This window comes from Stegodyphus dumicola, chromosome X1 (assembly GCF_044657685.1).
Source record: "Stegodyphus dumicola isolate Sdum_Otavi_A_Nest chromosome X1, ASM4465768v1".
NCBI classification, from domain to species: domain Eukaryota; kingdom Metazoa; phylum Arthropoda; class Arachnida; order Araneae; family Eresidae; genus Stegodyphus; species Stegodyphus dumicola.
The window spans coordinates 89,311,092-89,599,449 of NC_140780.1; the positions used below are offsets into that span (position 1 = coordinate 89,311,092).

A 288,358-nucleotide genomic window follows, 5' to 3' on the forward strand; every position below is an offset into this window, starting at 1 on the left:
AAAGAAATATGTTCTAAATAACTTATTTTAATATGAAATGATTTCACGACTACCACGATTGCTTTTGTATAATGATCAGTAAAACGTAGAGTCACTATTTGCCTGATAAATTGTTAATTCCAGGTGGCACTAATTCAGAAGGTACACAGATTCTGTCTTGTTATCTTTATGTGTAGTAGACCAAAATTAGGTACTGATTTAAGTCCCCAATCTACTTCCCTTTGTAAAATCGTTTTAAGAGCATTTACATGACATCGATCATGTCTTATAGTAGATTGATTCTCTCTTAGCAAACGCAATCTGGGAATCGTGCTACGCAATGAAATACCTGAATACTTTACAAAAACTTCTTCCTAATATTAGCTGTGCTTGACCATTCATTATCTTACTAGAAAACGCCATTTGATATACCCGTAGCATAGGATTGAGCAATGAATTGCTGCACCTTATTATATTGCAGCATGCATAAAAGAAATTAAAGGTTGTTTATACTAATGATATCACGAACTGTGATTTTATGTGTCATGAATTTGGCTCAGAACTCAGCGGCTATGCTATCTATTAATGCATGAAAAGGTGTAACTTTGAAGCAGAAGAACCGTCTCAGAAACCGAACTTATCTTTAGTCTCTCATCCGAACTTGTTGTCGAACTAGTTGAGAGCCGAACTTATCTTTAGTCTCTCATTCGGCAATCACATTTGTCAAGATGCCGAGGAGATGAACACCACACTGAATCATTCATTGGCTCAAGTAGCTCTGGTAAAACACCAACGCAAGCATTTAATGCCCAGCAAGGCTCGCTTATTTGTAGCAATCCTTGCAAAAGAGGGGTTGATTGTGAACTTGCCTCAATTAATTGACATAAAATTGGCTGCAATAATATTGAAGCATCCATATAGCTCCTCCATATATACTCGACAAAATATCTTTTTAATTCAGTGGCCAGACACTTGCTAATTCAAGTATTCGAAGAAAATGGAAGAATCCATCGATTATTTAGACGTTTCATCACCGAGAACGTAACCCAGAGTGTACCACAGGGTAAGACCAATTATACATCCGCTAGAAGAAATGATACATAGATGATTATTTGCATTCATAACTTCTCTGGCATTCGAACCCAGTCCCAAAGCTACGGTAATCAGTTTTTCTACTACTATACCGAACGAGGAAGTCCCCACAGAGTGTCGCTAATTGTAGAGTGTGGGGCTTTTACTGTTTCATGTAGGATGCGTTTGTCTATTACTGTAACACTTGTGTGGTGCTTAATTCCCAAAGTATCACATATCCTTCTTCCAAATTCTACAGATGGTTGTTAACGTCTCGTTAAGTTTCAGCCACATTCGTACGATTAATGAACAACGGTAAACGTATGTATTCAGTGGAGACGAAGAATGGCTTCTCAAAGCTGTTTTTATCCATTAATCTTGCAGAAAGCAATAAAAGAAATCCAATTTTAATATCTTGTCATAGTCCTCTTTGGACTGTACAAAAATTAGCGGAAGCTGATTGTTAATCCGAACTGTAGCAAGATTTCAGTAGCGTGACACTAGTCGTTGTGAGGGACTGTTCAGAATATACGGATATACAAATGCAATCCAAAAATAGGCTTAAGCAATATTCCCTTAAAGAATATCTCGTGAAATTTTTAGATGATTATCTAAATGATCATGGTGTGGACTCATTTACGCGGAAATCTGATTTATTTCTAAAACTATCAGTTTTTTAAGACTGTATTATACCTATGTATGTATATTTTTTTTTCATTTGTTGAAGTTTCAAATCACATTTTGAAACTTGCTCGTAACGGTTTGCAATCTTGTAAGTATTTTATAAAGTTTTATGATCCAGTTAGAAAATATATTTCACAATCTTCGAAACTAATTTTGATTTCGTTTCCTTGTGATAAGATCATTTTCTACTAACAAAAGGTAGTTAGACCAGAGTATATTGATTAAGGAATTCCATAGCTATAGAAACTCTTCTTTTAACTTGGATCCTAGATCGATATTTCCATTTCCAAAAGCTAAAGCGTTAATGGCTGTGTTACAAGAAGGTAAAATTGTAATGCAGCAATTTTGATGCGAATATAAAAAAATCGTAAGTTGCATTTTTATTTAATTTATTAAAATCTTTATTTTATTGAAAATTTAATTTAATTTATTTAAAAAAACTCGCGATATCATCTACATAGATACTTCACTTCGGGTAGTATTTCAGTTCTATAAACTTTAACTTGTGATTATCTGTGAGAAAAATACATAAGACTGTTCGTTATAAGAGAATGTAACACAATAAAATTTAAATTGTAATTCGCAGTTTAATAAAAATTTTAGAAAATAGTTTGATTTTATCATATTATTTTCAGTATTAATAACCATGAGTTAAGCAATTTCTTCTTTTCCCTAAGCTTCCTTTCTATAATTCAAGGCTTATGAATTGCATTAAAAGCTTAGTAGAATGAATTAATGTTTATTATTTTTTTTCGAAGTTTCAAAACATTCCAGCTTTTGTTTCCGCAAAAATATTTATCCTGAAATAAATTGCAGATACTGACAAATACCAATACTAACTAGAACGTGATTTCCCGATATTATAGTGTACCTGCTAGGACAAAGATTATGTCACGGCTTCCAAGGCTCATAGAATCTATTTTATTTTGTCTCTTTATGCGGCACGTTCGCCAGATATTTTCCCTGCAAACGGTTATCAATATTTCATGGCCCTCTATGGAATCTTTACCCTAGAATGATCCTCCACTCTAATCACAGGACTAACAAAGGTGGTGTCCATAGGGTGGGGTTAGTAACAAACGAGAAGTGGGGGGGGTAGCATGGGAAAAGATTGAATTGCATTCCAGACCATCATTTCGACCGTCATCGCTCCCATGCTCCATAAGAATTTTACGCGGTATGTAAGGGTCTAATCCCAAAGCTCTGTTTTTTATTTTAAGACCTTCACATAAGAACGTTATTTTTGTAATAACATCTCTCTGTTTAAAGTAATATTTTTCACAATTCCAATTTTCCATAATACGAAACCCAGTAAGAGTTCAAAGAAAATTAAAAATACAAATCAGTTCTGAAATGTGTGTCCAAACATTTAAACAAAATAAAATCTGTTTCATAAAAGAGCTCATTTATTTATCCAAACAAAATTCTCAACAATTTATTTTCAAATTACCTACATTATGTGTGGTATAACTGCCACAAATATCAGCTGTAGAATTATTTCTTAAAGGAGAAAAATTATTATTCTGATCAAATTCACTTAGACAGCCTATTCATGTTGATCAAACAGAATTAATCGCTCTAAATTCTCCACGACCAGAGACCAAGAAAAGCTAGCAGTGCAATGAAGAGAATATTAATACCTCTTTACACATCAAAGAGGCTGTGGGCCGAGAGTCCATCTCTCCAAAGCAGACAATGAGTTATTTTATTGCGATGTTTTAAACGGTTGAATGAAGGCATTAATCGCAAAAGATCTCACACGAGCAAACAGCATTCATTAGGTTAATCAAAGAGGGGAAACATGAAAAATGAGCAATGCCGTACTCGGTATTCGAACTCTAAACCTACCGATTGCTAAACGGACCTTCAATTACACCACGAAGGGAAAAAATATCTTTTCTCGTGAAATTCAAATGCTCCTTTAGTCCCTGCTCGCCAAAATTTAGAACTCTGACACATTGTATTTGTAACTTTTAGAACGAAAGCCCTAAAAATTACAAAGGAAAGAATTGCTACTTTTTGTTTCCGTGGGAAGAATTCCGACCAGTTGCAAAGAGGGCTAGGCATATTTCATTTACAGTCTTTAAGGAAACATTCTAATTACAATCCAGCCATTTTGCATAAACGCATAATTACTTCTTGGAAGCAGATGGGGACTATATTTAATGTAGAGAAGTTTACAAAATTTGATTTAACTTCTCTGGTTTCTTATAAATAAACATCGTAGATGGCATTATCGTTTAACTTTTATTTACTGAACTATAAATTACCGAAATTTTAAATACATTTCGATATGAGTATTAGAATGAAAATGCACTTTTCTTAAATTAATAATGTATAACATTTTTTGCTTTAACAGCGTTTGCTTTCCTACCTGATACAGATATATAAGATTTTTTTAAATCGGTTCCTTAGATCATGTTTAATTCTTAATGATACCTGAAAATGTAATAAATCAACATACAGTGTTTATATGAAAATTCTTAATGTTTTAAAATAATTAAATGAAGCACGTAAAAGTAATATTAAATAATGATATGCAAAACAGTAAAGAGCAAATAAATTACAGATTTTTTTATTCTTTTACTGTTGTTCTTTAAAACTTTTTCATTGCGTGCAATAACTCGAAGCTATTGATCTTTACTGACAGACGTAATGTCAGCAAAAAATTTGAGGCCTATTCATTTTGATGAATAAATTAGTGCACGAGTAAAGACAGTGGTTGGATGTCGGCCAGTGCGACCGGCGTTATCACGGAATGATAATCTGCCTTTTCGGATAGACAACGATCCTGCCTTTAACGAATTCCGAAACTTGCTGGTAAGCATTTTTTCTTCTTATTCGAGGCATAACTCGATATTCTGAGCAAACTCCAACCTTGTAAAGCACTTTCTGAATGAGAAATCCACTACACAACTTTTTTTTTTTTTATGCAGTGCTTCAGATATCCTTTCTCCCTCCTGTGCGTCGTCTAAATGCGTAGAAATACTAATCATTTTCATATCCCAACTTCTTCTTCTTCCTTTCAAGTAATTTTGGTGTTCGTCAGATCATTCCTTCCTGGTGTTGGAATTTTAATGGCTGGCAGGGTACATAAATAAATTCTGAAAATTTCTGACTGGAAGTAAAACTACCTATTCTTTTTTATCACAACAGCCATCAATAAATCAGAATCTCAAGCCGCTAAACGTTTGTAATTTCCATTCTGAACCTAGTTCTGGAAGAGTTTTTCTGACTTGACCCATCCATAGCACATATACAGGGTGAACAGTAAAGTTCTTTAACACAGAAATATTTTTTTAATTCAGTTAAAGTTAAATGTTCCGGATATACCAAAGCACGCAGGAGCTATCTATTTGAGGGAAGGGATACCTTTGTGGGGTACATTCTAAGCGAAACTGGCTCCTGTTCACGTTACTATTAAAATCACAAAACCAAACACTGCTGCCAGCCCAGCCTGGGATCGTACTCTGGTAGAATTTTCAGCATTCAATCTTAACTATTCGGCCATTATTGAGGTACTTTTGAATATAGAAAGCTCGAATTGTGGACATTGTGTCTGCTTAAAGCGAAGTTATTATGTTGTGACATAGAAGATCGACTGCAGCGCTTCTAGAAGTGAATTTTGTTAGCAAGCCTATTGCGAAAATTGTGAGAGTCAGGAGGGAAAAAATCAATGGCAAACGTATAAAGCGTCTCTCGTTTAGTATGAAATGACACCCTACATTCCCCAATAAACTGAATAGAAGCCCTTAAATAGAAATCCGTCGGCATCCAGTAATCGGCATTAATATTTCGTCTATGATATCACAAAGCGTAAAATCTATAAGAGAATTTTGCTTCCAGAACAGTAGTGGGTGAATGATAGCATCAAATGGAAATGCTACGTCATGCCGTGCCGAGAAACATAAAGTGGAAATCAAGAAACATTTGCTATACCGAGCATGGAGTGGTTCGAGTCCAAACATGGCTAGTTATTCCAACGAGAATTCCAGCGAGTTGGTTCACTTGTGTAGGGAAAGCAGTCGTCAGGTAAAAGACGCACCACGGCAGTAGACATTGCGTTTCTCTATCCGTTCTCATCCAACTCCAGCCATTACCATCAACGTAGCTTCCGTCTTAGGGAAATAGGAAGCATTATAAAAAGTCATTTTTCAGGTAGACCGACACTTGCAGATATGCTAGCTAGCTCACCCACACTGCAGTAGACACATTATTGTAGCGTGTGGCTTTACAATTGATAGTGTATGGAAAATTTTGCATGAACTCCGAACTCATCCATATAGTGCAACAATTACGTGATTGTTGCTGCCAAGAGATTATCAAGGACGATACGATTAACGCAATTTTGTGATGAACACACTTTATATACAAAGATTTCTTGGCTAAAGTTATATGGATGGATTAGGCAAAGCGGAGCGCATGGGGATGTTAAATTGACACATTTTGCATTATTTGCACTTGAAAAATCTATCATAGCAAAAAGAAACTCTTCATCAGTGCAGTAGCCCCTCTGTATCTGGTGAGGAATTTAGAACACTCGCCTCACAAGAGATGGATGTTATACAATGCAGATTTAACTGAATGATGATACTTGGAGCTACTGCAAAACATAATACCAAATATCCTAGATGATTTGCCGTTAGTCCATCTACGTTATGTGCGGCTTGAACAAGATAGCACCCACACCACAACAGGTAGCTTTAAAGCAAAGCTTTTTGTTAAACAATTTCGAGCCAGCATCGTAGGTTAAAAAATGGCAACCGAGTCACCTACCGTAACCCCATTCGACTTCTTTTTGTAGAGTTGCGTGAAATGCCAGGGTACAGCGCTCCATTTTGCGATATTAAGAATATATGAAACTTATCACACAATTCTGCAGTAACCTATCACCTAAAATGCTACAGAACATCCAACAAAAAGTTCTAGTTTGTATGTACGTGTGTATTACTGTTGATATTGTATTATATGTTTCTCTAACGCTACTGATGTTTCGCAATTCTAGAAACTTGTCTTTTCCTTCTTCATAACTGAATCTTGCTAACATAAATTAATTTTGCTGATGAATTTGCGCCCATCTTATAATGCCACATGTTTGATTAATAACGTACTTATACCGGTCATCTCATACAGTGGGATATATATTTCAGGGCTTCAATTTAGGTTACTGGTGTGCGAAAGAGTACTTTTATACTAAATTGATGGCGATCGACACGTTTGCTACTACATGTCTTCGCTCACTTTGGCATAGTTTTCGCGATAATATAATTTACTTCCGATGTTCGCCTCTAAAGCCGCTGCAGTAGATCTCAAATTATAAAAAATAACCACTTAATTGTAAGTTGTTGTTACCAATATCACTTGTCTGAGAAAGGTCAGCACAAGCCCACGGCATTCATCACGGCAAGGAGTCATATGCGCTTGTCCTTGGCAAGAGCTCTGGGGACTATATAGGTGACAGCCCGACTTCAGCTTGATTACGACCCAGTTTTGAGAGAGAGCACTCCGAGTGGAGGTGTCTGAGGGTCTTCCACCTTCTTTTCCCTACAACCAACCTATCGAGAGGACTTTCAGGGCGCCGCATGTTTACAGTGTCCCCATGACGCACAGATACTACATTTATAAACATCCATATCTTCTCTAAGATTTGAACTTGGGCCCTTCGATGCGGTAACCAGAGTCACTAACTGATATCCTGGTTGGGCGGCTTCATTGTACGTAGACAAAAGGCCACCCAGATGGTATAGAGGTTAGGGAAGCCTGACTGCGATACCAAAGGCCCAGGGTTTGAATCCCGGAAAAGGCATGGATGTAAAATTGTCCGTCTCTCCACAGGAGGTAACGCCTATTAGGTGGCTCCACAATAAAATGGCTACCACTTCTGGCCTTAGTAGTGGCCAATGCCGTTATAGGCTAGTGCCCGCCATTGGAAAGAAAAACGCAGAGACAAGATTCACACTTCTGATTTTCTGGATTCAAAAGTTATTTTTGTGTTTTAAAACTTGTGTTTTAAAACACAGTCTTGAAAAACCTAATTACAGGAAGATCTCCATGAAAGTAGCTTTTCTTGGGACAGCTCTCACGTGCTGTTCCGTAGCTGATCACTTGTCTCCTGCTTGATTTTCTTTTAATGAATACAGTAAGTGTACGCAATGTAACAGATTAAATACCACATTATTTAATTTAAAATACATCAATGTAATTTTCAGGGATACAAAATATTCATATAGAATTTCAACGGTAATAAAATTATAAATTTGTATGATGCTGCTTTAAAAAAATCTGATGTGGACATCACATGACTTCCTTAATTCAGTTCTCACTTCGCGGCAAGGCAAAAGTACATAAAACCACAAAATACCTTTATTAAAATTTGAAAAATGAAACACCAAATTCAGTTAAAACAATTTTTACAATTAAAATTACAGTTTCTAAGCAAAAACAAGCAATTCGGCCAGCGGCTAAGAAGGTAGATTTTTTGATGCACAAAACAGAAATTTTACGTTTGGTCCCACTCGGCAAAAAAACACCGAAGGTGCAGAAACTGACTTGATTCACTGTTAAGCTAAATTTCAAATGTAAACAAATATGTCTGCTATGGTTAAAAAAATTAGGCTTAGTCGTACTTAAACGACTTTTAAATTTTTTTATAATTCTATAAATTCTATAACTATTGCATGCAGATTAACTAAAGGCATAAAAACCTTAACCGGAACATAAGAACAACATAATTCAATCAGTTTTAAAGTAAAAAATGCAGAAATGACCAACATATAAGAATAAAAAAAAAACTGAGCTCACGGAGGCGAGTAACAGAGTGGGTTATATATATATATATATATATTATGAGTATATGAGGTGTACAACTACATGTTATAGCTCTCCTATATACAAAATTTCAACGTTCTGCGGTTCCTCGTTTTTGAGCTATGCGAGATACATACGTGCGTACGTAAAGCGTCACGAAAAAAATCTCTTCTGAATCCATTAATCCATTTTTTTTTAACCCGTTCTCGGAAAAAGAGTCATTTAAAGTACAGATATCACGCAAAGACATCGCGTTAAATTGCATTCGATAGCTGTCAAAATGGATATTTTCGTTGAAATACGATACCCGAAAATTTTCGCTATTACAGTACTTCCTTTACTTCGTAGAAGGCAGTTTAAAAAAAAACTAGTCTTTTTGGAAGTGAGAGAAATTATATTTTTTCCTGCCTCGAAAGAAAGAGTGAATTTGACCACTACACAATGATATTTTATGCTAAACTCTTAAAGAGCAATAGTCATTTTATTTCAGAGAGGAAGATGTGGAAAATATGAAATGCTTTCACCGGAATTCAAATTCCGGACCTCCCAGTTGCTAGTTGGACGTGCTTTCGAATTGCAACTTGAAGGCACGAGACATACGGAAGGAGAAAAACCTTACATACATCCCCACATTAAGGGCGACTAGGAAGGGGGAAACCTAATAACCAAATTCTCACATTAGACATTAGCCTAGAGAATCGAATAATATACATAATATAGCACTGTTAACTAGAAGGTAATCGCCTTCTGCAAATTTATAACATATGCCATTGATCGGAAATGGGATTCTGAAGACGTTGGTTAACAAATCAGGCTCAGGCAGAAACGGAATCAATAGAAGGTTCTGTTTTGACTAGAATAGAATTTCTACTTTATTTAAACAGGTAATCAAAACTACATTGAGAAATTCTGATTCTTATGAAGTGCTCATTTTTATTTTTACTCCCATTACTTCATTTGCAAGAAATAGCTTCCGAGTAATGGAATATTTTCTGTCACTTGCTGATAATAGTTATCACCTCATCCTAGGAACTGCAAAAATTAAGATTTTAGTACTAAAATATCTTACTTTTTATCCTTATGTGTTTCTGCATTTTTATAAAATCCTGAGTAATTTTTAATGGAATAATTTCAATCGCTTCGAGGAAGCATATCCATCAATTAAAGAAGATGCATACTCAGCACTAAAAAAAACCCTTATTTCTTGATAATACAAGTTTAAATAGTTGAAAAATGCTCTAAAGCCTTGGTTGCTCGAAACTACTCAAATTATAAGTCAATCAAGGTGTTTAAATTCGTTAATAATATCATTTTCAATTATCCTTCCCTCCTTTCATAGGGGTCGCAAGTATTTTTGGAACGAAAAACTTGATCTTCTGCCAGCATCATTTTTAACTTTTTCATATGAAAACTTTTCTCCTTCTTTTCGTTAAGTACACCCACAAGCTATTTTACAGAGACTTTCGGCGAAAGTATTCGCCCAGTGAATGAACAGAAATATCTCAGCTCAGTACTATATCCTCTTCCTAAGCAAAACTGTGTTAGTAAAAGAAACATTCCAACTTTCGATGTAATCAGAAAAAAAAAAGAACTTTATGATCCATGGCCTTAAAAAAAATAAAAAATACTACTACTTTACTTCTGTATTCCTGTATTACTTGGTAAGTAGCAATACGAAATGCATTCTTTTAACAAGACCGCGCAAGAATAAGAATATAAGCCGTCTTTAGAAAATGTTATTTTGCCGTCTTTCATGCAAAATTGGAGAATTCTAAAAAAAAAAAAAAAAAAAAAATTATTTACCACATTTAAAAAAATTTTTTTTTCAAACCTAATTCCTACGAGTGAGAATTCTACACCTTTTGAAGGTGGCTGCGAATTCCGCTCAATGTAGCGTTAAACATAACGCCTTGTTGGCGGCTAAAAATGTGACCCTAGTAGCGAGGACGGAAGATTTCGGCCTTGGACCATGGAGATAAGAAAGGTTACAGTTACCAAATATAAACGCATCTTAATCCCGCTTTTCCCCATTCATTTTCCTTTTCTCCCTAGCTCCTATTTCTCACATGATATTTACTTCCGTTGGCATAACGAAATGTTCCCCATATCCTTAAAGGTGCCAAATTGGCGCACCCAAGGCTGTTTGTTCTCCAAAGAACATCCGGACAGTTTATCTTGATTAAATGCACAAATTACATGCATAACAGTTCCTAAAACTTAAATATGAATAATAATTAACACTTAAAGAAAAGACTTAGTTTACTTAACTTTTACAATTCATAAAAATAGTAACAATTCATTTCTTACTCTTCATGGAAATTAAAAAAAATTACTTAAAACATTCAAATTGCGTAGTTTAAATCCTAGCGTGTATCATTACATGTTAAAGAACAACGCTACTAGTTATAAACAGAAACATTAAAATTTTGCGATATTAAGAATATATGAAACTTATCACACAATTCTGCAGTAACCTATCACCTAAAATGCTACAGAACATCCAACAAAAAGTTCTAGTTTGTATGTACGTGTGTATTACTGTTGATATTGTATTATATGTTTCTCTAACGCTACTGATGTTTCGCAATTCTAGAAACTTGTCTTTTCCTTCTTCATAACTGAATCTTGCTAACATAAATTAATTTTGCTGATGAATTTGCGCCCATCTTATAATGCCACATGTTTGATTAATAACGTACTTATACCGGTCATCTCATACAGTGGGATATATATTTCAGGGCTTCAATTTAGGTTACTGGTGTGCGAAAGAGTACTTTTATACTAAATTGATGGCGATCGACACGTTTGCTACTACATGTCTTCGCTCACTTTGGCATAGTTTTCGCGATAATATAATTTACTTCCGATGTTCGCCTCTAAAGCCGCTGCAGTAGATCTCAAATTATAAAAAATAACCACTTAATTGTAAGTTGTTGTTACCAATATCACTTGTCTGAGAAAGGTCAGCACAAGCCCACGGCATTCATCACGGCAAGGAGTCATATGCGCTTGTCCTTGGCAAGAGCTCTGGGGACTATATAGGTGACAGCCCGACTTCAGCTTGATTACGACCCAGTTTTGAGAGAGAGCACTCCGAGTGGAGGTGTCTGAGGGTCTTCCACCTTCTTTTCCCTACAACCAACCTATCGAGAGGACTTTCAGGGCGCCGCATGTTTACAGTGTCCCCATGACGCACAGATACTACATTTATAAACATCCATGTCTTCTCTAAGATTTGAACTTGGGCCCTTCGATGCGGTAACCAGAGTCACTAACTGATATCCTGGTTGGGCGGCTTCATTGTACGTAGACAAAAGGCCACCCAGATGGTATAGAGGTTAGGGAAGCCTGACTGCGATACCAAAGGCCCAGGGTTTGAATCCCGGAAAAGGCATGGATGTAAAATTGTCCGTCTCTCCACAGGAGGTAACGCCTATTAGGTGGCTCCACAATAAAATGGCTACCACTTCTGGCCTTAGTAGTGGCCAATGCCGTTATAGGCTAGTGCCCGCCATTGGAAAGAAAAACGCAGAGACAAGATTCACACTTCTGATTTTCTGGATTCAAAAGTTATTTTTGTGTTTTAAAACTTGTGTTTTAAAACACAGTCTTGAAAAACCTAATTACAGGAAGATCTCCATGAAAGTAGCTTTTCTTGGGACAGCTCTCACGTGCTGTTCCGTAGCTGATCACTTGTCTCCTGCTTGATTTTCTTTTAATGAATACAGTAAGTGTACGCAATGTAACAGATTAAATACCACATTATTTAATTTAAAATACATCAATGTAATTTTCAGGGATACAAAATATTCATATAGAATTTCAACGGTAATAAAATTATAAATTTGTATGATGCTGCTTTAAAAAAATCTGATGTGGACATCACATGACTTCCTTAATTCAGTTCTCACTTCGCGGCAAGGCAAAAGTACATAAAACCACAAAATACCTTTATTAAAATTTGAAAAATGAAACACCAAATTCAGTTAAAACAATTTTTACAATTAAAATTACAGTTTCTAAGCAAAAACAAGCAATTCGGCCAGCGGCTAAGAAGGTAGATTTTTTGATGCACAAAACAGAAATTTTACGTTTGGTCCCACTCGGCAAAAAAACACCGAAGGTGCAGAAACTGACTTGATTCACTGTTAAGCTAAATTTCAAATGTAAACAAATATGTCTGCTATGGTTAAAAAAATTAGGCTTAGTCGTACTTAAACGACTTTTAAATTTTTTTATAATTCTATAAATTCTATAACTATTGCATGCAGATTAACTAAAGGCATAAAAACCTTAACCGGAACATAAGAACAACATAATTCAATCAGTTTTAAAGTAAAAAATGCAGAAATCACCAACATATAAGAATAAAAAAAAAACTGAGCTCACGGAGGCGAGTAACAGAGTGGGTTATATATATATATATATATATTATGAGTATATGAGGTGTACAACTACATGTTATAGCTCTCCTATATACAAAATTTCAACGTTCTGCGGTTCCTCGTTTTTGAGCTATGCGAGATACATACGTGCGTACGTAAAGCGTCACGAAAAAAATCTCTTCTGAATCCATTAATCCATTTTTTTTTAACCCGTTCTCGGAAAAAGAGTCATTTAAAGTACAGATATCACGCAAAGACATCGCGTTAAATTGCATTCGATAGCTGTCAAAATGGATATTTTCGTTGAAATACGATACCCGAAAATTTTCGCTATTACAGTACTTCCTTTACTTCGTAGAAGGCAGTTTAAAAAAAAACTAGTCTTTTTGGAAGTGAGAGAAATTATATTTTTTCCTGCCTCGAAAGAAAGAGTGAATTTGACCACTACACAATGATATTTTATGCTAAACTCTTAAAGAGCAATAGTCATTTTATTTCAGAGAGGAAGATGTGGAAAATATGAAATGCTTTCACCGGAATTCAAATTCCGGACCTCCCAGTTGCTAGTTGGACGTGCTTTCGAATTGCAACTTGAAGGCACGAGACATACGGAAGGAGAAAAACCTTACATACATCCCCACATTAAGGGCGACTAGGAAGGGGGAAACCTAATAACCAAATTCTCACATTAGACATTAGCCTAGAGAATCGAATAATATACATAATATAGCACTGTTAACTAGAAGGTAATCGCCTTCTGCAAATTTATAACATATGCCATTGATCGGAAATGGGATTCTGAAGACGTTGGTTAACAAATCAGGCTGAGGCAGAAACGGAATCAATAGAAGGTTCTGTTTTGACTAGAATAGAATTTCTACTTTATTTAAACAGGTAATCAAAACTACATTGAGAAATTCTGATTCTTATGAAGTGCTCATTTTTATTTTTACTCCCATTACTTCATTTGCAAGAAATAGCTTCCGAGTAATGGAATATTTTCTGTCACTTGCTGATAATAGTTATCACCTCATCCTAGGAACTGCAAAAATTAAGATTTTAGTACTAAAATATCTTACTTTTTATCCTTATGTGTTTCTGCATTTTTATAAAATCCTGAGTAATTTTTAATGAAATAATTTCAATCGCTTCGAGGAAGCATATCCATCAATTAAAGAAGATGCATACTCAGCACTAAAAAAAACCCTTATTTCTTGATAATACAAGTTTAAATAGTTGAAAAATGCTCTAAAGCCTTGGTTGCTCGAAACTACTCAAATTATAAGTCAATCAAGGTGTTTAAATTCGTTAATAATATCATTTTCAATTATCCTTCCCTCCTTTCATAGGGGTCGCAAGTATTTTTGGAACGAAAAACTTGATCTTCTGCCAGCATCATTTTTAACTTTTTCATATGAAAACTTTTCTCCTTCTTTTCGTTAAGTACACCCACAAGCTATTTTACAGAGACTTTCGGCGAAAGTATTCGCCCAGTGAATGAACAGAAATATCTCAGCTCAGTACTATATCCTCTTCCTAAGCAAAACTGTGTTAGTAAAAGAAACATTCCAACTTTCGATGTAATCAGAAAAAAAAAGAACTTTATGATCCATGGCCTTAAAAAAAATAAAAAATACTACTACTTTACTTCTGTATTCCTGTATTACTTGGTAAGTAGCAATACGAAATGCATTCTTTTAACAAGACCGCGCAAGAATAAGAATATAAGCCGTCTTTAGAAAATGTTATTTTGCCGTCTTTCATGCAAAATTGGAGAATTCTAAAAAAAAAAAAAAAAAAATTATTTACCACATTTAAAAAAATTTTTTTTTCAAACCTAATTCCTACGAGTGAGAATTCTACACCTTTTGAAGGTGGCTGCGAATTCCGCTCAATGTAGCGTTAAACATAACGCCTTGGCGGCTAAAAATGTGACCCTAGTAGCGAGGACGGAAGATTTCGGCCTTGGACCATGGAGATAAGAAAGGTTACAGTTACCAAATATAAACGCATCTTAATCCCGCTTTTCCCCATTCATTTTCCTTTTCTCCCTAGCTCCTATTTCTCACATGATATTTACTTCCGTTGGCATAACGAAATGTTCCCCATATCCTTAAAGGTGCCAAATTGGCGCACCCAAGGCTGTTTGTTCTCCAAAGAACATCCGAACAGTTTATCTTGATTAAATGCACAAATTACATGCATAACAGTTCCTAAAACTTAAATATGAATAATAATTAACACTTAAAGAAAAGACTTAGTTTACTTAACTTTTACAATTCATAAAAATAGTAACAATTCATTTCTTACTCTTCATGGAAATTAAAAAAAATTACTTAAAACATTCAAATTGCGTAGTTTAAATCCTAGCGTGTATCATTACATGTTAAAGAACAACGCTACTAGTTATAAACAGAAACATTAAAATTTTGCGATATTAAGAATATATGAAACTTATCACACAATTCTGCAGTAACCTATCACCTAAAATGCTACAGAACATCCAACAAAAAGTTCTAGTTTGTATGTACGTGTGTATTACTGTTGATATTGTATTATATGTTTCTCTAACGCTACTGATGTTTCGCAATTCTAGAAACTTGTCTTTTCCTTCTTCATAACTGAATCTTGCTAACATAAATTAATTTTGCTGATGAATTTGCGCCCATCTTATAATGCCACATGTTTGATTAATAACGTACTTATACCGGTCATCTCATACAGTGGGATATATATTTCAGGGCTTCAATTTAGGTTACTGGTGTGCGAAAGAGTACTTTTATACTAAATTGATGGCGATCGACACGTTTGCTACTACATGTCTTCGCTCACTTTGGCATAGTTTTCGCGATAATATAATTTACTTCCGATGTTCGCCTCTAAAGCCGCTGCAGTAGATCTCAAATTATAAAAAATAACCACTTAATTGTAAGTTGTTGTTACCAATATCACTTGTCTGAGAAAGGTCAGCACAAGCCCACGGCATTCATCACGGCAAGGAGTCATATGCGCTTGTCCTTGGCAAGAGCTCTGGGGACTATATAGGTGACAGCCCGACTTCAGCTTGATTACGACCCAGTTTTGAGAGAGAGCACTCCGAGTGGAGGTGTCTGAGGGTCTTCCACCTTCTTTTCCCTACAACCAACCTATCGAGAGGACTTTCAGGGCGCCGCATGTTTACAGTGTCCCCATGACGCACAGATACTACATTTATAAACATCCATGTCTTCTCTAAGATTTGAACTTGGGCCCTTCGATGCGGTAACCAGAGTCACTAACTGATATCCTGGTTGGGCGGCTTCATTGTACGTAGACAAAAGGCCACCCAGATGGTATAGAGGTTAGGGAAGCCTGACTGCGATACCAAAGGCCCAGGGTTTGAATCCCGGAAAAGGCATGGATGTAAAATTGTCCGTCTCTCCACAGGAGGTAACGCCTATTAGGTGGCTCCACAATAAAATGGCTACCACTTCTGGCCTTAGTAGTGGCCAATGCCGTTATAGGCTAGTGCCCGCCATTGGAAAGAAAAACGCAGAGACAAGATTCACACTTCTGATTTTCTGGATTCAAAAGTTATTTTTGTGTTTTAAAACTTGTGTTTTAAAACTTGTGTTTTAAAACTTGTGTTTTAAAACACAGTCTTGAAAAACCTAATTACAGGAAGATCTCCATGAAAGTAGCTTTTCTTGGGACAGCTCTCACGTGCTGTTCCGTAGCTGATCACTTGTCTCCTGCTTGATTTTCTTTTAATGAATACAGTAAGTGTACGCAATGTAACAGATTAAATATCACATTATTTAATTTAAAATACATCAATGTAATTTTCAGGGATACAAAATATTCATATAGAATTTCAACGGTAATAAAATTATAAATTTGTATGATGCTGCTTTAAAAAAATCTGATGTGGACATCACATGACTTCCTTAATTCAGTTCTCACTTCGCGGCAAGGCAAAAGTACATAAAACCACAAAATACCTTTATTAAAATTTGAAAAATGAAACACCAAATTCAGTTAAAACAATTTTTACAATTAAAATTACAGTTTCTAAGCAAAAACAAGCAATTCGGCCAGCGGCTAAGAAGGTAGATTTTTTGATGCACAAAACAGAAATTTTACGTTTGGTCCCACTCGGCAAAAAAACACCGAAGGTGCAGAAACTGACTTGATTCACTGTTAAGCTAAATTTCAAATGTAAACAAATATGTCTGCTATGGTTAAAAAAATTAGGCTTAGTCGTACTTAAACGACTTTTAAATTTTTTTATAATTCTATAAATTCTATAACTATTGCATGCAGATTAACTAAAGGCATAAAAACCTTAACCGGAACATAAGAAACACATAATTCAATCAGTTTTAAAGTAAAAAATGCAGAAATCACCAACATATAAGAATAAAAAAAAACTGAGCTCACGGAGGCGAGTAACAGAGTGGGTTATATATATATATATATATATTATGAGTATATGAGGTGTACAACTACATGTTATAGCTCTCCTATATACAAAATTTCAACGTTCTGCGGTTCCTCGTTTTTGAGCTATAAAGTACAGATATCACGCAAAGACATCGCGTTAAATTGCATTCGATAGCTGTCAAAATGGATATTTTCGTTGAAATACGATACCCGAAAATTTTCGTTATTACAGTACTTCCTTTACTTCGTAGAAGGCAGTTTAAAAAAAAAACTAGTCTTTTTGGAAGTGGGAGAAATTATATTTTTTCCTGCCTCGAAAGAAAGAGTGAATTTGACCACTACACAATGATATTTTATGCTAAACTCTTAAAGAGCAATAGTCATTTTATTTCAGAGAGGAAGATGTGGAAAATATGAAATGCTTTCATCGGAATTCAAATTCCGGACCTCCCAGCTGCTAGTTGGACGTGCTTTCGAATTGCAACTTGAAGGCACGAGACATACGGAAGGAGAAAAACCTTGCATACATCCCCACATTAAGGGCGACTAGGAAGGGGGAAACCTAATAACCAAATTCTCACATTAGACATTAGCCTAGAATCGAATAATATACATAATATAGCACTGTTAACTAGAAGGTAATCGCCTTCTGCAAATTTATAACATATGCCATTGATCGGAAATGGGATTCTGAAGACGTTGGTTAACAAATCAGGCTGAGGCAGAAACGGAATCAATAGAAGGTTCTGTTTTGACTAGAATAGAATTTCTACTTTATTTAAACAGGTAATCAAAACTACATTGAGAAATTCTGATTCTTATGAAGTGCTCATTTTTATTTTTACTCCCATTACTTCATTTGCACGAAATAGCTTCCGAGTAATGGAATATTTTCTGTCACTTGCTGATAATAGTTATCACCTCATCCTAGGAACTGCAAAAATTAAGATTTTAGTACTAAAATATCTTACTTTTTATTCTTATGTGTTTCTGCATTTTTATAAAATCCTGAGTAATTTTAATGGAATAATTTCAATCGCTTCGAGGAAGCATATCCATCAATTAAAGAAGATGCATACTCAGCACTAAAAAAACTCTTATTTCTTGATAATACAAGTTTAAATAGTTGAAAAATGCTCTAAAGCCTTGGTTGCTCGAAACTACTCAAATTATAAGTCAATCAAGGTGTTTAAATTCGTTAATAATATCATTTTCAATTATCCTTCCCTCCTTTCATAGGGGTCGCAAGTATTTTTGGAACGAAAAACTTGATCTTCTGCCAGCATCATTTTTAACTTTTTCATATGAAAACTTTTCTCCTTCTTTTCGTTAAGTACACCCACAAGCTATTTTACAGAGACTTTCGGCGAAAGTATTCGCCCAGTGAATGAACAGAAATATCTCAGCTCAGTACTATATCCTCTTCCTAAGCAAAACTGTGTTAGTAAAAGAAACATTCCAACTTTCGATGTAATCAGAAAAAAAAAAGAACTTTATGATCCATGGCCTTAAAAAAAATAAAAAATACTACTACTTTACTTCTGTATTCCTGTATTACTTGGTAAGTAGCAATACGAAATGCATTCTTTTAACAAGACCGCGCAAGAATAAGAATATAAGCCGTCTTTAGAAAATGTTATTTTGCCGTCTTTCATGCAAAATTGGACAATTCTAAAAAAAAAAAAAATTATTTACCACATTTAAAAAAAATTTTTTTTCAAACCTAATTCCTACGAGTGAGAATTCTACACCTTTTGAAGGTGGCTGCGAATTCCGCTCAATTTAGCGTTAAACATAACGCCTTGTTGGCGGCTGAAAATGTTACCCTAGTAGCGAGGACGGAAGATTTCGGCCTTGGACCATGGAGATAAGAAAGGTTACAGTTACCAAATATAAACGCATCTTAATCCCGCTTTTCCCCATTCATTTTCCTTTTCTCCCTAGCTCCTATTTCTCACATGATATTTACTTCCGTTGGCATAACGAAATGTTCCCCATATCCTTAAAGGTGCCAAATTGGCGCACCCAAGGCTGTTTGTTCTCCAAAGAACATCCGAACAGTTTATCTTGATTAAATGCACAAATTACATGCATAACAGTTCCTAAAACTTAAATATGAATAATAATTAACACTTAAAGAAAAGACTTAGTTTACTTAACTTTTACAATTCATAAAAATAGTAACAATTCATTTCTTACTCTTCATGGAAATTAAAAAAAATTACTTAAAACATTCAAATTGCGTAGTTTAAATCCTAGCGTGTATCATTACATGTTAAAGAACAACGCTACTAGTTATAAACAGAAACATTAAAATATATTTAACATACTTTGAATATCCCTTTTTTCACATCTGGAAAGAAAATACACGACAGTGTGATATTTTTAGCATATTTATCACATTACATAAAAAAAATAATACTAACGCTTGAAAAGTAATCCCAGGAATCTTTTCAGAAGTTCTGTTCTGTGGAATCTTTTTAGAAGTTCTTACATACCTATGCAACACAAGATTCCATACTTCAAAAATTTTTTAAAGTGTTGCAGTGAGAAGTCTTTCTGACAAAAATGCTAGCCATCGATCTTACTTCCTACCTCCATGCCTTGGACGAGGGGGCGAGAAGCTCCCCATCCCGAAAGGGAGCGGCAGAAGCTCGGTTCTTTTTATGTCTGAAGCAGCCATTACATCCCAAAGTAAGCATAGTGGAAACAATGAAAGCTCTAAATGAAGTAAGTATTTATACGTTTTTAATTATGCATTCATTTATTTGTTCGTTACTGTTAGAAATAGCTCATAGAGTAAATTACTTTTTATATGATAAAATGTCGTTTTAGTGTGCTCCATTATTGGTTATGTCTAAATTTCCAGTGATATAAGAGATCGCATATTTCCATATGATAGAAATATCTTATTGATTTAGGCGATAAAAAGTAGCGTTAGTTTGCTTCTTTACTAGTATGTGTAAATTTCGAAAGCTGTAAGAGATCGGATTTATATATGTTAAGTTTCTGCAGTTTTGTATCTTGCGTACTACTCACACAATTTAGCATATGTGTATGGATGGTAATTTAATTTTTCTAAATACATTTAAAAAGATTTTTTGTACAATTTTTAAAAAAGGTTTATCGATTTTCGTCATTTAAATTCGGTTTCAGGCGCATTTATGATTCAAATAGGAAAACAAAGGGAAGAAAATTCATGCTGTAGTTTTGATATTTTATAACACACGTGAACAAATTATATTGAATTGCAGTATGAAAAACATATATTAAGAAATAAAAAACATATAATTTACTGAAATTGCTGGTGAAAATATGTTGTTTTCAGCTGAGTTTTTAATCAGACTCTGACTGACATCAGTCAAGTAGTAACCTCGAAATGTTGTAAAGATGAAATCTGCCGAAAAAAATTAATATCAAAGAACTCAAAGAGTGTTTCAACAACCCCAAATTTATTTCGAGAATTTTTCCTCAATAATGATCGGAACACTTATAAAATACAGTTTTAAACGTTGTCGTCTGACAAAACATTAGCAAATCTAAGAACTTTTCTTTTTGCGATCATTTGTTTTCATTAACCAATTATCTTATGTTAATGACCTTTACTGTCTTTCTCGCGTTCTATTTTCCCACCAGAATGCTGATTTCTAGTTCGCATGTATTCAAATGAGGTAGAAAAGGAATAGTATTTAAAGGAAGGTTTCAGATCGTAGAATCAGAGCGTGTCCCGCCTGCTAAAGGATATGTTGCTAGTTATGTTGCTGAAGTATATGTTACTCTTGAGAGCAGTTTATCGGCGACGTTACGTAATTCTCAGCATTAAGCTCCTCACTCGGGTATTAGGTTCCAGCCAACGTGCGCGCATTTTGCCTGTGTAGTCTTTGGTCTAACTCGCAATTTACGTACTTAATTTAAATCATTACTTACATTATATTTAGTAGGCCCTAACTACTATAAGGACCATGTTTCAAGAAAATTTTAAATTTAGTCTGTCTCCCTCAAAGTTATAATCGTACCGGCCCCCTCAAAGTTATAAAAACATATAATTTACTGAAAATCGTACCGCCGCCCTTAGAGAACAGGCTTCTACCTGTTATAAATTCATCGAAAACTTTGTGTTGGATGAGCCAGGGAGCTCTGAAGTGTTTAAGTGTCTGAGTTAAGTAATCTGAAGTGTTTAAGTTAAGTAATCTGAAGTGTTTAAGAATGCTGTCATTAAAGCAGCCCCATTGTGAAATAAGCTCAAATTAGAGCTGTTTAGTAAATTTCAGTTTAAAGTTGAACAGCTAACGAATTTTATTTTACGGAAGATTCAAATTTTAAATTTGTTTTATGCAAGAGACCTGACGAAGAAATTATTCATATTATCTTGTCTAGGTTACTGCCGCAAATACAAGATTTTTTTAGCCATGAAATCTAAGGACATTGGGGAGTTTATTTGAGTTAGCCACAAAATTTCAAAGTAGACGCATGGCAGGAAAAACACGCATAGCCGGAAAGGCCAAACGGGCAAAGCTTTAGCCCAGAGTCTCAACGAGGGCCACAGTTTGATCATAGAAAAAAAAGGATTCAACCGACAGTGGTAGCCGCCAGAATGAAGGTCAAAAGAGAAAATAGGGGCGAAGTAATACGAAACATTTAAAATAGACAGGGCTACTGAAGCTAAGAGGACACAATTAACCAAATGTAAGAAAATCTCTCTAAAATTCAGTTGAATACCGTCATTGTTAAAAATTAGACATTACCAGTAGTCGAGGTATTGTTAAATAATGACCCTGCAGAAGCACTGATCTACACTACTGCTCAACGTAGTTTCTTTCAGAATTTTTTTTTTTTTGGTAACTACTTTAGAACTTATAGACTGTTTAACATAACGGGAGCAAAAGTTATTGCCGCCCAAGGTAAGCAGACACATGCATAGGTAAGATAGCATTGCACATGCAAGTAAAAAATGAGCAACAAAAAGTTATCTTCCTTGCTGTGAAAAATTTCTAAGCTGCCAAAATTTTAAGCTTAAGACTTTCTGAAGGTGGCAGGTGCCAAACTGAATTTTCAGGAATCTGTTTTATAGCTGGATATGAAGAAGCTGGAAGATGGACGGACGCAGCCACTGATGATTGAGATAAGCCATTTAGAGGCGGACGAAAATGAAAAATTGCAGAAGCTGGTGAGTAATCTTATCGCTAAGATAAGGTAAAAGAATAAATAATAGAAGAAAATGCTCAAGAAATATTAATAAAATAAAATTATAACGCCAATAAGTAGCCTTATGCTAGCCCGGTTGTGCTGTGTTGAAAGAAAATAATATCCTACAAACTAATTTCAAAGCTTGGCATTTTGCAGTTGAACCAAAACCTTAACAATATCACTATCCTTTCTATCCCGTACCCATGATTGAAGAGATTATTCATAAAATTAAATCGACCCGGTTTATGACGACGTTAGATCTAACATCTGGATATTTCCAAATTGGCTTGAAGCCCGAAGACGTCCCGAGAACCGCATTTATTACAAAGTTAGACGTTTAAGCATTTGTAAGAATGCCGTTCGGCTTATGCCCCATGACTTGTCAGCGGACAACAGATATCATCTTGAGACTAGTACTTTGAAAAAAAGCGCATTCGTTTACCTAGACGACATAATAATTACTAGTGAAATAATTGACGACCATTTTAATGACTTATACGATTTACTTTCGCTACTAAACACAACAGGACTAAAAGTAAATGCCTCCAAGTGCAAATTCGAGACTACAGGACTTCGTTACTTAGAGTACAAAATATGAAAGAAAGGAGCTGAGACTGAAAACTCTAAAATAATAGCTACCAAGAATTACCCTCCGCCTAATACTGCAAAGACGGTATCTTCATGCTTAGGCATGCCTTCATATTACAGAACTTTTATTACAGCTTTCGCTAAAATAGCTGAGACCTTGTAACAATTAAAAAGAAAAAAAGCCAGATTTACTTAGCCAGCCGAATTAAACATTGCATTCGAACAACTTAAGCAAGCATTAATTCAAGCACCGGTATTAAAGTTTCCTGGAAGGCGATGAAAACGCAGTGGGAGCCGTTCTAATGCAGAAAAGTCAACCATTGCATACTTTAGTAAAATCCTCAATACTACACAACGAAACGAGACTACCACTCAGTTCGAAACACTTGCAGTTTTATTAGCAGTACAGAAATCCAGAGTATACTTCGGCAAAGCTTTTGCTACAGTTTATCCGATTATGCGGCCGTGGGTTGTTTGTATTCAGGAAAGAATCTATTGCCAAGATTGATTAGATGGGCTTTTAAACATTAAGAATTCGATCTAATTATTAAACATACTCCTGGGAAGAAAACACGAGGGCCGATGCACTCTCAAGAATAAAGTTCGATGAGGAAGGGATTACAATAAAATGTGCTATGCTTACGGCAAAAATCCTTGATTCGCGGGAGACTATCGTCCAAGAGTTACAAAAGGATCCCTAATTCAAATACATTTATTCTTATCTGAAGGATCCGGATCATCTTGAACAATAGGACACTACAGCCATCAGAAATAGAGCCCAGAATTTTGAAGTTATTAACAATCTTTTATTTCATGCCAAAACTACTACTCAAAACTGCGAACAAAGATTGGTTACTTCATCTAGTTTAAGGTTAAGTATTTTACACGATTCACGTGATTCACCCATTTCTGGCCACCTAAGAATAAGAAAAACATAACAAAGAGTTGACGAGGTGGTATAGTTTCCGCAGTTACAAAAGTTTGTAAATACGTATGTCAGATCATGCCATACTTGTCAGTTAAATAACGATGTTATTTATAGCCCGGACATGTATCTGTATAGTATAAAGGCTAAATAAATGTTACAGGTTGAGAGATTAAATTTGCCAATTCTCATAGCTAAGCACAGTGGCAATTTTAACAAGGAAGTACCAGGCAGTAAAGAAACTCAAAAACTCACGTAGTGAAGCCAATAAAAATAGATATTTACTCATCATTGTAGATCATTTCTCTAAGTGGATAGAAACAGTCCCTCTAAGAAGAACCTCAGCTAAAACAATTTCAAACTCATTCCTAAATAAATATATTTTAAAATATGAAGCTCCATTAAAATTAATTTCGGATAATGGGAAACAGTTTATTAGTCAAATATTTGAGGGACTATGCGCAGAGCTTGGTATATATAATTTTAAATTAGTGCCTTATCGGCCGCAGTCAAGCATAGTGAAGCGGTCAATAAGAACATAATTAAAATTATATGGTGCTATGTGGAAAACTATCATAAGCCTTGGGATAGCGGAGTCAATAAGTTAGCATTTGCTTTAAGATCAGCTAAGTATGACACTACAAGAAGGACTCCAGCAGAACTATTTTTAGGCCGAAAACTAATTACGCACTAGATAAATTGTTTATTGTTCATAAGAGAGCGCCAGAGTTCAAAATGGCAGACATACAGAAAATAATAAAAGAAGTAGTGAAAAATTCGGATATGGCAAGGGAAGAACAAAAATTATACTTTAATAGAAAAAGACGAGAAATAAATTACAAGGCAGAAGACGAAGTTTTGAAAGCGAAGTATTCATTATCATGTGCTGGGGAAGACAAGGTAGCTTTTTGTCTACGATTTCAGGGGAAGTATGTAAATAAAAAAATTCGAGAGGCGGAAATTTACTTAAAAGATAGAGATGGGGAAAAGACAGTGGCGAATGTCAATCAAATCAAGCCATATTTTAATAGGAATGAGATACAAATATTTAAAGATATTTTACAGGAAACGTGACAAGAAAGACACAGCGAGGAATAGCGACAGAACACCAGTGGCATCGAAAAACCGTGTTCTGTATAGGATAAGACAGGGAACCACTACTACGGATGAAAAGCTAAAGCGAACAAGAACAGATTCAGGATCTAGAAGGAACAAGGCCCCAAGAAAGCAACCAAATGGGAGACGATCCAGGAGATCATGCAAAATTACAAAACATAACCAACGCACGCTCATATTGCGAGAAAAAATAAAACCGCTTGTGGCCATGGACATCGAGGAGCCCGCACCGAAGGTTCTACGCAAAAATTTTCCATCGGAGGAGCCGTTAACACCATAGAGGAGACTGGACAAGCTCCAGCGTTTCGGTTCGCCTGAATTACTGCAGGAAAGTTCAGCGGTAACTTTAGGGTGAACCAAAAGGCGGACAAGGAGAATCTTCAAGACCGGGGAAAAGTGGTAAGGTCCAAGAAGACCCCAGAAGAGGAAAGCTCAACCGGAATTATGAAACTTAGTCCCAAAAACGATTCTGTGTGCGACAAGCCAACCTTTATTCCTCCCGGAAAGTCTTTCTTAGAAAGGATGGAGGAATTCTGAAAAACAAAAGGTAAGTGAAAATTTATTTTTCCTTAGTAAATTCAGTTTTATTTTATGTTCAAAAATACAAGATTTGCTATTTTGCAACTGTTGTACTTTTGAACATTATTTTACCTCAAGTGAGGTTATTCTAGCTGTTTTAAGTAGCAAGAAACTCAGAAATTAACTGTGCAATTTTTGATAAGGATTCTTATCTAGTCTAGGAATAGGTTTTAGACTGAGAGACTGATGTGACGAAAATTTAGCGAAACTGTAAAATAGTTTTAAGCTACTTGTGTGCCTTGATGTAGTTCAAGAATTGTTAAATTTATGTTTTTAAGTAAATTAAAACTCTCATAGTTGTAAGAATTAAAATCTTATAGTGTGAATTAAATGTTTAAATTTAAGCTAGCAAATTAAGAGAAATTTAATTTAAGCTACCAAATTAAGAGAAAACCAAAAGCTATTTGTGTGCATGAGTTTAAGGTTAGGCTCTCTAGCCAACACAAAAGTTTGATACACAAAAGCACATATGGTGCAGTTTTGAAAGTAAGGTGTTTTTGAAGTCTAACGAGTCCGAATTCGTAGTATGTAGGATGTACATTAGTTGGTAGCGGTCATGCCACTTATACAAAAGACACTTGCTCCCTCGTTGCGGTTCATTCTTACTGAAGAGCAGTGAGGAAGAGATTTATTGATTTTTCAGGATAAAATTTAAATGCAAAGTTCGAATAAAATTGTATGAAAAGACTTTTGAATGAAATGGTTAAATAAGGAAAGGTTCAGAAAAACTGAAGTAAATTGAATCAATGTAATATGTCCTGAATGTTTCGGCTAAAATTGGTTTCCTTCTAGATGACTGGAAGGAAATCAACAACAGAATTATTGTAAATGGGAGAAAATTGTGTCAAGATCCAGCTCTTTGTCACGTACATGTAAAATTATTCTTAACCATTGTAACTTCTATTTTCTTGTAAGAAGCTGGCTCTTGGTTAGTTTATAATTTAAGCTTTGAACAAGACGTTAAAAACTTTGTTGCGTATTCTTAAATTCTGGCAAGGAAAGTTGTAGAATATTCATTTATTTTCATCAACCAGTTATTTTATGTTAATGATCTTTACTGTCTTTCTCGCTTTCCGTTCTCCTACTAGAATGTTAATTTCTAGTTCGCATGTATTCAAATCAGATAGAAAAGGGATAGTATTTAAACGAAAGTTTTATATCGTAGAATCAGATCGTGTTCCTACTGCTGAACGACACGTTATTGATTGATTCTCTTGAGAGCAGTTAGAACTTGAGAACTGCTTCGTTCCATTAGGTTTCAGCTAACTTGCGCACACTTTGTCTGTGTAGCCTCTAGGCTAGCTCACAATTTACTTAGTTAATTTCATTTCATTACTTTTGATTTACACCATAAATCCTGGCTGGTTCCGTAAGCAAAAGCTGTGATTTTTGTTAAATTATCTGAGTTAATAAAAGGGCCTTTTACACACTTTCCAAGTCTCTGTAATTCCGAAGACACAGCAAGAAGTCGCGTAAGTCTTCAGTTTTTTACTCAGTTTATATTACCAAAGAGAGTGATTCTCTATATATTCATACTGTGAATAGCAATGACTATTGGAATCTTAAATGTACTCTGAAAACATCTGCTTCACATCTTATTCGTAGTAATAATCAAAATGTCGATTTTTTTACTTAATTTACAGTTACTGCATATATGCTTTCATATTATACATGTATTTAGTTATATTCAGTTATTATAGTGTTTTTAAAATAAGTTTCTTCCATTACGTTGGTTTCAGTGCATTCAAGTAATTTCATTAATCAGATGTTTTATTACTGAATTGTGTTTATTACATATTTAGGTACTTCCTGATTTCTTAACCTAACCTCCACGGAAGTTTACCGACACACTGGCGACTATTAAACTGGCAAAATGCTTGTTTAGCTGACTTTTTATAGCTAATACGTAATGTCTTGTTTATAAATAACAATAAGAAGCATTTTATGCAAAATAATTTTTAGGAAAAACATTTATGTGGCCAATATGGGCATTTTTGCAGCTCATGGCTAATGTTAGGGAAATAACCATTGAAAATAAAGAGCATAAATCGATGTGCACTCAAACACATGCATAGACGAGCTTTCTTGGGTTAGCTGTTATCAAATATATACTTGAAAACATAACCAAAAACACGGTAATTCTACTAAATGTTTAACTCTGGAGCGCTGTTAATCAGAGAGTATCAGTATTTATTCATTATTGCAAGGTATTTATTATTGCTATGGGTGTGTTTATCAATACTGAAAAAACAGTTAATGAAATTTTAGTATTAGAGTTTCTGTAAGAATAATTAATAACATTAGGGTTTCCATAAAAATGAGCTTAATGAATTTTTTTTATTTCTAATAGTACTGATAGTGGGCTTCTAAAAGTATTGGTAATAGGAACATATTTTCTTATTATTATCGACACCCTTCGTCTTACCATTGAACTTCATTTTGCATTTGAACGTATAATTGAACAAAATTTTAATCATTTTGTATAAATTGATTCATAATTTTCATTGTAGTAGCTAAACGTTTTCTAGAAAATCCGCTGAAAGTTCCTTTCGCTCCTCATCTTTCAAAATGCTAATTCCGTCATTTTCGTGCACCTTTTATTCTACTAATTAATTAAGACAGAGGTTAGAAAGACTTTCACTAGCTGTAACCTGGTTTAATTCTTCAATATCCTGCATTTATATTATCCAACCCTGTTTCATTAGATAGCTTGATAATTTCGTCGACATCAACAATGGATTTTCTTCTGTTAATATTCTTGCTTAGCTGTGGCCATACATTTTTTCATACTCCTTTCAAACAATTCTCGGTCACTTCATTCCAGGAAAGACTGATTTTGTCTACTGCACCTATGATAGTTTAGGTTTCTTCCAAAATCTCTAATGGATTGTTAATTTTCTCTATGAGTTTTATCAATGAGTTGTCGGAATTATCCACAGCAGAGCTTTCAAATTTGATGTTACGCTTTGATTCATTGGTTGGAGTAACGAAGTTCTGTTTAGCTGCAGAAGAACCATTTCTACAGGAATGCATGCTGTTAAGCCACTTTGGATATCTTGGAGCATTATCAATCAAAAGTAAATCTTTCGGTTCTAGTTTTTTAAATGCTCAGTAGCTTTTAACAGATCGGCTCAAGTGTTGGGTAAACCAATTCTCGAAAATGTTTAGTGATTCAGGATTTTTATCGACTCCCAAATTACTGGTAAGGATCATTCTCTTGAGGTTTTGGAATGATAAACAAACAGCGGTTTTAATTTAAATTCTCCTTTCGCGTTACCATCGAGTAGAAGTGTTAAACTATCTTTTGCAGCTTTAAATCCCAAATCAACACAGCAATACTGATACCTCGTGAGATTTCCGGAAATCTCAATACTACCGCAGAAGTGGTACTGAAACAGCGTTAAACGGAGTTTTGCTATACTTAGTGCCCCGATTCTCCAACGAATCAAATAAGCAACCGCGTGAAATAGGCCACAGGTATGAACTGCATGGGAATGAGAATTGGAGAATTAGAAATTGGAGAATAAATCCAACTTTAAAGTAGCATATACATGTTGAGACTTGTCGATAAGATTAAACGAAGATTAAAAGAAAATTAATCAAAATTATACCATAAATAAATACTATTAAATAAAGATTAAATGATGGTGGATCAATTATTTTGTTCTTGATTTAATTTCCAGTATAACTCAAACTTTGCTCAACAATGAGCAATAAAGTTAAGAAATAAATCGATACTTAAAAACCAAAACCTTCACTGTTTCGGATAAAATATTTGTTAAAAATTGTTAAGATTAATAAACACTGATCAGCTGAGTGCGTTTTGGCCCGCCACAGTTTTTCTGCTCTCTTTTTCTAATGAGAGAGAAATTACATTAGTACAATAATAGCAATTAATAAATAATAATTGCATTATATTCAATTAGGATTAAAGTTTTACAATTTATATTTAACATAATTAGAGCATTATTTATAGACTCTAATATGTATCTAACTAATCAATTAAAATTGCCATGGTATTTACATAGATTATGTTTAGTAAATACTATTTTATTGAATCTAATAAACTCTAAAAATTTAAATTATAATCATTAAATACTAATTATATTAATTTGAATATATGATAAAAATTCAATTTTACAAAATTTATAAATGTAATACAGAGCAAAATGCTATATAAGTTATTGGCCTCCTCAATAAACTTTTATAAAAAATTAGTTTCATATTTTATTAAAATTTATAAAAGATTAATTTGCATTTCCTCATTTTTGACAATTAAATACATTTACGATTTAAAACTTGAACTATAAACCATGACTATTCCCCGAATTCCATTAACTGCTCCTCGTACTCTAATTTGGAGACCGTCATTCGGGAAAAAACGGTGTTCAATATGTAAAAATATTTCTAGTACTTAACAATTTCAACTTTATTGAACGTAATTCCAAAATCGAGCACCCCCTTAAATTGAAAACCATCCAAAAAGGATAAAAAGCCAAAATTAGCTAATTTTATTTACCCCCCGATATTGCAATACTATGCCAATTCTTCTTGAGTTGCGTCCACGCCACACATATTTTTTTCTCTTCGCTTTTTCTAATATAAAATATTTATACCCTCATGGTTTGAGTCGCATCAGCTGTTGACGTCAATTGGTGATACATAAATGCTTGTTAAATGTTGTTGAATGGGTGTGTTGAAATTTATGAATTATTTATTTAGATATATAGAAATTTTAAATTATGTATGTATATATACTGAAATTTAAATATTAAAAACTGTTCTTTTCCCATTTGAGAGCTTTTTCATATTTTATTCTGTTTCATATGTTTCACGTCATGTTCTCATTTAAGTGTAACCGCCAGCCAAGCTGTAATTCTTAATAGAATATATAATTCTCATCGAATCTTCCGATAAGCTGATTGCAAAAGGAAAAACCTTATAAAATCCAAATACCTTCCTGCAAATGATCCAGTATGAAGTAGAATATTTGTGATGAATTAAAAATGATAGCTATTTTCTTTGGACTTCATTTGGGCGACATTAAATGCTGGTTTTTCTTTGCTAATGGAACTGCGAAAAATCGGCAAATCGTTATACTCGAAAATGACAATAAAATTGGTCAATATGAACGTCATTAATAATAGGAAAGTATAATATCACTAACATGGAACTTATGGATCTTGAAATAGTATACCTTCCTCATAAAATCACATTAAGAACTTATCGCATTAGAACATTAAGAATTCCACTTATGAAGAACAATAATGGATACTAATGTACTAGGTTTCCCACACTTAAGAAATGAACGTACTAACATAAATGATGGTAAAATCATAGAAGATATTTTCGTGAGATTAAAAATCAGTTCACTCTGAATTGGAAAACTGATCAGCAACTGAATACACTTTAAAAAAAACTGCATGGTAGATTTTCAAGGATGTATGCAAAATGGTTTAGGTACATTTTAGCGCAAAGAACTGCTAAAACAAATGGGCATAGGGTTTTTGCGAAGCCATTAGTTTTATGTAAATTAAAAGCACGCGAAAGAGTTTAAAAGGTGGATGGGTTAATTGTAAATTGTGCTTATCCGAGCAAATGCCGCCGTGCTGCCTCGAAGAATTAAGCGTTAGTTGTATTTGTAGAAAACCATATTTTCCCCACTGTGAAAGTCGTTTGTTATTTATTATAGTCGTTGTTATATCTTAAATTAGTCGTTTGTTATATCTTAAATTAAATATGTTTTTCCCTACTGTAATTAGCAACAAGGCAAGTAACCTCGCAGTTTGGTTAAGACATCGCCAATAGGTTGTCGACCGTATTTTGGTACTGTATATTCTGATTTTGGTTGCGATCAACTAAAGAAGTGGCTAAAAAAACTGTTGCTTAACTTAAATCTGTGTACGTTTCAAGCTGGTCAATGTTTCATGGCAACAATTCGTCAAATTTTCAGGTATAAGCAGTGTGAAAAATTGTTCGATAGGCAAAATTGTATAAAGAGTTGAACAGCAAGTTATAGCCTTAACGTTAGTCCTGTTAAAAGAGGTCCCCTGGTTCTTTTCTCTGGTAACTTTTCGTCATTTTTTAAAAAATACTTTCTACTTTTCGTTTAAAAGGGGCGGTGGTCCTCACATGATAGAAGATGCACAGCTACAATAAATAGAAGAGTTCAAAACGGAACTAAGCATTTTCAAACTAATATGCAGGGTGTTTCTAAATGAATATCGGGGTTTTAACGCTTTGTAGTATTTATTACGTAAAACTTAAAATCATAATTAATATATGAAATGAACGAACAACTCAAACAGTTCTGTTTGTTGGTACGCACATGCACCAGAAAGCGCTAGTAGCAAAAATGGCGACTAGTGAACAGAAAGCTTTTTGTGTTCTGCAGTTTGCAAAGACCGAATCTGTAGTTACTGTGCAACGTACGTTCCAAGTTTCGATGTGATCCCCCAAGTGATAATAACATCCGTAGATGGTATCATCAGTTTGAAAATATCGGCTGTCTTTGCAAAGAGATGACCAAGAGTTAGTGAAGAGTGTTGAGCGAGTGAGAGATTGATGTGATTTTTATTTGTGGGGGTCCACAAAGGATCGTGTGTTTGTGCCTCCACCACCAGCTGACTTACCCGACCTAAGAAACAAGATTGAGGCAGTTGTTCCAACAATTACAATACAAACACTAATCAACGTTTGGGAAGAACTGGACTATCGACTTGATGTGTGTCGTGGGATGATAGGTGCTCACATTGAACACTTGTAAGCTGTTTAAGTTGCTCTTTTATTTCATGTATTAATTATAATTTTAAGTTTTACGTAATAAATACACTGCTCGACATTGAAAATGCAACATCAAGTAGGAGTGGTCAGAAATTTATGCAAATTTTAGAGTAGACGCACGTCACTGAGTTATGCGAATGAAGTGAAATGCGCAGCTCTCCCACGCACGTGAATTAAGATATAAGGGAAGAAACGTGCAGAATGGGCAATATTCGTGCAGTTATTTCTGACAGACGAATTATCGAAGGAAGTTGGTTTTTGCCCCGGAGGATACGTGTAATAGGAGAGAATGCCAGCCGCAGTCAACGAAGGCACTTCCAGCAGATAGACGATTTTAAGATGGGTATGGTGATCGGACTGAGAAGGGCGGGTTGGTCCTTACATCAAATCGCAGCTGATACCCATATGGATGCGAGCACGGTGCATCGGCTATGGCGAACATGGTAGGAACAAGGAAATGTGGGTAGGAGGGGTGCAGGTGCAGCTAGAGTGACGCGTGGATCGACGCATCCGCCGACAAGCTGTGACGGTCTCATAAGTCACTTTTACCGCGATTCTGCAGCATGTGCAAGATACCCAGAATGTTCCCGTGTCGACTAGAACCATTTCCCGTCGATTGGTTGAACGTGGCCTGCACTCGCGGCATCCGTTAAGGAGACTACCATTGACCCCACAGCATAGACGTCATCGTTTAGAATGGTGCCGGACTGGAGCGATGTGGATGACAGAATGGCGAAACGTCGTGTTTTCAGATGAGTCACGCTTCTGTTTATCCAGTGACAGTCGCCGCATACGTGTGTGGCGTCGACGTAGAGATAGATCTAATCCGGCAGTAACTGTGGAACGCCCCACCGCGCGACAACGTGGCATAATGGTTTGGGGCACTATTGCCTATAATTCCAGGTCACCTCTAGTTCGTATTCAGGATACTATGACAGCCCAACGATATTTGCATAATGTACTGTGGCCGGTGGCAATCCCCTACCTTCAGGGGCTGCCTAATGCCATTTTTCAGCAGGATAACGCCCGACCACACAGTGCTCGCATCTGCCAACATGCTCTGCAAGGTATACAGATGCTTCCCTGGCCACCGTACTCTCCTGACCTGTCACCAATCGAACATGTGTAGGATGTGATTGAACGCCGTTTGCAGACTCTGCCCCTGCCTCGTTTAGAAGACGAACTGTGGCAAATGGTTGAAGGGGAATGGAGAGCCATCCCTCAGGACACCATCCGCACTCTTATTGACTCTATGCCTAGACGTGTTTCTTCGTGCATCGCCGTCCGCGATGGTCCTACATCCTAATGAGCCCCCCCGGGGGTCGACGTAGAGAACTCTGCGAAGCTACTGGCTAGGATCTGTACCTAGGCAGTCTCGGCCACGGGGGTATAAAATTTATGAACTTGGTGGTTCTGAAGGCTCTGGGAAAGGTCATTTATTGGCCGGCCTCGGAGTCTGGCACGCCCTAGCGCGGCGTGGTACTAGTAGCCCGGGGGTTCTCCCCCGCGTTCGCTGGGTAATGTCCCGCTGCGACGGGCTCGCCCAAGCGACTGGTAGGAGCATTAGACGACCGGTGCTGCCTGGTGCCTTATCCAGGTGGTGCGCTGCTCCCTTGGAGGGTAATAGTGGAGGTTGAACCTCCACGACGTGCCAAAGGGTGAGTAGACCTGCAGTGTGATTGAGTTCACGGAGCAGGGAAGCCTAAACTATTATTATTCTAATGAGCCGACGCCGTTCTCGCTCTGTATTCTGACTATCATTTTGAAATAAAAAACCATTTTGAATCGCTTATTGCTGCTTGCTGTCTCTGTCTTTTTTCCAAATTTCGTCACTTTCTGACCACTCCTTCTTGGTGTTGCATTTTCAATGTAGAGCAGTGTACTATAAAACGTATAAACCACGAAAACACCCATGCAGCCAGCCCGTTCGCGGGATTCGAACTTCGGACCGAACTACCAGTGTTCAGCGACTTTACCGCTCGGCAGCTAGTGGGCCCATTTTTAATTTAGGAACAACAAAAATAAAATAAGTGAATGTTAGTCAATAAGCAAAAATGTCCACATATCTGATTTTTAAAAAATAAAATTAAAAGTGATAATTCGCACATGATTACTTAAAATTAGAAATGTCCAAAATTTAATGTCCAAAAAATTAGAAATGTCAGTAAAAAAATTTAAACTACCAAAAATTTGAAAAATAAATCAAAATGAAGTAAATTATTGTCAGGTGTTGGCAACCTGTAAAAACATTGCTTCTGCTGTATTTAAAATGAAAATTAATGACATCAAGAAAATATATTGAAATGAAACAGCAGTAACATAAAACAGCTCGCTTTCAAATCCTACATAAATTTGAAAATCAATTATGAAACTGATAAAATTGTTGGATGGAGTCGTTAACGTAGCCAAGAAGCAACTAGGAATCATAAACTGGATAGGAATAAAGATTGTAGGGAAAGGGAAAACACTCTGAATACAATTGTGACAGCAAGAAGTAATGAAAAACATCAAATTAAATCCAACAACATATGTACTATCTATTAAAGTATCAATCAAGCAAAAGGAGAATTCTTTCAAGAATAGTATTTGAACACAAATCATTTACATTATCAGCGGAAATATTCACTAGCTTCAAGAATATAAGCAAGCGCTTAGAGTATATTAAGACTAACTTATTAAAGATACTAATCTTCTAGAATAAATCAGTCTTCATTCACGAGATTAAATTTAACATTTCTGGTAACGTTAGTGTTGATTGAAGAAAAACGAACATAGCTCTTGATCAAAACCATTTCATTCCAAGAAGATGAATCGTGATAGGAAGAGGATGTATAACAGCAAATGGAGTGGAAAGCTTGCATTCTTTGACTGTACCACGAAATGATCAATTTATTTGGACATACTAAAAGAAAATATCAAATAAAATGCTATTAAGCTACACTAAAGAAGTAAAGGTGGGATTTGATTAATTTTTTACGGGATAAGAACAAGCATTTAGTGGTTTAATCGTATCTCGCTTCATAAAATTTTACATTAAAATACGCCAGTGAAAATAAGTGGAAATAAGTCATTAAAAAATCAATTGACTTTCTCGTCACTGTTAATACTTTATATTATCATAAAACTGCTACTACAGCAATAAGGCAGAAAAATCTTAAAATGAATATTCATATAGGAGTAAGCCAATCGTAGCTCATATGTTAAAATATCAAATCCGATTGAAGTTATAATTGATTAGCGCATACTTGTAAAATATGTCAACTTGCTTTATAAAATAACCATTTGACTATTTTTTCTTAATTTAACTTCGACTTCAAAACCTCGATTACTTTCGCATTTTTTGGCTTAAGGGCTGATCAAAGTCGAGTAGCAGTACTGCAAGTCGAACTAAACTTTATTTTGTATGGCATTTATACGGTTCCACTATTAGATATAAGGTATCAGTTCACCAAAGTAACCGTAGCAGACAGCTGTACGACCTTTTGTCCAATATATCTTCGTAGCTAGAAATATCACAACCAAAATAAAAATCAAAAATAAACAATTAATTAACACTTCAACCTGACTGTTACACAAACTGAAAAATAACAGAATCAAACTCTGCCAACTTGAGGTAGAATAACAACTTCTCACAGAAAAATTCAAATCTGAGTAACATCCAGCCTAAGCTTTCAAACCCTCTGTCATATTCTGAAGCTAACTCTCATTTATGCTTTAAACTAATTTGAATTCTGGTGGCAGCTAACGAAAGTAGAAATATGGGAAAACCAAAATGATAACATAAGTGTTTAGTTAAATAAAGCTTTACACACTCTTATTGCAGATATAACTTGGCACTGATGTTCACGCAAAACCTTTTAACATGCTTTGTAGGTTCTGATGCCTGAGATTACTTTCGATTCCATCAACATAAACGATCCTGGAAATTATCAATCTCTTATAATTTCTATTTGAAATCAATTTTATATTCAGGTACTCAAATATTTTTATTATTCATGAGAAGCATTTGTGAGCTTGTAGTTTCATTAATACAGAAAAATAATTTTCATCCGTGCACTTTCACAAAGCCTTTCCAAAACTTTCTGGTTAACTTTTTTGCATCCCTAAAAAAGACATTTCACTTCTTCGCCTATGTAATATATTACAGAGATTTAAATCTTGGGCCTAACCCCGTAGATTCCTCATGTAATTTACGAAAGGCCAGCCAAGTTGAGAAACGGTCTGTTAAATCTTCACTATTGTAGGTTCCATAAGACACATTATATTATGTGTCTTCGCGAATTTCTTTTTAAGTCTCCATATTTAACATAAGATTTGAAAAAACTCTAGAAGTTAAAATATAAATATTGTTTTTCACTCGAAACTAATTAAAGGCTTCGTTATTTCGTGAAGTATTTAATCAATCGGTTATGTTTTAGTCGATTAATCATTCGATTTTCCAATTAATTCGCCCACTTCAGCCCACAAGTAACGAATCGAAATACATAACTCATAATGTAAAAATATTTCTACTTTATTATTATAAGCAACAACTGTAAACATCCTCAAATTTGTAAGTATGAATATCACAAAACATTTGACACCCAGATTCAAATCAGGTACAAATATCCATGTACACTCGGTCCTCAAAAGTCCTTACCCGACCATTATTTTTGCAACTGTTGGTCCTAGACATACATTGCCAATTACGAAAATGTATCAAATGGCGCAAATATTTATGTTCCGTTGTTTTAAGTTTAAAAAAAAATTAAGTTTGTAAAAATTAAGAAGTCTAGCTTTTTATAGGTTGCCCTAACCTTATATTTATATTTTAAAAATATTATATTCATTATAAAAAAATAAAATCCAGAAGATGTGGTTTCCATACAACAAGAATTGACCTAGATATTTCACTTTAAACTTGGAGATCATATTCAATGGCTGTACACAGAAAGAAGATCGAAATGTTTGCTTTTGTGTGTAAATAAAAAAACATCAGTTTGGAAAAACGTTTTTGATGTTAACAGATAAAATGACGAGCATTTCTATGCAGACTGTCGTAACAAGAATTTATATATATATATATATGTGTGTGTGTGTGTGTGTGTGTGTGTGTGTGTTTTATTGTTTCACATACTCTCATTGCACGTTGGAGAATTATTTCGCTACCGAAATAATAAAATGAGATTTGAATATGTTTAATTGTTAGTTAAAGGGGAATAGCGAGATGAAGAAACGTGCTGTTCATGAATTGTTGACAGTTGTAAGGAGAGGCTCCCAGTTCCCCTTGAGAAGTCGGGATTTTTCTATGGAAGCAGTAATGATTCTTATGTTTGATTCTGCTGTTTTCTTTTATTTTTCCACAATAGTGCGTATTAGCTTTCATAAGCTTTTATTCTGCTGCTTTTATTTTTTCACAATAGTGCATATTTACATTCAAAAATGCTTTCGTATTTTCCATTTTTTACCACAGTAGCACACTTCTGCATTCTAAATTTCTTTCGCGTATTCTAGAAGATAATTTTCTTTATTATCTATAACCATACTGAATTATATATGTATGCATATATATATATGTGATGTACCAGCTTTAGTCGTAGCTTAAATTATCAGACGATAAGTTTAAAAGAAACAGTATCCATTTATTATTATTCAGGAGAAATAGCGGTTACAAAATCAGATATCCGGAGTAAATAAAAAGAATTACTAATAACTTTTTGTATGAAGTTTACTGCATCGTGACATTTAAGAAAAAGGCCTGATATTCTTTTGCGAGTCTTTTATAGCCTCTGGAAAGGCGGAGCTTCCAAGAAATGACATCAGCCTCGTCAGCCAATCCAGTTCGCTTTAAATATTTCCAGAACATTCTAAAACTAACTGAACTGTATGTGTAGAAAAGGCGGGAAAAACAACTTGACTACGGGGCTGTGGATTTAATTCCACTTACTTTCAAATAAGAGAAAGTCGCCATTAAAAATGAAAAGAACATACAGCTAGAATTTTAAGTGTATTCTTGACTATGGAATTTTATTATTACATATATATATATATATATATATATATATATATATATACTCTGTCACAAGCAAATATATGCACCCAAAACAAATAGAGCCACAGTCACAAAACTCGGCAGGAATTTAGTCTGGTAAGAGATATGCAAATGATTTGAATTTCGAAACCAATGAGATAAGGGTAAGCGCTCTATGAACATATGAGATGCACAGCTGGGAGAGTTTAAAAGCATGACTGCTCATGCCGTAGGTCCATTCAAACGAATCTGTCGACTTGGATGGACAGTATTGTGTCTAGAGATACCTCTAAGACGTAAGCATACGGAGATGGTGTGATGGTGTGGGAAGCTATTTGTTGGGACACACGATCACCTCTAGTCGTCCTTCAAGGTACTAATAAGGCTCGCAGTTAAGTGCACGACATTTTAAAGTAAGTTGTACTGTCTCTGCTATCAAGTGGCCCAGGTGCCATTTATCAGCAAAACAACGCTCGTCCACATACTGCGAGACTCTCCCTAGCAGTGTCTTCAAGGACATGACGTACTTCTATGGCCTGCCAGGTTACCAGACTTCTTGCCAATACAACAGATTTGGGACATGCTTGGAAGACAACTGCAGCCGTCCCAGAATATTGGTGAGATACCTTTTGCAAACATTATGGCATGATTCTCCTCACGGCTTCATTGATGAACAACTTCATTCGATGCCACCCCGTGTTTCGGCTTGTATAGCTGCCAGGGGTGGTTATACTACTTACTGATTTGTAGCCTTTTTCATGCTATAACTTCTTAATACAACGATCTTTTGTTCTGAATTTGTAATCAAGTTCATCTCCTCATAAACTCCGATAAAGATCAAATAGTTATGGCTCGGAGACTCAGAACATCAATATCAGAAACGGCGCATTTATTGGGCTGTTATTAAGGTTAAGTTATTGTGGGCACATATCGAAAGTGGTGTATGGATGGTGGAACGACAAGTCGCCGGCCAGCAATGTGTCGTCGACGGCGCATTGATTCCAGAGGAGAGCTGAGATTGCTACGCATTTGTTCGCCGTGACCGAAGAGCTACAACATCCAAAATCACCAACAGCTACAACAGTGGCGACCCAGACAGTGTTTCTCAACACACTTTGCAGCGTACATTGTTGCGTATGGGCCTATGTAGCTGGAGGCCAAAGCATGTCTCTGCACTGACGGCACGTCATCGACAACTGCGTCTGCAGTGGGCCAAGAAACATCGGAATTGGACATTAGAAAGAAGGTAGAATGTTGCATGGTCCGATGAACCACGTCTTCTGGTCCATCACATCGACGGGGTGTGCTAATACGCCGATTTCCAAACAAAACCCTGGCTCCCGGATGTACAGTTGGACAGAGACAAGCCGGTTGCTGGGGTATTATGGTGTGGGCAATGTTTTCATGGAGCACATTAGGACCCATAATTCCCATAGAACAATCCCTGACGTCTGTGCGCTACGTAAACATCGTTGCAGACCAGGTTCACCCATTCATGGCAACAGTATTTTCGGCGGGGATGGTGTTTATCCACAGGATAATGCACCATGTCATAAGGGTTGAATCGTCAGGGAGTGGTTCCAGGAACTTTCCAGTGACTTTCAAGTCAAGTCTTAGCCTCCAAATTCAACTGACAATATAGCCTTTCAATAGAGCATTTGTGCTCCCACCTAGAAAACCAAATTCCCGCTATCACGCTACCCTCTCGCAATGTGCGGAAATTGCAGAATCAGTTTATGTGCGCTTGGTACCATATAACTCAGACTAACTATCAACACCTTATGGAGTCAATTGACTGATTTTATTATACGAAGTTTTTGTGATATACATTTTGATTTATTGAATTTTGATTTTAAACATTTGAAATTATATGCAAGAGAATTGATGGCCTTTATTAATGGCAATAGACATGCGATTGGGTTTTTTAACTAAGTTCATTTTATTTTCAATGTGTTTATTTTAGGATATCTGTTTCGTCGTGTTTTGATGATATGTGTGACTGTATATCATATTTTCGTTGTGTGTTTTAAGTGTGTTTTCCTCCCTTATTTTATGCTTTCATTTTTACTAATACAGTTTTCTCGATTTAGTTATTTTTGGTTTTCTTCTTTCCTGTTGTGTCGTTGATCCAGCCATTAAAAAAAATAAATAAATAAATAAAAATAAAATTATATAGTTGTATGGCAACCTTGCTGGATGTATAATTATTGTTTTCTTTAGTTGATTATACTAACATTTTTAGTTACTCGGATTGTGGTGTGAATGGGACGCCCCCTTTTTGGACCATAAGATCACTTTGTGATCAGGCGGGTTGGGGCGTTCTAGCAAAAACAAAAACAAAAACAAACCTTATGGAGTCAATATCACGTCGGGTGCTGGCAGTTTTCAGGGCTAAAGGTGTTCCTACATGTTATTAACAGCTAATACAATGGCCTTTCGGTATATATATATATATATATATATATATATATATATATATATATGAAAAATAAAAAAAATATGTAAAAGGTAAATTATAATTTTAATTAGCAACGTAAATTAATTTCCCCTCTGTATTCTAAAAATAGTAATCTCTATTTGCACTGCGTCATTTCGTGACTAATCCATGTCATATGACTCACACATAATTCTGATGATGTAAATGGAACTAAAACAGCCAACAATAACTTTACAGCAATATTAATTATACAATAAAAATGTATTGAGAACCAAATCTAACTCAGTCTGAAGTAAGATTTCATCCTGAACACTCGCTTTGCTACTCTTCCTCCTAGCTGGACTGCTGTCTGCTGCTCTCTTCTTATTGCAAAAATATAAACATTTTTAAATAGGCATAGATAATGTACCAAGCTGTTTATGGCTGCAATACGTTTACTGAAAATAAAATGAAGATTTAATCTACTTCGGCTGCCATCCCTATATGGATCAGCATTCTACGCAATCAAAATTCTTTCTCTTCAGATTCGGATTCAAACTTCTACCTTCTACACCATCAATATTGCAAAGTCCTTTTTTTAATATAGTAAGTCGAAGAGAATTGGACCAGGGGCATGTCCTATCAATTTCTTCTCTAATGAAAGGCATTTTAATCCAAGTATGTGCTATGCTTATTTTTAATTCTGCATTCATAATCGTTCGCTACACACTGCCTACGAAAAGAAAAGTACTGTCTGATCATTTACAATTTATGCGCTTTGGAATTAATCAGTGCTTTAAGCTCAACACACGTATATTTCAACCAACTAAATACAAAGCTTCTTAAACTTTTTTTAGTCTCGATCCCTTTTTATCACTGAGACTTTTTTCGAAACCTTGTAAGGATCTTAAGTTTTACTAACGTTTATTTTATTTTAAATCTTTACTATCACTTCTTATTTTCTACTTCCGGCCAGAATTAAAAGCTTTAGCTTATTTATGCAAATTTGTCTTGCGAACGCCAAGTACTTAAGTTGTGGCTTTTTGCCAAGCAAAGAGAGAGGAAGGAGCTATTAGAAGCAGGCCGCTTGCCATAGTAGTTTTACTCGGTTGCTGGTTGCCTTCAAGGCCAGAGGTTTAATCCTCTTGATAATTTTAAACGTATCGTAGTGTTAGCAGTTCTCTGTACTACATACGGCTTTTTGCTAATATACGGCCAATATTGGAGTAGGCACTTGTTTGATTAATCCAAAGTTAAATTTAGTTAGAGTTTAGTTAATATTTTTATATTCTTACGTTCAGACCACAAATCGTTGGTCTCTGTATTCCGAAGTCCGGAAATCATTGTAAAGAGAGAAAAATAAAGGATTTCGTATACCCTTCCCGTGTGTATTGTCTACTTCCCAAATTTATTGAACATAGCTTTAATAAGCTCCCTGTTCCGAGTCAGGACATTTAATGTTCTCAAAGCAAGTAAGGAGGAACACAGAATCTGATAACCTTAGGACCCCATAATATTTACGAAAATTTTGTAGGACCCCATAAGCATTGAGGATATCCGACATACGCGTGAGTGAAACCGTCAATTTTTTCACCTGTACTGTAATATACTATTGCAGTTTTATGTCATTAACTTTAATTTGGAATTTTAAGACATAGAGCAATGTGAAAATTTTGCATAAGTAACAGACGAAATGACAGCGTCACGTGCAAAGCAAGTAAAATGAACGTTTATATTATAAAAAGAATGTGTCGAAACGTTTTCGTTTTCTCTTTGTTTGTATTGTTTTATCTTTATCTATTTTCAGATACATCGTGTAAAAATATTTGGTAATTGTAAAATTATTATAAGTTAAAGAAATATCCAAATTGCTAAAATTTTTGGCGACCCCCATGAGGGTACCTACCCACAGTTTAAGAAACTCTGAACTACAAAATGATTCACTATTCCATTCAGCAGTCTGTGTTTATAAAAAGTGTATTAAACTACCATATGCGAGATACTTCCGTTCTGCGTCGAAAATTAGTAGAGGTTATGAAGTGTCATCTACTTCGCTCAAGTTTAAACTCCGGGAAATCCTTTTAATCCATTTCTGAATCCTGCGTTTTAATCTACGGCCTTACGTTTATCCAGATGACTTTCTTTAGGTCAAAGTGTATTAAATTATTGTTTTTTTTTTTTTCAGTGAAACAAAATTGACGCAATGGATTTTAAATATTGTATGAAAAGTTTTAGTTAAAATTCTTACAATTTAATTTTATTCCTTTGAGATAAAAACATTGTACATAATGTTCAAAGAATAAAAACACAAATATTGTGATATATTCATTTAATAATTTTGTATTTATTAATTTTGTTGGTGCATTTTATTTGTTATTTTCTCCTAATACAGTATGTTTAAAATTGTCCTTTCTATGGCATAATTAGTTAATTTAATTAATTATTAATTAAATGTTATTTTGTAATTTGAACACGTAATACTGTTTCTTCTTTGTTTTATGAAAACGAAGAATGAAGAATTTTATGGTCAAGTTTAAATAACTTTTAGAATTAAATAAGCAAAGAATTTTAATATTTTTTTTCAAGGAAGATTATTAAGTTGTAATGTCATTTAATCATATTTATGAGTTATTTTTAAAATGCTTGAATTAACGTTAATGAATTCTGCTTGAATTAACGTTACTCTGTCATGGCAAAATCCTTCCCCGAAGAATTATGATTATATGGACTCTAAAATATACACATAGTTTAACAAAAACAAGACATTTGAACTGAAATGATGAAAAATTCAATAGGACTCCAAAAATTTCATTGATTTTTTAAAAAATCTTATGTACGAAAAATTACACTTTACAGTTAATAGCCAAAATTTTATGATTTACCTTTTTCTTCATTTGCTACTGCTTTAACGCTGTTTTTTAAAGACTTCTCTGTCGCTACACCTTTTTCCCCTTAAAGGGGGATATGTAAGTTAAAAAATATGTAAATCAGCTTTATATTTTTATTAAGTAATACCTTCTTAATTCCTCATTTTTAATTTTCGTATTCCCTCTGTGTATTCTTAAAGTAGTAATAACTTTCCTGACTTCGCAATTTCTAGATTAATCTGTGTCACAGAGCTTGCGTAAAGCTGATGACGTAGCTTATTCGAAATCCATTGTGGTTTCCCCGCACAAGTTCGAATCCTGTAGACTAAAAAATGTAATGAAAACAAATCTAGAGAAGTACTAAAGTACACTGAGACGTAGAAACGTAGCAATGTTGTCTGGCGTAGAACGTAGAATTCACAGAACGTAGTAAATCCATAATGAAGAGGAAAAACTCGAATTCCGTAGAATCTTAAAATGTAAAATTCGTAATGACTAAGAAACTTAGCAGTCGAGGCGGATTTATATTGACATTTGTGGCCACGATTCACTTGACACTGTATTCGAACTTATTACCAGAATATTTACATTTTAAATACTACCGCGACAGGAAGACAGCACAGCGGAATTGCGTCCAAACCGTGCAGAGGGTGAAGCTAAAAGTACACATTTATCCAATATAGCAGCTCACCAAAGAGGTAGAAAGGTTTCAGTTCTCAAAATTCTGAGTTCATGTTCGTAATTAGCTACGTCATCAGCATTATGCAAGCTATGTGGCATATACTATATATATATATATATATATATATCTAGAAGTGACGCAGTCACGAAATGTTATTAATTATTTTAGGATAAAGAGTAAATAACCAAATTAATAAAGAGGAATTATAATGCTATTACTTAATTAAATTATAAAGCTGATTTACATATTTTTATCCTACATATTCCTGCCTTTCAATATGGCACTTTTATTTGTGCTACTTTAAAAATGTTTACATTTTTGACAGATTTGTAATAAAAAGAGAGCAGCAGACAGTAGTCCAGCTAGGAGGAAGAGTAGTAAAGCGAGTGCGTTATGTTCAAGATGAAATCTTACTTTAGACAGGTTAGTTTTGGTTCTCAGTACATTTTTTTATTGGGTAATTAATACTGATGTTAAATTATTATTGTCTGTATGAGTTTTAGTTTCATTTACATCATCAGAACTATGTAAGAGTCATATGATATGGATTAGTCTCGAATTGACGCAGTGCAAAGAGAGATTACTACTTTTAGAATGCAGAGAAGAAATAAATTTACGTTGCTTATTAAAATTATTATTTATCTTTTCTTCTTACACACACATATATATGTATGATAAAAAATATATAAGCAAACTTTTAAATTTAATTATCAATAATCTCTTTTATTTCTTATTTAATTTGGGGACTTCATAACAATCCTTATCAGTGAGATGTGAATGTTCTGGAAGTGGGCACGATTGGAGTGCCAAATGAATTGTGGCCACCAAAATGTGAATTTAAATAAATGCGGAATTTAATTTGTCTCGACTGTTTATTCTTCAAAATGAATGGATGCTCTAAGCATCAAGCATATTTGCAATCAGCATTTCTACGCATCTACATCTCAAGTGTTCTTATTTCAATGCTTCAAAAATATTGTGCTATCATTACATTTTTTGGCGCAGTCGTTTTAGCACCGACATGCATGTCTCAAGTGTGTGGAACTCCCAATGCAAAGGTTATCCAGTTATTTTATCATCGTTAACTAACTTATAAAGTAAAAAGAACGTGTTCGTCACTACCGGAATTCCCAAACAGGCCAAAGTCACTGTAACATCAAGGTATGCTACGCGAAAATTTCTTTTAACAGCGTATAGGCAGTGCGTTTTTCAACAAGTATGAAAGTGATTTAACAGCGTCATCAAAAGTGCTATTGTAATGTGATTAATTTCTTCGGTTCCAAATTCACTGTTTTTAATGTCCTTTCCATCGACAAAAACAAACGACGATATTGAAAAAAGTGTGTTTGGATATTACGTCATAAAAACGTTTTTTGAGTTTCTCTCCGGCTGCATCATTATAAATAATTTACTCAATAATTGTATGTTGAGGGAGTATTGGCTCAGAATCAGAGGTCTGCTTTACCTCTGCACAATTGTTCTGTTTACGCTCCTCATATAAAATAAACTTTGAAGGCTCCCTCATATAAAATAAACTTTTAATTTCTTATATAGGATTCTTATTTTTTTCATATAATGGAATGTGATCATTTTTTTAATATAATGGAATGTTGTAATGCAGTTCGCAAAGTTACCTTATATAAAGATAAGAGGCCTTTCCAAGTAACTGCCCAAATAGCTGGATATGTGTATACTAGGAGAAAGCTGTGGGGACTTCCATTTTGTGTAATATAAGAAAGTTGTAAAAATGTAGTAATCAAAGTAAAAACTATAATTGCAGTAACACTTATTATAAATGATAAAGTATTACTTATAAACGTGAAAATATACATGATGTAAAATTTTAAGATTTATGATTATTCCTAATAATTACTTGGTATATAAAATGTTTAGAATTGTGATCTTACGTGTAAAACGTTTTGGAAGTATTAAAAGGAAGTACTGCTCTGAAGTATCAAAATTGTGATGTGAATGATCCAGACACATGACCATTTTACAGATTGGACATCTTAATAGGACTTTTTTTACGATTTAATGATTATGAATTGTTCAAAAGTTCATTTTATGTTTTTGTTTTTCGAAATTATATTTCCCATATGTTGCTGCTGTAATGCTTTTTCTCTCATAAAGGCTTCTCTATCGCTCTGCCTTTTTTCTTTTTGAAATGGGGAAATGTGTAAGCTAAACAATATGAAATCAAACTTCTAAATTTAATTGTCTATAACCTCTTTTATTTCTTATTTAATTTGGGGACTTCATCTCTCTGTCTTAGAAATAGCCCTGTAAATCTAAACTGAGTCATTTCTAGATTAATCCACATCATATGACTCTTACATAATTCTGGCGATGTCAATGGAACTAAAACTCAAGCAGACAATAGTCATTTTATAGCAGTATTAACTATCCAATGAAAATGCATTGAGAACCAAACCTAACTCAATCTGAATTAAGATTTCACCCTGAACATAACGTACTTGCATTCTACGCTTTGGCCTAGCTAGACTGCTGTCTGTCTGCTCCTGCTACCTTACTGCAAATCTATCAAAAATGTAAGCTTTTTGGAATAGTCTGTCTCTTAATATGCCAATTTGTTTGTGGCCGCAACATGTCTAACTGAAATAAAAAATGAATATTTAATCTGCCTTCGCCTCCAGTTTCCTATTCATTATGGATCAACATTTCTGCGCCATCAGAATTCCTGGTGGTCATTGCTTCTGAGTTTAAATCTTTTACATATATATATATATATATATGTTAAGAAATTAGTCAAGTATTTCAATTATCAATGATATGAAGAAAAAATAGAGGAATACTTCACCTCAAATAGAAATTTTCAATATTAAAGTCACGGCGAACTGGAAATCAAAGTTTTGTAAAATAAGAACTGCTCTAATGTTTTGCAGTAATCTCTAAAGACCTGGATCCAGAACTGAAACTGTTCTCGAGAAATGTTTTCCCAATACTGCATGCATAATGTTATTTTTCTTTATTTTCTATAAATGTCAATATATTAAGGTATATTGTTTACAATTTTATATATTGATATTATTATTGACTGTATTATAGTGAGAGTGTCTATTTAAGATTAATATTATTGTAACTCGAATTCTGGATGCGAGTTCTTCAAACAAATTAAGCAATTATTTAAAATATTTTTTCTATTTGGAATGTCTTGTGGTCGAAGTGCCCGGCTTCAAGCCTTTTCAGATGGGGGGGGGGGGAATATTTGTAATAATAAAATTCCATAATCAAGAATACACTTAAAATTCTAACTGTATGTTCTTTTCATTTTTAATGGCGACGGTCTCTTATTTGAAAGTACGTGGAATTAAATCCACAGCCTCGTAGTCAAGTTGTTTTTCCCGCCTTTTCTACACATACAGTTATAGAATGTTCTGGAAATATTTAAAGCGAACTGGATTGGCTGACGAGGCTGATGTCATTTCTTGGAAGCTCCGCCTTTCCAGAGGCTATAAAAGACTCGCAAAAGAATATCAGGCCTTTTTCTTAAATGTCACGATGCAGTAAACTTCATACAAAAAGTTATTAGTAATTCTTTTTATTTACTCCGGATATCTGATTTTGTAACCGCTATTTCTCCTGAATAATAATAAATGGATACTGTTTCTTTTAAACTTATCGTCTGATAATTTAAGCTACGACTAAAGCTGGTACATCACATATATATACAGGGTGATTCTAAATTATTTTTGCAAATTAAGAGGGGTGATAGTACTCATACAGATGAGCAATAATTACTATAGAACATAGGGTCCCATTCCCCTATGAGACGCAGAAAAGAGGAATATTACAATTCCAACCTGAACTTACAACAGCGTTGGGAGAGCGAGAGAGAGCAAAAGTTGCGCAATCAGTTTAGTGAAAAACTCAGAGTGCACAAAACAGAGAAAACCTAAATCTTGGCGTTCGAATGTTAATTTGAGCTCAGACTTTGTTAGCAAACACTCAAATGCACATCTTTGGTTAGCAAGGTCTCTTGCTCGCAAACGATTGCAACAAGTTAATTATCAAGGGCTGAATATTATCAACTAACACCAGCTCAAGGTAGGTTTGATATTATCAAGGTAGCAGTTTTTCCCCCTTCGCCATGTTGTATTCTTGGATTTACAGCCCACCAGCGGCCGAGCGTTAAAGTCGCTGAACACTGGTAGTTCGGTCCGAGGTTCGAATCCCGCGAACGGGTTGGCTGCATGGGCGTTTTCGTGGTTTTCCCCATGTGTAACGTGTATACGAGCCAGTTTCCCTTAGAAAGTCCTCCACGAAGGCCTCCCTCCTCTTATGCAGATAGCCCTAGTGTGCTTTGCCATACTTAAATACACCACCACACCACACCTCTTGGATTTACTGTGCTGCGCTCATTCTACTCGAAGCGCCCTTCTGTGGGATACGAAGTTCTGACAACCAGAACACAGCATGAACTTTTCATTTTAATCTCGGCATACAGCGGAAGTTGGAGTTAGTTGATAATATTCAATCCTTGATTAGATAATTAACTTGTTGCAATAGTTTGCGAGGTTGAGACCTTGCGAACCAAAGATGTGCACCTGAGAGTTGTCCATCAAAATCTGAGCTCGAATTAACACTCGAACGCCATGTTTTCGGTTTCATCTGTTTTGTGCACTCTCTGTGAGTTTTTCACTAAACTGATTGCGCAACTTTTGGTCTCTTTCATTCAATCTCCCAACACTGTTGTAAGTTCAGGTTTGAATTGTAATATTCTTCTTTTCTGCCTCTCACAGTGTGATACGACCCTATGTTCTATGGTAATTACCACTCATCTAGATGAGTATTAGAGTACTATCACCCCTCCTAATTTGTAAAAACAATTTAGAATCACCCTGTATATACATATATACACCGGTGAAATAAATTAAGAGAATTCGCACATTTTATCGAATTGCATGAAAAGAAAAGAACTGAACTGAAGGAAAAACCACTGCTTTTAGATAAAAATGCAAATCATGCATGAAAAATACATAAGCGTACACGTGTGTGTAGGCGAAGCCAGTAGAAAAACAGACTTTATAAGAGCGTGTAGGGTAAGACTAATTGCGTTCGCTAGCACACCTCGGCGAATTTCTTGGTGTTATCTTGCAGCAATCGGTTAAATTCACATCGGAACAGTAAAAATGAGTAACCAGTTATGTTTAGATGGTGGAATGAGGTGGCGAATTGTGGGAAGGCTAGAGGCAAGCCAATTGCAAGTCCAGATATACAGAGAGTTTAATTTAACGCCCAGCGTCGTGTGTAACCTATAGAAACAGTTCCAGGATACTGGATCCATCCAGAGAAAGCATAGGCAAGGTCATCCAAGAGCCACGACGACCAGAGAAGATCGCTATTTGTCCATTTTAGCGAGGCGTAATAGAGGGGCTACAGCTTCTCAGCTCTCTCGAGACCTACATGTAGCCACAGGAACCCGTGTAACAAGGGTGACTGTTTCCAAAAGACCGAATGAGAGAAGGTTGTTTGCCAGAAGACCGGCTGTTTCAGTCCCGCTCACGTCTACGGACAGGAGAGTCCGATTAGCATGGTGCAGGCAGCATAGTGATTGGAGTACGGAGCAATGGACGACTGTTCTGTTAACAGACGAGTCCCGTTTTAGCTTAAACACCAATTCTCGCCGTATTTTCATATGGAGAGAGCCAGAGACCTACTACCTACCCTCCAATGTCCTCGAAATCAACAATTATGGCGGTGGCGGTGTAATGGTCTGGGCAGGCATCGTGTTACATGGCCCCACACCTCTCCACGTCTTTGACAGAGGCTCTGGGACTGGTGTGAGGTATAGGGATGTGGTCTTGGAGCCCTGTGTTCGGCTTTTCCGGGGTGCAGTGGGTCCCGAGTTCATCTTACAGGACGATAACGCGAGGCCACATAGAGCTCTTCTGGTCGACGAATTTCTCGAGAGTGAGGATATTCGCCGGATGGATTGGCCAGCCAGGTCTCCATACCTCAACCCTATAGAGCATATCTAGGACGCTCTGGGGAGGGCAATTGCAACTCGCAACTCCCCCCCCCCGAGATCCATCCAAGAACTGAAAACAACGTTGCTGAATGAGTGGGACCAATTGCTACGAGTACTGATAAACTGCCTTATTTCCAGTATGATATCACGCTACAAGGCTTGTATGGCTGTAAAGAGGGAACCATACCCCCTATTAACCCATTTCTTTTGTATCTTCTGCAACTGCTGTTTTAGACTTGCAGACTTCCACGAGTGTTACACACAAGCATGTGCGTCGATTGGAACTGTTGAATGTTTATTTTGTTTGTATTATATCCATCTATGTTCACACCAACTGGAGTTCGTAGATCAAATATGAAAATTCTCTTCATTTCTTACACCAGTGTGTATATACATATATTGCGCAAATTTGTGTCTCGGTTTCTTTTTTTTTTTTTTTTTTTTTTTAACTCCTTAAGGAATGATTGCAAGCATATACACACACATTTATATATATATAACAGAGAGAGAGCGAGATTTCACAAAGGAAACCTTATTCGCAGGATTTTACAGAATTCATGTTCCAAAAAGCGCTAGATGGCCTCATTATTGACGCACACCCAATTCTTAATCTAATATGCATAATTGAAAAATTTTAAGTATCTCTAGTTTAATGAATTTTTGGTTCGATTATTAGATTATAAGTAATAACGCTTCACAAAAATATTAAGTATTTTTAGCGTTTAAAAAATTTATAAATTATGTGCGTGAAAACTCCTGCAACATGCCTGTTGTAACAAAATTATAAATTATAGAATGTTAATCATTAACAAATTCAGATAACAATATCATTACTGGCATTTACTGGAGAAGAAGGCAAATCAATCTAGGCAAGTTGAAAATCACGTCAAATATTCCAAATTTTTTTAATTAAATTTCTCTATCAATTTTTGTCATCAATTTTTCAAAATTTTTTATAATGAATAGAAAATTTTCTTAAATATAAAGCTTGGGAGACAGTATAAAAATTTAATTTAGCAATTCCAAAACATGAATATTTGCATCATTTAAAACATTTTTGTAATTGGAAGTACATGTCTGCGAGCCGAGCTTGAGAAAATAGAAGCCGGATTATGACTGTTATGGACATAAGGCATGTAAAGAAGCGAGAAAAGATCATCTGACAGAAGTCCTGTAAGAACATTAAAAACATTTTTTCAGATACTAGGTTAAGTCGGTGCTATGAAGCTTGTTCGCTACTGTAAGAGCTAAACATAATGCAATAATAGACTACTTTTTACGCGATTAAAGTAATAAAAAGCATTCCTGTGTCTTCAAATTTTTAATCCATAATCTACTGCTTTTTTCAGTTTTTCTTACAACTGTGACAGATGGAATTATCTTTACATAATATGAAATAAAAAAATTTCAATTAGTCGAAAAAGGTTATTTGCTTTAAAAGCTGCGCATACTTGCGGAAATCTTGATGTAGTTTCAGTTCTGGGAATTACTACATATATAATGAACCATAAGAAATGTTGCTTTAGAATGAGTTGCTGAGTGACATTTGAAAAAATACGGATAGGAATCATCCTACATTTTAGATTTTTTTCATCCCGAAAACTGTAATTTTTATAAGTTTCCTAGAAACATTCTTGTGAATGAAAGAATTTCTATCATAGAACTGTGAAAATGTATAAATTTTTAACACTTAGCGAAGGATTCAGTGACTTAGCGAAGGAATTTCCTTTCAATTAGATGGTGATTTAGTTGGTTAATAGAAAAACGTATTACGCATTTTACGCAAATCGCTTTTTTACGGAAATTTAATTAGTGTTCATAATGAATAAAACAATAAGCTGAATTTACGTTTCCACTTCCAAAAAGGGGTTTGCCATTTGCGGTTAGAAAAGTAGAGAAAAGCTTTTAGCCAGAAATGTTACAGTAATTTTCGAAAACCCCCTCATAGGTATACATCAGTTTCGTTGATCTAAATGCTAAAACAAAAACGAAATTTTGTAATAGTAGAAGAATGGCTGGAACTGTGATATGGGAGAGCATATGTTTAGAGTTAGCCCTTCCCCTCCCCACGCAAAAAAAAAAAAAAAAAAAAAAAAAAACTGTGAGTACTGAATATTTCTTATTTTAATGTTTTTAGTTGTAAATATAATCACCATTGTGGCAAATTTATATTTAAGTGGTATTAAAAGCAACTCACACAAAATACCTCTTCCCCACCCCAATAAAGCTAAACTTCAAGCATAATTGCTGTGCGCCTTTTGTTTGGTCATTCAATAACCTGTACACTGGCTAAAATTGGGATGAATTCAGAAATAATACATTAAAGCTGATTTGATTGCTATGTGAAGCACGTAATGTAATGCTTTTAAAAATTTGTTATGGCATAAAATTAAACTAAGAGAGAACTCTGAATTGATATTCAAAGCACAATTGAAATTTGTAGTTTACCGTTTACCCTTCTGCTGAGCTTAAAAAAATCCAAGGTAGCAAAATTATGCCCGTTTGTATTAAATTTAATTGTTGAAAAGAGGACAATCTCAAGTTTAAAAGCAGAGGCTTTTTAAGAATACATGCTCAAGCAGCAACACATGTTGTTAATTTTCATCTTTTAATCCTTTACTTTTTAATGAAAAAAAAAAGAAAAGAAAAATTAATTGAAAACGTGATCGCAACAATCATTTTTTCTCATCGTGCCCTTCACTTCGAAAAGCGAAGCATGAGTTTTAAACTTCTAGCGCCATCTGCTGCAAGGGAATTCAACTACATACTGAATACTTGTTCTATTAGTGGGATTTATCATTTTACGTGTATACAAATGTCTTTCATGCTAATGTGTAGTGCTCAGCAGTTGGCACAGTACTGTATGAAACTGATACAAATTTTCGTATGGTAAATATGATTATCAAGGAATCAAATCTTGTTCTCGTTTAGAAGTATCGTTTTCAAGTCGGATACTGACAAAAAGGGGCGTAGCTAGATGGGGGCAAGGGGGGGCATCTGTCCCCGGGCGCAGAATCCAAGGGGCGCCAATCTGATGTTACGACATTTTAGAATTAAATGTTTTCCATCCTTGGCAAGCAGTAGGGGGCGCGAAATCTTCAGTTGTCCCTGGTCGCTGAAAACCCTAGCTACGACTCTGCTGACAAATTATAATAGCGATAAGAAATCCAATCTGGTTTTAAAAACAGAGCGTGATAGCATAATAAGTTTTAAGAGGGTATAAAAAAATTTCGTATATAAAAATAATATTGTAATTATTGCTTTGCGCATTTTACCTACTTCCGTAAAGAAGCAAGCAATTTAAAATTTCGTTTGGCTCTCTTTTTCGCAAATATAAAGTAAAGACGACGGATTCTTCAATAATTCACTTATAGTAGGACTGATACATATAAACATATGGTACCAGAGTAATTACCTCTTTATATCATTTAATCTTTTTTATATTGATTTGGTTTATTGCTTGATTTTGGTAAAGCACACGAGAGATATCTGCCTAAGGGGAGGATGCCTTCGTGGAGGACCTTCTAAGGAGACTAGCAAGTGTACTCGTTCCACATTTGGTAAAAACCTCGAAAGTGGGCATGCAGCGGCCCGTTCGCCAGTATTCGAGCCCCGAACCGAACTACCAGCGTTCAGCGACTTTGCCGCTGGGCCGCTGACGACCCTAGTCGTTTCTTTATAAGAGTATAAAAGGAAAGCTAGAATTACCGTACAACTCTTATAAATGCTATTCCGATAGGTAATTATTCAAAGGATAAAAATTTTTAATGATTTACAATTCACTTGTTAAATTCTGAAGATTCTGTGTAGTAAGGATTGATGCTGGGGTTTTTAAGTTAAAACCAGAGACAAACTACCACTGGCACTTTTTTTCGACCCACTTCTGTTGTTTTTAGTACTGATTGGTATACCTTGCATATCTGTGCTTGAAGTTATATTAGTGCAGTAATAAAAATGCACCTCTATGATTTTTATTGGTACTTTTTTTATTTCCATCGAACATTTCGATAAGCACAAACTGCTGCTAAACGGTGCAATTTAACTCCAATAAAGGATAAATATAATGTACAGCACACTCGTAACGTCTTCGCTTTGGCTTTATATAATCCTGTTTAATTCTTGATGGACAGTTTTGTTTAATAGAACTGCTCTTTCTTTGTTTTTTCTCTTACATTTTGAGGAAATAATTAAAAATTGGGCCGTGCCTTCTGTAGAACAACAATCATTTGAAAAATTCAAAGTTAAGGGATTTTGCCATATTACTCAAAACATCTAGAATTCGGCAAAATGGCGTAATGAAAAACATCTCGAAACCGAGCTATATGACTTGAGATTCATAGTAAGGCGAATTTATGTGCCCCCCCCCCAAGTTCACATAGATTACTATATTGTTGTTATTTTAAATACCATTTGGGATTTTCGGCGTTTCGGAATGGCTAACGCAGATTTTAAAGAATGTTTTTTGTCAGCTAATCTTAAAGCTTCAGCTCAAATTTATTTTTTTTTTTCAAGTTACATCAGTAATTTTTATCTGTAGATTACGTAGCTAAATAAGGAATAAGCTGTGTTTATCTAACTAAATAAAGTGCCATCTGTTCCTTCAAAATTCCTCCGAAACGACTGGCACAAATTTGTCAGGATCGCTATCGGCATTCACGGTAGATGGGAAAATGCGTTCATTTCTTTTTTTATTTTAATTTTATTGGAACCCTATAGATTCATATTCTGACGTTATACTTTACACTACTTTTAAATGTATGTTAGTGAATTAATTTTTCTTCTTATATTATGTTTTGACTAGTTTCTGTATGGAGTAGTCACTTTTTGTTGTAGTTTAGCATAATCCTTTTTATGAACTTCATAATAATGCAAAAAAACACTTTCCTTATAAAACTGCAGCAGTTTTATGTACTTTTAAGAAATGGTTCTTTTAATTATATACATATATATAGAGAGAGAGAGCATAAAATATTTTTTCCAGCAACATTTATTTATTTATTTATTTATTTTACAAAGAATCTTTGAAATTTATTTTTGTTCTATTACCAACATTTATTTATATGATTTTTATCATAATACCCTCATTGGATTTGCATTGCTTAAAATTCAAAGCTCTCCTCCGTAATTCACAGATATTTTTTAAATCTGTGTATATTTTTTTTATCACCAGTTTTTTTGTTCACACTTTTGACACGAAAATTCCAGTTTTTGAAAAAAAGAAAAGGAAACTTTAACTTCTTTTCTCTCACAATTATTCTTTAATTAAAAATTTATGCCTTGAATTCCATTGTATTCTTCATTTAAGTTTTTTTTACATCAATAAAATACCTTTATTGTAATTCAGTAACATTTCATTCGAAAATTTTACTTTTAAAGAAACATAGCTTTCCTGGATTTTACATTACTTTATTTATTACTTATTACATTACATTACATACCTATGATTTTTCCAAATTTATTCTCATATTTCCTTTTACTTTCTTAAATTTCAAACGTGACTCAGCCTCAATATATTTTTGAAATAAATTTGGTACGGAGAAGCATTGTCTGTGCAGAAAATCAGCCAACCCTTTTTTTTTTTTTTTTTTTTTTCAGACAAAACAAAAGTATATTTATTGTCGATTATCACGCAATGAGCATCACTTAGCCAGCAATTTATAATACCTTATAATACTATATTCTTAGATTATTGATTGTAGTACTTAAGTACCTTCATTTTTTAGTTATTATTAAAAAGGCATCCATAATTTTCTCAAGATTGACACCTCGATATGTATTAAAAACAGAAATAATCTTTCAACATTTATTATTTTTAAATTAATAATCAAATAATGTAAAGTAAAAATATAATTATATTTGTTACCTTAACATGAAAAATATCTTACAGCTAATACATGTCCGATTTTATCGTTTCAAATATAAATTTTCTAAAAACCATTTTATTACCCTATTATGCTTCACAGTTTCATTTTTGTATTCAAAACATTACATAAAATGAAAATATAAGTATGCATATATATTTTCGTTAGAAATCGAAAAATTAAATGAAGCATGTTAATAACTACTTTGTATTAAATTCATGTGTAGTTTTCGTAAGCCTTTACAGGCATCGCATCATATACTTCGAATTAAGAAAAATCGTAAATGTAATTACCGATTTCCTCAAAAATTTCGAAATAATTTTTAAAGGTAAAACTTCCGCACTTTAGAAACTAGGTCATTATTAGATATTTTATTATGTTAAATGGACATTATATTAAACTCGAAGTGTCAGTTTCAAGTAAAGTTGATCCACTAAAGGGCAAATATAATTTGGTCCTTTCACAAGTAATCACTTTTATTAATATTGTTACATGCGTACGGATTCGTAATGGATTGAATGCACACAGAACCTATGATAGTTTTGTCACGTAATACTTTTTCCTAATATTGATCATCAGTTATTTTAATTAATGTTTATTTTTTAACTTTTCAGTTTTAAAGTAGTTGTTTCAAGTTGTTTTTAAAGTTTTAATTGTTTACTTTAAAGTAAGTTTGGTAATATTAATCTTATTTTCCTTTAAAGGTGGAGTTCTTTTTAACTTCTCATTTTTTCTTGAAAAACTTAATTTAGTTTTATTTGGTTTAGTTATTGTGTTTTGTTTGGGGTGGTTTTGGATTGACCCTTAAGGTTATTTAACTTTTAAAATTTTAATTTTTTCTGTTTTGTTACACTAGTTTGATGAGTAAACTTAATTAGTTTTGCTTTTTATTTCTGTTTAATTTTTACCGCTCTATTCTGTACAGTTATGAATCCATATTTTCTTACTGTGGTGGTAATTTCGACATTTGTAATGTATTAGAATGAATTGAAACTTTATGTATTAGAGATAATATTCAGTACATAGAATTTAGTTAATTGTAATGAAAGAAGTTTTAGTAATAGAATCAAATTTCACTACTATTTGTTAAAATTATTTTTCCAACAAGCATAAACTGATGTAACAATAAATATTTCAATTCCTAGAATATGTTAAAATTATTTTCTTATCTCTGTCATAAACAACGTCCCTTCCTTTTCAAGGTGGTGCAGTGGTTCTGCACGCTAGACCGGTATTCTAGAGGTCCGTGGTTCGATTGCCGGCGAAGGCGATTGCTCATTTTTCATCTCTCCGGCTTTCCAATTAACCTAATGTCTCTACAGTGGCGCCCGAACTAAAAGGGTGTTGGATGAGGTTTCTCCACACCTAGGATTTGGCAATTGGGTCCCCTGAAAACCCCAGTCGTTCTTTAAAAAGAAGAATATAAGGTATTTATTCCACTTTTCTAGCGTGCCTTCGTGGTGTAGTGGTTCTGCACGCTGGGCCGGTATTCCGGAGGTCCGTGGTTCGATTGCTGGCGAAGGCGATTGCTCATTTTTCATCTCTCCGGCTTTCCAATTAACCTAATGTCTCTACAGTGGCGCCCGAACTAAAAGGGTGTTGGATGAGGTTTCTCCACACCTAGGATTTGGCAATTGGGCCCCCTGAAAACCCCAGTCGCTCTTTAAAAAGAAGAATATAAGGTATTTATTCCACTTTTCTAGCGTGCCTTCGTGGTGTAGTGGTTCTGCACGCTGGGCCGGTATTCCGGAGGTCCGTTGTTCGATTCCCAGCGAAGGCGGTTGTTAATTTTTCATCTCTCCGGCTTCCAAAAAATGTCTAATGTCTCTCCAACCTAAAGGAGCTAAACACACTTTGTAAGACTTATCTCTATTATTCCACATAAACTAAATTAGATCCTACAATGAACCTGGCGAATTCTCGCACAGGCGTGAATTAAATACCAGCACAGAAGTGGGTGCAAAATAACCCTTTATTAATTCAAACTAATTTAACAGAAAGGCACGGACTTCGTGCGTTACAAAAACACCGTTCACTTGCGGTAGTAACTAAACATAGACTATAATACAAGTCAAACCTAAAAATAAATAGTGCAAGAACGCACTTCAATTTACGCCTAAGAGGTAGACTCACAGAAATCTAACCGGCGTGATACTAAACTGATAAGGCCAAGAGGCTTACTAGCGTAACCGCGAAATAACAAAGAAACATGCGCGTGGCTAGCGAAACACGATCTGAATAAACTGAGATGTTCACACGTTTAAATAGTACTTCACTTAACTTTACATTTACATTCTGGCGAGGGAATGTGAGGGTAAGTTGAGAAGTTTAAGACAGGAAGACTTAAAATTAATTTGTTATGCAAAATAAGGAAAACCCTACAACTTTAATTAAATTTAGAACATAAAAATAACTTTTCACAATTTTATTACTATTTGTAATTTACTGAAAATTACCAAAACAAAAAAAATGGTTGATAGCTGTTTAAAAAAATTATTAATTATCTACTGTGCCGAAGAAAAGCTTCGCTGTTATCAAAATCGTTTACGGTGAATTTAATGTAACTAAAACTCAGTCTTGTAATAACAACAAAATTCATATATTAGAGAGTGCCACCTTTGGAGGAGAGTTATCTCCATTAGATCAGAAATTTATGACACAAAAGTGTACATTAATTTTTTTCTTACATTTAAAGGCATATTAAACATTTAAATCGACGTAGAGATATTATTATTACAAATGCACACTTCTTGATATTTCTACCTCTGTATTTTACAAAACTTTTAAAATTCTGGAATTGCATGAAAAATGCAGAAAGTTTACATTTTCTAAATTTAAAATTCGAAAAGAAAATTTTATCATAAAAATATTTAACTACATTTCATTAAATGATAGGCACATGTATAACTTTTGTAAAGCTATTATCTAACTGCCGCTCAGTTTTTGTCGCTTTCAAATTGGCTTATTCTGTGAAAGTACACATAATTTTACAAATCATCTTTTACAGTGCATTATTTCCTCAATACTACGGCATCCCTAACTTCCTATCTCACTTTCTTTCCCCAGCTTATTCCCATGGAGGTGAGAAAGAGAGGAGAGGCCCGAACTGGCTTTGTTCTCATACACTCTCTTGAAGCATTGGCACACCCTTCTTATTTACCAAAACATTCAATGACTTGCTGTTATGATTAATATATTTTGATATGTTCGGAGGCATTGACATTTTGTAATTATAATACATTTCGTAAATATAAGTATAAATGTACATATTTTCTTTTCCTACAATATTTCTTTTTCTACACTATTCCTAAGTATGTGAAAGAATTCGTTTTTAAACATTTAATTCTGAACGAAATTAAATGCTATATTTTTCCCAGAACAGTTTTAATGTGAATGTAATGTTTTCAGAAGTTTTCGCTAATACATTAGAAAGAAATTTTAAAGTCAGTCGATTTTATTCGGTTAATAATTACAAAAACTAAAATCAAAGTATTATTAATATTAAAATCATGCATTATTTCTTTTCTATTTACTTCTTTCTGAAATATTTCCTCAAATTTTCAGAGATTTTCAAAAATTTCAGAGCTTCTTTCTGAAATATTTCCTGAAATATGAGGTGATTTTTAGCTTTTGATGCATCTTTTAAATCAAAAATCGCGATCACTACTATTTTAATGCTCAGTTTGGTTCATTTCAAAGATTAGAGCACCTTTTCTCTTAATAGTTAAATATCTTAAATTATGCTGCTGATTTCTGATTTCCATGTACTTAATTTCATATGAATATTTCTGAAAGGGATTAAAAAAAAAGAGAATTTGTTAATATAATTTAAAACTTTTAACTGAATTAGTATAAAATGTAAGGAAATAATTCTTTTAATACTTATTAAAAATGTTTGATTTCAGCAATACACATTCTAAAAGTTATATTTTATTACTTCCCATATGTACGCTTCTCATAGACTGTCCTTTACATCACATTTTAATAGACTGCTTTCCAGTACGAACTATTCTTGCTTAAATAGTTTTAGAAATATATTTGTCAACATAACTTCAAATTATGTCTACAAATAAATGTTCAAGTCATTATATATTTAGAATATTTATAATCATTATAAATTTATATGTATTTAATAACTAGATTTCTTCACGGTAACATTCCCAAGAGTTTATGAATTAATAAAACCTTCATTTACATATACATTTATAAATAATTTAATAAATATTTACATATTTAGTTAAAGGCAAATGCATGCTTTCTATAAGGATATGTGTAAATGTATTAATACTCATATATATTTAATATTCCTTTTTCCACATGTGCAAATTTTTTATTTTCTGTCCATTCACTATATCTTTTGAGTACAGTAATTTGCAATAATTTACCATACATCAGAAATTTTACATAAGAAATACGTATAAATATAAACTGAATGAAAATCATATGCATTATTTTTAATACGCACTCGACTTTCGAAGGAAAACTGACTAAAAAGTCAGTTTTCCTTCGAAAGTCCTAGACGAAGCATCTCTCCCCTTGCATGCTTTACCCTGTTTTAAAAACTTAACCTGACCTATATGCCGAAATATAAATATTTTAACATGTTTAATTTATATTTACATTTAGCCATCAAGTTGCAAATTTTTGACTCAACCTCTTGGGATGCATGCATTACCAAATTCAAATTTTCTACTGGATATATTTTTGCCGAGCATTCACTACCTCTGTTAGCAACTTACCCAATAGTTCTCTGATAATATAATAAACAGAAACTATCCATTTCATTTTCAAACATTAACCTCATTGTTATAAGTTAGCAGTTGTGATTGCCTTACTCTGCATACCAACATTGGTTCATTTTCTAAAACAGTTTAAACAACTAAATGATCTAAATTCATAAAGATCTAAAATTTATGCACTGCAAAGGAAATCTAAAATGTTACAATACGCAAAATGTATTAAATACCAGTTTATAACATTGATAATGGAAAAAGAAACTGTTTTGAAACCTAAAATTTTAAAAAGTTCGTATTACAGTATCATGTGGATGAAAAAAAAATGTATTTTATTTAAAACATTTTTTTTTTCATTTGAAACATAAAATAGAAGTAGTAAATACACTATCAATGGCATCTAAAGAAATATACAAATTTTCCAGCTCATAAACCAGTTAGTTATAAGGAAATTGAGCTTTAAAGTGTGTTATATTTTTGCGATATTTTGATATTTTAAAGGTACCTTAAGGTATTTATCATTCTTAACACATAACATGAACATTTTGCTAAATTCTGTGACTCTGTAGTCCAGTAGCTTAGAATTTTATAAAACAAATTCATAATCAAAATCGCTGTTGAAAATTATTGAAAGATAACCAAGATGTGATTTGTGCGGAAATGCCACTAAACTATACAAATTGCTGTTACCCATCCAGCAATGAATGTTTCTTTGGTGCAGAAGTGCACTTACTTTTTGATTGGTGCGGAAATTTCATGCGTGAAAGTGCTGCAAACTACTGTCATTGTAGCATGCTCTGGATGTAAACTAAATGAAGTCAAGCAGTCCCTTTGGCTACCAAAACTCAGCAGCACTGCGTCAGCCGTAGTAGGAGGAGAGCGTCGTCTTCTATTCTACCTTGATGCTGATTCCTTTTCCGGATTCCAAGGAAGAAAGTCCATTCGATAAGGCAATCACAACTGCTAACTTCGGCACAGGTTGTGCGGGAAAGAAGAGATACAAGATATTTCGACTGATATGAACTCACTGATTTTTAAACATTGTTCTATGAGCGATTTTATAATTCTCAAATTAGTCTTGTGTTAAGAATTTCGCTGTTATGTCTCATTTGTCCTATGGTTATTTTCAACTAATCATTTTCACTTGTAAAACTTATTATCGCTTGATGCTGCATCAATGTTTCTTCCTTATCTAGCCCACTTATTTAAGATAAAAATTATAAACCCCTAATATGTAACAATATACGACGAAAGAAAACTGTGATTCTTTTAGCTTATCCTGTAACTTACCGCTACTCTTTTTAAACACCTTTGAACTTCAAAAAATCAGAAAAATCATTTTTCAGCACATCCAAGGCCCACCAGCAGCCGAGCGGTAACGTCGCTGAACACTGGTAGTTCGGTCCGAGGTTCGAATCCCGCGAACGGGCTGGCTGCATGGGCGTTTTCGTGTTTTTCCCCATGTGTAACGTGTATACGAGCCAGTTTCTCTTAGAAAGTCCTCCACGAAGGTATCCCTCCTCTTAGGCAGATAGCCCTCGTGTGCTTTGCCATAATTAAATACACCAACACACCATCAGCACATCCAAACAAGCACATAACCAAGCTCACTCCAGAATAGCCGCTAAAAGTAAACCTACTGCAGCTCGTCAGTTTTTTTTTTTTTTTTTTTTTTTTTTTTTTTTTTTCGGGGGGGGGGCTCGTTTGTTTGTTTCCCTATTAGGTAAAACTTATTCAAGCACTTGAAAGCATTTTCGCTCTTCAATTCCCGTTTCGCAGATAGACGTACAGATTTAGTACGTCTATTAACGCCATTAGAAATTAATTATCACAATCAAATTGTACTATACCGCTTCATATGTTAGAAGGATATTCCCGTACCAAACTAAAGTGTAGAAGCAAACTATCTGTGAAATTCTATTCAATGGAGAGAGTTCATGTTATTTCACTGGTCATTTCATGCATTTTAATTTATTTCATGCATTTTAATGCTTTGTATTCATTAAAATTCCTTACTACCAAAAGTAAGGAATTTTAATGAATGGAAAATCAGCGTATTTTTATGACTTATGCCAGGTTTACCAATATTAAAGTAGCCAATCGCTATAGCGATACTTCTATAGTACTTTTTCTCAAGCTTGCTTCTTGGCGGCATTTCGTAGTACTCGCCACATGTAAAAAACAAAGAGCTTTCCTACGAAAGTACTCTGCAGAGAAATACCTCCTCTTAAGGCAGACAGACATCACATGCTTTCCGTGTTAATGAGTGTTTCTCTTGCGTTAAAACTTCCGTACCATATAATAATGATATTACAATTAAAAGAAATTTTCTAAAATAAGCCTATTTCCAATAAACAAGCATTTAAATGTGAATTTTCTACTACAGTTTTACTATCAAACGGAATACTGAATTCTCTCAACTGAACAAAATTAAGCAATTCAAATAATTCCAAAGAATGTCTTAACAATTCTTACAGCTTCACTTCGCATACTTTTTAACTAAAACGTATTAGCTTAATTTCCTGGAAAGAATTTCTTTAGTATTGATTTCCTATTCGTGAATATGCAAGAAAAGTTTAGGCGAGGTCACGATTTAGATGTAAGTCTTTCTAGGTGATTAAAGTTGAATTTTTTATTTTTCTCTGAAACTTGCTAACGTGTTCCTTAGTATTAACTTGTATTTTGTTTAACTTTCATTTATTTAATATCGTTTTTAATGATATTTTCTGATTTTGCTTCATTAATTTGAAGAATAAAGATTAAAATTCTATGTAATTAATGAAGTATGTAATATAGAGTAACATATTTTGAAAAACCGGTCATTCAACTAACAATCTAGATCTGGTTCTCTGAATTTAGGATAACTTAGAAAACGACTGTACTAGAGCTAATTTAATGAAAGTAAACTCTACTATTCTTGCTCTTATAAAATTACAGCTGCAAATAATTCGAATTCCATACTTATGAGAATTATAATGCAGTTTGTGTCATTGATTAACCATATGAAGAGCATACATGTTTAAGAAGATAAAAATATTTATATTATTTTTAAATGTTTCATACAGGGGCGAAAATAGATGTGTAAAGTTATTCCCGGTATTTCAATCACAAATTTGGTACCTAAGGTTGAAAACTTTTTTATCTTAAAATGGTCCAGCCTTTGCGTGTGTTTTATCTAAAGTAGTACATGTTCATTCCTTTCGAAGTAATTATTTTATTAAAGCACGCTTTGTTCTCATAAGTTGATAAAACTGCAATAATATTTTGAAGTACAGTCAACTTTCAATTCACCAGCATGAATTAACCACGTTGTGAATTAATTGGGTATTATCTAAAAGAAAATAACTTTGTTTATTGCAGAATGATGGAAAACTCACTGTCACAAACCATTAGAATAAAGCAATATTTCTACAAGAAACATAGAGCGGAGAAGAAAACGCATAGGCTAACAGCAGCAATAGCAGATGATGCTACAGTACTTAGGAATTACTTTATTCGTAAGGAGTAATAATTTAATTGCACATAATCTGATATATATAAATATGGTTAAATCATCCGTCAAAAATATAATTCTAAATTGTAAAAACAAATTAAGTATACGAACGATTGCAACATAAAAAAAAAAAAAAAAGTTGTATAATTGAAATGCCCTATCCCTCAAAAATGGTATGTAGATTAACATATTACTCGTTATTTTTCCAAAACTTTTCTACTTCATCTTTATTCACCGTAAGAGCCTTGAAATTTTGCAGTTTTGTAGTGGTAAGGCAAAACCACGAAATTTTCGAAAATTGTTGGATGAAAACGAACTACCCCTCAAAAGTTTTGTATTGACTAAAATATCACTCGTGAATTTCCTCAAAATGTTCCATTTCATTTTGATTGCGCACCAGAGCCTTGAAATGATACTGTACAACTGAGAATTTTCAATAAATCTAATTATTTTTAAATTAACGTTACTGCTGCACGGCTTATTTTATAAAAAAAATGCAATTCTTTGCTGATCCAGTGAACCACCCAAAACTCTTCCCCAGAAGATAATTGTATAACGAGTTCCACCGTGCCCATCCCAATAACCCTACCTTTGATCACTGTGTCTTTAAGTCTTTACTTCGTGGCCCTGAATTCGAACTTAATTTTAAACAGCATCCACATCAGATAATTTAAACATTATCCACCTGTCCAAATTTTTGCTCTGATTAGTTCATCTCCGGTTCTAGCCCCGCATACTTGTCTAGACATCTCCGTTACAACTTGAACGCACCTAAACAAGGTAGTCTAATCAAGTTCCTTGATATACTTCTTCAAATATCCGCTCGATAAATGAGATAAAAGATGTGGCTGTATAACTTCATAATGCTGACAGTCAATGACGTCAATTTAGTGTTACGTAGTAACGATGATTTCTTGATCTTCAGCTTGCGTGCTGGCAGGGGTGGCTTCTCTTATCGTGACATCGCAGAAAATTCTGTTCGCTCACCTAACTGTCGAGTATATTTTTCTTTCGTCTACAAGCAGAGCTACCAGCAGATTTTCAGAGTAGGCAGCGTAACCACTTCGTTGAATGTAACCATCTACGATGAACTTCAGATTATCACTAAGGTATCGGGAGAACGAAACCGTACGCCAAGGTTATGGAAGCATCATTAATGGCTGGATTGCATTTAATATAAAACCACATTGGATAATATACTATTATGATAAAAGAAGCCATTTTCTTCAAGGTGGCAGAAGGATTAGTGCTACTTGTGTAAAATCGAAGGACTCCGTTGGCTACAGTGAACCATTTTGCATTAGAAAGTTTTCCGGGTTTACGTCGCCATCTGAGAAAACAGTTTGGCATACATCCCACAGATTTTTTTTTTATCTGCGCTGAGATTTATAGTATCATTCTGTCCCATGGCAGGCAATTTCGCTTATGGAAGCATCATTAATGGCTGGATTGCATTTAATATAAAACCACATTGGATAATCTTATACTATTATGATAAAAGAAACCATTTTCTTCAAGGTGGCAGAAGGATTAGTGCTACTTGTGTAAAATCGAAGGACTCCGTTGGCTACAGTGAACCATTTTGCATTAGAAAGTTTTCCGGGTTTACGTCGCCATCTGAGAAAACAGTTTGGTATACAGCCCACAGATTTTTTTTATCTGCTCTGAGATTTATAGTATCATTCTGTCCCATGGCAGGCAATTTCGCTTAATTGATTGGACATCAACGACAGAGAAGTGTTCATAATTGGCCAAGATTTTGCCTTATATGTTGATAAAATACATGAATACTCACTGTTGGTCCGTCCAGATAATTCATCATGTGTCTTAATGGTAGCTCGTTAGAGTGACAGGTCTATCACCCACTGCAAAGATTTTCCACACTCTTTTTCTAGTAAGCAAATGACAGCTGTTGAATTTGTTTTAATCACTGGGTTCTGTAGCATCTAACCGCTATAAGCAGGGATATATCAAAACTTTCATCATTCAAGTCAACATACACTGATGTGCAAAACTTAAGCAACAATGTAAATTTTAATCAGATAGCCATGAAATTGTAGAAAAGGGGTTCTTCCGTTCAGTACAATGAACACGCAATTCAGTAGAAAGGTCATGCGTATGCAAATGTCAAGAAAAAATAGGTCACAGGCTACGTGAGCGTACGCAAAACGCGTACGGTCGGCGCGCTCAACTCGAGATTACCATAAAAGGAAGGATGAAGATGCAATTAAAGACATTCGCTGCAAGTACAAGGAGTTCTTTCGTGAAATATTGGCTAGAAGAAATGATCTGGATGACTTCACACGTGGAAGAATGATCGAAAATCTGGAGTAGGGGCGAAGTGTGACCAGTATAGCTGAAGAATTCGAAATCAACAAAGTGGCGTTTCGCGCGTTTAGAAAGCCTTCCATACCATAGGTACAGCTGTTAGAAAGGTTAGTGGTGGCCGTCTCATGAAACCAACTGCAGTAAATAACCGATATATAGTCCTGCAGACGAAAAGACTCCGAAACCAGTCAGCAAGCGCCACAGCTTAACAACTGTGAACAGCAACGGACGACAATTGTCGTGGTTTACTATATATAAACACCTTCACAAAGGTGGCCTATGCGCCTGCCGTTCTGAACGCTGCACCCCTTTGAAAGTTGGCCATCGGCATTACCGTTTACAGTGGTGCAAGGAGCGCAAAAACTGGGCATCTCATTAATGGAGTCGTATCCTCCTTACGGATGAGAATCGTTTTAGTGCCACAAGCGATTCTCAAAGTAAATTGATTTGGAGAGAGGTCGGGACACTGTTTAATATTAGTAACATTACGGAAAGAGACCGTTACGGTATCCTAAAGATCTCGTCTGGAGAGGCATTATGCTGATCGGGCGGACAGAGCTCCACGTTTTCGACAAAGTTCTGTAACCGGAGATCGCTATCGTCAGGAGGTGATCATTCCCCATGTGCGTCTGTTCCGAAGTGCCATTGGAGCAGACTTCGTTTTTATGGATGACAATGCACGGCCACACCGGAATCTTGCTGTTCAGAAGCTAATGAAAAGTGAAGATATCACTCAAATGGATTAGCCAGCGTGCTCCCTTGATTTAAATCCCATAGAAAATGTGTGGGATGCTTTGGGGAGACGCTTGTGACACGATTACATCCTCCGGGGAACACACAACAACTGAAACAGATGCTGATTGAGGAATGGGCACTCTTACCTCAAGATCTGTTGGAAAATCTGGTGCTGAGTATGGAGAGACCGTTCGAAGCAACCATTGCAGTAAGGGGAGGGCATATCCCATACCAAGGAACACCTGCTTGTTGTTCTTTCTCTTGTACAGACAATCATGTGTAACACTATGAGTTCAATAAAGGCTGTTTTTGTTTGATTCCATACTGTCTGCATTGTATTCATTTTTAGAGCCATTATGGTTTCGTCATCGTTTAAATACAAAATGCTGTTTCTTAATTCTGAATTTCATGTCTCTCAGATGATTTCTCGTGGAGTTATGCCAAAAAGAACACCTGTTGCTAAAGTTTTGCACACCAGTGTAGCTTCCTTGATACTGCCTATCCTGTCCAGAGTTAGTCTTCTGTAGCCGAATCCAGTTGTAACACTTTAACACATCTCGCGATACAGGGCTACCAGCAAAGGGGCATTTCACTTTGTCTCCAGTTATATTTTGCTGGTTCAATTAACGTGTGTTTTTCAGGAAAGCAGGTAATGAACTGAGATTTTGAGTAGCTGGGCAGGGCCTGCCGCGGTCTCTCCACATAACACATTGAAATCTATACTTATGCTGATGTAATCTATAGGTGGATTTGCCAGTTTGGCCCCTGCAAATCGACTAATAAATTTTAAATCGTGCATATTTTACGGTATGAAAGTTAAAATATTACCATTAGTTTTTGCGGTAATAGTAATTTCTTTGAACATATGCATATTATAGTTTTGTTATTTTAAGAGGGGGATGTTAAAATACTTCGCATAATGCATTACCGACTTGCTGCTGAAAGTCTACAGTGTTGCTGCGAAAAATAGCATACTGAAACATTTTGTTATGCTATAGAAATTAAATGCGCAAATTGCAAATTTCAAACTCTTGAGGCAAATGGAGAATAAGAAGAAACATTTTGAAAAGTACATGAATGATATATTAGTCAATGAACAACTTTTGAGGGATATTCATTTTCATCCGCCAATTTTCGAAAATTTTGCGGTTTCATTACAAAAAAAAAAAAAAAAATTACAAAATTGCAAAATTTCAAGGCTCTTGCGCTAAAAGAAGATGAAGCAGAAAATTTTGAAACTATTCTCGAGTAATAACTCATAACATTTGTCAGCTCATAGCATTTGAGACGTAGACCATTTTAGTTATGCAACTTTTATTTTTTTCGCTCCACACCCTAGTTATACAACCATTAACCTTCCGTTTTCCCCTGACTTCTATCGAAATATAAATATAAACATAAAAATTGTTCTTTCTGCTTTGAAATACTTTTTTTTAATGTTAATTTAATTGGCATAGTTAATGAAATTATTCTCCAAATGAAACTGCTTAAAAATATAAGTAAATTGTTAAGTACTTTCTTGTCAATTATAATAAGAATATATAATAGGGATTTACAAATGGGAAAAAATTGCGCATGTGAAAAGCAAACTGAAAACTTCATCTTTACGTTTATAACTTTTATAAACATCTCTAATACTATTTCTTCTCCGTATAATTGTCGTGTCTTGTCCACATTAGTATCTCAGAAAAATCTGCATCGGGCAAACTTCACTAGAGTACTGCTGCCATCTACTAGTCAGAAAAGGAACTAAATTCATTTTCACCTGAACTAAAAATTTGCTGAGTTCATTATACATCTTAAAATCAGATTTATGAAACTCACAAGAAATGGAGTATAAAGACAGCAATATTAATGCAGTGTGAACTAATTAGTGTATCTATAACTTTAAGCCTAAATGGAACTGGGTTTCGCAGAAAGTAAAGTAAAGCGTATTTTTATACATTAAGCATACGAAATAAAATAATAACATTAACCAACGATATAAAGGCTATTAAATAATGAGTATTTCAAAATTTATTCTGGAAAATGAAAATAAAATTACGTGTTAGTTTTTATTACTGAAGTTCTTCATGTAAGTGAAATTCATTGATAATACTAAGGACTAGTGCTTTTTTAAATTCGAGTGAGCAATTCTTTATGGTTTAATCCGTATCATTGTTTCTAAACAGATCATCTAATTAGCTACTCTGATGAGTTAATAAGCTCTGAATTAAATTGTGCACATCCAGGATTAGGTACTATAAAATAACAAAAATAAATGCAATACAGCCAATATCACTGAACATCATCATATTATAAAATATACACCTATATTTTCCGATCTTGGATTAGGTCTGCTTTTGAAGTTAAATGCTTAGGTAACATTTACCTTAGGGAAACGCAAAATATGAGAGTTTTCTAACTTAATAAGTGGCCAACTAGGCCATGTTTAGGATATATTTCTTAAAATATGTAATTTGCTGCAGATTCACATTATAAGGTGAAGCAACATTGGTCGTTCTGTCACAAGGAAGCAGCTGATTTTTATTTATTACTATTTAGGTCAAAGTATAATTCTATGCGTGCATATATCGATCAATCTCTGAATATAACTCATATCAAAAGATGTCTCTGCTATACTACTCTTTCTTCTAAGCGCGTCGGAAGCTGTCTGTTATTCGTAGGCCAATTAATATCAAGCAAGAGGTATTGGTAACCAAATAATGCCTCTGGCCAATTAATATCAAGCCAGAGGTATTGGTAACGAAAGCTCCGATACGATTTTTTAGCAATAATGCATGGTGGCGTCGTACTATGCAGTCAAAATAATATTGTTACGTTATTTTCTTCCTTCACGTTCGTACGGGTTTCGTAGATTTGGAGTGAATAACGACGACTCTTGATGAAGTATCGAAACACACTTTATTTACCAATATTAATCAGATAGCTCCAAAATCACTTTTACAGTCGTCGAACTGTTATAAACACGCTGACACGTTCAGCGACACAGCCTTCCCAATGTCGGGCAATAACGGTGGAGACAGCTTCACAGCAAAGCACCCGAGTACAGCTCCCTACTCTGCTTGGTTGTTCTCGGAACTCCACGTACTCTCGAGACTCTCCACGCGATGCACTCGACGATACACAACAGTATAGCTCTCGACTCAGCACAGTCTAAGACAAAACTCGACGATGCACTAAAAGACTCTCTCGATGCACTCGACGACCAACTCGGCGCTAGACTTCGAGACACTCGCTCAGTGACTGACTATCAGCTCGTTAGACGAGGCACACACACTAAGTGACTGCGGACCAGCAGGGTTTATATAGCTTTCGGCTTGTGTTCGAGAACATTCTGGCCTAAGCCGGTAAGAATTCGTTCCAGAAGGTTCTCCATCCGTCCATGGTATATCGCCAATGTTGTCGCCAACTGGGAGATTTCTCGCCAAATATGACAACCCTGCCTTCCCTTGCTATTTTATGGCAACCCTAAAACTGCTTTGCGGGGAAGCCATCTTACCGCGCCTGTACAATTCGTAACAATATTATGAACATTGCCATACTCTGCATATAAGATTCCAAATAATAAAATTTAGATTTCAAATACACTCTTTTGCAAAAAACTCGAAGTACCATGAAGGAAGTTGTTGTTTTTGATGAAATTGAATATGTGTATAGCTCATACACAGATAATAAATTGATTAAAAAAATCAAGGTCATAGTGCCTGTTCACAGCTCACAATTACCCATTGAGTGTTCAAATTAGTAGTTCGTCGAACCGCCCCTGGCGGCAATGTATGCTTGAATTCGTCGAGGCAAAGAGTGGTAGAGGTTCCTAATGTCATCCCGCGACACATTCTGCCAGGCATTCACCAGTTGTCGGTCCAGATCTGCGATATTTTGTGGTGCCCGAATCTGGCGGCATACTATGTCCCAGACATGTTCGATTGATGAAAGGTCTGGTGACCTTGCTGGCCAAGGAAGAGTATCAACCGCAAGGAGACAGTCCAGCGATATGCGAGCGGTATGTGGCCTGGCATTATCTTGTTGAAAAATGGCCCAAGGATGACGTGCCATGAAGGGTAATGCAACCGGCCGTAGGATGGTATGAACACATCGTTGAACTGTTAAAGATGTACGAAGGATGACTAAAGATGACCTGCTGTCATAAGAAATAGCGCCTCACACCAGGAATTCTGGCTGTATGCATTTGTAAAACAAAGGCTGATTGGGACCGCTGGCCCCGCTTCACTCATGAAGCAGATGACCCCGACGGTGGTCATCTGCTTCATGAGTGAAGCGGTATTCATCGCTGAACACTACGATACCAGTCTGATAGCAGCCATGATGATCGGCTGGGACACCACCCAAGACGACTCCGCCGACGTTGTGGGGTCGACGGCAAACGTCTTAAAGGTCCCTAACCCCGCCTCAGACAAGCGCCGTGAGATGGTGAACGGTACCACGGGAGATATATATGTGACTGTAGTGCGTTGAATAGTCGACAATGATACCGTTGGGGCATTTCGGGCCTAGCGAACAATCATCCTTACTTGCCTCGCATTTGTGTTCCTTGGCCTTCCACAGCCTTCATTTCGTCGGCAATTTCCTTGTAGCAACCATTGCTGCCAACATCTTTGCACAGCAGTGTCTATACCTTTGCAGGTGGCGACCTATTGCTCGGTATGACCACCCAGCTTCACACAACCCTACAATGCGAGCACGTTCGAAGTAGTTAAGTTGTCTGTAAGGTTTTCCGTATCGTCGTAATGGCATCTTTAATTTCTTCTTTACGGAACTACAATGGCAGCAGCCAAAAAAGATAAATTTTCCGCCTTTGTTACTGGTTTTATACTTTGCGAATTGTGCCCTAGAAATGCGCTGTATAATCGCAATTCCTGTTCATTTGCCCTTGAAACTTTGATCATTTGCATGTTCGATCAAGATGTTTTTGCATACCAAATTTCGTCACGATCGCATAAGTCCTTTTTGGTGCTTCGATTTTTTTGCAAAATAGTGTATTAGAGATAATAAAATATTATCAAACACTAGAGATTACCAAATATTATCAAGTGTTAGAGGTAACCAAATATTATCAAATATGAGAGATTACCAAATATCATCAACTATTAGAGATTTAAAATATTATTTTCTTAACAACATTGTGATCAACTATTACAGATTTAAAATATTATTTTCTTAACATCATTCTAAATTTCTCTCTGTCCCTCTATCTATATATCTATGAAACCATAAGTAAAAATATTACTTTTGAAAATATTTTTCAGATCTGTAGTCACTATAAAAGATTCATGATTTGACTCTAAAATAAAATTTGCTTAATATTTTCGCTGGAAAATAATGAAGACAGCAAGACACACAACTAACAAAAGTCAACAAAAGTCATTGCACATATCATCTTTTCTTTTTTCATCAAAGCTTCGAAGACTATATCCGATGTAAATCTTTCGAAACCTATATCCGATTTAACACTGTTAAAGCTATTAGAAAAGAAAGTAAAAGTGAAAGTGTTTTACCCCTTCAATATCAACTAAAAAGAATTTATTTCGAATCACTGTACGAAGTTATGAATTGTGATGATTTTAATTTAAAAATATAATAAAATGAAAATATGTTTATTTGAAACTAAAAGTTTTAATTTCTGTTTCTTATAGTAATTTGGCCGCATGTTCTTATCCAAATAAATGTTGTAAGCAAACACTGCATCATAAGGTACGAATTTTAAACTTGTTTTATAGTTTACTGAAAGGTTGAAAACACTTTATTAGAATACAAAATAAGCTGAAACCCAGGAAAAGATTTGAAGTTACCGAAAAAACATATTAATAATGAAGACATAAATGAAGAATCGAATTTAATCCTGCGGTTGGAATTCGACCAAAGCAAGTGATAAGACAATTTCTACATAAACATCATTATCTCCACAAATAAACTAAGAATTTAATGTAGTATTTTATATGCCTTTGGTTAAGACGTGCGTTTCGTTACCTGACTATTTTAAATACCTAAAAGCAGATAGTGGTAAATTTTGCTTCTTATCTATTTGAAACAAGTAATGACTTTAGAAAAAAATGTTAATTTTAATAATTTATTTAACACTTATAGAAAAGACATATGTACTGAGGTCTACTACGAGATGTGTGACCAAAGAGTTAGCTACAAGCATAAATTTAAGCTCGAAATCATAGAGGTAAAAATGCTTCAGTTTCTGCTAGTTTACTGTAGGGGTACATTACCCAATTAATGGTTTCTAATAATTTAATATTTTATAAATTATCGATTCTTTTTAAGATATTTTTATATTATATGCTGATGTTGCAAGCAGTGACTAATAATTCTGGAAACAAATTTCATAAACAAATGTCAAATGTTACGTATGATCATTCGCAAATTAACCTTTAAGTCTTACATGATTACTAACGGAAATTCTATGTGTGATCTATTAAACAGAAAAAACTACAAATAAAATTTTTCTGCTTAAATTACGTAAAATTTCCACAAAAATTTAAGCAGCGCAATTTTATTGCTTAAATATTTCATAAACGTATCATATAACATGGAAAAGAATAAAAATTACGAACTATTAAAAAGCTCCTATTCTGAACTCTCGGACAAATGCCAAAATCCCCATGATCTCCGGTCTTATAAAAGTGCGTTACTCATCAGTATAATATGTGCACGCATACATGAATGCATCCATCTATGCATACACGCATATGTACACACATTTCTGAACTCGTTCCTGATAACAGAACAGTGCCGTCTTTTTATTGATTGCAAAATTTTCAGTTGTAATTCTTTTGTATTCTGGTGTCTGCATCCGAATTAAATCCAAAGTTAAAGATAAAATTTTGTGGCAACATATGCAAGCCTCTTTTTACATATTTCTCCTGTACGTCTTACTCAAACAATAATATATTTTTCCAATATCTTGATAGTTTTTAGTTCAGAAAACGCTCTGAAAAGCAATGCAGAAACAAATGCGGGACTTTCAGATTCTTTTTAAATTAAGTTATTTAAATATTTTTAGATTTAAACATTTTTGTTATATTTAAATATTTTTAGTTTTCTTCAACAAAAGTAAGAATTTAGTTTTATGAGTCGACAGCATTAGATATTATTTTGCTTAATAAGAGGCCCCCAAGTATTTGTATGGTAGAAAATATTCTTTCAATTTTTTAATTTAAATTATTTTAATAGATTACTCTTTCTTACATAGTCAATTTCAAAAATTTCAAATTTTCTTTTGCCAGTTAATTACCATTTAATTATTTTGTAAGTAATACCGGTCACTTTCAGAAGTGGCTGCTTTAAAGAGATAACTGCTCTGAAATATAGGTATACTCATAAGAGTTTTCATTATATAAAGTGTTGTGTTATTTTAAATAATATATAAATAAAGGCTGCTTTGCTAATTATTAAGTCACCAAAATATCGAAATAATTTTAAAATGTCACTTCTAAGTAACTCTTCTAGCGATTATGATTTGTTTAAAATCTACTTTTCACACATACTAAGGCGCACTGATATCTTCTCAAGCTTACGTGCTTTAATCATATATTAAATTTATGAAATTCAAATTCTAATTGTCTGATGTGGCAGACGATCCTTAAGTATCAAATTTTATTCTAAAGTGAGTGAATTTTAGAACTTCTCTTCTAGAAAATCCTCTAAATATTTTTCTGACACCAAATTGTTTTCAAAAGAGACAATTTAAAACAACTTTAGTATTTTTTTTTATTATTATTTTAAAATTTTAAGCTCAAAATACAGAATTAAAATACCAGTTCTAAAGTTCGAAAGTTTCGAAGTATTCTTTCAAGGAATGTTTTAAAAATAATGTTATGGTTAAATTAGATTAGAAGTTCACCAAGTCAAGTTCTTATGCCTCCGGATTAAAATTAAACCAAATTTCAAACGTAAATACCTCTGAAATACCTTGGACAATTTTTTACAATATTTGATGCTCATGCATAATTTGAGGAGTAGAATCTAATAATGGAAAAAAAAAAGTTATAATCAGTCATTTCAGAAAATGTTTGCTTTTATTCGATACATACATACACTCGATATGATATATACGTTAACCAAATGTTATTTATAAATCTAATACATATCCTAAGTTCCGCTTTCGAGACATGAAAAATTCAATTTAAAGTTTGTCGATCAGCCACCTCGAATCGGAAATACGGAACTGTACCCCCTCCCTTTATATAACTCACTGTACTTATGTTGCATTCATTAATTCTGTTTCCTGCTCATGGCTTTTTTTTTTTTTTTTCTTAGATCATTGGTTTTCAACCTTTTTTCCCCCCATTCACTCCTTTTACAGTTACTAGAAGATCATTGCATCTACCCCCTCCTTTCCAAAATTTGAAAAATGCATACATACTTTTATTTTGATTTAGATTACTTCCGAATGTGTTTTATAAATTAAATAATAAAAGTATAGAAAATTTTGGTAAGTACTAAAACTTGAAGGGAAGTAGTTTTTATGTTTATAAACTAAAACTAAATGCTTAACAATTAAATAAAAAGCTGGTCGAATCCCACTGAAACAGAAAAGTTACCCCCTAGTTAAGAATTCGTATCTAGTTGAGAACCCCTGTTCAAGATATTGTATTTCAGGAACACAGTTCTTTGAAATTATTGCATCATTATTTGCATTATGGATGCTAATGCAGCGTAACTGATAGTTGCAAATTCTAAAATAAATATAGCATGTGTTGGAGAAACGATTGACATAATTTCGCCAGGTTTCTGTAGTATATTTAAGAAGAAAAAAGGGACTTGCTATTGTTAACCGATAAGTCACGGAGCAAACTAGAAACATATGGCCTATAACAATGAATAATTCCACTTCCGTTATTGTACTATATAGTATACAATTTGGAGAATCACCACTGGAAGCGGAAGCGAAGAAGCTGCCCATCCGATGTTATTTTCACACCTTTAAATGAAACATAGACTTGACGCTACAAAAACTCTCTCCTACTAACTTATCATACTCCGTTGATGAAGAATTGATTGTGCTTGTATCATAGCGCAATACTTTTCTCTATCTTGCAACTAATAATAAATACTTTTCTACGTTCTAATTATGTTTTTTGTGTTCGCAGTTTGGATTATCCATTTAATGGGGTAACCATTTTACTTTAAACAAATGAACTGCGCCTTCCTTCACCATTCGATTATGAGAATGAGCAGATGTTCGCTTCATCCGAAGGCTTAAAACACATCGAGATACGCTATTAAGAATAAAAATAAAAACAGAAAATAAATTCTTGTCATAAATTACCACTGGAGGATCGGAAAAGCCAAGCCTTCTTCGAAAAGCGAAACAAAAACTAATCTAGTTATATACTGCGCATTAGAAATCCAGACGCAAGAATGGCTACTAGCTGAGAAGTACTCATTTGCGAAATTAAACAATAACAACTATCAGCTATGGAAATACACATTACAAGTAATTCTGAAAAGGAAAATTTATGGGATTTAATCGCAAATGATGCACCAAGAGAAATCACCGCTGAATGAATTAAACGAGATAAAGAAGCACAAGCTACCATAAGTCCACTCGTTCCATATGTGCACTTAGTGTATGGAATAGTTGAGGCAATGGACAAGCCACTGAAGGAATTTATCAAGAACGCTTCCCAGACAGACGTCAATCGCATCATATTGTGTTTTCATGTGTGCATCGAAACTTTTGTGAGCACAGGTCATTAGGATGTAGTAGGACTAGTGAGGGCGGACCACGATTGACGCGTTCAGTCGTTATGAAAGGAAGAGTGTTAAATGCCGTGGAGATTAATTCCAGCATGCGTGCCGTTGCCTCTGCCTTAAAAGTGTCTACTTGCAGTGTATAAGCAAGCGGAACGTAAAACTGATACCATTATCAAATTCTGTGGAGTAAAACATTAAAAAAGGGAATGCCCTAGCAGTTTCAGCACAACACATTTTGCTCCCTGGCAGTGGAGAACAGTGCTTCGACTAATCATTCTTAGGTGAACTGCAGCCTAGCGCAGCTACATCAAACAACACTAACGCTCAAGGATAACAATGATACTCCCTTTACAGCTACCCCATTCTCAATATTAGTTGCAATAACTCAACGTATCAGATTAAAGGTACCAGAAATATCAGTCTAGCATCATTAACATCCGAGTTATATTGAGTTACAATCTATTGGGATGTAGCAAAAGCTATTCTGTTCACAATGTAATATAGAAAAACAGCATTGCAAGTGTAGGACTTACGTACTACACATTTATAGCGATAAGGCAGGTAAGAACTAAATGAAATAAGAATGTTAAGAGAAATATAAATATTCATGTTACTTGCCATTTAATTGTGTAACATTTCATTAAATTAGTTTTCCTTCCAGATCTCGGGAAGGAACCAGATTTCAACTAACAGCTCCTGTTTAGATGCAGTACAGATGAAAAGTAATTGTCCATGGAATTGATAATGTAAAAACGACTTTTTTTTTAAATTTCTAATTTCTAGTGAGAAATGTTTGTAAAAGATTGGCCTCGCATTAGATTCTAGAGCTAAATGTTTTCAACAATGTCGTTTTAGACCTCAGTTTCAAACTAATTAACTCTGGCGGAAGTATGTAAGGATCTTACTTATGAAATAGGAAGTATGAAAAACAAGACAGGAAGCACGAAAACTCTAAGTAATAGCCCGAGCAATAAAAGCCGTTGAGCACTAGTAGTTCGGTCCGAGGGTAAAGTATAGGTGAATGGGTTTGGCTGTATAAGTATTTCCGTGATTTTCCCCGTGTGTAACATAAATAAAAGCTAGTTTTCCTTACAAAGGTTTTTCCACGGGATATTCCTCCTTTTCCATGCACAGTCTAATGGCAAAACACATAGTAAATAATCAGAGAAATGTCCTCAGCAGTGGCCGAATGATTAAGATTGCTGTATACTAGTAGTTCGACCTTGCCTGGGTTCAAACCCAGGCGAACAGGCTGGCTACATGGTTTGTTTTCGTGGAGTTCCTCATGTGTAACGTGAATACGAGACAATTTCCTTTAAAAAGTTCCTCCACGAAAGCACCTCTCCTCTAAGCAAATACCAGTCAATCTCCTTAAATTTTTTTTTTCCACAAAGCATTCCTCCCTTTCCATGCAGTGCCTAATGGCGAAACACATAGTAAATAATCAAACAAATGTCCTGAGCAGTGGCCGAATGATTAAGACCGCGGAATACTGGTAGTTGGACCTTGCCTGGGTTCAAACCCAAAAGAACAGGCTGACTGCATGGTTTCTCTTCGTGGATTTCCTCATGTGTAATGTGAATACGAGCCAGTTTCCTTTAAAAAGTTCCTACACGAAAGCACCTCTCCTCTAAGCAGGTAGCCCTCCTGTCTTTGCCATATTCATATAATCTAACCCAACCTAATTTAACCAGTAATGCAATAATACAGAATAGTGAGAAGCTTAGGGGTTGCCCGTTGTCCCTAGAACGGAAAACAAATAGTGGCGAGGACTGGAGGGTTAGAAACATTCAGGATTAGAGTTAGGATTAGGCTTGAATCCAAAAGTAAGCTCACCAGAAGGGCGATTCTCCTAGGGAGGGGACGAATTTCTAATTATGTAACTTCGTAAAGTTTTTTTTTTTTTTTCCTTTATAGCAAAAAAAAAGGGGGCACGTTAACAATTTAGTATAAAATGGAGCTTAGGTTTTTACCTCAAACCCTACCTATTTCTGTATTTATTAAAGAAATTAAAAATTTTTAGAGAAACTTAAAGGATGATGGATGAGGGCGACAGTTTTAGCTTTTGCCCCACATCAGAAAAATCAAAGTTACGGCGCTGGAATACATTTTCAAGCATGCGAGACACACTGGCAGCATTCAAAAAAAATATTGTCAACATAAAAAATTATATTGACATAAAAAAATGGTTTGAAGAAAGAGGTAAACTGGCTGAATCGACAGTAGAAGCTTTGCTAAGCTGCAAAATTAACAGTGAACTAAATTGCAGTGAATTTTTCAATACTGTTAAAAATAACAAAGAATTTTTAAACTTAGTTCACACTAGTGATAAAAACACTAATGATAAATACTAGTGAGTTACTAAAAATTTAACTCGTTGTTTTTTGTTAATAACTTCTTTATTTAGCCTTTTCAGTGATAAAAACACTAGTGTTACAAGGCATTTCTCCAGCATTCTTGGCATGCCTTCGTGGTGTGGTGGTCTGTACGCTGGGCGCATATTCCAGAGGTCTGTGGTTCGATTCTCGGCAAAGGCGGTTGCTCATTTTTCATCTTGCCCACTTCTAAAAACATCTAATGTCCCTACAGTGGCGCCCGAACTAAAAGGGTGGTGGATGATGATTCTCCACACCCAGGATTTGGCTATTGGGTCCCCTAGAAATCCCAGTGGCCCTTTAAAAGGGGAAGTATATAAAGGTATTTCTGCCACCTTCTTGGTGAGGTGGTCTGCACGCTGGGCGTGTATTCCAGAGGTCCGTGATTGGATTCTCAGCGAAGGCGTTGCTAATTTTTCATCATGCCTGCTCAAAAAAATACCTAAAATCTCTACAGTGTGAACACTAGACACTGATAAATATTAATGTATAATATACTGAGTTACTAAAAAATTATTTTAACTCATTGTTGTTTTATGTTAATAACTTCTTCATTTAGCCTTTTCAATCCTTCTTTATTTTCCTTTTTTCTCAGTAGTTGCTTTTTCAGGTTTTATTTTCTGTGTGAGTATTTTCTCAAAATTCTTCCGGTTTGAGCAAAAAAAAATATGGTAAACCTAGTCAGAGGATCGATTACAAATAATGTTTAAGTCTTTTGGATTACTAATAGGTAAGATAATGTAATCCACAACAAGAAAATATAGGCATTTAATACAGAAACATGTACATAGTATAGCAGTGCAAAGTCTGTAATCCGGACTCGTCAGGACTTCGACGATTCCGGATTAAGGGTTTTTCCGGATTATAGATCAATTTAAATCTGGTAAGATAGCATGCAGAAATTATACAATTAAAAATATGAAACCGTAATTTATGAAATAAAGAGCAATTATGATCTAAAGGGTATCAAATTTTACAAAAAAAAAAGCTTAATATTTATTTGTTTACTTTATTAAACATTTTTTTCAGCGCGCGCATGCGTAATGTATGCGCATTCTTTACGCGCATGCGTAAAGTTTGTGGCTTTGAGGTCCGGATTATAGATTATTCCGGATAATGGACACTCAGATTACGGACTTCGTACTGTATAAGATATAGATATATAAGAAAATATAGATAGATATATAAATAGGTATAAGAACTGCATTAGAAAAAAAATTGTAAAATGTGTTTTAGGAGTTGAAATTAATTGATTATAAGAAAGCACTCAACAGTTATTTGGATGAAAGATGCCTTTGTGGAAAATATGAATTCAAATAAATTTAAAAAGAAATTTTATAACAGCAAATATAGGATGGAATTGCAAACAAAAATACATTAGGAAATAAATATGAAATAAGGTTAAGTAAATTAATTATTAAGAATTACAGTAATCTACATTATTAATTCATCAGTATTAACATTAACACATCAACAGAAAACAATGTCTATTTTGAAGAAAGAACGTCTGTTTTCGCATAAGCTTTTAAGTCCCGAGTAAATAAATTCTGCATTTCTGGTTTTATCTGAATAACAGTCAGTAATTCTTAATGCAAACTACTGAATATTTATCTTTTGGAATATGAATACTTCTAAACATTTATTTTTTGTATGTGGAAAAAACACAATTCGCAGCAATTGATAATGCGTGCCTGAAGTCTACATTCATCGCCAATCGACGAAGGTTGCCGTGCTGAAAAAATGTGTATTGCGCGTGCATGAAGCGTAAGCCCCGCAGAACAAGAGACGCTACTTAGCAAAGCTAGTTGAGCTAGTTTTCCATTAGCTGAGATAAACCCCAGTGGGAACGGTCCCTAACACTTACCACCTTACACTGGCAGTAGAAATGGTAAGGGTATTGTGACACAAGTCAGGTTTATATTCGAAAACTTCCTTTTCTCATAGGAACATGTCCCAGTGTCTGCTACAGAAGGTCGGCCTTTTGGAATCAAGGAAAAGACTCGTTAAGAACATCCCCCTTGGGCAGTTTCCGTGTACACAGTTGGTAAATGTAAAAAAGGGATTTTGTCTGAGAAATGCTGAAAAGTTAATTTGCTTCAAGCGATGGGAAAGCTGCTGTCTTTCCCCTTCAGTAACTGTGCTCATATGATGAAGAGTTGTTTTACTTTTTATTTCACCAAGTAAAATTGTGTTAAGTTTCAAAGTAAAAATTTAAAAAGACTAGTCTCAGTATTTCCATCAAGGAAGTTTGGCAACGTTACAGTATACAAAAATGTGTCCCTTGGTATAAATAAGTGAGTCAGTGCCGTAAACGTCTACCCTGAACCATAGCTAAAGATAAATAATTTTAAAATAAAAAGGTTTCATTTAACTAGCTTCTTTTACTCTTTCTTAATCATCAAACGGGTAATATTTTGTCACACGGAAAGGTCCTCGACTTTTGTTAGTCATAAAATTAAACTGAACTGTTCAACTTCCTAATTTTCTGTTAATAAAATTAAATGTGGTTCAATAAATGTATAAATTTTCTTACACACAGACAACCTGTGCACCAGGGTTTGAACCCCAAGTCAAACTAGCAGTGTTTCGCGGTTTTACCGCTCGACCGCTGTCCAGCCTTTACACATGGAACTCAATAAAGTAAATCATTTGCTTCTAATCAGTTTTATTTCATCAGTATTCTCACAAATCAGTTCTATAAATATTACATGACATACTTATTTTATTGAAGAAAATCTTCCATTATACATCAAATTTCTTTTTTTAAAAAAAATACAATTTTTATAAACTGATTTCAGAAATATGTCCCTAGATTTTTTTAATCTACGTATATTCTACAGATACTAAAAGAACACAAAAGTAAACGCTTCCGTGACTGTGAATTAATGTGAACTTAATTAATTAATGTGAATTAATGTGAACAATTTGAACTTACAATATATCTATAATATATCTGTAGCAAATATATCTATTAAAAAATTCAGTTATTGAAACACTAGAGACAAATACTTAAAAAGGAAAATAGTAACAATTTGAGAAAGCATGCAATTTTACGATTTCCCCAAAAATTTCAAGATGGTGTTTCTAAAGCCCCATATATGACCAATTGTCGAAAAGAAAATGAGAAAATAATAAACAGAGAGATATATCAAGAATCTTAACTTGCATTTATCAATTCATTTATAGTTTCTTTCCTTCTATTTACCATTTGTTTTCAGCCAATGTTCACTGAAACTCTTACAGCAGCTCATTAAAAAATATGACTTTTTGTTATCAACATGTACAATATAAATGAATGCATAATTAAATAACTTTAATTCTTTGAAAAATGCAGCCACTATACAGGTAATTCTAAAAATCATAATAGAAAGATGCCTCAAACTGCAGTCATATTCACAAAATGCACACTGCATGTGATAATTGATATACTGGCTATTTCAAAATTTAGCATATATAAGATGTAGCAGATGATGATAAAACTATTATATTCTTAGCACCAATTACATTTATGGCAAACAGAATCTAAGCATAGGTTTAACAGCAAAAATGTATACGTAAAAAATTTAAAAAAATAAATTCTAACATCAGTTTCATATTATTGTTAATACTTTAGGTCAGTAGTAAGCAATCTCTACTACAGTACAAAGTCCGTAGTCCATTATCCGGAATGATCTATAATACGGACCTCAAAGCCACAAACTTTTTCTGTGTGTGTGCTTTATGCATGCGCGTTTAATGCCCGCTCCCGATAGTGGAGAAAGTGACAGAGAGGTTATCAAAAACGAAAAAATTTTGATTGACAAGTTAGTCAGTATTCTCGACACAGCAATTACAGGACTTGAACAATGGAACTTTGTAACTGAACAAGAAATTTTGTCTGTTTATAGATTTAAAGGGAAAGTATTAGTACCAAATACAAAGCAACTTAAACAACTTACATTGAAAGAAATGTTTAATAAAGTAAACAAATAAATATCAAGCTTTTTTTTTTTGTAAATTTTGATACTCTTTAGAACATAATTGCTCTTTATTTCATAAACTGTTTCATATTTTTAATTGTATAATTTCTGCATGCCATCTTACCAGATTCAAATTGATGATCTATAATCCGGAAAAACCCCTAATCTGGAATCGCCGAAGTCCCGAGTCCAGATTACGGACTTTGTACTGTATAAGGAAACCATTAATAATCTGATAATTATAAACTTTGGAATGTAGATTTTAAATATGGTGAACACTGAGGAAGTGTTTTTCTTAAAGTACTGAATTCATCATCAAATATAAACAATGCTAAAAATCTCGCACACAATTTGTTTATTTAGAAATACGTAATGTTAAAAAAAATTGGCCACTGAATAGCTACTATAACTAGAATAATTATGGTGTAATTTGGCAAAGTAGTGTTATTTTGTGACTTTCTGGAACTTTAATTATCCTGATTGCGGCAAGACATCATGTGAATGATGAATGAGTATAAGAAGTCCACTTTATGCCCAGCCAGAACTTAAGTATGATATGAAAACTGTTAAACTTAGTTTTTTTAATATTATTCTGTATATTTGACATTTAAATAAACACATATGAGTAAATAAATGCCTTCTATATATATTTTAAATGCATGAGTAGTTGAATATTTTGAAAACCACCTCTATATGTATATCATTTCATGGCATGGATTTATACAGCAATAAAATGCATAACTATTTTCATGTTTAAAAGCATATATGAAAATGTAAAACAATAGTTATCCTTCAAATGACTAGAATGCAGTCTCAAGTACTTATTTAATTTTTAAGAGAAAAAAGTATTACTGAATTTTTAAGAGAAAATGATTTTGATGAAAGATGAAATTTTGATGTGTCCATTTACATATTTGCATTTAATCATTAAATATTCGTAACTGCTGTAACACAGTATGTGGGGAAAACAGGACAGTGAACTTGATGTAGTTATTTCTGTTTATTCCAAGCAAAGAAACTGAAAACACTTGTAATGTAACATGATGGATTTTCTTTTAAATAAATAATACATTTACCATGTTATTTTAAACATGAAGAGGAAATTTCACGCATAAAAGAATTGATTGTATTTGTAAAAATATTACCCCACCAACTTACTATAAAGTATGATCAGCAGTGTAACTTACTTCATAGAGTATTCGACCATACCATATACATACGTGCATGCAAATTATTAAAATATAAAATGTACTATAAATAAATTATTTATTTAAAAGACTAGATGAGTCAATACTAAAAATAAATATTTAAAAAAATCCACTAGAAATTGAAAAGTTTATAATCAACCGCATTTTTTTCAGGAGGTTGGTGTTAGCCCTTTTTTCAAGGCAAACAACTTGAAATATTAGAAATTAAAAGCTCATTTTTAAAACGAACAAATTTTATGTACATAAAACACTAACATATGCTGAAATTAAACTCCAACATTCTTAAAAATAATAAAAGGTTATCACTAAAACACAAATTCAAAGGAACATCATGAATACAAGGAATGCACAGCAAAATTTGCAGGTAAAACACAATGCACATACTGATAAAAGTAAATATGGAAGCACATGTTTTAAACTGCCATCTCAAGATATTTTTAAATGCAGTATTCCAGAAGATAAAAATATACAGATATATAGAGAGTACTCTTTAACAAACATCCATTTCAGAAACATTTTTTTAGATAATTTATGGAACCTAGTTTTGATAAGCATACAAATAAATATATCTAACACTGTTAAGCTAAAGTATGTATTGCAATCTATGTTGTAATTAACCCGCGAGCACACGCAGTGGGTATGTCATACCCATGTGCATTTTTCTTTTTGTATATTTCTCGCCCATTCTTTCATAAAAGGATGAAACTTGGTGTAGCTAAGTTCAAGGTCACATACTTAAATGGGAGAAATTCCTGAGGTGGCAAGTGCAACGGTTTTTTAGGACCAGCATTGTTCGGGCATGTCATACCCGCGCGTGTACTGGCGTTTCTCAGTGAGTCACTTCGCAACTTCTCGTTTTCAAGCTTTTAGTATAAGTTTTTCTTGAGTTGTAAACATGGGGCCGTATATTCCTTACGATGAAGAGATGAAAAGATTGAGAAATCTCCTTGAAACAGTTTTTTCTGATAAGGATTCATTTAGCGAAGAAGAGGAAGATGTTGATGACGAAGAATATAATTAGTAATCATTATTCATCCATATAGAGTAGGGATTCAAATACAGAAACAGAAAATGAAACTCTGGAATGTAGCAATGAGTTTTATGTTGGAAAAAATGGAGTAAAATAGAACAAAAATAAATTCCGGACTAATGTTAGAATTGGGGCCAAAAATATTATAACTAAACTCCCTGGAAATACAAAGTATTCTAAAGACGTCTCAACACCTCTAGAGTCCTTGTCATTGCTTATCGATGAAGATATTTTAAAACACGTAGTTGATAATACAAATATTTATATTGATTCAATACGAGAAAATTTAACTTGTGAACGGGATGAGTACTTTTCTCAAAGCCTTAGGGATGCAGCTAATAGAAAATGTTCAAAATGAACGACGACGAGCATCTGTGGTTCCTGATTCTGGACGAACTCTGACCACCGATGAACATGTTAACAATGGACCGCCCTCCAAAAAACCTGAAATGACTTACAAGAGGTGTACAGACCAAGAAAAACGATAGAAAGACTAGATTCATTTGCGAAAATTGTAGCAAAAGTATATATATGGAACATATGACCCCATTTTGTAAACAATGTTAAAAAAATTGTAAGTAAATAATTTTTCCTCTCCTTATTGTTTCCTATTTTATCTAAAATGAAGTATTAATTTGGTTTTACATTTTAATTTCTTTTAAAAAAACGATTAATTTTTTTGGCAAATTTTTATTTACAATATTTTTATTCAGGTATGACATACCCGGCGCGTGTTCTCGTGTTCGTCGGATCGGTGTGTGTGCTCGCGGGTTAATTATGCACCAAAGCCTTTAAGTACGTGTGTGTGTATCTATCTATCAATACATAAATTTGTGTCATATGGTAGACATACTTTCTATATTTTATTATTTATAATAAGTGCAAAACCTTCTTACATACAAGTATCAGGAGTGGAGGATATATAAAAAGTTAGATTTTGTAATTTTAATGATATTTTGTAATCTAAAAATTTCCCATCATGAATAGTTCTATCATTTAAAATATTTTTGTAACTGGAAGTATATGACCACTGGTTGTGAAAATAAAGACCCGACTAAGGACTTCCATGGGCGCAATGTGCATATTTGTATTATTAGCACTTTCATTTTTATTTAGTGCATCATCCTCCTTTACACTTTTAAACAAATTTTTGTTCATTGCTTTATCATTGCATTTTTAAGTTTAATAACCTTCAGAATTTTCATTGTTCAGTGGAGGTCTATTTATTTTATTTTATACATTCTTGAATTTACCTATAATAAACTACTTTTATTTTATAGTTATTATAGAGCAAACCCTTGCCAAGGGCATATTTGCAGGATGTGATTTTGCAAATACATCATCTATTTCCATTTAATTTGTCACTCCAGAGCACTGCCCTTTCAAAATTGTATCCAAATATGCAGGTTTTATTTCTCCCACCTAACACCACTTCCTTAATCCAACCAGCAGTCCAAGGGATCATAAAAACATTCAAAACCTATTATGTCAGGTATGTTCCCATTTCTGCAAATAAAGCACTAGATAAAGGAAAGCACAATACACTACTGGCATTTTGGAAGCAAACCAACATACGCCAATGCACAGAAAAGATTCAACTTGTATCGGAACAAGTGAAATCAACACTAAATCTTGCTTGCATCAGCTCTGGCCAGAAGTACTCAACAATTTTAACCCTTTCCAGCACGCTACCTTTTAAAGTTGGAGTTTTGATTTTTTTTTTAAAAAAAAAAGGTAGGCAGTCTAATTAGGCCTAGAGGAGTACACAAGTAAAATTTTGTGAAGATAGCACTTACCTTTTAATTCTGTGGGCGTGCCCACTCACACTGATTGAATAGAGCTTAAAAAAGAATGCTGAAACGAGCTTTGTTGTCAATGAACTGACCGATGAGATGCGGAGAAACAAAGAATACAGAATCTCAGTTGTCCTAGATTATCGGTGAGCCTTGTCTGGGCACACCTAGGGTTTCCCGTTTGATTTTAAGCAAGATTTCAAGGTAAAAATTTAAAACTAATATAGAATAAGGAGATTAGCATACAACCAAAAAAAATAACATTTCTTTTCAAACAATTCCTTTTATACCCTAAAAAAAATCTGGAAGATTTCTTTGAAAAATGAGGGTCTTAAAAAACTAAACATGGCTAAAATATATGGACTGGTTTGTGTTAAGCTGCCATCTACTATAAATAAAGAAGGTTCAGCGTAACCTATAAATCTTTTTTCATTCAATTTTTCTGTGTGTACAGAAGGAAATTTTTAGGTGTGCCCAGACTGGACACACTGTGCCACAAAGGGTTAAAGAATTTCCAACAAGTGAAATGAAGCCAAACAAATATTGCAAACAGTAAAAGCAACTGTTGGTGAAGGAGTTTCAGATATAAAGGAGGAGAAGTCAGAAAATTCGACAAGAATGATGATACAGAAATGATGAATGAAGAATTAGATCATCTTATGACACCAGCTGACAGTAAAAGCTGCAACAGTGTGTAGTCATTAGGTTATTTTGAAGCAGGAGACATAAAAAATGAGTAATGCCCTTACTGAGACACAAATCTTGGCTTCTTGAATATGCATTGAGTATGCTTTCTATTACACTACAAAGGCATGTAGAAAGAGGAAGAAAGTACCTTATAAACTCCTCTTTTTAAAGGAAAGCTGGGGATTAGAGGACCCAGTTGCCAAATCCTGGTGGTAACGAATTATCATTCACCATCCGTAAGTTCGGATGCGACTCGTAGTCATTAGGTTATTTTGAAGCGGGAGACGTGAAAAATGAACAATGCCCTTGCCGAGACTCAAACCCTGGACCTCTTGAACACACGTATACTTCCAATTACACGACGGCATAAGAGAGAAAATATCTAATAAGTGAAGAAGAAAAAGTTAGTTTAACTCACAAGAAGTTAAAGTAATTGTTTATTAAAGCACAGGAACAGTCAGACAGTTCAGATGCCAAATGTGGAAAGAAGAGGACACTTTAAGAGAGACATTGAAAAAATTGAGCTCCAGATGCAAAATTTTGAAGAGCTGCATCAGTTAATGTCCCAAGTAAAAATCACCAGCTTTTGAAAATAAATTTTTCCAGTATCTACTTATCAAGCCATGATAAAAATCTTTTCAATTAACATTTCTTTCATCTTTCCTTTTTAATTAAAGCAATATTTAGGTTTATTTAAATTATAAAAACTTTCTTAATTTAAACTATGCACATTTTTCCACAGAGAATTAACTTTGTAGAACATGATTCTGTCATGCACATAATATATTATATTCATGGGGAAAAAATCTTTCATTTGGCAAGGGTTTAGTGTGTGTGCGTATGTTATGTATATATATATATATATATATATATATATACACACACAAACATATATATGCATGCACACATATATTGCTATTTTAAATAACTATTTACCGTATTTGCCGGTGTATATGATGCACTTTTTTTCTTTGAAAATAGGTCTGAAAAACAGGGTGCATCTTGCACGTTGACATTGTATCTTACACATCAACACTCAGTTTTTGATTACATTCATTCCTCTCTCAATTAGCAGTTATGCATTTTTTCCCCCTTGCTTCCTTCCGGAGTGTGGGAATATTCAGTAAATGCGCTGTCATCAACGATCACAGTTGGGTTCGATTAAACTTTACAATCTTTTTGAACGATTTTTAAGCGTGTGAAATATCTACTATTAAATTTTCTTAAATTTATTGGCAAGTTATGGCTCAAAAACAACACTGGCATTGCTATAGCATACAAGCTACGCATGATTGCGTATGCTAAAGAACATGGAAACAGGACTGCAGAAAGGCATTTCGGGCCACCCCCAACTGAGAAAATTAGAACTTGGCGGAATCAGGAAGAGAATCTAAAAAATAGCAATTCATACATTGGGTATTTGCAGAAAGTATTACTTTGTATTACTTTATATTTAAAATATTTAAAATTCATTATAATTATCAGTAATAAAATTTTATCCTTCAAAAATGTGTATAAAGAAGAGGGTGTGTCTTATATGCCAGCAAATATGGTATATACTTTCCACTTGTTTATTTTTTGAAATCTTTGAAATAGCTATGTTGCACCCTCATCCACCATTTAATAAGTTTTAAACATGCAAATAATCTCATGTATTTTGACAATTCATTAATTTTGCATACATTATACTGAAACCACTTGTTTTCATAATAAGATATGTAATTACTTCTTACCTGATTTTAATCTGAAGGAGGAAAAAAAAATTGGATATGACTCGCTCTAGGACTCTACAGGATAAATCTTGTTATTCTCTACCATTATTGTTAACTGAGGTTTCAGTTTAGACGGAGTTCTATTGTATATTCATCGCTCAAGCACACCTTAAGGTAAAGGGAGAGGGGCCTTCAGCATTTATAAATTCATTCAGCTGTTCCCAAACTGCTTTACAATAAATCTTTACATTGCCCAGAATTTTGATTTTGCAGAATGACTAAAGTAATTTACCATGCTAAAAAAAAGTCAAACTTCCTTATTATAGTGAAATCTTAAAACATGAATTTATATAGAAGCTTTACATCCTTAAAAAAACTACATCAGGAAACTTATAAAATTTTTCATTATATAAATGATCAGGTACAAAAATAATAATTTTAGATAATATAAAGTAAAACAGAACTATTAAGTAACAGAAAGTAAAGTAGTATTATGAGCAGTAGTAGTTTAACTTTTTTTAATAAATAAATATACTATGCATTTCATCATGAAATCAGATGGAATTAACATAACTATACAAACAAATTTAAACAGATTTTTGCAATAAGAAGGAAATATTATGAGTCTAAAATTAAAATGGAAAATTTCTGCATTACAGATTAATTCAAAATTAACATAATAATAAAATTAGCATTTTTTACATATGCTCCCAATTTACAACACACGTTTAAACAAAAATATATTTAAGAGATGTAATTATGCATCAGCTTTGTTCTTAACATCATACAGAAAAAAAAAACATGTTTCTTTTTAAACATATTTAAGAACATTAGCTGCCCAAAATACATGTTTTACAATATGACAAAAGAAATATGTGGCTGCCAAAAATACCTTTCTTACAAACTTTACATTACTTCTTTGCAGTTATTTCCAATAATAAATAATTTTTCAATTTTAAAAATATTACAGTGCATCAAACTAAACCAAAAAATTAAATATACTACTTGAAATATATTAATTAAGCTAGGTTATTTACAAATTAGATAAACTAATGCCTATCACAGCAGCTTTATTTATAAGTAGAAAATGTATGGCTGAAAAAGGCACATGAAAAAATAAACTGTAATTAAGTAAATTTGCAAAAAATTAATAGCATAATAAACAACTGCACCACTTTGAAAAATTACTTTGTTCTGCATCTGCAGCTAGTACATAATCTTTTATCTAATAGCTGCAGAAGATGGTATGCTTTAACTCTTGAAACTGGTTCAGTTCATTTTTAATGCAATAAATTTGTTACACACTTATTTGCTTTCTTATGCATAGAAATCTGCATTGAGATAATGACTTGATAAAGAATTTACTATAACAACAATTATTCATTATGCTTCTAAAGCTGGTATTAAATTCAAAAATCTGCAATTCATATTATTTTTAGAAGAGATTACTTAAAATTTTAGGAGTAAAAAAACAAATTTTCAACACTATATGAGAATAAAAGTCTTGAGACATTAAACCTTTCCAAAAAATGTATCCCATTAAAAAATATGGCTAAGTACTAGTTATCTTGTCAGGGTTGGCCATAGGCATTGGCCACCATGGGCAACTCAATGCAAGTTCTAAATTCTGCTGGTGCCTCCTTAAATTCTAAAAATGTTACCACTCCTAAATTTTGCTGGCTAGTGCCTTCTCTAAATTCTAAAAATTTTGCTTTTTGGTGCTTTTTTAAATTCTTAAAATTCTGCCATTCCTAAATTCTGCTGCCCAGTGTGGCTGCACTTACTCTTTTCCCAGCCATTGTCAAATATTTTTAAAAGACAAGCATTAGAGATACATTCTGAACAAGCAAGAAGATTTAAAAAGAAACAAAAAGTACATTAAAATTTTGTAGTTAGCTATTAGTTAGCCAAGAAATTTCTGAACTTCTAAACCATTCATTAGGATACAACAAATGATAATTGCCTGCTCTTATACACTTAAAATTTACAAACCAAGCTGCAGGCAAACATAACAGTGCTATTCACAAAGCATGAACATTGGTCAATTATTACTTTTTCCAAAGATTAAATAAGTTTTTCAAATTAAAACCTCACAAGAGAGGGGGGGGAATACATAGAAGTTTCTACCAATGCACAGTTAACATTTTGTTATTATAAAAACGTTATTTAAATCTTATTAAATATTGTATTATAATATAAATTACATGTTTAAAAAATACTTACTTCTTAACAAAAATAGCTCAAGAGAAGTTTTAAAACGTCAAAGAAAATATCAGAAATATTTTACTGAACCTGATGCAGTACAACTGACAGGTTAAATTATATGCTAAATAAAATAATAATGAAAATAAGTAATATATTGCTAAAATTGTATTTCAAATTAATATAGCATAACTGCAGAATAATAAAAACAAAAAATAATTATATCAACTAGCTATTCATAATTCGGTACTGATTTAGGAATTAGCTAGCTACATATTGCTACTGTAATTCAAGGATATTTTCAACTAATGTAATTCAACTAATTTCCTATGGCAGGAAAATCAATTTCAGAAAATTGTGAAATCTGTAATCACAAAGAAATTGCACTCACAATAAAACTTTATAATTTGTACAGATGATTTTTAATTATCTAATTTCAAAGAATATTAATAGTCAATATTCTAAAGTATAAATACAAAGCCCTAGACCTCAAAAAAGAATTTTTTTAAGCTAGTGAGAACAGGCCAAAAAATTAATCAGGTCATTAAAAACAGAGTTTTTAACTGCTTTTTCTACAACTTTTCAAATTTCATTTAATTATTTTAACCAATTACAAGGTGGAAAAAGCGGCTACACATTCTACTTTCTTTTCTTAAAGCAGGAGTTACAAACCAAATTTTATGGGAACTACTTTTTTCAGCTATGCTGTTAAAAAATAATCTAAACATATATATATATAATTTAACAAACATTCTCTATTCGTAAAAAGCAAATTTAAAGTTAATTAAATTGAATTACAAATAAATGATTAATTATTGCTGCAAACTAATCTACAATATCATTTAAATTCTGAGAGCATATGTAAATCAAGTGCAAGTATCAAAATCTATGAGTATATAATAAATGTACAATATATAATACCAATAAATTTTTTAATCCTAAAAATTTATAAAAATGCATAAGTGAATAATTGTTGAGCAGGCAGGAGACAGACTTATCAATATTATAAATGCCTCCAAACCTAACTCTTCAATTATTCAATTTGTGTTTCGTTATCCATGTAGGCAAGGGTATATATATATATATATATATTTACCCTTGCCTACATCTCTCTCTACATTATTTTGGGAAACATTCTGAATGGAAGTATATGTATCTAGGATGAACAGTTAAGGGAAAAAGCCTGCACCCACCTATTTTAAAGATCTTTCAATTTTTTCTAATCAGAAATCATTTAGAACAAAAAATGTCGCATTAAATGTTTTTAATATGTAAAATTGCAATTATATAAAGTAATGGAAAAATATTATAATTAATCATGTAAATAAAAAAATTTGCTAACTGAATGAACTATCACTTTTCTAATTACCTTCCCACAAGTAATATTTCAGACTAAGAAACCCAAACGTTTAGGCCAACTACTAGAACGAAACACAATAAATAACAAATTCACTTTAAATTAGTAAATAATAAATGCCCTCTACCATGTCAATAAATTGCAAATCACTTAGGTATAGAGCTATGCTCAGAGCAAATCATCAGCACTATAATCCACTATATTTTCAGTACAGTATTTATTTTTTGGCTTTTCTATGTTTATTATATTATAAAGATATCAGTAGTTCATTTCATTGTAATTAGTTTAATACATAAATATAATACACAAAAAATACATTTATTTTTTCCTCTCGCTACATTGGTTACACGTGAAATGCAAATAAGAGCTTTGAAATGATTTGTTAATATGTGATAATACAAGCATTCAAAGCAATGTATTGTAAAAATTAAACAGCATTTTTAGTTACCAATTATGCAAATTAAATTCCTCAAATTCATAAAACCAACCTTTTCTTCCCTATTTCTTTTGATAAATGTAAATTTTGAAGTTGAATGCAATAATATGACTCATTCAAATTTACATACAAAGTCACAATCTTAGTTAACACAATTAAAAAGATAATACATTTTACAAAAGCATTTACAGAACTCTGATTCAGAAAAGAAAATTCGCAGAAATAAAAATATCCTCAAACATATTAACAGTAGCACTTGAGAAACACACCATGGAAATTCTTGAGATTTAAAGAAAAACCTACAGTCCCAATTCTTGAGATACGTACTTTAAAAAAATTCGGAATTCAAATAATAAATTATGTTCTGAAGACCTTACAATTTTCCAAATCTGAAAGGTTTTTTCCAGCATAGGCAAGTAAACTACAGCCTCTTCATATGGGAATTATTTTAACAACCTAAAATATCAAAATATTGAAAATTTGGAAATGAAACCTCAAATTATGACATTTAACATTGTAAGGTATTTGTTTAAAATCAACTAGTAATTTTACATTCAGAAGCTTTACTGTCACTTCTCCCTTTCTGTTTAAGTGCCAGAATGCAAACTTTAGCTCGCGTGTATTTAAGTGAGGGTCTGAGATAGTTTTCGTCAGAGCGTGTTCTTCCAGCTGAAGGCCAAATTATTAGTTGATATTTTACGATAGAATTACTGTCTATGGTGTTGCTATTGATGTAGGTTTGAGGCAAAGTGCATGTTGAATATTTCTGCATAGCCCTTAGCTAACTTAAGACTTCCATTTAATTTAAATTTGAATTCCTTATTTTCGAATTTATGCCATAAATGCTGGCTGGTTTTGTAAGTTCCAGGTGTGCCTTTTGTTTAGCTATTTTAGTTCTTAATAAAAGGGCTCTTTTACACCCTCCTTACATTTCTGTTTGTATTCTAGACATAAGTCGCTCAGTTCTACTTAGTCTTGAAGTTAGTGTATGTTATTTAAAAAATGAGACTCTACAACCTCAGTCTTTTTAAAGAGATGAAATTCTGAATGAGATTTATTAAACTGAATTAAATCAAACAGATGGTAACTTTTTTAAACGAGAAACAATGAAATACAATGAAATAAACAGAATTAATAAAACCAAAATTTATGAAACACAGAACTATATCACTAAAACTTTTCTAGCATTCTGTAAAATCTAAAGAAAGTAGAAAAATTATTCTTTCAAGAGTACTGCAAAACATAACAAACATGGGAAATGTTACAATAAACCGGTAACGTAATTAATTTAGAAGTCAAACAACAAAAATCAGCGTTATATTTTCAAATTTTCACAGGACTAGTTTTGTTGGTTTTACCGAACCATAATCCTCAGCTGTAAAAGTGCAAATGAATAAGATATAATGAATAGATAAGATAACATGGACAGGAGTCAAGCTACTGACGCCATCTGTTGATGAAACCAGAACTAAAGCATAGTTTCTTTAAAGGCTGACAGCAAAGATGGATTGGAATTAGGGTCGTTAACTAGAACAGAAAGATTTTTTGAATGTGAAATGCCTCTAGAAAATTTGCTGTTTGACTTCTAAATTAATATTTGTTTGGTGTGTTATTGTATCTTAGGTTATGTAATATTAAGGAAATCTGAATACAGTTAAAGCCTGACTATCTGGCATTCAACTTACCAAAAATCTCAAATAACTGAAATATCTTTGCATTTTTTAATGAAAAATTAAAATAACAGATTTTTAAGTCTGCAATAAATAAGACTATTACTTGAATCAAACAAAAAATGTTTCCTTACAATGCAATTTAGCATCAATGGATAAGCGTGATGTCACAACCTAATTTGGCTTTATGTAAACCCAGTTAAATCTGGATAATTGGTTTAAGATTTGGTAACCCTTTGACGCACGGTGGTCGCACCCTGAAACCACCATTTTCCGAATTTTTTTCCTCCTTTTTTTTTCCAAAATTTTTGAGTGAAAATGTATTGATCTTTTACATCTAAATAACACAAAATGACTGTAGAATCATATATGTTTTAGGTATTAATACTTCAGATCGGATACCTTTTAAAATTCGTTTTCGATGAGAGAAAACTTTTTTTATTAATATAAAGAACTTTAAATTTCAAAAGTTAGTCATCACACATCATGAGTTCTATCATAAACAATAAAAAATTGCAGTAATTAAACTGCATATATAAAAATGGCTCAATTCTCAATGGCATTCGCCTGCTTTTCAAATAGGAATGTTTATTTTTACCCGGATATAGATAAAGGGCTTTGAAATCACAGAGTTATTTTATTACTAAACAATATATGCACTTGCCCAGTAAACAGGTCTTTCTTTTCCAAATATTTTTCTCTGACATCAACACACTTGCTCCCCAAGCTAGTATTGTGATTTTATAAATTACTTCCTGTGTTTAAATTTAATGTAAATATACTTTGCTATAATTAAAAATAGAAATTGCGTAAAAGTTTTATTTAAACTAAAAATATTTTCTGAATATTTTGGGATGAAATACAAATAAAATAAGTATGAATGAGAAACGAACGATCCGTACAAAGCCAAAAAGAAAAAGTCCCCGCCCCCCATTAACATAAAAAACCACAAATTTCATGTGCCAGATGAAAAGAAACTAAATAACGCTGGACATATAATAGTGAATTTTAAATCCAGGCAGTGTACATTTGGTAGCACAAGGAAGAAACCTCATAGAATAAGATGTATGTGCGAAACATGCAATGTGGGTTCATGCATGTACTAAAGAGACAAAACATGCTTTGAACAGTGTCACAAAAAAAAAAAAAATTTGTTCTTTGAAATTTAAAAAAAAAAAAAAAAAAAAAAAAAAAAAAAACAGAGTTCTTTTTTATCCTTATTTTATCGAGTTTTTTAATCCATTTATCCAAATGTCCTTATTATGTAGGTACTTATATTTTCACTGCTATAGAAAAATTGCATAAATGTTTATTTTTTTATTTCTTCTGACAATTTACTTTGTAAAATAATGTAAAAAATTATATATAATGCAATCCTTACATACATTTTTTTTTTTAAATCCGTAAATTTCGTCATTTATTGGAAACGCGCGCAGAAAATGGTAAGTTTTTTTTTTTTCCTACTACATCAGTAAGTTTTAAAGTCCTAGATGCGCGGTGGTTTCACAGTGTGACCACCACCCACAGAACAATTGGCAAACATAGATTTTTTTAAATTCATATATTATTTGTCTCTAGGATCATAATATTCAATTTCTAGAGTTTTTAGTTAAAAAATTATAAAAATAATATCACGCGCATCAAAGGGTTAAAGGGAAAAAACAATATACTTATATGAAAATGGGTAAACACATTCTGTGTGATGTGAAAAATTATGACAAGCAATTTCAGTTTTAAACATCTCATGTTTCATAACTAGTATATGTTGATTACCTAACTAAATAAAGTACAAACTTCTGTCAGAATGATTAGCGAAAGTTTGGCAATATGTTTACGAATTTTCATGGCTGATAGAAATTCGTAATTGAATATGATGCTTCACTGCAGCATTTACATGTGAGATGCCTTTTTATCTCTTGAAATCCCATATAACATTTTTGCTTATCTGGAATTTGGCAAATCCTGAGCTTTTACTGCACCATTATTCCATTTGCTTCATCCCATGCCACTTAGACAGAAAATTCTGAATATAGTGTCATGGAAATCGATAGAACCAAAGTCTTACTTCAAATTCAGAAATGCAGAAAAATGCACTGTTTTGCGTAAAGGCTACGTCAGTACAGAATAAGATAAACTTTATTTCTGGAACTTTTGTGCCTAAGGTTCCATTTAGCATAGACATCAATAGAATATTTGTGTGTACTGAAAGGGAACTTATATAAAAACTATTAGTAATGACAAATAATAATGAACAATTTTATGGCAGTCACCTACTTAAAAATGCCACCACTACATATAACTAATACTTCTTAAAACATAAGCAAACACCAATATTTATCTTGTTCTCTTAGATAACTACTCCCTAATCTGACTAAGACCACAGAATATGTATTCATTAATAAAGGCAATCAACAAAATGTCTAATTTTGTTATCAAACTGAAATATGTGTTCTAAATAAATCGTTATATTTTTTATTCATATTTAAAAAAAGAAACCTATTTTTATGGAAAATATATTTTATAATTTCTCAATCGGTGATTACATGATTCTTGATTGGCAAAATGAATGACTCAGGCTTGACTAGACATTTATGATATAGCACTTTTCAAATAGCTCATTATATTACTAAATTATTTGTATTGAAATTGTATTTCCATTTCCTGTCTCCATAATACATAATAAATACAGAAACGAATTATAATTAAAGTCTTCTCATTTCCTATCTCCATAACATAATAGTTAATACAGAAATATCCCACAGGAACTAGAATAATTCATTTTTTGTTTCACATTTCAGTTTTTGATGCTAATGGAATCACTCACATTTATTTCAAACTTGACAAACATCTCAATACATATATGTGAATGTTTTTTTTAATTTTAATTTACCTAAATTGTTTGTTCTTAGATTAAGAAGTCTGCAAATTAAAAAGGAAATGTAATAAACTTAGAAACATTATTAAAGGCTACTGAAAATACTGCAGGCAGTGTCACAAAGGAAGTTTGCAGAAAATGCAATAAATACAATATTAATGCTCAGATTATTTCAGAAAAGAAGGTGACTAATCATAACAGCTAGATGATGATTTAATTAGTAGTCAATAGATTTCACTAGACGAATATTTTAAGTACCCAATGTTTTTTAATATAATATACTAAAATATACTGAATAAAAATTTAGTATATTATATTTAAAAATTTAGTATGAAGTATATTTTTAAGGAACTTTATAAATATCTCTTTCCTTATCTTGTATTATTACTGTATACATAAATATTATTTACTGTAAGCATTCCAGAAAATTAAGTAGAAGACTAATTTTTTCTTTGATATTTTATTACATTCATTATTTTCTACTTATTTTTAACTGATTGTTACTTTTATTAATTTTGCATTATTAATAAGACAATCTATCAGATTTGCATTTCTTTAACAGACATGAACTCAGCAAATGCATCATGCAAATTAATAACTGTCATCAATCGTAATCAGCATTTATCACATCAACACCTTCACAGAAGGTTAAAATTGCCTGAAATTCTGGGTAGTCACCTTGCACAGGATTGACCATCTTATCATTCTTTAAAGGTAATTTAAATATTAAGCAAGAAAATCAGCTATAACAAGACTCAATATTCATCATCCTCGTGACTTTTGTCTTCGTTTTGCTTTATTAAAACGTCTTTTTTCGATTGATTTTTTTAACAGTCTCAAGAATTTCCAGTATGGAATCTAAAGAACTGTATTAATTACCAATTCAAAAGTTAACAAGAAAACAAAAAGTCTGAGAAGTCACAGACACTGAAAACAGATATTTAAGAGCTTGAAACATAACAAAAGTAAGGCTTGAAACATAACATAAGTAAGGCAAAAAACATACAAAAATTAGTTGGTGTGATTAATATGATAAATCAACAGAGTTATACACAAAAAAGTATCTAAAAAATTGCAGAATACAAGAATTCTCACATTCCAAAAAATTTTCATACATGCATATAAACTTCCATTACAATTCAACAGGAATAATGAAGACATTATATATTAGTTTTGTTTAGGAAACAGAAAACCACAGTCCTTAATACAAATGTAATTTAATCTTAGTGGTGAAGTTTAAATTCAACATTCATTACATTATATCTTATGTTTTCTTTACAGTATATTGCATCAAGCAGGGAAAATGTACTGATATCCCTTACTAAATATTATAATTTTTGCCGCTAAAATGGCTGAGGATTAAAAAAGTTATGCTGAAACATATTCATTCACAGTTTTTTCACGGATCCATTATTTTGTCGAACATATATTTATGACGAGGCACTTGTCCTTTGATTTAGCACACAAAAGCCCACTCAAAAAAATAAACCTTAATTGCACTGAATATCACTTCATTCCTTTTAGGAAAAGATTTCGCACCGAAATAAAAATAAGTCAAGAATTCGATTACATCACATCTTACTTTGAAAATATTCCTTCATAATTCACATATTAATACTTCGAGATAGCAAGGCATAATATATGCTCAGATTCTGTTTTAAGGGGATTTCTCAGATATTAGAGATGATTTTACAAACATTCTTTTTCAGTTTAATCACTCTCCTCATTTAATTTCATGTCAATTTGATTTCATTTTCTCATTAAATTCTTGATTTATTATTATGATTTACACACACAAAATATTGAAAAGTTTCATATAATAAACTCTGTAATACAGTCAAATTATTGATAGTTTACAGTTTATTATATGGAGATATTAGCTCTTGGTGTATGCTGATAATATAAATTAACAATCTTTAGAAAGTTTATACTCTCTTCACAATTTAGATAATAATAGAGGGTCATGCATAATAGATTCTGAAAACATAAAAATGACTAGTTCACCCAATATCAACACTAAATATAAATTTCACAAAAAAAACAATAATTAGCTCATTAACCAAAAGTACAAAAAGCTATTACACAACTTACTTTTTCTTAAAAACTAAAAATAAATAAAACTAGACATCTACATAATATTTCTTTCAATTTAAAAAGTCCGTCCTAAAAAACAGATATTCAAATAATAAAATTTAAAAATGTCATAATATTCCTAATGCAGTTTTTTCACATAATACTGATATCAGTCAAAGAATATTTTACTACTAGACTAGAGAAAAAGCAACTGACTTCAATTCATTGGAGCAAAAGAAAACTTAAACAGCAATTATTATATTATTATGATGCCACTATAATTTTCAGTTTGGGGAGTGAAAAATCAAAACCATTCTTTATTTCTCAGTTATGTTAAGTGTCAGTTGTCAATAAATTTACATGAATTTCATACAACTCGTATCTGCAATACCTAATATGAAATAAATTGGATTGTTTTTATAATATTGTTGAATCTATTATTGGAATTGAAAACAAAAGGCACAGAAATATTGATGTGTATAATTGTCAGCATTCATGCAATTTCACACTATGTTTTCATTTACTCTAAGTAGAGTTTTTTACATATTTCCAAGCAGAAAAAGTTAGTCTTCATATCAAAAGACGTAATCTGTACAAACAACCTCTTTATATGGGCACATTTGCATACAAATGTAGTTCAATATTTTGTAAACTAAGTTCATGCAATAATTCAGAAGCAAAAATAATTCTTTTCCTTAAATATGCAATTTAAAAATATCTTAAGAAAAATTTAAAAGAACGAACACCTAAAAATATGACTTACAAATATCTGCAATAATGGGCAAAAGATAAAACATACATTGCATTACATAACTTAACTGAACAAACTAACATATACCTGAGTTTTTCAGGAAAAGAGCAATTAGAAAGCATGGTACAATAAAAAAATGTTTTGAACTCTCTGGACATCACAAAAGAATATTAACAAAAATGAGTTTAAAATAAATATATCACAGTTCATGTATGACAGGTATTTTTCAAGTCACTATTTTGGTACCAGTCCACGAGGTACAGGATATTGTTCAATCTCCAACTTCATTTTCATCTGTTGCTTGTTTGAATGGGCTGATGTCTTTGTACTATTAAAAAAAATGTAAAAAACTTTCAAAATTTAATTTCTTTCATAACATACAAAACATTCATTTTTAAATATTTACACAGGTAATAATTGAAGATTTTTGATTAAATTAAATAAATCCTCGGTTTGTTTGAATGATAAGGAGATTAAATACCACCAAAACTCAGAATTTTATAAAATTCAAAACAGCACTTTTGTACATTAAAATAAATACGATTAATTGTATCTGTAGTTAAATTTTAATTAATCAAAAGTATCAAGAAGAATTTTATATATGCACTTATTTCTTTAAAAATAAACACTTCTTGAAACATACAAACTCAATAAATGAATAGGACAAAGTTGAAATCATCAACAAAACCTGGCATAAAAGCAGACTTCAAATTGGAGAAATGCTAAAAAATCACCACTCGAGTGTGTTGCAACAGACCTTCCTATCAGCTTATCAAATATGTAAACATTCATAAGAATGACAACCCTAGAGAAAGCAATAAAAGAGGGAGAACTTGTTCAAGCCATTTATTCCAGCTCCACCTGACAAAGCAGGCAAGCTGTCTGTGAAAGCTCCTATTGTACTTATATTTAAACACGATTCTAGAATACTAACTTAAAACATTTTGATTCACTTTTAACTTTATCTTAAAATGTTTTAACCATAAGCAACTTCTAATTAATAAAGATTGGTATAATTGGTAATCAGCATTAATAAATTACAAATTTGTTACGATACTCAGTTAACAGCAGAACACAGTTCTTAAGGGGAATAAACCTTTCACAGTTTAATGAATGATCTATAAAAATTATGAATAATGTTTTTATAATCTTGAAAGAATACGGCTGCTCATGCTACGTACAAGAATTCTTTCAATTTTTTTTCAATTTTCAATTCAAAAGTTCCTGGACTGAGCCTATAATGTAAAAGATATTATGAATTAAATTGCAGAAACACATCCTCCTTCAAAATAAGACCCTTGTGCAACAACACACTTTTGCCCAAGGAGGTTAGAATAGAAGGAGGGAGGGTTCGCAGTTTCCTCCAGTATCGGGGAATGAAACTCTACGGAACAAGCGGCTTCCATGTTTGTTACTTCAAAACATTGCAATACGGTAGTGAAACCTACGTGTTTGTAAGTTGTTCTATGCATGAATTTTTCAGTAAAAATATGTTACATTTAGAATGAAATGCTTCGTTATTGTTAGTTTTTTGTTTTAAAGTTATAAAGATGATATCTGTAATTTACTAAGTACAGAAAATCATTAAGAAATATTTCGAAATCTAAATGCATGTGCATAACATTAAAGCCTTTAAAAATTATGTTTCTGCATAATTTCAAGAATTTTTTTAGGTTTTATTAGCAACTTCTCGGGTATACTTTCAAATTTTTCTTTAAGAAGTGATATTTCTGATTTATTCGCAATATTATTATAATTTATTAAAGAATCATTTTTACCTGAAATTAATAGCAGATAATTACCTAAAAAAATGGTAACATGTTGCTTTTTTTTTTTTTTTTTTAAATGAAAGTTTTAAATAGATTCTTTTCACAACCAACAACCTTATATCAACAAGAAAATAAACATTAATAAAATAAAACAGATTTATGTGAATTCAATGATTTCAGTTTATGCGCATTTCATATTTATGAACCTCAAAGAAATTACCTTGAATTAAGCTGAATTACAGAAATATACCTATATAAATTTTTGGATATATCTTTTCCACATGTTCAGTTGTGTAACTATTTTACTTATGTTTATCGCTATACTTCCCAGAAATTTGTAAGCTTATGCAAAAACATTTTAACAGAACAGTTTATCTTGATCAAATGCAAAAATTATATTCGTAGCAGTTCACAAAACTTAAGAATGAATAATAATTAATACATAAAGAAAAGCGTTGCTTTATTTAACACCTTTACAATTCATAAAAATAGTAACAATTGATTTCTTACTTTTCATGAAAATTATAAAACGAATTATCTAAGCGTTCAAATTATACAGTTTAAATCCTAGCATATATCATTGTATGTTAAGGAACAAAGATACCAGCTGTAAGCAAAAACATTAAAATGTATTTAACATGTTTCGAAGTCTTTTTTTGTCATATCTGGAAAGAAAACAACATGTCATTGTGACATTTTTTTAACATATTTATGAAATTACATAAAAAAAAAAGAAAATCGATACTTACGAGTGAACAGTAATCTCAGGAATATTTTTCAAAAATCTATTTGTGCCTCCATATGCAATATAAGCTGATATGTTTCAAAAAGAAAAGGAAAAAAAAAAGTTACAATTACAGACTTCCTTGCACAAGTCACAGCGATAACAGTAACATGGCCGCCAAGCTTCACCGTTTGAGTTGAACCTTCCCTCCTTCTATTCTAACCTCCTTGCTTTTGCCAGTGCCTGTAAAGTTCATCGAAGCATGTCTGGAATCCATTTTTGGCCATGTCCTTCAATTCAACCTGTGATGCACATTTAACTTCAGCTGAAGATTGATTTCGACAACCCTGCAAGCATCTTGCCAGTTCAGGAAATAGGAAGAAATCACAGAGTGCGAGGTCAGGTGAGTAAGGAAGATGAGGCAAAACAGTTGTTTTCATTTTTGCAAGAAAGCCATTGACGAGTAGGGACGGTGAGTAGGAGCGTTGTCATGCAACAGCACCCATGACTGCTCAACCCACATTTTTGGTCTCTTCTTCAGGATTGACTCATGCAGACACAGGGTTTTGATGTAGAGTTCTTTGTTCACAGTGCATTCACAGTCCTGGATATAGAAGAATACCTCTAGCATGACCTTTCCTTTAGAGTAATCTTGGCAGAATTTCTGCTTCCGTGAAGATTGTAGTGATTTTCACCTTGCCAATGCTTTCTTGGTTTGTGGGTCATACAAAAAACACCATTTCTCGTCTCCAGTAACAATTCTGCCAAGTAGGGAAGGATCTTTGTCAACAGCCAAGATTAAGTCTCCCACCATTTCCATTCGAATTCCCTTTTGGTCTACATTTAACATGCGGTGAACGATGTGTTGACACACCCTATGCATGTTAAGATCCTTAGTCAGTATCCGCTGACATGCGGCTTCTGATATCCAAACTGATTTTGCTAATTGGCAAATTGTTTGCTGCCTGTTTTCACGTACTGCCGCAGACACCTTTTTGATGTTTTCATCAGTGCATGAAGTCATGGGACAGCCACAATGTTCGTCAACTTCGGAACTTTCCTTACTTTCTCTGAAACGATGATGCCATTCAAAAGCTTGCATTCTCTATAATGCTTCACTTCCGTACACATGCTTCAACATTCCAAAAGTCTCCGTAGCACTCTTTCCGAAGCGAACACAAAATTTGATATCGATTCTCTGCTCAATTGACGCTATTCCTTTCTATCGCCAGTTACTAAATGCACTTGTCTATAAAAAATGCTGTTGCCGCGAGCTTTCAACCACGTGATTTGGGAGAAACCACTTTTAGAAAAGGGGAAGAACATAGCAACACCATTTCATTCTCGTAGTTGCACTACTGCAAAAAATTTTATAGACTCAGTCCAGGAACTTTTGAATCCTACAACATATTTTCAATATTTTATGCTATTAACATTTTTGTAGCAATTCAAGGTCTGTATCAAGCAAGGATTTAAGACTGGTGAGGCTCTAAGCTAACAAAGTTTTAGGCCACTCCCAAAATCAAACTTGCTATCAATGCAAATAAAGTTCTACCATTCTAATAAAGGTAGATTGACTGTTTTCCCAGTATCAATACACTTTTGTTAAGAAAATATTTTGTCTTTCATACTTTCAAAGAAACATTACATTTTTTTTTATATATTTTCCTATATCATAATTAAATAAGTCCATAACAAAAGTTTATAAAAATAATAAATCACTCACTCAATACAAGATTTTTTACAACATAAAATGTTCATTACATACATATAGTTATAATGATACTACACTGCAATGCCTAAACATATATAGGCAATACAAAAGGCCTAGATATGCTTAAAGAAACTATGAACAAATAATCCCTTCAAGTTCAGAGGCCTAATGTTCTTGGTTTCATACAGGAAAAAGGATGCAAAAATATTCAATTATTTTTAAATAATAGCAAACATGAAGGGCAAAAAATGAAGTGAATGATGCACAATGGTTCTTCACAGTTAGACTTTGCTTAATCCTATAGTTGATATACTATATCTGTGAAATATTTTTCTCTGCTTATATGAATGCAGGAGAGTAACCAGGCTAACTGAAGGTTTAATTAATAAGTATCAAGCATCACATTATAACAAGAGCAAAGTGAATTTTCTCCCCACTTGTAGGAGAAATTTTAAAAAGAGGTGATGAATATCAGATTTGAACAATATCAAAATCAAAATGACATAAACCCAGAATTTTTTGGAAGGAGAATGCAACAAAAAATAAATAGCTGGATACCTTAGCCAAATTTAAATTCTGTCTACCAATGTTAAATTTCTTTCACAAAATAATTCACCAACATTTTGACTGCCAATTTGTTTAACAGTCTTGTCACACATAAATAATACAACAAACTTTGAAATTTATCCAATATCCAGACCACCAGCAGTATTCAGTGTGAAATATTCAGTGTGACAGTCATCAATTATGAGAATAGCTGTCAAGTGTGGCATGAGATTCTATACAGGGTCTGTAAGGGTTGAGCTGTAATTCCTGTCACGTGACAGTGGAGACATTCTTTCAATATGTTAAATACTTGAATCGTACAGAAACAATTGACGCAACGGCTCTCACAATGAAACTATTAAGCGATGCAACAAGGAAAACAAGTGAAATAGACACAAGGGGGCATGAGCTACTCAGAATGCATAAATGATGCTGGTCACAGGTGAACAGTATAAGTCAGCACCCATCCCTTTGACCGTCATCATTGAGAGTGTGGACAACAAAATGGAAGGTGATTATCACACCGAGCATTGGACAGCGTGGTTCCTACGGAAGGAAGGGATACAGGTTAGCGAGATCCATCATCGCATGGTGTCGGTGTGCGGGAACAATGCACCCTCAAGGTGTACCATATACCATTGGTTGACCAAGTTCAGCAGTGGAGCGGAGAACCGCAGCCAAAGGTATCAGTGCAGGACGACCAGCAACATCACCATGCAGAAGCAAATGTGGCAGCAGTGTTGAATTTGATCATGGTGAACGGGTGCATAACGTTTAATGAGATGCAGGAAGAGAACACGGAAAAAAATGGCAACAGTCTTCTGGGATGTCTAGGGCATTCTTGTGGACTGGCTGAAGACTTGGGTGTACCATCAACAGCAACCAGTACTGTGAGGTTGCCAGAATGCTACGATAGCACATTCAACAGTGATGTCTGGGCAAATGGGCACAGCATGTGCTATTGCAGCACAACAACGCACATCCCCACACCAGCCAGAACACTCATCTGTACTTGCCCGATCTGGCCCCTTCGGATTAAAGATGAAGGACCAGTCAGAGGCCAACATGTTGAAACTTCTGCTAAATTGCTGAAATTGTCCATAGGCGGTGCACCAACACCCCCACAGACTGGCTTACCAAAGCTTTCAGGGACCTCCCATCCAGATGGCAGAAGTATATTGACTTAAGCAGAGATTATTTCTAATTGATGTACTATCCTTTTTTTTTTTTTTTTTTTTTTGGTTAATAAATTGTTTTCTGCTCTGTGGCAGCATTTGTGTCATTCTTTTCTGCATGACCTTAATATCAGCTGACCTCTGCATCCCCATGATTTCAAGTAAAAATGTTGTCAGGAGATGTATGTCTCTTCGCTTGCTTTGGGAACATACTGTATCCTGAATAAGAACAGGGAACTTACTAAAGTTCTGTTCCAGATTGTGTGGAACAGATGACACAAGCAGGGAGGGTATACTAAACCCTTTATTCTCTACAGGTACTCCCATACTTCAGGATAGAGACCAACCACTTGTGGTCTGAACTACTAACTAAAAGCTAACTTTGAATTAGTATACAAATGCTTAGCACTAAGACTGGCCTTTATTTAAAAGGGTACGTATGTAGTATGCCGAGGTGCGGAAACTACAATACGTTTGTCAAATATCAAGAGGGCTAAAACCTCTGGCCTTAAAGGCAAACAGCAACCGAGTGAAAACTCGTAAGAAAGCAGTGGCAAGCAACTCGGTTCCTAAATCTCCTTCTCTCTCTAACTCTTGGCAAAAAGCCACAACTTAAATACTTGGGCGTTAGCAAGACAATTTGCATAAACAAGTTAAAGCATTTAATTCTGGCCAGAAGTAGAAAATAAGAAGTGATAGTACAGTTTTAAAATAAAATAAGCGTTAGTGAAACTTAGCCTCCTTACAATGTAGGTAGTCTTTAAATAAAATTTTCCTTAATAAAAATCTCATGTCTTTGTGTGTATAAGCATGCTGCAGAATACCATGCTTTTAGTGATAATAATGTGTATTTTAAAGTGGCTGTATTATATGTGCTTCACTTTTTTAATGTTGCATAGCATACAAAATAATGAAATATACAGGATAAAAGTTTAAAATTCATCAGAATCTTTATAAAATTTTAAAATTATAAAAATTTTATGTCAGTTTTAAGCAGTTTATATCATAGTAACAATTCAGTTTTGCTTAGTTTATGAAGACTATGCTACAGAAGACATAATCAATTAACTAATTTTTTAACTTATTATTATCTTTAGTGGTGGAAAAAGTCATTCCAATAGTATAGCTGGTTTTAATATTGGCAGAATTGAAGTAAATATTTCATGTTTTGGATATTGCTAGTGCTTATACATGATAATAATTTATGAACCTATAGGCTCATTTTCTACTTGATGAGAAAATAAAGACCAACGAATTAAAATATGTAGTATTATGGAGTAGGGCTAAGTTTCATGACTATTCAAAGTTCAACTATCTGTAAATTTTATCAAAAGCAATTCAGAAAAAATACACTTGAACAAAAAATGTTTTCTCTTCATTTAAAAATGTCATGATTTTAAATTTGTTATAAGAACCATTTCACATTTCTGATTGGTAATAATATAATTTCTTAGCACACGTACATAATTTCACATTCTTTAATTCATGTTCTACTTTTTTAGAAAAAAAGTCCTTTTACTATTAAGTACTAGCCAACTATGCTTTCTGATTGAAACAAACTAAAAAAATCACTGTTTAATTTCCACAGTACTTATAAAAATTTTAAACTGCAATTTATATCATTTCCAACAACACAAAATATCCATCGAGAACTCGGCTTTTTTTTCCTTCTCTTATTTAGATTTAGCAATTTTATATAATTTCACCTGTTTGTGGTATCAGCAGACTGTGATTCTTGTGATAAATAGACTGTATGTCTCTTGTCATTTTGAAAAATATAGGCCTTACAATGGTTCCAAAATGTATATGGAAGGAAGGCATGACAAACATGATTGAAGATTAACAGATCTCAAGTCTCCCAGGCTTCTTATGAGACAGACTGAAGGAAAAGATCTATGTCATTAAATTACACTGAGTCCAGTAACTGAAACAAAGTAACTTAGCTCAAGTTAATGACTTTAGGCATGCTCAGCCTATTACAGCATTTGTAAACATCAAGTACTATGTGGAAAATGCCTGCAGAAAGGAGGCAGTCATATCTAGTATGTGTTCTGATGCAATACACTGGATATAATTCAAGGCATTTATTGCCATATTAACATTGTCTACATTGTATAGAACTAAGATTATTTCTATTAAGATCTGAATAACCTAGAAATAAAAATAAGAATTAAATGCATGCAAAACTTACATATATGTAATGTCATTTGTCAAAGTTGTTCTTGATTCCACATATTTCTATTTGCATAGCATGCATCTTAATATGCTCAACTGAGCTGACGATCTAGCAATGTGCATGTGTGCATGCACACTACGTAACATCATTTCTCACAGCCGTTCTTTATTCCACATATTTCCATATGTGTAGCATGCATGTTAATATGACTAACTGATCTGATACTGCAGCTAAGCATGATTACTTTGTTATTTGATTTCTTGGGGGCATGTTCAAACTGTAGCTAAATATTATCTCAGACTCGGTAAAGTATATGAATAAAATCCTTCATTCCCATTAAAGACATCAAAAATTTACATAAACAGATGTCTATAATGAAAAAGGTTAAGAAATAATTCTCGGGGAATCATCAACTAATGCAAATGTCCCATTTATTGAAAAAAAGCTCAGGACTAATATAAAGGACATCATATTAAGATTCAAGAAATATATTAGACAGTTAAAGTAAGGAAAGTAAAAGCACAGTGTGAAAAAGAACATAAAATCATTTATTTATTTTCTTAATGAATATTGAATTCTAACAAAATGCATAAAACCTTAGTTAGGACTTTTGAACTGCCCAGAATAAAGAATTTACATGAATATAGAATGGACAAAATTTTCAATATTTTTTAAGCTCTCGCTTCAACCCTGTTTTGAATCATATTAAACTAGAAATATTAGTAAGGTCGCCATATAAAATTGTAAATTAATTCATGATATATACATCACAGAATTAAGATCATCCATCTGTTTGAAAGGATATTTAAAAAGTAACATAAGCAAAAACTAAAACAGCATTCAAAAACCATAATAATGCCTCTATGAAATTTCACCTGTTTGCTGGCCATTTCTCTAAAATATACAGCAAATTCAAATTTTTAGTACTTCAATTATAAAGCAAAGATGATAATAAGTGAATAAACTAGCAGTAGGTAACGGCAATTATTAATGAAAGAAGGAGCTGTGTCAATCTAATGAGTTATGTTATATTCAATTCTCCAGAAATAGTGAATAAAAATCATTCATTTACTAGACGCATAAGAATTAAGTAAATCGGAAAACTAGTCTATTTAATTACCTCTACTGATAATGACATCTAACTGATGTACTTTCATATGATATTTCTTATTGACAAAATACAGTTCTACATGCCAATGCAAACTGTTTGTGCACACGATACTTGCAGTGGCAGGAAACTTTTGTTAAAACCCAATATTAAGAAACTGATATAAACCCCCATTAAAGCAGTAATGTCCCGCAAAATTGAGTTTTCTTACATAATGTACAAAATCAACACTTTTAATACAAGAAGCTAAATTTCACCTTCCAAGTTTAATACGAGGGCAAACCCAAAAAAAAAAAGGTCTCCTATATTTTTAGATATACAAAGAACCATTTATTTTCTATAATTGCTACATCACTTTAAAGATTGAAGAATGCTTTATTTTTCAACATAATCGCCATTTCGGTCGATGCATTTTTGTAGACGCTGTGGCAGTTTTACAATGCCCATGTCATACCAGCTTGCCGCCATGCCCTTCAGGAAGCGTTGAACCTCATCTTTCACCTCATCATCGGAGCAGAACCGCCATCCAGACAAATGATCAACTTAGGAACAGGTGGAAATCGCTGGGTGCCAAGTCCGGACTGTAGGGTGGGTGTGTGATGATGTTCCAACCAAAATTTTGCAGGAGATCGACGGTTTGACGGGCAACCAGGGTTCGTACGCATTTCTGCACACGAAAATTAAGTACTTTTAAGGACTTTTAAGGACCATTAATGAAAAAATTAAGGACCTATGAGCAAATGGGAACTGAATAAATTTCAATTAAAAATATTATCTATGCCTGAATTTCACTTTTGTAATACCTTCCTAAAAATAAAATCCTAAGTAGTATTCATTATTACTAAATATGAATTAATTAACATAATTACTAATAAGTTTGAGAATAAAATAAACATTAAGCAATTTATCAAGTAGTATTAAATATTTTGCACTTACAATAGTTGGACATATTTGAAAGAAGATAAGTGACATTTACGTTTCACTAACAGTCAGCTTTATGTTGATTTTTTTTATGTCTCATTTTCTCACATACTTAGTCAGTTTAGAGGTTTAGTAAATAGCAGGTAGATTTTATGTCAAATGCCATAGGTTCAAACGAGAAGTAAGATCATAATCAGCATGATTCATAACAAAAGACTGAATGTTGTTACCGCTGCTGCTTGTCTAGAGAGAGACCTGCTGATTAGAAAAAACCTGAAAGGCCTGATGTAGGCATGGTTGGCAAGTTTTGAAAGTTAGTTGGGCTCTGTCTGACGCAGTTTGTGCCGTAGCTTCTTGTAGAGTTCAAGGATTGTAACCCAGTTAATATACTTTAAGGTTCCACTAAAACACCACAGGTGATAAGTTGTTTTGTATTATTTCAGGTCTCACTAGATGCAAAGAATAAGTTTTACATGAATTTTTACAATTTTGTGTTTTATCTTGTGACCACGGTAAGGATTAATGAAAGGCAATAACTCGCTTTAATATGTAGAGATAATTTTTAAAGGTAAGCAGTTAGTTATAAACAATTAAATTAGGTAGTTTGACAACCTCAGTCATTATGGATTTACATGGCCACTATTAAATTTTATTTTTTAACAATATTTGTTAAAAAAGCCCTATTAAAATCAAAATCTAATAAAATTTCACAGTTTAAAATACATGTAATTTATGACATTGATTCTTAAATGATATTAGGATAATTACACATTAAAAGCTACAAAACATTTATGTTTTGTAACAACAACACTCAACAAAATATTTTAATTTCGTCATTTTAATTTGAAGGTTTTCGTCATTTTAATTTGAAGCCTTCCCAATCATTTTGGCTAGTTTATATCGATTTCCTTCTCTTTAAGCATTTTTTCTAAGAATTAGAGATTTGTCTCAATGTGCGAACCAATGCTCTTGCTAGTTTCTGCATAGTTTATCTCCCCTAACTTGTCAACCTCTCCACAATGTACCTATGAGAGTTTACTTGATCTGGTAAAAGTTAAATAGTCCAAAATCCCTGACAGACGTGAAGCATATCATCGCTATGTCTGAAAGTAACTACAATATCAGACAAAGGGTTAAATAATCTTTTTATTTAAAAAGAACTAAAAACATAAACGCATGTTCTGATGATAACAAAATCAATTACAGCTCACGGTGACGTAATTAAACAAGAACGGTCAAATTCAAACTAAAAATGTTGAGTAGTGGTCAAAGATTATACAATTTAATTTTAATTTAATCTGGCTCAGTAACTACTTTATAGAAAAAACTGATGCATATTCTGAGAATTTTGAATATTCTGAGACAATTACATGGGAAGAACTCCGGGTAAAGTGCAGAATCGCCCACTGCTTGGCGCGTTTTTAAGAATTGCACCATACTCGGTACCCATGTACACATCGACCTATTTTCACTTAAAAAAATATCCCAGAGCTGCACAAAAATGGCATTGCGCACTTCCTTGACTTAATCCATGTACACATTGGCCTATTTTCACTTAAAAATCAAAGAAAATTGACAAAAATCTAATTCTTCTTACCCTTGTAAAAAGCAAAAAATAAATAAGTGTGCGATTCTGCACTTTAGCCAAAACTCTTACTATGAAAAAATTGAAAAGATATTTTTAATTAATTACATAGCTGATTTTGCTTTTGCTAAGAGCTGTTTCATAAATTGTGCTTTAAAGCATTATACTTTGTTTATATTTCAGATTCAAAATATTGTATAATAAGTTGCCAAAATGAAACTTTATAATATGACAGAGAAAAATAAAAATGTTTTATTTTAATGTTACTTTTTAAATATACTTATATATAATGGTAATATACAATATATTACCATTATTTTAATGAAATTTATCAATGTTATGATGTTTTAAAAAAAATCGTCGAAAAAGTCTCAGATCTCGGAATTAAAAATTTTCTATAGAAACTGATCTTAAAATCGCGAAAATATTGACAAGTCACCAAATTTAGAATCGTTTAATAAAAGAATTCACATCCCCAAAAGCAAAATGTTGTTTAAAAGCTCTTTATTTAAAAAAATGAATTTCAAAATGCTTATGTTTCACCTCTTGCTTAGAAACTCGAGTATTCCATCATTTATATTAAAAATAGAAACAAATTATAACCCATTCAAATGATAACCATATATGTCAGTGAATCGCCAAAAATAATCCCCCAACATGCTAATTCACACTCAAAATGGCAGTCATAAAAACAGACAGAAATTTCAGATGATTTAAATTAAGGACCTTCTGCTGAGTTTGGGCAAAATTAAGGACTTTTAAGGACCAAAAATCGATTCCAAAAAAATCTAAGGACTAGGACTCTTAAGGACCGTACGAACCCTGTCAACATGAGGACAGGTGTTGTCGTGGAGAATGCTTACACCCTTGCTCAACATCCCTCTTCTCCGGTTCTGAATTGCTCTTCTGAGTTTCTTCAGTGTTTCACAGTACCTTTCAGCATTGACTGTTGTCCCAGCAGGCAGAAAGTCGACCAACAGTACCCAGTTCCTGTCCCAAAACACAATTGCCATGACTTTACCGGCAGATTGTATTTGCTTGAATTTTCATGGCTTGGGCAAAGAGGGATGCCGCCACTCGCATGACTGTTGTTTTGTCTCAGGTGTAAAGTGGAATGCCCAGGTTTCGTCACCTGTGAGAATTGAGTCCAAGAAGTTGTCCTTTTCGTCTCCATAGCGGCGAAGAAATTCGTGGGAAGAATCAACCCATTGCCGTTTGTGGTCTTCTGTCAGCATGCGCAGCACCCATCTTACACACACCTTCCGATATTCCAACTTTTTCGTTAAAATCCTATGGATGGTGCTTCTGGAAACCTCAGGAACCAAAATGCAGAGAGCATCCAGAGTGATCCTCCGATCTTTACGCATGAGTTCCTCAACTTTCGAGATTGTCTCGTCGGCAATTGACGGCCTCCCGCTCCTTTCTTTGCCATGAATTTCAGTACGACCGGCTGTAAACTCTCTACACCCCTTGCGAACATTTTTGACATCCATGCACGACTGTTCATACACTTCCGTCAATAGGCGGTGAATTTCAACTAGTTTAACGCCTTTTGCATTCAAAAATCGAATAACTGCGCTCACTTCGCACTTGGCGGTAACCTTTATCGGGAGTTCCATTTCAAATGGCTGCCAAGCCAAGACTGAGCATCCGAGCGAAGCACCTGCATGCTTATGTGGTAGCGGAGAAGGCACCACTCACAACAGTGCTGCCAACAACCGTATTAAAACTTTCTCTACGTCCCCAAAAAATAAGAGTCCTTTTTTTTGGGATTGCCCTCATACAATGAAGCTTCTTATGTTGACCACTTCCCTTATGGTAACCTTTTATTGCACTAAAAGAGACAAAGCTCACAAAGCTCTCTCAATTGAAAATTAAGGGTTTCCATATCTTTCACTCTGAAAGGCCCAACAAAGGAGGAGGCGGCCTCGCATTCTTAGAGATGTGGCCTACCAGAGCATACCTACATAGATCCCTTACTGTTACATACTCTGATCTTGACATGCAGGGTACCTTGATCCATTGGAATAAACAGACACTGCAAATTTTTAATATGCGTCAACCTCCTAACCAAAAATATCTAGCAGAATAATTTTTGGATCTAGGGCTGATAATATTTCATGCATCTTTCAAGGTGAATGCCAATGTTATGTTGTGAATTGTTAGGTGTACTCATGTTTTGGTTTAAGCTATAAATAATTAAGTATTTTTATTTGTAATTCATTTATATTTGAAATTGTAAAAAGAGTATTCGTAAATTGTTAAAAGCGTTAGCAGGATTTTTTTTTTTTTTTTTAATCTAACGCAGGTTTTGGAACAAGGCAGTAAAACCTTTCTTTTAAACATCTCTGTGAAAGGAAATGACATTTGGTTAATGGCTTACGATAACAATAGAACTGAGGGCAGTATAGGGTGCATTTGCATTTCGTCGCTGGGGGGGTTTCACTATTGGGCAGTAAAGGAAGTCGTAAATTTTGGCCGTTCTCATCCACTTTCTTTCTCTCTTTGTGTTGCAGATGTGAAATAGATCAGTTTCTACTGGACAAGGGGTGTTCTGTGAAGTTTCAGCAGTTGGATTCTTATCTGTTAGTTTTTCCGCTTGTTAGCTGGGGGGGTCGATTGGTTTTACTCATGCAGGGTGTGGCTGGTGCCAGCAGTGTTTTTGTTGTTATGACTCTATTTTTATTCTTCGTGGGGGTGTTGTTTTCAGTTAAATGATAAAGTAAATGTCTAGGGTTAGTGAAATTTAATTTTATGTGATTTTGTTGACCTATGGTGTCTAATGGGTGGAGAGACTGAGCTTCCTTGGGAGACTGCACAAGGTGAGAAGTCAGTCTAATTTGAGCCACAAAGATGTTTAAAAGTGAAAAAAGAAAGTGTAATGGGGCTTACCTCATGGGCTGATGCAGAGTTTTCTCTCAGCGTTTAGTTGCTGAGAACTTGCATTGTCATAAGGCATAGAGCTCAGCACAAAATATAGTTATTTGTAAATGGAGACCCTCGATGTGATGCTGATGCAAGTGCTCATCAAGGGTTTTCACGTTTTTTTTCTCCTGACCATGATTTCCCGATATTGTTCTGAAGGTATTCCTATGCTAGTTTTGAGGCATTCCAGAATGAAAGACACGTTTAGGATCTGTCTGAGGTGCGCAATGCTGTTAATGCTCCTTGTGTCACCTGCGTCAACATTTTCCCCCTGTATTGCTCTGTATTTTATTGACTGTGAGTAGAGCTTCAGTGGTGTCTCAACTAGGTCATCCTTCAATTCGCAAGAACTCTCTCCCTCCTATAATGCTGATTTTGTGATATAAGGCCAGCAGAATTATGGTGGTGCTCTTGAGTAAAGTTTGGGACACTGGACAATCTGTGGAGCTCTCAAATTGAATTAGTAATCAATCTATGATCGCATTCCCGAGTAATAGGAGTGTGCTGGTGAACTTTACCCTGTGAGTGATTTATTTTCATTTGCTTTGCTTTAATAATTATTTTAAATACTCAAGCAAGAGTTGTCATTTTAATGTTTGTTGAAATTTGAATAACTACTTAAAATTAATCGATCTGCGAAATTTCAATGTTCTTAGAGGGAATTAATATGACCAATACTAAAGCATTTTAGAAGATGAAATGTGTGTACTCCTAGCGTTACACTATGATACAGTATGATTTGAAAAAAAAAAAAATTATTTTAATTAATGTAAGCTGGAACTTGGTGTGACATATGTGTTATTTTATCCATTATTTAGTAATATGATATTCAAGAATTTAATAAATGTGTTTGTTTAAAATTTTTATTGCATTTGTTTATTTCGTGTGTAATTCACTTTGGTCGGCCCAGCCACTCCATTTGTTTGAGCCGGGGAGCTTTTAAGAAACATGGAGCTTTTAGTTACCTTGAGTTAATTTCTCTTTGTGGGTTTCACAACGCATCCTTATGTACTAATCACATATAGTTAAATTATTGATTGTGTTGGGTGCTTTTTGATAATTGATATCTAGGTGCTAGGATGGTAATTAAACTTATGATTGTTTTGCATTTTCAGAACTGTTTGATGGCTTTGAATATTTCTTCTCTGGTGTCTGTGAGGTTTTGATTTAATGAAAATGAACGTGTTACTCTCAATTTAATTATTGAAATGATTTGAAATGTAGTTGAAGTGAATTTAAGAAATTTTTTTGTTTGTTTGAAAGATAATATTCTGTTTTTACCCGAGCCCCAGAGAAGATTTATTTCTTCTTATTTTTTTAGGTTAAGATTATTTTAGTGTGTGATTATTAAGTTAATGGATTTTTGGATATGTTTATTTAAATGTATTTGAGTTAGTTCAACTAAACAGTTCCTCCTCCTACTTTTCACAGCTTAGGATAGAGCTCTCAGTTCAGTTTTAGAGAATTTGATTGTTCTTATTTTATTTTCGTAGCGTTTGTATGGCATCAAGACAGTTAAGGTTTAAAGTTTTAAAAGTTAAAAACCCAAATTTTCAGCATCGTAACACCAATTACCATTTCTGGGGTTGTTCAGTTACTAATACAAGTGATATCTTTTAAAGATAGCACATGACTGATCACTTTTGTTTTTAAATAATGGCTCTCATATTCATTTCTCTTTCAGCTACAGCAGTGCGGAAGCCCTGGATGTCTCATTTGTAAGTGTTGATTTATATTAAAAATGCCAATTGATGGTTTTAAACAATATAAGCAGTGATCATCTGACAATATTGATTGAGATACGAGTAAACAATTGATTCCTACCATTAGAGAAGGTGTTAGGAATTTTCGTAAAGCGGAGTGGCTGGCTTTCTTGAAATTGACTAAGTACTCTTTTGGCTTTCCTGAAATCAGAGCTTTAATTGAAAAAAGTGATTTGCCATTTCAGAGCCTTAACTTTATTAGTAGCAACCTAAAATCGAATTTAACAAAACTAATGCTGAGTTTAAATGAGTCTAAGCTATCAACAAAAGGAAAACTTAGAGAGAAATGAGCAGTAATGTTGATGCGAAAGCACCTAGCTTAAAGCTGTGAAGGCTTGCTAGAGCTCTAAGTAAAGAAGATTCTGAAATGAAATTGTGTGATGCTATAATTGATTCAAATTATGTACTGCACTGTTACTCACTGTTCTTTGCTATAGAAAAGGTGATATCTATGAGATATTGCATTTTTGCTGATGATGTCTTCTGGCACTCTGGCCCTGTTGTCAAGAACATTGAAGTTAACATTAACCTAACTCTTAGAGATGTGAGTGCTTTGCTGGTATGCAAGTTGACTTCCAAAATCTATGGCTAGTCTTTGTACTAAAAGACACATTTATAATTATCAACTTACTATCAACATGAATGACACACTCCTTACCTAAATATCTCTCCTGAACTTACTTTCTAGACTTTTAGTTAATTCTGAGCTGCACATCCAATGGATTTCCTCTCATGTGGGCATTAGTGGCAACGAGATTGTTGACTCTCTGGAAAAGGCTATTTCTTTAGAGACTTCTCAGTGAAAACTTCCTTGCACCTGAGGTGCTCTCCAAGTGTAAGTAATTACTTAAGGATCTCTGCAGTGTCCCTTCAGTACCTGCGTGGTACTAGAGAGTTCGCCCTGGTGGCACCTTACTTTTTGGATACTACAGAAGCAAGCAGACTTGCATATCATGTTCTTATGGCCAAACCTTACCTTAAGAATGCTAAGTACTTGGGATATACAACAGATTCTTCATAATATGCACATCCAGACTCTGGAGGTGAAATGCAGGAAAAGGCTAAATCTACTAAAATATTTTTCTCGGCAAGGTTGGAGAGCAGATGCTCCAAATCTGAAACTAACTTATTTTTCCCTTATTAGATCCATCTTGGAATACTGTTCCCCTATTTATTATTTGTGATTGTAATCACAATAGGCTGGAAAGAGTTCACATTAGTGCAATGAAAATGATTTTTGGCTTGAGGCATAGCTGCCTAACGATATTTCTCTATTTGAACACACCTCCAGCCATTGAGTATGAGAAGAAAATCGTGTCTTGTTAAATATTATAATACACTTCTCAGTTACGATGACCAAAATAGAACCTCTTCCTATCTGAAAAACTGGGTTAATAACCAAAGATTGAAGAGAAACAGTTCTTTTTTTCAAGCAACTTTGTACAGTTTTGTTAATTTGCTTTCTCCTTGCTGGATTGAATGTCACTCTTTCAGGCTGTGCTTTAGCCGCATCTTTAATGGCATCCATTTTCCCACCGAATTTTTGAATGAAGTTAAAAAAAATATTGACAACCCTGAATTTATGAGACAGATGGCCCTGGAAACTATGAGTCATATACCTAAAGATGCTCTTCAAATATATGCAGATGGCAGCAACAGTTATCATGGCCATTCTGGTAATGGTATCTTTACCAAAACTACTTTTAGACTTAAAAATTTACATTCTTGCTCTGTGCTCAGATCTGAACTCATCGCTTTTGAAAGAGGCCTGAGCTAATGTGGAAAATACTGTTGAACCTGATTCTGTAGATATACAGATCCTAACTGACAGCTGATCTAAATGATTGGACAGAGGTTAGGGACAGTGTGGGCATATCTATTCTGAACTTACTTCCTAGGCTTTCAGTTAATTTTGAGATGCACATCCACTGGATTCCCTCTCATGTGGACATTAGAGACAACAAGCCTGCAGACTCACTGACAAAGGCTGCTGCTTGAGAAACTTCCCAGTCAAATATTCCTTTCACCTTAGTACCTTTATAGCAAGTTTTAGCTTATTATTTCACCTTAGTACCTTTATAGTAAGATGTTCTCCAAGTGTAAGAAATCACTGCAGTGCCCTTCCAGTACAGGACTAGTACTTGAGAGTTTGCCCTGGTGGCACTCTACTTTTGGGGGACCGTAGAAGCCAGCAGACTTGCATATCACATTCTGGCAGTGGACACGTGAGGAGCCTCTCCTATGAACAACAGCAGAAAGTTTTTAAGACCTCCTCCAAGTGTAATGCTGCTCAGGCATCACCTGATTGTATTTTGTCTTGATTTTACCTTTGATGAGGTTTTGTTGTAAACCCCTTCTGTTTTTAAACTTTTTAGAGGTACTTAGACTCATGGAATTGGTCTAAAAATGTTGGACCACTTTCGGGATTAGAAACAACAACTTCCCTAAGACCACCACCTTTGAAAATGACCAATGTTCTGCTAACTTCATCAAATAATGGTAACAAGCATTATCGATATGTTAGCCACGGTGACCAATTCAACAGAAGGGGGAAAAAACTCTGGAACTATGGGTGGCTGTCTTATGGAGGTTTCATTGCACGTACAGAAAATTATGGTTAAATCAAATCTACTAAAAATATTACGGTAATCTTTAGTTCAACAGAATATTATGATTTGATGCTGCTACATTCGTTTCGTAATTTTCATTGACTTTTTAATATCTAAAATTTAAATACAATACCTACTGTAGCATATCACAGGAAAAGAAGAATATAGTGCTTTTTCTCACCTTGTTTTAATATGCTTTTAGACTATATGCAACTAAAAAAAACTTCTAAATTACATTGTTGGCTCATTTTAAGTTAAATTTACCAACAGTGCTCTTTTGGGGGCTTGTCTACTGGTCGAATGTGGGTCTTACTGCCACAGAATTTCTTTAGATTGGGCCTTTCCAGAGTAACGGGCATAAGAGCCCCATAATGGGTTAACCTGCCATAGGTGACCATTTCTCGGTGATGGAAGAAAAAGGTTAAAATCACAAACAAGATATTTGTACACAGGAGTGGCTTTACTGGCTAATGTTATAGCTCAGGGGCAATGGAGCTAGTCATTTCTTTAAAAAGCAGTTAGCAAATAGTTAACAATATCTCTTCACCTCTTCTTTGGGACTTTGATCCTGAGTTTTGAGACATAATTTTAGTCACTCTGAGTTTTGAGACACAATTTTATTCATTCTCGGCTTGATATGCTGTTCTATCAAAGACAAGTAAAACTAAATTCACATCTTAACTGGTGAGTTCACCCTTTTTTTAGGAATGTCTGTTCTAATGCTTAACAAGGTGGAGAAAATCATGAAGAATCAGAGAAGTGGAAGGGAGCTAATTCTCCATTATACAGTTACAGTCAAGTGAACATCAGATTGTTGCTGTACAAACATAAAATTCTTCAATTTCATGGGTAAGAACTGTCTAAGATTTAAAAGTTAAGAAGTGGAACACATTAATAGAAACTTCTAAATAAGCCCTCAAATTCAGCTTCTGTTTTTTTACCACAAATTTGGAAGCAAAGCTGAAAACATTACACTATCTTTACCAATCATAAACAAGCATTCTTTATTCAACAATAAATGAAAAAATTATACTCTACCCAAATCGTAGCCATCCCCAACCAGCAGGTTCTGAAATTCCCTCCATATTCTGAAGTGATGCTTGCCTGAAAAAAAAAAATTATAAAAATCTACAGTTAAAAAAAAAAAAAAAAAAAAAAAAGATCAGGTAGATAAGATTCTATTGCATTCCCAACTATAATAATCGATTTCATGCAATAATATATGTATATATATATAATTGAAACAGAAATTGTAAAGCTAACAAGTAATGAGACGTAAGACCTATTTCGTCTTAAAAATTTTTTGCGCATAATGCTGCAAAAAGATATGAAATAATAGTAGGTAGAAACATTGCAGCGATCTTGCTAAAAAGTTACCAGGAGCTGTAGCTCCACGAAATTGTTCAACGCTGTATTACTAAAATATTAACAGAAGAAATTTTAAAAAAAAATATTAATCTGGAAAAAAAAAAAGAGGAAAAAAACTGCTTACACACGAAGAAAACTGTTAAAATTAATGTTGGAAGACATGCAAATGCACGAAAAAGCTAATCTGACCGTTGTGATATGTGAAAAGTTAATACACATAAAAATAGATTGACGGAAAAAATATTAAAACATAAAATGCAAAAATGATAATGAAAACATAAATTGCAAAATTACAAAAATACAATAATTACAAAGCGGAAAATGGTAAATTAACCCACTCGTACCCTCAACCAGACTTATCAAGGGGAAAATGATTGAGTGTCGAACTAGGCTAAATACCATTACGCGTTTCGCCGAAACAGACCATTGAAGCTCTTGTTTGACGAGTTAAATTTTTTTTTTTTTTTTTAAACATTAATTGTCCCGAATAAATCTTTTTTGGAGCTTCAATTCTCTGTTCCTTTTTCCCGACGCGTCCGCAGAAAAACACATTAGGGTGTTAAAAAAGGTAAAATGCAACTCCGAGCAATGTAAAATTAAAATCAAAATAAAATAAATAGCGGTCTGCTATTAGTCAAAAATACAATAACGTACAGGCTGGTCATATATATATATATATATATTAAACCTAGAAGAACCTAGAAGGCGGAGCCAACGCAGAAGTTTCCCCCCTCCCATTGTATTTTCACAGGAAGTGAACGACTGGATTACACTAGATGAAATGTTTACAAAGAACTGTACAGAACCTCATGAGTGTCAAATGAGAGGAAAATCAATCTTCGTCTATACCAAAAAATTAAAAGACTACAGTATGATAAACAAGCTACTTTTAGAAAAGAAAATCCCATACCACTCATACCAACTTGATTGCGAAAAACCAACATGTGTAAATCTGAAGAACCTCCCCGCAACTTGTAAAGAAGAAAACATCCTATAAGACCTTAAATGCAGGAACTTTCCCATAGAAAAAGTAAAGCAGTTCTCAAAATGATGTGATGGTGAAATAATTAAACTTCCTATCTATCTACTTGAGCTCAAAAGGACCTCTCAAGGTAACAAAATTCATGAGCTTAACAACATATTCAGCTTCAACATCGCTATCAAAAAGTTTAGTCCTAAGAAGCAACCTGTTCAATGCTACTGCTGCCAGCAGTTCGGCCACTCACAATCATGCTGCAGTAACACTGTCAGATGTGTTACATGTGGACAACAGCACGGGAGCAATCAATGTTCTATGAAACCAGAAAACAAGCCCAAATGTATATTTTGTAGACTTTGCCATGTCGGTAGTTACAGAGGTTATAATGAGTACAAAAAACGATTTGAAAAGAAAAGAAATACACCACAGACTAAACCTCCCGAATGAATGGAGGAAAACTTTCCCAGACCAAAGATTACTGAGTTCCCAGTGCTGAAAAAAAAACCACCCCAAGCTATTTATAGCGAGAAACCAAGAAATAAAATTACGCCCCACTGAAGGACATCAACGACGCTATGGCATGGATACAAAATGACAAGATTAATGCATTCTTAGCCTCAATTATCTCATGCATAGGACAAACCGGAGCAGCTAAAAGTCCGGCAGAGAAGCTACAAACAGGTTTTCAGGCAGCCATGCTCCTCATAAACTTTGCAGAAGCGGAGAATTAGAAAAGTAAAAGCACCTCTCCTACTATGAATCATTCAGATTACAGGAAATTCACGCAGCTATATTCTTGATGTCACACTTCTATCTTCCTCTACCCACGCGGTAGCAGTCTGACCATTTCTTTCCATCGTCAGAGTAACTCCGAATGTGTAATACGTAAGGCTCACCATCGCTTCATCAATAATCCTTTTCTGGAATTCTCTGTCAACTGTCATCTATGTTATGGTAGGAAAACCATGTTTTTCTCCATGTGTTACATGCAGGATGAGGTTTATTAGCCCAGGGGCCTGATTTCACATGCTTATGCACCTGAGCCTTCAACAGCAATGACGCAAAATAATATTAAAATGAGCATATCTTTAGAATTTTCGATACACAGTCTCACGAACTGGAGATAAAAACTTTTTTTTTCGAAAAATGTTGCCATTGCTTGTTTTTAAATTGATGAGTTTGATAATCAAAAATTCATTAAAGTTTTATAAAATATAAAATAAATAATACAACAAATACCAAATTCGGGCTTCCAGATGCCCATATTCAGGTGGAAATGTACGTTATTCAAAATTTAATGGCTCTAGGTACTGCTGTTTTATCACAATGTGAGAAACAAACATCCATTTATGACAATTTGTCATTACTTAATTTCTTTAAATATAATACAGGGCTCTAATATTTGATGGCAACAATCTGAAAAGTGAACCAACATTTATAGTGAATTAACGCAAAATGCCAGAAGGAAATTAATAGTCCTTCTGAGCAAAATTGCCCCTTTCCACTAAAATAAAAAAAAATATGCATGAATATGAAATGAAACGCCATGTATGCATTGATTATTAGTTCTTTATTAATGAATAAAATGCAGTTTCATCCTTCATTATTCAATATTAACACATAATTCCTTAACATATTATTAATTATAACATTACTTGCACAATGAACCTGGATAAATGCTATGACTGAAAAATGTGGGATGTTAACTTTATAAAGCCGGCAGTACAGCAGTTCTACTGGGGAACTAAAAGTTTCTAACTAAAAGTGGAAAGTTTCTTTAACACCGGCTATGGTATAACTGTCGTATCAGCTATCCCCTCTCTATTTTAGAGAATCACCTATCTGTAGATAACAATTTTCAGATGACTGGGGCTGTGGTTAGGGAAAGTTTATTATCAAATCTTTTGAAAATCAGATTCATGCATGGGATGATAAGAAATGGGATGTTTCAACGAATTAACTTCTATTTAATTTTTGTATTGTTAACAAGTTTACTTTTTGAGATATAATTACAGAAGCTTGTCTACTGATTTTCTTGATAAGTTTTCCTACAAAATCAGGAGTGTATCTACTATGTGATTCAATTTGCAGGATATATTTAAATTTGTTTTCATAAAATTCAGGTGCACCACAGAATTCTTTGGATTATCTTAAGTATAAAAAAACTGTTTAATGATGATGAGAAAAAAATCATAACAAGATTATTGTTGGGTTATCAGCTGGACTAGTAGACTATAATTTGAAGAATATTATCATACAAGGAAATCTATCATGCAGCTAGACCATTTCCTCGGATGTGAACCAAGACTGAACTACAGTGCTCAGGATATTCTCAGCCACTGGAAGGCTTGAACAGAAGTATTTAATCAGTTTCCTTAAAATATTATGCAATTACACGTACTTGATGCTTTTTCATACTGAAGCCCTATGTCTCTTTTGAGCAAATACATACAAGGCTCTTGTAAATTTTATTGCTCAAACCCTCAACCAGCTTAATCCATCCCAATATACTTCTGAATTGCAGTCATAAATTATATATGAAGTTTCAGTAGTAATGCAACATTCAGAATCACAATGTTAATATTTAGTTTTAAAAAAAAGCATTAAATTAACACTTAAACCATACATTTCTTTTACAGCTTTACTGATTAACTAGATTTAATAAGATGCTACATGAAATATAAATATGATGATTATCCAAGATATTTAAGCATCTATAGCAATATGTTCTTAAGGATTATCATACAAATTTATACAAAACAGTTTCCCAACATAATGCTACATACTGCAATGCCTGTTGCAACATGTCAATTTTAAATTTACACTTAGAACTGAATAGACATTTTATCACCACATTATCTGTATAGTTAAATTTAAGAAATTAGCTCATCATCATTTTCTTTAATTCAGAAAGATGAAAATCTAAAACAATAGATTAAACTGATTTTGTATCTATATAATATGTAATACATACACATCTATTGTTTCATCAGAAAGAACGTTTTTAACAGCTTCTCTAGCATATGGATCCAAGTCCTTTTCATATTGATCTATAGTTCGTTTTGGAGGTAAAACAAAATCTACAGCAGTAATATTTTCAGGCTGAAAAGAATTAGCACAAAATATATTATACTTAATTTTTATCAATACTTTGCTATAACTTTAATACTAAATCAAAAGACTCAAGATCAGAGATCTGTATGAGATGCACTAAATTTAATTTAACAAATGCAACTAAATTTATTAGATTACCAAAGCATTATTAATAACAATTACAACAGCAATATTTTTCAATTTAATTTACGGCTACATGCATACTCATCATTATAACACACCGATACACAGCAATAAAATGCAGTACATAGGACATGCATTAAAAATATACCTATTTCCAGTTTTTCTGAAAGTAAGGATTACTTAAAGACAGCATGAGGTGTTCTTTCCAGACAGTATGAGGTACCTTTATAAGAGAACTATATCCCCTACTATTAAAAAAATTGTATCTTATGTCATATAAGTTCCAGACAACTAGGACATTTCCGATCCCAGGCACATAGAGTTGATATTTAAAAGCAAACCTTGAAAGCATCTTTTTATGATATTCATAGAAACTCGGTATTAATATCAAGCAATAGAAATTACTTGTTAGATACATCTATGTAAACTTACAACGGAGAAGAGATTATGAGATCTATAATTTGTGGTCTCCAAATAGATACTGAAGAAGGATAGTTTCTACTTTCCAGGAAATAACTGATATTCATCATGAGACAGACATGTGCAATTAAAAAACATCATCTTACAAAACTGTCTCATACATGGTTGAGGAATTCTTAAACCGTTGGAACATCAAAATTTCTAAACGAACAGTACTTCAGCTATCTGAAATTATATATTTATCAAAATTGTTCAGCACATGTTATCATTGGGACCATAACATGATAATTAATGCATGTACTTGTGTTCACATAACTTTTGTTTTAAGATTATCAGTAATCATTTATGCCATTTTCTTTCGCTATATGCGAGTTTTGCAGAGTGGTCAAATGAGCAAATTCTGTTTGCGTAAGCATGTAAATACATATCAAAACAACCTGCTATCTGTCATAATGAACCAACTTCTGTGAACAAAACTGAATTGATTCACACTCACAAATTCTAAATTTTACTTTGTTCTGCATTTTGTGAAACTGGATGATAGACTCATACAAGCTCCTCAAATGACTGCTCTGAAATATGAATTAGCCTCAGAGGAAATTTTGATGGCTGAGACAGTTTTAAGTTTGAAATTTTAGTACATAATTCTTTTCAATTCCATTTAACAGACATAACTATTAAAATCACCATTATAGGAACTTTCCACAAAGGAAGGTTTACTATCTAAAATGTACTTAATGCACGCTTAAAATGTACTTAATGCACACTTAAAATATTCTTAATGCGTGAAATCAACAATCATGTAAAATCTCTATTGTGTTTCTTACATAGAATTTACTTTTGATTAGATAGCAGCAAGGTTAGAACATTAAAATAGCCTGCAAGACATATTAGAATTTACTTTTAATTAGATACCAGCAGAATTAGAAATTTAAAATAAACTGCATAAAGAAAGCAAGGCACACATAAAGTGCAATTTTATTTCAGCTAATGAAAGATTTTATTAATGTAGCCAAAATATTGCAAAACAGTTTTTATGCTGATAAAACATGCATTAGTGGAATATTTCAGATTAATATCTTGCCAGTATGCATTGCATTTCTAATTGCAATAAATAAGCCATGAAAGGAATAAATACTTTTCTTATAAATTCAAGCTACAGAAGCTACGCTGAATGTAGTAAGAGAAATATGTACACATAATATCCGTTTTTTTAAGCAACACTGCCTTTGGTTTTATATATCAAGGTGAAATTTTCACAAAAGGACTAATGTGGCAGATGTCTTACTAGATTCCAAATGACTTCAAATAAAATAAAAAGGGCAATATGCAAACTGCTTAAAACAAAACTTTTTTTTTTTTTTTTTTTTTTCTTTTTCTTTTTTTCAGAACTGTCAATGTGGAAAGTACCTATATCTGCATGGAATCAAATTCTCAAACTGATGTCAATAAAAAAAAATCTTTAAGTGTTAAACAAATGTAAGACTCCTTAGGCATAACAGCGGAAATCAGCTACCAGATTGAACCTCTCACTGAAACCTTTGACTTTTTCATTTGATTCAATATAGAACATGAAAGTTAGTAATTTTATAGTCAAAATTCCATATATAATAATAATATGTAATAAAAGGAAGTAGTTAAACTTGAATAATTAATTGTAAATAATTCTAAATTGCCTAAATATCTTTTATAAGTATACTTTGCAGCATTTAGCAGTTAGTTGATTTAACAAATGACAGTGCTATTCATACCACCACTGTTATAAAAAAGACATATTCCTAAAATTGCTGATCTGAAAATGATTAATTTCAATCAGAATGCATTAAAAATGAGAAAAAATAAAAAAATTAAATATACACATACAACACAAAATATCTAAACAGAAGCTCTTAGAATTAGCAGCATAACTGATAATAATATAAAAATAAGCTAAAAGATATGAAAATTTTGGTTATTCTATAATAAAATTCATGGGTATTAGCCAATTAACTATAACAAAGCACTCATGAAGAGTTTTTCTGTGAAATTTTACTCATGTTTATGTTATACATGAGTAAGATTATTAACCACCATATTGTCACCTTGTTCAGTTAACAGGAATGAAACTCAAAGAACTAAAGTATGCAACTAATGGGAAAAACTCATTTCAGATGAGACTAACTCAAATTAAATGTTACAAAAATATTTTATTACGTTAAAAGTTATTAACATCCACTGTGAAAAAATATTTAAGTAGCCAGTCTTACTTTGTAACGTGATACCAAATTTTGTTGTTGATTACTTCTCATATGTGCTATTTTCTGTGGATGTAGTGCCATGGGCCGTCGTAGACTTGATAATGGACGCTCTGAGGGATTAAAATGACTGTATGTCCTACAGAAACAAGATCCTTTTGTTTTAAGTTAATTCATTATCATAAATAAAATTACATTTGTGTCACACAACTTGGAATTCCACACAAGGTAAAGTGTAAAAAAAAGATACATACACTTGATAAAATTGTATATTTCATAGCTATAATGCTCAATTTATTAACTATTAAATGCACTATAAAAGATATATTTTTCAGACATGATGTACTATTTTTTATACAAATTACTACACTATTTTACATATTATTTTATTTCAGAATTTAATTAGCATTACTTTATTTTACAATCTTACATAATTTACAGATCATACATATGACATTAATATCATTAAAATTTGAGAGAGAGCTTCTTTAAAGAAGACCCAGTTAATAAGCATAAAGGAGAAAAAAGCATGATATAAAAACTATGCCACTCAGAAGCACAACTATTTACACATACTGCCATTAATGACCCACTGAATATTAATTAGTATCACCTGCAAACAATCAGTAATGACATGATCAAATAAAAAGCCCACATGTTCACAGTAGATATGTACACTGGCTGTTGCTATTGAAATAAATGTGCAACACAAACTGAATGGAGCTCAGGTGACACAATTATCGATGACAACTGAGTCAGTCATTTCCATTTATACGAATTCTGGAAAGTGTCAGTTATTAAATTTAACAGTGAATGTTGTGGCAGCAATATGAAAACATGGGGAAGTAATAAAACTCTCCACTTTACAAGCCAAAAAAAATTGACAAGGTTTACCTCCAATAACCAATGAAATCACTCAGGCCTCATTAGAAGTTATAGCTAGACTTTCACTAGCTATAGGAAGCATTCCCAGTTCTTAAGTGACCTATAAAGAGATGTTTGCATACCATGGGTGAGTCACAGTACATCTAAAGGCTCGTTCACACGAGTATGCACACGACATAATTCACATTTTGGGGGTGGGGTGGCAAAAGTTCACAGCAGACATAAACCTGAGTTTGTTCATGTTCAGCTTTTTTGTCGAAGATGTGAATGAAAAGTCAACAGCCCACTGAGTTCTTATCACACGTCATAATCAGAAAAAACTTCTTTACACTTCAATATGGCAATAGAACCACACAGCAATGAATTTTGTTTAAAGAGATCATAATTGTCCATGTCAATAAAATAATCAGCATTGTTAATGGCATCTTCAGTTCTCTCAAACCACTTATTGGTAGAAATTTCAAATTTTCATTAAAGGGGAAAACTGCATATTTATAAAGCAATAGTCCAACCAGTATATCCATATGCTACACCTACATGCGACACCTAAAGCAACAAGAACTTAAATAAAGTACAATTTCTACAAAATCTAATCCTCTGCCTCAAAACTAATTATTAAAAATGTTCAATACTTCACGTGCAACAAGAAACTCTATAAGTATCTGAATATCAAATACATCCAAAACTAACTTCAACAAAATAACAACTTCTAAAATAAAGCAGTTGACTGTGAAAAAGTATTGAATAAAATACAGATAAGAATTTTTTTTAAACAGTTACAATCTAGGACATACGATAATCATTTACAAAATATTAATTAAATTACCACTGCAGTAACTTCTACTTGTTGCATTATTTTTTGCCAGAAAGACTGTCACAATTAGCTAAGTGGCCAGCATGCAGGATTGCAAAAATTTCAGTTTATCACTAGCTTTCCACATTTTTGGAAATGCATTTCTTATATTTAATCATGAATTTTATTATTTTATCAATTATTATTATTGTTTCCAATTCTAGTTTAAAAATATGCACTGTACATAGAAATCAGTAACACATTACATGATGATATACCTATCCTCTTATATAAATTATCTTTATTTTTACCTCGTTGTGTATTTTATTCTGAACATAATTTTACATGATCTGCCCAAAGTAAATTCAAAAATAAAAAATATACACCAATAATAAAATTATTTACACATTAATTTGACAGCATCAAAGCCATCAACTTCCAATTGATACAAATATTCTGTTTTAGGCCTGTGAAGATATTTAATATAAATAACAAATCATAAAAACATGGCTTTAAAGACAAGGAATGAATTTAATTGCTGAATGCTTGAAATAAAAGATATTATTAACAGAAAACTTTAATATTACTTAAATGTTTTAATCATCCTCTGAATATTTTGTATATTTCATGAAAAAAAAAAAAAAAGAACTACAGTACAAAATCGTAAATCCAGACGTCCATTATCCAGGATCATCTAAAATACGGACCTCAAAACCACCACCAACAGTTTTTTAGTAGGCTTTACACATGCACATTTGATTCCCTCCTCCATGCATAATAAAACACCTGGAGAGTGTGATTCTTAGTTTCACTTTGATACTAAATATAATACCTTGTTATTGAAGCAATAATCATTTTAGCATAAATTTGTACAATCAGCAATTTGGCTCCGTTGCTGTGTATCTGCTTTGGCACACATCTCAAACTGAAACATTCCACATAGATACATCATTGATCAGATGCTCACCTGGCGAATCATTATTTATTATACTTTCCTTTCATCACCGCATGTTCATCAAAACATGAAAACTTGAGTAAAGACTCATGTAGCAATGCCTAAACAATTTTTTATGTTAGTAATTGAATAATAAATGAGTATGGTAACCTTTCATGGTGACATTACGCTTGGCAATGATTACAGATTTAAGTTAAATCTAAAAAATGTTGATAAGGAAAAATTCTCCTAAACTTTCTTTCCATATGGCTAAAAATAGATTCTGTTGATGATACCCATAGAACCAAAGATTACATTTAGTATATGAGGGAATTTATTTATTCAGAACTCTGATAAGCCTAAATAACTAACACAATTCTGGCTTAATTGTCTCAGTGTGCGATTGAAGCAAGATAAAATTTAACGGAACAACTTGTCACCAAGCACGTGATGCATAGCCAAATATATATAATGAAGGATAGCTAAATTTGTTGATGAGCTTCTGAATTATAAATCATTAATGAATGGTAGAAATCTGTAGTGTGGTTCTAGATCGAAAAAATGCCATGACCGATAGTGAAGGAAGTGACAGAGAAGTTACTAATTTCAATTGACAAGTTAGTCAGAATTTTCGAAACAGCAGTTACAGGACTTCAAGATTATGTCTGTCTACAGAATTAAAGAGAAAGTATTAGCACAAAAAACAAAGCAACTTAAACAACTTACATTGAAAGAAATGCTTAATAAGGTAAACAAATAAATATTGAGCCTCTTTTTTTTTGGGGGGGGGGGTTAATTTTGATACCCTTTAGGTCATAAATACTTCATTATTTCATAAATCATGATTTCATATTTTTAATTTTATAATTTCTACATGTCATCTTACTAGATTTAAACTGATGATCTAATATCCGATAAAATCCCAAATCCGGAATCGCGGAAGTCCCGACAAGTCCGGGTTTCGGACTTTGTACTGTATTATAGTCACCTTTCTTAAGAAAACTTTTGATAGAATGAATACAAATAAAAGAGCTGATATTCGCAGGGCATAAATATGTTAGTATAGTTGCATTTTACTATAATTACAAGCACATTAATTCAGAAATATTATTTTTAAAAAATTAATACAGAAATTGATAGAATTTCAGCTTGCGAAAATGAGCAAGCGCTACAAATCAAAATGTTGCTTTAACATATTTACATTTTTTTACATAAAGGGGAAGATTTACTTTTTTCTTGAGAGAAAAATTAGTTCATTTTAATCTTTTGCTGTGAATGAAATTTTCTCTATAATACCTTAAATTTTAATATGCAACAAATAAATTTTATTTGATGAACTTTTTTCTGCTAATTTATATGGGTAATAATACATCAATGTTTGTGCAAAATGCACCACCACGAAGGAATTGCCAGGAATCAAATTTATCCCACATATTACTGATAGTGGTACAAATAAACAATCAAATTTACAAGACGAAAAACAAACCGAATGTTAAAAATCAGTGCTTTGTGTGTCTTCCAAGCTGAGCAATGAGAAATAAGAGCCTGTGCATATCGTGGTATTGAATCATGCAGGCTCTGAATGTAATCCTGGGAAATGGCATTCCATATGACTTCAACCTGATGCCAGTCTTAATGTGTGCCACACCAGCTACACAAGCAAGTTGCTGAATGATGAAATTACAGACAGGCTTAATGGGGAGGACATACTGGACATATCAGAGGAATAAGCAGGCCATGAAAGAAGTGAAACCTCTTGTACCCTAAAGAACACATGCATGAGCATTACTCTGCTGAAGTACAGCGCTCAGAATGTATTGAAGAATGGGGAGGACCTCTGGCTCCACAACTTTCCTTATGTAGTGATCACTGTTGAGGTTGCCCACAATCTGCACTAGATGGGATCGAAAATTATACCCAGTAGCTCCCCACACCATGATGCCAGGTGTTTGTGTGGTATGATGCTGGATAACACACTGTGGGAGCAGATGTTCCCCTCAGTAACATTTGATGCATAATCTTAAATCAATGTACTCCTAACTGCAGTGAGATTCATCAGATAAAACAACTTGTTGCCACAGGGCATGCGATGCCCACTGAAGTCAGAGGCGTCTGTGATTCAGTGACAGAGGAATGCTACGTTGAGGAACCCTTGCACGCAGTTCCTGCTGCAGCAGATGGTGATGAGCCACGGAGCTAGACAATATAACACCTGTATCCGTGCTCCAGCATTGAGAGGATGCTGCACGATCGGTCACAGCCATGTGAATGAGGTGTTTATTGTCCCATGCCTTTGTGCTACTGCGTTCCCCACTACCAGGATTTCACCTAGCTTGGTTCTCCTCTGTCCATTAGTTTGAAACACGCATCACAATTGTGGCATTACACTGCATACAGGCTGCGATTGCTCGATGTAAAAGTCCACCCTTTCGCATATTAAAGATGCGACCTCGTTTGAACTCCATTAGTTGTTGGTATGGCACTCTCCACTGTTGATAAGGCACAATTACCATTAATTAAATGTTCAGAGGAAGATAAACAGATTTCAACACAACTTTACAGTCCTTTGCAATTTTCAGAAACCTTAGTGTATATTGAGAAAAATCATATTACAAAATGTTTTACTTATTTACACAGATTCCTTAACACATACTCCCATACCACACATAAATGAGAAACCTCAGAGAGGAGTCAAATAAGTTTTAATGCAAATTAAGACAATGTCATAAGTCTTAATTCGCATTAAAACTTATTTGTGCATATATTAACTGTTTAATTTTATTACCCTGTGTTGTTAAATTGCTTAATAAACAAAATATCACAATGAAACAAGCCAAGTATAACACTCTTCCGACAAGACTGCGAAACAGCAAATGAAACACTTCGCACTTGCAGCCTTCTATGAGTCACATGATATATTTTTTCCTTCAATAATTCTATTGGCTAAATGCAAACCTGGCTCGCATCTTCGTTTGTACGTCTTTTTGTCAGTGACGTGCATTTCATTCTACGATTTACGTCGCTAGTGTAGTCGTGTGGATACACCTTAAGTGCAAAACCTGGAAAGACACCTATTAACTACACTTGCAAAATGTACATTGCCAATGGACAAAACAACAGTGCAGGAGCATCTTCCACTGCTTGAAGTGAAAAATCTCATGTGACGATTGGATGGCAAAGTGTATGGGCATAGCAAGTACCAAGAAAATGCCTCTTTCCTGAATGCATTTTTTCCACAGTAAAATTTGGCACAAAATTTCTCGTAAAAAGCTGTTTATCTGTGGTCTTTGTCCACATGTTTTTACCTGGAAACAATAAATGTCAAAGGCTATGAAACAGTATTGGTTAATTCCATCCTGCTTACTCTGCAACAACAGTCTGGACATCCCCATTTCTACTTGAATTTAATACATGCCTATTTATTAAGTGAAAAACATAACTGAATAACTTGAGCAAAATAAATTGGTAAAATTTGACTGGCTAGGCCAAAGATCTAATCTCAGTCTAAATTAGTATCTTGGAATAACTTGGAGCATTCACTACAAATGAAACCAAGTCATGAAGAAACAAAATAACACTATTCACCTCATACATAAAGAATGGCATTAAATACCTATAAATATCTACAGAAATTTATCGGATTTTCCTTGAAGGATAAAGGGTACAATAACAGTGAATGGCAGACCTACATCGTACTAACACCATTTGGCTTCAGACTTAACATAGTCCCATGGATTTTAAACCACTATCAGCAACATGGAATACACACTGTCACAGTCTCTCATTTTACATTATTATTTCATTCTTACCTTCATAACATCTTTTAATTTTACATATAACAGGCAAGTAATAAAAAAATACAAATGTCTTACTTAAAGGGGAATACAATGCAAAATTCATAAACATACAAATGCAACTATAAGTAAAATGAAAATAATAGCAAATTCCACTCTTCCAAATCAGGTAGAATTTTAGAAATACTGTTATATATGCCATGAAAAAGAACTAGTGTTTCTTACTTATAGCTTAATTCAATACCTAATCTACTACACAATAACTGCATTTTTACTCCAAAGCTGGGTGCATGTGCCACGACGAGAAGAGAATCTCATGAAAAGCAACAGGCTAGAGTTGGATAATCACACTGGTGTCAGGCAGCAACAATAGAGTTGGATAGCAATGTACCTGTAGCTGTACAGCACATCATGAAGATTTTCATGATTCAAAGGCAATTTGAATCGCCTAACACAAGACAGTGGTACAGTGGGCAAAAGCTTTCACTGAGAGATCTCAAAGTATAGCAAACATGCCTCAACTGGGTCATTGTAGTGTCAGTGAAGAGGAAACGCCAGCTATTGGCATGTTGCTAGCAACCAATCCACAGCAGATGATCTACCGGTGACCCTGACAGAAGGGTTATTGAATAAAAGTTCACTTCACAGAATGAAAAAATGTCTGGGAATACAAAATGGTGGTTCAGAAATAGTAATGATATACTGCTGTTCAAATGCACTTAGTGCTATCAGCATGAAGGGATAAAATGAAAGATTCATAAAAGTGCAAATATTATAACTCATACAAAAAAAAATGACAGAAGATTCCTTCCTTAACAACGGCCATCAAGAGACATATAGCTGAATTACCTGCCCACTACCTTCTTTACAAGATAAATACAAATAACGTGTATGAATTCAGGAAAGAAAATAGTAATAGAAAATGTTTTGTGTATGAGTAGATTAACTACCATTAAACATTATTTAAATATCTGTATCAATACATAAAAATGCCTTTACAATTTAAAAAATTTATCCCAAATTTTGAAAAAGGATATCAAAACATTTTACTTTATTACCTTATAATATGTAGAAACAGGCAGTCAAACAATTCAAACAACAGTCAAATGAAATTAAATATTTTTACCATTACATTAAAATTCATTCTATTACTAAAATTTGCGCAGAAAAATTAATTTTAAAAATGAAAAGTTAAAGCACAACCAGAAAAAACTTTATTTCAAATGGGGGAAAATCCATAAAATTTTTAAAAGCTAAAATAAATCATAGCTCATATAGAAAAATCAAATGACATTATGAAAACAATAAAGTTATTTGAAATCTTTTCAAATATAATAGTTACATTTCAGCAGGGTAAATGACCCAAGCATCCTCATCTTCATCAAATTGAACCTGTTCTAAGAACTTGCTTTTGTCTTCAGGATTTACAAAATTATCAATGACCAAGTTTCTAGATTGATAAAAGTGAAAAATAATTTTAAAACATTAATAAAAGTAAATCAGTTATCACACAATAAAAATGTAAACATTCACAGCGCTAACTTCGAATAAAAGAAATCTCTAAAACTGTATAAGAAAATTATTATGCTGAGGAACATTAAATAAAATTACACATGACTTTCTTAAATAACACATGACTAAAATTTCAAATATTCCAACCTAAATGGAAAAATGGACTTTTAAACAGCATAAAAATAATATAATTTTATAAAATTAATCAAAAGATAGTCCTGCAAAGAGTGAAATGCAATCTAAGCACATACATGTTCTAATATCATGCATGATAACTGTTTCTAAAGTTTAAAAATAACCCATTAATAAGCAAAATTTAAATACAAAATATCAACAAATATATTTTAAGCAATAAACATGTAGATATTGTAAGGAAATATTAAGCAGCAACAATAAAAGACAATCATTAACAAATCCTTATTAAATTAAATTAGAAAGATTGTCTTATAAATATATACTTCATATAATGAAATAAACCTGTCAGCTAAAATATTAAAAAATCAGTTCCTGATGTGATGCATGCTCAAAATCTCTAGGACTAACTCAATAAAATGGGATTATCTCTTGATATTAGGTACCAAGACTGCAACAGAACATCTCTCAGTTTCCACAGATTATGTAGTTTGGATATTGCTGCTTGTAACAGTTTCTTCAAAATAAACCAAAGACATTCAAATGGAATCATGTCTAGTGAAAACTAAGGCCATGACAATAAAGGGAACTTTATTCTGTTTTTAAAACCATTCATTGCAGAATGACACACAGTACTCTCTTGTTGGAAGACTTCTTTCCACAAAAGAATGCAGTTGCTATTAAAGGCGTATACTTGATCAAGCATTTATGTTCAGGTAGTCAAAATTATTCAACACATATAATTGGTCTAAATGCCCTGCCTCCAAATAATTTTCAGACTTCCTCTACTAACCTGAGTGTAGCCTGTAGTGCATCCATGTGAAAAGAGATCCTCCGGTGAATGTTGCATTCAAGTTTGCCCAATAACATAAAAAAATCAAGATTAATCTACATGTGAATTAGGGTGCGCTGAAAAAACACTTTTTAATAATTTTTATCACTAAACCCTGGAAAAAATATCTAAGTGAGTAAAATAAAAAAAAATTATAAAATGATATCTTCTGTTTGCCCATCATAATCAGAGTTTTGAAAAATGCCGACATTTTGACGTTTCCGGTCAATTTTTACAGTTACTACTACCAAACTGCTATTGGTTCTAATGTGAATTTTTGGGCATGAGGAATACGAAAAAAGTTTAAATACTGTCTTTTCAAGTTATTTACTGCTTGAGCAAAATGATCAAAAAAAAAACTTTTTTACAAAAATCGCAACTTTTTTACAAAAATCGCAATATCTCATAATTTTTGCTACAAACCTTTTTAAACAGTGACTATAATAATATTATGTAATGACACTGCATACTTGTAAATATTGTGTATATTGCAGTAAATACAGTCGTGCTAAAAATTAAGCAATAAATGCTAAAAGAAAAGGTTCAAATGTAAAAAGGGGAATTAAAACATACAATTTACATATGAGGTAGAGGTTGCATAACCGAATACAAATAGGCACCCAAAATTAACATAAAACACAATCTCACAACTCGGGATATCCTGGCGAATGAACTTATCCATTACCAACATCCTCGGGACATCAGAAGGATGCTTTTGTGTAACATGAGATCTTTTAGAATTTAGATAAAATGGCAGTATAGAAACTACAATTCAGCAGCTGAAAATAGGTGCAAATTAACATTTTCTATCTTTTAACACATATGATAAATCAAGAAACTTCCATGAATATGGAAAAACATCACAATTTTTTATGAAAAAAATGCTTTGGAAGAATGAAAGCAACAAACATTTCAATTTTACTTACGACAACTTTAAGTCCCTTGTTAATGTTTCAATTACTTGTTCCTTATCTTGTCTTTCCACCGAATTTATTTCCTGCTCTTCACTTATATCTTCTTTTAATGCTTGAAGACGTGAAAAGAGCTTAAAAAAATTCATTCATTAAGAAAACTGCAAAATCATTTAATATTTTTCATTTGAAATAAGAAACTTAAGGACAACTTTAAAAGATACCTTCTTTAATTTTTTTGTCTTTATTTCAACTTCTTGTTGCAAAGAATCATAAGTTTCCCTCTTTTCCAATGTATATTCCTCTTCTTGTAACAATTTTTGTTGTATTTCTCGTTCAATACGCTAAAAAAATAATATCAAAACTTTTTTTTATTTTCTAAAACAGGGATATCTTCTATAAACAAAAATATCAAGTCATATTTTTGTTTAAAATTTAAGAAAATATTTAAATAGCTACAACATTTTTATAATTTCTTCAATTTCTTTAACATGAAGAATTATGCTAATCTGCACACCCTCAGACTAAGAGTTGCACAAATTATAGAATATGGGAGATGATGGGTCTTCTTGATGTTTATTTGAATTTTTAACCTTCCTAATTTTTACATTCTATTTATATAAAAGACAATTTTTTACAGGAAATATTATTCTAAATAAGCATCAAAATAGTTTATACAAAAAAAGGTGTAAATCCACCTACAAAACTATTTTTGAAGTAATTTTACACTCTTAAACAAGAGGGAAAATAAACAGACTTAAGTAAATACATAAAATGAGAATTAAAGGATTTGAGTGCTATGTGGTTGCAGATTATCAGCGTTCTGTAAATCAAAAAACATATTATAGACCAACTTTTTTTAAGAAAAACTCTTTCAGCAACGTAATCATAAAAAAAATAAGATTTCTGATAAATGTATAGCTCTATTTACTCGTATGCAATTATTTACTTGCTTGTAATTAACTATTTATTGGTATCTAATTAATTTGTATTACTTCATACGTATAGGAAAAAAATGAAATACAAAAGTAATCAATCTACTGTGCTAGGAATCAAACCCAGATAAAACAACTAGTGCATGTAATAAGCAAAAATAATGTTCCACAAAAAGTTTATAACATTATGACAGCTCATTAACTTCTTAAAAAGTACTAAACAAAAACTAAGTTTTGTACACCTGCAAATCGATGTTTCACTGCAGGTACACCCATTGCAACCTCTACTTTGTACTCATGGTTCATACTCTAAAACAGTAAATGCAATGATGAGCTCTGACAACAAAATGACAAAACTATGAATTCAATAACTTAGAAATGTAGCAAGAAATTATGATGAATGAATAGTATATGCTTTTTCTTTAAAAAATTATCAGCCATGGGATTCCACATACAACCTGAAAACAAAAGCACTGCCTTCTACAGTTAAAAATATTGTAAAAAAACTTACTAGACTGCAGAATTTCTTTATAATGCAAATGTGGTGTCACCCAGATTTATTTATTAATAAAAGATTTCTTAAATGCAAAACCAAAGAACAATAGAACTCAAGAGAAATCTTTAATAACAAAATATTTTTTTCTTTTAATTCAAATATCTGCATACTACCTTTTGTTCTGCAAGCTCCTGACGTCTCTTTTCCAAAATTCTTTCTTGTTCATTGGTATGATCGATGATATTCTTACCACCACACAGCAACTTAGCTTCTAGTTCCTATTAAGAAAGCACAAGAAACCAAAAAATGTCAAATATTTATTAGTGACTTAAAAATAAATCTCCCAAAAGCTACAGCAGAATACTCTTTTAAATTAAGAATTACATAAATGAGGGATAATGGAAACATGAACATATTTTTACACAAGTAATTTATAATTGTTCAAATGCTAAAAATATATCAATAATTTTCACATGCAGTTTTATTACTTTAGAATCATAATTCAATAGTCATACAAAGAATGTACTGACCTAGATGTATTTTAAATTTGTAATTTATGTAAATGACGCTACAAGTTGTGCTAATCCTGCTACTATTTTTTGAAATATAAATTCTACAAAAGTCTGTCAATAAGACATTTTTTTGAAAATATATGTATTGATCAAACCTTTCACACCATACTGTATATCAATACGTATAACTTGATCCATGAATATCAAATACATTTTTCTAAACTGATACTTAATTTCTAGTTCTATACTAGTTTAGACATCTCTCTTATAAATTTGTACACAACCACTAAACATGAGCCCAGACCTTAAATGCCTGTAAACTTCTGGTACTTATTTTTAGAGTAAATGTAAACTTTTACTTAAGGTAATTTATGGGCCATGAGACCCATAAGAAGTTAAGATTTACAATTTTCAAGAAAAGTGAATTTTCAAATTAAAAATTGTCAAAAGATGAACATTTGCTTTACTTAAAACAGTCTCATACCTAGAAGTGTATGTCTATGACCAGCAGTTATAAAAATATAGGCCATATAAGGACTTTCATGGACATACTATATGATCAACTTTCAAGCCTCAATATAAAAGCTATAATAACTTTCAAACTAATAGTGTTGTTATGAAATGCTGAACCGCGGTAGGATAGCTTCCCCACAAAGCAGGTTTGGGGTTGCCAGAAAATGGTAAAGAAAGGCAGGTTTACCAAATTTGGCGAGAAATCTCCCAAATTTGACGATGTGCCATAGATGGATGGAGAACCTTCTGGAATGAATTCTTACTGGTTTAGCCCAGAAAGTCCTCGAACGCAAGCCAAAAGCTATATAAACCTTGCTAGTATGCAGTTGACAGTCAGTCAGAGAGTGCCTAGTCGAGTCAGCTAAGCGTCAGTAAGCGAGTGTCTTGTAGTCTAGTGCTGAGTTGGTCGTCAAGTGCACTGAAAGAGTCTCTTAGTGTATCGCAAATTAGTGCATCATCGAGTTTTATCTTAGAGTGTGCTGAGCTCCAAGAATGACCGAAATGAGTTGGAGATGTACTCTAGTGTATTGATGAGTGCATTGCGAGTTGTAGCGTGAAGAGTCTTGAGAGTACATAGAGTTTCAAGAACGACTGAGCAGAGTCAGGAGCTGCATTCTGGTGCTTTGCCGTAAAGCTGTCTTACCACTATAGCCTGATAGCCAGAAAGCTGTGTCATCGGTTCTTTCAGCACATTTATAGTACTTCCTTCAATGACTGTAAACATGATTTTAGAGCCGTCTTGAATAATACTGGCTAAAAAATTGTATTTCGATACTTCATCAAGTGTCATCGTTATTCACTCCAAATCCACAAACCCGTACATATGTAAAGCAAAACGTACCAGTGTAAAAGCTTGTGATCAGATGCTTGACTGCATTAAAATCATATTTCTTAGCTACACCTTGAAATATTACTACAAAAGCTACATTACTTTAGAATTACCAATATAAAAATTTGCAGTCAGATTCTTGAATGTGTTGATGGCATTTGCAAAACATTTAAATGTGCATACATGGATACACACACACAATATAAAATTGCATACGTAATACAACAGGAAATGCATTGTTTTCACATAAAACCAAATATATGTACAAATCCTGCTAATAGCAAATACTTATACGGTGAAAAATCTATGAGGTAGATTGAGTGGGGAAAAAATTACAGGCACAATTCTAAAATCTCATGTAACTTGAATGATTTTGCATGGAATTTGTAAAAGATCTTTATTTTTCATGCTCAATATGTTTTCAAAATGTAAAACTGCCCATTTGTGCAAAAAATAAATTTTAATAAGAACAAAGAAAATATAAAAAGTGGGGTAGGAAAAAGCAGGCATTACAACTTTTTAAATATACACAGAAAAAATTAACAATGCATGTAGTCACCCTTGACTGAAATACAACCTTGAGAGAGATTTTCCAAGCTATGTATTAGACTTTACAGGAGTTCTTACAGTAATAAAGCACATTCCTAAGATACAGTGCCTTGAAGTTCCTGGAAAGAGCCAGGTAGAGGCTTCAGTAACACAAGTCAACTCCTAATGCATCTCACTTCTCTTCTGTTGGATTTAAAACTAGAGTAGATGTGGGTCCATCTGCGGGGTTTCTTTGCCCTCAAGATAATCACTCATTAGTGCAGCATGATGAATAAGCATAATCATCCATTAACCCTTTCAGGACGGGCGTCTCATATATGCCTTCCCTAAAAACGTCTCTTACAGTCGGGCGTCCCATCCATGCATCACTAGAGATTGCATTCAGAGGACGGGTGATGCATATATGCATTTTAAGCTGGAATGTTCTTCTTAAGGCCACTATATGGCATTCTATGTTCATTACTTTTGAAATGAACACAGTTTTAGGTTCCTAACCTTGAGTTTGATATATGTCTGACTTTGGTATTTCTCATCAACTCTTGCAAGGGTTGGGGGGAGGGAAAGCGTAAACAGAGGTGGGCTCTTTAAATCGTCGTGTGCTAATATAAATATTCGCGTGCCCGATTTATATCCAATTCCTTTTTTTATTCTATTTCTTCCCTACTATACATGGTCTTTTAGGGTTAATATGTGGAGTTTTGTTACGTTTTGCATTGTCTTCAGATATATTTCCATTTCTTCTTTTTATTTCGGAAAGCCTCACCTCCAGTCTATTATGGCGGAAAGGTGCTATTTATCAGAGGAAGAATACCCTCGTATGGTTAATGAATCATTTACTAATGCAGATGAGAGTGATGATTCTTTTTCTAAAGAGCTAGAAAGTGATACTTCTCCGTGCTTAGATTTACCACAGTCTTCATTTTAAATTTTGTTACTTCTTACTGTAAATAGTCTTTATTGTGCTGTTTTATTAATTTTAAACTTTATTGATTAATTTTATCAATTAAAACTTTGGAATAATTTGAATAGCGCTTTCAAAAATTATTTTTCAAAATAAGGAAATTTAAGATAAGGACTCGCACCATGATCTCAAAACCTTTATACTGATAACTTGAATGGAATTTTCAAGCTTACTGCATGCACTTTGCTCCCTCCAAACTGTAATACTTCTGGAACTGCTCCAAACAAACATCAGTTGTTTACTACTTTTAGCAACAGTTGCCTAATTGTGGCATGTTTTTAACCTTGAGCTGGTTGTCCGGATACATGATCAGTATCTTTAAACCATTCCCAGATTCTTGACATCACATCTATAGTTACTTTTAAAAGTCTTCGCAAACTTCTATCAGTGTATGTTCTGCTGCCAATTTTCTCATTGGCATGCCATTTCTCACAATCCATCAAATGTCTTCCAATGTCATGTTCCACCTTTCGAATGCAAAAATTTTACCTACTTGCTCGTACAATCTTTGAAATTAAACCATGAAGCTATCCCTTGCACTCCTTCCACATGTACTGAAAGAATGAGTGTAAAAGCTATGTAAAAATTTGCACTTCAAGAGATCATTACCTATTAGTTTTAAATGAATTTACATCTTAAAACCCATAAACAAACTTTTCTAAAACTGTCCATTATAATACTTGAAAAAATGTTAAGAGCAAGAATCTGGACTATTAAAATAATTTAAAATATTAGCCCTGCCAGAATATCCATTAAAAAATTTTTTTTAATTATAAATATTCATAAAGCCACTTTTGGGAGAGGAATAAGCTATGCTTAACTTCAGCTAGTCTGTAGCAACATCTTCATGTTGGCCAAATAATTATGCAAGATGAGGATTTGAACGTAAAAAGACTACCGTATTTGACGGCATATAAGACGCACTGGCATATAAGACGCACCCTTATTTAGACGGCCACACACAAGGAAAAAAAGTTTCAATAGCGTGGTTTCTTTTAGTTCTCACGTTTCATAAAAGCCAAATAAACAATTATTGAATGCAATTACCTTCACGTATAAGACGCAGGTAACTTTTTTGAGACCAAATTTAGGAAAAAAAAGTGTGTCTTATATGCCGTCAAATACGGTAACAACTTTATGCAAATTCAGTGTTTTCATGAAACTGGTTCTGCTATGTCCTTATGTAAGCCTGCGTTTTCCAGTTTAAGCATCATTATGTGGGGAGACTTTGAATAAAAATGGCATCGTTTTATTTCACTTCATTCAATAAACTAAGAAACAAAACAAAACCTACTTAGATAATGATGTGCCAACTTAAAACACTGGCACAGTTATGAAAATTGTTAGATTCAAATTCAAAACTGACCTCCATAAAGGTGTCAGTATCATTCTGAAAGTTTCTGGCTTGATGAACACAGTGACCCTAACTGAAGTGTAATGTCAAGCAGCAGTACTATCATGAGTGTCAACCTTAGCAAATCCATTCTTCTTGTGAATCTGAAGTTATTGGTCTTCACCAATCTTGGCAGTAAGAACTTTTGAATATTAACTATTTTACTCATCCACCAAACTTCATAACATTTCCAAGCATACTAATTAGTAAAATTCCGTACTTATACTCAACCTGCATGCTTTAACATGCTTAAAATACTTTGTGAATATTCTGAAAACTGCAATTCAGCATAAAACTGGATATATGTTTGGCACGGCAGCACTTTCAACAAATAAATAAGTTTAGCATCACCAGCTATCATACTATTTATATCAGTTCAATAAATTATGTGTTAAATACTATTAACACATAATTTAATATAATAATTTTATTGTTTAATAAAATTATTATGTTAAACCATGAACTTAAACAGATAAAAACACTTTTTAGAAACACTGTCACAAAGTATAAAAATGGCCACATGACATCTCTAATGCTGCAATCTAAAACAAAATAATTTTAATAGAAATATTTACCTGTAACTGATTCCTAATTTTCTCTTTTGCTTCATTTTCGAGCCTCAGTTCTTCATCTTTAGCTTTTATGTCTCGTAAAATTTTTTCCTTTTCCTATAAAATCAGAAAGAAAAGCAAGTTAAGTCATTTCAATATACATAGTAAAATTTATGCTTCTGTTATAGTGTATTTGAAACTTACTTCAGTCATTAGATTTTGCTCATTTAAATATGCAATACGTTCTTCTTCTAGCAATGTTTCCATTTTCTTCACGATTTCAACACTTGAAGTATCAAGTTCAATAACATCTTCTGCCAATTTTGCAGACAACTTTTTCTTTTTCTTTTTTGCTTCTTTCAATGCAAGCTGTTCTTTTAAGCTGCAGAAAGAGTAAAATATAATTTTGTGTATTATTTATGAAAATATATTTTTATTACAAGAAAAAAAAAAGATTATTTGTAAACTAAATGTTTTTCAAAGTATGATATTTAACAAGAAAGTATGGTATGTCAATGCATAAAAATCCATCATCCATCAACATCTGCCAAAATTTAAGTCCACGCAATCTGACAGACTGTGTGACAGTATGATATAACATTATAATATTAATACCCTACACAGTTTTTCTAACCCCACCAGTGGCCAAGTGTTAAGACCACTGAATACTGGCACTGTGACTCTGGTTCAATCTCACAATGTGTGTGTGTGTGTATTTAATTATGGCAAAGCACACTAGGGCTATCTGCCTAAGGGGAGGGATGCCTTCGTGGAGGACTTTCTAAGGGAAACTGGCTCATATACACGTTACACATGGGGAAAACCAGGTTCAATCTCAAGTAAACAGGGTGGTTTCATGGTTAGTAGTCCTGGTTTTCCCCGTGCATAGCATGAATGCAAGCCAGTTTCCTTTGAACGTCCTCCTCAAAATTATTTCTTCTCTTAGGCGGATAGCTCTCACATGCTTTGTCATAATCAGATAACATAACTTAGCAAGTTTTTCTGTAGCCTTACATATGTAATCTGAATACTTGCCTGACTAAATTTCCATAAACTTCTAAAATGGAACAAAAGCAAACCATTTTGGGATTAGTAACGAATGATAAAACAGAGTTTATGACAATTTTGTAAAAAAAATCCTATCTGCAGTGTGGTTGTGCCCTCACAGCAAACATCTCATGTTGAACAATTTCCAAGATTTTGCTTAATGTTTAGGAAGACTATAAATTTCAACGGTAAGAAATTGCAGCATTCCTCCTGTGCATGCTTTTGTGGTCCAGCAGTTAGTACGTACAACTATCAACTAAAATAACTGCAACTCAAATCGTGGCAAGAGCAGAAATGATTTTTCATGCTTTATACTCCAAAAAAATAAAGTAGTCTCTACACTGGCAGTTTAATGACGTTCACAATAACTTGTCACCCCAGGATTTGGTTGAATGTCTTGTGTCACTTCCATTATTGGTTTTGGAATCTTAAGTGAGGTGGAGAAGTTTCACTCAGTTTTAAATGAGACAGGATGTAAAGATTTACGGCATTCTTCCAATAGCACTACTCTTCTAGAGTAATGTTTAACAAGACCAAGTGAAAGATGCATGGTTTGATTTCTAGCAAAGACACAGGTGTTTCACTAAGTTTCCTACTACTAAGAATAATTGTACTTCACCGTAATTAGCGTTTCTGAACAACCAACCATTAAATAGAAAATAACAATAGCTTACAGTTGGATATTCTGCCTGTAGAAACTAAAAAAAAGACAGGTTTATTGATACACACCAATAAAATAGTCATATCAATTAATAATGGTTATATATGACAACTAATTAATAAATAAAAGATGTCTCAATAAGATCTACATTTATTCAACATAAACTGTATTATCCATCTAAATTAGTGCCTTGCCCATGGAATGTGACCTTTCGAAAGCTAAATGCTCAAACTCACATGCCCACAGCAGACCAGATAGTATTTATATGAACATTCTTAAGACTTCAAAAATAGATTATTTCCTAGGTATGAATCTAATCAAGTATTCTTTAACTAAAATTTAAAGCAGCTTGTGTCTGTAAACCTTTTTGAGTATACACAGATGTAAAACTTTTTTATTCATATCCAACAGAAAAAAATTATAATGTAACTTTAAACCAACTTCCCTCTAACTCCAAGTAACAAGCTTGCAAAGTTTATATTTAGAAGCAATATAAAAATATGAAATATTGCCTCACTCTACATTCTTTAATCCCTCCCTTTGCAATTGAAAATTAATGAAAACAAATTTTAAAATTAGGCAAAAAAATATACACAAGGTATAAATTATATGAAAGTAAAAATATTTATAAATATACCGAGATATCTCTTGCTGATACTGCAACAGAATGGCATCTTTTGGATCTATGTTGACCACAGGTTTATTTTTAATGTTCTTTGCTCGATTAGCATAGCTATAGAAGATAAAACAATGAGTAAAAAAATACAGTACCTGAACTGAAATGTCATTTTTATCAATTAAGCAAAATGATTTTAGATTCAATATAGTTTCATTACCGCAAAGTTGTCATTGTTTCTTCATAATTATAACTAGCAGGGCCTATGTTTGCTATCATTATCGTTTTTGCATTTCCACCTAAAGAATCTACATTAAAAAGAAATTTTTTAACATCATACTTTACACAGAGAAAAAAAATAGCTTCAAGTAAAATGCAAATATAGTAAAACTCTAAATTTCTAGATAAACTGGAACCACAGCCCATCCGGATCATTTGGTAGGAAGGACAAAATTAAAAAGTGAATTACTTTTTATGCACTTAACCTTCTGACTGGTGAGGCCAGACAGATACAATTTAGACCAGTGTTTCTCAAACAGAGGTCCACAAGAAATATTTGCCAGTCTGCGAAATATCCAGCTATCTGTCCAAATCATCAGCCGACAACCAATATTACAACAGCACCCACATTACAATAACAATAGTTTAGAAAATAATACAATCGATGATGAAAAATATAACAAACTGGCAACTATATACCTAATCGCCTTTCATAAATTGCAGTGCCGTACACTTAGTACACCAGTTAGTACGCCCCTGTCTGCTTTGAGTATTGCTAATCACTTGAACACTGAATATCTGTTGTAGTATTTAAGGCATCTTAGGTTAGGTTTTACTTTTTATCTTGCTTACATTCTTCTGCGCTCTTGAACAACTGAAAACTATACATCAGCGTAAGTTTTTAATAACCACTAAATTTAATACTCTGCTAGAACTACTCTTTCTTTAACATTAGGCAGATTAAAAATTAATAACCAGGATGAGTAAGAAGGAAACGAAAGGCACATTACTAAATTTTATGCAAAGAAATGATTCTTCAAAACCAGTATGTGATATCATGTAATAATTAAGATATTTATTTATCTTTATATTTAAATATGATTGTAAGCAAATGGTAATAAGAATATTACAGTTAACTTATGTAGTAATTCTTGAATACCTTGTAAAGTTTTTGGAGGGGAGGCAGGGGGGCAACCACCGGTCTGCAAAATTTTTTTCGTAAGTTTCACCAATCGAAGGACCAAGAAAGGTTGAGAAGCACTGATCTAGACTATTTCTCTAATGTTTTATTAAAAAATATATATGTACACTATACAAAAAAAAAAATAGGACAGTTCTATATCTCCCGTTCTACTGGGCCAATTGACAAAATTCAAATTGCGTTTTTCATGTCATGAAAGCGCGACTTAGGATATATATTAGATTTATATAGAGCATTCTTCTAACATAGGTATTTTCACAGAAAATCGGACTTTTTCTGAAATAATATACCAATTTTTTTTCCCATATTTTGGTTCTAAGACTCAAATTATGCCTAGATATTAAATTTTGTAAAATTTGATGTGAAATTTATGGAGAAATTCAAAAATTTATCTTGGCGAAATTTTTACAGTTTGGCCCAGAATAATTCACTTGCCAAACTTCTTAATATATGCCAACCAATTTTCTACTTTCCCTTCCATTATACCGGAGCAGAAAGAAAAGGCACCTCGTTCCTACCTTTTTACATTGTGCATGAATGGAAAAAAAGTCATATTGTTTCTACTTCCAAATACTTTTACCAAAGTGTACAAACCACATCTGAGGTTTTATCGCTTTAAACAAATATGCCAAATTTCAAAACACGTAGATTATAACTCAAAATTGTTTTTGAAAAATTTATAAAAATTATTTAAACATACAAATTTTAAAAATACATCATAAAAAATGTGTGAATTTTTTTTTTTTTGGAATGAACCTGAATTTCGAAATGTGAAAGGAAGAATCAAATAATCTTAATAAACAAAGAGAGATTAATAAATATATTCCAAACTCAATTAACATCGAGAAGCTAAAATTTTGAGAGCTAATTTTTTAAAAACTACTCGTGCAATTTTTACAAAACTTGGTAATTTGGCATAATTGGAGTTGTAAAGTTGAAATATGTAAAAACATTGGCATGTTATTTCAGAAAAGTCCGATTTTGTGTCAAAATACCTATATTAGAACAATACTATATATAAATCTAATAAATATCGTAAGTCATGCTTTCGAGACACGAAAAATGCAAGATGAATTTCGTAAATTAGCCCAGTAGAACGGGAGATATAGAACTGTCTCATTTTTGTTTGTGCAGTGTACATCTTGAAATATATTCAGAAAATTAAGGCAACATATTAAAAGTACATAAACCCAAGTATAAAGTAGCAGGGCATTTTGGCATTAAAATGAAGAAAATACCTCTTTTTCATGGCAGTTTTAAGAAACTTGGGATTTTTTAGTGAAACCCTGACAGTTGGACAGTTAAATATGCAATCCATTTTTATTTCAATTAAAATAAAACTAACTTTTACTTCCTCATACAGAGTAAAGGAAGTACCGTAATTACGAAAAACTTCGGGAATCATACTTCAATGGAAATACCCATTCTGTCTGTTCCCAAAATTCATTTGGATGGTTATTTTGCATGACATATGTATGTACAGATAGAATAAAGGTCTCGAACATATTGTAAATTGCATTCAAAAGTGATTTTTGCTTGATGTCTGTATGTACATATCTCACATAAGTCAAAACCAATTAGCCGTAGAATTTTGAAATTTTGCATACGGGATTGCTATAACATCTAGTTGTGTACCACTTTTTTTATTGTAATTGCTAGTGTCAAATATGTGTGTGTATACACACCTACCTCCTTATCTGGCTTAAAAGTCCTTACCCAGGCTTTATTAATAAAAGTAAAATATAATAAAGTAATAAAAATACACATCATTACATTTGTATTTAAGAGTTAGTAAAAGATGTATGAGACCCTATATGTTGCATATAGGTTGGATTGAATGAAAACAGAACTGACATTACCTTGATACAATTTATTTTCCTAAAAGAAAGTCTTATCAGTTTTGGAATTTTCAAAAAAAGTAAGACAAAGCTCTTCTCAGTATGATAAAGCACAATCAGTTGTTACCACTTCAAACTACCAAGAACATTAAATACAATGCAAAGTACATTCAAAAAGTAAAGCTCACACAGAGATCTTTCAATACTCCAATGTCAACTCTGAACTAAAAACTGAGAACTGATTCTCTTTCCACTCTCATATAGTTTTCCCCAGGCCATAGAGAAATTTTCAGTACCTTCGAGTTCTCGAAATTGCTGGAAGGCATATACATATATAATTTCGTATAGAGCTGGATAAAGTTACAGTTGTGTAGGAGTTAGACAAATTACTGAATTAAATATTAATCAGAAAAAAATGTTGCCAAATGTGTGCCAAGCTTGACTACATTTGGTGATTTCTCGCCAAATTTGGAAAAAAACCTTAGCTGCCAATATCACCACCAGCTTGTCACTATCTCGCCACTTTCCCAAGACAGCCATTTACCTCAAGTTAAATGACCTGCCGTAATCCTATTTTTTCGGCTGAGATTTGCATTTCCAAGGCATTTTATGTTATGTTAAACAAGAGGTATTAAAATTTTACGTATAATTTCCCTTAAATTATTTAGATATATAGAAAATTCATAGCAATACTAATGAAGTGGAGAAAAAGATTACACATTTTGCTGCACATTAGCACAAGAGTGTAAAGCAATCTTATATGCCATTCATGTCCATTTACATTATTATCTTTCTTAGAAATAAATTGTGTGCTAATTCTCTTTCTTTATGACTTAAATCAATAAAAAGTATTTCAATCAAACAAACTAGTAAACTTGCAACATTGTTTGTACTTGAACTATAACAAACAACGTGAGATTCAGATATCAGGAGTTAAGAAACAAATTTATAGACTGATTACTTTTCAGAAACAAGCTTCCAAAAAATAAATTCAATGTTCAAACCTTATGAATATTTAAAAACAGATAACAAAGATTTAAATAAAGAACAGGTGATCTAAGTTTGTGTATTATACTTCACTACTAAAATATGCAAAGTAAAATGAAATCTGCCTACCTTGCAGTAACCGTGTTAGCTTAGAGTCCCTGTAAGGAATGTGCTGACTTTTTCCATCAACTAAAGCAGATATCACATTACCCAATGCTGACAAAGAAAGGTTAATCTTTATAGACTCTTTCTGAGTCGAACCCTATAAAATACAAGTACACTTAAATGGCAAGAAGGATATTTATTGACATCAGCACAGCATTATAACAAATTTTAAAAACATATGGAAAATAAAAGAAAACTGGAAAAGAAATAAATAAAAACTAAATTTAAAGCCAGTAAAAAAAAAAAAAAATATGTGCTGGATATCTTACGATAGCACCAGTCTTTGCAAGTCTCTCGCTTCCAGCTAAATCAACCAGATTTAATTTTCCTATCTTTACATGCTGATTTCCATCAGAGTCAGACTGGAGGAGAACAAAATAAATTTCATATTATTTACTTAATACCATTATAAACTTTTAAATTATCAACTAATAAAAAATTTTTTTGCGTAAAGACAAGCACATACATTCAGTGCTGGCACTATGCTAGTGAGCCAGATAAAAATACACTTGATACAAAAATTAGTATAAAATTAATTTTCACATAAAAGAAAGATTTCCTAGTGTTTGGACAAAGTAAGTGCAGCTAGACTGCCACATTTTGTGGTAGGAATTTTTCTTTATTGAGGAACAATACAAATTTCGATACCTAAAGCCCAAAAGCAATTTTACATATACAGTGTTTTGTACCCAATTATAAGCGCTATTGTGGCAGCATGATTAAGAAGTTGCCATGGAAACCACAAATGGCTTTTATTTAAAATTTCGGATTTTAAAAAATAAGGAGAACAGAGATTTAAAAAGTGTTGTGAGTGTATTCAAGATGAAAGTAAATCGAGTGCAAGTTAAAATATATATACAGTCCACTGAAATTTTTGTAACAAGTTTCTTTAATCATCAGTACCTGATCCGTCGAGCCGGAGTTATTAAGCACACTATGGATAATCATAGGTTGTGAAAATTTCAACCTTCATTTTGTGATATGTTATGACAATACCTACCAAAAGGTGAACCATTCTGAAGATTTCCTACTGAATTAGCAACCAGTAATGAAGTAGGTGCATGAACTTTTCTGGTCATTTACCCTCATAAGGTAATTTGAGTTATTATTTTTTACTGAATTAAGAGTTAGTTGTGTTTAGTTTTGCAACTGAGTTTCTTTTTTCAAAATGTTTAAAAACAAGATAAAAATTGATTTGCAGCTTGCTACTAGAGTTAGGAGAGGTAGTAACAGATAGAATGACAACTACAGATCTGATTAATATTATAAAGAATACTGAGAAATTCAAAAAAAAGAACCTGAATTTGTATCTAATCTCATAAGCCCTGTTCACAATAGCAGTTTCGAACGGTGGCGAAAACCTGTTCTTCCAACTTGTCTCATTCACACAGCGAACAAGCATTAACTGCCTCTCAGAACTGGAGGTAGAATTCAGTAAATGCTCCCACCACTCTGGAGCAGGACAAATGGGGAGATTTCCATACTGCACTGCGTGATTGTGTGGTTCTCTTAATTTCAGTAAACAACATGGTTGATGTGCAACTGACTGCTCACTGGACTGTCAGTGAAACAATCATGCTGATAGATATCTGTGGATGCGATAGTATCAAAAAAAAAAAAAATTAGATGGAACAATGCGAGAAACGAAAGTTTATAAACTAGTATAGACAAGGTTATCTGATGCTGGGAATTCCAGAAATATTGTTCAAATTAAAATTAAAGTTAAGGTGCTTAGACGCTCATATTGGCTTCAACGCAACAAGCGGACTCGGTACCATTTGAATAATTTTTATTATTTAAGAACCTTCATCTACTTTTTATGAATATTATTAAATGGTTATGCAAAACAAATGATTTCAAGCTGAAAAAAAACTTTTCCCAGTAATTTGTTTTTCAATTTAAATCTTTTGAAGAAAAATTTAACAATTAAAACATCTTTCTCCTATAATTTTCAATGTTTTCCCCCCAAATATTTTTATTATATTTAGTTTTATTTTATTAATATTTTTATTTTATTATATTATTAGTGTTCTTAATAACTTTAAGGACCGATTTTGCAATTAATGAAATAGCTTCTGAGAAAAAAAATAATAACTCATTTTTATGTAAAAAACTTTGAAACAAATATGATCTCAATCATATTTTCACTTTAATTAATTTTTCTTATCAGTATTTTGCAAAACCCATCCTATTTTATATAAAGTATACAATTTTAAATAAGCAGTATAATGATTAAATAATTTAGTCCATTATCTATATAAGTTTTAGAACGTTGTGTAAAAGGATTTATTGATAAAATACAAATTGAGAAACCGCAATTTAAAGGACATAAACTGTCTAAATGGTCATTAAATCATTTCAAATTTCTTAAAAATTTTATTACGGAATTTCAGTTCATATATACTACCCGACATTGAAACTGCAACACCGAGAAGGAATGGCCAGAGAGTGATAATATTCAGCAGAGAGAGACAGCAATGAACAATAAGTGCTTTGTTTCAAAATGATATACATAAAGTGAGAACATCTTTTTCGGCTTAGTAGGTTGTAGGACCACCTTGGAGAGTGATACATGAAGCAACAAGTCTAGGTACAGAGTCAAAGAGACTATATAATTTAGTACCTACATATACACTACCCAACATTGAAAATGTAACACCAAGAAGGAGTGGCCAGAAAGTGATGAAATTCGGCAAACAGAGAGAGACAGCAATGAACAATAAATTACCTTTATTTCGAAATGATATACATAATACAGAGCAAGTACATCTTCGGCTCAGTAGGTTGTAGGACCACCTTGGATGGCGATACAAGAAGCAACACGTCTAGGTACAGAGTCAATGAGACTACGGATAATGTCCTGAGGAATGGCTCTCTATTCCTTGTCAACCGTTTGCCACAGATCGCCTTCTAAACACAGCAATGGCAGGGTCTGCAAATGACATCCAATCACATTCCATATGTGTTCGAATGGTGAGAGATCAGGAGAGAATGGTGGTCAGGGAAGCATCTGTATATTTTGCAGAGGATGTTGGCTGATGTAAGCAGTGTGTGGTCAGGTGTTGCCCTGCTGATAAAGGCCATTGGGCACTCGCTGAAGGTAGGGCAGTGTGACAGGCCGCAGTACATCATCGACATATCATTGGCCGGTCATAGTGCCCTGAATACGAAACAGGAGTGACATGGAATTCTATGCAAATGAGCCCCAATCCCTGATGCTGTGTTGTCGTATACTGGGGCATTCTGCAGTTGCTGTCAGACTGGACCTGATGCCACAATCGTACGTGGCAACTATCTTTAGAGAAACAGAAGCATGACTCATCTGAGAATATGACCACATGTCATTCTGTCATCCACGTCACACAAGCCCGGCACCATAGCAGATGTTGGAGTCTATGATGTGAGGTCAATGGCAGTCTACTTGACAGATGCCAGGAGTGCAGGCCACTAGCCACCAATAGATGGCAAATGTTTCTAGTCAATATGAGAACATCCAGGATGTCTTGAACATGCTATAGAATGCAGGCAGAAGTGACTTGCAGGTGCACCGCCGCTTGCCGGTGGATGCGTCGATTCACGCTTTCTGACGTCACTCTGGCTGCACCAGGACCCCTCAAACTTGCCACATTTCCTTGTTCCAACCATCGACACTACAGCCAGTGCACTGTGGACACGTCCAAGTGTGTGACAGCTGAGATTAGCCGTATGGACCAACCTGCCCTTCTCAGTCAGATCACCATGTCCCTTGTAAAATCGTCTGCCTACTGAAACTGCCTCCGTTGACGACAGCCTGGCATTCTCTGCTATTACACACATCCTCTGAGACAAGAACAAACTTTCTACGATGATTTCCCTAGCATAAATAATGGCATGAAATCGACCTTTCTGCAGGTTCTTTCCCTTATATTGCTTCCAATGTGCACTGGAGAGATTTGCGTAACTCGGTGATGTTCATTTACCATGAAATTTGCATAATTTTCAGGCCACTCCTCAATGTCGGATAATGTATATATATAAAAAATAAAACCTAGTTCTATTTAATCGGTTAACATAAACATAAATTAAACCTTTTATTTAAAACCTTATCTGGCCAAAAAGTTAGCAAAAAAATCATATAACGCAAGTAGAATTTTTCTTTACCTGTTTTTGTTTTGCAAAACATATTCAGAACAATTTTAATACATGAATTAATAATATATTTTCTAAAAAATTTAAAATCAATATTAAAACATTTATAATTAATATTAATAATATTAATTTGTCATTTCATTTATTTTTTCAAAAAGCAAAGTTTGAAAACTGAACAGACATAAAACACTTCATTTAAAACAGTTCAGCAGCATATGTGATTTTTCTCTTCTTTTAAGCATTTGGTCTCGTATATAAATTGCATTTTAAATTACTTTAAGTATACCCTAATTAAAGAGTTTAATGTTTGTTCCAGAAAAATTTTTTAAATGCTACAATCAGCAACTTGATCACTTTCATAACATCTCTTTCTGTGCTTGTCTTATCATCTTATTACAAATAATTTCTATTTTTGAAGAAGCATAGCAAAATTGATAATGCACATAAAAATATTTGCTGAGCTGAATATGTATATAAACCTACCAGTTTAAAAGTGGGATAAAAAAGTTTCCCAACTTCACTCAATACTTAAATAAATGAGTTTATACATATAAACAGAGTTTACTGATAGTTGCAGTAATATTCAATTACACTAAATTTCTGAGCCTTTTTATATCATTTATTATCGCTAGATTATTTCAAAATTTCTCTTCAGAGTAGTAAGGGTTATTAAGGTATTTTTTTAGCAAAAAATAAATTAAAATCGGCAATTTCATCAATTTTGGGGTATCGAGTCCCCAAGAATATCTGGAACCGGCAGTAAAATTACTTTCAGTTTTTATGACCAACTAGACAGAATTTCTGAACCAAGAAGAGATGCCATGACGAAAAGCGTTCTATAGCAATAGTAAGCAATGTCAAAAAAATGTAAACAGATGTTAGAAAGCCACCAATCAGATTCACATTTGTGACATCATTGCTCGCTTATGGGTTAAGGGATGGAAGACGATGTGCAACTGAACCAGTTCTGAAAGCAAAACTGCTTCATATCCCCTTTTCTCCCTAATACAAACGGTGGATGCACAAAAGAGCATTGTATGAGAATAGGGGCTATAGAGGGAATAACTGAGGACCGGAAAGTAGAGACAATTGAGAAAAATAAATAATTAGAATTACAATTAGAAAGAATGAAAGCTGAATTAAAATTGCCACGCATGCGAACAGTTCCAAAAACTAACAATGACAGTTCAGAAAATAAAATTGAGAAAAATGATTCTCCGGAATCGTTAATTAAAAGTATAAAAACTTTAAAAGTCTGAGCTGATCAGACAATAAGAATTCTGAGTTGGCCAGGCAGACTGCGGTCTCTTTTTTGCCTCTTTGGAAAGTTCCTTCATAAAAAAACATACAGATACATTTAACCCCTTCGCGCCGACTGTCACGTCTACGTGCCAGCAACAAACACATTCACTTCCCGGCCAACAGGCAGGCATGCCAGAGCATTTTCCCGTTCAGCCCCGACTGTCACGTATTTGTGCCAGTGTCCTGGAACGTTTTAAAAACTATAATTTCTGCCACAAGATGGCACTGTATGTCCATATGGTTTCAGATACATGTACATTAGACCTCCTACTCCAAATGAGAGACGCATGACTCGCATACATGTGTTTTTGATTATATAAACAAAAGGGGAAATAAATGTTTCCGAATGGCGTGATTTATGACGTCTCTTTAAATTCGCACGTGGTAGTTGTTTATTGTAAGTAGAGAAGTTTTATTTTCGCTAAAGTGTTGGGTATTTTGGTTTGCAGTTCAGTTTTTAGAAAATAATTAGAACTTGTTAAGACGTGAATTCTTTCTGTTTTTACCGTTGCAATGACGAAGAGTCAAAAATGTTTAACAGAACATGAAATAGCAGAAATGATGCAATATATTTCAGATATTGATTCTGAAAGATTAACTGAAAGACATTTTCCAAAACTTTGTTCAGAAGAGACTGATAAAAAAATGAGACGATGATGCTCGTTTGTTCACATTCCCGGAAAAATCCTCCAAAACGAGTTATTAAGAGTGCAAGGAATGTAACGTAGGGCTGTGTGTAGATCCCCGTTTTCAAATTTTTCATACAAAAAGAAAATTTTAAGTAATATATTTAGTTTTCAGATGTATAATGTTAAAAGTCATAAAATGGTGAGTAATTAAAATGTGATGTGTAAAATATGCATTTAAACAAGAAATAAGGTTAATTAAAGTATATATAAAAATATCTATAAACCGTTTAAATACTCTATAGAGCATTATAAAAAAATGCGTTGATACTTCGGAAATTTCATGGATTTAAGCTTAATAGCAAAATAGCCCCCGGCCCAGGACAGACACTCGCGTAAGACACTGCCGGCCTTCGCGATAAGCATGCGTTTGCGCTACCCGTCGCGAAGGGGTTAAGGTAGAGATCCTTTTGAATTTACTAAGTGGGAAAGCTTCAAATGCAGTTTCTTACCTATATGATGAGTTGAGTAATTATGATAAAATAAAAAAAAAAATTATTACAAGAATTCAAGACAATGCCTCGGTTGTGTTTAGAGCAATTCAGAAAAACTACCAAGCAAGCAAATGAAACCCATGTGCAATTTGCATAGTGTTTAACGACTAGATTTAATTATTATTTAAAATTAAGAGAAGTGTCTGATTTTGAGAAAATAAAGCAATTAATGAAAGCAAACAAACTGTTTCAAAATGTTAGATAAAGAAACCACGTCCCATATCAGCATTAAACAACAAGATACCTGGTTTGATCCCGTAACCTTAGGGAAAGAAGCAGACCTGTCTTTTGTGTCATAGGGTAAACCACTGATGGATAATAGTCAAAAATTCTCAAATTTGAGAAATGTCCTTAGGATATTTATATATAGTGTGCCAGGAATTTTAGATGCTATTTCTGTATTGTTAAGTACTATAAATTGTTTAGTGAAAGGTAAAAGAGGGAATAAATACAGACAATGAGGAATTTTAGATCAAGGAGTATATAATATCAGACTGTGCAAAGAATTTTAATTTAAAGAGAAGGAAAACTAATTTGACAGTTCATAGTATCAGAGATACATTCACAACAATGAAGTTACATGTTGTTGGTATGACTATTTCTGTTGTTAGTGTGACTATTTTTAACTTTGAGGGGAAATTTGAAAAAGAATTGGATTTTTTTTATTGTATCTGAATTTAAGGAGTTCATGCTGCCAAAAATGTTTAACATTAATATACCAGAATTAATATATATAGAACTTGAGGATGAAAACTTTAATACGCCAGGTCGTACAGATTTTAAGGGCCAACATCTTTTATGAATTGTTGCGGCCAGGTCAAATTTGTCCAATTAAGTAATCTGATTTTTCAAAATATGGTTTTTGAATATGTAGCAAGTGGAAGCATTCCCACTGAAATGCAGGGAATGGCACATTGTGGTTTAATTGAGGATAACACTGGTCTAAACAAAACCCTGCAGAAATTTTGGAAAATAAAATGTGCACAAATTGAGGCACTCAAAAATAAAAAAGTAATAATTTGCAAAAGGCACTTTGAGAGAGATATATATTAAAAATGCTGTTAAAAAATAATTCAATGTGTTTCGGGAAATCCAAAGATATTGCTCCTAAGAAATTAAATTTGCTATGGAATGGCTTTTCAAGGGAGCCTGAATATTTAGCATTAATAGAGAATGTTTACGCAAATACGAAAAATTGGGTCACATGACAGAAATTTCAAAGTGTGAAGAAGTAGGAACATATTATATACCGCATTTAGGGTTCTATCGCCCTGATAAAAGTACAAAAAAGCTTTGTGTAGCTTTCAATGCATCCTCACAAACAACCTGAGGTATCCCTACAGCATAACAGTAGGGTTATGTAGGAAGACCTATTTCAAATAATGACAAGCTTTTCTAAACATATTTATGCACCTGTGGTGGGCATTAGAAAAATGTATAGGATGATTTTAATTAACCTGAGACAAACTAAACTTCTGAGAATTCCTTGGAGGGAGGGGGTAAATGAACGAGTTAAAACATATGAGCTAAAAACTGTAATCTATGGCACAGTTAATGTACCTTATCTGGCTACAAGAGTTTTACTTCAATTATCGAGAGATGAGCATCAGAACTATCCTAATGTCCTGAGTAGCAAGTTGTATATGGATAACCTCCTGCGTATTTTGAGTGAAACAATAAAACTACATTCAGAATTAGTAAAGGTTCTCTGTAGTGGAGGTATGATGCTGCACAAGGGTATAGTAACAACCCCGAATTAATAACAGGATCTGACAGTAGATACAACTTTCAAGAAAAAACAAAAGCACTAGGTGTTACATGGAAACCCATCATCAACCATTTCGTTTTCCAAATTTAGGCAGAAAGCATGGTTCAGCCTAAACAGAGATCTGTGCTTCCAATAATAGCATGTATATTTGACCCCCTAGGACTCTTGGGTACAGTGGTAACAAAAGCAAAAATTTTTTTACAAAAATCGTGGTTCCTGAAATTAGACTGGAAAGATCCACTTCCTGAAACAGAGGCACAACTGTGGAAAAACTTCATCGAGATCTTGCCAGCAGTAAACAATGTAAGTGTTAAGATATGCATACTAACAGAGAAAAATGCATACTAATAAAGAAAGCAGTATGTATTGAGCTTCATGGATTTGCAGATGCTTCCAAATCTGGTTATGGATGTGTTATTTACTGCAAACCAACATAAAAAAAAAAAAGAACCTTCGAAGTGGACCTGGTTTGTAGCAAATCACATGTATCACCTCTTAAGCATGCTACAATACTGAGGTTAGAGTTATGTGAAGCAGTTCTTTTAGCAAAACTGAGGAGTGCCTTACAGCTAAAGACGGCTGACATCTTTCTGTGGAGTGACTCAATGATTGTCATTTCCTGAATGCGAAAAGAGTGGTACCTACTAAAAACCTTTGTTATGAATTGTACAACAACAGTATAAGACTTGACAAAGGTTCAACAACGGTGACACGTATCTTCCGAGAACAATCCTGCAGATCTTATTTCAAGAGGAATGAATCTTGAGAAACTGGTTAAGAATAAACTGTAGTTCAAGGCATTACTATTCTGACTGATCACGAGTATCCCAACTTTGAAATTCCTGTGTCCATCATAAGAGATGAGTTTACCAGTAAACTTAAACAATCGGAATATAATGACTTATATGTTCTTACTGTGACTGTTATCTCCTTTTTCAAGAGTTATTTAATATGAGCAATGATTATGCAAAAATATTGCATATTATAAGTTATCATTTCAGATTTATCCACAACCTGAAGAGTCCAATAGAAAAGAGACTGAGGCCTTTGACAACAGAGGAAATTTTCCTTATAAAGGAGATTCAAAGTAATGAGTTTCCAAAAGAATTCAAATGCTTACGTCAAAAATAAAATACTTAAACCCCTTTTTTGGACAAGGAGGGAGTACTAAGAGTGAGTGGTGGAATAAAGCATGCTAACCTAAGTTTTAACAGTAAATTCCCAATTATCTTGCCTGAAAGTCATAAATTAACTAAGCTCATTTTAGAATTCTATCATAAGCAATATTTTCATCTAGGCCCTACTGCTTTGTTACATTATGTTAGACAAAACTTTTGGCCAGTTCAGGGTACGGCAAAATGTAGAAAGGCTGTAAATGATAGCATTAAATGTTTTAGAGTTAAACCCATAAGAGTTGGAACAATTAATGGGTGATTTACCGAGAGAGGATGCTGCATGACTTTCCATTCAACTACTGAGGGCCCAGTTCTTGTCAAATGTAAATATCAGCAGAATGGAATTTATGATAAAATATATGTGTGCATTTTCATATGCATAGACAGAAAAGCCGTTCACCTCAAAATTGTCATTGAGGCCTTTGCAGCATGTTTAAAGAAATTTGTGACTCGTAGAGGTTTATGTTTGAAATTATTTTCAGACAATGCCATAAATTTCATAGGAGCAAATAAGGAAATTTCCAGATTACACAACTGAGTTGTAAAACCAGACGATGACCTTGCTAATTACACATTAACTGAAGGAATTGACTGGAGCTTTCTTCCACCAACTTTGGTGGCCTCTGGGACAGTGGAATTAAGGCATTTAAGTATCATTTTAAAAGAGTTTCAGGCAATACCCGATTGAGCTATGAAGAATTCTTAACAGTTATTATTACCCAAATAGAAGGAATTCTAAACTTAAGACTGATTGCACCTCCGTCGTCCAATACTGATGTGTACAATAATACATCGTATATATATATATACTCCTACCCCTTTCTTAATTGGCAAACCCTTAAATACTGTTGCAGAACCAAATTTAATTGAGGTTAAAGACAATCGATTGCCTAATTGGAAAAAACTAATAAAAATAATTCAAGTTTTTTGGAAGAAATGACATACACAACTTCTTAATAATTTGCAACAGAAATCTAAGTGGATGGTAGAAAAAGATAATGTGATAGTAAATGAGTTAGTGCTTCTCAAGGATGAAAATATATCATCTCAAAAGTGTGCATTAGGTAGAATAATTGAGCTTCATGTATATCTTAATAATTTGCAACAGAGGTCTAAGTGGATGGTAAAAAAAAAATAAAAAAAAAAAAAAAAAGATCATGTGATAATGAGATAGTACTTCTCAAGGATGAAAATATATCACCTCAAAAGTGTGCATTAGGTAGAATAAATGATCTTCGTTTTGTGAAGACAAATGGGTTAGAGTTGTTAAAATAAAAACTCAGTATGGAGTTTATAAACAACCCATTTCAAAAATCTACATTTTACCTATTGATATGTAATCTCATGTTAGTGTTTTGCTTTCATATGTGATTTAATGTTACAATTATTGTGTGTATTTTCTGTTTACATTTAAATAACTGTATGATTTAATGATTGAATGTAATCATTGCAAGGTGGGGTGGAATGCACCGTATCTAATTATAAGTGCTATTGTGGCAGCGCGATCAACAAGCCAAACATCTTATAATTTTATTTTTTCATAATGAGTACAAAACCTTCCCAGATATAAGAATTGGAAGACCTTATTAAAAATTATAAAAATTAAGCTGCCATGGAAATTGCAAACAGCTTTTATTTAAGATTTTGGATTCCAAAAAATTAAGAGAACAGAGTTAAAAAGTGTTGTGAATGCCTTCAAAATGAAAGCAAATAAAGTGTTAAAATATATATACAGTGCACTGAAAATTTTTCTGACCCTTAATAATGGCTTTAATCATCAAACTTAAAACTGCCTTTAATAATCAATATATAGATTACCTTCTTTTTCGGAGAATATTAATGAACAAGGGCAAGAGTACATCTTTTGAACCCACATCATATTTTTGTGAAGTAGTTCTTAAATTTTTAAGGGAAATTGTGGATTCTTTTCCTTTAATTATTTTTAAAATTTTTTTATTTGCCATTTAAATTTTTTTGTTTTTTTCTTCTAGGCAGACATGCTGCATAAATTCATATGCAGCTACTCATGTTAAAACTTATCTCCCTCACATAACCAAGTATTTCAAGTGAATTAATGGCTACAACAAATACATTTATGCGTATATGTATGTTATTCAGGTACAGTTGAACCATAGTGTAATAATGAATGGGTGCCAAATGTGATGATAGAAGTGTGTGCTCTGAAAGAAAATATGGAATTAAGAGTAACTTACCCCCAAAGGATGACACTTCAAATAATGTGAATTACAAAAAATTTATACCTTGACATCGAGAAAATTTTAATTAATACTAGTATCATACTTGCCAACCTATGACACTCAAAAATCAGGAGATTTTTTTAAGAAATCGGGAGATTTTTCACAATGTTAAAAAGACTTTTTAAATGAGGAAAATATAGTTTTCAATAATGAATTAACTTTAAATAGTAACTAATTCTTAAATGCAAGCAACACAAAAATACCTTACACATAAAAAACATTTTTATTACTTGCATCGTTTAAGAAAACAAACCTTTAATCAGTTTTTGTACAAATGGTATAAACAGTGGCAGATTTTGCTTTCTTTAAGAAAGAAACTTCATAATTTTGTTCATAGCAATTGCCACGTAGGCCTGCTTTCACTAATAAAAGTTTTCTAATGTGTCATCACTAATATTAGATCTAAATTTAGTCCTCGTTTTCGCAACAACACTGAAAATCCTCTCACACTCTGCATTACTATGGGGAACTGTCAAGATGGCCAACATAATTCTAGACAGTTCTCTATATTTTAAAATTCCATCAGCATCTTTCAGTTTTCCAATTAAACTCCACTCGGTGTCAATCATAGCTGATTTTATAACTTCATCCAAGTTTTCTAATTGTAAACTGCTATTATGTAGCTGTTGGACCTGTTTCAATTTTTTCTCCTTTTTAGAACTCCTTTCAAGATAATAAATATCAACAATGTGTTCATCCACATTTATTGGTAAAGAAGCTACTCCTTTTTCAGCTGCTAAATTTAAGAGGTGACAGGTGCACCTCATAATCTGCAAATCTGAATTTTTCTTTCTGAAGATGCCTGCAACACCAGTCTTCAAGCCTACCAATACTGGTGCATTATCGGCACCTAGGGCTAAGCAATTATCCAGAGGGACTGCATTTTCTTTTAAAGTTTTAATAATTAGCTGTGCTATATTAAAGCCTGTCAAATGTCCTTCCAAAGTGGGGACAGAAAGTAAACTGCACTCAATTTCTGAAGACTCTGGATTAAAAAAAGAAACAACAATTGGATACAGTTTTGAATCGGTATTATTGCTTCCATCCGTAGAGGCAGAACGGAGCTGTTTTAATGCAATCAATAACTGAAGATTTATTTTTCAAATCCATTTCTTTAACAATTGCACCTCTTTTGGTTCTTGCACTTAAGTATTTCTTAGCGATTTCACTATCAGGAAACATTTTTCTAAAGCTGCAGCGTGATCCGATGCATTCAGTGGCAGGTTGTGCTCCAGTAAAAAGGCAGAGAACAGACATTCTGCATTAATAACTTTTTGGTTTTTTGTTTCCGAAGAAAAATTTAATTTTTCGTTTTTTTTTTTTTTTTTTTTTTTTCCCAAAACAGCTCATGTTGCCCTTGTGTTTTTGTGTACGCACATGTTTGAGACCATCCGCCCTTCCACCATGCGAAATCGAAAAATCGCAACGACAGGCGGTACACATTGCAAATTTATTACATTTCCTTGAGGAAATAATGGAAGGAAAGTCAACTGTCTAAGATTTTTGAAACGTAAACGAGTATTTCACCTTTCTCGCAGACATAACAAAAGATGATAATTTCTAAAACTGTTTCCCAAAGGCACGTGTACTCACACAACTCAGGACAAAATGACCAAAATAACTAAAGAACATCCAAATAACAGCTTGTTTTGTCCTCATTGGCTAATATATGCCAGATGACATGCAGTGGAGCACGATGCCCATTGGAGAACTGGAAAAGGACGTTTCTGGATACGTATATGCTCTCACTCACAAAGCAGAAGTTATCTAATTTGCAAGGTTTTGTTTTAGATATAATCTAGAGAAAATTCATTTGCTTCGGACGTCCAAAATCACTTTTTTTGCTCATATAACAAAGTATTAAGCCAAGTTCCATAAAAATTGTGAGAAATTTTAAGAATAAGAAAAAGTCGGGAGAAATATATTGTAAATCGGGTTGGCGGGAGAGCGGTCGAAAATCGGGAGTCTCCCGCCTAAATCGGGAGAGTTGGCAAGTCTGTAGTATAAATCAAGAAACCATAGACAGACAGAAAACAATAGACGACGAACTACTGCAGCAGTCAGAATCAGTCCTACCATTTTGAGTCCTAACCTTTCGTGCACAAATGCGTAAAATTCCAATCTAGCAAATCTCAGTTCATCTTCGTTACACAAAGTTACATGATAACAAAATTCAATTTTTATAACGAAGGACTTTGACTTGAATTATTATTCCAATATATTTTTCTGGAAACACAAGGGCAATGCTAGCATCAAGATGCAACACGTGCACGGGAATTCCTTTCAAGGACCTCTCAAGTCGTAAAACATCATTCATTTACTGCAGAAGTCAGCATCTAGATAAATTTGGTTGAATCTTCATACCACTTACTATTATTTTTCTTCACAAAATGCATTCTCTTGAAGCTATTGGAGATGGTCGTCAGAAAGGCACGAAAAAGAACCAGTTGCAGACACGCATCATCCATGGTGAGAACGGACAGAAGCCCGCCCTACACCTTCGGAGTCTCGCGGCAGAAGAGACAGAAAACCGGTTGTAGTGGTCAATCTCGCTCTGTCATTGAGCGATAGCAGTGAACAGACTTGATGTTGAATAAATGTGGAGGCTTGCCTGCACACTTAGATAATGAATGCTTCTCATGACAAACAAATTATGAAAAGACACCTTAAGTACGAACCACCTCTCAGGTTAGAAACATTAAAGTTGGCAGCAAATGGTTTTCAAAGATTTTCTGAGACAACCTCTGATACAGAATTCACTCTCAGCAATATCATTTTAAAGTTCCTACTGCTCAGCTCTCATTGACAAAATTCGATTTGGAGAAAAATTTAGCACAGATAAATTGTGCTGTAGATAGAGACTTTGAAATGTTTGACACTGAAGAATTTTTTTATCTATGATATTGTGCCTCTTAGTTAGGCTTGAAAATTATTATTGAAGATTTAGAGGATTTGTAAGTCGGCTATAAAAATGAAGTTTAGAAAAACCTTTTAAACATAGACAATAATAAATCACATTAAACAAATTCTGAGTTAAATAAAGGCCCAGCTAGTTTCAAGTAAGTGGTCCTAAGAGACAAAGAGAAGTAAAAGATGCCCCAAAACTATCCGACATTTTTATGGAAAGAGACTCTCAACCAAATAAAAATCTCTCTTCCACTTCTCTTGCTCACTACCTTTCACTTACACTGTCTACTCTTCTTTCCACAGTACAATAAAATTTAATAGTCTTCAAATTATTTTATCTGCCCATATTATATTTAACCATTTTGGACTGGATTTAATGGCTTCCATTGGGTTTGTCTTTTGAACCTGTGCATAAAGCAGTGTCAAAAAGGTTAACTAAGCAATCATCTGCAATGCATAAATGGAATAATACATTTAGCATTAATTCCTATGCAGAAAATAGTTTGTTTACGAATAGTTCAGATAATGAATGGCCTTCAAGAGCAAAATAATTTGATAACTATGATTTCACAGCATGTTTAAAGACACAGCGAAAGCTGTAAAATTCTTTTTTTTTTCTTTTCATTTTATGTTTGGGCATTTTTCGCACTTGTCATGTAATTTGCTACTGTGCTTCTGTTCCCCTCCTCTTACATAATTTGTTCCAAATTGAATATAGGATACATTTTAAAGTATTTTTAATTTATTTTGCATTAGTATGACCATTTGCTGCTGCTTTCAATGCTCCATTGGATTACTCTTTGAACTACTTTATATATATATTAATAAATTAAATCAAAAATTTAAACTCAATACTCAACACATATTAAACTTACAATAAAGAGTTATTAATAATTGTTATTAGTACGACCATTTGCTGCTGCTTTCAATGCTCCATTGGATTACTCTTTGAACTACTTTATTTATATATTAATAAATTAAATCAAAAATTTAAACTTAATACTCAACACATATTAAACTTACAATAAAGAGTTATTAATAATTGTTTTGAAGAATACAAATTATTCTTCAAAACAATAAACCATTGAAAAATATAAAACATGTCCAGTTCTGAAATTCAGTAAGTGTGAAAATGTAAAAAATAGCAACACAAAACTTGGAAAAAATTAGAATTAAAGAATTTAAATCTCTCATTGCACCCATTTCAGGAGTTGGAGAATTGAGAGAAGTAAAGGAATCAGCCTGTTTCTGAACTGATAATGGTACAAACTTACTAAATTTAATACTTCAATAAACTAAAAAAATACAAAAGAATTTGTACTATCCTCAGTCCAATTCCTACAGGTTGGAATGAGAAAGGCACACAGCCCCAATTCTTTAAAAGCAGAAATTTTCCAGCCCCTGTGAAAAGATTAATTTCTCGGAGGAATTCAATAGTGCAGCTGATATAGCTTTTGTATATTGATGTGGAGAAAATGTCCTGCCTTTAAATCAAAATTATTTCAAGGGCAGGCTCTGCTTCTTTATTTCCTATCGGAAAGTAAATTCTTTGGTTAGTATTCTTTATTATGCTCCTATAAATACTTTTAGAAAGTGTTTAAAATATTTGAATATATCTAATTACATGAGGTCACTATGTAATTTGAAATTCTTTACTATAAATCTGTTTGAAATAGAAATAATATAGTTTTCTTTTTCTTGATTTCACAATAACTAACAAATATAATTTCATGAAATGTAATATGAATCCAATGCAATTTACACCATGCAACAGTACCCATTAATTATTATGCTCCTATAAATACTTTTAGAAAGTGTTTAAAATATTTGAATATATCTAATTACATGAAGTCACTATGTAATTTGAAATTCTTTACTATAATTGTGTTTGAAATAGAAATAATATAGTTTTCTTTTTCTTGATTTCACAATAACTAACGAATATAATTTCATGAAATGTAATATGAATCCAACGCAATTTACACCATGCAACAGTACCCATTAATGATAATTATAGTGATCATATCAGCAGTAATGTCTAAAATGACATGAAAATGGCTTCTAAAATTAGGCTAATAAAGGGTATACAGTCAAACCCCACTAAACAAATCTGCTTAAAATAACTGGACTTTTTATTCCCATCTAATATGATACGCACATAATATTCTGCACTACCATAGCAAGTCTCAAAAATATGAAAATCGAGTATAATGAGATCTTCAACTGAAATATTTTCTGTATTTTTCATATTTTTCACAATTTTTGCAAATGTAAGAAAAAAATCATTAACCCTTAGAACCAACGTTTGATTCCTAAAGGAAAACACCTTTACATTACTTTGCTCTTGTCATGAATCCTATTCTTCTGTACTGCAAAAATTGTGCAAGACAGGTGTGAACCCAATTCTAGGAGAACAATGACATAATAAGCATACTATACGGTGCATAAGATACTATATGGTGTACGTGACAACTGAACTTGAGAACAAGAATGCATTCTCTGACTCTATTCAAAGTCTTTGATTGAGCTGTCAGAGATTGAAGGCTGATACTACGATGGAAATTTTGAAATTTTCAGGATTTGGGGAAAGATGAAATAGTAAATCATGGGACCTCAGTGTTTTACACATCGCTTTTAGCAAATAAAATTTAGACCCTTATCAGTTTGTTTTGTTTCGCTATATATGCTGCACAAGTTCTGTCCTTTGAATAGGGATTTCACAATCTTTGGTCTTTTGCAAGTAATAGGATATCCTTTATAAAGGTTATTAATGCTTCATTTTACAACCATACATATCTTGGAGGAAAATGTTTACGTTTTCATCGGACACCAGGTAAGTCACATAAGATTATAATGTTTAACTTCTCGACAAAATGCTAGTCCTAGAAAGGTCTAGTCAACTAGTTACAGAGTCAACCATTCAAAATTATTTTCGATATTCTTGGTCTAAAAAAGGAAGAGTGTTTGCCTATTGCTAAGTGGCTAGAGATAAAAATATCATTTCAATATTTTCAAAATGTGATATGCTTTTTAATCTTGTTTTCATGTTTTTTCACTTCTTCTATATGTGTGACATGTGAAGATATAAGTGAGGAAAATATTGGCTCACAAATTAAAATGAGAAATGCAGTCACCAAAACTACTTTTTCTGATGCATATTAAAAAGCTGCAACACATGGAAAGTGAACTCTTCATTACAGCAGATGCCAAGGCTGCTATATTATTTTATTCCAACAAATTCTAAAACCGAAAAAGATGGAATCTCTTAAATTTTTAGATAAAAGTAAGCTAAACACTTTTTTCTGTAATCTGCAGCACACCAGCAGAAAGTTACAAAATATTTCTGTACTCTGAAGTTAAGTAAAATTCATCAATACTTTGTCATCAATTTTTAACTTTTTTATTTTTATGGATAAAATAATTATTCACAGTTATAAATGTGTAATTCCAAAAAAGGATCAGAGCCATGGTATTTATGGTATGTTAAGCAATTTAACACGTAAAATTATTAACATACAGTGAAACTGGAAAAGAAAGACTGACAAGTTTAATAACTGCAGAATAATTTTAATTAAATCTTAAAATGATATTTTTAACAATTATATTTATTACTCACTTCTTTTGGCATAGGCTAATGTCCCCCCCCCATGTTATTCATCATTCAATATTGATACTTTTTTGGCAAGATCCCTTTTACTTATTGGATCAGATATAATAAACTACAGGTTACAGTGAAGCAAATTTTCAGTCCCTTGAGGTTTGTTATAGCAGGGTTCAACTGTAGTTAGGTCTAAGAGATACACAGCAACACAGGGGTGCCATACTGTTAACGAGATAGTTGAAGGGTTGTCTCAGAGTTACATAAGTATACACATGACTTTGATTTAAAAAAAAGTGCTACTGTATTACTATCTGACCATGTGTTTTCAAATTTTGGTTTAGTACTGTTGCAAGCTATGGGTTCATGGTTGTCATTTTAAATAATCACTCAACACGAGTAGGTAGAAATTGACAACTTCTTATAATGTCACTGAGCACAATAAATTGCTGTTAATGAATCAAGAAGAATGCAGATATTACACAAGTTCTCTTAAGTACACAAAATAATACCATAACACAAAATTCTTTACAGTGTAAAAAATCCTTTCACTTAAAAACTCTCTTTGAAGTATTGCTCTCACGGCCAATCAAAGACTAACCCAGCCTAGATCTCATAGCTGTATTTATATAGTATAGCACAGGTTTCTAGAAACTTCAGAGGAAACAAGTTGGAGGGCTTAAAAATTGTGCTTTACCAAATCTTCCACACAGTCACCAAGTTTAGGAGAAATTGCAAAATGTCTCTACGGCCCATCAGGAGCGTATTGGTCCAAATCTTGCACTCTACTTAGACTATTTTTATAATTCAATGTTTCTGTTCACCTCTTTTGTCAAGGGGGGCAGAATTTGCACTCCACACATTAAAAAATCGATGCCACCATTCAGAACAAGACATTTATTCCTACTCACTATACATATACTATGGTACAGAAAAACTAGCAAGATTACACAGCGCCTTCTTACGGTGGGCAAAGGATAGCATAACCCTCTGGGCCCCCATGACCCCGTCATCAGCTCAACTACAAATATAAACTGAAATAAAAATGCAACACATAAAAATTAAACAAACTGTAAATATAATTATAAACATGGAAAGAAATAAATCAATCATTCATTTATAGGAAGTCTGACCAGTTTATGTATTGGTCTTTTCATTTCACCTGACACAGTTTTTAAGTTGACTGACCTTACTCTTTGGTCAGTTTCCTTGTAAGCGCAACTTACTTATGCCATCTTCCTTTTAAGTGGCAGCAACTTCTCATCCTTGATAAGCACCAAGTCATTCACACGTAAATTGTCACTATGAAATTTCCACTTTTTGCGCACTTGCAACTTTTGACCACAATTTCCAAAACGATTGGGAAATTTGTGTGACTAATTTCCACCGTTCACGGATGGGAATTTTCTCATTTGTTACATCAGGCTCAGGAACACTTTTTAACTTGAAACCGATAATAAAGTGACCCGGTATAATGACAAAAAAATCCTTTGGGTCCTCAGAAGCAGCCACTAAAGGATGGGATTTAAGTATGGCTTCAATCTCCACTAAACACGTTGAAAATTCTTCTTGTGAGAGGATTCAGCGATCCTATAACACATCTCACGTGAAACTTCATGGATTTAACGGCTGCCTCCCATAGGCCTCCAAAATGAGGGGCTTATGGAACATTCATTGTCGATTTAACGCCTTTGTTGGTCAAGTAAGTATGAAGTGCCTCGATTGTACATGCTTTTAAGTAATTCTTTGCACCAATAAAGTTCGTTCCACAATCACTGAATATTTCAGGTGGCTTTCCTCGTTGTCCCATGAATTGTTTCAGAGCTGCAATACATGCCTGAGCACTCAGATCACTAACAAGTTCTAAATGGTCAGCTTTTGTTGTAAAGCATACAAACACACACACGTACATTTTCAGTGGTTTAACTCCTCTATCACGTCTAGAACTGATCAAGAATGGTCCTGAAAAGTCAGTTCCTGACCTACGAAATGGTCTTCCGGGATTCACTCTTGCAGAAGGTAAGTCAGCCATTATTTGTTTCGAAAACACAGAGCAAAATCTGGCACAGATAACGCACTTTCTTATTTCTCTGCGTATTGCAGCTTTTGCTCCTATAATCCAATACATTTGTTTTCATCGCAGAGTTAACTAATTGTACTCCTCCGTGCATATAATTTAGACGATAAAATGTCACTAACAACTTTGTAACAGGATGATTCTTAGGCAATATTATTTGATGTTTCACAGAGTCTGGTAAGCTGGCATTTCTTAAATATCTTCCTACACATAGTATGCCACTTTTGTCTAAGAACGGATTTAGAGAAATTAAAGAACCTTTCTTTAACACTCTCGCTTTCTCTAAAGTAGCTATTTCCTTTTTATACTCAGTTCTTTGCACTAGTTTAATTATAATATCATGCGCTTCTTTTAGTTCACTTTTTTCTAAGAAAGGAGTCAAAATCCTATTCCCCTTCACATTTCTTATAAACCTTAAACACCAAGCAACAACTCTCTGCAACTTACTCCAAACTGAAAATTTGTTCCAAAGCTGCTCAACTAATTCCAACTGAACTACAAAACATTTGATAGAATTTTTTCTTTTCTCTCTTAGTATTTCCGCACTGTTTACATTTGGTAACCCTCTAACCCACTGTTTGGGCCAATTCTCAAAACTTCTTTGAAGCCAAATTGGACCTGACCATCATTTTTCATTAAGTATCAACTTCTCACCCGAGATTTCTCTAGTAAGCAAATCAACGGGATTATCGTCAGACGGACAATAATACCAATCCCTTGGACTTGATCTTTCCTGAATTTCCACAACCCGGTTGGCAACGAACTGTTTCCACTTCATCGCACTTCCCTTCACCCAAAGCAACGCAATACAAGAATCAATCCAAAACACTATTCTTCCAATTTTATCCTTGAAAACACTCTTAAGGTAAATTCCCACTCTAGCACCTATTACCATGGCCATTAGCTCTAACCGTGGCAGAGTTAATTTCTTTAAAGGTGACACTCTACTCTGCAACATTTCCTCTGCAATTTCCATTATACTCACAATATCTAAAATAAACAACAGTTCCGTAAGCACTTGGTGAAGCATTGCAAAACACATGCACTTCCGATTTCTCATTCTCACAATCCAAAAAACAATATCTCGGAATAGTAACGTCTATTTATTTTTCAATTTCGTTACGCCATGTCATTCACTTTTGCTGCAAGTCCTCCGGCAATTCTTCGTCCCAGTCACACGCTCTCTCCCAAATTTCCTGTAACAATAACTTTATACGTATCACAAATAGCGCTATCAAACAATAGGATCAAAGATTCTTGCAGCTGTCTGTAAAACACATCTTTTAGTGTGTCACAATGTTTTCCACGAATCCACCAAACCCTTGAGCTCCAACGACAACTCATCTCTTACACATTACATTACACATCTGCCCTAATTAATATGTCAATGTTTATATTACTGTCACAGCAGTCGGCTAAGACTAATCCGCGGAACTGCATAATATTTTGTAGCTCTTCATTTGGAACAGAAACAGATGCCGCTGTAATAGCATCGGACACTAGCACTTCAATTTGAATACACTGATTAGGGTTGTATCTGCTAGATAATTTTAATTCTGCTACTTCATATAATTTCTTAGTAGGCTTTGCTGAGCCAAAGGAAAAAACTGACAACCTTTCCTTTCTAAGCGATTTTAATTTTAAGCAATTGGCAAGGGACTTCGTACACCAACTTCTTTCGAAGCCATCATCGCATAATATTTGCATCATTTTATTAAATTTTGTTTTATCAATAGAGATAACATATGCACTGCAAGTGAGTAACAGGACAGATGATTTATGTATTGACCTTGACACTGAAGCATTGCACTGAGTTTGTTCGGTGCCACCGTTCTCTACTTTGGAAAGAGGTTTATTTTGTTTATAGAAATGAATCATCGAATGATGAGCTTTCCCACAGAAACAATTTCTGGCTCTACACTTTTTTGCATTACACTCCGAAGAAAAACATTTAAAACAAAGGTTATTTTGCTTAATAATTTCAACACGCTCATTTAATGAAAGCCTTTTAAAATTAGGACAATTTTGTATCGAGTGGTTTGTTTTAGTTTTACACAAACTACATGTTTGATCTTTTGCTCCTGATACATTAGAAATATTTTTGTAATTATAATTACCAGTTTACCTTTAGATGACAAATAAATATCGCATTCACAACTTAAAGTTTGGGGTTCGAACCACGTCTCTCCCTGGGTCTTTAATTCACGATCAAGCTCACTGAATATTTTATCCGAAACCATAAGATCACATAACAACTTAAAATCTTTTACATTTCTCAATTGACAATAATATTCAAAATTTGCACTTAACCTTGATGCACACTGTACAAAGTTCTCAGATGACAATTTTTGCATAGAACGAAAATGATTTAAGCAATCTTGAAGGGTTGGTTGAAATTCCTTTAAAATTATGGACTTTAGTTTATCGTAATTATTAATATATTCTTCCTTCACATATATCATTAAAATAGTGACCTTCTCTCCCAAAATATTTAATAGGATTTCGGCTTTTAGATCTTCAGGTACTTGTTTTGTCCTAAAAGCCCTTTCAATTGATTGGAAAAGGAGATTAAAGGATTCTGCTATAGTAGGTACAGAAATTGTTAATGACACTTTTAATTAAATTATCCATATTTTGATTTGAGGTGTCTGTCTCAACATTTGGATTCTGTAGCAAGTCTTTCCTAGTGTTAGCTAAAGCTAATTCCACCTCTAACTGAGAAAGTTTTATTTTCTCTAATCTAAATTAGTTTTCTGATTTTTGTTATTCAATTTGTATTTTCTCTAACTTTAATCTAATTTTGTTTTCAGATTTTTGTTTCTCAATTTGCATATTCTTTTCCTCTAGAATATTATCAATAACATTTTGCACAAATTCAGCATTGTTTGCATAAACTTCTGAACTTTCTCTTAAAGTTTTCAAAGTAACAATTTTTGCCTCGCTTAGAATTACTAATCCCAACTCCTCCGCCACGAGCGTCAACTCGTCTTTTTTTAATGATTTAAGCGACTTCAGGCTCATCTTAATTCAAAGAAAAACACAACGACCCTGAATTGACAACTAGAACACAATGAGCACAAAAACGAACACAATCAGACTCAACACAGACACTATCAACTCAAATTATCAAGTAGGAACACCTCAATACACAACACTAATAAAAGAATTTAACACTAAACATTATTACAACAAACCGAAATAACTACTCACCATAATCTACACAATGGAAACATCATCTTCACTTTCGATTTCCGCGCAACACATATTCCCATATCACCACACTATTTTTTCTCATAAAATTTGATGATACACATTATTACCACCTAATCCCTCTTCCTGACACCAAAAAAAATGTTAACTCTTTTATGAAAGGGGCAGAATTTGCACTCCACACTCATTAAAAAATCGACACCGCCATTCAGAACAAGACATTTATTCCTACTCACTATACATATACTATGATACAGAAAAACTAGCAAGATTACACAGTGCCCTCTTACAGCAGACAAAGGATGGCGTAACAGTGTCTATTCTCAAAATTGAAATAGTTACAAATACTATACAAGAAATAAACACTTCCATACAAATCATGTAAACACAAATTCAATTATACACAAAATAGACCCTAATATTATTATTCTGAAAGCAGCAAATACATAAATAACAAAATAACAGAATATTAAAACAATATAGAAAAAAATTGCAGTCAAATAATTAGAAATTTAAAAGATTACTTTTGAGAAATTTATAAAAAATTTTTTTTTTCTTAATTTTACATCAGATTATCATATCAAGTCTCATAAATCTCCATTTATTTATTAACCCTCTGCGTACTGCTCATTTTTGATACATTCTGGCCATGAAATATGGGGCGGTTTTTTTTAAATTTTCTCTCTCTTCATATATTCACATCTTTATAAACAAAATTAGTATAATGCAGGAATTTTGATAATTTTTTTTTTAATTTTTAAAAAACATACAATATGGCTCATGCGATTTTAGCATGCATGGAATAAAAATACACAGGATCTTTTCGATTTTGATAAATATACATGCTAACTAATTTTTACAGTTAATAATATTACATGTACTCGCTTATTATTACACAAAATTTTTTTTGTGGGGTAAAGTTTGATTATATTTAGAGTCATGTTTCAAAGTTTAGTGGGGTAAACTTTGAAACATGGCTCTAAACATAATCAAACTTTATATTCTTCACACCACATGCGAGTGTCTTAACATATTTTTTCCTACTGTTGTTTTTTCTGGAGCAAAACACAACACATTGCCTTCTGGGTTCCCTTTTTACAGAATTTGGTGGTATGTGACTTGCAAAATATCTCCCTACAAAATGAATAACGTTCATACTATCATCATTAGACCATATTTACATGCATATAGCAGAAGAGTATTTGTCAAACACTTCCTCGATCACAGCTAGCTTGAAATCAAGAACGGATTTTTCATGTTTGTTATTCTTCTGCATATATATTATATACAAATTCCATACTGCTTGATCCAATATATGGAAAAATATTTTCTTATAATACTTACGACGTTGTTTTTGGGTACTAGGATAGTACATCTCCTGATAGCATCTGTTGACACCACCCATTGTAATGTTATAATCATAGGTCAATTTTAGCTTAAGTTTTTCTTTTGCCATCCCTGAATAAACTGATACAGATACATACTGATACATCATGAAAAGAATTAAGCATATTTACTGTCTTCTTATCATTCCACAATGAAAGAAGCAACAGCGTTGATCATGTTTGGCTGTGAAGAAACAATAATACTCCCGTACAATGATATAAGCCTGTAGTGCCCTCTAGATGCCAAGATGAAACATGAAATATGAATATCACAATATTCTCAGCCTACATGGAGGAAAAGTGGGATCCGTATTGAAAATACGAGAAATAAACTTACACACACTATCTTCATACGACACATATTACGAGACAGATTTCATATCCGTTGGAAATCACAAAGGCTTTACGCAGAGGGTTAAGTTAAAGCTATGAATACTTCCAATATGAAAAAATATAATTATTACAACTCCCTCACGGCAGGTAAAATTGTTCTATGTATCTAACACATAAATGAAATAAATTTTGCACAAAATATAGCAATTTTACAGAAAGTTTAGACATAAATCAAATATTCGAAAATGTAAGCTCATTCAAGCTTTTTTTCTTAGAAATCTTTCTGAAAAAGTGATTTTTTTTTACTTAAAATAAGCATTAAAGTATATTTTCATTATGAAATAGATTTCACATGCCTTTAATCTTTAGAAATATTTCACATGCAATTACATAAATTTAAATAAAGGAAAGAAAATTCTACACTGCTGGCTCTCTTACCTCACATGACTCAATAGCTATAATAAAAATAGCATGCGATCGTGAACTATGGATATTCATATTTGTTGTTCTAAATGGAAAATATGGAAAAACATATTAATCAGCAAATCAGAAAAATTCTCTTCAAGGCAAGACATGAAAAATTTTTTACAAACACTAATATAATGAAATATTATCAGACAATGAACTTTAATGATACACGAGTTTATATTTCCCTTCTTAACATTTATAGTAAACATTTGTTTTATATATTATTTCTGAGTTATGTTACAGGGTGAGAAAGTCTATGCATTAGATCACTGTAACTGAATGTCTCATTGCAAATACAGTGGATATGCAGCTTCTGTATCCTAAGCATTGGCCTGAATGGATAATGTATACTATGTCAAGACATCATTACAAATCTGAAAACAAACTTGTTACCAAGACCATTGTATATATAATGCTGTTGGTTTCATCAAAATGAAATCACAAAGAATACACAATTGTGAGCACTTTTACTCTGTGAGCAAAAGAAGGCAATCTGCAGGATTTGCAAAATCATTGAAATTGGCACATGCTGCTGGTACACAAAATTTCATGCTGGTGGTACATTTGAAAATGAACTCCATGGCCACTAACTAGTACCAGGTTCAAATGAACAAATGAACTGAAGAATACCATCAAAGCTGATTCCCAGCAAAGTGTCCATGTTGCTGTAAATAAGACTGATATACACAAAACCTATGTTGTTTGGCACCTCCACACCATTCGTAAAATGAAACGGCTGGGTACATGAATATGACAAGTTGATATTAGTCAGGAAAATCCCTAAAAGTGTGCAGTTTCTTTTATATGAGAGATAAACAGGAAGGAATTTTACAGTGGATAGTCTAATCTGATGAAAAATGGATTACAGCATTATAATCGTAAGCAATAAAAAGAATGGTGGCTTATGAATGCCCCACCACCACCACAAAGATAGTACTGCTTTTACAGTGGTTTGTTGTTGAAGTAATTCATCATGTTTTTCTGTTGTAGCTAACTATCACAGTTCATCACCATAATGCTAAATTTCATAAAGTGCAACATCAATTTGTTCCAGAGTATCCAAAAGTTATCAGTGAACATGGTGCTCCATGCTGAATGATGGCACTTGCTCATATGTCACCAAAAACTGCAAACTTTCAGTGAACACCAGTATGAAATCCTTCATCTGCTATATTCAAGACTCAGTTTCCATAGTCAACTATTCCACTATCTTGACCACTTTTTAACCATAAATAATTCACTCATGATAAACAGATCCAGCATATAGTTGATAACTCCTCTGCATTACAAACTCGACTTCTTTCGCCAAAGAATCTGTCAGCAGAGTGATGACAGAAGAGCACGAATGCTGACTAGCCAAGTACTGCTATTGCATTTACTTGGCATTCTTTTGCAAAGGAATCTGTCGGCAGAATAATGGCAGAAGAGCACAGATGTCAAGAAAGATTCCACTGAATAGCCAAATAGTGCTGATTGCATTTACTTAGCATCTGCAGGTGATGTATGCTTCTCAGACATTTCAATTGTACAAATTCAGTATACAATCATTTTCTTGGTATAAACATTCCTAACTGAAAGAAGCAAATCATTGCATAATTTGTTAGCTGCCTAGCCATTATAGTGATGCTGACTGCCATATCGATGAGCCTAAGTTCAAATCCCACATAAAGAATGGACGTTTGTAAGCATATAGTCTGTAACATAAGACAGCACTCGAAATATACAGCAAGGTAAAAATACTTTTGAGAGGTTGATAGCAGGAGACCCTCAGACCAACCCCTGGGGTGTTTTTCGTTGAAATTGGAGCAGAACAACACAGTGCAGGTATAACTGTACAACCAATGGTGAAATTCTGGTGTCCAGCCCACTTCTACTTTTACCTGCCTAATTAGATGACAATTGGCAAAATGCCAAATTGGCACTTTTCAGTGATACCTAAGACTTGTAACTGAATAAGTATCAAGAGAATCAGAAATGTGACATTACTTAGATTCCAGTCATCACTATCTCCATTTTAGGCTAAGAAATGCAGCCACAGTGAATGAGTAGTCTAAATCCCTCCATAATCAATGACAGATACTTGCAAAATTAAGAGATTGCACTTATTTTCTGTAAGTGCTTTTAAGTCCTTGAGTTAAAACTGTAATTCAGCTGCTATAGTCTACCTACTGAATATAATACGTCAAATAAAAAAAATATCAATCTAATTTGTTGCACTTATTAAAGTCGTTCACTCAGGAGATTAGTTCCAAATTTGAAAATGCAAAAACTTAATGGAAAATTGTTCATTCTTACAGAAATGCATAATACTGATGTATTCTGGAAATAAAATACAGTACCATAATTATAGAAATCCTCAAGCTCTTTAGAATATTAGAACTACAACTGAACCCCATTATAATGAATCTTTTGGTCTCCTCCAAAAGTTACACTAATCTAAATTACACTACACTGTTCGCTATAACACTTAATGTTTACATTGCTAAAGTAAACTTTCAAAGGTACGAAAATCAGACATAATGAACTGCATGAATATCTTTGATTGAAACTCTTTTCCATATTTTTCTTAAACTTGTCAAAGTTTAAATGAAAAAATTACTAACCCTTAAAATCATCCACATTTAAAATACTAGGATCCACGTTCCATCCATAAAGAAAAACACTTATTTTTCTTACCTTCACTTTTCTGTGTTCTAAGCAAAGTCTCTATAAGACAGGTGTGAACCAAACTCTAGATCACTAAGGACATAGGAAGCATATCTTAGAACACCATACAGTATTAGTTATTGTTGGACCAAAGAACATGAATGGGGTCTCAGACTCCATTCAAATTTTTTCTCTGAGCTGTCAGACAGAGCTCTAATCAAAACTGATGCTATGATGGAAATTTTGAAATTTTTGCTATTCAGGAAAAGAGGATCTAGTGAATCATAGGAGGCTATACCAACTATTCATGTTTCAGGGAATGAAATTCTGATCTTTATTGGCTTCTTTTATTTCAAAATAAATGCTCTCCACATTACATACTTCAAAAAAGATTTGTGATTTCTTTAGGTCTTTTGCAACACAGGATACCCTTTATGAAGGTTACTAAATCATTGCCTTGCAACCATAAATAAAATTTTGCTGCTCTCTGCATCACAGTAGCAAAAACGACATTCTTTTTACTTAAAAGTAAATTCGCCGATACTATTTTTTATTCGTTTTTAGTTTCTTTATTATCTGCATATCTATATGAATAAAATATTTATTTACAGTTGAAAGTGGTTAATTTGAGAGAATATAAAGAATGATATTTGTGTTAAGTGTTTTATTGTGTAAAATTATTAACATATAGTAAAACTGGGAAAGAGTAAACAGCAAATTTAAAAACTGTGTGCAATAATAATTTTGAATTAAATCTTAACATCATTTTTTAAACTAAATTTATTATTTACTTCTTTTTTCAAATGCAATAATGTTTGGGTTTTTTTTTTTTTTTTTGTGTGTGTGTGTGTGATTTATCAATTTATTCTCACACATTTTTAGCCCAAAGGAGCAATCTGCTCAGAAGGGCTATTAATTTCGTTTTGGCATTTTGCATTGATTCACTATAAATGGCGAAAAACTTTTTAAATTGTTGCCACCAAATATTACAGCCCTGTATTATATTTAAAGAAATTAAATAATGAAGAATCTGCATAAATGTTTTTTGCATTGTGATAAAACAATGGTACCTAGAGCCATGAAATTTTAAATAACATATGTCTCCACCCGAATATCAGCATCTGAAAGCCGAAATTTGGAATTTGTTTTATTATCTATTTCATATTTTGTAAAGCATTTATCAGTTTTTGATTAAGAAACTTGATGATTTCAAAGTGAGCAGTGGGAAAACTTTATGAAAAAAAATTTTTTTTTTCATCTACAGCACGCGAGAACCATGTATTGGAAATTCTAAAAATATGCTTATTTAAATATTTTTTGATATTACTGTTGAATTGAATTTTATGGTCTAAGTGCGAAGAAAATAATATTTAATAAATAAAGATAACACACAAAACTTTAAAAAATGCCCCTTTCAGAGTAATACAAAATTTGAAAGATAAGATTTTTTTTTTTAAATATTATATTTTTCTTCTTGGATTGGATATAGCGAATCACCAGTTACAGCGAACCAAACTTCAGGTCCCTTGAATTTGTTAAAGTGGGGTTCAACTACAGGGAATAACAATTAAAGAACCCTATTTCAAAGTTGTTTTTAAGAAACCAGAAAATTATAAAATTATGTGGCGTACTTAAGAAAGGGATGAGAATTTCTTTCAGCAGAAAAGAAAATTAGTTACAAAGTATGTCATCAGAAGGTGTTTTATTAATAAATTATATATTTAGCCATACCTTTAAAAATAGTTTTACAAATTTTGTTACCAAAAAAACATATTCCACATGCTGGTCATTATTTTCATCTACTATATGAAACCATAAGATGGCATGTTCCACAGTTGACCAAAGTGTGCACTGAGAAATGTTTAGCATGTGGCACGAAATGCTGGCTTTCAGATCAGGTAAAGTGCTTGGATTTTTACGACTAACCAAATGTTTCAAATTTCCCCAACACCAAAAATCATATGGATTGAGCTCTGGAGGTTGGGAATAACACATTCTTCTGTAAAATGATGTTTAAGAACATTCCTAACACACCATGCAATATGTGGAGGAGCTCCAACTTGCATGAAGATTATGCATACAAGGCACTGACACGCTTGCAAAAATGGAACAATTTCGTTCTCTAACAGTGATGCATATCGTTGCCCAGTGATCGAGCATGTCACTGGATCTGTGGAACTTAACTCCTCGAAAAAGTATGGGTTGACAATAAATGATGCAGAAAATCCACACCAGACCGTTACTTTTGATGAATGCAACAGAACCTCTAAGACATGGTGCAGATTTACTGATTCCCAAATTTGGAAACTGTCAGTAATCACTGCACCATCCAAATGAAAATATGCTCCTCTGTCCAGAGGATATTCAAAGGCCAATATGTATCGACCGCAAAAAAACTGATGGGAAAACTGGAGTCGAGCATCAAAATCTTGTGGAAGCAACCGATGCACTAGTGAAGGTTTGTAAAGATAATATCAGAAGATATTCTGAAAGTCTTATGGTCAGCTGAATGTGGTCTATCCATCGCCTCTGCTATAAACCGGACACTGGTGCTAGCCTGAAAGTTTGAAGCTGTGGGCCTCTATGGCTTGAACTGCAATCTCCAGTACTGCTTGGGCAGAAAACCAGTTTTCTTCCTCTTATAGAACGAACAGAAAAACGATCTTCTTTCTTCACATTTTGTTTTCATTTTCGAAATTTTTTAACATTCATTGGACGTCTTAGTCTGAATTTCCATGCAGCAACTATTGTGAAATTACTTTTGGTAAAATAATTTTACTAATAAAGCGCGATCTCATAAATTTATCATCATTGTGAGCAGCAAGCATGTTGAAAAGTCTCCGACAATGTTTCCAGGTTTTATAACAGCTGCTACATGATATTGAAATGATTTACATTTTTACTACAGGTTTTCAAAGTAAAATGCCCTCTGGTGATGATATTTGTAACTCATTTTTTCCACTGAAAGAAATTCTCATCCATTCATTAAGTCCACCACAAAATTTCACAAATTTCTAATCACTGTTTTCACTTGTAGGCAGCTTTGAAATAGGGTTCTTTAATTATAGACACCCTGTATTTAATTTTCCTTTATTCAATGCATGTAACATTTTTTTTAATGCTGGTTCATTAGTTTAACTTCTCCTGTTATTCTTTGGTATGGATTTTTTGAATTATAATGAATCTCTGTAAAATCCGATTGTCGTATTCCTGTACATTCCATTTCTTGTCAATCAGTACAGTACCCATCTTGAAATGCAGAAAACCAGGAGACTCTTAAATAGAAACAGAATTTCGAGGAGGATTTTGCCATTTTGCTGATGGCATTTCAGAATTCCAAACTATAAATTTACTTTCTAATGCACAAACTTAGGTTACTGAATTATTTATAATATGATTTTCATGCAGAATATATTAATATTCAATCAGTTATTCTAAATTTTAAGATATTTGGCCAATTTCCATTTCGCAAGTTTCTTATAATCTTATACTGAGAAAATCCTGAATAAAGAAATAAAACATTTATTTATTCACATACTTTTAAATATGATAAAAATAATAGTTAATGTGCATAGTATTACATGGATAAAGTTAGCAATATACCATACATTCATGTAAAACAAAACTAAATACGAGCATTAATGGTTAACACAGTTGACTCTTCATAAATAGTTCTACAAATGAATGGCAGTAGATTAAGAAAATTTAAATCAAGTAAAATTTGATACCATTACACTGAATATTGCTATTGCGTGGATTTGCATTTGCACAATTTAAATATCCTTAATTCCATAAATTTCATTTATTTCTATGAAATATTTTCCTTAGCAAAGACTGAAAATAAAAACTATGGGATTCGGTTTTCTACCAGGAGACTAAGAGTGTGATGAAAACCCAGAAGTGTTGGCAGCTATGACATATTTCACAAGCATGAGAATTAACTCTTTGTAGAAATACGTTTTAAGATATGTATTAAAAACAGTTCTAATTACCCAATGCTTCTATTGTACTTCCCATCTAACATCACTTTTTCAAGATCCTGAATTGTTTTACACACAGTAGCTGTCAAATCCTACAAAAAAAAAAAAAAAAAAAAAAAAAAAAAAAGTAAAAAGTTTGAAATTAAATCAAATGTGGACAGTTTTATGAATGGAGTCACATACCTTGATGTCTATATAATTTTTTTAATTTTTCATATTATTGCCAAACAGCTTACTTTCACATAAACACCAGTATCATTTCTTTCTCGAACTTCCAATTTTTTCTTCGGCTCTGAAGAAAGAAGGTCACGCACCTCTTCCTAAAATAACCAACACAAAATTTAAAACATTCTGAAAAACATATATAACACACAACAGAATACATTTCAATTTATTTTGCTATTAAGTATATTAAGCTGCGTTCAGACGGGGGCGTAAAGGGCATAAGTGGTTAAAGACGAGCTCCGTTGCCAGGGCTTTTATGTTAAGTCTGAGATAAGCGTCGACCAATCACAGTGAAGCTAAAACAAAGCGGCGTTCTACAGAAGATTTCGCTGTCAAAAAAAAAAGGCTTCCCTATCACTTCGCCTTTTTCTTTTGAAAGGGGAGAAATGACTCTAAGACAAAAAATATGAAAGCAAACTTCTAAATTAAATTCACTATAACCTCTTTTATGTTCTATTTCATTCGGGAACTTCATCTATCTGTTTTAAAAATAGCGCTTTACTCTAAGCTGCATCATTCAAATTAATCATGCAATCTTACGTAACCCTTAATGCAGATGCCTCTTGACCAATCACCAAATTTAGAATGTTAATTTTGAGGTTGGCAATTATTTTTTTGAAACGGCTATCATATTTTGTTATATCTTACATATTTTTCTAAACATATATTTCTAAACAAAAAAAAAAAAAAGATGCTGAGAATCAAATTAAGTATTTTAAAACCGTTACTTATTTTTCTAATGCAACAATTTTATTCTTTGAGCAACAATTTGCTACTCTTGCAAGCAAATAAAAACTATTCCCTGGTATTAACATTATTTGTTTTGCTTTAAATGTTTTGGTACAACTCTGATATAGGACCCTAATTTCAACAAATGTGGCAATTGTGTTCAGCGCTGGTTTTTGGTGCGATTGCGTGATGTATGGCAACCCTGTTGACGCTGAAAAATCTTTCGCTGGAGCTCGTTGGTTCGCGTCATGCTCTGTGTCTGAGAAGGTGGGGGGGAATAAAATGGTGGAAGTTGTTGAATTGAAGTTCGGCAAAGGGAAATATCATCGTGGCCATCCTGTTGAGACGCAGTGGGTATTTGGAGGTGTGGAAAGAGGGTCCGGGAGATTATTTTTAGTGGTTGTGCATGATAGAAGTAGGGATTTGTGATTATTTGTGATTTTATTTATTTGTGAACCATAGTATGAATTTTCTAGCTGTCATATAAATACGATAGTGATTATGTGGCAGCATGTTAAAGGTGGTATGAAATTGGTATTTCTGCTGTTCGAAAAAGCATTAATTCATGGTAAGTGCATTTTATTTTATTCTTGTGCTTATTTTGCAGAATGTTATGTTCATTGTTTTTCACTATAAATTTATGTCGTTATTGTTTTTTTTTTTTTTTTTTTTTTTTTGAATTGCTTGAAATTTGTTATGTAGTTGATTAGTGAGTAGCATCTAGATTATACAATTCGTAGATGTTTTTTTAAGTTGAAACAGAATGCTGTGTACATGGTATTGTTTGAAATTTATTTTTGTTATCTTAATTTATTAAAGCGAGGTGTGCGTAGTTTGTAGATTCGTTTGCTGCCTAGATTGTGCAATCCTCAGATTTTTTTTTAAGTTTAAACAGGATGGTGTGCACATGGTATTCTTTGAAATTTATTATTGTTATGTTAATTTATTAAAGCAACGTGTGCGTAGTTCGTAGATTCATTTGTTGCCTAGATTGTGCCATTCATAGATGTTTTTTAAGTTAAAACATATCGCTGTGTACATGGATTCTTGTAAAATACTTTTGGTTAGAAACTTTACGTTTTTGCTATCTAAATTTTTTGTTTTTGTTTCGGATTTTTAGCTTAAATTGTGTGTTCAAAATGTGGTTGTACGTTCCGTTGTTTAAAAATAGTGGACTGTAAATTGACTTGATATTACTTCAGTATAGAACCCAAAAAACCTCAAACTCATAACGTTGACCGAAACTTCTTTATTTGACTTTCAAATAGTAAGTTAGTTGAGGAACGGCGAAGACCACACTGCCAACTCCGAACTCAGTAGCGGCTTACCAACACAAACTCAGAAGAACCTCTGCTTAGTTGAAACTCCAGTAATTCACAGCAACCTCAAAGCTCTAAACGCAAGCTTTAAAAACCTAACAAATTTGCGTCTGCGCCGCTCCTCGGTACAAAGAAAGAAATACAATTTGCATAACATCAAACATACCCCCAGCCTTGAAGTCCCAAGGGGGTTCAAACAATAAATTTAAACTGTTGAACTGCATAAACCTGAAAAATAAAAATTAAAGTCTCTAAATCAAGAATTAAATGGCAAAGCGCATAGCTTTGCTATAGGTCGTTTTATTTCACCATTAGACGTGCGTAAACTCACCACTCGAACTTTCTCATCCAGACCAGGTTACACTGTAATAATTCTACCTAATTTCCATCGTAGCGGAGGTAGATTTTCGTTCTTAATAAGAACCATATCACCAATCTTCAGGTCTTGTTGTACCTTGCACCACTTGGGTCTCTGCTGCAATCTAGATAAATACTCACTGCTCCAACGATTCCAGAAATGTTGAAATAACCTTTGCACGTTCCTCCAGCGGTCACTGCAGCTCATGGTTTCTTGAATTTGGTTAGATTCTGGAATAGCGCTTAAAGCCACTCCGGTTAAAAAGTGTCCTGGTGTTATCGCCTCCAAGTCGCTACAATCACTTGAAGCTGGTACCAAAGGCCTAGAATGAAGACAGGATTCAATTTGGGTTATTAATGTCAAAAATTCCTCGTATGTTAAAATAAGTGTTCCTAAACATCTTTTTAGTGATGTTTCATAGACTTGATACCCGCTTCCCAAAGCCCTCCAAAATGAGGGGCAGAGGGAGGATTAAATAACCATTTAATATTTTCTGAAGAAATATAACCCTGTAGCTGTTCATCACGTTGAACAATAGAAAAGGCTTTCCTTAATTCTTTATTAGCTCCTATAAAATTCGTTGCACAATCACTGTGAATTTCACACGGTTTGCCTCTACGAGCTATAAACCGCTTAAGTGTCGCGAGGAATGATTTTGTTGAAAGATCTCCAACTAATTCTAAGTGTATTGCTCTTGTAGTAAAACAAATAAATAGACATACGTAACACTTAAAGATTTTGACTCCTCTACCAGGACGATATTTAACGTTAAATGGTCCTGCTAAATCAATCCCTACACGAGAAAAAGCTCTACTTTGAGTAACTCTTGAAGCGGGTAAATCTGCCATTAGCTGAGTTGCAGTTTGCGCTCTAACTCTACGGCAGATAACACATTGGTTTATACACTTTCTTATAATATCTCTAGCATTCACAATCCAAAATCTATGTCGTATGACAGAAGTGAGTAGCTGCGTACCTGCGTGAAGATACGTGTCATGATAATGCTTAATAATTAAACGCGTAACATTGTGATTCTTAGGTAAAATCATAGGATGTTTCTGATTATTTGAAACTGTAGAGTTTCTGGGCCTTCCGCCTACACGCATTACTCCCGCGGAATCCAAGAAAGGACTTAAAGACAGTAATTTACTTGATGTCTTCAAGGGTTTACCGGAGTCTAAACAGAATAATTCTTCTGGAAATTCGGCTCTTTGCACAATCCTAACAATCATAGAAGTAACTTCACAGAATTCTTCAGTAGATAAATAACCCTTTATACGCTCTGTAGGTAACTTACTACAATTATTTCTGAATCTTAAACACCACGCTAACACTCGACATAACTTTAACCATGACGAAAATCTTGAAAACACACTAGGCTCTTCAAATTTGGAAATATTTGAACTGAAACTCTTTTTCAATTCCTTCAACATAACCTTACCCTCTAATTCTACACTTGAATTTTGCTGTACATGAATTACGGATTCGTTTAACCACTGCAGTCCCTTCATCCATAACTCACATCGTAGGAATTCTGATGGAATAAAACCTCTGGTCCCACAGTCTGCAGGATTTTCTTTCCCAGCAACATAATTCCATTGAATACCTGGAACAGCTTCCTGGATTTTTGCAACTCGATTTGCCACAAAAGGTAGCCAACGGCGAGGTTCGGACGAGACCCATGCCAATGTAACCCGCGAGTCGGTCCATGCGTAAATATTGTTAATAGACAGTTCTATGCATGATAATACTGCATGTAAGAGGTTGGTTAAAAGTAACGCAGCACACAACTCTAGTCTCGGAAGAGACTGGGTTTTTAAGGGCGCTTACTCTGGTTTTCGATGTCATAAGGCTGACTTTGACTGACGAATCAAGGTCGATTGTACGGAGCTAGATGACTGCACAATAAGCCTTTTCTGAAGCGTCGCAGAAAGCATGGATATCTATAACTACTGCCTTCGGACTCAAGACATACCTCGGAAATTGTAAGCTTGAAGGTAAGGGTAATTCTAGATAGAAACGCTTCCATTTTCTACTTATTCTCTTATCAACGAGTTCATCCCAACCCAGCTGCAAGTTCCATAACTCTTGTAATAATATTTTCGCGTATATTATTGTTGGCGCTAACCATCCCATTGGATCAAAAATTTTGGCTACTTCTGATAAAATAGTCCTCTTAGTAAACTCTTTATCACTTATGCATACCGAAAAATGAAACGTATCACTAGAGTTGTTCCAATTAATTCCCAATACTTTTACTTTCTTGTCACTGTTTATTTCAAGAGAAATACTGGATTCTCGTAAGCACTCGGGAATATTCTCTAAAATAGCTGAACTGTTTGAAATCCACTTCCTTAAGCGAAATCCACCCATTTTCATCATTTCATTCAACTGCTGAACTAGAACATTCGCTTCCTCTTCACTTCTTGCCCCTGAAAGCAAATCATCAACATAAAAATCACGAAGGGCAATTTTTGATGCTAAAGGAAATCTCACTTGTTCATCTAATGCAAGTTGTTTCATTACTCTAGTAGACAAATATGGCGCACAGGCAGTTCCATATGTAACTGTCACTAATCTAAATGTACTCATGGGCTCACTAGGACTATCCCTCCAAAGCATTCATTGCCAATTTGTATCTTCTGGGTGGACACGAATTTGTCTGAACATCTTCTCTACATCGGCACATACTGCAATTTTGTGAGTTCTAAACCGTAGAAGAATTGGAAACAGCTCTTGCTGAACTCTTGGCCCAACCATCAAAATATCATTCAATGAAAGACCCGATGTCGTTTTAGCTGAAGCATCGAAAACAACTCTCAGTTTAGTCGTAGTACTTGATTCCTTTAATACGGCATGATGAGGCATGTAATACGTAGAGTCAATAAGAATGTCTCCCTCAGGCACTCCCTCCATATGTGTCAGCTCAAGGTATTCCCTCATGAAATCCTTATACTGTTCATATATCTGAGGCCTTTTTAGAAGTGAATTTTCTAACGATTGGAATCTACGCATAGTCTGGAATCTCCAAGCTGAGAAGGCAAAGAGTGAAATGGTAATTTCACAGTATATACCCCACTTTCCTCTCTCGTATATGTAGATTTGAAATAATCTTCACATGCTCTCTCCGATTTAGTAAAGATGTCAAACGTAGGTACAGCATCCAATTTCCAAAAGTCAGACAGCATCTGATTAATTTCCACTTGTATATTATTAACATAGATAGTAGGATTAATTTCTGTTGAATTATTCACACTACCTGAAATAATCCATCCTAGTTCAGAACGAGAAGCTACCGGTTTACCTTCTTCGCATTTAATTGTTTCTCCCTTTAAAAGAGGTAAGGCAATATCTACGCCTAAAAGTATATCAACAGGCCCACTTTTCTAAAATGCTGGATCTGCTAACATTAAATCATTATATTCCTCAACGTACTTCTTATCCAATGTAAAATGCGGCAAAGTTCCAATAATTCTATTGATGATAAATACTGGTGTTTTAAATGACACTTTCGCCGGAAAATGCGGAATGAAGTTTATTTCCGTAATCCCATTAGTTTTCGTATCCAAAGACCCTAAACATGAAATAAAAACTTTGGCATTTCTTCTTGCTAACCCTAGCCTTTGTACGCAATCTTCTGAAATCAGGCTTGCTTGACTGCCAGGGTCAAGGAGGGCTCTACACAACTGGTATTCACCCGATGAATCTAACACTTTAATAACAGCCGTACATAATAAAACTTCACTCTGAAAATTAAAGTCTGAAACACAAGATTTAATTACTGGACTAGAACTTGCGATATTCTTCCCTGACCCAGCCGACTGAGCACGAGGTTCTGGCCCAGGGAAAAATGGCTTAGCCGTCACTGATAATTCATTCGAACTGTTCGAAACTCCTTTAAGTGCCTTTGGTTCATTTTGAACTCTTTCGAAATGCAGTAGTGTGTGATGATTTTTAAAGCACTTTTTACATTTATGTGTACTTCTACACTCGAAAGCTTTATGGTTTGAAACCAAAAAATTAAAACAAACATTATTTCTCTTGACAAAATTAACGCGTTCCTGAACATTCAGATTTAAAAACTTATTACATTTAAAAACTGAATGACCGGCTTTACAATACGTACACTGCGCGCGAATCTCTGAAGCCAATGAAGTTAATTTGTCTTTTGTAACTTGAACACCTTGCGTTTTACCTGCTTGCAAGGTTCTGGCATGAGATTTCAAGAACTCTAGCAGATTATTAAGTGTTGGTATTTCCTCACTCTGTAATGTTCTTTCCCACCATCCTCTCGTCGAAGAATCCAATTTAAACTGTACAATTAACATTAAAATAGTATCCGCGAATTGCTCCACTTTGAATCCTAGATTTTCAAACGAACATACACACTCTCTTACAGTGTCTACTAACGCTAATATCTGACTAGGAATTTCAGCTTGTAAATTTGATAAATACAAGATTTTCTTTAATAACGATGAAAGTAATTCTCTCTTATGTGAAAATCTTTGACACAATAAATGCCACGCTATTTCGAAATTCCTGTCACAAATAGTTAAAGCTTGAACAATCCGCAAAGCATCTCCTTTTAAAGAACCCTTTAAATATTGTAGCTTTTGTGCACCTGATAAACGGTCATTATCCACTATCGCCGTTTTAAATAAATCAAAAAATGATAACCATTCTTCAGTACTGCCACTAAATACAGGAAGAGTTAGCTTAGGTAAGCGTATACTCGCTATTTCACAAGGTTTAGTTTCAACACTAATGTCTTTAACATTCTTAACTCTGGTTAGCATTAAAATTAACTCATCAGCAGTATCTTGTATGACCTGTTGTTCTTCTATAAATACATCAATATCTTTTTCTTCACACACTACAAATATGTTACTAAAAATATCCGAAAGTTCGATCATTAAGTCATTTAATCTAGATTTAAAAAGTTCCAACTGATCAACATCAGCAGAATCGTAAGTCACTGCAATTTTCTCTTTCAGTTTACTTAACTTAGCTTTAGCTACACGCTTTTTAGTCTTAAGCATTGTAAATTCCATTATCTAATAAGAAAGATAAAAAAAAAACCCACTGACTCACCAAATTTACTGTGACTCCGTAGCCGACGGACCATAAAATATGTACGTTCCGTTGTTTAAAAATAGTAGACTGTAAATTGACTTGATATTACTTCAGTATAGAACCCAAAAAACCTCAAACTCATAACGTTGACTGAAACTTCTTTATTTGACTTTCAAATAGTAAGTTAGTTGAGGAACGGCGAAGACCACACTGCCAACTCCGAACTCAGTAGCGGCTTACCAACACAAACTCAGAAGAACCTCTGCTTAGTTGAAACTCCAGTAATTCACAGCAACCTCAAAGCTCTAAACGCGAGCTTTAAAAACCTAACAAATTTGCGTCTGCGCTGCTCCTCGGTACAAAGAAAGAAATACAATTTGCATAACATCGAACAGTGGTTTTTGGAGACATTTTAGGCTTAAAGTTTGAAATGTAGACAAAAAAATTTAGATAGAAATATGGCAGCGTGGAGTTTCTCGCCAAAAATTTGGCGACTTGAGAGTGCATATCAGAGTAGTTCCAATGTTTTAATAAAATAAAAAGATGTGGTGTGTATTTAATTATGGCAAAGCACACTAGGTCTATCTGCCTAAGGGGAGGGATGCCTTCGTGAAGGACTTTCTAAGGGAAACTGGCTCGTATACATGTTACACATGGGGAAAACCACGAAAACACCCATGCAACCAGCCCGTTCCCAGGATTCAAACCTCGGACCGAACTACCAGAGTTCATCGACTTAACCGCTCAGCCGCTGGTGGGCCCTAAAATAAAAAGAAATACAGAAAGATGGATTTTATAAAACCCCAACTCTTCTAAGTATCCAAACACAATGAAATTCACTTACCTATTCCTCAAAAACTTGTTTCTAAAAACTGATTCTAATTACTGGAGAATTTATAATGTTCCCTATGAATGTGATTTAATATACAATAGTTATGATGAAATTTTGTAGCAACATATGAATTGCAAGTTTTATATATATATGTTTGTCTAAACAACAATAATATACTTTAGTATTTTTACATCTTTTTAACTTTTAAGGCATTTTACATTTCAAACTGAAATTCTAAGTTCATATTTCAAACTATTCAACAGTAAAAATTCAGTCTTATGAATTTACAACAGTACATATTATTTCCATTAAGAATGTAAATGAAACATTTATAATTTTTATAGTTGTAAATTTTGTATGAATTTTTATTTATTATTATTTTTTTATTATTATTATTATTATTATTTTTATTTTAATGTCTCCGTCTAATGGTAGAATCTTTTGGAGTTCAAATGTTTTCATTTCAGTGATAAATTTTTGGAAAAAGAGACACAAAATATATTTGCTCCCTGAAAAAGCATAAATGCATGAAAAGCTGTTCTGCAAAATTAGCGCTAGTCAAAGATTGGATTTTGAAAGCTGTTTATTTCCTTTTTTTAAGGTTCAGGTTTCAACCTTAAAATACGAAAAACTAGGAGGTTCATGTACAACCAACAGGTTTTTCACATTGTTGATGACAATATATTGAAAGAATTAAAAACTGACTGATATTCACTTTCCATTTTACAAGCAATACTTAGGTTACTGAATTATTTATAATTCTGATGTAAAATATATTAATATTTAATGGCATAGCCAAATTTTATGTTAGTACACATTTTATATAAGCTGTTTAACTGCTGTATCGGAAACAAAAAACTGTATCGGAAACAAAAAACTAAGTATGTAAGGATTCAGTCAAATTGAGAAATAGTAATTTTTCTTCAAGTTTGGCAAATTTCACTTAGAAAAATCTTGAGTATACAATGAAAGCTTTTAATCATCTGATAATTTTAAATAAAATCAAAATAAAATTAATAATACTTTACATACTACTGAATGGATAAACTTAATACCATATATACTAAACCAAAACTAAATACAAATATTAACTGATTGCACATTGGTTGAATTTTCATAAAATTTCTACAAATATCTATAGCAGATTAAGACAATTCATACCAAATAAAATTTCATGACAAAAATTATACTGAAAATCACTAGGGATAGGGAAACGGATTTTTTATAAATTAAGTTTCATTAATTCAATAAATTCCATTAATTACAATGAAACATTTTCAATACGAAGGCTTCTAAAAACTGGAACTTTTAGAAAAACCCAATGTAAAACTGGCAGCGTTGGAATCTACATTAAGAACTAGAGTAAACTCTTTATTCTTCTGTCAGCTTTTGGCATCTAAGCTTTGACTTCATTAGTAAGTTAACTTCATTAATTTATAAGAATTAACTAAGTTATAAACTCTGAAAACCAAAAATAAGAGGTAAAAAGTTAGGCTGTACACATAATATAAAAATAGGTTGCAAAACCGGGAGATTTGGCAGCTATGTTAAGGACGTACGTAACTTTCACTTGTCAGCAGCTTTGGCTATTTAAGATTTAACTTATTAATAAGTTAATTTCATTAATTTCTAGTAACTAACTAATTAAATCTATTCTTAAGATAGCTAATTCTATTCCTAAGTTATAAATGTTGAAAACCATAAATAAAAGATAGGTAGAATGTTACGCTGCACACATAATACAAAAACACATTAACAAAACTTTGTGAGATTTAATGAACAGAATATTTAGTATACAGAGAAGCAATGTTTCTCAAAATTTCAGCATTGAGTAATTAAATATGCAATCAATTTTGGAAAGTTACCTGATATATTTCAAGGTAAGATGCAGACACTAAATACTGTGTATTTTCTGATCGTGCTATTCTACTAAATATATGTTTAAATGAATTTGGAATAACTCCTTCATGTTCTGGATCTCCAATAACACCTAAAAATGTAAAGCAATACATACAGACATAAATAAACCCTCTATTCAACATAAAAAGTTCAATATCTAGTACGTTAAGTTTAAATCCTGCAGTAGGCATTTGGAATACATATACAATATACATCATACACCCTATACACTTTACATTGCTTGATTTGGCCATGCACTGTTCCCCATACAATTTCATGGAATGCCTTTTGCTGTCATTTGAGCAAAAAATTCCTAACAGGAAATGTGTAAGATCTGCAAGCATTTCAAATTGGAGTACAGGTTTCATCCATGCAATCTACTACATACAACAACAAATTACTGCAATTCTTTGTATTTCTTTTTTAATTAATTTAAAGTAATTAATTACACTTAATTCTCATCCATTTTATTATAATCTGGCTTTACTTTACACTATTTTTTTTTTTTTTTTACAAAAAGGGAAAAAGGATTACATTCTGAGAGCAGCAACTGCTTAATGCTTCCCACATGCCCAGTAGACACTTATTTATAATAAAGCATGTGAAAGTTCCTGATTCTTAATTTCACTTCAGTACTAAATAAAACACCTCCATGCTAAAGAAACACGATCATTTATTAGCATAAAACTACATGGTTCACGATCATTTATTAGCATAAAACTACAATAATTTGGCACTGTAGCTGTGCTATTGCTTAGCTTGTATCTCCAACCAAAACATTTTATCAAACTTTATTGCTGATTTTGCACTTCTGAATATCATATAACCCTTATGCTAACCTGGCAAATCTATTATTTTTTTTTTTTTTTTTGCTTTAATCACATGACCCATGGAAGATTTAAGAAATGATTCATGCAGCAATGTCTAAAAAAAACTTTATTCTGAATATCAGTAATTGAATACCAAAGAGCATGGTAACCCTTTATGCTGGCATTAAGCTAGGTGACAATTACACACATAAGCCAACTGTGTTGCGACTGGACTGCTAACTGAGCTGGCAAGGAGAAATTTCTAAAAATAGATTTTGTAAATGATACTCATAAGCCATTTAATGCTGTTTGATTTATGAATAACCGATTTCTTGTTCTGATAAGCCTAAAGGGCAATTTTCTGTTATGTGTGTACCATTTTTTTCAGCATATGGCAGGTGATGATTTATGGATGACTTAGCTTTTTGGTGCATAGCAGGCTACCTGCCAAACAGTGTATGTGCATTTACCATCTATCAACAATTCTTAGAGCTAGAAATTGATTATTACTAAAAAAATGTGACAAAATGCATGGTAGGTACATAATGGAAAAGTACTGCATTAACTTACTAAGCTTGACAATGATAGTTGCAAATGTGAAGGTTCTGCAAACAAAAAGCAAAATTTTCGAATTAATGGAATTCGTGAAGAAATGTGGAGAAGTAGTAATAAATGATGATGATGATGTAACAGAAGTATTCCATTGTAATGACAATGCCTCAACAAGCCGTCAACTAATGGACGGTGAAATCTGTGCTTTGTTTGCAAATCCAAAAAATTTCACTACCAATAGTGAAGAAAGTAACAGAGATGTGGTTAGGAACAAAAAATTTCAATTGACATTTTAGTGGGATATTTTGACATGGTAATTTCAAAACCTGAACTGTGTAACTGAACATGAAATTATGTCTATTTATAAAATTAAACAGAAAGTATTAGCAGAAAAAAAAATTGAAGCAACTCAAAACAGCTTACATCAAAAAATATGTTTAATAAAACAAGCATATTTTTTAATTGGATTCCCTATAGGTCATAAATGCTTCATTATTTCATAAACAACTATTTCAGACTTAATTTTATAATTTCTACATGTCAGTTTTTGTTGATTTAAACTGGTGACCTGAAATCTGGGAAATTCTCAAATCTGGAGTTACCAAAGTCCTGGCAAGTCCAGATCTTGAAATTTGCACTGTATTACAAATTTTTAGGAAAATGGCCACTTTTTCAGCTATTTTCCTGCCTACTGATCCATTCAGTAAATCCCCCCCCCAAATAAGCTAGTATTCACTGCTTGAGGCGTTTGCCGTGGGGATAAGGGTCAAATCCACTGGTTATTTCATTCCTATATCACATTTTATCTAAATGAACCTCAGAAAGTTAAATAATATTGCAAGCCCCAAAACAAGGGGAGATATTATATCAAAATATGCATGGATTAATATGCAATTAAGGCATGGATTAATATGCTAGACTATTAGTACATGAACAACCATACAAATTGCATTCTTCCATTCATTAGAGTGATATACAGCACTTTTATTCTGCAATAACTAATGCTATTAAGGAAAGGGGAAATAAAATTTTTAGCTTCACAAATATAATACAAAACATTTTAAAATTTTAACATAAGAAAACATTAACTTTATTTACAAGTGAAATAAGTAATCATGATTTTCAGTTTCAAAACAATATGCATATAGTCATCATCAATTTCTCATCAATGCAACTATTTACAAAATTCTTTTGATATGCTTACTCCAGCATTAAGCACTAAATAATACAGAATAACAAAGTCACAACTTATTAATTTATTTACAATAAAAAAAGGAAGCAAATAATAAAGTTGAAGTTTTCAATATCACAAATGGCATTTTTTTAAATACATATAAATTCTCAAACGAAATTTTGGCAATATAAGACAATGCAATTACATGAAATGGCAAATTAGCAAAGTAAATTTGCAATTTAACTCAAGATAAAACTAATGTATGCCAAGGATACTTACAATTAAAAAGCACATTTACAAAATAAACTGAGACAGTGGAATGATTAAGCACAAATCTGTAAGCCAGCACTAAATATCGACTAGAAATTAATTATGTTTCTGTAATACATGATGATACCACACAGCTAATTAAAGACTCACTAATATACTTTAAATAACTTTTTAAAAAATCTTATTTTGATGAATCTTTTATTTCAAAGATTCAACAAAGTGAAAAGATGTTAGAACTATAAACTTAATTTTCAGTTACTGTAGCATAATATAATTGCTTTCATTCTGTTATGAAAAAAAATCATAATAACAGTGAAGATTCTGTAGATTGGAAATCCGTTGAATCACCCAACCTTGAATCATTTGTTAATAGAAATGTCTGTTCAAAACATAATACATTTAGATTTTACATTAAAATTGACACATCATATAATAAAACAATCATCAAGTTACAAATAATTTCCCAAGCTAATCAAGAAATTCAAGAGACACATAAACTACATACAGTTATAAACTTTAAAAACACATAACTTATCATTTGCATTTTAAAAAAATTTGATGTTATGTTAAAATTTTTCTATATTACCCTCCATAGTATATGTTTTTCCAGCACCAGTTTGACCATAGGCTATGATTGTACCATTGAAACCGTCGATAACAGAATCCACTAATGGTCGAAACACATCATCATATAAATCAGCTTGAGCGCTACATAAATAAGAAATAAAGTTTCTTCCAGGATTTGAAAAAAATCATTTAATTATGAAACTGCTTCTATAATAAACTTTGAAGGATTAACCGTTTCTTAATATGTTTCATTAAAAGTGTATATGGAAAAACAGCACTATGTTTACATTATACATATCAGTGGAATGTTACAATATTACACTCTGATTTTTTATTTCTATTAAATGCAGACAAAAAATATTACATAGGCCAAGGCTCGGATCATATGCTCTAGTTGCAAAGCTTAGGAAATTACCTGAGATTTCCTTTAAATTCCCACTTTTTACTATTTTCTACTAACTAACTTCCATAAACACAGCTGATGAACCAGCAATTACTGTTCACTTACGCATCGAAATAAACCACTACCAACATATTACTGATAAATATATTCTAACATAAATATCAATAAACTTTAAAGTAACATTTATATTTGAAAATAAGTTTAGATCTCGAATAAAACATCACTCATGTAAACAGCAAACATTCTTTCATAAGCTAGTATATGTGCAGATTTTTAACTCATTCTAAAAGTGTTGTGTTGCCACTTCCAAAAAACAAAACTAACCATAATTATTAGTGGCCAAAAAACATTAAGTAAATAAGATATATCCAAAATACACATAAAATATAAAATTCATGTCATCTAAATTCCAACATTTATATTATATTTTTAAAAAGCCAAGTAGCACGACAACGTCATAACAACGTTGCAAACTGGTCGCGAGTCATGTTGCAAAAACGTTGTAATATATCGTCTTTAAGATGCCCAGATGTCAGCAAATCTCCACACTTTTGCAACCATTGCAAAGACGTCTTTATTATGATCGAGTTGTTTACAGATGAGGTTTTTGTCGCATAGATGTTGTTATTGCATCTTTCGCATTTTATATTTTGGTTGCAAAAGCATTGTATCATGATGTCTTCACAATGCCTTAATGTTCACAAAATTCCACCTTTTTGCAACAGTTGAGAATTTTGTTTGGTTTATTTAAGTATGGCAAAGCCCACTAGGCATCCCTAAGGGGAGGGATGCAAGGGAAACTGCTTCGTATACACGCTGCACATAGGAAGAATCACGAAAACGCCCATGCAGGCAGCTCGTTCGCGGGATTCGAACCTCTGACCGAACTACCAGAGTTCAGCGACTTTACCGCTCGGCCGCTGGTGGGCCTGCAACAGATGTGAAAATGTCGTTATTATGTCTTTGCATTACATACTGATTTATGCAGAAAAATAAGCTTAATAATTAATATATTTTTCTTCTTTTTTAAAATTTTGTATTCCTTGTATTTATCTAAAGTTCAAATATTTTATCATTTCCTGAAAACCAGAAGATAATACAATTTTTTCTCTTTAGAGTAAATATGAATAATTCATAATAGCCTTAATTATTTTCAGTACGTCACACTATATTTTTTAAATAACTTAAATTCTAAGTTACAATTATTTAAGATTTAATCATTTTTTTCCCTCAATCCTTTAGTATGTGAGATTAATTATGAACACGGTTATTACAATTATATAACAATAGTAGTAGGCTTTAAGTAAGTAAAAAAAAAAAACTCAATCAGACAGAAATAAACGTAAAGCTATATATGTGGGTTAAAAAAAAAAAAAAAAAAAAAAAGAGCGTTTTTGATTTTAAAAGCATTATCACATTTACTTCTGTTAAATCTCAGAGATAATGAAAATTGCCGCTGTGATGATAAATTAGGAAGCGTAAGGTAACATAATCAGTATTTTACATGAACTCAAGTATAAATTTATTCATGTTTCATAGTAAAACATATACTTGTATATCTCCAAGATATGCAAATGAAGGACAGTATACAGTAGTTAATAAATGTGATCAAAAATATTTCATACAAAAGTATACCCAAATCTAATAACCAACAAAAAACTTCCCATATTCATATCTAAAATGACATAATAGCCTAACAAACAACATACATGACAGCACTATTTAAGCAAAAACATGAACTAGCAGTGCTTGAAAGTATAAATAGCCGAAGGAAGGTTAAAGAACTAAAATTTCCAATTAATAAAAAATTATTTGTGTTTTTAAAACAGGGTTGCCATTCAAACAGGAGAATGAAATTCCCTGACTTTTCCAGGTTTTCCAGGTGTGTTTCAAGAAAATTCCAGTCAATCCGCGTAATGTACGTTGGCTGTGCTAAGAGGTAAATTAATTATGGTATTACTTGTATTGTGTAGCAAATTCACTTAATTATTCAATAAATCCCAGAGGACATTTATTCTTAATTATTCTTGGTATACTTTGTTTGATAATTTTGTTTAGTTTCCCATTTAAGAAACTTAATAAAATTTAAGATATATATATTGGATAACAAATGTATGTTTTATTTAATTATTACTCATGATCATCACCAGTTCAACACGAGGCTAATCCGGTCCTTATAAATCACAACGCAATGCTAAATAGTTAGGTTAGATTTTAGGTAAATTTAATTTGCGTGAGGTATGTTCTTAAAAGGCACCTTAAGACTTGAAAACACAAATATAATTATAATAGTTGTTGTTTTCTCCACTGAAGATTGAGATTAGAATCTTCCCAATCTGGAATAAAATAAGACTTTTTTTGCAGACATTCTGCAGCTAAACGAAAGAAAGAAATCTATTTTAATAAATTGAAGTATTTTATATTTATTTTGCAGCATACATAAGGAAAAAATGTGTGCATTAAATTTCGTGATGGTATGTCATCATACTGCAGTAATTAATTTCAGGATTATGCCAGAGAAAATTTCCTGAAATTTGGAAATATTATTTACTAATAATAAATAAATTTAGAGGGAAGAAGGAACATTAAATTATATGAATAACATAAAAATAATTACTTAAAAATTGAATTATAATAATCAACGATATTTTAGCGAATACAGTTATATTACATGGCTAGCCTAGATGACTGATTACTATTTTTTTATTTTACTGCAAAATGGCAAGGTATTTATTAAAAAGAAAAAAAAAAAGGGTTTAAAAAGATTTTGCGGTAAAATTCTAGTATACGGTAAGGGTTTGGCACGATTTTGAAAATTGTCGCAAGACCAAAATAACCCATTTACTGCGCATCAAGATGTCGCCAAATTCTATTATTATTCTAACCAAAGAACGTATGTAAAGAAGAAAAGGTTCCATACAAGTAAAATGCTATTACGCCGCTAGAATGCGGAGGGAAAATTTGCCAAGGGATTTGGCGACGGAACCTGGCGGTCAGAATTTCCCTCTCCGCGATGTCTACAGGAAATTGAGAAACACGTGTTAAGAAGAAACGCTCTTTGAGAAAAAGAAAACTACGAAAATCCGTTTTTAAATTATTGCGAAAAATCCATTTTCGCAATAATTTTAGAAACGGATTTTAGTAGTTTTTTTTTTTTTTTCCTTTCTCTGAAAATAACTAATCCATGAATTAATTTACTTGCGCCAAAAAATATTTTCTTTTCCTTTAGAGTTTAACCACTTGCACTAAGACTAAACTTCACGGTTGTGGTGCCGTGCGCTACAATATAACAAGCGGTAAAGTGTCTCATTTACGCCACTCCGCATCTGCGAGTGCAATCCAGAGCTGTAACTCGAGAAATAAACAATCTCGTTGTTAGGCAACGTGTGCACTATGTTATTTTCATTTTTGCGATAAATGCTTATCGACGTGGTGTTCACGTCGCTCGCGGTTTGAGACAAAAGCATCTTGACGTGCGTGGCACGTCTTTTTAGCGCAAGTGGTTAAAGAAAGTTTAAACGATATTCATTTTATGAACTCTTGATAACGTGACCTTCGAACTTCGACACCGGTTTTGAGCTTTGGTAACAGATATATCAGACATGCACAGCTGTTTCCCTCTATGATGGAACGGAGCCACAGCCACGTCTGTTGCAGAGAGGTTTTCCTTCTTTACAATACATATTCTTTGATTCTAACCTCCATAGTACCATATACTAGGATTAAACCCATTTTGTTTTATACGAGAACAGGTACTTTCTTTAGTTCATGCACTGCACATGCGATTCTCGAGAATACTGGAAACCAAAAGTTGCGGGAAAGTTGCTTTGTTTTTCTAAAAGACAATCAAATTGGAGCTGCGAAAATTGGCTCTATGCCAGCTACCAGAATGACACTCACGTGATACACAATTCGGCAAAAAAGTTACCTCTTCCGACGTCGGCGCAAAAATCGCTTTTTTTGGCGGGATCGCTGTATGAACTTCCCTGACTTTTCCCGGTTCTCCCGGTTTTCCAGGTAGCGTGGCAACCCTGTTAAAATAGAGAGCAATTAAAAGTGCAATTGGCATGCGGGTATACTTACACGTGCTTACACGTGCATACCACAAACTTACACGTGCACCTGGCATTTTTTCGTGAATTGTGCGGAAATATGGTTATTCAGGAAAATCGCAGTAAATCGAAAACTACTTCATTTTTATGAACGAAACTTTTTTATTTTACACTTAAATATATACTGTATGATTATTTAATAAAAAAAAACAATATTTTTATGAAATCACAAAAATAAACGATTTTAAAAATTTTACAATGTATTCAAAAATATTTTTTCATAACAAGTACTTGTGCAGACATCAGTTGACCAATAATCCTCTCAGGCGTCTTTACAAACTTGTCCCATGAAAATAATAAGCCCCAAAAATTTCTTCATCTCCGGAATCGTAATATCTCTCCATTTCATGCTTTTGGGAGATATTTTGAATTGATTCATATTTTGATAATAATACCTGCTTGATTCCGTGACTAAATATGCAAAAAAAGTCATTGCCTATAAATAACTTTAGTGCATCAGCTGTGGATTCAGGAACAATAGCCATGTTAGTTATCACAGGATGACCCAAAAACTCTTCAAGGTCTGGAGGATTGTCAATCGATGACCATTCATTTGCTTCTTCATCAGAAGTTGTTTCAGAACTACTAGAAATTCTACTTTGGACGAACACTCGAGAACGTGGAATAATGTCATCATCGTCACTTTCTTTGATATCTTGACTTTCAGAATCACTATCATACGAAAAGTCCGATAATCTGTCAGCGCATATTTCTTCATCACTATCTTTGTCACAACGGTTCATTTTATCAATCTAATTAATCAATAATAAAAAACCAAGCTTCAAATTGACAAAACACGACTTGCACATTCTGGAGCTAAGAATTCGACTGAAGACGAAATAACTCAACAAAAGACCAAGTAACTCGACAAACGTAACTTGCTGAAAGAAAAAATGCAAAGAGTTGCCTAGCAACACAAACAACACCCATATAATGTCACACATACATATCATTATACGTATTTAATAGATTTGTGGTGATTAGCGAGTATCCACCACAAATCTACTATATGTATTTTTACGTGACCCGCACTCCAATGACAGACTGCAAAAAACGTAAAAATATGTTGCCCGCATACCATACGTATTTTTACGTGACCTGCGCTCCAGTGACAGACGGATAAAAACGTAAAAATACGTTGCCCACATACCATACTTATTTTTACGTGATCCGCACTCCAGTGACAGATTGCAAAAAACGTAAAAATACGTTGCCCACATGCCAAGTGTTAATACTGATTAAATTTAATAATTCAAGTATTTATATTCAATTTATATTTCATTAGATGAATCTACCTTAGATTAACATATTTAGATGAACTAAAGTAATGAAACATTGAAAAATAAATCTTCTGCGGACTGCAGATTCTCGAAATGGCAGATTTAGTCTCGTTTCATTCTAAAACTAACGATGATGAACTATGAAAAAGATGCTAAAACGACCTTGTCTAAAAGCGGTCATATCATGACATTTCAGTGACGTTGACAAATTGCCAAGATGCAACGGTAAATATTTTGCATCTTCACTACGTTGTAAAGGTGTAAAAGTTACCACGACCATTTTGCAACCTCTAGCACCAGTTTGCAACGTCTTTGCTACATCATGTGCTACTTGAGAAATTATATAAAAAAATTCTTTTTGAGGAATTCAGATTGCTAAGAAATTTTACGGAAACCAGCATTATATTCAGGATCTTAGAAATAGAGGGAAATGAAGATCTATGATTACTTATGAATTATTTAACATTTCAATGCTTATACAAGAAATACATGGGGAAAAATTATTCTGTCTACAATCTTAGACAATTTCCATTAAAGGTGAACTCTCTCTATGAAACTACTTAGCTAAAATATCTCAAAATAACCAGCATTTCTGATAATATAAATTAATATCTGCAATGATAATATTACTGTCAAAGATGATCATATCCTATCACAAAGAAGACCATCAAATATATACTGGGGCAACGACCAGATACCTAATTTTTTAATCAAACTGAAATACTTTATGTACTAAACAAACCAAAGATTATATACAGAACAAAGTCCAAAATCCGGACTCATCGGTGTTATATATGTAACTGTATCATCACCAGAAGTTTTTCTGAAATTTTTAGTGATTTAGGAGTTCAAATATATATAGATGACTTATTAGTTTGGGGTAAAGATAAAAAAGAACATGATTTAAGATTAAAGAAGTTGTTGGACAGAGCGAGAGAAAAGTATGTTAAATTTAATTTAAATAAATGTAAATTTGGGCTGAATGAAGTAAAATATATGGGACATATATTTCCTAAAGATGGTTTAAAACCAGATGAAGAAAAAATTAAGGTTATTCTAGATATAAAATCACCAAAAAAATGTGAAAGAATTAGAAACTTTCCTAGGAATGATTACTCATCTCAAAATGCATCTCAAGAAGGACTAGGAGCAGTCTTACTGCAGAATAATTTACCAGTAGCATATGCATCTAAGGCATTAACAGATACACAGAAGAATTATGCTCAAATTGAAAAGGAAACTTTAGCTATTGTATTTGCATGCGAGAAATTTCACCAGTATATATTTGGAAAATATATTACTGTGGAAAGTTACCATAAACCACTGGAATCAATTTTCGAAAAGCCATTAAATAAATGCCCTGTAAGACTACAAAGAATGCATATAAGATTACAGCCATATCAGTTTGAGATAAAATATAAACCAGCAAAAGAACTTTTTATAGCTGATGCATTATCAAGATCATTCACTGATAAAGGATCTGATTTCTTTGAAGGAGACATAGAAGCTCATGTTGAATTGTTTGTAGAATGTATACAATGTCTAAAGTTAAAATGAAAGTTTTTCAACTGGAAACAGAAAAGGATGGAGAACTACAAGTTTTAAGAAAATTAATTAAAACTGGTTGGCCAGATGAAAAATGTATGGTTCCAGAACTGGCAAAACCATATTTTAACTTCAGAGAAGAACTATCAGAAGCAAATGGATTAATATTAAAAAATTCCTGTGTTGTTGTACCAAGAAGTTTACGAAAAGATATGTTAAGCAGAATTCATTATGGTTATTTAGGAGTAGTAAAATGCAAGATCAAAGCAAGAGAAATATTATATTGGCCAGGAATGTCGAAAGAAATTGAAGATTTGGTACTGAATTGTCAAACATGTTTAAGTTTACAAAAAGCTAATACTAAAGAACCAATGATATCTAAAGAAATACCTAATGGTCCGTGGGAAGTATTGGGAACAAATCTCTTTTATTTTCAAGGAAGATATTATCTAATAGTTATAGATTATTTTAGCAAATATGTTGAAATTGGACATTTGGAAGATTTGTCAAGTGTAGCAGTGATAATGCAATTGAAATCAATTTTTGCAAGATATGTTATTCCAAAAATAGTATATTCGGATAATGGTCCACAACATAATTGCAGGAAATTTAAAGACTTTGCAAGAAGATGGAATTTTGAAACCAGAACTTCAAGTCCAAATTACCCACAATCTAATGGAATGGTTGAAAGACATATTCAAACTGTAAAGCGATGTTTTTATAAAAAAGGGAGATGTAAAGCGAATGTTAGAAAAAGCTGTACTTGACAACAAGGATCCATATTTAGTATTACTGGAATATCGTAACTCTCCTATTTCAGATGATATTAAGTCACCTTCAGAATTGATGTTTGGAAGAAAAGTAAATGGATTGACGCCTATAAGAGAGAATTTCGTCCAAGCTAAACGATATGAAGATCATAAACAACACTTACTGATACAAAAAAGTTATTATGATAGGAATGCAAGACTGTTAAAACAACTGAAAATAGGAGATCATGTTTACATAAAAGAGAAAGGGAAAAACTAAATGAAAGAGGGAAAATTATAGAAGAAGTAGAAAGACCACGTTCCTATAGGATTATAAGAAAATTGTAGAAAGGAACAGAAGAGACGTTCTTAAAGGAAATAATCAGAAAGCGTTTGCAATACAAAACAACTATGAGAATGAAGTTATAAATGAACCAGAGATACCTGAGAATAGCAGGAGCACTACAAATTTAGATGTGCCTGCAAGTCCTTCAAAACCTAACAGAAGCGTGTCACCAAATAGTGAAAGAGGTATAGTATCATCAAATTTTTCAAATGGACATAACTACATTACTCGATCTGGTAGGACTGTTAAGAAACCTTATTATTTAAAAGAATATGTTTAATTTTACTACTATTAGTTTTTATAAAAAAGGGAGATGTTATATATGTAACTGTATCTATCATTACCTTTAATCATAACTGTAATATAGAATAGTAGATGAGCAATGTAGAATAAACGATGTTTATGTACATCTTGGTAATCATCACTGAGCACATACCCGACATAAATAAAAAAAACAACACAATCGGGACTTTGGCAATTCCGAATTTGGGATTTTTCTGGATAATAGATCATCAATTTAAATTTAGTAAAATGGCATACAGAAATTATAAAATTAAAAATATGAAACCGTGATTTATGATATAATGAAGTATTTATGATCTAAAGAGTATCAAAATTTACAAAAAAAAGCTTAATATTTATTTTTTTACCCTATTAAACATTTCTTTCAAAGCAAATTGCTTCGTTTTTTGTGCTAATACTTTCTCTTTAATTCTGTAGACAGTTCTGTTGGTGGTTTTGAGGTCCAGATTTTAGATCATTCTGGATAATGGACGTCCGGATTTCGGACTTTGTACTGTATTTCTAATTCTTACAAGGCTAAAGGGATGTCACCTTAAATTTATATGGAAAAATTCTAAATATGGAAAATCAAGTTCTTAATTCTCTTCTTTTATAGAAAAATATTTCTAAAATTCTTAACAATAAACTGCAGTAACTTCTGAATCGTTAATTTTATCCTTTTGCAGTGTGGAATAATTATTCATAAAACTTTAATTTCTCAAATATAATAAAGCACTTTTAAATTACTCGTCACATTTATAAGTTGCTTACACACTTTTTTAATTCTTGTCTATGCTATCTATGTTTGTCAACATAAAAAACAAATCAGTGTTTAACAGATACCAAAGTTATACATTTTTCTTTTTGACATTACTGCAATCAGACACATTTATTTTGAAGCTAATAATTCAAAGCATGTATGTAAGTGGGTTTCTTATCAATATTTTATTTTTAATTTTATAAATCTTAATTATTCATAGATGAAGATCTTTTGATGACCATAGATTAAGGTTGTCTGCAAAGCAAAAAGTAAAAGAACGATTAAAAATTACTAAAATAAATTTAGAAATATAAAGTTACTAAAACTGCTATTGGTAGTCTTTTGAAAAAGAAGTAGGCAAAAATGTACACGATGTATAAAAGTAACATGATGGTTGAAATACCTTTACAGAGTTAAAACTACAATAGTGCATAAGTGAAATAAAGAAGTGATAACCTAAACAGAAACTCAAAGTGACAGATTTCGTTAGATGAATATTTTGAGTGATTTTTGAAATTATTAAATAAAAAGTTTTCTATCAATTTTTAACATGAAAGGTGTTTTAGCACTTTAAGCATATTAATCACCTTCACTGATACTCATCTTTAAGATTATCACCTCTGCAAAAGAACAGAATAGAACATAATCGCAGATGCTCATTTTAAATGCATTCATAGCACTTATATTACAATAATTTTATAACAGGAGATACTGCTTACCCGCCATCATATACTGCATCAAAAGTGAAATATTTAGGGCTTTGTTTCAAATTGTGGATTTCTACACCACCAGATTCAGGAAACAGCGTAACTACACTGATGGGGGAGAAAAACAAATTAAAACACCAGACATTTTTTTATATAAAAACTGCACACATACAAGTACACAAAAGTTTAGAGTTATTAGAAATTGCTGTACAATTTTGTTACTGGCATAGTTTGTCAATCTTCTGCAGAATTAGAGTCAATTTTTCACTACAAACACTATAATCACTGGTATTGGATAAGGTATGACAATTTACAAAAGACAGACAACATTTACAGTCTGAGACTATTCAGTTTGAAACAAAAATGGATGTAAAGAGACTTTTCTATGGTATCCATGTTTACGCATGTGTGTGTACGTGTATGTACTTTAAAGAATAGCCACAGTTGAAGCAGTAACAAATTAAAAAGAAAAGAGGCAAATCTGCGCTGAAGCTGCTAGATCATAATAAATTGATAATGAAGTTAAATGTCGGAACATAAATTAAATATAAATTTAGTTCTAAAAAATATAAAAGTCTACCTATTTCTAGCTACAGGAAATGGTTACAAAAACCGAGTAAACACACGTGAAGGGTACAATTAAAAACGTTTAGAGTTTTAAAAAAAATTTTTTTTAACTACAGAACATGAGACTCCAAAAATACAAATTGTAATAAAATCGCCTTGAAAATTAATCTCCTCTGTTTAAAGCTTCAAACAGAACTTGTCAAAGGAAAAGCGTTTCGAAGCCTTATTAATAAGTTCCGAATAAACGTTTTGTTCCCCTGAACCATTTGAGATTTTAAACTGCTTTTTCAATACTTAAATCATAAATTTTAAAAGGAATTTCAAATGAGTCTCAAATACTCAGATCTTTCCTTTACATGTGTTCGTATACTTGCCAACCTATGACACTCAAAAATCAGGAGATTTTTTAAAGAAATCAGGAGATTTTTCACAATGTTAAAAAGACTTTTTAAATGATAAAAATATAGTTTTTAATAATGAATTAACTTTAAATAGTTACTAAGCCTTAAATGCAAGCAACAAAAAAATACCTTAGACATAAAAAACATGTTTATTACTTGCATCGTTTATTAAAAAAAAAAAAAAAAAAAAGACACTTTAATCAGTTTTCATACAAATGTTATGAACAATGGCAGATTTTGTTTTCGTTAAGAAAGAAACTTCATAATTTTGTTCATAGCAATTGCCATGTAGGCCTGCTTTTGCTAATAAAAGTTTTTCTAATGTGTCATCACTAATATTAGATCTAAATTTAGTCCTCATTTTCACATTTTCACATTCACACATTCACATTCTCATTTTCACACTTTCATCCCCTCACTCTCCGCATTACTATGTCAAGATGGCCAACATAATTCTAGACAGTTCACTATATTTTAAAATTCCATCAGTACCTTTCAGTTTTCCAATTTAAACTCCACTGGATGTCAATCCTAGCTGATTTTATAACTTCATCCAAGTTTTCTAATTGTAAACTGCAAAATTGCGACTGCAGTATATCAGTAACCACATCAATATCATCATCTTTTATGACTAAACGAAGTAACACAGAAAATCTGTTCAAAAAGTACCTTATATCAGAAAAAGATGCATTCGCTAGAGCAGAAACATCAGCCACTTTAGCATGCAAAATCACTTCATCATTGACTGGAAATTGATGTAGTATGTAATCACATACTCGACAGAAGTAACTTCTAACGTGAAGATAAAACTTGTTTTTGTCTTCTGAAAGTTCTTCCACTACTTTTGTAGTTGCAGCTCCTATTACCAAATCTTCATCTTTCTTCTGATTTTCTATTTCACCATAAATCACATCATATATAGAATTACAAGACAAAACACAGACTGGTTTTACAAACTTTGATAAAATGTCTAAACAGATCATAAATCATTGATTGCAAAACATGAATTAATGGAATGTAGAATTGTGTTAAGAACATTGAATGATGGCAAAATGAATTGTAAAAAAAAGCAAAAAGCTTTGTTAAGGTCCGAAGAAAAAAACATAAATATTCGTTCTTCACAAGATAAACGTACAGTAATCGGAAAATGTTTCGTGTGTTGAGCAATTTTTTTCATTTTGAGAGAAATTTGTATCAGCTTTACGCTTATATTTTGCAGTATTATTTTGAGAACTGCCAGTTGAATTGCTGAATGATGCAGAAATTATTTTTCTCAAGCCTATTTTTAACAATGGAAGTAGTAACTACATCTCCATTTACTTTAGGTACTTTATAACTTTCAATAGAGCCTTTTATCTTAACTCTCGAAGCATTTACTTCTTTAAAAAATGCAAGAAGTGGGTTCCATTGATCGAGGATTCTAGATAAGCATTTCTTTAAAGACAGCCAGCGTGTACACAAATTTTTCTCATTTCAGTATTATGCAGCTGTTGGAACTGTTTCAATTTTTCCTTTCTTTTAGAACTCCTTTCAAGATAATAATAAATATAAACAATGTGTTCATCCACATTTATTGGTAAAGAAGCTGCCCCTTTTTCAGCTGCTAAATTTAAGAGGTGACAGGTGCACCTCATAATCTGCAAATCTGAATTTGCCTTTCTTAAGATGCCTGCAACACTAGTCTTCAAGCCTACTATTACTGGTGCAATATCGGCACCAAGTGCTAAGTAATTATCCAGAGGGACTGCATTTTCTTTTAAAGTTTTAATAATTAGCTGTGCTATATTAAAGCCTGTCGAATGTCCTTCTAAAGTGGGGACAGAAAGTAAGCTGATTTCTGAAGACTCTGGATTAAAAAAAAGAAACAATTGAATACAGTTTTAAATTGGTATTATTGCTTCCATCCGTAGAGAGGCAGAACGGAGCTGTTTTAATGCAATCAATAACTGAAGATTTATTTTTCAAACCCATTTCTTTAACAATTGTACCTGTTTTGGTCCTTGCACTTGAGTATTTCTTAGCGATTTCACTATTGAGAAACATTTTTCTAAATAAAGCTGCAGCATGATCCGATGCAGCATTCAGTGGCGGGTTGTGCTCCAGTAAAAAGGCAGCGAACAGACATTCTACATTAATCACTTTTTGGTCTTTTGTCTCCGAAGAAAAATTTAATTTTTCCTTTTTTTTTCAAAACAACTCATGTTGTCCTTGTGTGTTTGTGTACGCACATGTTTGAGAACATCTGCCCTTCCACCATGCGAAATCGAAAAATCGCAACGACTGGTGGTACACATCGCAAATTTATTACATTTCCTTGAGGAAATAATGGAAGGAAAGTCAACTGTGTAAGATTTTTGAAACGTGCACGAGTAATTTCACCTTTCTCGCAGACATAACAAAAGATGATAATTTCTAAAACTATTTCCCAAAAGCACGTGTACTCACACAACTCAGGACAAGATGAACGAAATAACGAAAGAACATCCAAATAACGGCCAACGGCCTTGAGCTTGCTTTGTGCTCATTGGCTAATATATGCCAGATGACACGCAGTGGAGCTCGATGCCCATTGGAGAACTGGAGAACGACGTTTCTGGATACGTATGCTGTCACTCACAAAGCAGAAATTCTCATCTGATTTGCAAGGTTTTATTTTAGATATAATCTAGAGAAAATTCAGTTGCTTTCAGACGTCCAAAATCACTTTTTTTTTTTTTTTTTTTTTTTGTTCATATAATGAAGTATTAAGCTAAGTTCCATAAAAATCGTGAGAAATATTAAGAATAAGAAAAAGTTGGGAGAAATATATTGTAAATCGGGTTGGCAGGAGAGCGGTCGAAAATCGGGAGAGTTGGTAACTCTGTGTTCGTATTCAAAGCAAACAAAAAATATATAAAAAATTAACAAACCAAAAAAAAAATACATAAATGCTTAAAAATAGTTCAAACTACTTAAAAATAGACAAGTGAAATAAACAAATGATAAATTAAATCAAAAAAGAAAAAAATTCTAAAGCAAGAATTAAAGAAGCAAAAACCTTCTAAAAATTGAAAAATGACTAAATTGTTCACAGTCGATGTATACAGTACAAAAGGAAAGGCTGACTCCTCATTACATATTTTTTCTTTTTTTATGAAAAATTATAATTACTAAAAAGTTAAGTAAAATTTAATGCTGGAGCTACCGTTGTGAAAAATATGAAAAACTTACTGCTTATGCAAACTTCTATTCTAGAAAATCAAAAGGTGCCTAAAGCTGTTAAAATAATGGATGCACAAAAACGTTTGTTAAAATTTAATCGAACCTTGCTTATGGGTTTACCAAAGAGTGAGGTAAGTGGTTTCCAAACTGGGATATCCAGTGGTTGACAAATACAAGTGAACAAAAAAAAATTTTTAAAAACTGTGCTTTTTAAGTGTGAGTCTATTAGTGGAAACACTAGAAAGGGGTGTTAAATTGTGCAAACTATGAAGAAAGCAATGAGTTGGATGATAAAATAGCATCTTATTTTCTGGTTCAAGTCTTGAAAACTAACCAGTAAAGATGGCGATGCAACTCCCCAATCCTAAATTTTAATACTGGCCAAAACTTCAGGAAAACAAAAAACAGGTGTTAAAAAAGTCAAACTTCTTCGTATAATCGAAGTATAATACGTCCTAAAAATCTAAAAAGGCCATTTTTTTTCATTAGAGACAGGACAGAAATACAGTATTTAATAAAAAGTACATAAAGAGAGTAGTACATTCATTAAAGCCTAGGATATTTACTAAAAGAAAAGACTTTTAATAACACATTCACACTTAATTACTTTAAAATGTCATCCAACTATTACCTTCTTTTCAGGTTTGGGAAATAATTATCATTTCACTGTAAACACATAGTTTAAATAAGTTAATGCCAGCTTTTTTTAAAGTGTGTGAAATTGTGAATTTGATTTTCTATGAGAAGGTTTATTTAGTAATTCTTCTTCTATAATTATTATAAGGTACTATGTTTGGTTGCAAACTTTTTTATTCTAAGAATTTGCATATTAATAGTATTAAGTATAACTTTCTTGGAGATGTTGGAATTCCAATTCATGAGTTTAATGGTTTGAAAAGTAAAATCTCTTCTTTTATCATTAACCTTTAATTTCTTTGTTATAATTGACCTAATAAATGTTTTGTAAATATTTTAAAATCTGTAAATCAAGGTAATTGATATCTTTTTGCCGTAGGCTAGTTTTGTTAAGTTTGAGGCGAGTAGAATAGACATTTGCTCCTTTTATTTTATTAACCCTCTGAGCGGCCTGGGTTTTTGGAACTGTCACGAAGGCCTGTATTTAAAAAGCATTTAATAGCTAAATTTTTAGCTAGTTTAGTCTCTATTTTCATAAATTTACATTCATAAAGATGGCATTTATCGTTTTAATGAAAATAAGAAAGCAAAACAGCTTAAATTATAAGCTAACATATAACAAGTGACAAAAAAAATCTCATAATCGGCTAATGCCGCTTATGGTGCTCAGAGGTTTAAAGTTGTTGAATGCAATGATGTCATCAACATATCTACACACACATAAGGTTTGATTTTAAACGCAGAAATATTTTTAACATGTAAAAATTATATTTTTCAACAGGCAGTTAGCAAACCTTTGACATACAGTGGAAAAAGAATAACAAATTTTATAAATGAATTAAAGGCAATTTAGAAATTTTGGGATAGAGGAAAAATTTTTGAATTTTTAGGTTTTCCAGACATACCTTATGATTATTTTAATAATTACAATTATGTGCCCTGTAGCTGCATGAATAATTTTCACCCTCAGTTTCTAGTGGGAAAAAAATGCCTAGATCACAAAAGTTTTTTATTATTATTATTATTTATTTATTTCATAAAATGCTAATACTTTCATTTTAACAATAATTGGATAAAATATCAATTAACTGAACCAAAGGGGACAAAAATGCAAAGCACAGCACAAATTTTAATATTCATCTCTGTTTACTTCAGAAATGGAATTTTAAATATAAATAAACATAATAATGCTTTAAAACATTTACAATGCCAAGTACAATACCTGGTGCTAATTAAAATCACTTTCCATTCCAAACATATTAGAGTTTATTAAGCAATTGAGTTTAATAAATGGCAATTTATATTTTGCAAACTGTGGTATCAGTTTTAAACCTTTCAAGCAAAATAATAACTGACAATTAATTTAACCCTCTCGCTGCATATCCCATGATTTCAACAAGCAACGTAGAAGTAGCAAAATTTGTGCAACCCGCGATTTCCGTGGGGATGCATTTTTTTCCGTTTATTTAACTGTGCAACCCACTTATGGTTTAATTTCGGCTTTTCTGTTATGTTTAATTATTTATTGAGATCTGGGTTAACAGATGGCATTAGTTGTCCATATTTCTGCAAAATACACAAACGCATTTTGCACCCTTTTGCGCACTCTTTTCAAAGGTCAAAGAAGTCTGTAGTTCAACTCTCAATCACAAGAGACTAACTGCTTGACATTTTTCTGGATATATATCCCCCAATTCCATTAGAAAAGAAACTAGTAGTAAAAAAAGAACTGAAACTGGCCAAAAAATTCTCAAAGAAACGTGTATTTTGTGCAAAAATGACGAGGTAGGATGCCTCAAGCCTTGTTTTGAAGTTTATCATATTACACTTCATTTCTAATAAATGTTTTGTAAATATTTTGCGTATTTTCATTAGTATACGTACCATTATATTTTATACACTAAATCATAATTCAATCAAGAATAATTTTCAAAAAAAATTTTTTATATGATTATTCTTCAGTTTAAATTTTCCGACAACCTTTTTTTTATATGATCTAAAAATTTCTTTTACAAAAAATGTTTCTACATTTTAAATCTAAAAATATATGTAGACTTGAATATGCAATTAAAAAATTATGCAACTACTTACCCTATTTTGATAACATAATTATGCAGCTAGAGGGTTAATCCTAAAATCATAATTAAATTAATACTAAAGTTTACATTCATTTTACATTTTTTATAAAAATATTTTAGAATTACATTTTTGATGAAACTTTCTCTCTTGCAAATAACTATTCTATCTTTGTTTCATATTGTTCAACAACAGTTTTTCAAGTGTATTCTCAATTTCACAAAACTGCTGATAGTGTTTTTGATAAGCAACTTTTAGTTCAAGAATTTTTTAGAATTTCCAGTGCCACTTTTGGATTTTATTGATGATAGTATATCATCTTTTTTTCTTTATCACTTCTGCAGTCAGTTTCTGCAGTTCTTTTAACACATTCATAGTCAGTTTTTATACACATTTTCTCGATATTCTTGTGAACTGGCATGCATTCTAAAAAGAATATCCAAACCTTCCCTCACAGATATGTGAAACATTATAGTTCCTCCGAGACTCCTTTAACACACAAACCATATTTTCGAAAATAGTTTTTAGGTGATATAAGAGATTAACCTCCACACTGATTATAATAATGCATGGCTTCTAGCAGATATATCAACGTACTAATCTCTTTGGAAGTTTACTTATAATTTCACTTCTGTACTTATCAGTCCACTTTTGTTCATCATTTACTGAACATATTTCCTATAATGGCATTTGAAACCTTTCATAATAGACTAAAATTAAAGGCTGAATTTTAGAATTTCTGGTTTAAGTCTTTTAATTTGGCATTTCAACACATAACAAGTTAAGCATACAGCAAATTCTAAAAATGCTTCTTCCAGCAGTTTATTCAAATTTCAGAATTTACACTTCTAGCCGGCAAAAAGATTGCCTTTTGTCTACTTAATCAATCTGCCACGTCATGATTAAAAATGACTAATGCTTTCCTTTAGTTTACAGTTACCCATTCATTTTCATTCAAAGACTTTTATTGTACAGTTATGTTTTGAAGCATTTCATGAACTTGTTTCATGATGCTCCATGAACATGTGTCTATCCCAAAAGAACAATTCTGAACATGAAAACTTTAAAGGACAGGATACAGAAGTTGCACTTGCATCTTGTATCAGCTGGTATTCAAGAAGGCACCTCACTCATTTACTATATCTCAATAGCATTGTTCTTGTTAACCTTAAGATATGGAAATTCTGCCAATCTAAAGTTCAGCAGACAAAGAAATCTTAAAAGAGTATCATACATGTACAGCGACAGAGGGAAGAGGTAGGAGAATTTCAGTCAAACACATTTTATTGAAGCACTGCATACCTGAATAATTACACCACAGTCCATATCTTAAAAAGATGAAGCATAAAAAGCTTTGATAGGTATAAATAGAATATTCTGGTGATGAAGAATCAGTTATTTGGCAATTTGAGTTTAATAAATGGTGGGGATGAGCTTAATAAACGGAGGTTTTTCTATTGATTAATTTGTATATGTTTGGGTTCTCGAAAATTTGAAGGTAAATAAGCAGCTGAGTTGTAAACAGTGGGTATTGTATTTTAATAATATATTTTATGCCTAGGAACAGCAAAGAGTACTTACGAATGGTAACCAGCTTGGTGTTCTTTTTCACTCACTGGGCGACATCGCACTACTACTTTGACAGTTTCAAGCTTGCTTTTCGATAACTAGAAAGATAAAATATTAACAATGTAAAATATTTTTTATATATAACAGGCTGCTTAAGCAAATAAAGATATTTAAGTACTATCACCGCCAGCCAAAAGAAAATCAAATATGAAAAATACTCAGATATACAAATATAAAATTTTGGTTGAAAGAAAGTTAAAATGCATTCTGATTTTATGTTTATAATGAGTTATAAAATTTCAAAGTTCAGTATGAAATGCAATATTTAGTCAAAATTTGTCTGTCAAATGGCATTTATATATATGCCCTAACCTTACCTATTGATAAATTTCAAGGTCTACTTAAATTGACAGTTCTTTTCTTAAAACCAAGAAATAAGAGACTTTCATACCTAATTTCCCAATATAAAAGAGAAATTTTCGGAACTGACAATTTCTTCTTATTTAACTTCTATCTTTCAAGCAAATTTTAGATTTGTTATGCACTTTAATCAACAGTATGGCAATTTTAATGCCCAGCAGTGAATATACAAGGTCTATAACACCTTCTTTAAATATCAAAATAACTTTTAAATGCAGAAAGCTAGAGTTATGGAAGCTGTGCCTACTTATAGTAAAGTGATTACACTATATAACAGGAGACCGACAGCAGCACTCCTAGAATTTTCAAGTTAATATCAGGTTTTAACAAAAGTTTCCCACTACCGCAAATATCATCTGCGCAAACAGTTTGCGTTGCCACGTTTAATCATATTTTGTCAAACGATTTTTGGCATTTGATAGAAAGAGACTTGCTTTAGAACACTGTGATGCAAATTTTGTAAAAAAATATCGTTATCTTTAAGTAAAAGGTGTCTGAAATGGAACTATCATGCTACCAGATTAGAGCCATTATTTACTTCCAGTTTTGTTGCAAAAAGTTAGCTACAGAATGTCACCAAATCAGGTATACAGCTTTAGGTACCAATATTGTATCATATCACACTGTGAAGATTTGGTACCAAAAGTTCTAAAGCAAATACTATGACATTCAAGAAGCAGAGCACTCCGGCTGGCCTACTGACATTGAGGCCCACCTGCAAGAACTTGTGAAAGAAGATCAGTATGCAACCCCTCGAGAGCTTGCTAAGGAGTTAGACATTACTGCATATCCATTAGAGGATGATGATCTGTATATATTGTAAAAACTTGTCCCTCAAGATTATGTTGAAAATGCTTTACAGTGCAGTAGATAGCAAGTAATTCTCTATTGTATGTGCTGCATTTAGTTTTAGCTGGATTCAACTTTCAGGAGAAAAAAAAACAATAGCTGATGGCCATTATTGCATCATGAGTGAAAATTGACTCCAATAGCCATATCTGAGGCAGGCATCAACCAATGTCAATTGCTGACCAGAGGCATGGTAACTAGTGTCACTGAATTTGTTAGATCACTTTACACTTTTCAAAGGCACGCAGTTGTTTTCATTGTTCCAGGAATAAGACATTTATCATTCTTCTAAGAATCTTTCAAAAGAGAATGAAGCGGAGTTGGGTAGAAGCTGCCTTAGGGAAAAATAGTCGATAAAAGTCCAACATTGCATTAAACTTTTTAATTCACACACTATTGCAGGCTTAGGAAAGTTACAAATTATTGCAGTTTTTCCAGGAAGAGGCTGAACACCTGAAGGGGTAATTTAACAGCCAAGAAATGATAACGAAATCATTTTCCCAGAATACATTTAGTGAATTTTAAACCATATTTTTGCATTCTATTAAAAATTAAACGAAGGTGGCTCTCATGCTCATCTTCAGTTGGTGAAGCCACAAGCAAATCATCAAAGTAAGGAACACAAAAGTCTAAGCCAGAAAGTACTTGATGAATAAATCTTTGGAATATTTTAAAGAACTCAAATAATCCAAATGGGGTAGTCACAGCTGTTTTAGGTACGTACTCTGGGTTAACAAGGATTTGATGGTATGCCCTAGTCAAATCAAGTGTTATTTTTTTTTTTTTCTTTTTTTTCTCCAAACAAATTCGTGTACATTCATGAATATGTGGTACAGGATACCAGCCAGGAAAAGTCACAGAGCATATATATCAATTGAATAAATAGCACTAGGTTTGATTTATATACATACTATGTGTGTATTGAAATTCAGTAATAAAATTTTAAAGCTTTGAAATGATTAAATGTCTATTTAGACAGTTTGTATTCTTTAAACTGCAAATGCAAACTGAGAAACCTTTTGCATTTTTTTCAATAAATCCTTTTACTTTAGTCCTAAAACATATACAGGTATGGACTAAATTTTTTATTATTTTTACTGCTTACTTAAAATTATATACTTTATAGAAACAAGGATGGGTTTTGCAAAATACTGAAAGGAAAAATTATTTGAAATGAAAATGTGACTGAGATCATATTTGTTTTAAAGATTTTAGATAAAAGTGTATTTTTTTTCCATCAGAAACTAATTCATTAACTGCAAAATCATTGCTTGAAGTTATTAAGAACACTCTAATAACTACAATAAAAAACTGGGGGGAGACATTGAAAACTGTAGGAGAAGAAAGACATTTTAATTGTAAAAGTTTTCTTCAAAAATTTAAATTAAAAAAAATACTAGCAAAAACTTTTTTTCAGCTTAAAATTATTTTGTCTCACAAAACCATTTAATAATATTCATAAAAAGTAGATGAAAATGCTTAAATTAAAAAAAAAAAAAATCATTCAAAAGGTACCGAGTCCCTTGTCTTAACTTTAGTTTTAATTTGAACGATATTTCTGGAATACCTAGCATCAGATAACCTTGTCTGTATTTGTCTATAATTTCCGTATCTTGTACAGTTCTATCTAATTTTGGGGGGCATGCTATCACATCCCCAGACATCTATCAGCGTGATTGTTTCACTGACAGTCCAGCGAGCAGTATCTAAAATTAAGTGAACCGTGCAGTATAGTACGGAAAATCTCCACATTTGCCCTGCTCCCGAGAGGTAAGGAACATTCAACCAAGTTCCAACTCCAATTCGGCGAGGCAGTTAATGCTTGTCCCATGTGAACGGAACACGTTGGAAGAACCGGTTTTCGCTACCGGTCGAATCTGCTCTTGTGAATGGGGCTTATATAATTCCTCCTTACATTTATTATCATAATTCCTTAAATCAATATTAATTTGATTATTAGCATACTTATTAATAAAATGAACAGACTTAAATACATGAATACTTACTTCGGCCTTCAAATCCATCGTTCTCATTTATGCAAACTAAAAAATAATAATAACAATTATAAGTATTATAAATTCAGAAATAAACATTACCATTCATATATATCAAATTACTCTACTTGTACACTACTTAAGCATACATAAATAAAATTTCTGTTATATATAACACTCAGATTTCTTCAATGGATTGAAAAAATAAGTTAAAAATAATTAAATTAGGAAACAAACATTTCAAAGGTCACTGTAATTTGATAACATATGATTGACAACTTATAATTTTGAATTAGCACATGCACAGTCGTATCTTTTTAGAAGATATGGTTCACATATACAAGTTCTGAATCCCAAGGCCAGGCATGGACTAACCATAAAGCAAAATAAGCATCAGCTCAAGACATCTAAAAAAGAGGAGAAATACAGAAATTTCCCTCTGTCGATTATACCATGGAGCATATGCAGCACAGCAATAATGCAGCTGAAGCAAGAGCAATAGAACGAAGCCTAATTATTTATACATCATACATTTGTTCTTCCCACTTTCTCACAATTTTTTCTGTTTAACAATGATTGGCCAGAAAGCTTATACAGTAGACGCTCGTTTTTACGAAACTCGTAGGGACTACGAAAACAGTTCGTTAAATCGAGAGTTCGTAATTTAGAAAGGCATCGGAAATTGTTAGTATTTCACATTTTAATGCTTTCGAGACAGGTTAGTGATACTATTCCATGCTTTTATGTATTAGGAATTATTTTAATAGTATTACTACTTAATAAATGATATCCATTCTATTAAACAAGAAATATAAAATATTTGTAAAACGTACCTTTATTAAGTCATTGAGCAACAAAATAATCACTTATCTTTGTCTGTTTTAAAACAACAGATTGTACAATGCAAGACTCCCTCTTCTCTATATTTGTTAGCATTTCACAATTATCACTGGCCTCAAAAATTCGTCTAAGTTCTGACAAGTATTCAGCAGCTTGTTTTAAAGTCGGTCTTGGTGTTACTTCTTCTTCTTCTGGATCTGAAAGTCTCTCATCCTCGTTGATTATGCTGCTAATAATATCGTGATTCGATATTTCCTCCGTGCAGATGACATTACAATCCACATTTAAAAAATCCTCGAATGAAAGTTCTGGCAACTGTGGATTTCTACGGCGAAGTTCATGCATGAGAACCTCATCTTCGTCGTGAGATCTATTGGCATGGATTTCTTCAGTTACGTCTGTTTCTTTAATAAAACCTGCATGTCGAAAGGTTTTAGAAATTGTTTCATCTAAAACATCATTCCATGCACTGATTGATAAATGCATTGCACCAAGAATATCAATCTGATAAGGTTGTTCCCTTTCCAAGCCAAGGATTACTCTTTGCAAAAGCACTGTCTTATATTTTCGCTTGAAACTTTTGATTATCCCCTGATCCACTGGCTGTAAAACTGCAGTTGCATTTGGTAGGAGATATTCCACACGGATTGCCTGAAGCCCAGTGACTTCCATGTGTGCAGTACAATTGTCCATGATTAGGAGAACTTTGCGCTTCTCTGCTGAAAAACAGTTATCTAAATCTCTCAACCATTTTTCGTAGATATTGCCAGTCATCCAGGCCTTATTATTAGCATAATATGCAGCAGGAATCTTCTGAACATTTTTGAAACACCTTGGTTTCAGATATTTTCCAATAAAGAGCAGAGGCAATTTTTGTGACCCAGTCATGTTGGCTGCAATCAAAACTGTAAGTCTCTCTTTAGCTTTATTACCTCCAACACATTTATCTCCTTTGTAAGCTAATGTTCTTTCTGGCAAAATCTTAAAAAACAAAGCCGTTTTGTCCGCATTAAAAATGTCATCTGCAGCGTATTCAGAAAGAAGCAATTTCAACTTTTCTTCTTTCCATTCATTTGCTGATGACGTGTCCACTGCTGCACTTTCACCACACACTTTCCGGAAACTCAAACCATTCCGAAATTTAAATTTCTGTAACCAACCATCCGATGCTTTAAAATCTTTGATGTTTAATTTGGAAGTAAAAAAGTGTGCTTGTTCTTTAAGTACATTTCCATCAACTGGAATGTTTAAGCTTCTCATCTTTCGAAACCAAACAAGCAAAGCCCTTTCCAAATTTGGGTGTTTTGATTCTCGAAAATATTTTCGAGAGGAGGGTCCCCATTCATCGTTTCCGTTTTTAGCTCCAAAGATCTTCTATCTTGCCTTTAAAATCGTCGATAAACTATTTTTAGGAATTCCATATTTCTGAGCAATTTGTGTCTTCCTTAATATTTTTTCGTCAACTTCTTTTAAAATCTTCTTCTTTATTTCAACCGCTAAACAAATTCGTTTCTTCATTTGCGACATAGCTCTAAGAATCTTACTTAACAAAAACTGGCCCAGTCTCCGTCTCGACTAACGAGACTTCACTGATTGAGTTGTCCAGATCAAATGACTATGACATTACAAAAAGCAACAACTCCCTTTTAGAAGCAACCCAAACCCCTTTAACACGAATGGTCTCACCCCCCACCCAACAACATCAGGCCGATGCTCTTCTGAGAGCCTCCCACAACAAAGAACACCATAAATTTGTCCTAATTCCCCCTCTTCTCCGCCCCCTCCTTCCTTACTGTACTTCTTCGAATGTTTCGCACTTGCTGCCTCAAAATAGTTGGAGATTTTATTTGACCTTCACACTTCGTCCCAATGAAACACGCAGAAGTATGAAAACTGAGTTCGCAAAAAAGAGATTTTCTTGATTTGTAGTTCGTAAATAAGAGCGCAAAATTACATTACATCTATGGGAGTGTATTCGGGACCATTCGCTAGTTCGTCAAATCGAGAGTGTTCGTAAAAAAGAGGTTCGTAAAAACAAACTTCTACTGTAGTAGTATAAACAGACGCATATAAGACCATTCCCATTAAAAAAAAAAAATAGTGTAAGCTGTGCAGAGAGGAAGACAGCCCCCTATCCTGACATTCAAAAGATTTTTAAGTTGTAAAAACTTGGCCATTTTGATCAATACCAGATGCTTAATAACACTACAGTAATTCTTTTACCATTTGGTAAATCATCAAACACAGTTATCAGGACTTGAAAGAAGAATTACATTGTAAATTTAAATCAAGAGTGGGGGGAGAGAGAAGTATGAATATATAATTCCTCCTTACGTTTATTTATTCCTTATTTAACTTAAAACATTGTTGAACAAATATTTCATGTTATCTTTAAACAAATGTTTTTTATGTTCAATAATTTCATGCTTTAAACAAATAAACATAGTTGACTTTAGGTTACCCCTTGTATTATTGTGAAGCTGTTGTTTCATTTATCACCAAGTTGTTATTTCATTTATCACCAAGTTGTTATTTCATTTATCACCAAGTTGTTATTTCATTTATCACCAAGTTGTTGTTTCGTTTATCGCCAAATTGCTGTTTCATTTATGCTAACCTGAGTAGTTGAATGTTATGGAAACCCTATTATGGCATAATCATTTGCATTATTCTGGGAAATGGAAGCACTTCCACAAAGGTTAGGTTAGGTTATTTAATTACGGCAAAGCCTCGAAGGCTATCTGCCTAAGGGGAGGGATGCCTTCGTGGAGGACTTTCTATGGGAAACTGGCTCGTATACACGTTACACATTAGGGAAACCACGAAAACGCCCATGCAGCCAGCCCGTTCGCGGTATTCGAACCTCGGACCAAACTACCAGTGTTCAGGGACTTTACCAGTGTTCAGGGCTGCTGATGGGCGCACTTTCCGCAATGATTCCGCAAAGAACCCGTTAAATGTAAACATTGCCAACTTTGGCAATAATAGTTCAAACCTGGTAACCCAGCGGATTCAATCTATTTGCTTGTTCAAAGGTTGCAACCATTCCTCTAACATTCATTTTGTTGAATTATCACCGGCTTTGTTCGCATTTGCTGATTTAAATTATTCTTCACTTATTTATTATTTTTTGGGGTACTTTTCCGTTTTGCCGGCGCAAGCGATAAAGTCGCCAATAATGGTACAACTGATGCCAAACAGAATATTCTCGCTGGTAACCTTTTAAGCCTCATTTTCAAAACAAGTCGCAGCTTTTTCTTATCAGATTGATTAATTCTTTCAATACTGGCATATAATTACATAGAATTTTTATCAGATAGTTCAGTTTTATGTCTAAGGCCATTTTCGGTAATTAAGTCAATTAGGATGCAATCACAGCGCTTACCCGAAGCCGAAAATATAGAAAAGGTAAAGTCAAGTGTTAAATTCATCAATTCTAACGAGAATGCATTAGCGAAGTAAAGCACTGCAGTTTTACATAATTTCTGAGTAAGCTATTCGTACAAATTGAAATATTTCTTGCATTTAAACTTGTGTTCCAAGTTAAGATTTAACTTGAAATTAATGTAGATAATTACTGAGAGCATTAGATTTTTGTAGAGTAGTTTACGTGAGATGAGATCGCTTGGGGTCACGTGATACGAACCGGCGAATCAGGATGTTGAACCATGAAAGCATAGTAAATTCTTAAATTAATGTCTTTTTACAAATTTATTGTCTTTATTTATTGACTTTTTATAAAATTTTAAGCGATATTAAAATGTTTATGCCTTCAAAAAAAGAATTCTTAGAACTAACATTTTTTTAATATTTTTTATGTGTATACTGTATGTTGTCGCCAATAAAATCTGCTTGGCGAGATTTGCGCCGGCGAAACGGAAAAGTACCTTTTTTTGTATTTTCATGTTATTTTTTATGGACTTTTCACAATAAATAAACAGAAATATTTTTATATAATAAAGGAAGTTTTTGGTGGCACAGAACCATGAGGTTTCCAACCCCTAAAATATTTTGACTTCATGGGCCGCCAAAATATGAATTTTAAATAATTAAGTAAGTAATGTTTTTATTTTTATTGTTAGTTATTGTCATCTAAAATAATGAGAAAAACAATATTTATGGCTCAAAACTTTAACCAGATAATATATTCTTAATTCTTCTCCAACAATAACCTTTGAGAAGATTTCAGGTGTGACACATAATTAGATGATTAAATTGAAATAAAAAATATTATCAATTCCTACAATGACTCTCTAAAAAATAAAATCTAGTTTTATGGATCCCCAAAGTCTAGCAAACCACTACTTGTGTAATGAATCCAAGTGCAAATGACTCTTCAAAAATAATAAAATGCACAATTTTCTAGTTTTATTAACAATCCTATTGAAGAGAATTTCGGTACTCTTGAAGATTACTGGTATTGTCAAATACATTATGAAAAAGACAGGCTGTTGTTTCAACATAAAATGCTTTCAGCTGCCTGTAAGTAAATTGGAAAAAAAAAAAAAAAAAAAAAAGAACAATCAAAAACTGTTTATATAAGATAGATGTATTAAAAGTCATGCATTCATTAATTTATTACAGGGGCATGACTCTTACTAAACTAAGACTGTCAATGAATTATTGTTTGGAATCGGAATTTTCTTGGGCTAATTTTTAGAATACGGTAACAGGTAGTTTGGTGACATTTTGGTAACGCGATAAAGGTTACTAGCTAGGATTTTAGCAATAATCTGAGAAGTACGCAGTTCGAATCACAGATTATTTTGTCTCAGAGAAATGAGAGATCATGAGACATGTAATGTAACATTTTCCAAAAAATTCCAATGGGGATTTTAGCTAATAAGCACTTAGAAACAATTTCGCTGCTAAAGTGCAGGATCGCCCACTTATTTGTTTGGCGCTTTTTACAAGAGTAAGAAGAATTGGATTTTTGTCAATTTTCTTAGACTTTTTAAGTGAAAATAGGTCGATGTGTACATGGATAAAGTCAAGAGTGTACACAATGCCATTTTTTTGCAATTCTGGGATTTTTTTTTAAGTGAAAATAGGTCGATGTGTACATGGGCACCGTGTACAGTCAAAAGTCTTAAATCCGGACTCGTCGGGACTTCGGCGATTCGGGATTATCGGTTTTTCCGGATTATAGTCATCAGTTTAAATCTGGTAAGATGGCATGCAGAAATTATAAAATTAAAAATATGAAACCGTAATTTATGAAATAAAGAGCAATTATGATCTAAAGGGTATCAAAATTTAAAAATATAGCTTAATATTTATTTGTTTACTTATTAAACATTTCTTTCAACGTGCGCATGCCTAAAGCATACATTACGCATAGTCAAAATTTGAAAATTGCAATTAGAAAACTATCTGATGTGTATTCTTGATATTTATAATGACGAGGAATTTGATTTAAATCAGATTAAAGACGGAGTACATTGAGATGAAATACTACATTTAGTAAGGAATTATAAACCGAATAAAATAAAAACATCTGCTCTGAAGATAAGGATAGTGCTGACAGAACAACTATAGTTCAATTAACAACCAGTTCACTGTGCGCCAAGTCCCCCCCCCTCGGTCGCAGAGCAGTGTGAAATTGATAAACATATTTCGGAGTGGTTAGAGAATCAAAGGATATGCCTTTATCCATTTTTTGCAGCAATTCCACTTTTTGTTTGATGGCCATCGAAACATGCTTTCGCTTTGTAGATCCTTTGGCAGCTCCAGAATCGGAAATTCTTTTTGACATAATGGAAAGTTCAAGCTTACTTTTATAAAATTGCTCTAACAGTCTGCAAAAAATAATAAGCCAGATCCAATTAGAAGATTAAGGAACAACACAATCTGCAACATCAACTGAAATAGATAATTAGATAATTTTAGCTTAGCTTATACCGTCCGTTATACATAAAACTAGCATGCATAAATGTATTGCGCTTCTTACGCGCGTTTCACGCGCATGCGTTAATGCATTATACGTTGATGCATGCGCAGAAAGTTTGTAGCTTTGAGGTCCAGATTATAGATTATTCTGCATTATGGACGTCCGGATTAAAGACTTTTTACTGTACATGAAATTCTTAAAAATGCGGCAAGCAGTGGGCGATTCTACACTTTCTCCCAATTTCGCACCTAATCTTCGTCATGATTAAACACTTTTGTTCCATAAAAGTTCTAGCATAAGCGTAATTCGGCTAGCAGATTGTTGGAAAAAATGTTGAGTAAAAAAAAAAAAAAAAAAAACATGCCTTTACTTCGTGAAAACAAAATGGCGTCCAAAAAAAAAACTAGCAGGGTTGGTCGCCAAGTTACCATAATCTAAAGATTCACCCTTTCTTGCTATCTGAAACCTGTTTCACCTATTTTAGAATGATGTAAATAGGCTGTTGTGGCTCTCACTGACATAAGGTTTGACCACCCCTCATCTATTATATGTGTCTATTGTATTTATACCTATTATACTAATTATCAGATACAATTTTGAGAATATCAACAAGCTAAACACTCAAAAATGAAAAGAAAAAAATACACTTTTAATAGAAATATTAGTATTTTACATGAATTACGGAAAGTACATTCAATGAATAATAAATACCATGACCAAACACTTTAAAAAAAATAATAGATTGAGTATTCCCTACCTCGGTACATGAGAAAGCAATCCTGCCATACAACGCACAGTTAACGTTTAATCACATAATATTACAAGAAGTTTCTTTAGATTTGTCCTACAAGTGGTTAAGATGGCTGAATACTGGTAGCTCTATCTCCACTCAAATCTTGATAAACGAGCTAGCTGTGCATGTTATTTTTAATGATAAATTAATTAAGTTCACATTACATGCAAAGAAGCTTTCTAGAAGCTAGGATACTTTCTTTAATAATTACAGTGCTAATTAGTGCTGTACATTTCAGTTACACGTGAAATAACATCTCAGTGTCACTGCTTGTGACACATTTATTTCACGTAAGTCTTCTTATGCAGTCATAAGAATTAAATAAACAAAACAGATACCATGAAAAACCTAATCCATACGTCTTTAGTGACTGATATTTGACACAGCTTTTATGTTGCATCTGTGAACTACACTGTCAGATTGAGTGAAACTGTGACTAAATTTCAGAAGACTTTCATAAAATTATGGTGTAACAACTTAAAAGTGTAATTAAAATGAAAGATAAATTGAACAATAAAATTAAAAAAAATGTTGTCCATAAATATATTAATAATAATTAATGATAAAATAGACATTTAAAATATTCATATAATAAATATATGCAATTAGTGTAATATAAAAATATGCATTTAAAATGACCTAATGTGGACCATTTTTGTAATGTAGACTTTAAATAAATAATTAAATGTGGATTTTAAATAAAATTTTTAGCAGCATACATCAGTTGGGTTTGATTTATTTAAATTATGGAAAAGCATGGAAGAGATATCTGCCTAAGAGGAAAGATGCCTTCAAGGAGGCGTTTCTGAAGGCAACTTGTTTAAATCCACGTTACATATTGGAAATACCCTGAAAACAATCATACAACTTGCCCATTAACTTGGCTAACCAAACTACCAGACTTCACTGTTTCGCTGCTGATGAGCTGCATATCAGTTGCAAAGCAGTGAACAACAAATAATATGTTCCTTGGTTCTTGTTATGAGTTACAAGGACGAAAGCAAGTCTTAATAAAAATTAATATGCCAAATTTAAACTGAATATGTTGGTTTTTTTATGCAATAATACATGAACATATTCATATTTTTTTTTTTTTAATTAGAGCAGAATATAATTTATTACTAAAAAAAAACTTTTATGTAATCAGATAGTTGCAATTAAGTTTCTATTTAAATGAGAATATTTATTAATTTCATTTATGTGATGATAATGGATTTTCAATCATAGTATTATAAAAGTACTTTAAAATTATGCAATCATAGAAGCACTTTAAAATTATGCAGTGAAGATACTAATCGTAAAATTGGCTTTTTGATTTTATACTTTCACAATTTCTTTAGAAACTGGACTGTTAAAAACAGGAATATTTTGGAATTTTATAATACTGAAAGATATTTAAAGACAGATCTGAATTTTACTATTTTTTTGCATTAAATAGATAACTTTGCCAAGAAAAAGGGTCATCATTATAAAGCTCATTATTACATGATTATTTTACTTCCATTAGGCTTTATATTTTGTTTTCTGTGCTAACTTTAATTCAATACAAATTTATTTTCGTATATCACGTTTAACCGGTTAATTTTGAATTTTCACTTCCATATGTTTAATATATTGTTTTCTCAGCTAACTTGAATATGTTATTTATTCTTTAATTATTTTGATTAATTATTTGATTTTAATATCTCATAACCGTACACATAACATCCTTGGCATCAATCAAACGTTGGTGAACTTGGCGAGTAAAACCAAAGTCCCCTGAAGATAACATTTCAGGCGGCAACAGGTTCTCTGCCGAAACGCCAACGGATTCTTTGCGGATGAAAACCCCGGGAAATTTTGAATCAAGGAATGTTTTGTAAGTGCTTTTGTGGTGTGTGTTGGTTAGGAAGTACACTGTTTGTTTCATTGTTTAGAAGGTAGAATGGCTGAATGTAGTAAGATTAATTTGAAGTTTCTGTACAATTTGGAAGGAGAGGGGAAAAGGTTGACTGGTGTGTAAATGAAGGTTTCCTTAGTAGCAATTTTCCGGACACTCCAAAACTAGCATATTTCTTACTCTTGCTTTTGTGAATTTATGTGGCGACGCCGATAAACAGATTATAGTTCAGATAATTTTAGGAAGTTTTTGGATGCTGTTAAGGAATTTTGTGTGTCACAGACTGAAGATGAAGGAATTTCTAAATAAGGTAAGTGGATAATTGCTTTGTGTAGTGCTTAAATGCATGACAGGTTTTTCCTTTTTTTATGTTATTTTATTGTTTGGTTTAAAATGTAGTTTATTGAGGTTATGTATTTTTTGTTTACAGCAGAATTGGGTGCTCCTTCGATTTTTTTAAGTGAAAATATATCGATGTGTACATGGACAAACTCAAGGGAGTGCACAAGGTCTAGTTTATGCAGTTCTCTGATTTTTTTTAAGTGAAAATAGGTCGATGTGTACATGGATAAAGGGAGTGTGCAATGCCATTTTTGTGCAATTCTGGGATGTCTTTTTTAAGTGAAAATAAGTTGATGTGTACATGGATACCGGGTTTGTTCCATTCTTTGTCTTGTTATTTTTAGCTTTGTGTACCGACGACTTTTGGTGCAAAAATTGTCGCTACACTAGCCAAAATAACAAGTCAAAGAATTGCACAAACTCAGTATCCATGTACCGCCAAAAATCGCCATGGGGTACCCTTAAATACCATTTTACCATAAACACAACATCAACATTTAAGGTACTTGCGGAAAATGTCGACAATTTTTGCCTATTAAAGAAAAGACGCCAAACTACACAATTTTTTGGCAAAAATTGAAAAGTCTTCTTCAAATATGCTGGGTATGGTGTAACCTCGATTACATGTGTTAGTTATTATTCTTGAGGAAAAACTCCTTTTTTCTCCTTTCTCACGCATTTAAAAAAAAAAAAAAAAGATTAAAATTTGGGAACTGCCTATTACAGAAGAGCATGCTGTTGAATAGTTCCAAAGTTATGGAATCTTACTGGCCTCAAAAATATGTATTAATGGCCACAACATGGCGCTTTAATTTAAAAACTGAGAAGCGATGGCGTTGCAACTTTAAGGCTCATATGAAGCAAGTGCCAATTTGAAAGGGAACATGGTTCGAGGAAAAAGCTAGCGAAAATACAGTCAAAAGTCTTTAATCCGGACCTCAAAGCTACAAACTTTCTGGGCATGCATTGACACATGCGCATAATACGTTTACGCATGCACATTTAATGTATAACGGATGGTATAAGCTAAGCTAAAATTATCTAATTATCTATTTCAGTTAATTTTGCAGATTATGCTGTTCTATAATATTCTAATTGGATTCGGCTTATTATTTTTTGCAGACTGTTAGAGCAATTTTATAAAAGTAAGCTTGAACTTTCCATTACGTCAAAAAGAATTTCCGATTCTGGAGCTGCCAAAGGATCTACAAAGCGAAAGCATGTTTCGATGGCCATCAAACAAAAAGTGAAATTGCTGCAAAAAATGGATAAAGGCATATCCTTTGTTTCTCAACCATTCTGAAATCTGTTTATCAATTTCACGCTGCTCTGCAGCAGAAGGGGGGGACGTCGCGGCGCGCAATGAAATGAAAGTTGATCTGTCAGCACTATCCTTATCTTCAGGGCAGATGTTTTTATTTTATTCGGCTTATAATTCCTTACTAAATGTAGTATTTCATCTCGATGTACTCTGTCTTTGATAGGATTTAAATCAAATTCCTCATCATTATAAATATCACGAGTATACATCAAATAGTTTTCTGGTTGCAATTTTCTAATTTCGACTATGCGTAATGTATGCTTTACGCATGCGCGCATTGAAAGAAATGTTTAATAAAGTAAACAAGTAAATATTAAGCTTTTTTTTTTGTAAATTTTTATACCTTTTAGATCATAATTGCTCTTTATTTCATAAATTACGGTTTCATATTTTTAATTTTATAATTTCTGCATGCCATCTTACCAGATTTAAACTGATGATCTATAATCCGGAATCGCCGAATCCGGATTAAAGACTTTTGACTGTAATTGCTTTTAGTATATCTATTTAATAAAAAATAATAGAAATTTTTAATGAAAAATTAAATATAAATTAATGATAATATAATAAATTTGAAATAAAAACATGAATAGAATGCTTTTTCTTGTATTTAGTAAATCTTTTTTTTTTTTTTTTTTTTTTTTTGTTTGTTTGTTTTGTGCCGTCTCTTGTGATTGATGGGATTTTACATAAGTACCACATTTAATTTTAAAAAGTAAATAAATTGAGAAAACTTCAATTTTTATTTTATGTTGCTGTTAATCTGCCATTTTAGACCATTTCTATATAAAGTGAAGTAATAAAACAACTGTAATTATAGTTGGAAAATTCAGATTTAAAAAAAAAAATTATGTTTTCATTTGTTGCATACAAACAAACCTTGCAATTAACTGCAGTTTCTGAAAATTTTAATATCTATCTTTCGTTATCTTTCTTCACATTGGAGGGACTTTTTTTTATGTTGACTAATTTAGGATTGTCTGTTGCTGAAATTTATTACTTTCTCAATGTTATATTATACCAATGTTATTCACTATACATAAGTCACTAATTTTCTTTTCACATTTTCTAGTTATAGCAAAAGTATACTTTGAATTCAGTGACCAATCCTACTTCTAAGCCACAGTTAGACACATAACTGCACTGTAATAACTTCAATTACATTGTAATTTAGATTATACAGTACACAGTCCAAAAGTTGAATCTTCAGACGACCAGCATAAAAATTTTCTTTACAAAATGTAAGAATAGAGAACATAATACTTGAGAAAAACAGGTATGCCATACAAGTGATTTTTCGGCTAATCTTTAGAATATGGTAACAAGTAGTTTGGTGACATTTTAGTAAGGCGATAAAGGTTACTAGCTAGGATTTTAGCAATAATCTGAGAAGTACACAGTTCGAAACACAGATTACTTTGTCTCAGAAAAATGAGAGATCATGAGACATGTAATGTGACATTTTCTGAAAAATTCCGATCGTGATTTTAGCTAATAAGCACTTAGAAACAACTTCACTGCTAAAGTGCAGAATCACCCACTTATTTGTTTAGCGCTTTTTACAAGAGTAAGAAGAATTGGATTTTTGTCAATTTTCTTTGACTTTTTAAGTAAAAATAGGTCGATGTGTACATAAATAAAGTCAAGAGTGTGCACAATGCCATTTTTGTGCAATTCTGGGAAGTTTTTTTAAGTGAAAATAGGTCGACGTGTACCTGTATACAGTGTGTGTGCAATTCTTAAAAACGTGGCAAGCAGTTTGCGATTCTGCACTTTCTCCCAATTTCGCACCTAATCTTCATCATATTAAGCATTTTTGTTCCATAAAAGTTCTAGTATAAGCGTAATTCGGCTAGCAGATTGTTGGAAAAAGTGTTGAGTAAAAAAAAAAAAAAAAAGCACGTCTTTACTTTGTGAAAACAAAATGGCGTCCAAAACAAAACTAGCAGGTTGCTGTAGCAGGGTTGGTCGTCAAATTTTCGTCAAAAAATCGCCAAGTTACCATAATGTAAAGATTCACTGATTTTTCTCCTGAATAGCTGAGGTTTGCATACGTCTTCTTCAAACAGTTGCTAGCTAGGGAATACATTTGAAGTTGTATTGACATTAATCATGAACACACATTTCACACTTCAAGTGGTTGCAGGGATTCAGCATCATTCTATACATTGGGAGCAGCATTTTTCTATCCGATTTCCTATACTGCATTAAAATAATTTATATGAAAACACTTTATGAGGTAATTTTTTTATCACTATTCACTGTAATTTTGCAGCATTTCATTATAATTTAGCAGCCTAAGAATTATAATATATTAAACTATAATATTCCTTTTAAAGCTTATGTGCAATCAATGTTGCAATCCTTGCTATTATCCTCTTTTGAAGACATATGTTAAAGTAAATACCCACAGTAGTTCCTTTAGAAAAACCTCCACACAGAAATAGAAAGAAAAGCTGAAGTGAAAACATGGATAAAAAACTAAAAATATTATTTAGAAAAATTATTCAGTACAGTGATTTAAATGAAATTAGACAACACACTGTGTACTGTCATAGAGTTTTTACATCACAAAAAATACACAGCAGTGAAACTTGCACAAAATGCCAAAACAGAAAAGCCAGAAACTTTAGTTAGCCTAAGCAAGATAAATTGGGCAGTTGAGAAATAAAAGAAAGAAAATTTAGTATATTTCTACTGGCCAACAAATTTGTAAAATACCGATCTATGCTATGTCAAAGCAACAAATATTCCTTAAAAATACTCCAAACTCAATCTTTGAACAATCACTGAATTGTAAAGAATAAAAACAAGCCTTTTATGTATCAAATAAGTTTGTATTCACACCAAAAGTTGTGTCCATTTTCTTTCGATTAATACATTCCATTTTTTAACATTCAGTCATGGAAAATGAATCTCTGCACACTGTTTATATCAAAGATACATACAATAAAAATAGTAAATACCTTGAGTAATTTTTAATAATTACACTGAAAACGAAACATCTCCACGCCTGAGATAAATACCAACCTGTGAAAAATTACAATATTCAGATTATATTTGCTTTCATAATAAGGCAAAAAATTGTATTATCTGGACACCTAACAATACTTAATGCATGCCACAACTGGAAACTTTAGCTCTGGTAATTATTCGAATAATTAGATTTCCTGATTTCTAACTAAGAGTTTCCTCAAGTGCGTTTATATATTAGTCTGAAATCATTCGCAATCACATTCCTTTACACCAAGATAGATAATGGAATTTCCGCGAACTTATGTAAAGCGAAAAGAGAAACTATAGCAATACTATACACAAAATAACTGAGCGAACCGATTGTTATGGTTGTTACGGAAAACATTCAAATGTAACGGCATACAATTTAAAAATTTATAAGCTCGGACAACGTAATTTAACTACCCGGTACTTCTCGGTTATTCTTCCACCGAAAAAAAAATTACAACCGCATTAGGAAAAGAGCAAAAGTTCCCGCAAAAGACAGAAATACACTTACCAGTCGTCTTACAATCATTTACTTCGCGGTTGTACACTATGTCACAGTTTGACGGGTGCACCCGTCTGACTCAGACGGTTAGCCAGTAAAAGCCCAATGAGCTCCAAGTTCATTGGCTACTATAAGTATCTAACCGTCCGACTAGCCGATTTATATTGGGATGCTAGACACCCGGCCAGTTGCTTAGAGACACCTTTTGTAATACACTGCTTATCAGTGGCGTAGCTAGGGTGGGGAAAGGGGGGGCATCTGTCCACGGGTGCAGCATCCAAGGGCGCCAAACTGATGCTACGAAATTTTTTAATGAAACATTTTCCATTCTTGTCACACAGAAAGGGGCGCAAATTCTTCAGTTGTGCCCGGGCGCTGGAAACTCTAGCTACGCCCCTGCTGGTTATAAATTAAGGAAAAATCACAAAAATCACGATTATTGAAAAAGTTACACGTAGAATTTTATGAAACTTACCCACAATATACAACACATAAAGTAAGGTATCAAATAACATAAAAACAAATTACCAGACAATTATTCTAGTATAGAAATTAGCACATGTATAAAATGAACAAATCGAAGATGTCAGTTTGCTATAGTAAAAGTACCTTCAATATGGAATATAATCGCCTCTAGAAGCAATACAGCACATTCAGCGATGTGTGATGCTTTCAATTATGCGGTCTATCAGTTCCATAGGAAGCGAGAGCTATTGCTCTTGCAAAGCAGTTACAACCGCGGCAAGGGTCTAAGGGGGCGGATTGAGAGCAGCTACACTTCTCCCTAAAGCATCCCAAATGTGCTCGATAGGATTCAAGTCCGGGGATCGAGCTGGCCACTTCATGCGCATAATTGTTTCCTGTTGAAGATAATCATCTACGATGCGAACTCTGTGTGGTCTTGCATTGTCGTCCTGTAACAGAAAAGCATCTCCTATTGCCCCGGCATATGGGCGCATATAAGCATCAAGGATGTCATCTCTATAAACATGAGCATTTACGGTTCCCCTTGGAAAAACATGGAGGTCTGTGAATCCACCCAAAGAGATGCCACCCCAAACACAGACATTGCCTCTTCCGTATGCATCTCTTTCATGGATTTTTGACGGATGATAACGGGTTCCAGGTTCTCTCCATATCAAATAACGCCTACTATCGCTTTCTAGACTAAACCTGGACTCATCCGTAAAGAGAATAGCCCTCCTCTGCTCAGGTGTCCAGTGGACATGTTGTCGTGCCCAATGCAAACGATCCCTCCTATGGCGTGACTTGAGCGGCACGCAAATGGTTGTTCGCTTCGCATACAGACTACCTTCGTGAAGCCTTCTACGCACAGTTGACGTTGACACCAGCCTTCCGGTGGCTGCAGCAAGGAAGGATCTAAGAAGAGTCGGAATAGCGGTTCTATTCCTGAGTGAGCATAATTTCAAATATCGGTCATCGGCGCTCGTCGTAGCAGTTGGCCGTCCTTGGCTGAACCTCCTAGGTGCCGAATCTGTGATTTGAAATTGCCTTTAAAGTCTATGAACCACAGAAGGACTCACATTTAGCCATCTGGCCACTTCTGTTTGACTTTGTCCTGTGTCTAGTCTCCCAATGGCTCTCTATCGTAGTTCTGCAGGCAAATGATGCCTGGAGGTCATTGTTACGAATTGGCTATCTCAGATTTCTGATGTCACTATCACAGTGAAATATGTGGGCTTGCTCTCAAACATGGATTTTTATGCTCCTCGCAGATGACGTATTCGGAGTGCATCGCCACTAATTTGCATATTGGAGTTTTACTCAGCTACTCTTACTTGGCGACATATTCAAACTTTACATGGTTTGGCTTATTTTTGAGGGAGTTATCGCTTTTTTTGTGATTTTTCCTTAATTTATGATAACCAGTGTATTTATGCATTCCGACCACTCATGCAGAAATATGTGTTTACATTTGTGTTGATTATAATGATCTTGATTTCGCTTTCTGTACAAACATCCAAGGACAAGCAAAGTTACTTTATTGTTTCGTTTAATGAATAACTTCTTGTCCATGATGTTGACTGTCTCGCATACTGTATTTTAGTGTTGTGTTGGCGATAACTTTTTCGTTTAAGGGATAACTTTTTTATTAATTAAGCCCTTATAATGCCGCCTAAGCGCTGTGCACCTGCGAAAGCTTCCTCCGGGGCGCCCAAGAGGAAGAAGATGATGACTATCAGCGAAAGCGTGAAACTTTTAGATATGATCAAAGAGCGCAGAAGTTTTGCATCTGTGGCACACCATTACGGGGTGAATATGGAAGCTGTACTGGCATTGTGGATTGCTGATTGCAGGAAAAAGACAGTGAGTTTGGACACTAATATGATCAGGACGAAGGCCAAAGCTCTCTACGACCAAATCTTGCCCAATGACGACTATGAAAAGGGTGAACAAGGTGCTGACGAACTTCAAGCCAGTAATTGCGCTACCAGGAGTGATTCGCCTCCTCGGGGACGAGGCTTTTCAGCCAGCAAAGGCTGGTTTGAAAAATTTCCGAAAAATTTCAAAATAGGTACGGTCCCAGAAACGCACTTCCGTATGGTGAGGCTTCCTCTGCTGCCAACGATGCTGCTTGTCGTTACGTGAAGAAAGAGTTTCCTAACTTCGTCAGAAAGGGAGGCTACCTACCTGAACGAGTTTTTAACATGAATGAAACATGCCGTTTTTAGAAGAGGATGCCTTCGCGTACATTCCTCTTCAAGGACGAAGAAGAGGCCAGGCTTCAAGCCTCACAGAGACCGTGTGACTGTCATCATGGCTGGTAATGCTGCAGGTTTTATGCTTAAGACAGGCCTTATTTATAAAGCAAAAAAATCCACGTGCTTTAAAAAACAAAAATACTGCTCTGCTGCCCTTGTTCTGGATGCATAACTCCAAGGCCTGGAGAACGAAAGCTCTGACACTTGAATGGTTCCTCCATTGCTTCATTCCCGATGTAAGGCTGTACCTGGCTGAAAAGGGCCTCCCCTTTAAGGTCCTTCTCCTGATTAACTATGCAGGAGGCCATGCAACGGACCTGCCATATGACGGTGTGCAGATAGAGTTTCTGCCCCCCGAACACTACATAATTCAGCCAATGGATCAAGGTGTCTTTCGTGCCTTTACGGCACTCTACACTCGCTCCACGATCGAGGGCCTCATCTCGGCAGTTGACGATTGCAATGACGAATTCACCTTGAAAGCATACTGGCGCAGTTACGACATTGCCTCATGTTGTTTGTCTAATATTCAGCGAGCATTAAAGGATATGAAGAGTGATATGATAGGATATGATATGATATGAGGGACGCAGCCAGACCCTCCTGGCAGACTTTACGTCGCCCTTTGGCCTTTTTGCGGGCTGCGCCAGAGCAAGCCAGAAACAGTACCTTCAACAGACATAAAGAACATAACTAAAAAACAAAATTCAGATTAAAGTCCCTACTGCAAGCTTATTATGGTTAATCATCTCCATAAGTTTCCTGGCAAATTTTTTCAGTCTTTTAAAATCATTTAAAATATTATATATATTAAAAACATCATTTTTCTTAAACTCGTTCCTGATATCAGTAAAATATTTACATGTTTCCACTTAATGCTCTGCAGTGCCCGGTTCTTTACAGATATCACAGAGGTCAGACTCTGGTAATTTAAACATTTTAAAATAGAAAGGAAAACGGCCATGACCTGTAATTATTTGGTTAACATCAATGTCTGAATAACATAAACCATTTCTAAGTTTAACAAATTTCATGTAACCTTTATTTCGATCAGACCTTTCTCACTCCTCCCTCCATTTACCATAAATATAATTTTTCATAATAGTCACAGCTTTCCTTGTCGATCCCTGTACATCAATATCACGAGCATTAACATTGGTAATTGCCTCCTGAGACCATAAATTCTAGCTGGAAGAAATTATTGCCGAACGTGGTACACGACTATCCAGGCTTCACTCCTGAAGAAGTTTATCATTCAGCGGTGGAGAAGGCGATGAGGCTGGCTCACATCATAAGGAATGAAGGATTTGTCAACATGACAAAAGAAGACCTCAGCGCCCTTATCGATTGCCACTCGGACCCACTGACCTATGAAGAGTTTCTTGAGATGAGAAAGTCTGCAAGTGAGGAAAAAAACGAAGAGAAAGACTAAGAAGGAACTGAAAAGCGTGGCCTTACACTGGAGAATCTGCAACAATTGTGCAACATGGCAACAGCGATGCAACAATTTGCACAAGACATTGACGACAATATGGCTCGACCTGTCGAGTTCAGCAATCGCGTTGATGGGGTTATGTCCTTAAACAGGTGAATTTTGAAGGAAAAGAAAAAACAAAGACAACAACCACCCATCATCATGTTTCTCTCCAAGGTAAAGCCCCCGGCTCTACCGTTAGCGCCTCCAGCAGAAGAGTCTCCGAGTGAGCCTAAAGCTTCTATGAGTCAAGTGAGAGGCTCTCCTCCGCCACCAACACAAGACTCTTCGCCTCTCTCAGAAAGCAATGTTTATTAGTGTTTATTACTGTGTAAGGTTTTTAATTAACCTTATTAATTAGCACTGACACGTTTAAATAAATACGTATACTGTTGTAATTTTTGTCTTAAACGTGTAAAGTATAAATACTGTTTACATATTTAAAACATTCTTGTACCCGCATACACGAAAATTCCTAGGGGCAAATCCTACTTCGCGATTTTTCAGCTTTCGCGAAAGGTTCTGGTCCCCATTAACCTCGAAAAACGAGGGATCACTGTAATGGATTTTTTTGCTAAGCAAGTTTTTTCCGAACGTTACGCTCTGTTGATTCTTTGTTGAATATGTTCACTGTATTATGAAAAAAAACCTGACATTGCATTAAAAACATATTTCCCTAAAAGTTTTAAGGAAGGCAATTATTATTCATTTTCTAAAATATTTGTTTTTATATTATACGTAATGAATGTGAAATTTTATGATTGCCTCTTTGAAATCAATCAAAAATACATATTTAGGTCAAAAGAATTGTGTATGTAAAAAAATTGTCCACATATATATTTTCATGTTAACAGAATTTGTTTTGATTTATTATTTTTTTATTATTTTATGTATATATATAAAATAATATATATAATGCACAATTATGTCAGAGTTCATCAATGCAGATACTCCGTATTGATTTCTACAATATTTTTCCTTCTGTTCTTACTCTACAATATTTGTCCTTACAATCGCAAAACTGCATATTTGCGAAACGTACAGATATGTTTTCTCTGAAAATAAAAATAAGACTGTTAAGTAGTGTCTTAGATATCAATTGTTTTGTGTTTATTTACAAATTGGGGCGTAATCCGGCAGATTACTGAGAAAATTTAGATGATTGAAAACTAAAGAATTTTGAATGAAAGAATATTAGATAATTTCGGATACAGATTTTATTGCTTATTACTACATTTAACTACACTTGTTATTGCAGCTAATGTAAAATTTATTGTTTCTGGTTAAAACGTTTTTCTTTTTTACATTTTTTCACTTTTAAGAAGAAAGTTGGAAAGCGGAAGTATGGTGCAACATTTGTTTTATGTAATGACTGCAGATAAGTGTGACCAATTATGATGTAACAGGAACAACAAGGAAACCAACAAGTTTAACGAAGTGTCTGCAGATATCAATCTTAACAGCTAGGTATATTATCCTAAACATTAGTCAAAGTGTAACAAATTTTTAACTTTTTGACCCTTGTGGGCACCTAAATTATAGACATCTTATAGATTCAAATAATGAGATATTAATAAGTGGTCTTCAACCTGTTTCCTATATCTTGCACAACCAGATATTTAACAACTCACTTTACATTTTCACTGCCATCTCCTTTACAGTTTCCAATGGACTCATTTTTTAACACCGAATATGCATGTATTTCTATCTACATAATCTATGTATTGATCATATGATTGTTTCTTTGATTGATGTTTTATTTCTTAAGAAATTGATGTGATTTTAAAAAAGGACAACATTTATATTATAACAAAATCATTTAATTAAGGTGACCATTTTTTTACAATGAAAAGGATGACAAAAAGCAAACAAAGGAGGACATTTGCGTCTTCCCAAAAATTTTTTAAAGCAGTCACACCAACCTTAAAATTACTAAAATACAAATAAATTGTTGTTATTATTACTTCTACATCAATTGGCATGGCAGATGACGCCGTGTTTGTTGTATTTGACAAAATATGTGTATTACAACCTATGCCTAATGTTTTCTTTTGGAGTAAATCTGGTAATTTTACATAGACATTATTTACTCCTTTGCGTCTTCGCCCACCAAAATTTGTGTTTGTATTATCTGCTGTTAGTGCAACAACTTTATATTTCAAATTGTTGTCATTTATTACTCTGTATAGATGGTTCGCCAAAATTTCAACAATTTCGCCCTCAATGGATTCTAAATTTAAAATTTTTATGTGAATGCCCTTTTTAAAATTATAATATCTTACTAGTATTGGATACAATTTTGTTTCATTATGATTCAATGCATCAGATAAAACCGTTACAAATGCTGCATTTTTCAAGTCTTCTGCAAGTATATTATCACAATTATTATACTCAGAGTATAATAATTATACAGTGAAAGGAAATTCGTATTTGCATCAGATGCAAATGCGAACTATAATATTATAGACACATTAAAATAAACAAAGTGCCCAAAAATGTGAGGGTGCGAGACAAGTGTGGCTGAGTGATGTTTTGATATGGCCAGAATGTGCTGTCTGTGCATTTTATAATCATGTTTTTCCGAACTGCACCATCACATGACGATTGACATTTCGAAGCAGCATCTTAAACTAATACAGAGATAAACAGATTAGTTGTGAAATATTGAAAAGGAGACAGATGGGAGAACTTCTTGAGGAAAGACAGAGCCTACCAAAGGAGGACAATTGATCACCTTAATTTACTGAATGCATAGTGGTTCACATGTCACATTCTTTTCATTGTTACATCCTTGGGCATAGCTAGAGGGGAGTGAGGGAGAACATCTGTCCTGGGTGCAGCATCCATGGGGAGCCAAACTGATGTTATGAAATTTTAGAATTAAATATTTTCCGTTCTTAGCAAACAAAAGGGGTGTGAAAACTTCAGCTGGGTGCTGAAAACCTTACCTATGACTTTGGTTACATTATCAGCTTTAAGATTTTCCTCAGGAAGATTATTCTAATTCTCATACTGTCTTCTAGAGTAGTTGTAGGAAATTTTACCTCTGTGTATTCCTAAGCATACATGATTTCATTTGTGATAAAATTTTCATGGTGAATCATTTCCATAAGTTTCTTCAGAGTATCAGGTATGAGCCAACATGTCAGACTTTCAGACATTAGTATCATATTCTGAAACACAAGCACAGAAGCTAACCCTACAGACTAAATGCCAATGATGATTTAATAGCAGACCCTTAAAAAAAGAAAAAAAAGGGTCTATTTAATATCCTTTAATAAAGTTTAGTTTTTGTATATAAATTCACAATAGCTGCTTCATTACTTTATACCAATTTGTCTTATTAAAGATTTTACAGCAATGCTGTTCTTTTGCAAAGTGGAGATCTGTATTAAATTTATAATTTTTAGATATGTACTGTTAAATATAATTTAGCAGAAATTCAGTTATCCTTCACCCTCTGAACATCAGTTTTTACTATCCATTATCCACTTATATATTCTGATGAATTTGAATGAAACCTCTAAAAGGCAAAAAAATAAATATAAGTAATAATAAAAAAGTATTCAAAATAGACCATATTATGCAAAATATGATTATTTTGTCATTTTATTTATAATAAAGAAATAAAATACTGTTTTAAAAACAAAACAGTACTATGGAATAAAATTACATAGAAAAAAATGTTCCATAAAAAATGACAAATGGTCAAATCAATAGTCTTTTTTTCTGAATATATAAAACTTCATATCCAGCATATAAAATTTTAATAGAAATTTCTATCCAGCAGTAAGAAATAATATTGACCTAAAATGTCGAGGATGAGCCATGTTAAAGATGTTTGATATTTATTGTATTTTGTGTAACGATTGTAAGTTATATATTTCTTAAATGCAATTGACTTATATCATAAGAGCTTGCTTTTGTTTGCATAAAGACATAAATCCACATGCTATTGGGTTTCGCCTTGCCAAACAAATTCAAGTTTTACACGTACATCTATTTTGATGTTTTCTATGAAATCAAAAATACCAATCTGCAGTTTGAAAAATTAATCTGTCAATTTAATTATGATCTGTACATTACTTAGAATAAGTATAACAAAAATTAACATATAACACATATGAAATTTTGTTACTGTACAAAATCTTTGGCAAAACAATTACGGAAACTTCTGAAAGTTAACAGTAATTCTGAGAACATAAATAAGCTTTAGTATTGGGCATTAGTAATAGTTATTCTCTTGTTAGAGCAATCTAAAAGTGATTAAAAGAAACAGAAATTGAAAAATTATCAGGAATCATATATGGTCATCTTAGGGAGATTTCACTACATTTAATATAATTTATATAATGTTTTACTATTTATTTATGTATACGTGCTATTTTATCACTGTGTGCTAACATAAGTTGTCAATAACAGTTATTAAATGCAGTGGTTTGTGAAATGTGCAGAAAGTTTGATTTTACTGCTTACTTATTTATAATTATTGATCATTTTTAACAGTTACAGTGAAATCGTTTGGGCAACCACTTCCTGAAAATGAGTAATGTTTCTAAGATCATAAATAAAACCTCATAGAATTCGTTTTTAAATATTAAAGTTTAAATAAAAATATAAACTTTAAATATTCCTCTATAAGATGATGGATTCCATGAAAGATAAGAGCCATGGATGCTCTTTCTTGCTGAGATTTCACCGTGTAGATATTTATTTATTGCTATTTCATTACTCATTATTTGCTTCTGTTCTCTCACATAAACTACATGCGTGATGCCTAAAAGGTTTTCAGAAATATGTTTAATAAAAAGTTATAATTTTAATCCAATAGTATATATTATTACATTTTTTCACATTTCAGAAATGTATAATATGGAATTTTTATTTAGTTTCTCAAGGGGGGGGAACTTAGCATCATGATGTGTTAATGAAATAAACATCCTGAATTTTTTATCCAAATATAATTTATCAATGCATCGTCTCATAAAAATGTTCTCAGATTTAATATTTGAAAATTATGGAAAATTTAAACTTTTTTTAAATCAAAATTCTGGTTTTTAATGTAATGAATCTCATTGCTAACGTTGGAAATAAAGATAAAATTGTAACAGATGGCAGATTTCACTGATATGAAGTTATGGCAGTAAAAAAATTATTATTGTTAGCATAAAGCTTCTGATGACAGAATTCAGACTTACTAATGCTATTTCTAATATGTAATAGTTTGAAAAGAAAATAGAACTTTTATAATTCAAAATTTGTGATAATTTAAATTTATACTTCTTTTTCCCTGATGAGTTGTTTTAAAAATGGATACTAACTTTTCTTAATAAATCAAATAGAACTTTGGCAATACAAAATTTGTGATAATTTAAATTCCTCTTTCCCTGATGAGTTTGTGGAGACATTAAATTATTTTGAAACAGGAGACATGAAAAATCTGCAATGCTCTCACCGGGAATCGAACCACGGACCTCTCGAATACCCGCCAAGCATGCAGACCACTACACCACGAAGACACGCTAAGAAGGTGGGTGAAATATCTTATATACTGCCCCTTTTAAAGGACACTGGGAATTAAGGGATCCAATCGCCAAATTCTGGTGGTGGAGAATCGACATCAATCACCTGTTTTAGTTCAGGCGGCACTGTAGAGACATTAGGTTTTTTTTTTTTTTTTTGGAAGCAGAAGTGAAAAATTAGCAACGCCTTCACAGGGAATCGAACCACTGACCTCTGGAATACGCGCCCAGCGTGCTAACTAACTACTACACTACGAAAGCATGCTAAGAAGGTGGAGAATTACCTTATACACCCCCCCTTTAAAGGGTGACTGGGGTTTTAGGGCCAATCGCCAAATCCTGGGCGTGGACAATCATGATCTACCACCCTTTTAGTTCGGGCGCCACTGTAGAGACATTAGTTATTTTTTGGAAGCAGAAGTCATGAAAAATTAGCAATGCCTTCGCTGGGAATCGAACTACGGACCTCTGGAATACGGACCGAGCATGCGGACCACTACACCATGAAGGCATGCTAAGAAGGTCGGAAAAATACCTTATAAGTTGTGTTAAAAATGGATACTAACGTTTCTTAATAAGTCAAATTTCCTTAGCTGCTGTAATCAAAATTTCAATCAAATTTTCAATTTACTCAAAATTCAAAATTTGGAGTAAATTGAACTTCTTGCAAAGGGTACTATTCCTCCCCCCCCCTATTTTTTCCTATTTATCCTAAATTCATAGTTGTTCTAACTGCTCAGGAGATTCTAATCTATTGAAATCTGGAATGTTAACAAATATGTAGAAGTCTTAGTTAAAAAGTGAACTTCCCCTTTTCATCCTGACAAGCAGCTGAAAGATTGTAACATGAATACAAGCCTGTAATTGTAATAATTTACAAGCCTGTTTGTGGAGGATCTCAAAAATCCTCCACAAAAGCATCCCTTCCCTTAGCATATGTTCCTTACACACTTTAAGTTAAATGAAACAAAATCTACCTTGGTATGTAATTTAAGTTTTTCGAAGGCAGTGTTTTGTCAATATTCAAATTTTTTAAACATACCAGTAATATTTTTAGCAAATATTTAGAGATATCATGTATCATACAGCATTATTTATTATGAAAGAACACAATTCTTGGTTTAAGAATGCTAGCATATGAAAACAATGCAGCTTGGTTTCCTTGATCAATGCTATATCCTTTGGTACCTCTAAATTTTAATAGTAAATTATTAGCGCTATGTAACTCTTGGTCACCTTGACATTAATTCACACACACTGGTTCCTTTGCTTGGTTCTAATATAATATGCCGTATATGACTTCAGAAAAAAATGCTGACTGTTGTAAAACTGAAATGAGAAGCAATGATATAAGAAGCATGATTGCCAGGCACCGACTTAGCCTAAATGGGGACCGGGGCAAAAACTTTTTTGGGGCCCTCCTATGCTTCACTACTTCAGTAGTGCCTTCATATATGAACAAGCGAACAGTAGTGCCTTCATACATGAACAGTATATGTTACTTCATATATGAACAGTATACTTCATATATTCAGTAGTGCCTTCATATATGAACAAACGAACTTTTTAGAGGTATTTAAATTTTTATAATAATAAACCTTCTATTCGATTTGGAGACCCTTCTGGGATGTGGGGGCCTTTGGCAACTGCCCCGTATGCCACTGCCTTAGTCAGGCTCTGATGATTGCATAACCCACAAAGTACATATTTGAGGACTATATTTCCCACCTATTTGAGTCCTTACTGTCATACTTTGCTTTCTTCCTTGAAATTGGTATTATACTGCTAGCTGCTAAACTTGCTATACCATGACGGCGGCATGCAACAAATGTCAAATTTGCCTAAAGTACTACATGGTGGGATGTGCAAATAGTTAATGATCAGCATTCTAGCGCATGCACACAAAGCACCGGGATTTTCATTTAGAAATCGCAATTGAACATAGGTCGTTTGAGTATTACACCTACGAATATATATCATAAGCGGCCCACCAGCGGCCGAGCGGTAAAGTCGCTGAACACTGGTAGTTCGGTCCGAGGTTCGGATCCCGCGAACGGGCTGGCTGCATGGGTGTTTTCGTGGTTTTCCCCATGTGTAACGTGTATACGAGCCAGTTTCCCTTAGAAAGTCCTCCCCGAAGGCATCCCTCCCCTTAGGCAGATAGCCCTAGTGTGCTTTGCCATAATTAAATACACACATATATCATAAAGCGAGTCATATTACGCCTTCGTATTATGAACGAAAACTCCTACCAGCACCTGTCAGAATTCGACTACACCAGGATTGGAGGGTTTAATCGGTCCACTAGAGCGCAGAGGACAACCATATCGTCTCGGCTTTTGCGGGATTGTACAATCACTTCACGTGCCCTCAGTCAGGAATTTGGCTCCTCCAGTTCAGGACGACAAGTGTCTGCAAGACTGCACCATGACGTCTGCAGCACCACGAACTATTAGGACTGCGACCGTTATTGCTCTTTTCATTGAATGACGCAGCAGAGACAGGCGTGCGTACCAGTAGTTTGACGAGCGACAATATTGGACACAAGAGTACCACCGTATCCTCTTTCTAGAGGTTCTGCTTCAGTATCATGATGAAACCCGGTTCTGCGTCAGCCATCATGATGGACGTATCCATATGTGGAGGTGTAGCAATTTTAACGCCCAAACGCAGAGTACTTTAACCATCAGCTGTGTACATTTAGAAAAATTATATGATTATCATGCAACATGCAAGAGCAATGAGAATACAGAAATGAAAATATGATGGAAGCCTATGAGTCTACGCTTAGTCACCATGCATGATTGGTCTCAAATTGATTGAAGAGCATACTTCGGGACACAAACTACACTCTTTTTCAAAAAATCGAAGCAGCATGAAGGAAGTGGTTGTTTTTGATGAAATTGAATATGTGTATAGCTCATACACAGATAATAAACTGATTAACCCTTAGCCTGTCGAGTGATTATCTGCGAATCTCTTTAAAACTGTCGCTAGTTTTAAACCGAACTTCCCGTAAAATGTCGCGAAAATAACCCTAAACCTCTGAAAATTGTCAAGCAGTTCTTTTGTTATTTCCCATCCCTCCCAGAATTTTACTTCAATGATTCCGCTAAGTGAGATTGATTGCTATATATTGTTCAGTACCTGTGAGCTCTCAAGAGAATTGCAAAAGGCTAGACTCTCCGTGATGATCGTCTTAATGCCGCAGGCTACAGCTGCGAAACTTGAAAGTTTCCCTTAAACAATCTTATCTCTACATATCTTCTCTACATATAATAAAAGAAAGAGTCTGTCTGTGTGTGCGCGCCTTTCGTTCGCGCTGCGCGTAAGCTAATAGACCCACGGCTACGAAATTTGGTACATAGGTACATCTACACAAGAGCCAGTGCACTTCGAAGCGATTTTTTCGAAATTCGAATTCGAATTTTTTTTATTTCATGTTTTGTAACGAAATCGTGTCATTTTGAAACATAATGGGCTATAGGAAAGTGAGATTTTACTCTACACACTCCATTTTCACATCGTCATGAAACGTAGGCACTTAGCTATTTTACGAACCTAAAATAAATTTCGTGTTTCAATAAATCGATTAAATACGAATTTATTTAACAAAGGGAGCTTAACACTTTTTCAATGGGATTTTTTCTAAAACAGTTTATTTTTAAAAATGTACAGATTATTTTTCTTTGATTTTTGGACACCTTAAACTTTCATCCTTGCGAATGCTCTTACAAAAGGAATTTTGGAAAAATGATAATATTTTGTATTTTTAAAAGATTTTTTAAATGAAGCTTCCGAGTGCATTTCTCACATCTCACATCTTTAAAAATGTGATTTGGGCAACAATTTTCCTGTCTTATTGTTGTTGATAGATTTTTGATGAAATCGCATCATTTTGAATAGTTTCATTCTTTTAGAAATATGGGTTTGGCAACAATTTTTCATCGTATTTCTTATGTCACTGTTTTTAAGAGATTGGCATATTTCATTGTCATTTTTATATAAATATAATATATTTTGATTTATTTATTTATTTATTTATTTATTTATTTATTTTTTGGATAAAGTTGTTCTGTGGAGTAAAATTCTGCGCGGAATTTTATGTTTTTTGAGTTGCTTTCATGTCATTTTTTTGCTTATTTCACTGTTTATAAGATATTGAAAAGTTTTACATGATTTTTGTTCTTCTACGGAAAGTTGGTTAATTTTTTAATTAGGATAATTAATATTTGTGTTAAGGGATATAGCTTATTTCATTGTAATTTTTTCCCTTGAAAACATAAGATAAAATATCATTAATTATACTTTGCTTTTCAGAATTTTTTGTTTTTTGCATTCCTTTATTTTATTTATTGCTCATTTCACTGTTTTTAAGATATTGAAAAGTTTTGACTGATTTTTTTAGGAAACAAAGTTATTAATCTCCTTTATACCATTTGAGTTCTTAAGATTTTGCAAAGGGAATTTGGTTAATTTATTTATTAGGATAATTAATATTTGTATTAAGGGACATTGCTTATTTCATTGTAATTTTGTTATACGTAATAACTTTTTTTATGAAGTTGTTCTGCAGAGTAAAATCCTACGCAGTTTTTAAATTTAACGTTTGGAGTTCCCTTCAGCCATTTTTCCGGTACATTTAAAAGCCAGACGAAGGCTCGCAGCGAAGCTGATAGTCTTCAAATAAATTGGTTTAAAATTTACCCGGTTAAATTGTAAATTATTACGCATTTTTAACCTAAGTAACCTAAATCTGTATGTCACTGATTATCACCGGAATTTCAATGCAGACTGATTAAACTGCTATCACTAAAATTATATTCTGACAAATATCTGGTGCAATTTTCCTTCCTTCTGAGATATTGCTGAAACATTTCGTATTATTTCCGATTTTCTGTATTTTTGTCATTAATTAAAAATCTTTAAAACCTTCTGCGTTTTCCTATATTCTTCAACTGCAGGCAACTAATAATTATTTTAAATAATTTCTCTTTTCCTTAATTATTACGTAGTTTTAAGAGAGTAATAAACGAAATATTTGGGTGTTTTAAGGGTGGTAATATTAATATTAAATTTGCATTTTACTTTTTCATATACATTCAAGATATTCAGAAAGGGAATTATAACATGAAACCGTTTTCAGTGTATCATAAATTTATGGATTCAAATTAAAAATTCTTGCTTTCCTGTCCAAGAAACACTAGTAAATTTTATCTGAAATAGGAAGGATGAGACATATTAATAACAAACAAAGCAATTAATTTGGAAGTCAAAGAACAAAAATAAGCGTTATATTTTCAAATTTTCACAGGACTAGTTTCGATGGTTTTACCGAACCATCATCTTCAGCTGCAAAAGCGCAAATGAACGAGATAAGATATAATGAAAATTAGATTGTGAAAATTTGAAAATATAACGCTGATTTTTGTTGTTTGACTTCCAATTTAATGTTTGTTCGGCTTGTTATTGTATCTTAATTAAACAAAGCAATGTTGTTACTTATTAGCTTACAATATAATTTATTCAATATGGTATTTTTGTAAAGAAAGAGTGTTGCTGTACATTCGGTAAAGTATAAATAAGCATTTCATTTAATAATTTTAAAAGTTATTAATTATTTAATAATTAATCATAAGAATATGAATAATTAAATATTTTTTCGAAGATATATTTTCCGGCGATATTTTTTTTTCTAGGGATCCCAGCATACATTTTTGAAGCATTATGCTCTAAATAAATGTCTTGTTTAAACATAGCATTTATTGTTGACAAATCTCCAACCAAAGGAAATACCTTACTAGGGAGGATATTCAAACAAAAATTTTTATTAGAATAAATATTTTCGTTATTTTAATACTACTAATAATATACAAACATTAGTTTAAGTTCACTATAGTTGAGTGAATAAGATTGCTGGATGTTGGTATTTTGTTGTTGGCAACCGAACAGTTTAGCAGCTTGTGGTATTTATAATTTTCTCGATGCGTAACGTGAATTCAAGCCAATTTTATTTAGAAAATTGCCCACGAAGGTGTTCTCTTAAAGCAGATAACCCATGACTTTTTAAAAACTGTAAAATATAATCTGTGGATATTTTCCGTTATACAATAACACGAAGAAAATGATTTCCTATACGAAACATATGATCAGCGCTGTTATTGCCCGCCGTTTAATTAAATGCATCCATCTTATTCCTTACAATTAATTTTCCTTTTTCAAAGAAAGTTTGATTTCAGTAAAATATACTATTTACAATGTGTCATTTTATTTTGCTCGTTTTTTATGCAAACATTCAAATTCAGATAGATATTGCGTAAGTTCAGAAAGCCAACTAGTCTCCAAGCGGTAAGATAGCTGAGTACCGGTAAATTCTAGCGGCTGCATGGGAGGCTTAGGGGTTTTTCATAAGTACAATTGATTGTGAATTAACAGTTTGTTTCCCACAAAAAAAAAAAAAATCTACTCTGAAGACTTCCTTTTCCTTAGACAAATAGGTCCTGTGTGCTTTATCATAATCCAAAATCTTAAGCGTATAAATCTTTTATCATAGCCGATGATGACGATAAAATATTTTCTATCTGATGTGTCAAGTTAGCATAATTGTATATTTCTAACGAAAATTGTTTGGCTCATGTTACCCTATAATGAAAAAAAGATTCAAATCGGGTTTTAGCTTAAACAGTATTTTCATTATTAATTATATCACGAATTTTATCAATAGTATTCTTAGTATTAATTGCAGGCATGTATTCAAGAATATAATATACACAAAGCTGTGTCTAATGATTACGGCTAATTTTTATATAAAATTTTATAGTATAAAAATTTAGGTTCATAGGTCAGCCATATTTGAAAGAGTAATTGTGTATTATAAGAAAAGAGAGAGAGAAATTTAAGAATCAAAAAATTACCACAAAGTAATATAAAAATGCAATACAACACAAAAGAGTACAATACTATTTCATGTTTTGTGGATATACTTGAAGACAGAAACATGTTTCAGCTGTATTCGTTCATCGGAGAAAAACTTTTCATATGAAGCTATTTTTTTCAAATCTTTCACTATACAAGTAATACAAAAGCAGTATAGGAATTTCTTTTCTTAATACCCAACCGAAGAGCTGAGGGGACGTACAATGATTAACATACAATGGGTGCCTTGAATTATTTTGCTTTACATGCAGTTTCCTTATATATGTAAAACAAAATAAACTTTCACCCATTCCAAGATTTCAAGAACTCACAGAGAGAGAGAGAGAGAAATATCTATAACAAATTTTATTATTGTCTGACTTCGGGAACATCTTCCAACTCAAGCTTTCAAGCTTCAAGCTATTCAAATACGAACGCTTCTCAGAAAAGCCATTTGGACCGCATCTACTTTGTTAAAGAAAACCTTTTGGGGGTAAAATCATCCACTTCATCGGGTTTTTCAAACAAAGCATTCAGTGGTCCTGTTACTACCTGCTGACCTAGAGAAATTTCTCAGAAACTTTTGTTCGAAAAAAACGAATTTCATATTTTTAAGAATTTCCATTCTGACAGCAAGATTTTGTTATTTTTCATATATAGATGAAAAGAAACTAATTTGTTTTTAATAAAGAAGAAAAAATTAATAAGCTTATTTAAATTTTTTACACAGCACCGAGTAAGGAGACGAAATTTAATTTTCTTTATAAATATTTTTCTCAGACAATACTTTAGTGTTTTTCAAATTACGAGAATAGCGCGTTATGCATTTTCAAATCAGATTTATTTAATTAATATATATGGATATGCCGAACAAGCACACTTTCGCACACATACACTGTATATTAGTACATACATAAAAATGAAATAAAATTTGAAAACAAGCAATTTAAAAACTACTGTATTGAAAAATTATTGAAAATTTGTCTTTACCTCATTTTTTTTCGTTATATACATTTACTTCAGTTTTTTTATATGCATTTACTTAATTTATTTTCTTATATGCATTTACTTAATTTTATTTTGTTATATGCATCTGTTAGTGTTTTTGAAAAATTTTTAGATTTTTTGAGTATGGCAAAGGAAACGAGATCTATCAGCCGAAGGCAATGAATGTCTCCATGGACGACTTTCTAAGTAAAACGTACTCATGTTCATGTTACACATAGAGGAAATCACAAAATTCAACCAGTTCGTTTGTTTGGGTTCGAATACGAGTCGAAATAGCAATAATCAGATATCTTAGCCAGGAGGCCATTGATTGGGTTTGACAGATTTGAAAACCTAATAAATAGTATTTAATAAATATAATATTATTAAACGAATCGGATTTATATAAACCAAATAAAATTCTTATATCGAACACAACTAAAACTCGATATAACTTACACTGATAAACTGATGTGTAATAACACTGATAAATTAAAATACTAAACGGAATATACATTAATTCTACATAGATAATTTTTTTGTAATTTATTTCGCTGGGAATGTCTGGCCGCAAAATCCTGATTATATATACCCTCATTTTAAGGTTATCACATATCTGATGGTTTGACTTTTACCTCAAAACACAAAGAATCCACAAAATTCAGTAAAATTAATAACTTTATTTCCATGTTGAAAATTCTCTGAATCTTTTCAAATATAAAAGCACACGCGCCAAGCAGTTTGCTTTAAATAAATATATGCAGCAACGAGAAGATGCGCTTTTGACAGCAACTCGTTTCGAAAATCGAAAATTTTTCTAAATGTAAGAGATTTGTCGCTTAAATTAATTTTTCATTAAACAAAAAAAAAAAAAAAAAAAAAAAAAAAAAAATAGAATCGCATATTATTAAAAGAATTTTATTGATAATTCAGATTCTGAAAACAAGAACATTGTTGTTATAAAAAACAAAGAAAAAATAAACAACATATTTCATTCAACGGGGGCCAACTTTGGCGCATGAACTTTTCAACATAAAAATATTTGAAGCATGTTATGGATAAAGGTTTATTTGATTATGGCAAAGTACTCGATGGTTATTTGCCTAAGGTGAAGGATGCCTTCGTTCGAGGACTGCCTAATGGAAATTAGCTTGCATACATGTTACACATATGGAAAACTAAGAATATCATCCTGGCAACCAGCTCGTTTCCCGGGATTCGAACCCCGGACAGAACCACCAGTTGTTCCGTTAGACTCCGCTCAGTCCCTGGTGGGCTGTCCGATAACGGAAAAGTTCAAAATTTCATATTAGAGGAAAAGTAGTAGCATAGTATAATTCGAAGTTATTGCCATTTCAGTAATGTGAAGAGATTTCAAGAATGTTTAATTATTATATTTAGCTTATGACAAACTAAATAAAATAATTAAACATTCTTGGAATCGCTTCTCTTAACATACTGGTAGTTTGACCTGCATTCAAACCCCCGTGAAAAAGCTGATTGCATGGGCGTTTTTATGGTTTTAACTTTTTGCAGTGCGAGATTGTTTCCCTTAGAAAATCTGTCACGAAAGCATGCCTCCCCTTAGACAGATCGCCTTCACGTGCTTAATAATCTAACAAGCCAAACCAAACACAACCCGAGCGAGGACTCGTAGTCAAGGCACGTCATCATGAAAAGCTAAATAAATTGTCTCATATTCACATTAAACATGCGCAACAAACATTCGCTAAAACTGGTATGCAGGCAATCCATTCATCAGGATTTGAACCCGCTTCAAACTGTTAGTATTCAACGATTTTACCGCTACTTCGTTGGCGGCCTTTTGTAGTATCTATAAGAAAAGTAATCGCAAAGACACAATCATTGCGTACCGATGGATGAACTAAGTTCGGAATTTAAAGAATAACTTTCATTCGTGCTATTGCTGTTAGCATTGACATTTGGACAGATGTTAATTTATTTTAAATTCTTTTAATGTAATTAATTTATATCTTTAAATAATTGATCTTCTGACTGTAATTTTTTGTGCGCAGTATATCTAACCCTTCCGTACACTAACTGTTTTAATTAATTTACACTCCATTAATTTTAAGAGATTTTATATCGATAGATTTCTTTCCAAAAATGTTTCAAGGATTACATATTTTTTTCTTTAGATTTCAAAACATTTTGTATTTAAAATCTTAATAATAAAATTTTTAAAACAAATATTACTAGAAATTCCTTCGGCGTATTCATTTATTCCATTTAGTTGAAGTTTCGAGTAGAATATCTTCCTTTCAACATTCATATAATTTTTATATGTCAGTTCGCCATTTCTACGGAGCATAGAGCCACACATACGAGTACAAAACTCAGGCATGCTGAAAGCACAGTTTTAACATTTAAGAATGTAAAAAGAAAAATATAACATTATAATAACGCGCATTTGAAATACGAAGGCAAACAAGAAAGCTGGTTGCAACATTTTATATTGTTTCCTGACGAATCAGAAATTGTAATCATTTTTCAATACAAAAATAAAATATTTGATTCTATAACATATAGGCATAAAGGCGTCCTCCGTTACAATTCTTATTTTTTCTTGTTTCTACTAAAATTCGGCAATGTACTATAACAACGTCGGATCCTGTTTGACTTTCATTTGTATAAAGTACCACAAGGCAAACAGTTGTAAAACGATTTATCTTCTTTCGCAAACTTTTAGTCGGCACACAGATAATACATACCTGCTGTCTGACAAAGATACTTCACTCTAAGGACTTTTTCCTAAAGTGCTGTTTTGAAAGAGACTTCACACCCTATTAAGAGCTTTGTGTCAACTGACAGCCGCCTGCAGAAAGGTAGGGGAAGGAAGACCAGATCGCGTCGTCTAAACACGTCTTAAGCAATCTTCGCGAAATTCGGGCTTCGTGTATACACGCATTTATCGTGCGATTTGAAATTCGTGTAAAGACGTCTTAAGCATTTTTAAAGAAATTCCAAAAACGTTTAAACACGTCTTAAGCAGTTAAAGGGTTAAAAGATCAAGGTCCTAGCACCTGTTCACGGCTCACAATCACCCATTAAGTGTTCAAATTAGTAGTTAGTCGAACCGCCTCTGGCGGCAATGCATGATTGAATTCGTCGAGGCAAGGAGTGGTAGAGGTTCCTAATGTCATCCTGCGACACATTCTGCCAGGCATTCATCAGTTGTCGCTCCAGATCTGCGATATTTTATTGTGCCCGAATCTGGCGGTCTACTATGCCATAAAGATTAAAATAGTTCCCGACCCGGCAATAAGCTATACAGTATTGAATGCTGTGACACCAAAGGGTGTCTAAAACTTATTTAGCGATCACTCAGCCCGAGTCAGACTTCATAGTACCATTACGAATCCCTACCGCGCCTGAGTGCGCACTAAACAGAACAGTGGTTCTAGTCCTGTGAAGGCCGCTATTTCTTCCATATTCCACTTCCAACGTATGCACAAAATAAGTGAGCAGTTTGGGGAGGTCAGATCCGATAATCAGAGCAGCCAACTCATGGATTTTCGCCTTTCCCCTACGTCGACGAAGGACCCACGGAGAGGTATTGATAAACATGGATCAAGAGCACTAAAAGTGGACTCCTGACGATTGAAAAAAAGACAACTATTCACTGACGGCAATGAAATTATGCTCTGGGAAAGATTTCTCTGCAGTAAAGTGTTTTCATTGATAAGTCTGAAAACAGCTATTAGCACTACAGCTTACCACAATATCGCTGCCGATCAGATACACTCAGGACCAGGGTCGGAGACTGTGCAGCCGTACCGGGCGGTAGCACTTAAGGAAGACATTTTTTTAGAGTTTAGGGAGGCACTGGGTGGCAGAAGTTAAGACAGCAAAGACTGCACCGTGCGGCAAAGAACCTACCATTGGCCCTGCATACACTCCTTTATAGATGCTATTTCACCAGAAGCTAATGTTAACTTTCATGAGAACGATAGTCACCTTGCATAATATAGGCTGAAGAGCATATTTCGGAACAAAAATAGTTTCTGTGCCAACTCAATTTTTTGGTTTCAATCCTATCAGCATTTGAGAAACAAAACTGAAACATAATTTCCAAACTTGCTGACAAGAGGTTTTAATTGTTGAACAGGTTTATGCGCGTTCTCAGATGGTTATAACTGCCATCCTAACACACCCCATGCATATCACTTTTGGGAAAAAACTGAAGATCTGGCAAGCAGAAGGGAGGTTGTAATATTAACCAGACATTACTTGAAGGTGTTGGCCGCATGCAGCTAGCTATTATCTTACTCAAGGATTATCGCTAACGAATGCCATAGTTTTGGCAATACAGAAGTTGGCAAGATCTTTCCATAAATCATTGGGGTCTTAAAGTGCAGCGAAAGATCACTCAAAAATTTGGTTATTATAGATTTTGGCTGCCTAGATAATAATACCAGTATAACAGAGGTATGGTTGCTTTACTTTGACAAAGGGTACACAGCTCACTGGGACTTCTATGCTGAATTAAGGTAAGCCAATCTTCTTCCACATATGAATCCCAAGCTAACGAAAATCATAATTCATCGCAGAACATAATCCAGTTCTAACCCGATATATTCGAAAACTATCAGCCGCAACACCAGGATAAGCGTTGCTCTCAGTGCCCCCTCCCCGGGGATCGACGTCGGAAAATCGGTGAAGCTACTGTATAAGATCTATACATAGGCAGTAGTTTCGGCCACCTATAATCAGTCTTCACAGGACTAGAACCTCCGTTCATTCAGAGGATGGTTCAGGCTCTTCAGGGACAATATGGCACTATCTCGTCTGCCTCTTGACTATGGGTCGCAACATGGTTAGATATGAGGCGTTTTCATTGGGTCACTGGCTCCGTTCGGTCCTCCGCTGGACTTAGTAGATGGAATACCACATCAAATATAATCGTTACAACCGGAAGGGTACCCAGTTGGAAAGCTGACTTCTATTGACTGAGCGTTATCTTTCGTCCAATGCTATATATATAAAGCTCAGAGGAGACCGCGGGAGTTACGCTTGCTTGAATGGTCTCCTGCATACGCCCGCTAGAATGGTCTCCTGCATACGCCCGCTAGAATGGTCTCCTGCAGATCTGACGATTTTTCTTGAAAGTTAATCCAGGGCAGGAGCTCGTCTCCAGTGTTCTGTTCTGCTCTCAATGCCTAGGAGTTATGCATATTGCAACAGACGCCAAAAATTCAAACCACCTTTCCTTGTAACACTTTTTTTAAACTACACGTCTAAAGTATGTAGGTAAGTGATGCTGAATTGTAGAAGCTTTCAACTAATTTGCAGTAACTCTTGCTATCCCACGATCCTTCCCAGAAATTGCCATTCTAGCTCTGCGTCTGTCCTTTCTGTGATTCTGAATACCTTATTGTAATGCTTAGTTACAATATAGTTCTAACTGTGTTACACTCTAGTCAGAATTCTGGTTCTCAGGTCAGACGATTCATCGGTAAGATCAGTCCGCTCCCATGAAAGTGGTAATGCAGTCACTGACGAATTTATTTACTCATTTGGATTATCATTTATTGAGTATTCGGATACATTCTCATTAGCTAAATCAAAAAACACTGTGAAATAGGTAGTCAAAATTATAGAACGTTGACACGTTAGTCGATATGCTTAACTGAATAAACCTTGCTCAGGTAGTTTTAAGTAAGACAAGAGAAGGCTTATATAAGCACACGGCTTTTTTCGATAAACGAGCTTGTCCTCACCTATACTGCTGGCCATTAAAATTGCAACACCAGGAAGGAATCATGCGACGAACGTTAAAATCACGTGAAAGGAAGAAGAGGTTTGGATATGCACATGATTAGAATTTCAGCGCATGCAGGAGGGAGAAAAGACATTTGAATTATTGCATATAAAAAGTTGTATAGTGGATTTCTCATTCGGAAAGCGCTTTGTAAGGCCAGAGTTTTCTCAGAATATCGTGTTGTGCCTCGAATATTAAGACGAAATTCTTACCAGCAAGAGTCGGAATTCGATAGAGGCAGAATTGTTGCCTATAGGGAGTATGGATCATCGTTGCGTGATATCGCCCATCGCACTGGTTGACATCCAATCACTGTCATGCGAATATATAATCAATGGGTTGCTGAAGGTCATACTGAATGGTATGCAGGATCTCAACGCCGTCTCCTGACTAACGCCTGAGAGGACAGACATATTGTGAGGTTAGCCTTGAAAAAACCGCACAAACACATAACGAACCATTAGTTTAGGAAATGGGTATGTTTGCAGTACGCCCAGTATCCGCTCGTACGGTGCGTCGACGATTGCAGCAGAGTGAACTTTCAGCAAGAAGACCGGTACTTTGCCTTCCCTTGAAAATGCAGCATAGAGAGAAACCGGCGATTCTGGTGCACCGAACGACAAAGCTGGATACAAGAATGTCACAATGTCCTCTTTTCAGACGAGTCCCTGTTCAGCGTGCAATATTCAGATGACCTATACGTGTCTGGAGGCTGCGAGGAGACCGCAAGTCGCCTGCTTGCATTCGATATCGGCATAGGGATCCTGCGCCTAGTGTGATGGATTGGCCAGCCTCTGGGTACATGACACGCACATCTCTAATTCGGATCGACGGTAATTTGAACGCAGATCGATACATTTCTTGCATCTTACGTCCATTTCTTGTGCCTTAACTTCCAGCCCTGCGAAACGCTATTCTCCAACAAGATAATGCAAGACTACATGTCGCACGTCGTGTTCTGACCTTCCTCGATACACACAGGGTATTTGATTGCTGCCCTGGCCAGCACGGTTTCCAGATCTGTCCCTCATTGGAAACATCTGGTCATAGGTTGCTGAGAGACTCTCCCGCCACCCCTCTCCAGCTAATGATGACGAAGTGTGGCGTAGACTTGAAGCAGCATGGAGCGAGTTGCCCGTTTCTGTCATCCAATCCTATTTCGACTTCATGCCTAACCGGGTAAGAGCCATTCGTTTTAACTGTCACGGGTGGTAGCTGTTTCTACTAATTTCGCACCTCTGTAAACACCAAAACTGCTTATAAGTTTAATCATTTTGTCTTCATGCCATACTTTTTTTACGTACAATAAATATCCTTTTTGTATTTGCTTTTCTTCAGGGTGTTGCTATTTTAATGGCCAGCAGTGTACTATTGAAGTGTTCCTAGCCGAAACATGTTTCGTTGAAAACCGCATCCCGCCTAGCTAGCGAAATGTTTTTATACTGAACTGAAAATGTTTCGTTTGGAGTACTGTTTCTTGTTTGACTTCTTCAAAGAACCGGTTTTCGCATAAGTCAACTGATCAAACAAAGAATATGTATTTGATGTTGTATGCATAGACGTTCTTTCTGCACCTTCCCGCGCATTGACTGTATTCTCAAATTGCGCATTAATTCTCTTAACACTAAATTTCATGAAATGTTTACGCGAGCCCAGAAATTTTACGAGTCATTCATTTTAAGCAATAGAGTCTGCTTCTTATTCGATCTAATATTTTTTTTCTAGTCTTTTTTAAACTGTTAATTCTTCATCGATTTACTACATAGCACTGTTGATTTATGTCATAGCAAATGAACTTCATTGCGTTTTTCTTTGATTACATTTCGCTTATTTTGTGACATTGCACCCCCTTTTTGTTTCCAGAAACAATGAACTGTTTGTGCTTTCTGAAATATTAATGCTAGATAATTCATTGCTATGCAGCAACTTAATCATCATGGTTCAGAAGAACCGACTCACTTGTGCCAAGATTCGAATTTCAAATTAGCTGTTTTTTACTGTTATGCACATTAAGGACACTTGAAATCTGTCAGTTCAAAAGTGCTCTGATGTGGATGGTAGAAAGGAAACAAAAGGTGTAAACCACAGGAATCTGTCTTTTCGGGTTTTATGTATCGAATCTAAGAGATAATTACCAATACTCCTGCAGCATAAATACCACAAAAAGCAACAGGTATAAAGTTGCACTATTATGATTATTCAAGATCTTTCCGCATGTAAAGACTCAGAATAAGTTAACAGTACGATTATTGGCAGTATAACAGACTTGCTTTTCCAGCAAATGATAATCTCCTTTTCATCGAGTTACAATGTCATAGAATAAACGGCCCATGTTTAAAAGCATCTAGCTTATTTCCTGGGCTTAATCCTGTATCAAGTAGAGTTATACATGACTTATGCAACTTGAAGTTACATGCTTATTTAAATAATTTTTTAAACTCCAATATATGCATACATCCAATGATTGCAAAAACAGAGGTTGCATAAGAACTCTGATGGACAAGTGGTATAAGCAATGTACTGTCTAACTTACATTTCACAAAAATTTAGACCAGATTTTATGACAGCAATATAACTAAGAATGCTTTAGATGTATGAAAAAGATTGAACGTTGTACAGAGTAAAATTATTTTGTTTCCCAGTTGCTTAATGATTTCACTTCTATATATACATATGCCAGTACTTGCCTCAAACACTATTCCTGCATGTAACTATATTTAGTTTATTAAATGAAAACTTTAGTTATCTTCCCTTTTTTAAGTGTATTATGTATATATATATTCAGAAACAGGTTTGAAACATATTAACATAGATATTAGATTTTTTTTATATGTGCATATACAGTATTCTTTATTAGCTCAAAACTGAATTTCACAATATCATCTTCTAAGACACAGGTTCCCAAACTTTTCCATGTCTAGCAGTTTTAAAAAATTGTTATTGAGTTATGTTCTTGCAGCCCCTAACAAAGTTTCTACGGGGGGGAGGAAAAAGAAAACAGTTATGTAATAAAATCTTATAATAAACAAAAATGAAACTAAAAAATGGAACTAAAAAATATTACAAAATTTAATATTTGCATAAATTTTTCAAAACAATAATTAATAACTATTTCTGTTCCTGTGTATCGGATATTTTTTTTCAAATTGTGGCACTTTATTGCTAATAGCAATTCTCATATCTGCTTGTGCATCCAAGCAATTTCTGAACTTTGTTTTGATTGACAAAGAGCATTAAGTCATACTTCCTAAATCCTTCACATACAGAAAGGCATCCTTTTTCTTTTGTGATTGTTTTCATCTTTTCGCAGAACAAGGCATCTTCTATTATATTATAGCAACACTATGCAGTAGCACCCATACAGGATAGTAGTTAATGACGCTGCCTACCATACCAAAAGGTTCGAGTTCAAATCCCGAAGAAGGGATGGATGTTGTAAGTGTGTAGTGGTTGTGAGGGATGGTTGCTATTGAAGGTGGTACATTAGTTGATCTGACTCCATAACTGAATGAAACAGCATTCAATATAAAAATATATTTTATTCTACACACAGGAATGAGACTCGTACCGGGAGCATTGCGTAGCGATTCTTTCACTCCACCGGCACCCGCCCAAAAAAGAGGCTGTGAGGCGAGACAGAAGTTGTGACGTAACAGGACAGATGTTGTTGCGCCTCTTGGTGATTGGCTACAGAGTATGCCCCCAGTGACGAAGTCACTATTACAAATTACAATAAATATTTACAGAAAATGATATATACAGAAAATGATAATGTATAGTGCAATATAGAATATGAAGTAAACTATAATAAAAATATACTGTGCGTGGTATAGATACAGTAGAAACATATGCATAATACAAAATGTTATAGTACAGGTTTCTAAGGAATGTAGTCTGTGACTAAATGCTTTGGAAATCGGACTTTACGCCCACTTTTAGTGGTAGACGTTTTATTAAAGCATAGTGGGGATGGAGTTGAAACTGGAGGTAAAGATGAGGTATGAGTAATGTCATCTGGCAGGAGGTAAGCAGGTTTTACGCGATCAATTGAAACTGTAGTACGTCTACCATTTACATCAATAATAAAATTCTTATCCTTTCTGTCAACGACTAAATGAGGTCCAGTATAAGGTGGTGTCAATGGAGGATTAACTTTATCAGACCTTAAAAATATATAAGAAGACGTTTTTAATGAGGGGTTGATAAAAATTTTGGGACTACCGTGTAGGGCAGTAGAAATAGGATTTAAAGATCTCATTATTTGAAGTAAACTGTTTACATATGCAGAATTTAAGGTCTAGTTTATGGCATCACTGGTTACTAGATCGGAAGGTAATCTTGATGTTGAGCTATAGGCAAGCTGAGCAGAAGTTGCTTTGACATCATCCTTAATAGCTGAGCGTAAGCCTAAGAGGACAAGTGGAAGAGTTTCAGTCCATTGTGCTGTATTATGCGCTTTAAGGGCTGTTTTGAGATGCCGATGGAATCGTTCGATAATTCCATTTGACTGTGGGTGGTATGCAGAAGTTCGAATCCTGTTACACCCAAGTGTGCGAGTAAGTTCTCTAAAACGATTAGATTCAAAATTTTTAGCCTGGTCAGATGTAATTGTAACTGGGCATCCAAATCTTGATATCCTGCCATGTACTAAGGCACGAGCAGCTGTTTCCGCAGTTATATTGTTGTTGGAATAACTTCCGGCCATCTTGTGAACCGGTCTATGATAGTCATACAAAACTGTTTTCCGTCAGATGGAGGTAGACAGCCTATAAAATCTATATGTATGTGTGCAAAACGAGCATCAGGTTCAACAAATGCGCCGATAGAAGATTTGGTGTGTTTGGCGATTTTAGCTCGTTGACACTGATCACAGCTTCGCACAAAAGATTTTATTTCTTTTGTCATGCCTGGCTATACAAAACGTTTAGCGATTAAATCGATGGAGGCTGAGATACCTGGATGAGAGAAGAAATGTAAATTTTTGAAAACTGTTAATCCCATAGACTGAGGAACAAAAGGACGGGGATGTTTTTGTGACATGTCACAATACAGATGAATATCCTCGAGAGGAAAATAATGTTTTTCTAATTTTATAGAGGATGTATTTGATGCTAAGCGTTGTTGAAGTTCTTCATCGCTTGATTGTGCAGCAGCGAATTTTTGAAAATCGATCACAGTAGATGAAATATCATCTATCTCAAAACGGAAAGTGCATCGGCGACAATGTTATCAGAGCCTTTAGTATATTCAATATAAGTAGTAAACTGGGAGATAAAATCCAAATGTTGTAATTGGCGAGGACTGCATTTATCAGGGTGTTGCTGGAATGCAAATTTAAGCGGTTTCTGATCAGTATAAACGATAAAATTTCTCCCTTCAAGCATGTGCCTGAATTTTTTACTGAAGAATACATAGCATAAAGTTCACGGTCGTAAGTGGACCAATTCCAGTTTAGCTGAATAGAACGCTATAAGTTCCCACTGTTGTTTAACAAGTTACATGAGCGAGCCGCCGATTGCAACATCAGACGCATCGACCCATAGACTGAATTGTGCACCGGGCATGGGATGCCCTAACAGGGTGGCTTTAGCGATAGCTTCCTTATTAGACGCTTTGAAGGCGAATGTTGCTTCATCGTCCCATTGTAATTGCTCAGTAGAAGCTTTGGAACGAGGATGTCTCTTTTTATTTGTGTGGCCTTCAACGAATTTGACTAAGGGTGCTAGAATATGAGCAGCTTTGGGAATACAACGTCTATAAAAATTAAATAAACCTAAGAATCTGCGTAATTGTGTAAGAGTCTGGGGTTGAGGAAAATCTAGGATGCATTTTACACGATCAGGGAGGGGTTCATTTCCTTCACCCGATAACTTAAATCCTATGAAATCTATGGCAGATTGACAAAATTTGCATTTTTCTACATTTATACATAAATCATATTCCTGAAGTTTAGAAAATAGCAGTTGTAAATGTTGTAAGTGTTCTTGTTCATTATTAGAAGCTACAAGGAAATCATCAATAAATGCATAAACAAAGGGCAAATCTCTACTGACTTCCTTGATAAACCGTTGAAAGGTTGAGGAAGCATTAGAAAGACCAAACTGCATTCTCAAACTTTCAAACAAACCAAAAGTAGTACATATAGCTGTTTTATGTACACTGCTCAAAAAAAAAAAAAAAAAAAAAAAAAAAAAAAAATGGGACAGTGCTATATCTTCCGTTCTACTGGGCCGATTGACAAAATTCAAATTGCGTTTTTCATGTCTCGAAAGCGCGACTTAGGATATATATTATATTTATATATAGCACTATTCTAACATAGGTATTTTGACACAAAATCGGACTTTTTTCCGAAATAACATACGAATATTTTTTCCATATTTCGATTCTACGTCTCAAATTATGCCATAATACCAAGTTTTGTAAAAATCGTACGAGTAGTTTTTAAAATATTAGCTCTCAAAATTTTAGCTCCTCAATGTTAATTGAATTTGGCAAATATTTATTAATATCTCTTTTTTTATTAAACTTTTTTGATTTTTTCTCTCACATTTCGAAATTTAGGTTCATTCCAAATAAAATTTACCCATTTTTTTGTGTTTTATTTTTAAAATTTCTATTTTTAAATAATTTTTATAAATTTTTCGAAAAAATTTTTGAATTATAACTTATAAAATTTTTACCATCATCTTAAAGTAGGTGTATTTTTAAGCATATCTGCAAAAAATTAGACTTTTTTATTCAAAATTTACGAATACACGAATTTACATATTTTCGAGTTTTGAAATTTGGCATCTTTTTTTTGAGCGATAATAACGCCAAATGTGGTCTATGGATTTTTGTTACAGTGAATTGCCACAGCTATTTTTAACCTTAAATTTCAAGTAAAATTTTACGGAGAATTAATTATATGACATTTTTTCCCTCAATGATGCATAATAAATATTTATTAATACTATATGAAAAGCTGTATTTTTTAAATTATAGATGATATTATTCAAAATTTTAACTATTTTTTAAAAATTTTCTCTTTATCTTCCTTTTTTTAAAAAAAATAAGAGTAAATTTTTGTAAGAGTAAATTTTTACCTTCGGCGTTTTATCGTCTGCTACTTTACTTCGTTTAAATCGAATTGTCTAAAACTGAGAATTTTCGTTTGATATTTATTTGAATTTTATGACATTAACTGCATAATTTATTTCTAAACAAACTGTTGCTTTTGAAGTGGATGAAAGAGCGGCTGATACTATACATCCGCATTTTTAAAGCACAGTATATTTTTATAGAAACATAATATTTAGAATAATCATTTTTATAAAAGTCAAATTATGATATAAACATACAGCCCTCTAGAGACTGAATTAATGGAAGTTCAATGGTTATGTAGAAATGATCTGCAGCTACTTAATGGCTGGATAAGTCAGCAGATTCTGCGGACAAGTAAGAATAATTATATAAACGCCACCCAACATTCTGGATTCAATTAACAACGAGGATACGATGTTTATTAAATGAATTTAAGAAGTTTTAAAACATAAAAAATCAACTCATTTTTATCCTAAAATGTATTTTTGTGCGTAGCGTATTTTCATTATATCCTTAAAATTCTAATTTAGAATATAATTGTCAAGAACTGAATCCTAATCGTCAGTAATATAATAAGTAATTATTACGGTTATTAATAAATCCTTCTTATAAAGTAATTGCAAATATTTCAAAAAACTTCCTGTCTGAATGCAAATATTTTTCTATTTTGTATTTTCTGTGACTTTTTTCCCTCTCACGGGAAAGGAAACTAGGTTGCCATATATTAAGAAGTTTGTCAAGTGAACTATTCTTGGCGGAAACTGGAAAAAAAGTGCCAACATAAATTTATGAATTTCTCCGTAAATTTCGCTCCAAATTTTACAAAATTTCATATTTAGGCGTAATTTGAGTTGTAGAATCGAAATATGTAAAAAATTGGTATGTTATTTCAGAAAAAGTTCGATTTTGTGTCAAAATACCTATGTTAAAATAGTGCTGTGTATAAATCTAATATATATCCTAAGTCGCGCTTTCGAGGCATGAAGAACGCAATTTGGATTTTGTCAATCGGCCCAGTAGAACGGGAGATATAGAACAGTCTTCTTTTTTTTTTTTTTTTTTTTTTTTTTTTTTTTTTTTTTTTTTCCAGCAGTGTACATCCTCCGGATTTATGGGAATTTGGTGATACGCTCTTACGAGATTAATGTGACTAAACATTTGTTTTACAATATAATTCTGAGGTAAAATCAGTTATGCAAGGAATATGATATTTTTTTTTAAAGTCTGTGCATTAAGAGATCGATAGTCGCCAACAGGTCTCCATTCAACAGACTCTTTCTTGGCCACCGTGTGCAACGGCGATGAATAAGGGCTTTTTGAAGGTCTTATATGACCCAATTGAATCATGCGCTGAAAATTCAGCTTTTGCAATTTTGAGGCGGTCAAGAGCTAACAGTCTAGGTTTAGCAGCAACTGCAGGACTTTTAGTATTTATATAATGCACAGTATTGTGTTTCACATGTTGATTGGGATCTGATAATTTAGTAATATCAGGATATTGTAACAATATTTTACCAAATACATTATCAACACAAGAAGATTTTACAGAAAAAATATTAAAAGTATTTAATTTGGCAGGTACTTTAAAATTTGTTGTTAAATCAATTAGACGCTTGTTACGTAAATCAGGAGATAAGTTAAAGTAATATAAAAAATCTGCACCTATGATTGAGCATGTAACATTGCAAATATAAAAAGAGAAAGTAAAATTGCGTCTTAAACCAAAATTAACAGTTATTGTCTTTCGGCCATAAACCTTAATGGATGAACCATTAGCAGCACGAAAAGTTTGAAGTACTGGTGCCTTTAGTTCATATTTATTTGCTACAATTAAACTGGCATCACTCCCCGAATCCATTACAAAACCTGTTGATTGGTCACTAATGAAAAGGCGACGCGATGTATGAGGATGGGAAGAGTCGCTCGCCTCTACTCTTCCGTTTTCAAGTTTTCCTTGTAAGAACACGGAGAAACACATTTTTTTGCACTATCCTTTAATTTCCGATGATACCCGCACAAACTTTTGTCATGCGATTTCGAACGTTTGCGGCCAGCAAAACTGGTACGAGATGAACTCCAGGAACGACGAAGTTCGGGCACTTCTTTTCGAAGAGCTTTGATTTCTTCATGAAGTTGAGCTGAAGAAGAAGATTCGTTTTTAGAGACGATGGCGGACATAGTATTCGTGCTGTTGATAGCTAAAATTCGATCAGCTACCTCCGCGGCTTTATCTGAAGTAATAGGAGAGATGGAAGCTAAAATAGTTTAAACAGGAACAAGCATCGCTTGATTAAAGAGTTCAAATAAAAATGAATCGTCTATGTTGTGATTCTCTGCGCGACGTTTCATCATGCGGATAAGTTCGCTAGGTTTTTCTATTTCCGAGGCTTTCGCCTGCTAGCAGCCGACGAATCTCTTGAGTCTTGGATTCCGAACATCTTTCTGTAACTTTTGATTCCAGGTCATCATAGGGGTTGACTTTAACAGGTTGAATGATAACATCACGAACAACAGTTGCAATATTAGCTGGTAAGTGAGCTACGACGTAGTTGAATTTTGTCTTTTGTTCCGTTATCGGTTTGGAAGCAGCTAGTTCAAAAGTAGATTGCAACATGTGAAACCAAAGAGATGGATCAACTTGAATAAAAGTTGGAATCACCACAGCGGAAGTTTCGTTTCCGGTCATTTTTCAGGTGGAACATGAGCAAGCGGGAAGAATCAAAACCAGAAGTATCCGTTACTGTAAAGGATTTTTTGTCCGAAAGTCACCATTGAGGGGTGGTTGCTATTGAAGGTGGTATATTAGTTGATCTGACTCCATAATTGAATGAAACAGCATTCAATATAAAAATATATTTTATTATGCACACAAGAATAAGACACGTACCGGGAGCATTGCGTAACGATACTTTCACTCCAACGGCGCCGGCCCAAAAAGAGGCTGTGAAGCGAGACAGAAGTTGTGACGTAACAGGACAGATGTTGTTGCGCCTCTTGCTGATTGGTTACAGTTGTTTAGCAAGGAACACTAAAAGCAGAAGGTGAGCAGAAAGCCTTGAGAGGTTGATGGTAGGAGACTTTCTAACCACATTCAGAGCATTCTTCCTCAAAATTCTATCTGGGGTGGAAGCTTAGTACTTAGCAAGGCCCAGCAATACCTAAAATACCCACCTAGATATACAGGTGCTGGTTCTCCTTCAATCTGTCCGGTACTAAAACAAGCTCATTTTCGTTGCCCATCAGTTATTATGAAGGGACAAACAAACATAAGTTTAATTTAGGTGATTCTGATTATAGATACTAAAATATACATTATGAATATAAACACTTTAGAACAAAACAATTTCAATAAATATCTATTTGATTATATTCAAACATTATACAAACTCATATTTTCAGATTTTTTACCATACAATGTTTACAAGAGAAGGATTTGGGAGACAATTACAAATTATTATTATTATTTTACAAATGTCTGGGAGCTTTTTATCAGTTTTGAAAATTATTTGAATGAAACAAATTTGAATTTACTTAAAAGAGACTAAAAGACCTTAATACACATTTCACAAAGGCAGAGGAACTTTTTTTAACACGTGGAAATATTTCATTTACACAATAAGGAACAATTATGTTATACCATGCGGTATGATGATAAAAAATGAAACAAACTTTTCGATAAAAGCTTAACCTCAATTAAAGATTTTCTACTTTCAGCCAAGCTGGTTAAATTTTTTTATTGCAATGAAAAAGGCCGTATTTTCATATTTTAATCCTTTAACAGATTCTCACAGGTATATGCACTTTTTGCTTAATATGTATTCTGGCTCAGCACAAATTCAAACTTTGAAATAAAAATATCATCATAAACATATATATATATATATATAATAAAATTTAATTCACGTGGACACCACGACTTCCTATTAATTTATGCACATTTCTTGCTGCACTTCATTTAAACTTATTTCCTCAGATTATTCTAAATTAACTGATCCCTTAAGGAAAGTTGAAAATGATATTAAAACTGCAAATTTTGAAATTTAATATTTTGCTCAATTTTTCAGACATAAGGAACTGGGAGATTTCCTGTGTATTGGTGTGTTATTTGTTGAAAATTAATTTAAAAAAAAAATTAACATTGCCAAAATGCGAAAATTTTCATCATTTAAAGCATTTCGATGATTAGAAGTATATGTTTGGCACTGGCAATTACCATAAAGAGATGCACAACTAGATGTTATAGCACTCTCATATAGAACATTTTAATATTTTGTGGCTAATCTTTTTTTGAGTTATGCGAGATAAATGCATATGTATGTACAGACGCCATGAAAAAAATCCCTTTTTGGGGGAAAAGTTCTTTATTCTGTGCATACATACAGACATCATGAAAAAAATATCGAAATACATAATTTTTTGTAATTTATTTTCAATCAACATATTATCACTGCATTACATTAATATACATATGGAAATCTTTATTTGAGCTAAGTGGGCCATCAGTAGAAAACTGAATATTGAACAGAGCTGTCCAAGATAAAGCCAGGACCAATCCAATAAAATGGATTCTCACATGCCAGCTCTAACAACATTTTTCAGTCTCTTTTTTCTTGAAAATGTGTCTAATTACTTGTGTGCTTTTCTAATTTATTACGTTATATATGATTTATTATATTTTTAAAATATATACTCCAATAATAATGTAATGTTAGGCAAAGAAACAGTCATAGATTGACAAAGATGTTAAATAAAACTACAAACTTTGAGGGAATCTGACAAATTTTTTTATACAGTAATGCTCAAAGCTGAGAGTTTTATTTAAAATTCCTATTAAAGGTTGCTTTCTTTCTTTGATTTCACACTATTTATTATCTTAATATTATATTATGATTTACAGTATAAAATAGGTCAATTACCAGAGCATTGTTTAAGTTTTTAGTCATTCTCAACTTTACTTGGGACAACAAATTAACGAAAGGTATTAAAAAGTGTCATTTAACATTTTTTTATCTTGTGACAAAAGTGAATTAAGAAGATTAATAAGATATTCTTAATTTTTATAGCATAATTCATTTAAAATTTTCCTTAAAGGAGTTCTTTTGCATAATGAGAATACATATGCCAGTGCATTAAATTTACTAACTTTACTAAGTATTATGAATTTAAATTTCTTTTTCTCAAAGTTTGCCTTAAAGCAGCTCTTTTGCATAGTAGGAATAATTATACCTTTGAACCCATTGGCCTTTCTATCCATCTAACTGTTAGATCTATTTTAAAGGGGTCATCTTTATGGGAAACCGACTCATATTCACGTTATAGGAAGATGATTTAGGTTAAAGTGTAAGTATTCTGTAACCGCTGATTGGCTTTCCTAGATTGTAATTAATTTCTTATACGAAAAAAGTTTCAATTCTTTTTTGCAGTAAGTGCTAACAAAGATACACACAGCAAACATTTTTTTGATAGTGTTTTATTACATATTATGAATAAATTAATTATACTGAAATTACATGAATATATGAAAACACCATAAAAAGGCTATCCTTGCATTATTAAGATTACTTAAAAACTATATCTTTTGTTAAATATTTTAATTTTATTAATCTTAAACCAGAAAGTTGTACAAAAATTTTTAACAAGCTAAATTTTTAGGATGTAACAACTTACATTCTGACACTTCAAAGCAAACTTTTGTAAATTATTTGAATATATTTCTTTAAAACTGCGAATAAGCAGTAAACTACAGTCACAAAAAATTCAGCAATTCACTATTACTTATATAAATAAAATAAAACAAACAAAAAATGATAGCAATGTGGGGGCACGGTAATTCATTAGAGAATAGCATTGCAGTGTTAACCACTGTCAGAAGAATTTAGATACAATTCTTGAATCTGACAGGTAAACATACAGTTCTACCTATGTGAGAAGGTATCTGATTCACATTTGAATTTGAGTCCGATCTATGGAATTTGCTGTGGTCAGATTTTCTCAACTGAGAATTCTCATGAGCCAAAATATAAGCGGGTTTCAAGTGACCAAGGGGTACATTGATATGCCTTCCTTTTAGGCTAATAGTAAAATATTTATCTTTGCGATCAATAACAGAAAATGGCCTCTCATAAGGAGCTTCCAAAGGAGGTTTTCACCTGATCTATTCGCTGAAACACATGAGAACAGTTTTTTTTTTTTAATCTTTATGTACAAATATCTGTTCAGATGATTTCTAGGTACGACCACTTCCATCTGCTTCTGGAGGTAATTACCAAAAATCCCCGATGTCTAGATACTTGGTTCTCTGAAAACTCTCCAGATTCTGGCCCTAAATCGAAAATTCTGGCCCTAAACCTCTGCGCAATAAAATAATTTGTATCTTCTGGAATAGTAGTACGCAAACCAAAAAGCATTGTTGGTAAATTGTCAGTCTAACACAGGTTATTGTGAGCTTTTAATGCTGATATCGATGTTCTCTGAAGGCGCTTAACTTTGGCAATGCACAAGGGGTGGTAGGCTAGGCAGAAATATTTTGCAAACTGATGCCATAAATTGTGATAAAATTGTGGACAAAGCTTGTAATGTGTCACGTTTAAATCGGGATCCACGATCGCTAATAGGCTTCTCTGGCATTCCAAAACGCGCAATCCAGTTGCTGTAAAAAAGGCTTGTATTGTTTCTAACTACGAGTACTTCGTCTATGCTTGACTTCGTAGCAGTTGCCCTGAGTTCAAGTGTGTAAACAACAAAGTCCAGAGAAGTGTTAAACTCACCCTTTATTATCTCAAACTAAAAGTACAGATGGCTCCTTTCTAGGGCTTACAGAAAAGCCTCCACTTCGGCTTCAAATCAAGACAAGAAAATAAGAAACTAACCTAATGCTAAACTAACCTGAAGTCATCCGAAGCTGTACAAAATAATCTAACGTAGTTGGTCCTTAATTTAATTAATCGGCGAATAGCAGCAGGCACGTACAGTACGGCTGAACGTAGTTAGCTTAAGCAACGAAGCAGCCTTACGGCAAACACGTGCCACTAAGGACTCCTAGGCTCTTCTCATGAAGTAAGCGAAACTTCCTTTTAAATACTCCTTCTACCTCATTTACATGTAACGCGATACTAAAAACTTATTCTGGTAGAGAGTTGTAGAAGGGAAACAAGAATTTAAACGAAAGGATTGTAAGGTATTTCTCCCGCCTTCTTAGCGTGCTTTCGTAATGTAGTGATCCGCATGCTCGGTCCGTATTCCAGAGGTCCGTAGTTCGATTCCCAGCGAAGGCGTTGCTCATTTTTTATGATGCCTACTTCCAAAAAATACCTAATGTCTCTACAGTGGCGCCCGAACTAAAAGGGCGGTGGATGATGATTGTCCACGCCCAGGATTTGGCGACTGGGTCGCCTAAGAACACCAGTCGCCTTTTAAAAGGGAGAGTATATAAGGTATTTCTCCCGCCTTCTTAGCGTGCCTTCGTGGTGTAATGGTCTGCATGCTGAGCGCGTATTCTAGAGATCCGTTATTCGATTCCCGGAGAAGGCGATGCTCATTTTTCATGCCCTTTGCTTCCCAAAACTACCTAATATCTCTACAGGGTTTCAAAGTTAAAAATAAATATTAGAAAACAAAAATAATCCTTACAGTTTTCACCACCAGAATTTAAATACTCGAACAAAAAGGTCTCTCAAAGAACTTGTTCAGTGATTAAATTCTAGAAAAACTTTTCTCTAAATTTACACTCTAAATGTCAAATTTTAAATTACTCATTCCCAAATGCACTTTCAAAAGTTTGAGTTTAATACTCTTAACTCCGATTTTACTTTTAAGAACCGAAGTTTAAACTCCTTCAGGACAGCTTTACAAACTGATCTAAGCTAAAAGTAAGAAAAAGAAAACATTTTTACAATCTTCATTGCTGCAATCTACATAGATATCTTGAATTATTGCGTGTCCTTCCAACATATCTGGAAGGAAAAAGTATTAGCACTGGATATACAGAGATATTTTGGCACAATTTACATTTCATCACATTTATTTGGCCTTCAATCAAATTTAATTCACTCAACTTTTAACTAATTCCCCCAACGCTCTCCAGTAGTTTGTTCTGTGAAGATACGAGAGTGTAATTGTTGTGTAGAAATAACCAGCACTACTGTCTAATCAATTTTTCAAATGTTAAACAAAACTTGACACATCAAACCTAAAAAATACCGTATTTTCTGCACTGTACTTTATGTACTAAACGCGCGAAAGTATTCTAAACGTTCGTGTAACTGGAGACCCTAAGTTAACTCATTCATTCTTCTGTCTCTCTTGCAAGTATTTCATTTAAGCATAGTTTGAACTTTCAAACAATTTTACATTTAATACATTGCATTTCCTTTTAACACAGAATAATTTTACAACATTTAACAGAGTAAAAGTTTCCAGATTCACTTTACATCAGACGTACATAGTTGCTGTACACTATTTACAATAACTTTCCAAAATTTTATTTTTACTTTAGTTTACAACAATTTGATTTGCGATTCTAAGTCTTTTCAACTAAATTTATTTACACACTACATTATCGCGAACTTGCGAAATAAATTAAATTTTCTTGCTTTTAATAATATTTGAAAGTATACCCGCTTAAGGAAAATATATTTTACATAGCAACTTTGTGCATTATGATATAAACTGAACTTCAAAATAGAAGGAGGAAAAACATTTTTTTTCACTTATCTTCTTCTTGATGCGTTTATGTATCTTTTTCTTACGCGTATTATCTTTCCATGCGTTTATATAGGAACTCCTCTCAACTGGGAAAACATTCTACACATTAAACACGCAGTTTTCTTTGTGGATGATCCGTCTTTACTAGAAGCATCTTCATCGCCTCTGGTAAAGGCGCCTTTGTTGATGAATCGACCTTGTTTCCTCCTTGTCTGTGGATTCTGGTAGTCCGACCTACGTTTCACAGGGTGAGAGCAGGGCCGGCGCTAGCAGTTTCACCGCCCCGGGCAAAGAGGTAAAATGCCGACCGTTTATAACAAAAATTAAAAGAGATAACCTAAACCCTTCCCACGCTTAATGGTAAAATAAAACGTGAGCAAAAAAATTGCTATCAATAATGTTGAAGTTTTGATTAGCAAAAAATACTAATTCATTAATTTATGTTTTTGGCATTAAATTAAAATTAGGGTTGCACAGAAAAAAGAAAAGAATAATTTCGAGTGTATAATTATAAAATACAGATATTAAAAAAATACTAAAACAAATTATAGAACTACTAAATATTAAAACTTATTACATATTAAAAATACATTTAAACCGAGAATTAAACTTAAAAGTGTTTTTTTCTCCCTTTTAATTCTGAGAATTCTTTTATAATTTCTTCAGCCAGTTCATGTTCAATGGCTATTGTTGTCAAGCCGTTTAGCCGATTCTCGGGTGTTGTGGAGCGTAAAAATTTTTTAATTAATTTTAATTTGGAGAAACTCCTTTCACACTTTCCACACTTATTGGGAGAGTAAGCAATATCCTTAAAACTATACCGAGATTTGGAGCAAAATCCAGGTTCGATATGAATTTTAAAATCTCGATTGGCCTTTCTTTTTTATTTAGCAAAGCCAAAACCGCTACCATCTCGCCTGCCATGTCCAGCGCGTTCATATCTGATGAATTCCCATCAGTTAACACTGTTTCTAGATCTTAACAATACTTTAGTACGTCGTTTTCAGAAGTATCTTTTAAATCACAAATATTGAATAAAAATTGGAAATAGTTGCTGTGGGTACTGATCAAATCAAACCTGGATTCAAGTGCATTTATAGGTTTATCTAATGTGAAAAAGTAAAACTCTGCCTTATATTTCAAAGTAGGATCTTCTATCGGATCATCTAGTGCCTCATAGTCAAAATTAACATTCCTTCTTCGAACTCTATGACCTGGCTGGATGAACTCAAAATTAGCCGGTATGTCAATTTCGTTGGCGAATTCTCGAGCATCGCAAAGCCTTTCATTAAAGATCTAAGATCCTGTGTCCGGTCTAAGATCATTGAAAAAATCTTTACAATATTTCAAGAGCTCCATAGCAGATGGTAAATCATAGTCTTTTGTCTGCAAGAGCTTACTTATAGGATTGATACAATTTAAGATTTTGTACCAAATTACAATGCAGCATAAGAACTTAAATTGTTTAACACAATAATCCAGAAGCCTCAATTCTTATAGAGTTATCAATCTCCGAATTATTATAAACAGCAAGTAAAGCACCGTATATCTCTCCTAATTGATACCTTAGTGGTTTTGATGCATCTATTCGGCTTTCCCAACGAGTATCACTTAGAGGTTTCAAAGTAAGTCCGTGAACACATTTTATTAATATGGTCCATCGAAAAGTTGATGATGAAAAAAGAAAAGATATATTTTTTGGACTATACTAAAAAAATTGGCGGCTTCGAATGATGCTTTTGCCATGTCATTAATTACCAAGTTTAAGGAGTGGCTGCTACATGGGAGGTAAAATGCTCTTGGATTTAACGCATTTATTCTAGAATGTACTCCCGATTTATTGCCTCTCATGTTGGGCCCCATTATCGAAAGCCTGTCTCTTCATATCCTACAAATTCAATACCAATTTTTCAAGTCTTTTAAGTATTAGAGTTGAAAGTTCATAGCCAGTCGATCTTTCAACCGGAAGAAAGCCTGAAAAACTTTCATTAATTTTAATGGAAACCTCCTTGGGATTGGATTTGTCAATGGATACATACCTTACTAAGACTGTCATTTGCTCGATCTTACTGATATCAGGAGTACAATCTAGAATTATTGAATAATATTTAGCTTTTTTAATCTCACTAATAATATGACATGTTATATTTTCACCTAAAAGAATAATTAATTCATTTTGAATTTCTTTTCTGTGATAGTGCACTTTAACTTCCTCTTTTTTAAGCACTCTGCGGAGATGCTCTTCCATTACTGGATCAAACTGAGCAAGTAATTGAATAATTTGTAAGAAATTACCGTTACCAAAATCTTAAAGTTTGTCACTTGTACTATCAGGTTCAATGTTCCTTCTAACCTTCTTCGGGAACATACAAGGACCTGACTAGGAACAGAGAGCTTACTAAAGCTATGTTCACTAATTGTAGTAAGTAGACAGGATACAGACGAAGGGTATACAAAACCCTTTATTTTTCTCTATACAATAACTTCCGTACTTCGGAATACAATGACCCGCCACTCGGGGTCTAACGTAAAATTATAAAAATAAAACTAAACTCTAATTTAACTCTAGAATAATACACGTGGAAGATTGGCCTTATAATAACAGGAAGCGTATGTAGCACAGAGACTGTGAACACTACAATACGTTTTAATTTATCAAGAGGATTAAAACCTCTGGCCTGGAAGGCAAACAGCAACTGCGTAACTTCTAAGGTAAGCGGCCTGCGTTGACTCACTTCTTCCTCTCCTTCGCTTGGCAAAAAGGCCACACTTAAATACTTGGCGTTCGCCAGACAAACTTTGCATAAAAACCTTCACGCTTATAATTCTGGCCGGAAGTAGAAAATAAGAAGTGATAGTAAAGATTTAAAATAAAATAAACGTTAGCAAAACTTAAGATCCTTACATACTTCCCGCCAGAGTTAATTAGTTTGAAACTGAGGTCTAAAACGACCTTGTTGAAAACTTTTAGCTCTAGAATCTAACGCGAGGCCAACCTTTTACAAACACAACTTAGCTAGAAACTAGAAATTTAAAAGAAAGAAATTTGTTACAATAGCAGCTCCCAGGATATACAACAATCTTTTTTTTCATCTGTACTGCATCTAACCAGGAGCTTTTATTCAATTCTGTTTCCTTCCAGAGATCTTTGTAATATTCGGACATCCTTTTCTGGGCCCAGTCTTTAAAGGTACCGCAGATAGTAGTTTGGTTTATCCTCCTTCTTGTACGGGCTCGCCCTTCAGTGCTTTCCTCTGGAAGCTTCCTTTTTTCACCAGTACGGCCACCCTTGAATACTTTCCTTTTCTCCTCTGCTTGTGGTCTTTGCCGTTTGATGGCAGCTGGTCTTGGCGGAACCGGGAAACTTCTGTCGTGATCCTGCTTGGACATCGTTGTTGGCCGTTCAAATTTTCCTTGTACTTTTCCTCCGCCGCTGATGGCCCTTCCGCAGTTCGGCGACTTTTGCTGCGGAGAGTTCTGTCGGATGAGTAGATCTTCCGTTTTGAAGCCGGGTTATAGTTGCCGTCATTTCTCCTGGTCCTCTTCACATACGTCGTCCTTCTCCCTTCTTCATTCTGGGGGTGTTCGTGAATTCTGTTTTCTGGACGGTGGAACGGCTTCTTTTTCTTGTTACCTTCGATTTTTCCGCGGGGCAATTTTCTTTTCACTTGCTTCTGTCTCTCATTGGCTTGCCCTTGTACTTGTCGTTTTTTCACCTCTGGAACTTGTACCTGCGGTGTCTGCCGTGCCGGATCCTGCAAGAGATCTGAAAAGATTTGCATTTTATTACGATCGAAGTAGGGCTTGATTTGATCAATGTTTGCGGAACAGGTTTCACCATTTCTGGCTTTTAACACTACAACAGCGTGAGTTATTTTTTCTATAACATATGGTCCTTCAAATCGTGGAAAAAATTTGGCAGTTTTATCTTCTGGTGCTGAAGAAAGTGAATGCTTAATTTTTAAAACTTCATCCCCTACTTTATAAGTTACTCCCCGTCGTTTCAAATCATAATACAGCTTCTGTTTTCTTTGTGCTACTTCCGTATTCTTTTTTGCTTCTTTTATTAGTTTTTCTATATCACCCATTTTAAATTCTGGGGCTCTTTGTTGCACATAAAATAATTTATCTAACGGTGTTATAATCTTTCTGCCTAGAAATAACTCAGCAGGAGTTTTGCCCGTTGTATCATGTTTTGTGTCCTAAGGGCGAAAGCAAATTCATTGACATAGTTATCCCAGCTTTTATGAAAATTTTTAACATAACTACGGATAATTTTCACTATATTTCTGTTGACCCGTTCCGCTATATTTGATTGCGGCCGATACGGGACCATTTTTAAATGACGTATGCCCAGTTTTTGGCACATGTCTTCAAATATATTACTTACAAATTGAGGACCATTATCCGATATAACTTTTAGGGGCGCCCCGTATTTTAAAATATATTTATTTAAAATAGAATCAGTAACTAATTTCGCGGAGGCTCGTTTTAAGGGAACAATTTCGGTCCATTTACTAAAATGATCAACCGTAACAAGGAGACAGCGACTTTTATTTAACTGACTTTTTGGGAAAGGGCCCAATAAATCGATGCCAATTATTTCATTTGGAAATTCGGATTTAATACTATTTAGAAACCCGGCCGGGCGGAAATTAATATAATTAACTGCTTGACATGTTGGGCAGGACTGGACATACGCCCTTGTTAACTTTTACAGTTCAGGAAAGTAGACTGCCTCGCGTACGCGTTGGATAGTTTTTCGAATACCAGCATGAGAAGCTAAAGGGCTGTCATGGAGCTCCTGCAGGATATTTAATCTAAGACTAGCTGGGATAACAGGTCGAAAATCGTTGTTGGAATTCGTAGTTTTTGTATAAAATAATAGACCATCTATTAGTTCGTAATGGGCCGCCCTATTTCTTATCGCCACAATATCTTGGTGGCTAAAATTTTCAGGATCCTTCAAATACTCATAAATACTTCCAAACTCAGGATCCTTACCCAGTTCGGTTATTACAGTTTCTCGGGAATTTATTGTACCTGCTGTAAGCATTGCAACTTTTACGGTATTACCCTGTTCGTCTAATTTAATTCGTGATAGGGCATCTGCTACGATATTTTCCTTTCCGGGGGTATGCTTGATTACCAGATTATATTCTTGCAGCTTGAGTGCCCATCTTATTAACCTTGGGGATAAATTTTTTCCTGAGTACAATCTAGTTACAACCGCATGATCAGAGTACACTGTTATCGGCGCCTTTCCAAAATAGACTCGGAACTTTTGCACTGCTAACAGAACTGCAAGTGCCTCTCTCTCGGTCGCGGAATAGTTTCTTTGTGTTTGATTTAAAGTTCGGCTAATAAATGCCACGGGCTGCTGATTTTGCGAAAGTACCGCTCCTACCGCATAATCCGAAGCATCCGCTGAAATTTCTAAATTTTCATCCTTTTCAGGAAATTTCAACACAGGGGCTTGCGTTAATGCTTGTTTTAATTTTTCGTAAGCACTATTGGCTTCGGCCGTCCACGAGAATCTTGCCTTTTTCCTTTTTAATTTTAACAATGACTCAGCCATAGCCGCAAAATCTTTTATAAAGGACCTATAATATGAACAAAGTCCTAGAAAAGAAGAGAGCTTCTTTGCCGTGTTTGGAGTCGGATACTTTTGTACAGCGATTATTTTTGATTCATCTGTCTCGATCCCTTTTTGAGATCTTTTGTAACCTAAATATTTTAATTCAGGGGCTGCAAATTTGCAATTTTCGACATTAACTTTTAGACCGGCCTCATTTAATAATAAAAACACCTGTCTTAAATCCTGTACGTGTTGGTCGAGATTATCACTAGTAATAATGATATCGTCTAAATAGATAAATGTGGAGTTTCCAAGAACAGGTCTTAACACAATGTCCATGCATCGCTGAAATGTTGCCCCTGAAAGGCCAAACGGCATACGCAAAAATGCATAAGTGCCAGACTTGGTTATAAAAGCAGTCTTAGGCACGTTCTCAGGCCTCACCCCTATTTGAAAATAACCAGTCGTTAAGTCTAAAGTCGTCATAAATTTGGTTGATTTTATGTTCCTTAAAATTTCTTCTATGATCGGTAACGGATATACCGGATATTTCGTTATGGAATTTAATTTACGGTAATCAATAGCGAATCTCCACCTTTTTGGATGCTCCAAAGGATAGTCATTATTTTTCTTACATAAAACCACCGGGCTAGCATAACTACTTGAGATGGGCGTTATGATCTTTTTACGTAGCATATCGGTAATATGCCATTCTATAATTTTTTCCTTATTCTTATCATACCGGTATGGTTTTTGACGAACTGGCAATGCATCTCCGGTGTCAATACTATGGTTAGTAACCTGAGTAAATCCTGGAATATCACTAAATAACGAAGCAAATTCACTTACCACTTGTCGGATTCTATCTTGCTCGTCATGAGGCAGGTGGTCAAGATTTAACCTTGGCGGTTCAGCCTTTTCTACACGCACTGGTTTCATTGTCAGCTTAAGGGACGCTTCATTAAAATCCAGTGTAGCTTGTGCGTCTGAAAGAAAATCTGTCCCCAAGATTAAATGTGCTTACAGATTCTTTACTATAAAAAACATCACCTTTATTTGTTCGTCCTTGATACGGATATACAAAGGTACTTTACCTACGCACTTACATTTTTCTCCTTGCGCCGCTAATACTGTCGTATTATCCGCATTATATATGCGGTATTTGCGAAAATACTTCCTAAAAAACTGTTCTGCCACACAGGAACACTGCGCGCCGGTATCCAGGAGTGCGGTGGCTGGGATATTATTCACCAAGACTTCAATCTTCGGAAGAGTCAAATTTTTCACCATTACTGTATTTAACTTGTAGGAAGAGGGGTTTTCGTGGCCTTCGGATTTCCGCACCCTCTCGTCAGCAGAAATCCGTTTTAGTTTAAATTATTTTTCCTTTCCGTGCTTTCCTTCTTTTTCCACTGGCCTTGAGACTTTTTTTCTGGGTTGCTATTGAACTGTCGACGTTCGCCGGCTGTTTTTGAATGCTCGGGTTTCCTTGCCCACTGATTCGCTTTTTCTCCGTAGCCATGTGCTTGAGTTTGTTGTAGTCTTGGCGTACCAAATTGGTTTCGCTGTTGATATTGGCGTCTTCTTTCGACGTCCGCCGTTCTTCTACTTTCAAACTGGATTGCTAGCTCAAATAACTTTTCCAGTGTAGTCGGATTTCTTAATTCAATAAAGTCTTGCACTTGGGGGAGTAACCTCGGCAAAATCACTTGAATTATTTCAGGATCCGGACGGTTTCCATACAAGAGCTTGAAAACGTGAATTTTTCTTAAAATAAAGCTCGAGAGGTTTTCGATTCTTTGTTGATATATACTAAAAAGTTCCGTTTCTAATTTCGCACGATCCCTTACAACAGGGAAGGCTTTTAGTAGGGCAGTCTTGAAATTCTCGTAAGTATAGGTGGGACTTCCTGCTTGACCCAAGAGACTTCTGCCTATACATTTGAACCAGTAAAGCGCTTGGCCCCTCAAAGCGCTGGTAGCTAAGGTAACTTTTTGAAACTCGTGCACGGGGTAGAGCATGAAGTGGTCCTCCAATTTTTAGAAAAAACTGGTTACCGGTGAGTTTCCGTTAAACGTTGCTTCTGGTTTCATCGAAGCGCGCATGGTCTGGACGATGTAACCGAATCCTTCCAGGGCGGCAGCTGGCATTTCTGGATTCTGAGCCGTTTCTGCAGGCAGCACAGGTTCTTCTTGAAACTCGGCCATGGTTATTCTTCTTCGTTGGGCGCCACTATCAGGTTCAATGTTCCTTCTAACCTTCTTCGGGAACATACAAGGACCTGACTAGGAACAGAGAGCTTACTAAAGCTATGTTCACTAATTGTAGTAAGCAGACAGGATACAGACGAAGGGTATACAAAACCCTTTATTTTTCTCTATACAATAACTTCCGTACTTCGGAATACAATGACCCGCCACTCGGGGTCTAACGTAAAATTATAAAAATAAAACTAAACTCTAATTTAACTCTAGAATAATACACGTGGAAGATTGGCCTTATAATAACAGGAAGCGTATGTAGCACAGAGACTGTGAACACTACAATACGTTTTAATTTATCAAGAGGATTAAAACCTCCTGCCTGGAAGGCAAACAGCAACTGCGTAACTTCTAAGGTAAGCGGCCTGCGTTGACTCACTGCTTCCTCTCCTTCGCTTGGCAAAAAGGCCACACTTAAATACTTGGCGTTCGCCAGACAAACTTTGCATAAAAACCTTCACGCTTATAATTCTGGCCGGAAGTAGAAAATAAGAAGTGATAGTAAAGATTTAAAATAAAATAAACGTTAGCAAAACTTAAGATCCTTACATACTTCCCGCCAGAGTTAATTAGTTTGAAACTGAGGTCTAAAACGACCTTGTTGAAAACTTTTAGCTCTAGAATCTAACGCGAGGCCAACCTTTTACAAACACAACTTAGCTAGAAACTAGAAATTTAAAAGAAAGAAATTTGTTACAATAGCAGCTCCCAGGATATACAACAATCTTTTTTTTCATCTGTACTGCATCTAACCAGGAGCTTTTATTCAATTCTGGTTCCTTCCAGAGATCTTTGTAATATTCGGACATCCTTTTCTGGGCCCAGTCCTTAAAGGTACCGCAGATAGTAGTTTGGTTTATCCTCCTTCTTGTACGGGCTCGCCCTTCAGTGCTTTCCTCTGGAAGCTTCCTTTTTTCACCAGTACGGCCACCCTTGAATACTTTCCTTTTCTCCTCTGCTTGTGGTCTTTGCCGTTTGATGGCAGCTGGTCTTGGCGGAACCGGGAAACTTCTGTCGTGATCCTGCTTGGACATCGTTGTTGGCCGTTCAAATTTTCCTTGTACTTTTCCTCCGCCGCTGATGGCCCTTCCGCAGTTCGGCGACTTTTGCTGCGGAGAGTTCTGTCGGATGAGTAGATCTTCCGTTTTGAAGCCGGGTTATAGTTGCCGTCATTTCTCCTGGTCCTCTTCACATACGTCGTCCTTCTCCCTTCTTCATTCTGGGGGTGTTCGTGAACTCTGTTTTCTGGACGGTGGAACGGCTTCTTTTTCTTGTTACCTTCGATTTTTCCGCGGGGCAATTTTCTTTTCACTTGCTTCTGTCTCTCATTGGCTTGCCCTTGTACTTGTCGTTTTTTCACCTCTGGAACTTGTACCTGCGGTGTCTGCCGTGCCGGATCCTGCAAGAGATCTGAAAAGATTTGCATTTTATTACGATCGAAGTAGGGCTTGATTTGATCAATGTTTGCGGAACAGGTTTCACCATTTCTGGCTTTTAACACTACAACAGCGTGAGTTATTTTTTCTATAACATATGGTCCTTCAAATCGTGGAAAAAATTTGGCAGTTTTATCTTCTGGTGCTGAAGAAAGTGAATGCTTAATTTTTAAAACTTCATCCCCTACTTTATAAGTTACTCCCCGTCGTTTCAAATCATAATACAGCTTCTGTTTTCTTTGTGCTACTTCCGTATTCTTTTTTGCTTCTTTTATTAGTTTTTCTATATCACCCATTTTAAATTCTGGGGCTCTTTGTTGCACATAAAATAATTTATCTAACGGTGTTATAATCTTTCTGCCTAGAAATAACTCAGCAGGAGTTTTGCCCGTTGTATCATGTTTTGTGTCCTAAGGGCGAAAGCAAATTCATTGACATAGTTATCCCAGCTTTTATGAAAATTTTTAACATAACTACGGATAATTTTCACTATATTTCTGTTGACCCGTTCCGCTATATTTGATTGCGGCCGATACGGGACCATTTTTAAATGACGTATGCCCAGTTTTTGGCACATGTCTTCAAATATATTACTTACAAATTGAGGACCATTATCCGATATAACTTTTAGGGGCGCCCCGTATTTTAAAATATATTTATTTAAAATAGAATCAGTAACTAATTTCGCGGAGGCTCGTTTTAAGGGAACAATTTCGGTCCATTTACTAAAATGATCAACCGTAACAAGGAGACAGCGACTTTTATTTAACTGACTTTTTGGGAAAGGGCCCAATAAATCGATGCCAATTATTTCATTTGGAAATTCGGATTTAATACTATTTAGAAACCCGGCCGGGCGGAAATTAATATAATTAACTGCTTGACATGTTGGGCAGGACTGGACATACGCCCTTGTTAACTTTTACAGTTCAGGAAAGTAGACTGCCTCGCGTACGCGTTGGATAGTTTTTCGAATACCAGCATGAGAAGCTAAAGGGCTGTCATGGAGCTCCTGCAGGATATTTAATCTAAGACTAGCTGGGATAACAGGTCGAAAATCGTTGTTGGAATTCGTAGTTTTTGTATAAAATAATAGACCATCTATTAGTTCGTAATGGGCCGCCCTATTTCTTATCGCCACAATATCTTGGTGGCTAAAATTTTCAGGATCCTTCAAATACTCATAAATACTTCCAAACTCAGGATCCTTACCCAGTTCGGTTATTACAGTTTCTCGGGAATTTATTGTACCTGCTGTAAGCATTGCAACTTTTACGGTATTACCCTGTTCGTCTAATTTAATTCGTGATAGGGCATCTGCTACGATATTTTCCTTTCCGGGGGTATGCTTGATTACCAGATTATATTCTTGCAGCTTGAGTGCCCATCTTATTAACCTTGGGGATAAATTTTTTCCTGAGTACAATCTAGTTACAACCGCATGATCAGAGTACACTGTTATCGGCGCCTTTCCAAAATAGACTCGGAACTTTTGCACTGCTAACAGAACTGCAAGTGCCTCTCTCTCGGTCGCGGAATAGTTTCTTTGTGTTTGATTTAAAGTTCGGCTAAAAAATGCCACGGGCTGCTGATTTTGCGAAAGTACCGCTCCTACCGCATAATCCGAAGCATCCGCTGAAATTTCTAAATTTTCATCCTTTTCAGGAAATTTCAACACAGGGGCTTGCGTTAATGCTTGTTTTAATTTTTCGAAATCACTATTGGCTTCGGCCGTCCACGAGAATCTTGCCTTTTTCCTTTTTAATTTTAACAATGGCTCAGCGATAGCCGCAAAATCTTTTATAAAGGACCTATAATATGAACAAAGTCCTAGAAAAGAAGAGAGCTTCTTTGCCGTGTTTGGAGTCGGGTACTTTTGTACAGCGATTATTTTTGATTCATCTGTCTCGATCCCTTTTTGAGATCTTTTGTAACCTAAATATTTTAATTCAGGGGCTGCAAATTTGCAATTTTCGACATTAACTTTTAGACCGTCCTCATTTAATAATAAAAACATCTGTCTTAAATCCTGTACGTGTTGGTCGAGATTATCACTAGTAATAATGATATCGTCTAAATAGATAAATGTGGAGTTTCCAAGAACAGGTCTTAACACAATGTCCATGCATCGCTGAAATGTTGCCCCTGAAAGGCCAAACGGCATACGCAAAAATGCATAAGTGCCAGACTTGGTTATAAAACCAGTCTTAGGCACGTCCTCAGGCCTCACCCCTATTTGAAAATAACCAGTCGTTAATTCTAAAGTCGTCATAAATTTGGTTGATTTTATGTTCCTTAAAATTTCTTCTATGATCGGTAACGGATATACCGGATATTTCGTTATGGAATTTAATTTACGGTAATCAATAGTGAATCTCCACCTTTTTGGATGCTCCAAAGGATAGTCATTATTTTTCTTACATAAAACCACCGGGCTAGCATAACTACTTGAGATGGGCGTTATGATCTTTTTACGTAGCATATCGGTAATATGCCATTCTATAATTTTTTCCTTATTCTTATCATACCGGTATGGTTTTTGACGAACTGGCAATGCATCTCCGGTGTCAATACTATGGTTAGTAACCTGAGTAAATCCTGGAATATCACTAAATAACGAAGCAAATTCACTTACCACTTGTCGGATTCTATCTTGCTCGTCATGAGGCAGGTGGTCAAGATTTAACCTTGGCGGTTCAGCCTTTTCTACACGCACTGGTTTCATTGTCAGCTTAAGGGACGCTTCATTAAAATCCAGTGTAGCTTGTGCGTCTGAAAGAAAATCTGTCCCCAAGATTAAATGTGCTTACAGATTCTTTACTATAAAAAACATCACCTTTATTTGTTCGTCCTTGATACGGATATACAAAGGTACTTTACCTACGCACTTACATTTTTCTCCTTGCGCCGCTAATACTGTCGTATTATCCGCATTATATATGCGGTATTTGCGAAAATACTTCCTAAAAAACTGTTCTGCCACACAGGAACACTGCGCGCCGGTATCCAGGAGTGCGGTGGCTGGGATATTATTCACCAAGACTTCAATCTTCGGAAGAGTCAAATTTTTCACCATTACTGTATTTAACTTGTAGGAAGAGGGGTTTTCGTGGCCTTCGGATTTCCGCACCCTCTCGTCAGCAGAAATCCGTTTTAGTTTAAATTATTTTTCCTTTCCGTGCTTTCCTTCTTTTTCCACTGGCCTTGAGACTTTTTTTGTGGGTTGCTATTGAACTGTCGACGTTCGCCGGCTGTTTTTGAATGCTGGGGTTTTCTTGCCCACTGATTCGCTTTTTCTCCGTAGCCATGTGCTTGAGTTTGTTGTAGTCTTGGCGTACCAAATTGGTTTCGCTGTTGATATTGGCGTCTTCTTTCGACGTCCGCCGTTCTTCTACTTTCAAACTGGATTGCTAGCTCAAATAACTTTTCCAGTGTAGTCGGATTTCTTAATTCAATAAAGTCTTGCACTTGGGGGAGTAACCTCGGCAAAATCACTTGAATTATTTCAGGATCCGGACGGTTTCCATACAAGAGCTTGAAAACGTGAATTTTTCTTAAAATAAAGCTCGAGAGGTTTTCGGTTCTTTGTTGATATATACTAAAAAGTTCCGTTTCTAATTTCGCACGATCCCTTACAACAGGGAAGGCTTTTAGTAGGGCAGTCTTGAAATTCTCGTAAGTATAGGTGGGACTTCCTGCTTGACCCAAGAGACTTCTGCCTATACATTTGAACCAGTTAAGCGCTTGGCCCCTCAAAGCGCTGGTAGCTAAGGTAACTTTTTGAAACTCGTGCACGGGGTAGAGCATGAAGTGGTCCTCCAATTTTTAGAAAAAACTGGTTACCGGTGAGTTTCCGTTAAACGTTGCTTCTGGTTTCATCGAAGCGCGCATGGTCTGGACGATGTAACCGAATCCTTCCAGGGCGGCAGCTGGCATTTCTGGATTCTGAGCCGTTTCTGCAGGCAGCACAGGTTCTTCTTGAAACTCGGCCATGGTTATTCTTCTTCGTTGGGCGCCACTATCAGGTTCAATGTTCCTTCTAACCTTCTTCGGGAACATACAAGGACCTGACTAGGAACAGAGAGCTTACTAAAGCTATGTTCAGTAATTGTAGTAAGTAGACAGGATACAGACGAAGGGTATACAAAACCCTTTATTTTTCTCTATACAATAACTTCCGTACTTCGGAATACAATGACCCGCCACTCGGGGTCTAACGTAAAATTATAAAAATAAAACTAAACTCTAATTTAACTCTAGAATAATACACGTGGAAGATTGGCCTTATAATAACAGGAAGCGTATGTAGCACAGAGACTGTGAACACTACAATACGTTTTAATTTATCAAGAGGATTAAAACCTCCTGCCTGGAAGGCAAACAGCAACTGCGTAACTTCTAAGGTAAGCGGCCTGCGTTGACTCACTGCTTCCTCTCCTTCGCTTGGCAAAAAGGCCACACTTAAATACTTGGCGTTCGCCAGACAAACTTTGCATAAAAACCTTCACGCTTATAATTCTGGCCGGAAGTAGAAAATAAGAAGAGACAGTAAAGATTTAAAATAAAATAAACGTTAGCAAAACTTAAGATCCTTACATACTTCCCGCCAGAGTTAATTAGTTTGAAACTGAGGTCTAAAACGACCTTGTTGAAAACTTTTAGCTCTAGAATCTAACGCGAGGCCAACCTTTTACAAACACAACTTAGCTAGAAACTAGAAATTTAAAAGAAAGAAATTTGTTACAATAGCAGCTCCCAGGATATACAACAATCTTTTTTTTCATCTGTACTGCATCTAACCAGGAGCTTTTATTCAATTCTGTTTCCTTCCAGAGATCTTTGTAATATTCGGACATCCTTTTCTGGGCCCAGTCTTTAAAGGTACCGCAGATAGTAGTTTGGTTTATCCTCCTTCTTGTACGGGCTCGCCCTTCAGTGCTTTCCTCTGGAAGCTTCCTTTTTTCACCAGTACGGCCACCCTTGAATACTTTCCTTTTCTCCTCTGCTTGTGGTCTTTGCCGTTTGATGGCAGCTGGTCTTGGCGGAACCGGGAAACTTCTGTCGTGATCCTTCTTGGACCTCGTTGTTGGCTGTTCAAATTTTCCTTGTACTTTTCCTCCGCCGCTGATGGCCCTTCCGCAGTCCGGCGACTTTTGCTCCTGAGAGTTCTGTCGGATGAGTAGATCTTCCGTTTTGAAGCCGGGTTATAGTTGCCGTCATTTCTCCTGGTCCTCTTCACATACGTCGTCCTTCTCCCTTCTTCATTCTGGGGGTGTTCGTGAACTCTGTTTTCTGGACGGTGGAACGGCTTCTTTTTCTTGTTACCTTCGATTTTTCCGCGGGGCAATTTTCTTTTCACTTGCTTCTGTCTCTCATTGGCTTGCCCTTGTACTTGTCGTTTTTTC

General features: G+C 33.6%; 1 protein-coding gene and 1 pseudogene across 3 annotated transcripts; both read right to left on the reverse strand.

Moving 5' to 3' along the window:
- Positions 1 to 84,688: 84,688 nt before the first annotated feature.
- On the reverse strand, positions 84,689 to 234,680 carry LOC118199433 (kinesin-like protein KIF3B). Of its 3 annotated transcripts, none has more exons than XM_035371299.2 (23): positions 234,496 to 234,677; positions 219,929 to 219,964; positions 216,666 to 216,751; positions 208,216 to 208,311; positions 198,039 to 198,160; positions 194,614 to 194,738; positions 184,449 to 184,532; positions 184,225 to 184,304; positions 177,557 to 177,626; positions 152,067 to 152,159; positions 151,762 to 151,894; positions 147,827 to 147,914; positions 147,628 to 147,723; positions 145,487 to 145,664; positions 145,307 to 145,399; positions 140,148 to 140,252; positions 138,768 to 138,887; positions 138,559 to 138,677; positions 136,499 to 136,606; positions 128,763 to 128,889; positions 125,834 to 125,961; positions 121,551 to 121,616; positions 84,689 to 101,825 (listed from the first exon to the last, which is right to left on the reverse strand). In XM_035371299.2, exons 2-23 carry the CDS (start codon positions 219,953 to 219,955, stop codon positions 101,732 to 101,734), a joined length of 2,238 nt encoding a protein of 745 aa, XP_035227190.1. In that variant the 5' UTR covers positions 219,956 to 219,964; positions 234,496 to 234,677; the 3' UTR covers positions 84,689 to 101,731. The 3 variants fall into 3 exon arrangements, with proteins under 3 accessions (XP_035227190.1, XP_085663932.1, XP_085663933.1); XM_085807806.1 differs by lacking the exon at positions 84,689 to 101,825 and adding an exon at positions 111,071 to 111,376 and having other exon boundaries at positions 234,496 to 234,680; XM_085807807.1 differs by lacking the exons at positions 84,689 to 101,825; positions 234,496 to 234,677 and adding exons at positions 111,071 to 111,376; positions 234,012 to 234,422.
- Positions 234,681 to 266,904: 32,224 nt separating this feature from the next.
- On the reverse strand, positions 266,905 to 267,685 carry LOC146993211 (uncharacterized; annotated as a pseudogene).
- Between the last annotated feature and the right edge of the window lie 20,673 nt (positions 267,686 to 288,358).

What these genes read in the sequence shown, in the direction of transcription:
- LOC118199433 (XM_085807806.1), bottom strand. Translation starts at nt 219,955, where the DNA reads ATGAGAACGATGGATTTGAAGGCCGAA. An exon ending in AAAAACATATACTATGGAGG is followed by an intron (nt 194,739 to 198,038) that starts GTAATATAGAAA and finishes TTACATTTTTAG; the next exon opens with GTGTTATTGGAGATCCAGAA. An exon ending in ATACTGGTGTTTATGTGAAA is followed by an intron (nt 184,305 to 184,448) that starts GTAAGCTGTTTG and finishes TTTTTTTTGTAG; the next exon opens with GATTTGACAGCTACTGTGTG.